The following is a 288,358-nucleotide window of genomic DNA, read 5'->3' as shown; positions in this document are numbered from 1 at the left end:
CAGTGAACGAAACACATGTGATTTTCTATCCTGCTATCCAGAGGAAAAAGTCCTAGATCAAATCTGCAGAAAATTTTTCAAGGAAACTCTGAAAACATGAAGACTGATTACAATATAAACTCTCAGATTTCCACAGGCAATAACTTTTCTTTGTGTCCATCCCTCGAGAGCTAGCAACTTTGGTAATTCCTTATAATTACTATCTCATTCTGCCCACAAATAATGCCCAGACTTTTCTAGTTGATTACTACCATAATTAAATTAAACTCAGAGCAATTATTCGCATCTTGTACTGTGGTGGGTTGAGCCTGGCTGGGGGCCAGGTGCCCACCAGAGCCGCTCTATCACTCCCCTCTTCAGTAAGGCAGGGAGGGGAGAAAGGAGGATGGAAAAAAAAAACAACCCCAAACTCGTGGGTCGAGATAAAGGCAGTTTAATGTAGCTAAAGCAAAAAAGCCGCGCGCGGAAGCAAAGCAAAAAGCAAAAGATTATTCTCTACTTCCCATCAGCAGGCGATGTTCGGCCACTTCCTGGGAAGTAGGGCTTCAGTATGCGTACCCCTTACTCCGGAAGACAAACATTGTAAAAAAAAACAACGAATGCCCCCGCCCTGTTCCTCCCCCTATTCTCAGTTTCTTATTGCTGAGCAGACGTCATATGGTATGGAATATCTCTTTGGTCAGTTTGGGTCAGCTGTCCTAGCTGTGTCCCCTCCCAAGATCTTGCCCACCCCCAGCGTGCTGCTGGGGAAAAAGAAATGTTGGAAAGACAGCCTTGATGTGTGCTGGCACTACTCAGTAGTAGCCAAAACACTGGTGTGTTATCAACAGTTTGCTAGCTACCAATACACAGCACAGCACCATGAGGGCTGCTGTGGGGAGAATTAACTCCATCTCAGCTAGACCCAATACAATCTCCACCCCTTATTCCATACCATTTGTGTCATGCTCATGCTCCACACACTTTAATACATATATGTATATATTTTATAACCGTTTCATTGTATTTAGTTCTTATTAACTATAATCTCCAGTCCTTTAATAGATGGATGTTACTCTCCCGTTCCATGAGCTTCCTCTGCTCCTCCAGATGTTCATGAACCGACTATGACTTGGGCCCAATCTGTCAGGATGGCTGTTCAGGTTCAGTTGTTGGGCACCAACACCGGCTTGCTTCGGGCTGTTGTTGCATTCATCTGGCTCCTTGTGAAACTTGCTCTTCGTTGGTTTGGGTCATTCCTTCTACATTACTTCCTAAAACGTACAACTCACATTACAGATTATTTTACCCCAAGGTTAAATCTCCTTGAGGCACACACCGGGTCTCCCCATCCTTCCGCATTACCCACCAAGTACACCCAGGTCCCTGAGCGAAGACAATCCCAGAAATGGGTTTGCCTTTTCCCATGGGAGGAGCAATCCACACCGCCTTCCCCAGCCACTTTCCCATGTGTACTACAGGGACCTTGTCTCCTCCCACAGTATGTAGGGGTTTCGTTTGGGCAGGACCAGGACGGTTAGCAGATCCTCTGGTATTAATCAGCCAAGTGGCTTCTGCTAAATTTGTATCCCAGTGCTTCCATGCCCCATTACCTAATGCCCTCAACATAGTCTTTAACAGTCCATTATATCTCTCGATCTTTCCAGAGGCTTGTGGGTGATAGGGGATGTGATACACCCACTCAATACCATGTTTCTTTGCCCATGAGCTTATGACGTTATTTCGAAAATGAGTTCCATTGTCTGATTCAATCCTTTCTGGGGTACCATGTCGCCATAAAATTTGTCTTTCAAGGCCTAGGATGGTGTTTCGGGCAGTGGCATGGTTTACAGGAAATGTCTCTAGCCAACCAGTAGTTGCTTCCACCATGGTGAGTATGTAGCGCTTGCCTTGGCGTGTTCGTGGCAGTGGCCCAATATAGTCAATCTGCCAGGCCTCACCGTATCGAAAACCCAGCCACCGCCCTCTATTCCAGGGAGATTTTACTCGTGTCGCTCGCTTGATCGCAGCACATATTTCACATTCATGAGTGACTTGTGTGATGGCCTCCATGGTCAGGTCCACCCCTCGATCACGAGCCCATCTGTATGTTGCATCTCTCCCTAGATGTCCTGATGTTTCGTGGGCCCATCGAGCTACAAATAGCTCACCCTTACGCTCCCAGTCCAGGTCCACTTGAGCTACTTCAATTTTGGCAGCCTTGTCTACCTGTTCATTGTTTTGATGTTCTTCAGTGGCACAGCTTTTGGGTACGTGAGCATCTACATGACGTACCTTCACAGCCATGTTTTCTACTCGGGCAGCAATGTCCTGCCACAATGCAGCAGCCCAGATGGGTTTACCCCTGCGCTGCCAACTGGTCTTCTTCCACTGCTGTAGCCACCCCCATAGGGCATTTGCCACCATCCAGGAGTCAGTATAGAGATAGAGTACTGGCCACTTTTCTCGTTCAGCAATCTTTAGGGCTAGCTGAATGGCTTTCACTTCTGCGAACTGACTTGACTCACCTTCTCCTTCAGTGGCCTCAACGACTTGTCGTGTGGGACTCCATACAGCAGCTTTCCACTTCCGATGGTTTCCTACAACACGACAGGATCCATCAGTAAATAGAGCATAACGCCTTTCATCTTCTGGTAACTCATTATATGGTGGTGCCTCTTGGGCACGAGCTACCTCCTCAGGCAGTGCTCCAAAATCTCTACCTTCTGGCCAGTCCATAATCTCTTCCAGGATTCCTGGGTGATTGGGTTTCCCTAGTCGAGCTCGCTGCGTGATTAGTGCTACCCACTTACTCCACGTAGCGCTGGTTGCATGATGTGTAGAGGGCATGTTTCCTTTGAACATCCAATGTAGCACAGGCAATCGCGGTGCCAAGAGGAGAGATGCTTCTGTACCAACAACTTCTGAAGCAGCTCGAATCCCTTCATAGGCTGCTAGGATCTCTTTTTCAGTTGGGGTGTAGTGGGCTTCTGATCCTCGATACCCCCGGCTCCAAAACCCTAATGGTCGACCTCGGGTTTCTCCTGCTGTTTTTTGCCAGAGGCTCCAGGTAAGGCCGTGCTCCCCAGCTGCAGTGTAGAGTACATTTTGTACAGTTGGTCCTGTTCGGACAGGCCCAAGAGCTACAGCACGAGCTATTTCCTGTTTGATATGCTCAAAGGCTTGTTGTTGCTCAAGGCCCCATTCAAAATAGTTCTTTTTCCGGGTTACTCGATAGAGAGGGCTCACAAGCTGACTATAACCTGGAATATGCATTCTCCAGAACCCCACAAGGCCCAAGAAGGCTTGTGTCTCCTTCTTGTTAGCTGGTGGAGACATAGCTGCTATCTTGTTGACCACATCCATAGGCACATGACGGCGTCCATCCTGCCATTTTATTCCCAAGAACTGGATTTCTTGTGCAGGTCCCTTGACCTTACTTTTCTTTATGGCAAAACCAGCTTTCAGAAGAATCTGAATTATTCTTTCTCCCTTCTTGAATACTTCTTCTGCCTTATTACCCCACACAATGATGTCATCGATGTATTGTAGATGTTCTGGGGCACCACCCTTTTCCAGTGCAGTTTGGATTAGTCCATGACAAATAGTAGGACTATGCTTCCACCCCTGGGGCAATCGATTCCAGGTGTATTGGACACCTCTCCAAGTGAAAGCAAACTGTGGCCTGCATTCGGCTGCCAAAGGAATTGAGAAGAATGCATTGGCGATGTCAATTGTAGCATACCACTTGGCTGCTTTTGACTCCAGTTCATATTGGAGCTCTAACATGTCTGGTACAGCAGCACTCAGTGGTGGTGTCACTTCATTCAGGCCACGATAGTCCACTGTTAACCTCCACCCTCCATCAGACTTTTGCACTGGCCATATGGGACTATTAAAAGGTGAATGAGTCTTGCTGATGACTCCCTGGTTCTCCAGTTGATGAATCAGCTCATGGATGGGAGCCAGGGAGTCTCGATTTGTGCGGTATTGCCTCCGGTGCACTGTCCTTGTAGCAATTGGCACCTGTTGTTCTTCAACTTGCAGCAATCCCACAACAAAGGGATCTTCTGAGAGACCAGACAGTGTAGATAACTGTTTGATCTTCTCTGCATTCACAGTGGCTACACCAAAAGCCCATCGGTACCCCTTTGGGTCCTTGAAGTACCCTCTCCTGAGGTAATCTATGCCAAGGATACAAGGGGCCTCTGGGCCAGTCACAATGGGGTGCTTCTCCCACTTGTCCCCTGTTAAGCTCACCTCAGCCTCCAATACGGACAGTTCTTGGCATCCCCCTGTCACTCCAGAGATCCGGATGGGTTCTGTGCCCCTATACCCTGATGGTATCAGTGTACACTGTGCACCAGTGTCTACCAAAGCCTTATACTTCTGTGGGTCTGATGTGCCAGGCCATCGAATCCACACAGTCCAGTATACCCGGTCATCCCTTTCCTCCTCCTGGCCGAAGGCAGGGACCCTCTATTCCTGTTCCTGGTCAGAGTATTCACTGTCTGACCCTCGCAGTGACAGACCAGAAGTCCCCTCACCAGGATCAAGGGAGGTGATTTTAGTTTTACATCTGGGAGATCGCTGTTTGCCTTCTCGGGTCTCTGTAGCAACTACATTGACGGCCTTCTTGGGTGTCCCCTTCTTAACAGCTGTCTTCCCTCTTAGTTCACGAACACGGGCTTCCAACTTAAAGGTGGGTTCACCATCCCACTTCCTCATGTCCTCCCCTTGGTCACGCAGGAAAAACCAGAGTGTACCACGTGACATATACCTGGGACTCCCTTTCCCTCTGACCGGAGCAGGAGATGACTGATTTCTTGGGGTACCTCTGACAGCCAACGTGCTGGCCCGTAGGGAGGAGGAGGTACAGAGGTTTTCTTCAAAGTTCTGAAGCCAAGAAGACACCTTCTCCACAGTTGGTGTGTCCCTATCTGGGAAATACATTGCTGCCAAGCTGTTAGAATACGATGCTGGGGCACTTTGAATCACCTTCCTCCACATGGCCCGTGTGCACAGGACATCCTCTGGATCTTTGGAGACCTCCTCATCATCTAGATCACTATAGATGACTTCCAACACTGCTAGTTCTCTCAGGTACTGGATGCCTTCATCTGCGGTGGTCCACTTTCCTGGGAAGTTGACAAGATCTTCCTTGAATGGGTATCTTGCCCTCACACTTGAAAGCAGCCGTCTCCAGAGACTGCAAATTGCTGTCTCTTTTCCAATTCCCCTCTCAATTCCTCGGTTTCTAGCGAGGGATCCCAGCTGTTGGGCTTCCCTGCCTTCCAGTTGCTGACTGTCGGCCCCATTATCCCAGCATCGAAGCAGCCAGGCAGCAATTCGCTCACCAGGCTGGCGGCTGTAATCTTTCCGCATATCTCGAAGTTCGGATGAGGTCAGAGACCGGGTAGTTTCTGCTTCTTGTCTGATTTCTCTCACTCCTTCCTCCCACTTCTTTGCTGAAGGACCGGCTTCCTGCTCAAACCTCTCCTCCTCTTCTTCCTCTTCCCTTACTAGTCGATGATATGGACCTGTTGACCTCCTGGTCCACTGTTTCTTTTTTACTACTGGGGCAATTACTGTAGTTGTCATTGTTTGTGTCCCTATCTCAGCCACGGTGTCCTCAGCTGCAGTTTGGGTGCCTTCCTCAACCACAGTCCTCTGGGAGTACTGCACTGTGGCTCGATAGGCACAGGCCAGGCCCCAATACAGCGCTAGAAGCTGTTGGTTTTCGTTGGGGTAGGCAAGGCACCCTTCTATCAGGTGGCGCGTCAGTTTGCTGGGATTGCTTGCCTGTTCGGGTGTGAAGTCCCAGGCTATAGGAGGTGATAATCGCCCTAGGAACCTGCCCAAATCCTTCCATACACCCTGCCACCCAGGGACCGGCTGCCTCAGGGCACGTTTCACTATTGCTTCACTCAAAAGTTGTCTCCCCTTAAACCAGGACGAAACCAAACTCCACAACACCCGTAATATGCCAGCAGTATTAATTAGTAATATTAATGAGCTTACATAAGGGTGAACAAGGACCTTGGGAGCCTGCATAATGAAACCATCCACGTCAAACCCAGGTAGAGAGAGAGAGATGTATTCCCCCATCATGTCCACAAGATAGCTCCCCCAGCACAGCAATAGCAACGATGCCAGGGCCATGCACATAACCATTGTTTGTACTAGCATGCTCCCAAGTTCCTTCATCCTCCCCACAAAATAGCTCCCCCAGCACAGTAAGATCATCAACACTAGGCCAAACCACAGAGCAGCCATTGTTTGTATCAGCATGTTCCTAAGTTTAGCAAAATAGAGATAAGCAGCACAGCTAACAAACCCCGTGACCTGCACAGGAGCTTGCAACTTAATAACTACTATAGCTGTAGCACCCTTAATACTAAACTGCCTTTGTCGTGCCCCACGTTGGGCGCCAAAAAGGACTGTGGTGGGTTGAGCCTGGCTGGGGGCCAGGTGCCCACCAGAGCCGCTCTATCACTCCCCTCTTCAGTAAGGCAGGGAGGGGAGAAAGGAGGATGGAAAAAAAAAACAACCCCAAACTCGTGGGTCGAGATAAAGGCAGTTTAATGTAGCTAAAGCAAAAAAGCCGCGCGCGGAAGCAAAGCAAAAAGCAAAAGATTATTCTCTACTTCCCATCAGCAGGCGATGTTCGGCCACTTCCTGGGAAGTAGGGCTTCAGTATGCGTACCCCTTACTCCGGAAGACAAACATTGTAAAAAAAAACAACGAATGCCCCCGCCCTGTTCCTCCCCCTATTCTCAGTTTCTTATTGCTGAGCAGACGTCATATGGTATGGAATATCTCTTTGGTCAGTTTGGGTCAGCTGTCCTAGCTGTGTCCCCTCCCAAGATCTTGCCCACCCCCAGCGTGCTGCTGGGGAAAAAGAAATGTTGGAAAGACAGCCTTGATGTGTGCTGGCACTACTCAGTAGTAGCCAAAACACTGGTGTGTTATCAACAGTTTGCTAGCTACCAATACACAGCACAGCACCATGAGGGCTGCTGTGGGGAGAATTAACTCCATCTCAGCTAGACCCAATACATGTACTTAATTTCAAATCTGTTCCTTCTGTTGTGGACCAGAAGTGAAGCTTGTGCACTCTTAGTGTTTCTGTTTTCTTGACAGTATGAATGGATTTTGTAAAATATATTACCCTTCGCTACAAACCTTGTCACACTCATATCCGTTTATGATGGATACAATATTCCTTTAAAGATTTTTTTTTTTTTAGAGTTTTGCTATATGTAGCCCCATGGTTATCAGTTTGCAGTTGTGGACTATTCCTGAGAGTCTGCGAAGAAGTAAAAAAAGAGTGAGTCTATTTTGGGAGGCTGAAATTCTCTATGCATGGTCTATGTTTCCACTGGAAATCATCTCAGCAGGTGCAAATCACAACAAAAGTTGAACACTTAGGGTTAGCTAATGCAAGGCCGTTACCAACTGCCACGTGCTCATTTGGCACAGTCATGACAACTGGCCCTTACAAATGAAACCTCCGTGTCACAGCACTTGCTAGTTATCCCCCAGACTGCTTAAGAATTTTGTGCACGTGCACACACAAATACAAATGGAGAAAGGCTACAGCAAGTAATAAGGAAGGTCAAAGGCACAAGCACAAGAGCTGGAAATGTGACTGAGTCTCTTTGGGCACCTTCATGGATGTCCTAATGTTGGATACAGACCTGTGAATGGGTCACAGAAGAGACAACCAGGCAGTACGCAGATCCTTCAAGCAAAAAACAGTGTGATAACATCGTTACCTGAAAATGCAATTGAGCATGTCCAGAGTCTGGGTTTTGGATATATATTTGTATGGGTTTTGGATATATACTTGCTATGAACTTCACTTATTTTCAGTATTGCCAGCACTTCAAAGAATTTCAGTTTTATTTTGGAACGTAACAAGTTCCATTCTTTCATTTACTGAAGTTGGCTATAGCGACCCATTAATACCTAAAGCATTATTATGTTATTTTAGTGAAAGGATTACTCCAAAGCCACTGAGGAACACAGCCTGCTGGTATGCACACTGTGTGCCCAAGCAAGGGAGCAGACAGACCTGTCCCTGAGGACAGGCTGGTTTGAATTCCACAGTTTTTATACATTGTAGTCTTTCGCCACTGACAAACTAAAGCCAGAATTTATACTCTCAGTCCTGGAGTGGTCAGTTAAAAAACAAGGAATTTAAAAAAAAAGACAAAAAAATAAAGACAATCATTATCATAGTCTTTAGAACACTCTTAAAAGACACTATATTATTAAATTTTGCCATATTTTCATGCCAGCTCTCACTTTTTTCTGCTGCTTTGTGCAGAAGTGCAACACAGAAGACTGCTGAAGCTCTGTTGATGTCTCTCCTTGCTTTTGGCCAGATGAGGAAGTTCTGGATTTGGTCTAAATTAACTTCTTCTGCTTGGTAAAATGCAGGTTTTGATGCTAATTCTTTAACCATTAAATCAAAGAGCAAAACAGTTTGTACCTGAGAGCGTCAACAAGACTCGCAAGATGTTGGTTGCTGGAACTCAACCTGAATTCATGTTCCCTACAGATGCTGGCTGCTTGAAACGGGTGACACAGGAGTCATTTTAAGAAGGTCTCAGAGTGTTTGTTCCCTGCTGCCTTCTCTTGCCTCAGCCAGAAGGCATAGCTGGAGGCTGCAGGGAGTCCTGGCCTTCACCTGTACTCCATGGGGAGCTCTCGGGAGCATGGGCACTTGGTGGACCTTCCATTTCCCTGGGGAAAATCTTCAGGGTTACAACTGAGTCAGCCCCAACGTTACTCTAGCAAGGCAGTACTGTACATGAACAACGATTTTGGCCTCTATGCCACCCTGAGAGCTGCTGTCCATCACAGTGTAGATGCTTGCCTGATGATCACTAGTGAGGGATTCATTCTTATATCTCAACTAGAAGATGGCTGGAGCTATGGGAGTCTGATGATCCTCATTTTTTATTCATTCACACATTGCTCTTGTTGACTTTGAATTTTCCCGACATGTTAAAACATTCAGATTAACATTGACCAGACTTAGGTCCTCTGGACTTTACTTTCCCAAGGCCTAGGGACCTTGAAACAGTTATTGATAATATTTTGTAGCCATGTTAGGCTCTATTCTCAACAAACTTGATAAAAGGGGCCTTAATACTAGAGGAAATCAGGTCAGCTACCTCTGGTGTGTGACAGCCCAGATGTGCAAAACTTACAGCGATGGATAAGATGGATGAGAACAGCATCTGAGAATGATATGCAGATGCCTCAAAAGCATCTTGCTTTCCTTTGTCATGCAGCAGTGGTATGAGAGACACATATAGCAGACATGGTATATACTCCAAAGCAAAAAGGCTTTTGGCATGAATTGTCTGCAACCGTAATGAAGTTTCAGACATTTTAAGTATCACACTAAACCACAGAGCTGATATAGAATACTTGAGAAGGAGAACAAAAGATTGGTGTTCTAATAACAAAACTTAGCACTTAAAAATAAATACAAAACCACAAAACTTTACTTTCTGTGTGGTATTTGGTCTCTGAGAAGTTGCAAACAGGCTGGTTTTGTCTTTATTTTCTGGTTCTACAGACTGTGGTCTAAAAAAAGAATTGGTTTTAGAGTCCAAGAGCAAGTCATCTGCAAAGTTCATTTTAATGACGGAACGCAGATTGTTGTTCATTTGGGTTTTGTATATGTTCTGCTTATCTTCACGAAGGTAAACATCTCTGGAATGTCAGGATTAAAATATTTAGGATGTTATTTCTAGCCATCACTGCCTACTGATCTGACTGCTTTGTTTTAGTTAAACTTCCATTTGCTAATGAAATCAGAATTTTCTAAAATGAACATCATGTACATCAAATGTGCTGGCGTAGTAATTTGAGCATTCTCATATTTGAGGAAGTCCTGCGAAAAATATAAAGTTTTCTACTACTCAGACTCCTCTTTCAGTTTTCCTGTGCTGCAACTCTCAGTTTTTTGCAATGCTTTTATATCACAACCATCATTTTATCTTGTTGGACACTATTTCTATTGGAAAAGGGGCAGGTATAATTCTTTCAGTTTTTAGAGTCTGTTAATCACACACCCCAAGCTCTGGGTACATAGCTATCATTATAAAGCATACCTTTCATAAGTGAAAAATAGCTACACAATAACAAATTGATTCTCCATCCCTTAAAATGTACTTCTCTCCTCTCTCGTTCACCCCCCAAAACTCGGAGACTGATGAGATTTGCAGAAGACTTCCCTCCTTTAACAAAATTGATATAATAGCTCCCTTTTGTCAATGGCAACAGTGTGCATTGCTGGATGAAGAGTGGTGTCTGACTCTGGTTTTCCTCGCCAGCTCTTCTAGGTGTACTACAACACTTTACCAAATGAGATACTCCTGAAATCTCTTCACCTGACCATGGATTTCCAACTGCTATTGAAAAAGGCAGACCGGCACACACAGTGTTACCAACTCTTTTCTTTCTCTTCTGAGAGTGTTCACTGTTTATGCCAGCAATGATCAGGATCAATAGAGAAGAAAGGAAACACCCTGTCCTGTCCTGTCCTGTCCCCTCCCTCCTGGTTACCAGCTAAATACAGCTCTAATAGGCTTGATGCTAGATTTCCAACACATTTCTCTTTCGTTTTCCACTTAGAATATTGATAGTTTTTCTGTTTTAACTATACTCACAGCCCATAGATGTCTCTCCAGGTATACAGGAATGTGCACACCCACGTAGTTCACTGGTATTCCTCCAGGAAAACACTGGTCTGAATACCTTACACTTCGAAATCTGCACAAGTATGCTCACAGAAGTATGCATATCTCTCCAATCAATGCAGTTATGCTCAGCTGAAGGTGCCCTAAAGGTCTTTTACAAATTATTTCTGACTGAGTGAAGCAACCACGAAGAACAAAATCAGTTCCGAGCTTTGATCTGGTAACTCAATCCCCACAGGTGTCAGAAGGACTGATATGCAATTGTTTTTGAACTAACTTATATACAGGAATTGCCTGTGCCTCACTGGGAATATCAGTAAACCTCAGGATACAAATAGAAAAGTTTGCCTTTACCTGCAAGCAAACAAAAAACCTATGATATACCAAAGGATATTACACACAGGTAGAGACACATAACCCACTATATCACAGATTGAGGTAGAATTCAAATAACACAATCACTTGAACCTTGAAAGAGGTTCAGATGGCAAGGAAACTTTCCCTTTAGATACTCCTCAGTTCAGTAATTATCTGTCTTTGTTATCTGTCTTAGCTATTCATAGTGCCCTTATTAACATAGGATCTCGTTAGTCCCATGGCACTGCTGTAGTGTAAGATTTTACTAATGACTCCTTCCACAGAGCTGGCACGGGGCACAGAGGCATTCTGGTCAGATTGTTCAAAGCCATTTAGATTCCCATCTGAAATCAGACATGTGTAAATACATTTGAGGGTCTGAGAAAAGCACGGCCTGAGATCACTGTGGGGGTTACAGAGTGCTGGAATTAGGATTTCCCAAGTCCAAGCTGGTGCCTAAGAAATGTATCTTCTTTATTATCATCTCAATACTACTTGAAGGCAGCCCATTAGTTTCTGTGAAAGTCGTTTTAGGTTGATTTTGGTCAAACTCCAAATGAATAGATGACAATTGCACTTCTGATTATATGAACCAGTTACTGTGCATCAGCAGCTTTCCAGCACCCATCCAGCTGTGTTTCTTAGCCTGAGGTAAATACCATGCAATTCCAGGTAGCTCACCTCCGCAGCAAGGGAAGCACAAGCTACTTCAAATTTAACCTAGAGTAAGTCTTCACACAGAAGACCTTTTTCCTTAAGTAGCTGACTACCTATAAATTCACAGGGTAACTTACAGCTTTGCAGCACAACCATATGATCAGACCGTGACTGCAGTTTCTACAGGCTTGGAGAGCCTGATGAGGGGAACAAACTTTCAGCTTTGGGTAATAGCCTGCATTTGTCAGGAACCTCTTAAGCACAGGCCAGCCATGTTTTGTGATTTCAGATGAGTGAGGTGCTCGCATGTGCACTGGCCTGCTCTGTGGCCATTCACCTCATCCTATCAAGTTAGGAGGAAAGGTTCAAGTCCACAGAGGTACAAGGTGCTGAACTCCCAGGGGGTAATAGTCCCTAGAGAGGAGTCAAGCAGCTAAATGTTCTTTTGTGGATCTAAACCTGGGCTAGCAAATGGAGTCATTGTGGTCTACCCCCTAGCTTAAATAAACACCAACTGAAACTTGTCACATATGGCACCTAATTTTGTCAAAGTCTGCCTCAAAAGTACTCAGCCTTCACTTTATCAAAAAGGCTTTTGCCAGAAACAGCAGGTTAGAAATTGGAAGAAAATGAATCAGAATATCAGGATAGAAGTGGTGCTTTTTTCACAGTGAATTAATAATTGCTATTTTCAGAGCAGTTGGAACATTACCAAGGATAAAAGACCAACACAAAGACTGCTACAGAGAGTCCTTCTTTCATAACCCTAGTAGGACCAAGCATCTAAAGGAGAGGTTGGATGCATTCACTGGATATACTTTAGCAAGTTTAAATACAGAAACAGTGAAAGAACTTTTACAACAATTTATGAGAGCTCAACAGTGATTGCATTTTAACAGCTGTTCCTGGTCCTCTGGGCCACTGCACTCTTATGGAGTCAGTTTTTCTGCTGAAAGAAATGATTAAATTATTCACACAGAGTCCCTGAAAAGGTGTCAGTATGAGCAGCTGGAAATTTAGGATCTAACAACTTGAGCATTGGAAAAAAAAGTCATCACTAGTTTATGTTCCCCTGTGGAGATCAAAAATAAAAAGTTAAATTCTGGCAGAATCCAGGCACTTTCTACAACCCAACACACATTTAACTTCAACAAATTGGAATGAATATCTAGTCTCATTGTTTTCCATGTAAACTCAACCTGATGGTATGTGATGCTTGAACCATTTTTAGATCCATAGGCCAGTAATGATTAATAGTGACCTATATTCAGCGTAGCATTATATTGCTCTCTAGAGTTTGGATATTGCTCACTAATGAAATACAGCTACTACTTTGGGGAGATGGAGTGACTATGCTACATTTTGAAGGATTGTGTGAAGTGGGAAAGAGACCCAAATGCTTGTTTTAGCTGAAACTCTTGGAGACGTTTAAGTGGTAATTGACTACATTGGAGCATGGCTCAGTTTGGGGGGGCTAATAGTTGTACTGTAGAAAATGGTACCTTGGGGACATTGCTAATCTCTCGGGTCTCCCTCGCTTTCACACCTTACACAAAAAGCCTGTGACGGCACACAGGATGCCAAGAGCACACCGAACTGATGGGTTTGCCCATAGAATTTGCCGTGTAGGAAATGACTTTGTCACTACCTAGAGTCCTTGGACTTTCTTTAGCAAAGTCTTAGTGATGATCCAGGAGTGTGTCAGGTTTTGAATGCTGATTACTTAAAAGCAGCTATGAAATACCCTGCCCATCACCTGACTTATGCCTGATACCTATGCTGTTGTAGTCATTACTCTGTGTGTATGATATTCCAGCCTGGATAAAACGGAAAAAGTGCAACTCTGGAACAGATGGTGCCAGATTTTCAACAGGTAGCTCTTGCCACCCTCTCTAGAAACTGCTGGATGCTGAGCAGTTGGGAAATCTGGCCACTGCCTTAGGTGTCTGAAAGGGAACTTCTGGTACTCTGTGGGAAATCTGGCCTTTATTATTATTATTTCTGAAGCATTAGAAAATGGTCCATAAGATCCCACTATGCCAGGCTGCCACAAATGGGAGGTCTTCACTTCCAGATGGGTATAAGTGCTGCGTGCAGGTCTTTGTCAGTTGAGTGGCCTTTGTGTAAAGATGCCTGGTGACCCAGTCTCTCCTTTCAAAGGTTTGAGGGTCTTTGTAAAAGAAAATTTTTAGCTCCACAGTTTCACCATCAGAGATAGCAGATCATAAGATAAAGGGAATCAAATTGCAAATTACTTTTTTTAAGTTTGGTGGTGTGGACTTGTTTGCACATACAGGGTATTTCCAGAGAATGAATACCCTATGAGTTATCCATTCAGACCTGAGGAATTATTTCATTTGTGTTATGACTGTTTCAAAGTGTTTTACTGTTACGTGTCATAACACCTTTTATCAGGAATACCTTATCATTAATCACAAGAAATTGTAGATATAGTTTACTTTAAAACGCTGCTGATGATTACATTAGAAATGCACATCTTTTAGTCATTCAATCATCAGTTGATTTATGAGTATAAGGAAAGAAAATTTTTCTTCTGCTAGGATGCAGAACAAAAAGCTTAAGCTTTGGTTAGAATCATAGAATAGTTTAAGTTGGAAAAGACTTTTAAGATCATCAAGTCCAACCGTTAACCTAACACTGCCAAGTCCATCACTAACCATGTCCCTAAGCACCACATCTACACCTCTTTTAAATACCTCCAGGGATGGTGACTCAACCACTTCCCTGGGCAGCCTGTTCCAGTGCTTGACAACCCTTTTGGTGAAGCAATTTTTCCTAATATCCCATCTAAATCTCCCCTGGCACAACTTGAGGCCGTTTCCTCTGGTTGCATTGCTTGTGACTTGGGAGAAGAGACCGACACCCACCTGGCTACAACCTCCTTTCAGGTAGCTGTAGAGAGTGATGAGGTCTCCCCTCAGCCTCCTTTTCTCCAGGCTGAACAACCCCAGTTCCCTCAGCTGCTCTTCATATGATTTGTTCTCCAGACCCTTCACCAGCTTCGTGGTCCTTCTTTGGACATGCTCTGGCACCTCAATGTCTTTCTTGTAGTGGAGGGCCCAAAACTGAACACAGTACTTGAGGTACAGCCTCACCAGAGCCGAGTACAGGGAGACAATCACATCCCTACTCCTGCTGGCCACACTATTCCTGATACAAGCCAGGATGCTGTTGGCCTTCTTGGCCACCTGGGCACACTGCTGGCTCATATTCAGCCGGCTGTTGACCAATACCCTGTGGTGGGTTGACCCTGGCTGGAGGCCAGGTGCCCACCAGAGCCGCTCTCCCACTCCCCCCATTCACCAAACAGGGGAGAAAAGGCACAACGAAATGCCCGTAGGTCAAGATAAGGACAGGGAGAGATCACTCACTAATTATCGTCACAAGCAAAACAGACCAAACTTAGAGAGGGAATTCATCTGATTTATTACTAGGCAAAACAGAGTAGAGGAATGAGAAAATAAAATCAACTCTTAAAACACTTCCCCCCACCCCTCCCATCTTCCCGGGCTCAACTTCACTCCCGGCTTCAACCTTCCCCCCCCCCCTCAGCGGCACAGGGGGACAGGGAATGGGGGTTACGGTCAGTTCATCTCACAGTGTTTCTGCCGCTTCTTCATCCTCAGGGGGAGGACTCCTCTCATCGTTCCCCTGCTCCAGCATGGAGTCCCTCTCACGGGGTGCAGACCTTCAGGAGCAAACTGCTCCAGCGTGGGGTCCCCCACGGGGTCACAAGTCCTGCCAGCAAACCTGCCCTGGCGTGGGCTCCCCTCTTCACGGGTCCACCGGTCCGGCCTGGAACTTGCTCCAGCGCGGGCTTCCCACAGGCCACAGCCTCCTTCAGGTGCCTCCACCTGCTCCGGCGTGGGGTCCTCCACGGGCTGCAGGTGGAATCGCTACACCCCCTCATCCTTCCTCCATGGGCTGCAGGGGGACAGCCTGCTTCACCATGGTCTTCACCACGGGCTGCAGGGGGATCTCTGCTCCGGCGCCTGGAGCACCTCCTGCCCCTCCATCTGCACTGACCTTGGTGTCTGCAGAGTTTCTTACATCTTCTCACTCCTCTCTCCGGCTGCAAAAGCTCTCTCTCTAAGTGTTTTTCTTCTTCTTAAATATGTTATCACAGAGGCGCTGATTGGCTTGGCCTTGGCCAGCGGCGGGCCCGTCTTAGAGCCAGCTGGCATTGGCTCTGTCAGACACAGGGGGAGCTTCTAGCAGCTTCTCACAGAAGCCACCCCTGTAGCCCCCCCGCTACCAAACCCTGCCACGCAAACCCAACACATACCCCCAGGTCCTTCTCTGCCAGGCAGCTTTCCAGCCACTCTTCCCCAAGCCTGTAGCGTTGCACGGGGTTGTTGTGACCCACGTGCAGGACCCAGCACTCGGCCTTGTTAAACCCCATACAGTTGGCCTCAGCCCATTGATCCAGCCTGTCCAGATCCCTCTGCAGAGCCTTCCTACCCTCAAGCAGATCAACACTCCCACCCAACTTGGTGTCATCTGCAAACTGACTGAGGGTGCACTCGATCCCCAAGTCCAGATCATTGATAAAGATATTATACAGAACTGGGCCCAATACTGAGCCCTGGGGAACACGGCTTGTGACTGGCCGCCAGCTGGATTTAACTCCATTCACCACAACTCTTAGGGTCCATCCATCCATCCAGTTGAATATATAAATTAAAGTTCAAATACAAAAGGCAATGAAAATTTAAGAACTTGAATTTAAACTCTAAAAATTTTCCTTCCAGAACCTATTTAATCAGTTTAAATACTTTCCTTATTTTGTAAGCTGCTCTGATTCATTGAAATTACAGATGAAAAAGTGTACTTGCTTCTCTCTTCCTTCAGTACATAATGCTTCATTGCAAGGCATTTTCATAGTTTTAAATTAATCATTAAAAAAGTTTCCAACAGTTTCAGAATTTGAGGAAAGAGACTATCCATAGACAGGAGTTATTTAAAGCCACAGAATAAAACCAAGTGATTCTAAAACTTTTGTGATAGGTAAACATATTTATAGGACTAGATCATATAGTGTCTGTGTTTTGTTGACAAAAATTGTATTTAGTCTCAACCATAACCAAAGCTCTAAATTCTGAAAGATTGTCTAAATACATGTGATGAAAACAGAAGATAGAATAAACTGAAATATGTACTCACTAAAGGTAGAATAGGCCAGACTTAATGCAGAACCTTTATTTGAAATTATTTTCTAGGCAAATAAAGTAGACCACATCTCTTTAGATTTCAGTATAGCATTGGATACAAGTACACTTTCTTATTAGTTCAGATGGAAAATTGTGTATTTAATTTTCTAGACAAATGGAGTAGACTGTATATCTGTAGGTTTAGATTTAATACTTCAGATTTCAGTAAAGTATTTGCTGCAATTACACATTTAACAATGAATTTTCTAAACTAGACAAAGAACTAAAAATGGTAGTATTAAAAAGGTGGGGAGAAAGGACAGTGCAAGGGAGGTTCCTAAAGGAAATCCTTAAGTACTATTTAAGTGCAGTGTTTCATCTGTGATGTTGGCAGACAAAGTCTGACACAAGGTTATGAGCCATCATAAATGCAGAGGTGGTTGGGTACAGGAAGAACGGTTGACATCTGGGTCCGGAATAATAGAAATGGGATAAACTCAACAGCAAAAAATAAAAGGAATTTATTCTATAAGCTAAGAAATCACTAATTGCTAAAGACCTAAAGACATAGTGCACTATTCAACAAGAGAATGAGTAAGACTGTTAGTGTGATGCAAAGTGGAAAAGACAAATCAATCCTAGTGTTTACCTGGGAAAATGTTTCCAGAGCAGAAAGAAACATGCCTGAGCTGCAATTGTGCACACACTTCTGTCATCCTCCTTTAAGAAAAAGATATTTTGACTACAAAATAAAACGAGAACAAATGGGATGATCAGAGGATGGAAAGTGTATCCTATGAATAGAGATGGTAAGAACAAGCACTGAGGATTAAGTTACATGGGATTTGGTTCCACTAAGTCCAAATGAACACATACACATGCTATGAGACACTTCTGAAAATATTTCCTGTTGTTCATGCAAGTACAAAAATCTATGCAGAAAGGCAAAGAGCTGCAAACTCTGCTCTCACTGCCACAAGGGCAATAAAATATGTGGAAACCCATAAAAACTGTTATGGCTTTGATCTTCATATGGGCTAGTAGCATGTATGAAAAGCTATGAGGAGATATATTTATTCTGATGTTTACAAATGGTGTTCTGTAGCCACACAAAGCTATGAAAAACATTCATTTATTAGTTCAATTTTGATCTAATTTTCTACTGAGCAAGATAACATCTTCCACAAAAAGGCTCTAAGGCATCACACCAAATTAATTGTTTTCAGTTCTTAAGAAAAGCCTTTCCACAGTACATTAGATTTAGCAGCACTAGAACTTGTACATCTATTGATAACTAATTAGCGAGCAACCATCATGACACTGGAATTGTGTTTTCTCTGAATTACTATCTTACTTTGGTCTGTGACTAGGTATTGTGCAGGCAAATGCCAGGTCAGACTCTGAAGAGTGGAAGAAGGTACCATTGACTTCAGTGACCAATGGAGCAGACTTTTACTACGTTGTGGCAAATGGAGCGTTGTTAGTCGTACTAACTGATATCATGATTTATTGGCTTTTGAATAGGCAGGCTGTTAAGAAAGTCTTTGAAATACGAGGGTCAGGCCCTTTAGAAACTGGAAAGAGCTGATTCAAGGGCTCCATGAGGAAAGGTGGGTTGGTGATTTTATTTATTCTTCTGATATCTTTTTACTCTATGTGTATTTATTCTGCTTTTTTTTTTTTTTTGCTATGCTTTGGAAGACTACAAAAATGTGTGCTTAACCAACTCGTGTAAGTTAAATAAAGAAATCACAAAGTAAACACGCAAAAGTATTTCAGAGTCTGCACTCATATGAAACTAAAATGCACACTTTGGAGATTGCCACTTTAGTACTAATTTCATCGGAAAATATAGCCTGGTGAGATGCATCAAAAAGATAAGAGGTAGGAGAAGGCATGAAATACCCACTGTAATAGTTTCCTGCTGTTGCAGGAGACACAAACAGCTGTTCTTATGCAAGTATTGCATTGTTTGTTTTTCTGTCTAATTATTTTTTGTTGTTGTCACTGCAGATAGGATATATAATCTGAAGAGAAGACAAATATAAAATTTGCATCAAAAAGATGCTGAAATCTCCTGCTGTTCCCTGTGTCCATCCATGGTTCTGGTCCTCCTTTCCTAATGCACACTACCAAGCAAAGACTTGATAGTTGCCTACTTCTGTCCAACCATAGAATTTTTTTTAAAATATTTGTTAGTAAGTTATTTGGGTTTTTTGCTTGGGTTGAATTACTGCAAATAATTTTACAATCCAGTTTGGATTTTCTTTTTTTAAATGGAAAGCAACCAGTAACATAGAGACATTGTGATTTTGAAGTACATGTATGAAAAGAGAAAATTTTACAATTCCATAAACTCCTGGAATATTGCATGTACTCTCTGATTATCAAATTACCAAAGAACTTTGATTCAGTTTTGAAATCAGTGGTAAACAGCCACTGCATACACAGACTATGCTTGGGTTGTTAATATGTAGCACAGTAAGCTGCAAGAATATTATTTTTCCAAGAAGGCAGGAAGATGAGTTTCTTAAATAAAAATACATCTTGTAAGTCAAGCATAAATTAGCAGTGTAGAGAAGCAGTTTATTTTAGCTGGGAAAGGCAAAATTTTGGATGACCGTAACTTAAGACAAATGAAACCCGTAACAACATTAGTCAGACTTTGTCACCACTTTTGACATTTTTTTGTCTTTTTTTAGAAAGCATTTTTCTTTGAGAATTCATTCAAAAACACCAATTAATATCAGGATACTGTAAAACTATATAGTGTTCTTATCCGAAATAGCTCTATATTGTAATTAATTTTGCAACACTGCAAATCCCATTCCAAGATTTTATTATGCACTTCAAACTGAGTATTAAGCCCATTCATATATAATGTATAATATACTTGATATATCTATTTATAATATTTATCAGCAAAAAATACAGATTAAGTATTGTATATAAAATTAGTTTAGCATTTTTAAAAAAAAATTAACAAAGAACTTGAAGAAATCATAAAGTATTTTTTTATTGAGAAATAGATTTCTAAATTAATACATAGAGGTTTGTAAACAATGTCTAGACGAAAGGACATCTCTTTTCCTACTATTTTGAGGAATCCTCTGACTCTGAAAGCAATGCAGCTTCCTCAGGAAAAGGACGACCTAGGGATTACGCAGAAGCACAGGGTAATTCTGGCATGAATCGTAGACACACGTGGATTCCTTGAATCACAGTGTACTCAGCAAAGATCTGTTGTCAGTCCTGGATCAGCCTCTATTCTGAAGACTTCTCCCTTTTCAGGAAACTTGAAGAGGTTCAGACAATTCTAGCTAACAGATACAAGCAGACATCACAAGTGGTCTCTGCTGTCTGGCCCTTCTCATCCCTTACAAGGTACCCTATTGGTTGGTGCAACAAAGATTTTTCTGTTGGAAATTTTTTGAGGGTATGGTACATGTCTAAAACTGTGATGAATGAATAAAAAAAAAAAGATTGTCTAGAAACTTAAGAATTTCTATGTAGAAGTTAAATCTAGTATTAAAGTACTTCAGAGCAAACACCTTTGCATATCACTGTTATAAAGAAACGAACAAGTCTCACAAATTCTTTCTGAAAACAAAACAAATCAAGAAAAAGTCCTGAAAAAATATTTCTTTCTCTTTTTCTAGATAAAGACAGTGTAGTCAAGTAACAAAAATCAAACAGGCAAAGTCAGAAGGCCTACAAGCCATTCCATCTGGTTCTTCAGTGATCTAGCAGATGAGACATTTGTTCAAAACTTTCCAGGGAAACAAAGCTTTGCTGTAACCATATTCCAAAATCTAAAATATGCTAGCACTATGTTTTACATTAAGATATTTATCAGGAGCATAGTTTAAATGAAGAATACAGTCATAAAATTCACATGTCACTAAGGTTTTCACTTTCTATAATATATCCTAAAATTATAAATAAAAATAACTACTCTTAGAAAGACTGGACTTTTAATTTTTATTTGCCATTAGGAGTGCTTGGGTTTTTTAATCTGTCCTTTATAAATACATAAATTAGCCAGTAACTCTTTCCCTTCCATATTTGCACAAATAAAGACATACTTGCACCAACTCTTTCTAAATTCATTGCACCTTCTTAATGAGTGAACAAAGTAATTCTGATAATATTTAACATTTAATTATTCCTTTATATCTCCATCATGTTTTATAAATATTAAGCCTTTCATCTACATGAAGAAACATTCTTTCATCAGCTAGCTTTCCATTAGAAAGTCACCTACATTTTTACAAGGTTTCTAGTCTCAAACTAGAACAACCAAACTGCCTAGCAACCTATTTTTCTTATCATATCAATTTATTTGGAAGTGTAGCCCACTGTAAGCGCTGAATGCTTCACTGATGCACAACCTCACACTTGAAAGACTTTAAAGTCTGCTTAGCAACTGAAAGATTTTCTTGGCCCTCCATCTGTCACGCACACTGAATGAAAGGCAGTAAGCAGTGGTCCATAGTTTCCATTAAGAGCAGATTATTGATAGCTTAAACAGAAATCAAGAGCTGTAAAAGCTGTAGAGGACTTACCAGTTTCCATAGTAGTATTTGAGAAATTATCAGTCGCTGTAGCTGTAACTGGTACCGTATTCATACTTGAGATTACCTGAGCTTTTCCCAGCAATCCTCTGTTGCCCAGTGAATTCAATGTTCATTTCTGAGCTTTTGCCATTTATGATCACTTCACCAAGACTTGCCATAGGACGTTAAATAACGGCATTCAGTGGGACTACCCATGTGCAGCATTACAACACAAAAGAGAAATGGACGTCACAAGTGGAGACTGATCTTACTGATTTTGACCAGGTTACACTGTATGACTATACTGAGAATGTTATCTGATATCCAGAAAAAAGGCCAAGTATAAATTATTCAGAATTAACAAGTTTATAATCTGCTAGCTATTGGGAAATTTTTCCAGCTGAACTCTTCTTTGAAAACCACTTTTGGCAATATGAAATGTTTATTAATTCAAGGATGATTTGCATATTACAGATGTGGGGCTCTCTCTCCAGCCCATGAGTTCATACTACTTTTTCCATCTTACGCAAGTCAGGAATGACCATATTAGGAAATGGCAACCTAAGCCTGTAGACAGCCTGAATCTATCTTTACAGCTAATGCAAGTGTCATTCCAGAAGACTGTTTGTGAAGAGAGACAGCGTAATACTACCTCAGACAATTGCCATTCTGCCATTTTTCTCATCACATTCTGGGACTGGTCACCAGGACACGAGCTGTTCTTGGCTGTGTGATCCCATACTAACGTATACTGATGCACGTCAGTTCAGATTTACACAAGGAAATCTTTGTGGTTAGAACCTGAAATTCTGTGGATTAACCTACCACTATATTTAAATCACTGAAAATCAAAACCCTGCTCCTCATGCCTGTGGGAAGAGAATAACATACATCTTGATCTGGTTGCCTCTGTAATAACTCTAGTTCCTTGCAGGTTTACAAAGAAAAACAGTCTCCTAATAATCTTGCAGATTAAAAGCACAGGCCTATGCTAATGAGCAGGGAGAGCCAAATTCTACTTCCATTCTTAACTATGCCTCATTTAATGATTTCAGAATACAACTCAAGGCGTGATTCATCTCAACTAATTTAACCATCTAGAAGTTACGCATCTATTTTACAACAGTCAGCTAGATTGCCTCCAAAGTAAATAGAGAAAATGAGAAGGATCTTCTAAGATAATATCTGAAATAGGTATGGTAAGTGCTGTCTAGATGTGCATCTCTCTTTCCACTAGTGAGTGGGATTAGATCGCTCGATGAATCAGATACCCTTTATTCTATCTTTACTAGTCTACTCTAGGTCTAGGGCTTCTCAACAGTCAGCAGAGGAAGATAGGCATCTTCAGCACATGACTCATCACACTTTTTTTCTTCAAAACTGGTTTTGGAATAGGATAAATGACTACTGAAGTTGCCTTTGTGTCTCCATTGACTAAAAGAACCAACCTGGGAAAAACTCCCATCAAAAGTAACTCAAGCTACTTAGGCTAAATTTCACCTGTGGACACATCTATTGGAATTGGTTAAAGTAAACAATTGTAAATTGGGTTTTAGCTAAATTTTAGGGTTCGGTTTGATCAGCATTAATTAACAGTATTAGGAGAACATCGAGGAGGTATTATCAATTTAGAAGTCTAATGAATAAGGACTGTCCCATCTGTTTAAGTAAGACCAACATAAGCAACTCATTAAAATGCCTGCAAACATGTGATTATTAGTCCAAACAGAACACCTGGGTAAAATATTCAGAATTTGCATTGTAACTGCTTCATTAGTAGGTTTTATGTCTCCACTACTTCTATCAGAATAATCAAACTCCTGCTGCTGCTTTATTTTATTTTCTTATAGAACTACAATTCTATGACACAGCAGTAAATTAGACAATACCCATGCTTAACTGCAGCAGCACAACTATTTTACTTTACCTTATAACTCAGTGATTTACTAAGATACAGTCTGTGTATCCAAACAACTCTTCTCCTTCAAAGACACTCAGTCTTTAATTTTGGCATGAATACTGAAGTGTACATAGATGAGCAAGCTGAACAAACAAAACAGTGTGAAAGACCTGCAAAGTTCATTTTGCTAAGAATAGGGGTTAAGGGGGCACACACTGCCACTACACTACATACGTCTCCTTCAAGAGAAGGGACAACGTGTTCATAAACATAATAAAGTGGAGTCATTAAAACAAACGCAAATTTTATAGAGGAAAATTTCACATAGACGCTTTTCCTCCCAACCACTTTGTTCATCTGATCATTCTCATTTGGCTTTTCATTTGTATGTTTTAAAGAAGGTTTTATTGTTGCATAATGACAGCTATGTGAAGAATGGTCACACATACCTAGGCAATGAAAAACTGAAAGGAAAGATGCAGATCATTTACCAAATACCTAGACTGTGAGTCAATATATTTTTGGATGCCTTAAGTTTTACCAGTGTGTGATGGAAATTACGAAAATTGAGGACAGCGAGGCTACTGCTGGTAAATTACGGCTTAGAATTAAACCAAATGATTCAAACCTTAAATCAGTAAAACAGCAAAGAAAGAGACAGTCATGTACAAAGCCTAAAGCAATAAAAAAAAAAAAAAGAATGGTTTTGAAAAGGAGTTTGTTCACAGCAGTGCAATTAAAAAACCCCAAGTTTTATAATCTTAGCTTGTCAGAAGTTGTCTGAAAGTCTATTTAGTGACCAAAGAGACTTGTCTAATTCATTCACCATTTTCATCACTTGACGTGCTATTCTGTGCTTCACAGCTGGAGAGTAAACATGCCAAAAGTTGACATTCTAAGTAGCTCTGAAAATATTTAAGTCCCAGACATATTTTTTGAGCAAATTGCAAATTTGGCTTCTCCATTTAAGAAGATACCAAAGGGCATGTGGCTCGGCCAGTCTCCAAACTGGCTGTGATACCTAGGAGGAGTTTACCTCAAACTGATTCTTTCATATGGTCAGCAGGCAATCCGAGAACGGTAGTAATATTTTTGGAAATCCTGGTTTTGATCCACAATAGAAAAAAAAGGTAATGAGTTTAGCAGTGCTAAATCAAATGCTCCTGGAAAGATATCCACAAACCAGTTCAGTGTGGAAATATTTTCTTGTTGGCTTAAGCTCTTTAGCTTTTATTGAAAAAGGAAAAATATATGACCATTCATTTATACCATAAAAGGAAAAACTACAAATTCAATGAATTTTGGTCTCAAAGCATATCAATATCTCTTTACAATGTAATGTGCTAAATCACTCCTTTGATTAAATAGTGGGTTTTCTGAAATAATTAGTAATTATCACAGCCAAGACTACATTTTACAGCAGGAAGAGGACTAATTTCCACAACAGTGCATGTGAGGGCTCAGCTGCATGGTTCTGATTGCATATCTTCTCTGCAAAATACTGACACTTAAAAAAAAAAAAAAAAAGCAAAAGAATATTTAACCTCTGTTTCAAAATTCTCTAAGGAAAATGGTCTGTAAAATTTCGTTATATGTCTATTTCAACCATTGTAAAAAATTATGTAAATTTAAAAAATTATTAAAAAGCATAATGTATCTGAAAGATGCCGAATCACTGACCATGGTGAATGAAATCCTCTGAACTGTATCAATTCAAATCATCTGAAAGAAGCAGTCAAGAGGAAATCAAAACTCCCAAAAAGATTAGGCAAGAAATTTCTACCAAGGAATGGAAGAGGACAGTGTCAACATGCAGAGCCTGTACTATCAACTTTTTGATGTCACTGATTACTTAATATTATAAGTGTATATCTATTACCAAGTGTATACGAAGGTTTTTTTTCATATTTTCAGTATTTTTTATTTTCACTCTTTCCAAATCTGAGAGACCACTGAAGTTCAAGTAGGGAATAAGTGCCCAAATTCTCCAGTGACCCTCCATTTATTCAACCCAACTGTCCCTAAGCTAATATAAGAACAAAGCATCTGCCAGGCCTGCAGAACAAGAGGCGTGTTCATGGTGATGAGCCAAACAATGCCAAGGCACAACTGGATTGCCAAAAAAATTTGTTGTCTGCAACTCGGGCTAGAACAGATTGTGACAGCATCAGCAGGTTCTTAAAATGGCAGAAAGAATTTGTAAGAATGATATCAATACCTGAAGATAATCCCTTACATTCTTTGTTACCCCCCACTGTAATGCAGATTCACAAACTAATGGTGATTTTAAGTCCAAAGCTATCACCCAGACTCTAGCTGTAGTGTTGGGTTTTTTTCTTATTTCAGCCAGTGTTCTAACTTGGCATTTCATATGCAATTCCTTCATGGGAATTTTAAGAGCAGATGATCTGAAAATGTTACTATTCAAATAAAGATTCTAAGTAAATTTGTCCAAAATACCTTTATCTGCAGTCCTGGAATGGAAGAAAGGTCTTCAATTTAGTATTGGAAAAGCTATAAGAGCAATTAAGAGTTCCTGATAAAGCTAGACATTTGCCAAATTTTATTTTGAATACTATATGCTAAATATAGATAATCCTAATTCCAAAAGTGTTTCATACCCATTGTCTTTTCCTTTGGGTTTTCCCCAGAAGATGGTATTCAAGATCGATTTTGACAATGATTTTCAGATTCAGTAACTTGCCTGACAGGAAGGACAATGAAGCTTTTAACTCATTTCAGAAATGAAAACTTGCAAATATGATATAGTAATGATTTTCAATTCTGAATGGTGTTTGCCAGATTCAATTTAGTAGACTTTTTCACTTGCCTTGTGACTTACACTCACTTGTAGTATTTTTTTGCATTGACTATAGTCTTCTTTCTGACGTACTAGAATAACTCAGCAGAAGGTAGAAAAGCTGTAAACAACTGTGATTTTATTATTCCTCCATTTTAATTACATTCATACACTGGTATTTTATGGGTTTCTTCCTCTCACCAAATTTTAACTTTTCCCTTACATGCAGTAATATAAGAGATACCAGCAACTGATTCATGCACTGCAATATATTCATTACAAAGTGTTACTAGCATTTTGCAAATCATTACTTTTCTTTCTAAAATTCTGTCCAGACTCATATATTTACTGGGAAAGAATAAAAAAAGACAAAATGAGTGAATGAATGAACAAACAAAAGAAAGAATGATAGTTACGAATAGAAGACATCTGATCTGAAATTTTTTAGGGTAATTAGAGAATTTGATACCTGTGAGAAACAGGTCACATCGGTATTACCTACAGGTGGCTCACTGTAGTGTATTTACACTATCAGCACTTCTCTAATATTACTGTAGATTTTCTGGGAAGAAAAGCAATAAATTAAAGAATCCTACATTAGACAAAAGAAACAGAGTACAATAAACTTGTCAAATCAATCCCCCGTTCTGTTCATCTCATACCCTGAAGGTAACTATTATCTATCTCTTTTCTAAATCAGGATGCCATCTGGAGCCGTGAGCAGACTAAAAAATACATTTTCTGTTCTGTCGTAGAGGCACTATTCACATTGCTCTAAAGTAAACTCAGCATTTTTATTTTAAAGCCCCTTAGAGCAGTTGACTGTGAATAGACTGACAGTAGATAAAAATAAGAGTTTACAAGTTTTTGAAAAATGCTATTCATTTTTCTTTTTTTTAATGTGATTATATAATTATTATATGTAAATAATTTCATTTGGGTTTAGTTAATAAAGACAGAGAGATTTTGTTAAGATTGGTGGGTTTTGTTCCATTCAAAGCGTTCAAAGTTTAAAAAATAGATTTATAATTGGATATTTCTGATCATTCTCCCCAATATGCTCTATTCCCTTAAAGCAGACTGAGCTTTCATTACACCTTTTTTTTCTTTTTTATAGTAAGCTAATAACTTCTTTTCTTAGAAGGTTTTGGTTTTTGGGGGGTTTTAGGAAATACATTACATATTTCGACTGCAGCGCTAATTCATAATTTCACAGTTACTTCAATATGAGAGTAGGTATTTTCTTACAGGAACTGATCCAAAAAGCCATGTACCAAAAGTATGTGTCAGTCATAGTGTGACTATCATCTAAAAATGGGAAAAAACATTCTTAAAGGTTAACTAGTCTATTGTATCATACAGCGATAACATTATTTCATAGAATCATAGAATCATAGAATGGTTTGGGTTGGAAGGGACCTCAAAGATCATCTAGTTCCAACCCCCCTGCCATGGGCAGGGACACCCTCCACTAGACCACGTTGCCCAAAGCCCCGTCCAACCTGGCCATAAACACTTCCAGGGATGGGGCCCCCACAACCTCTCTGGGCAACCTGTTCCAGTGCCTCACCACTCTCACAGTAAAGAATTTCTTTCTAACATCTCATCTAAATCGACTCTCCTTCAGCTTAAACCCATTACCCCTTGTCCTGTCACTACACTCCCTGATAAACAGTCCCTCTCCAGCTTTCCTGTAGGCCCCTTCAGGTACTGGAAGGCTGCAATCAGATCTCCCCGGAGCCGCCTTTTCTCCAGGCTGAACAATCCCAACTCTCTCAGCCTGTCCTCATAGGAGAGGTGCTCCAGCCCTCTGATCAGCTTCATAGCCCTCCTCTGGACTCGCTCCAACAGCTCCATGTCTCTCCTGTACTGGGGCCCCCAGAGCTGGATGCAGTACTCCAGGTGGGGTCTCATGAGAGCGGAGTAGAGGGGCAGGATCACCTCCCTCAACCTGCTGGGGAACACCTCTTTTGATGCAGCCCAGGACACGGTTGGCTTTCTGGGCTGCAAGCGCACACTGCCGGCTCATGTTGAGCTTCTCATCAATCAATAACCCCAAGTCCTTCTCCTCAGGGCTGCTCTCAATCCATTCTCTGCCCAGCCTATAGTTGTGCTTGGGATTGCACTGACCCACGTGCAGGACCTTGCACTTGGCCTTGTTTAACTTCATGCGGTTCGCACAGGCCCATCTCTCCGTCCTGTCAAGGTCCCTCTGGATGGCATCCCTTCTCTCCAGTGTGTCGACCACACCACACAGCTTGGTGTCGTTGGCAAACTTGCTGAGGGTGCGCTCGATCCCACTGTCCATGTCGCCAACAAAGATGATGAACAGTGCTGGTCCCAGTACCGACCCCTGAGGAACACCACTCGTCATTGTTCTCCACTTGGACATTGAGCCGTTGATCACAACTCTTTGAGTGCCACCATCCAGCCAATTCCTTATCCACCATGTGGTCCATCCATCGAATCCATGTCTCTCCAATTTAGAGACAAGGATGTCGTGCAGGACAGTGTCAAGTGCCTTGCACAAGTCCAGGTAGATGACGTCAATTGCCCTTCCCTTATCCACGGATGCTGTAACCCCATGATAGAAGGTCACCAAGTTTGTCAGGCATGATTTGTCCCTAGTGAAGCTGTGTTGGCTGTCACCAATCGCCTCCTTGTTTTCCATGTGCCTGAACATAGTCTCCAGGAGGGTCTGCTCCATAAACTTGCCAGGCATGGAGGTGAGACTGACTGGCCCGTAGTTCCCTGGGTCTTCCTTTTTACCCTTCTTAAAAATGGGGGTTATGTTCCCCCTCTTCCAGTCAGCGGGAACTTCACCAGACTGCCAGGACTTCTCCAATATGATGGAGAGTGGCCTGGCCACTTCATCCGCCAGTTCCCTCAAGACCCGCGGATGCAACTCATCAGGTCCCATGGACTTGTGCACCTTCAGGTTCCTTGGATATTCTCGAACCTGATCTTCTCCTACAGTAGGCGGTTCTGCATTCCCCCAGTCCCTGCCTTCTGTTACCTGGGCAGTGTGGCTCAAGGATTTGCCAGTGAAGACTGAGGCAAAGAAGTTGTTGAGTACCTCAGCCTTCTCCATATCCTGGGTAACCAGGTCACCCGTTTCATTCCGGAGGGGACCCACATTTTCCCTCATCCTCCTCTTATCACTGACATACCTATAGAAGCTTTTCTTGTTGTCTTTGACATCCCTGGCCAGACTAATTTCTGTCAGGGCTTTGGCTTTCCTAACCTGATCCCTGGCTGCTCGGACAGTTTCTCTGTATTCTTCCCAGGCTACCTGCCCTTGCTTCCACCCCCTGTAGGCTTCCTTTTTTTGTTTGACTTTGCCCAGGAGCTCCTTGTTCATCCACGGGGGCCTCTTGGTGGATTTGCTTGACTTCCTCTTTGTTGGGATGCTTCACTCCTGAGCTTGGAGGAGGTGACCCTTTGCTTCTTAAGTAATTTTGATCACGCTATAAATTCACTAAACATACTGCAAAATAATGTGAATGGCACTGTAAAAACAAAAGTACAATCAACTGTTTTTTTAATATGCAAGCCCAACAGCCACTCCAAATATCTGCTATAGGCCTGTTACAGTCATAGAGATTAAAGGGTGGTTTCAGTAATTGAATTTTGCACTTTAAAGTTAGCCATGGCAACAACTTTCTGGTCATATACATCCCTCTCGAAAAGACAACTGTGAACATAGAGAGCCCAGGATCCTATACCCCCCATCCCTATGGCAGGACAGCCTGAATAACGTCTGCAGCAAGTGTCCTGCATGTTCCTGCAGGTACATTCTGGTCACAGTTGACCTGTTCTCGTGGGTTGCCTGTTTGCCCTCAGTATGGTAGTTAGTCAGGGCTACCTCCGGTGACCACTGTAGGTATGTATGGCTTCAGCGCCTGAACGTGGAGTGGTGCTGGCATGTTGGGTGCCGTGCCTGCACTGTCTGCCCAGCACAGGAGCAAAAGTCCTGCACAAGACTGGTGTTCCAAGCCAGCCAGCACACTGAGCAAGGAGTGGCTCATCGTCAGTAAGAAACAAGAAAGGTAAGAAGGATTTGCCCAAACCTACTGAGCAGTGCCTTCGACTGCTTGAGATCCACATCTGCAATTCTATCCTGAGAGTATCCCCCTACAAGCTTTCTTCAACAGAAGATGTTAATCTAACAAAAGATGTCGCATGCCCCTCCAAACCTCTCCTTCCAATAAATACTCACCAACACAAACACAAAAAGGGCAGACTCGGCTGCGTGCTCCCAGGGCAGAACTCCCATTAGATTGTGGAGTCTTATTCCCCTCTCACTTGTTCTCTCCATCTCTGTCCTGTCCCACATCCCTCTCAAAGGCCCTGCTCTTTGACCTTTCCTTCACGCCCTTATCTCTAACTTCATACACTTATTATTCATTGAATATTCCTCTTTTATATATATATATTTCTAGAAATGTAAGATATGGGTCCAGACTCCATGGGCTCAGTTTGGACTTGGGCACCCAAGATTAGGCAGGGGTGTAATTTTGGAGTCGTAGTGGCTTAGGATAACATGGTTGTCCAGGACAGTTATAGAAATGAGGAGTTACAAAAAGTCACTCACAATATTGCATGGGCAGAACAGTTCAGTGCTGCGTTAACACTTCATGCAGAACAATTTGATTTCACAGCTAGTCAAAATGACATTGGAAAGCTTTGGACCAATCCAGTGGAACAGATACTCTAAAATGGTCCACTCACTAGTCAGATCAGCATCTATATTCTAGCTGGCTAGGAATGCCTTTCTTCATCTCTTCATCTCTAGTCCTTTCTTTTGAACGTCTCAGGTTTAGAGAATTAGGTTAATAACACCAGGCATTTGTTATGTATGTTTGCTAGGGGGGAAAAAAAAAAAAAGAAAAAAAAAGGGATTTTCTGGTAAAACAATGTGAGGTGAATGGTCTCTGGGGCTGATTTACGTGTAGTGAGCTTCAGTTGAACTTCAGAGATTAGAAAACACTGCACCTCATTACAAAAGGCATAGCCTAGTACAAATAGACATAAGAATTTCAATGACATTTCAAAGGAATATTAGAATCAGAAGCACTTTAAATCAGTATTTTAATGGCAATTTTTAACTTGCATAGTTCAGATGTTTCTCCTGGCAACATTTCTCCAATGTCATTATCACTTAGTAAAATTCGATACCATCTACAACCTGAGCCTGAATTCCTGACACACAGTACCAAAGAGGTAAATATTATGCCAGATTAAAGAGTAGCATGTTTTGACAATTATGAAGACAAACGTTTCTCTTTTGCTATGAGGAAGTCTCAGAAAATATGTAAATACTTAGGCAGTTTAATTGTGTGCAACTTATTCACAAGGGAAATAACTTAAATATGCAGCCCTAAGCTATTGCAGTGCCTTTGATTATGTACAGCTCTGTCAAACAAAACAAAAGACATTCGGCTGCTTCTAAGAAATTTCATACTCATTTCTAACCTGAACTCATATAACTTCAGACTGTGATCCTCTCTGATCTCTAGCTCGGTGCATGTGAATAAGTAGCTGCCCAGGGACCTCACGTGCTTCTTGAAGTAACAAAGAGACAACATTCTTTTGAGTCAGGATTCAATCCGTCGCTATTGAAAGCTATGCTTCTGGCGGTGTAAAACAACTGCTAGAGCTCAGCCCTTGTCCTAAGATCCCATCTATGGACTCTTCTAATGGACAGACTACCCTGCTGTTACTAACTCCCTTATGAAGGTGCTCGAAATTTGCTTTCTGGTAGTTACAATCTGTTAATCTAAACTCTCAGCACAATTTTAACTGGCTACGACGCATTTTTTCTTTCTTAGCCCGAACTTTTTCCCTAAAGTCTCCACTGAATTCTACCATATATCTGTGGCGGCTGTGGTCAACGTTATTTTTGCATATATAGATAAAGGAAGTGGAAGAGGTTCCTTTTAAAAACTAAAAACTAGGGGGATAATATAGTAACTCCTTAGAACATGTATATCACTGTTTTTTCATGTTCATAGGTAGCAGCTGCTATAACGTCACTTGGCATTAAGAACAGCAAACTGAAATGTAAATAGCTACATGTCAGCTTCCCATCTTCTTTCATTGTGATTTGTTGTGAAAAGTAAAGAAAAATGACAAAATACTAATTCACACTTCACATCACCTTGGCTAGGGATCAAGTAAGTGTTCAGCCACGATTTGTACTAGTTTTCATTTTGTTTGTTGGATTCTGTCTTGATTTTTTTCTTTCATTGTTCAATAGAAGAACTATTAAATTTATGATGATTTTTTTTCCCTCAGGTGAATTCAAAGAATAGAAAAGCAGTAAAGCTAAAATGTTATACAAGAATGTGTAACGGTAAGGCTAGTTGATTCAAAGACAACAGATGACTTCATGTAGGGAGGATAAAGTAGAGAATCAGATAAGGAAAATATGAAGTAAAGGGAATTTAGAAGGAATTTATTACATTATTTTTAATTATTTTTTTGCTAGGCACAACTGTTGAAATTTTATAATGCATCCTTAATTGTACAGAGTTGCTGTACTGAGTCCAGAACAAAAGCATCTTACTCGATGTGTTCTGGTAGCAACTAGTGGTAGTAAATATTAGGTAGTGGTCAAACCTGATAGTCCAAAAGAGGTGAGACTGCCACAGCTCCATGCCCCAGGTCCAACTAATAATGAGGCTGAGCATGTATTCCCAATGGGCACATACACAAACACACACACAACACACTTACACACACCTATATGCACAGCCGGCTGCATAGATCAGTACAGACAGAAACACAGACAACTCATGCAAACACAAATAGCACAATGGCCTCATCCAGTGTCCCTCTCTGGCTGATCAGGATGAAGGTCCATTAAGTGGGAAATATATACAAATTTACAACGCAGATCCCTCCAGCAGCTGGGCTTAGGCACCTGGACTGCCCAGCGTCTGGCCCTTGGATCCTTGGTACCTCCCACTGCTGGTACCTGGACACATGAGCTGCCGAGGCTGCAGCCCCACTCCAGCTGCTGGTCCGACCCCTCACTCGGACACACACATGAATCCTTCACACACATACACAGGCACACATACAAAGAGGTCTCCCTCTTGACCTCCAGACCCCATGCTCTCTTCAGCACTTGGCCTGGATCCCCCAATTCCTTCAGTCCAACTCATCCAGTGATCACACTCACAGAAACAAACGCACACCTGGCTCCCAAACCACTTCACCTACTTAACCGACTAGTTTGGCTTGATATTCACTAGTGATCACATGCTGGCATAAGCCCTTATTCCAGCTGCTGGCACCCCAGATGCATGGGCCCCAAGGACCCGTGGTCCCCACTCCAGCAGCTGCACTTAGACCTCCATACACATATGTGGAACAGAGAACAGAGCCTCTCACCACAAAAAGAGTCAGAAATGGAATTTAATGAGATGGGACAGACTACACTGACCAGGTGCAGGACATGGCCAGACAAGTGTACTGACCAAATGCCAGCTTATAGATGGCTTTTATCCACTTTTCCTCTAGTGTTCCACACTCGTTCCCTTCCAAATCACCCTGAACTCTCCCTTTCCCCACCTTTTTCCCCCTGCCATAAACATCCCATAAGAAATTTTGTACAATCCCAAAATGGTCATTCCCTGCATCCCAGAATGACTCCCATACCCCTGGGCTAAACCCCCTCAGTTTGAAAGGAGACCTGGGGAGCCTCTCACACAGACTCATGGATGGGGGTCACCTCTGGCCCAGGGGGCTGAGGGTCCCCTGCGACAGCCTGGAGAGGGGTTGGGGCAGGGGCTCCTTTCTCTGAGTAGGTTATTGGGGTTCCCACACCTGGTGTTGTGCCTCTCTGCTCTTCTGTGTTCATGGAGAAGAGCCTGAAGTCACGTTACCTGACAGTAAATAGCACAAGTTTAGAGTGATTGTTCCTCCTGTCCATCCTTGCAGTTTACAGAAATCACTGATAAAGGCATTTCCTGAGACAAGGTTGCTTGCAAGTCATATTGTTCAACTACCATTTATACTCCTTTTCCCCATGAAGCTACTTCTTGTTTTTCTCTGTATAATACCCTGAGGAAATGTATTCCACAATCTAATTACATACTGTGTGACACAGTACTTTGTTTGTTTCAAACAAGCTGTCCACACACTTCATTGGGTACCCCTGTGTTTTCAGGCTCAGTGAAGTGTGAACAGCCATTCTATATTCTCTCTCTCATTCATTGACTTGTATCATACCTCTGTCTGTTGTCTTTTTTAATACTGACAGTCTTTGCCTACTCAGCATTTCCTTCTACAAAAGCTATTCCACTCCTTATAAACTATTTTTTAATTTTTTTTTAATTCTATTATATCCTTGTGTGTCTGCGTATAGTATTTAAAATCTAGGTCAATGTGAATCTGCATACAAATATAATGTTTCTGTTTTTTTTTATTTTCTCTCCAAATGTCTTATTTATCTTTCTAAACACTGAAAAGCATGGAACTGGTGATTGAAGAAAATAGCCCACAATATCCCACAGAAATTTCTCCTGAATGCTTTTGTATCTCCAGAACATAGTCACTATGTATTAGAATTGATGTGATCAGAAACAGGGACTGAGGGAGGAGTAGATATTTTTTCAGCAATTTATATTCAACAGAATTACATAACTTTGAAAAAAAACCCACAAGCCCTAAATACTTGCAATGTCATTAATACAAGTTGAGTTCTTGAGCCTGTACCTATCTGTAAGTTCTGTTTTACTTACAGATGTAATTTAAGGAACACTCTGACAGTCCAGCCATTTCAGAGTCACCCCAGCTTTAGGTTTTTCAGTGTCATTTATTAATGTGACTACCTTCTGGCTGGTACTGATTGCTCATAGATGCTTCATGACTTACAGGGTTCACAAAATCAAGCTGCCACCTGCCTCCATTCCAGTACCACGGATATACTCCCCAGGCCTGTCAGACCCCTTGCAAAGAAAGAAACATGTAGTGTTCCAACTAGATCCTAGTTCTCACCACAAAAGGTTTTGTATAACATGGCAATGTGTCAAATGTTGTTTTGATAAGCACTTCATATTTTGCATGTCTGTCACCACCAGTTCTATCAGTTCCTGCCATCACCCTTCCATATGAATAAGGCCGAGAATGGCAGGGGAGGGGGTGGGGGAGGGCGGGTGGCTTGCAAGGAAAGGCCAAGATTGGCAACAGGGAGCAATGGCTTGGTTGTCAAACCTTCTGCTTTAGAGGCTGGCTCTGGAGTTCAGTCTTCTGAGACACTTTTTCAGTGGTTCAGACTGGACACTCATTAAAGGTTTAGAACAGTTGACACAACCCAATGGATAAAATGGATAAAGTATTCCTTTTCTCCGCCTGCTAACATCTTTTTTTTCAAATACACAACTATTCTCCTGTCCAAGCCTTCAAGCCGAGTGAGAGGGGCATGGATAGTGCAAAAGGAATGTTCTAGGGAGAAATGTCTTTGGTATAGATTCTGTTCACCCGTTTGGCAGTTTCCCAACCAGAATCCTCAGAGGTATTTTCATATTTCCTCTGTGTACCATGCACGACCTACAGACAAAGGAATGCTTCTTGCCACTCAAATGGCGCAGAAGGATTTTTGACATCTTCACTATCTGTGGGATCAATCACCAGAAGAAATTATTACCCTAATTACTGAAGTATTTATCAAGAATCTCCCCAGTCCTGCAAGAAACTCAGTGTTTACTGGCCACCATTTAGAAGTTATCATTTCCAATTACTGTCATACATTGATTTTAAATAATGTATTAAGTCTCTTTTTATATCGATCACCTATTCATTGGTTTGTTACTTATACAACGAGCATATCACATTTCTCACAGGAAACAGGAAGCGGAAATGCTTGTCATCACTGTAAAGAAAGCATGGTTTTATTCTTGCTCTCTCACCATTGTTACCAGTAGCCAGAACAACATTATCTTCAATGCTTCCTTATTGCTTATTACCTGTCATTGAAAATATGACTCAAATTTGTTAATAAGAAAAGCCATAGCAGCAATCAAAAGTATACCAAATGTACAGTATGTTTAGAGATGTGACAGAAATTAACATCAAGTTTTACAGATTCCTTGAAGAAGAGTAAGAGAGCTCATGAAACAGATACATGATTTCTACATGGCTTTAGCATCATAAATGTTATCAGAAATTAGAAAATATTAAGATCTTACAAGTTGGATTTCCTCTAATATGCTTTAGGGTTAAACCCAAATCTACACTTGTCAGTTTTAATTAAAGGTAAATATAGCATTACTTTCTCCATTTGGTCCAGTGAAGGTCAGACCCAACACTTTGACAGTCATGTTCAACAATTAAGTGTCTGAAGGTCTGGGCAGATAACTAGTTAAACTCAACTATAACTTTGCTTGTAGGTCACAGACGTAGGACACTGGTTAATAGACAATTGAAAATTGCCTGTTGATATAATCTCATACAACCTAGCCCATGACAGAAATGAAGGAACATGTCCTTGTGTTGGGGCAGGAGTGGGCAGTTGCTGTAGAGCCATTGATACACTACCAGTTCATACCACTCAGAATGAAATTACACAAGTTTGAAGGATGTTAGAAAAGCTGTCCATAGCCAAATTAGGAAGTCTCATTCCCTTCCTTCATTTATCACTGCTCCTTCACTTTTCCGTCCTCATTTCTCATAGAGGATCCTCATGGATCCTTTGCGCTGTTGCTTATTGAGATTCTTCACTGAAAAGATTCGACTTATCCAGCATAAAACTACCCACCTTTTTTCTTCTCTGAAATTAGTAAATTGAGTCAGTTCCTGAAGGGCTATCATGGACATTGACTCAGAATTGGTTCAAGTGTGAGGATTTTCCCCTACAGAATCATGACCATCACTTCCTCTAATATCAATTGTCATATATTTTTGATGGTTTTTGGAGATGATTCAGAGGAAGAAAATTATTCCGGTATTAGTGAGGTTGTATAATTAACAACATAGTATGACTCTCTGAATTAATTCTAATGCTGCTGCTGGGAAAGGGTAGCTACTAAAGCCTTTCCCTCCTAGCAAACTTTATCAGTTTCTAACAGCCTCGGCCAAAAGCTTTGAGCTTTTGTCTTCAGCTGACTCATTGTTAGGGAGGGTCAAACAGCCATTCATCATATTCTAGGGAGAGGACTATGACTGGAAGGACTACCCTGGCACAGCAATGAGCAGACTCAGACAGAGCTCCAGAGGGACAACACAGCTCTCCAGGCTGCTGGCAGTGCCTGGGGCGGAGGCTGGGGCTGATAAGATGTCCTTGCTTGCAGGAGGCAAGCCCTGGCTGAGGAGCTGTGTCGCCAAGTCAGGGAACTGTGTGAACAGCTGTGCAGATTGTGCAACACCAGGGAACTTCAAAAAGAGATTGACTAGGTCTTCACAGAGACCCTATAGAAGTGAGGGTCTTGCATCCTAACTAGGATGTTTCAGACTGGATAAATGGATAACTAGATAGGTTAAAAACTGGGTAATTGGGCTAAATGGGTAGTGGTTACTGGGCCAGTTAGAAGTGGGGTACTGCAAGATGTCTAGCCTGAGATCTATACTGTTTAGCATCTTTATCAACAAGCTGCAGGTGAAGCAGTGCACTTTCATCAAGTTTGCAACTGGCATCAAACTGGGGACAAAAGAACCCTGAGGGCAGGGGTGCCATTCAGAGAAACCTCAGCAGGTTGGTGGAATGGACTGACACGAAATTTGTGAAATTCAACAAGGATAAAGGCAGGGTCCTGCACATGGGAAGGAAGACCCCAACCACCCATGCAGTCTGGGAACCAAATGGCTTGGAAGCAGCTCTAGTGAAAAGGACCTGGGGGTCCTGGTGGACGGGCAGGGGCAAGGTGCACATGAGCCAGCAGTGTGCTCTGGCACCAAAGAAGGTCAAAAATACCAGGTTTATATTCACAGGAGCAGAGCCAGGAGAGGGAGGAAAGTGATTAGCCCTTCTACTCAACACCTGTTAGACCACATGTAGATCCCATGTCCAGTTCTGGACTCCCATAGTACAGGAAAGAAATTGATAAAATGCAGCAAGTTCAGCAGAGAGACATCAAGATGGTTGAGAGCTGGAGCACTTACCCTGTGAGGAGAGCTGAGGGAATTGAACTTGTTCAGCCTGGAGAACATACAGTTTCAGGGACACCCAACAGCAGCCTTGCCAGTACCTACAGGGAGATTATTAAGAAACTGGAGCCGAGCTACTCAGTGTTGCACAAGGCAGGGAACAAGAGCATGGACATTGAGTTGAAAGAAGAGGTGGTTCAGACTGAATATAAGGAGACATCATGAGAGCAGTTAAGCAGAGGAACACCTTTGCCAAAGAGATTGTGTCATCCCCAGCTTTGGAGGTTTTCAACACCCAATTCCATAAAGACCTGAGTAGCCTGATTTGACCCATAGCTGACCCTGTCGGTACAGGAGGTTGCACTAGAGACCTCCTGAGATCCCTTCCTGTAGGAACTATCCTATGATCCCCAATTAGCAGTCACCTGTCTGGATCAAGCAAGAAAAGAAGGGTAGGTTGTTCATCATGATCAATACAATGTTCTCTCCAATAACACAGCAAGTGTCGCCTATTGTTCCAACAAGAAATAAACTGCATTTTTAGAGGAGAGGAAAATACACATACTGACTTAGTTTTCTTACTGTAGCTGGTTTTAGAAGAGAAATAATGTGCCTCATTTTTGTTTGTGCTCTAGTCCCTTAAGCCACATGCCTATTTAAAAATTAGCTTAATTTTACGTGCTGGATTTATTTACCTCTGAGGTCAAAGGTTCTGCCTTTGTGTTTAATGTAAGCATGGTCCTGAATTTTAGCTGAACTGGAGTCACAAAGAGGAAGATTTTCTAGGCAGTCTGTCCAAAGCAGGTGTGTTTTCCTCATCTCTGGTTTTGAAGTAAACCAAAGAAGAACAAGTAGATTTTTCTTGTAATTTAAGTGTGTGCCTGCAATCCATAGCCTGAAAAACTAGTGTCACAGGCAGCCACTTGTTTTGATTGACCCACGATTTCAGAAGAGACTATGCTTTTAGGTCACATTGCTTCAACTGGCTTGCGCAAGAGCGTTTTAAAAATTAGGTCATAGTAACCATAAATGAGCAGCATTACCCAAAAAAACTCCAAACCCCACCACACTAAATCTGCTCAAATGAGGCAAATAAAATCAGTCAACCTTTGTAATCTTCAGAGTTTATATTAAGTTCTAACTTTGGCACTCCAAACAGAAAAATACCTAACAATCAAGTTCCTAAATATTGCACATGAAGTAGAGAAAGGATTTAGGAGTCTCGAACTTCAAACAATGCTGTGATAGATATGCTCAAAGACACTCCAAGATTCTACAAAACATTGCCACATCTGTGGTCTATCTCTGTTTCCCAAATGCTCCAGAAGTGACAGATGCAGTAAATCAGAACTGACCATTAAATATGTCTTACTGATTGCGTTGGATTTAAAATATTCACTGTTAAAAACCAGGAAGGTTATCTTTACCAAAATGTATGGGAAGTAAATGGGAAAATATAAAATTCACATGATCTTTGGTCAGAAGAGAATGCTATGGGTTACAATTATGCATCTGTCAAAGGAGACGATTCTGGTTTCGGTTCAGAATTATTTTATATAAATAATATTTTGCTTGGACTGGTTTGAAAGCTTACCTCTAAGTGCTGTGACTTTACTATGTTTATTACTTGCTCCACTTTCCTAGGAAGCCGAAGGGGAAAACAACATCTATCAAAGAGAACAATTTCCAAATCAGGCCTTCTACATCCAGGCAAGCTGCATCAAAATAACAGGCCTTGCAGGCTTGGCATTCAGAGAGCGATCTGTGCTTTAAAAGTATTTGGCAGCCATGATTTTTACTGCCTGTCAGCAGGAGATCAGTGGACAGATAACCCCAAATGAGTAGCTGATTAGCCCATCCCTTCAGAAGCCATCCCATAAAATTGCCAGCCTTGCCAATTATCACCTCTTTTTTCTTTTTCTTTGCATGAGGATGTTGAGGAGGTACAGCCATGAACCTAAAACCCAGATGTGTTTGTTCAGTCAGATTTCCTTCTGGCCTAATCAGGAAAAGATTCTTTTGATTCACGAGAACTTGCTCGAGCACATTTGATCCCTCTTCAGTGAGTGTATTGCATCACCACAGACGCTGCTGGACAGAACTGTCTGGCTACATCTGACTCCACAGACCTTATAAATGACTACATCCGCTAAATGTATGTTCATTTGATTAGCTAATTTTATTGCTGGGTATATTGCAAAAGTATTGGGAAGACCGAGAAATACTGAGACTTCATGAGCGTAGTGAGAATCATCTCTCTTTAGCTGATAAAGAAAAAGCCTTTGATCATCAGACCTGCCTGACTTGAGAGCGTGAGTTGGAGAAAACTGGCTAAAGATCAATCCAAGCAAAATGGAAAAGTGATTAATAACAATTAGAGCTGACTGAAATTTGTGAGACATAACTGAAGGCTATGCTGGAATGATGCGTTTCCTTCTGATTTGCCCATCCTGTGTCTAATAGCAAGTTTCTTCTTTTCTTTCTGGCACAGGTTGGCTGAAATGTATTTTATCATCTGTAGCTGGCAGCCATTTTCTCTACAGTTGTTCCCATTTCTTGGGCCTCTCTCTCATAGGCAGAATTATTCTTGCATACTTTTGGTTTCATTAGCAACAGCATTGCCTTATGGACCTGATAGTTCTGCCTCTGCAAGTGAAGGGTTTCCTTTGCAGAGCTGTCAGCTCCAGACAATCCTCCAGCACCTTTAGTTACATCCCAGAAAAGAGAATTTTAAAGACATGTTTTCCATTTGAGTCATTGGAGCTTCATAAGCAGAATGTGGTTTTCCTCTGGTTTTGATATGATGTATAGTAAATGTGTTGGTTATTGAAAACTAAATAGTACATCTTTACTTTACTCTGATTATAGTTGTAACATATATATAATTGTTCATAAACTGCAGTGATGGAAATTATTTTATAAAATGTATACTACACTAACTGCCACTAACGCATGTACACTAAACTAACTGCCTACAAATACGTGCAATCCATACAAGACGTTCCAATACAACTGACTGAAAATTTGACCTTTCTTATTTTATGCTACAGGTGTTAGGACATATGTACATCTAGCTAAAAAGACTTCAAATAATGATAAAAAGCCTGCCATGGCATTTAAGCATTTTCCTCCCGTAAGTCCACAGGCTGCAGACCAGTCTCTGGGCCAAGTTCTGAAATTCTTACTCATTTCTTCAGCAAAGATACAATGCATTCCTTCTGCTTTTGCATTCCCAACTGAAAAAGGAGTCCGTTTCAACACATTATAACCATGGATGAATTGAAAAAGAATTTCAGGGAAAAAAAAAAGGAGATCTGACTAGCTGTGAGCAAATGCCAAGAGAGGCACAGGAAACCTTAGAACATACCACATTCAAATGCCCGTTCAAAGCAGCTAATTCAAATTTCATTAACTGGCCAAGGTTTTGACATTCTTTGCCTCAATTCAAAGTACTGATTGTAGCGTACAACATCTGTCAAATAGAGATTTTAACATGGAATGTCAATAATCTCTGTTTCAGCTAGAAAAATAAAGCTTTTCAGATTAAAAAAAGCTCTCATTTTGAAGGTTTTATGAGACCATTATGCATGGCAAGCTGTTATGGCCGTATGAATCTGTCCCCTGTCAGAGGGACAAGTAGAAGGTTGTCATTTCAGCTCCACTTAAAAGCGTAAGTAAGGCCTAATGTCCTGTGTTATTTTTTCACATAAAGAAAAGCTCTCCTTAAAGATAAAGAGACTTTGATACTGGAATTTTTTAAGCACCGGGTTTCTGTCCATCACTACAGTAGAAAACATATGAGTGTGTCAAAATCTGGTCATGTTTAATTTATGAGAAAATGCATCTGTCAATTTTAGATAAGTCATCTTCTAACCCAGATATAGCTTTGGTTTTATCTCTCAAAGTAAAAATTATTTCAGGTGCTAAATGTTAAACACATTTTTTTACTTTGTTATTGTTTCTGAGTAGTTTGTCACATTACCTGACTGGAAATTTTGAGGTGGTTTAGAGGACTTATGGTACAATGCTGCTAGAATGAATCACAAGATGAGTGTGAAGTCTGTACATTCTTTGATAAAGATATCACAGTGTGCCGTGGCACAACAGATTTCAAGACTCATTTACCTGGTTTTGTGTCACTTGAAAATTTTAAGACAGTTTCATCATCAAATCAAAAGGACAAGATGATGATTCTTGTCATCTGTATAGAAATAGTAAAATTGGGGATTTTCAGTTCACAAAATTATTACAGACTGGATTTCTATGCTCTGCGTCTTATGAAGAATCTAACATTCATAATACAATCCTTCAAAAAGTCCTATACATTTTTAGACAATTTGTGTCTCAAATAGACTTATGCGAGATCAAAACATTAACATATCCTTACTACATGAGGCTAAAGTATTTCCTTTTCTCTAGCAGATGAAGTGACCAAACTAAATCCTGAGAAAATAAACATCATATTTTTCTGGAGTTATTTTTTCCCTACTATTTTATTTTGTCACAGATATACAAATGAATTAAAAGCTAACAAATGGACTCAATAGGAAAACATTTGACTCCGTTATTCACAGTAAGATCTAGTATTCTGAAGTCATTTTGAAGTGTTCTGTATCAATAGGCATAGGAAATTTAGTTTGAGAATATGTCTTAGCCTAATAATAATAATAATAACTTAGCCTAATAAAGAGTCAGAATTGCTGGTGCTGTCATTCATCCAAATATTAACTTCTACTATTATTATGGAACGAAGAATAACAAGAAAATAACCAATTACGTTGTATTTCATTGTGTTCTACTTAAGTTGCTACATATGGATGTGGTTATGTTTACAGTTATGCACAGTTATGCTAATTTTTAACTAGTTTTTTTCTACCTGGGTAGAATAACAGTAGAACTGATGACAATAAGGCATGGACTTCAGCACTATAATACACATTTGCCTGAGCATTTACTTGGGTGACTAGAGCCTGCGCCATCATGTCTTCATTGTTACTTTTATCCAGGCTGACTCAAAGAAAGCTAGCTCATCCACCCCTCTTCATGTTGCAGTCACATTGCCCTCATCAGTGGACAAAGCCTTGGACAGGCTGACATTATGGGATGTGGTTAGAGCCCGCTGCTCTCCTTGCTCCTTTTTGGGAAGACCGTAAGTGCTGAACCTATGTTCTTCTTGAGTGCCATCTACAGAGATAAAAACATCCCATGAAAAAAATATAAAGGCTTGGTTTATGGTTAATCCATCCTCTGCTTCCTCTTTATTTGCATACCACACCTTCTCACTACATGCATATTGGGCAATCCCAGAATAACTGCCTTTCTCAGTTGTAAGACTTCCAGTGATGATTATGGAACTGTATAGCAGCAGGCTGTTGCCAGAATTACATCCTAATGAACTACAACATCCATACACACAGTGGTACACTCCTATGCCTGAATCCTTCCTTTACTGTTCCCACCCTAAATCTACTCACAAAATGCCTCATTTAGCATCTGCTAGGTATGCACTGGGGAAAAATTTAAAAAATCAACTTTTGTTCCACAAGATGCTGGTACTGTAGCAAACAGGATTGATAACAGGATAAGCACAGTAGATTTTAGGATTTTTTTTTTTCAGAATATTGTTAGGATGTTGTTTTCAATTTTGTAAAAGAAACATTGCTCTGGAAACCAATTTCAACAATCTATTCTCATATTATCAGAAAACAGAAGTATGTGATTAATGTAGCTAATACAAATAGATCATATCTCCTCATCTTTCTGGAGAATATTTGCAATCAACTGTTTCACAACGGACTTAAATGATTATTCAAATAAATTACCCAGAAGATAATTTTGCTTAGGGAATCAATTCAAGAAAACTGAAAGCTATTTTCAAGTTATTTGAAACACAAAAAAAAAGAAAAAAAGTTTATCAACCCTTTAAATGATTGTGTAATAGTGACTGCTTTGAGGGATAGGGAAAGGGAAAGAGGAAAAGATGCCACCTGAATTTCTACTTAGTTATCTCTCTTCACCTATGCAATTAATTAGATTTTGCAACACAGGATTTGATAATCCTGTATAGTCCATTTTGTTTCCTGATTAAACTGTGTCCTAATTTGCTATGGTCCTGGCCACACACAATGCCACCACACCTGCAAAGCCAAAGAAAAAGTTCTACGCAATCTCAAAAAGTCAACAGCATCATTTTACTATGAAAATATAGCAAAATACATAATAACATAACTCCAGAAGAAAAAAAAATGAGTCTGCAATGGTTTCTTGCCGAGGACTTTTCTGTAAACAGCCACGTAAACTTTTCAGAAAGAAAAGGTGACAACAATTTGCTTACCTGAACTTTTCTGCCAGTGTTGCTTATCTTCAGAGGAACCAGGCACAAAACAGGATAGAGGAATTATGAATTTCCATCACACTTTCCAACAGGCAGCATGTCCTAAGAAATCATTGACACGGTGACAATTCAATCACCAGTGTTAACTGCATTTCATCATCTTCTGCATACAGTATGCCAGCAATCAGACAAGAGAAGGCTATGTTCTTGCACAAGCACACATTCCTTTAGAGAAGAGTATAAAACTTCCACTCTAGAGGATAGCAACATAGGCCATGAAATAGCTAGCTGGCAAGAGACTGCATAACTGCTTTAATAATCATATTGCCTTTTAAGCATCTCATTGAATATTTGAAGGCTTTTTACAAAAGAAACACAGGAAGTTCTGCAAAAAATGTTGCTTTTGAGACAAACTTTGAAAGTGTTGGCAGAAAAGTACATTTTGCACATATACTCTTATACTTTCTTGTTTTACCTATGAAGAAAATGTTAAAACATGCGGATAAAGTAGAAATTAGAACATGACGGAACTCAGACAAGAACAGCTACAACAACAACAAAAGAACAAATTAAATGTGCAAAGTATTTGGTGTGCTTGAAATATTTTTCACTTAGAAAAATTAGCTTAACCAGTAAATTCTTCTGGATTTGTTTTGTCACCTCTACAATGAAATCTCTTTATCATATTACTAGTTGGCCGAGCCATAAAATTCCAAAAACGCCTATTAAAAAAAAAAAGAAAAAACCCACAAAATCTCACAGTGTCTGTCAGTTTCCTTCCCAAAGAAGGCACCATATGTGAGATGGATTATAAATGGGATATGCTCTCTCTAATCTTGCCGTGTACTTTGATGGACAAGGATACTTCTCCATGTGCATTTGGTTTCTCATGAAGACACAGCAGTTCCTACTGAGGCACCAGCAAGCTGGACATTTCCATGTTAAAGCAATGGTTAACCATTATTATGACTAATTCTGTGTCTCGCAGTCCTCCTCAGAGGACTTAACTCACTCCTCTTAAGGAGGAAGATCAGGGTTAGGTGGAGGAAGGGCGAAGGTTCCAAGTCTGACCTTGAAACGGTTTTTCATGAAAAATAAAGTTATAATTAGGTATTTTGTAAACTAAATATCTTTGCTCTCCCTTTCTCAAAATTGGTCCTAAGAACAAAAACAGGTATCACAAATTTTCTGGACACAGAATGGTTAATTAGAGCATTGATGTAATTTCTCATTTCATGCTACATCAGGGTTCACAGATCATAGGATCAAAGGATAATTCAGATTGGAAGGGATCTCAGGAAGTTTCTGGTCCAACCTCCTGCACTAAGCAGGGTCAGCTATAGGTCAAACAAGCGTGGTGGGTTGCACCATGGCTGGAGGCCAGGTGCCCACCGAAGCCACTCTATCACTCCCCTCTTTAACTAGACGGGGGAGAGAAAATATAACAAAAGGCTCGTGGGTCAAGATAAGGGCAGGGAGAGATCACTCGCCAATTACATCACGGGCAAAACAGACCCAACCTGGGAAAACTAATTTAATTTACTCAAGTCAGAGTAGGATAATGAGAAATAAAACCAAATCTTAAAACACCTCCCCCCACCCTTCCCTTCTTACCAGGCTCAACTTCACTCCCGGCTTCAACCTCCCCCCCTCAGCGGCACAGGGGGACGGGGAAGGGGGGTTACGGTCAGTTCATCACACGTTGTCTCTGCCGCTTCTTCATCCTCAGGGGGAGGACTCCTCACACTCTTCCCCTGCTCCAGCATGGGGTCCCTCCCACAGAAGACAGTCCTCCATCAACTTCTCCAACGCGAGTCCTTCCTGTGGGCTGCAGTTCTTCACAAACTGCTCCAGCATGGAGTCCCTCTCACGGGGTGCAGACTTTCAGGAACAGACTGCTCCAGCATGGGTCCCCCACGAGGTCACAAGTCCTGCCAGCAAACCTGCTCCAGCACGGGCTTCCCATGGGGTCACAGCCTCCTTCAGGTGTCTCCACCTGCTCCAGCTTGGGGTGCTCCATGGGCTGCAGGTGGATATCTGCTCCATCAACCTCCACGTGCTGCAGGGGGACAGCCTGCCTCACCATGGTCTTCTCCATGGGCTGCAGGGGAATCTCTGCTCCGGCGCCTGGAGCACCTCCTCCCCATTCTTCTTCACTGATCTTGGTGTCTGCAGAGTTGTTCCTTTCACATATTCTCACTCCTCTCTTCCAGCTGCTGCTCTGGGGCAGGTTTTTTTTCCCCTTCTTAACTATGTTATCCCAGAGGCACTACCACCTCTGATGGGCTCAGCCTTACCACCGCCAGGTCTGTCTTGAAGCCAGCTGGCATTGGCTCTATGGGACACAGGGGAAGCTTCTAGCAGCTTCTAACAGAAGCCACCCCTGTAGCCACCCTGCTACCAAAACCTTGCCATGAAAACCCAATGCAACTGGTTACTCAGGGCTTTGTTGACTCAACGTCTCGAAAACCTCCAAGGCTGGAGATAGCTCAAGCTCCCTGGGCAAGCTGTTCCACTGCTTGACTGCTCTCATGATTTCTCCTTATATTCAGTCTGAACCTCTCTTGCTTCAACTTAATGTCCTTGCTTTCTTGTCCTGCCCTCATGCACCAGTGAACAAACAGCCTGGCTCCATTTTCTTAATGACTTCCTTGGAGGTACTGGCAGGCTGCTATTAGGTCCCCCAAAAGCTGTACCTTCTCGAGGCTGAACAAGCCTAGCTCCCTCAGCTCTTGGTGGCTCTCTGCTGAACTAGCTGTAGTTTATCCATCTTTCCTGTATTGGGGGGGGGGGGGGGGGGGGTGGGGGTCCAGAAATGGATTCAGGATCTAGATATGGTCTGACAAGCGCACTGAGTAGAGGGGTTATTCACTTCCGTTGCTCTCCTATTTCCCCTCCTGTGAATACAGCCCTGGATGCTGTTGGCCATTGCTGCTGTCAGGGCACACAGTTTCCTCAAGTGCACTTTGCTGCCCGGTAAGACCATGAGGTCCTTACAGAAAAGTAAGCCTCTTCTTCTTAAAGTCAGACTACCTGTCTGCAGTAGATCCGTCCTGCACTCTGTCATATGAAGGAACCTTTCACTTTTATTGAGCTTCCAAAGTCAAGATAGCAACAGGTATGTTATCTAAATGGTAATCCATCATCAAGAATGTTGTCATCTAAAATTTTTTGACGGAGTCCTTATCGACAGTTATGATATAGGAAAGGTGTAAAAGTTACCTTTAATGATTAGTTCATCAGAACTACCTAATTCCCACAATGTCCTAGAGCTTAGCAGTCTGAGGTCACTGTTTGTAAACTGAGTTAATCTCATAGGACAAAACAATGAAACTTTGTGTCCTCTTCAGAACAGGAATTTTTTCAGAGCAAAACAGTGTTTTCAAAAGCCTCAGAAGGAAAGGTGGGAATGCTGGTGTCCATGAGGTAAAGTGACAAGTTACATCATTATCTGAATGATGGATCCCATTATTTACAATCTTTTGCAAAATGGGTGCTCTCTAAATTGTAAAACGATCTGAATAGGATACACTCAGATGCCTATTGAACAATATTCAACTACAAAATAAAGTAGTCAAAGGAAATGTTTGGTCTTGAACTGCACCCTTCATCTATTTCTACCTAATAGCCTGTAATGGCCTTTACCACTGTTGATAGAGACACTATGGCTTTTATCCCATGAAGGCAAGATTTGCCATTAAATGGGAAAAGAACTTGATCCTTCAGAAACAAGGCATATCTATAGTAATTCAAATACTTGATGGCTTATTTATACAACTCCAGAATTAGGATCTAGGCATTGGTAGGAAGCCTTCAGGCAGATATGGCAGATTAATTCAATGATGGTGCTCACAACTACGTAGAAAACAATTGAGAAGTCCCCCTCCATAGTCTAATGGGAAATAACTTGCTCAAAGAAGCACCTGTTTTAAGAAGCATAATATAAGGTTGTTGCAATTTGAATTGTTGACTGGAACTGCATTTGACACACTTCATAGGACGTACTGTTCTTTCTTCCTCAAGTTGTTTTGACATGAAAATATGATCATCTACTAAAATAAGGGAGATGCTTGGTGCCAAGGAATGCTAAAGCTATTTTGGGGTCTGTGTGTAGGGGAAATGGTGACAAATATTCATTAAAGGATTTTAATTTCAAAATAATAGTTTTACCATCCTAAATTGTAGGGTAAATAAACGATCTTGCCTTTTCCTGAATTTTCTACAGTTAAGATTTGGTAAAAGGTTCCAATAGGTTTAATTTAGATGCATATCCAGTACAAAGTCTCTGAATCCTGAAGTTTTAAAAATTCTGTCTGGCAAGCCTCCTGCAATTTGAGATTAAATTGCCAACAGCTAACTATGGCAGCTCTTAGGCATTGACAAGAAAATCCAAGGAATGTATTTTCTGCCAGAAAAGGATCTTATCCTTCAATAATTGTTCATCATTATGGTATTTTTCTGCCACTGACTTTGGCATATTCTTTTTAATTAATACTTGGACTCCTGGTAGATAGTTTCAATGTATGACTCATTTAAAACAATGACTCTCCGTTAAAAAAATAACATTCAGATTCAACCTGTATTAAATGTCTGCAAATAAAGCGTTAAAACCTCCAGGCATTTAATAAAATAGGGGTGGTAACAGAAATTGTCTTGAACACTACAGTTTCAGAGCTGAGGTCTCAGCTGAAGGAAAACAGGTTAGGATTACAGCACACTACATCAGCTGGGACTCTAGCTATTAGGCATGGTTTGTCTAAAGTCGAGGTGAATGGGTAACTTGTTCATATAAAATAATGTCCAAAATTACTTTTTCTTCAGTATTAAACTTAAAAAGTCTTCAAGTACATTGTCTACCTCTGTGACATCTAACTTTTACTGAAAATACACTGAGGAAAGGACATTATTATGAAATTTTCTAAAATCATAATGATTGTAGACAGTTCTAAGAATCCCACTCTCTCAAGTTCAAATCTTTCTATTTGGATTTATGGATACTCCCTTGAAGAGAATTTCTAAATCATTTTATGTCAAATTCACACTTACTTTAAATTAGAGATCTGTGAAAAATTCATATTTTAGTGTTTATCCTGTACTAACTCTAATTCATATTTTACTGTGTAGAAAAAGTTGGTTCCTAATGTTACTTGTATATTTTTCTTCTTTCCATATAGTGTATAGTGTAAGATGCCAGCAGTTTTCTGTAAAAACTGATGCATTTACTGGAAATGTCAGGACATGCGAGCCTTTCTTAAGTCTTAGTCCTTCCTCAGCCTTTCTTCCCTAAATGAAAGAATGCATGTACGACATTGTAATGCAATTTGCCTCGCTGCTGCTTATTCAATGAAACCCTCAAAACTCCTAATAGACAAGCTGCAAGGAAGAAGTTTAGCCAACTATTAACTTTTTCTTGAAATTCTGGAAGGCAGACTGTCATGATTTCTACATCTGCGTTCACAGAGCAAAACAATAGAGATGTTGCTGCTCAGGTAAATTAGTAGCAAACTGGCAACTGGAAAACAAAGACAAGAGGTAACATGATTTCTAATGCACTTCAGCAAAAAAATCACTTCCAGTGTGGAAAAACACTTCAATAATCTGATTTCATGTGTCTTAACTTTGTATTTTTAATACTATAATATACCAATACTGATATTAGCTAAAGGAGAAGCAAACACCATTTATACAATACTGCTTACACACTATATTACAATGGTCCAGAAAAAGTAGTACTTTAGCCTAATTTCCTGAAGAAACAAGGCTTACTTCATCACACTGTCTTAATAACTTCTCTAAGCTGATTTCAACCAAAACTGACAGGAGGTAAAGACATTGTAAAGGTATTGCATTTCTACAAGCTTCGCAGAGGTAGGCCAGTAGATAGAGAAAACAGATCTTATTAATGTATTATTGAAGAACTTTCCATTTACATCAAGGAATTCAGATGTCACAAATAAATTACTAGTTCTGCTACTCATGTAACAACTTTCTGATGTTTCATCATGAGACTTCAGTAAAGTGACATGGGAACATTAAATATCTCATTATGTTTGTATGCTGACGTTCTCTTATATGTTAAGTTTAGAAATTCAGCTTAGTATTTTACATGCATGGTGTGACAGGTGTTTGATGTTGAATGAGGATGTTTACTGGCATTCATAATATCTTAATATGAAATTTATGAATCAATCAATACAGCTAGTGAAACAAGTCACCCTTTAAATAAGTCGCCTTGTAGAATATGCTGTACATTCAGAAATACATATCATCATAAACTTTATCAGTTGAGAAAGAGGAATTAATCAAAATAAACAATAATAATCAGGAGTGATGTGTTACCTCATATGTAATCGTGGTGCATTTTCATGCACTTTCCAGAATGCAGCACCATTTCTGTAGAACATCATGATCTGTGCTTACAACGTATCATAGAACAGCAGGGAATGTACAGCTTCAGGGGCTGACTGGTCATAACTATCAGGTTAGGGTACTGTGGATATTCTTCTGATGGGTACACAAGGTAGACCTAATGAAATTCAACATGGAGAGGATCTAAATTAATATTAAGAGCATGGATATTGCAGTACTGAACCACACGCAAGAAGAAAGTGACTCTTAGGCAGAGCAGATTCTGTTCTCACCTGAGGTAGTTATCATAAGCCAGTATTCAATCACTTCACCTGTAACTGAGACCATCAATTAACTGCTACCTGTTTCTCTCAGAAGAGGCATTTCTAGTTAAAAGCAAAACTGATTTGTGATAGACACTCTGAGATCAAGGGATAACCAGTGTTCAGACATTTGCAAGCCACCGCCCCAGAGTAAAAAGGCAAAAATAAAAATGAACTAACAGAATTTAAATAACTTTTCTTACTCCTTTCAAAGAAACACAAAGAATCCAGTTCCCTGAAATTTCTGACAGATAAATTATGTATTAATAATTACAGGAGGAAAGTAATAACCAGAAAGAAATTTAAGGCCCCAGAATGCAAGATATTTAAGAGACTTGTCCCAATGTGAGCTACTGTTACAGGATGAAACTATTCTCAAACATTTTTTTCTGAGTCATATAGTAAATATTTCATCTGAGAGAGAATTTACCAAAATATGGGATTATATGGAAAGTATGTGAAACATACACAAGGCGAGACCACTAAAACATCAACCTCTTGTCTCAACAGGATTTTCCAACCTGGCCTCAATCTGGTATCCTGACTGGGATTCTCTAAGTGGAGTGGATCCAAAGGAGCTTCAAAAGCTGAGCTTCTGATTCAACTGAAAGAGTAACAACACACCAACCAAAGAATCATGAAAAAGTAGGTCAGAACTGATCTCAAGGGGTTATTAGTTCCTTCCCCTGACAAATGTCAAGGAAGTATCTCCCAGACTTAAAGAACTTGGTTTGGGTTTTGAAAATGGGGATTGAATGCATTTTGTGAGAACAAAAATTCCTGAATCTACCCAAAGAAAAAACTCCATATCCTTTTCTGTAGAAAACTCGATCAACTCTAAAACGACACCTTTGTCAACAATTAAGTTTATAAAGCAAGCTGAGAACAGTGCTGAATATTGCATTTTTGTGTGAGTGAGAATAACATGCACTACCCGAACTAATACAGAATTTAGAGAACTATCAATCATCAATGATAATCATAATTGTTATTAAAACAGCCAAAAGACGGGTGGTATCCACCAGCCGCTGGGAGGTATCCTTGTTCACTGCTTCCTGACACACACTTCTAAATGTCCTGTATGACGTAAAATCCTGTGGGACTCTGTACGTTGCTACTGACTAATCCTGGTGGTATTTATACCATGGCACCATTTGTACTTATACCACTACATACGTAGGTTTATCTATTTATAACACTGTGCATCCTGTAAGATGCTGCGGCTGTGCAAGTTTTGTTAGGCGCGATTTCATGCCCTCCCAAATTCAAGAGACAATTATCAGAATATGAGAAAAGTTTCATGGCTACAGCACCCCTAGCCATGAAACTGGGGGATTACACAAAAAGAAAAATGACAAATTATTGACCTATCTGATTTCAGTTCCATTTAGCAAGAATAGGTCAGAAAAATGCTGTTGTGTTCTAGATGTGCAGGAACAAAAAATGTTTCTATGTATCAGCTTGAAGAGAAAAATAAGTGATGTTCTATGTCTGTTTCAGTGTTTAGCACAACAAGAAGTTGAATAAAAACTTGGTTCGGTAGTATAAAAAAAAAAGCGACCTCTTCAGTGCAGGCTTTCTCTCCATTTACACTAGGTACAACACTAATACAAACATGAGAATGATAGAAAGAATTTACAAATTGTATTTTTCCCCCTCAGAGAAGAAAAACCAGTGCACACAACCAAGGACAATAGGGAAAAAAGGAAGCATTTGGAAATTCCTAAGTGTAGTAACAGCATTATGCTGATGTAACCTATGGGAATCTACTCATGTAACAGTCATTATTTTCTAAATATTTGTTAGCATGATAAAGCTCTTAGAACATGTCCTGCAGTCTGCTAATAAAACTGTTTAATAGCCCAGTAGCACTGTGCACTGTGCTGTGACATGGTGGAAAATATGTAATGTTTAATAACGTGATTCTTTAAACTCTATAAAAAAATGCTCATTTTTCAGACTTTGCAAGTAACAAATCATTTAAAACCATAGCCTTCCATTCCTAATTTTTATAGATACTGTTATCATAAGGGTAACAATAGTGTAATACAATATATTTTATAGGAACTGATAGATCTGACATATGCACAGACCTATGCTGTTTCTAGTCATTATCTTAATGTCTGACCTTGCAGTCTACACAAAAATTAAATAAAGAATTAAAAAAAAAAAGAGGAAATTAAATAAGAGAGACAAGCGATGTTCAATTTCATATAGACATGACGACAAAAAAGTAATAAATTGAATCTGACAAAATCAAAGTGGAAGCCAATGGCAGAGCTGCACGTTTATTCATCAGACGTGCCTCTCCTTTAGCCATGCATTACTCCGCTGCCGAAAGGCATTCCCAAGAGCATTTCACCTGAATTTGAGCCAGCATCTCTTAGGTGCTTGCAGGGGAGTCAGGAATTAGACCTAAACAGCCTAAAGTTTGTTCAATTCCGTACTTTTTCTTTTGCTCAACAATGATTAATCTACCAAAAAGCCCTTAAGATTTTAAACTACGGTTGTGAAAAGGGGTGACTAGTTTTAATTTTTGTTTGTACTTCTACAGTCTTCTGTCTCTTTTGTCCAGGTAGTTCTTGTATAAAATTTTTCTTGAAACTTTTTGTTTTCCCCAAGATGAGACTTGAGATAACTTTAAGGAGGTAAAATAGAAGAAAACATGGTCTGCACATCCCTTTATAAAGATTTTGTCTTCCCAGATAGCGAAATCATGGCTTTCGGAGAGTAGACAGCATAAGTTTATAATACGAGGTATGATGGAAAAAGCATCTCTTACTATATTCTTTCCTTGGTGACCACTTAAGATGGTAACTGGACAAATAAGATAAAAGCAGGTAAGAGTAAACAAGAAAAATAATTCCTCTCAAGTAACACGCTAAGCAAGCATTGACATGACCATAGTCTGTGGTTTATGTTGCCGCATTTTATCTGTGCAGGTTTTCTACTATTAAAGATTTTAACTGATCGGGCATAATCTGATCATACCTAAAACAAATGGGACCATTGATTTTTGGAAGAGGAGACCAAGTCTGTACATTTTAAAAATAAATAGAAAGCTGTTCTGGAACCTTACAAGGTTCAAACAACAGGTAACAGGTTTAAATAGATTTTACTTTGATTCTACTAAAGTAGATCTAATTAGTGATCTAATTGCTGGCTGATACATGTCACTGATGAAAAGCAAGCTATTTTGTATTTTGATGGAACTTTCTTATTTATTTATAATATTACTGAGGTATCACTGCTATCATAAGTAGCTTTTATTTCATGCTTACAGTGATTTTCCAACAGTCATTTCCAGTTTATTCAAATTTAAAAAAACCCCACCGGCCAAGTGACCTATGGCCTGCTGTCAACTACAAATGCCTTATTTAACTTGGCTGTAGAATCTGTGCATGAAAAAGCTTTCTCCACTGTGTGCATTGTAGTCTAACAGCAAACCAGCCCTGGGAAGTAGGACTTGTAGGTTTTGCTTCCCCCAATCTGGCAAAGAGCTTGTTACACAAATTTGCAATAGCTACTGAGGGTCTGTTTTTTTGGGTCTGCTGTTTAACAGAATTCCCAGGGATTGTGCTAGAAGCCTTGGAAAATTACACATCCATGGGCAGGTTGCATAATAGGAATTAGAAAGGCAAGAACCGTATCCACTCATCTAGAAAACAAACAAACAAAAAAACCCCCACAAACAAACAAACAAACAAACAACTCAGCTCGCTCAAGCTACATGAGAAAAACTGAGAAATAGAGTAATTTTTTTTTCACAGAATCGCAGAATGGTTGAGGTCAGACGGGACCTTTGTAGGTGACCTGGTCCAAGCCCCCTCCTCAAGCAAGGCCACCTAGAGCCATTTGTCCAGCACTGGCTTTTGACTGTCGCCAAGGAGGGAGACTTGACAACCTCCCTGGGCGCCCTGTGCCAGTGCTCAGTCACCCTCACAGTGAAAAGGTGTTTCCTGGTGTTCAGAGGGAACCTCCTGTGGTTTAGGTTGTGCCCACTGCCTCTGTTCCTGTCACTGGGCACCACTGAAGAGAGCCTGGCTCCTCTGCCTTTGCAGCCTCCCTTCAGGTATTTATATACATTGACATGTATATAAATAGCTTTCTCTTCTCCAGCCTCTCAGCCTCTCCTCATAGAAGAGACACTCCAGTCCCCTAATCATCTTCGTGGCCCTTCATTGGATTCTCTCCAGTAAGTTCCTTGTCTTTCTTGAACTGGGGGTGGAGCCCAGAACTGGACACAGCACCAGTGCTGGAGTACTAATCTCCTGCAGTACTTTATCTAAAATTGCTTTTTATTTATGTATGCTTTACTGATTTACATTTCATAGTAATCCGTGTCCATGGAAATTGCACAGTTATGGCATTTTGAACTAGACAAATCATTTTCATTTCCTCCTGTAATTAATCAGCAACTTCTCCGTATTCTTTTTTCTTTTCTAGAACCCTTTTTAGATTGAATTTTATACTGACAACATGTTGAACTCTTCACTAATTAGAAATTATATAACGGGATTTAATCCTACAAGTGAAAAAAGAAATATCCTTCAAATCTGCAAATATAACAATACACCATTGCCTTTTCAATAGTAGGATTTGGGCCACAGATTTTAGTCCTTTTTCCTTCAATATAGAGAAACATTATTCAAATATAAATCACAACTGCAAAGTGATTAAGCCTTTAAAGCTTGTACAAAAGATTCATATGAAATTAGTGATTCAGTGGCATACAAAAGGAAGTCTTCACAAGTTTCTTTTGGAGTTTTTGAATACAGACTGTAGAGAATTGTGATTGATTTGATTTTATCTGTAAGCATATTTGCCACTCCTGAAAAAAAAGAGGCTAACTCTAAAAAATTAAAAACACTTTATGAATAATGCAAAAGCTCTTCAGATTTTGCGGAGGTTTATCATTAAAATACATCCTTTATAAAGACTATTACAATGTCTCTACCCTAATTTTCCCCTTACCACTCATTATCTCTGGAAAAACATGCTGATTGACTCACCTGGAATATGCACCATTTATTATGCACCATATAAAGGTTTACATGACATAATGCACTTCAAAACAGTTTAGAAAGCTCTATTTTCCACTTTGGCAAATACACCTGTAATTAATCCTGTGGGGTCTAATTTAACCTCTTGTATTCAGAGGCAGATGCATCAGAGAATGAAACACACGTCACAACTGGCAAAAGTGCACATCAGGGATACTAGGATTGTTTTAATTATATTCATAATGATTCCTCCTAAATCTCCCAATATTACTACCAAAAATATGCACCATAATAAAGCAACAATCTGTTTTCATCTGAAAGAAAAACTGCTGTGGTCCATGCAAAACCAGGCTGCATTGCATATTTATCATTGGTCATTCACAAGAAAAACAACTAGGTCTTTCCTTCTAGTTGATTAGTTTAGGGGTATTTAAGGCTTCTGTTAAATCAAAATTATCCTTTCCAAAAATCTTCATATTTCTCTGATTAATAGATAACTATATATTATTCCACAGAACACGTATTAGAATACACATAGTTTCTTTAATCTTCACTACTTTTGGGCCTGAACTTGCTCCCATTGAATTTAACATGATTCACCTAAAGAATTTCTCCTCCCAGTTACTGAAACCGTCATTCTCACAACTCCCTGCATTTAGTTCAAATGTCTTCCTGTGACTGACTGCACTGTTTAAATTGCAGTCTCCATTGAAAAGTAGGGCTTGCAACTCAGGTGCTTCTTTTTCTATTCTTCTTTTCTTTAATTTTTATACCCCTGCAAATCTTCCAGGGCCAACCAGACCTCTGTGGAACAAATATAAGCCTGGCAGCAGTAGGCTTCTTTTTTTTTAATTGACTTCTATGGGCTGTAAATCAAAAATAGTTCATGAGCCACAGGCTGAAAACTCCTGGTCTAAATTACTAATGGAGTGGGAGTCTGAGCCCATTCTCAGATACCAACTTGCCCAACGGGCAAGTGTGTTCTCACGTCCGGACGCAGCCTGAACTTGTTAGAGGGGTCTCCTGCACCCAAGTTCTCACTTGCATCATTGAGGCAAAAATTCTTGGGCATACCAAAGGCTACTACAGCCCAGTTTACCAGTAAATATCGTGAACTCTGCTCTTCTGAAGCTTAGCTGATCAGAAGCAAATAGCCAGCAATACAGATGTAAGAAAGGTGTAATGTTAAGGACTCGGAGAGCATAAGCCCACTTGCTGGCCCCTAGTTCCTCACACAGGGTCAGGTTACATCTGCCTGTGCACGTGCATTCTGGATTTGTTGTGGTGAGGGATGTTTTAGCTGATTGCAAACTCTGTGTTAAAGCGTTATCTATAACAACGCCTGCAATTAAAAGGCTTCCTCCTACAGAATGTTTGTGTTACACGCTTCCTCACATGCACTCCGGATTTTTTCTTTCAAAGGATTACCTTTTATTAATTGCATTCTTTTGCATTGCAATATTTTAAGTCCTTCAAATCTGAGGAAAAAAAATCAATTGCAGCCATTACTTTAAAAGAGCAATTACAATTATAGTAAGAAAAAACAAGTCAGCTGGGAATATTCTCTGTACACTGCTATTACAGCATAACTCTTACTTACCTTGCTTTCCTGTCAGGTAGACAGACAGGCAATCTCTTAGATGAGGTTAAAATAAACTGTCAGCAGTCCCGTCATCACTGAAATTAGAGAAATATTGTCAAGCAATCTTAGCCTCACTTTCTATTTTCCAGTCACTGATTCTTAGAGTAATTTACACTCTCCAACTTTTATTAGAGATAGTTGTTTTTAAATATGTACCACCAATTGCCACATTTCCTTTGAAGTTTTAATTAGAACCTTATTTATTCAAAGTATTGTTAACAAATATTTACCACTTTAAAATCCCTTTCTTTAGATATATTTAACATTTCTGATGCTACACATGGACATTTACTTCTCTGCTTAAGTATTTAGAATCATAGAATCATAGAATGGTTTGGGTTGGAAGGGACCTCAAAGATCATCTAGTTCCAACCCCCCTGCTGCGGGCAGGGACACCCTCCACTAGACCACATTGCCCAAAGCCCCATCCAACCTGGTCTTAAACACTTCCAGGGATGGGGCCCCCACAACCTCTCTGGGCAACCTGTTCCAGTGCCTCACCACCCTCACAGTGAAGAATTTCTTTCTAACCTCTAATCTAAATCAACCCTCCTTCAGCTTAAACCCATTACCCCTTGTCCTGTCACTACACTCCCTGATAAACAGTCCCTCACCGTCTTTCCTGTAGGCCCCTTCAGGTACTGGTAAGCTGCAATTAGATCTCCCCGGAGCCGCCTTTTCTCCAGGCTGAACAACCCCAGCTCTCTCAGCCTGTCCTCATAGGAGAGGTGCTCCAGCCCTCTGATCAGCTTCGTGGCCCTCCTCTGGACTCTCTCCAACAGCTCCATGTCTCTCCTGTACTGGGGCCCCCACAGCTGGATGCAGTACTCCAGGTGGGGTCTCACAAGAGCGGAGTAGAGGGGCAGGATCACCTCCCTCGACCTGCTGGTCACACCTCTTTTGACACAGCCCAGGACATGGTTGGCTTTCTGGGCTGCAAGCGCACACTGCTGGCTCATGTTGAGCTTCTCATCAACCAACATCCCCAAGCCCTTCTCCTCAGGGCTGCTCTCAATCCATTCCTTGCCCAGCCTATAGCTGTGCTTGGGATTGCGCCGACCCACGTGCAAGACCTTGCACTCGGCCTTGTTGAACTTCATGCGGTTCGCACAGGCCCATCTCTCCGTCCTGTCAAGGTCTCTCTGGATGGCATCCCTTCTCTCCAGTGTGTCGACCACACCACACAGCTTGGTGTCGTCGGCAAACTTGCTGAGGGTGCGCTCGATCCCACTGTCCATGTCGCTGACAAAGATGGTGAACAGTGCTGGTCCCAGTACCAACCCCTGAGGAACACCACTCGTCATTGTTCTCCACTTGGACATTGAGCTGTTGACCAGAACTCTTTGAGCACAACCATCCAGCCAATTCCTTATCCACCAAGTGGTCCATCCATCGAATCCATGTCTCTCCAATTTAGAGACAAGGATGTCGTGCAGGACAGTGTCAAATGCCTTGCACAATTCCAGGTAGATGATGGCAGTCACCCTTCCCTTGTCCACCAACACTATAACCCTATCATGAAGGCATGTATAGAAGGCATTTATAAAATTAGACCCCAAAAGTATAGATTATTCCAAATTTAACTAAAACGCAAGACAAAGCAGCTTGCCAAGAGAATACCCACAGTTCAGTTTCAGTGCTGGAAAGAGCCTGTTCCCATGTCTGCAGATCTTCACTTCTCATTATCCTTTTTACAGTTAAACATATTGCAAACTAGGAAATGAAGCATTAAATTATTTTCTGGAATTTTTAATCAATTTTCTAGGAAAATGTAAGGGTGCAGGCAGAGATGCTGCTGTGGATCAGAGAACTGCAAAAATTTGATATTTTAGTTGCTTCCTCCCCACCCCTTGCCACCATATGACAATGACATAAGATTTACTATTGGTAGGAGAAATAAGAAACCTCTGACCTCCCCACGTATTAGCTCCTCCCAGTGTGGCACATGAAGCCTACCCAAACACATCAAAGCTATAGCCAACCTGACACCAACAATGTACAAGAATTAGATTTGTTATCCAGTCACAGACCAAGTACCACATGCAGGAACAACATTAACTTCCTCCAGCTTCTCTTTCCAACATGTTTCCATTGGGTTACTCAGGCCTCGCTTCTAAAAGGAATTTGATAAAGTAATTAAAAGTTCAGAACTGAAATCTATCTTTTGTCTTTCTGCTGAGGCCACCAAGAACTGTGGCCATCAAAGAGTGCATTTTACCATGTAAAGACAGGGACTAGGAATAAGAGCTGAACCATCCCTTCTCTTCATTCCTAACATTGCTGCACACATACGGGTGTTAAACTTGAGTGACACAAATTGGACCTAATGGTCTATCCTCAGGTGACTCCATGAGACACATCCAGGCTGAGGTCTGAGGGGTTTTTTGCAGCTGGAGGTCCCAGAGAGATGAGTCTTCCACAGTCCACTCACATGCTCTGGGTGTGACATAACTTTGAAAGCTGTAAATATTTCCTGCTAGATTGACCATCTGACCAGATATTTTTCAGAAACATAAACCTAAATACATTCTTGTGTTTTCGTGTTGCCTATCAGTGGCTAATTAAACAGTTAAACACCAGTAAGGATGCTTTTTAATGTCAAATTCTGTTGTTGAGTTCTGCAGCACTGGCAACACCACTTAGCAGCAGCAGACGTCTCTTACGGAATTTGCTCTCGTGCGCTCTTTGCCAGATCTCAGCTTTATTGACGTTCAGAATGCAACATAAATCGGGACATAATGTTTTGTTTTCATTTGCAGCTATTTGGGAGGTTGTGTATTTCATCCCAAAGCATCTGCATCAGAGCTCTGTGATGTGTATTGATGTTATTGCTGTATTATTTTTAAGTTATTTCACTGTGTCACAGCAGCAGCAGCTGTCAAAGTAGTATCTGTTTCAAAAGTCATGAAACAAATAAGTAAATCTCATTTTTGCTACTAAGATAAAGCCAAGCTCTTGACACAAGTTTAGAAGATATCCTCTGCATGTGACACAGTACAGCAGGTTTCTAAGCATGCTGTGTAAAACTATTTCCTGACAAAACAGCAAAAATTTAGGAGTCAGTTGGACCACAGTACAGTGTCTAGCAGCTACCCTCTAAAATTATAATCACAAGTCTTTCTGTTAGAAGTTTGACCACTGTCAAGGCATGAACAAACACCTGCCAAAGCCTCCCTGCCTCCCCAGAACTCATAGAAATGATGGTAGGCAGACTTGCAGCTACACATGCATAAGAAAAAATTTTGTTTATGACCATGGTGTTTGCCAGTAGTCTATCATCAGCTCTTCATCCTGCATTAGTGTAGTATTTGAGTAAATCCAGCCCAGAGCTGGATTAATTTATTAAAGGAAAATCTTCAGAATTAAACTTTTTTTGGCCACAGAAGAACAGAGACTTTTGTTGCAGAGCAGAGAGACTCATTTGGTAAAATAAATTTGTTGCTTGTTACACTTCTGTGCTTCCTTGTAGAGACACAAAGAATATACAAATTATCTCATTGGTGTTCTCAGAAATTTAATAATCGGGCCTCACTGGTGAACTTGCTTTGTAGTATTCAACAGACAAGAGGTGCTGATGTACAAAATAAAATAAAAAGGCAAAACCACAGTAGAATCCTTTCTAATCTAAGAACCATTGCTGTGGGCAGGAACAAGCTGTGGTTTCTAGCACATCTGAGTACTCTTCATCTAGACACACCAGAGAGTCATTGATACATCAGTTTAAATTCTGCTACAAAATAGAGTTTGGGGGTCTCACTTGAGAGACTTATATGTCTTAATTAAAAAAAAATAAAATACAGCACTCCCTCTCGTAATTCAAGACAAGTGTCCACTGCAGTAAACACAAGATGGGTGGACTCTTCCAGCAAAAAGTGCAGTGCTCTCTTACAACAGAACAGGCGTTTCCAACACGAATGATCTTATCTTAAAGGCACCCTCGTACTTCTTTCATTTGGCCCTGGTGTCCAGCCCTGGTCCACATTTCAGGAAATGTCTTAATCTGGTCATTCATCACAGGAGCAGGGGAAGACTGAATCACTCGACCTTGCAACGCTGAGAAACACAATGGCAGATTACGCTTTGTTCTCAGCACACAATTCAGGCTGAAGAGATTCAGTCTTTCAACAAAACCTGGCCACAGAGCTCAAAACAGTCTTAATCTTATTTCATGTCACTGTAAGACTGCGCTGAATTGTACACATGAAATAAAATCCCTAAGTGTGGCTTTTTGTTTGAGAGTTTGGCTGACAACCCGTATTATTTCATGTCTCTGTTTTTGCACTTGAAGCTCAGGTGAGGAAATGGCCTTTAATGGAAAAACTTCTGTAAGGTTCATCATTAGCTAGGTATGAAGAAACTTTTTTCTGTATCAGCACTAGTAGGCTGTAGTATGAAGTGAATACGGTTTGCAGGTTTAGAAACACAGAGCACAATCATTCCCTCTGCCAGGATGCAGAATTTTTTAGGTAGTTTTTAAGGGAGTCTCAGGAAATGTGCAACCCAGTTCCACAACCCGTAAAAACAGAAGAGGACATCTGCCATAGGGAGCTTGCCTGTGAGCTTAAATCAGGGCTGGGTAAGTTTCAGGAAAGAACTGAGGTGAAGATTTCTCATAATTTCAAACAATTTTGGTTGAGATTTTATCTGATCTGAACATGGAAAACAACTAAGAATAACTTGACTGTACCATTAATTCTCATTCCCCAAAAGGTTTTTCATCACTAATTTTAGAAAATAAAATTATTTAAATTAATTCATCTGCTTCCTTTGAGGAATGCTGAAATTTGAGGAAATCATAAGCACTATCAAAAGGAAAAAGATATGTTTGAGTAAAGTATGCTATCTAAAAAGACAGATTCCATATATTGCAAATATACATGCTTCAGTAATCATGTAAGGAGAAACACCATAAGGTTCTGTCTCCCTCAAAGAGACCTGAAAACTCGGTAGGTCTTATTTTGCTCTATCTCAGGTACAGCAGGGCAAAATAATGTTTTTGTAGATACTACAGAAACCTACAGCACACTGATGCTTTCAAATTTGAGCTTCAAACTGAAGTTCATTTCAATCGTGCATTTAAACAGCATTTTACAATTGACTTTTTAAAAGATGCATTGATGGAATTTAGTAATAAAAATGGCACATAACATGAAAAGAAGATTTTAAACAAATTGTACTGTATATTCTATGGTAGAGGAAATGTAAACTTGAGTGAAGTTTAGTCCTGAGAAGAGGCTTTCATTAATAATTATTTGAAAAAGAAGAGTATCTATACATTTTTGTACATATATACTTTTTCTTCATTTCTAACTTCTGAAAAGCAAACTTGTATGCAACATTCCAGTTAGTTACAGAAACATTTCTAGTTACTTTATTCTAAAGTAAAAGTAAATCACAATGCCTTTAAACTGAAGAGCTGATCAGAGGCTATATCACAGTTGTGTGATGCTGTGTGCTCTTTACTGTACTCTGGCCTTCCAGACTGAAAATGCAAAATCAAATTCTTCATAGCCTAAAAGGAGTGAGATTTTCAAAGATGTGTAAGTCAGTCAGTCCTTTGAAGACTTACAGTCAATAAAATTTGTATGACATAACCTGTACATGCCTGGGTGTAAACAAGCATGTTTAGGACCCTGCATGTCAGCCTGGACAAACACAAGTCAGATTCACCCCAGAAGCCGGGTAGATCCATTAGCGTTACACTACTTTTGACCCAAAATATCCTGTCAGCACAGGCAAGTGGCCGTGGCCTACAACAGCCCGACATGATGCGTGGCTGTTCAGCCACAAGCACAGGCAGAGAAGGAAACTACCTGCATACATCTGTGTCAGCACATACGATCGCCATTTCTGAAAACCCTAGCTAAGGCCTACACGGCTCCCAACTTACCTTTCAAAATGCACTCCCACCTGGCGCTAAGGGCCTCCCCAGACTCCTGTATGTCCTTTGCCCAGCAGTGAAGTTATTCTGAAGGGATGAACTTACTCTCAGCTCTCCCCAGACCTGCCATCAGCAGGGAAGGAGGCCAGCAGCAGCTATAGGTGGCCTGTGGACAATCTGGCATTAGACTCACCCAAGCATGTTCCAAGTTTGGGGTTATACAAGGTTTCCATGTGCCCAAAAGAATCTTCAGCAGGTTGTTATCATAACAATAACAATAATAATTTGTAAGAAGAATGTTGGTGAGTAATTTAGTTATTTATCATAGTTCATAAAAACGAAAAAACCCCACCATAGAGATAATTCAGTAAAGGGATGTTTTTCACACACCATTTGTCAAGAAATAGATATAAGACCATGAAACATGAATTGCACTAGAGATCGACGTTCATCTCTGAATGGCTACTAAAAGGCTTATATTCCACACAGCAGTGAATGAAACCTAAGTAGAGGACTTCTAACTTTTCCTGCCCTGATCAAGAATTGTCCAGCCTTATGTTTAAAAAACATTCAGCCACAAACAAAGCACTCCTTTCTGTTAAATCAATCTCCACTCAAGATCTAAGATGAAGGCACAAAATGGCACAGTGTAAATTGCTCTAGCATAAGGCACTAAGTAGGGAAGTATGCACGTTTGCGGTTGTGATTTTGTGGCCCCGCGCGGATACCATTCTATTAAACAGACCAGTTTCTCAGCTTATGGTTATTGTTTTGACATAATATGATATGACAAGTCCAGATGTTTGAAACTGTTGCAGCAATTCACAGACTGGGAGCAATAAATTACGATAAAGGACATGTTTAATTCAATTTATAGTGAATTTGGCACTGTCAGAGGTATGGAATTTCTAGCTGAGTATAATACAAAAGCCATTACATGCTCTGGGGAACTTTGGAAGTGAACTAGTGGAAGGCAGAGGACATTGTTGTAAAGCTGGAATTCCTTCTATCTGTTAATCAACAATCTCTGTATTGCATTGCTATCGCATGCTGTATTACTTTAGATTTGCCTAGTCTTGAATTAATTAGTAGAAAAATTCTTTAGGAGAAATTCACCAGTGATGTGTAGATTCAAGCTCTTTTCATCCCATTTTGAATTTCAAAAATCCAAGTAGCATGAACCTTTGAGAGCATGATGTGGGCACAAGACAGTGAATTGCAGGATGGCAAATCCAGTCTTATTCTGCACAGCTCTTTAGCTGCAAACAGGTCTCCTGATATCTTTAAAGCCCTGGTGCATAAGGCCTTAACGCAGATCATTCAGAGGAGTGCTGATATTTACCTGGCTCAGAATCAAACTGCTCTGTTTTCTTCAGGGATGAGCAAGTCAGGCACCATCACAAGTCTTTGCTTTACCTCAGGTCCTTCAGTACCTTGTAAAAGGTTTGACATCAAGGACTGTTTTAGCAATAAAGTACTCTTTGGAATTTGGAGGTATCCCAGAGGATGCATTCTCTAGCAACATATTCTTTGTAAAACAGCACAAATATACCAGTCATCAGTGGCATTCATTCCCTAGTCACTATCAAAAAAAGCCTAGCTTGAGTTTAGTTTCTATTCCAAAACTTGAATAATTACAGTAAAATATTGTTTAAAAATGGAGACTGACTCCCTGAAATACTCTCTCAGTTTGACAGTGAATCCGTAATAAGTTCTTACTGAGGCAGTTGTGCAATAAGACTTGTGGGGAAAACATTATACAGACCTGATTTCTCCAGCTTAATTCTGAGAATTGACGTGACAATACCGAAGTTGTACTAAGCTCAAGATACATCATATCTGCAGCTCCATTAGGCAATTTCCCTTTTAAAAAACAGAAAACAGTACATTTACTATGATGGGTTTTTTTTACAAATTCATGTTGTTTATCAATTTATTATTGTCCTTGATGTTACTAAGTAATAATTTTTTTTCAGCATCTCTCTTGGAATCCACGCTTATAAATGCCTGGCATTTCCCTTTTTAAATCATCCAGATTTTCAAAGATAATTATTCACTCTTAGTGACTAGTTTTATTATTGACTTAAATATGCTGCACTAATTTTCATTAGGCCCATGCAATTTCACCACATTTATTTTATCTAGGCATCCTTCAACCTGTTACTTCTGTATTCAGGATTATTGTTCTGTCTCCTTTTAAAAATACCTGTATCATAAACTTTTAAACTACACACAATGCCTGGAAAGGGAAACAGAGAAATCATTCACACTTTTTCAGTATCAACTGCAGTTTGCGCTCCTGCCTTTTGTAAATGGGCATTCCTTTTACTTCCTCTTGTAATGAATTTCTAGAACTTTGTTACATCCTTTGCTGTTCCTTATCTTTACTTTCTGTGGAAATAGTTTATTATTATACTGTTATGACAGCCACTTTCCTTAGATGACAGCCCTTCTTCACTCCCTTCTCTGTCAGTTTGCCTTCCCAAAGACCTTTACGTATCAGCTTCTCCTGTTTCCTGAAGGCTGATTTCTCAAGTAGTTTTTTCAGACATAAGTTTTCTTTATAACTTCCTTACTTTGGAATAATAAACTATTTCACTGTATAATCACTTCCACTCAGATTATCATTAGTCCATTTCTAAAGGAGCAATCCCACTATTGGTATTACATCACCTGCAGTGCTATGGAGCCCATGACGTGCATCATTAAGTTCTATGAGATTATTCAATAGGGAAGAATAAAGTACCTTGCATCATCCTGAAGTTTTAGAAACAGTATCAACCTGAAGTGCAATATATTTCTATGAGCAGTTCATATATCACATTTTTCTCACCAAACTGTGAAACTTGGTGTTCCTCAGAAATTCACTGTGTTAAACATAATGAACAAGATGAAGCTCAATCTCCCCTCTGATATCCCCTGACTTACACTTCAATGTAATTTCATTATGAGTTTTCCTTCCCTTCTCATCCTTCCCACTGTTTATGAACAGTATGGATGAAAAGGGAATTTAAAAATTAAAGGGACTCTACAGCTACCAAAGCACTAATTTTTACAGAAAGGTATGACTAGGAGCTCAGCCTCTGCTTAAGTTCCACAGCAAGGCTGACTATTTTATCACCTTGCTGTCTGTAGGGAATGGCATACACTAGCCATCGGAGAAAATCAGAAGTCATATCCAAGTCATATCTAACCACTCTTGCCCTGCATACCTGACATTGCCTTTAGCAGCACTTCTGAGACATAGGCTGAGCAAAGCTGTGAAAATAACACAACATCCCACTCACTGCCTCCATTTTGCCCTAGGCTACAGGTTTCTTCATATCTCTTTTCTGATTGGCAAGCTAATTCCAGCGGGAGAGGTAACTATGCCCTTGATTAACCCTTTCTGGGCTAATTAGATGGAGTATGTGCATTGATGTGGGCATGTAAAGAGATAGCTCCAGTGAGAAAGTGAAGATGTGTCTGTTGTGAGACTCAGTCAAGATCAAGAGGAAGAAGGAACACAGGATCCCAGGGTCTGTGATAGATTACTTGATCAAATGGGAGAGCATGAAGCTTTCTACAAATAACTAGCAGGCGTCTCCCAGTCCCAAGCTCTCCTCTTTATAGATGATTCCACCCATACAGCCGTCTACTGCGAGAGCACCAGCATTTTCCTGATGACACTCATGGCAATTTCACAAGAAAAATGCTAGAGGGAACAAGCTGGGTGATAATCCAGTTGTCCTATCCTCAAAACAGCAAAGAATTGGTGACAAATGCAGTGACAAATGCAAAGAAGAGGCTGAAAGGAATCCAAATGCAACTTACAGCTACTTGAAGGGAGTTACAAAGTTGATGGAGACAAACTTTTTTGCTAGTCAATCTCAGGAAAATAGGCACAAATTGTCATTTAGGAGGTTCAGACTGGGTAGTCAAAACAAAGTTTTCACCAGGAAGGTAATACATCACTGGAACAATTAACCAGAAAGGTGATGAAATCCCCTGTCTTACAGGTTTTCAAGACTTGAGTAGATAAAACCATGGCTGATCTGATTGCTTTGGGAGTAGTCCTGCTCCAGAGGGATGCTGGAGTACAGACCTCCTGTGGTCCTTTCTAACCAATATTTCTGTGATTCTATAACTGTATGAATCTTCCATAACAATTCCAGATTACTTCTGGAAGATGGAAGATTCATACAGTTATAGAATCAGATACTTCTGGAATTGTTATCTAAAAGTTTTTTCCTTTGTCCTTCAGCACATTCTATCCCAAACAGGTCATTAAGCATATCTGATCATTCAATTTCTCAGCCAAGAGAATGAGAACTGATGAATTAATTTCTGCTAAATTAATACCTCACCATCATTTGCTTGGGTAAGAATAGATTTTTTTTATCTTATTATTTTTTTCCTAGCTTTTTCAGAAAGTACTTACATCATAACAAAGTGAATTACACTACTAACACATTTTCCATATACCAAACAGAAACATTTTGCTACTGGGTTATACCGAGTCTAGTTACATGAATGGTCAATGTGAAGAGTGTGTATCTTTTTGCTGTTGCAGTATAGTAGAGACTGTTTCTGCACAGATGTGTTGGACAGTGCTTTTCCCTAGGGAAGCCGGGGTGATTTTTATACTAGGCAAAATCAGAAATGTGTTTAGAAAATAAGACAAGATAAATATATGTGGATTATATCGTACAGAAAGAACAAGTCTGGAGCCTTTTTTCTGGCTTTACTTTACATTAAGGACATAATACTGCAGAAAAATCCTCATTAGTAATCTTAAGAAAGCAGAGGAGATGACTTATTCACAGTAAGCCAGTAGTCCTGCTCTGAAAAGAATGTCATCTCACAGACACATTTCCAAAATATAATTATGTGTATACATAACCTCATGCTACTGCTAGACCCCATGGATCTGTCTTTCGAAGCAGGGACGTTCATGAGGTTGAAGTGATAGCCATTCAGGCAATTTGGCTCTGAAAGAGCATGCTAAAGTCTGCCTAGGACAGACTGCGTAGAGAAAGTGTAAGTGGTGTATGTTCTGTAATGGAAGCAGCAGTTTTGAGAAAGTCTCTGGTTTATCTGGTGGCTTAACTAACTGACGCTTCTGGTGTGGTATGTCCACTATGCAGGAAATTCCAGCTCACTGAGGCTGATACCAATGTTATTATTGCATCAGATGTGTAAAAGGAGCAACTGTTTATATGTTGTTTTGCATAAGAGAAATTGATCCACATATCAAATAGCAGCATGGACAGATTGTTCAAAAATTCAGGAAATAGAGAAGGGGTGGGTTTTCTTGAAAGACAAATGTAGGTACTGATTTAGAATCATCACTGAAGTGGGTCTCAAGTTTACAAAATTTGTGAAAACAACCAGGAAAGCATTGGAAAGTGGATAAATCTGTCCCTTTAAATTAATTTCAGCAGGAAACTCCAATCTTATTAATCAAATCATAAAGGGCACACTTCACCTGAAAAATATGAGAATAAACAAGGAGTACCGCAAATGAAATAAATGTGGAAGCAGCTTTCAGTTAAAGTTTATTATTCTCCTGCATTCCAAATATCTTCTGCATTACAACTTGGGATCAATATCTAGACAAGAAAATCTTATTAATAACTTTCTTCCCTAACCTCCACTTCACAAGAAAAGGGACAGGATTGGGAGACATGCAGAGGATCACTATCAAACAGTGAAACTGCAGAAATTATTTATATGGACAAATTTATTACAGTGGACTATGATTTTTCTTCCATGTACTAATTAGTCTCCAATTTCCTGTCACTGAACGTGCAGTTCCTATCAAAGTTGATAATACCTGCAGATGTTCAGGCTCCTTAAAACTCAGGTTGTCTTATCTTAGATGTTTCTGTTTACCTCCACTATAGTAATTAAGGGCTAGATCCTCAAAGATATTCAGGCACCAACATGAAACTGATGGAACATCAGTGGCTAAATATTTTTGCAGTTTTTATTCTAAAGGTAAGCCCACATGTTTCAAGAACATCTGTGCTCCCAGCAGTCATTTGATTCCCCACTTTCAGCCTACCAGCACTAATAGGCCATTCAAACATTCCTGGGAGGGAAAAAGAACATCAAAGAATTCATTTTTTGGAGGCCAGTACAATCCAATGTTTTAATACTGCATTATTAGTAAGAGAATAGATTTCAGATCTTTGAAATTCCCTTGGGAAATTCTGATACATTTACCTTAGCTTTTGGATTGAAATGCCATTCATTAATACTTGCTGTCATATTTGATTTGAACACATTTGAAAGAGCTTACCCCACCAACACCACTTACTGGCTTTGAAATGAGTGGATGTGAGTACACCTAATTTATGATGGTAAATGAGTTTCACCTAACTGATTGCTGCTCCTACATAAGGGCCTCAGAATTGCTTTTAGCTTATGTTTTTTTGAGACAAGTACTTTTGGAAAAGCTGAGAAGACTTAACTGAATACAGCTTTCTTAAAGATCTCTCACACTCCATCCGCATACTTTCTCATCTCTTGAACCAGGATAGCAAACACTACAGAAGAAATTCTTTGTTGATGACAAAGGTGCAGTAGCTTTCCCACTCCCTGCACCTCCCCCATCATCTCTTATAGGTTGAACTTTACATCAGGTCTAATACATTAATTTAGTCTCCCTATAGCTCTGCTAACCTCACTGTCTCATTTTTTGGGAAACACTTCAGCAGCTACAGCTGCCACATTTTTGTATGTTTGGTTTTAAACATCCAACTAGATTAATATTTCCTGGAACCTCTCTTAAGTGTCAGAACTTCTTAAATATTTGCATAGTAAAAAGTGCTATCGCTCATTACTACAAAAGGTTTTGTTATCTGCCAAAGAATTCAGAACTTTGTGCAAGCTGGGAAAACTTTATGTGAAGTCAGGAAATGATTAATAAAGTATCACTGAGGATAATTAAGATATATGTCCAATATTCATCAAAAAAAAGTTTGATCATTCTTATATTTTGGGGAGGTTTTGAGTCATAACCTTCCCTATCCAGAAGATGACCTCTAAGTAGTCTTTTCTTGGATGGGTACAATCATAGAAAAGAATTTCATAACAGATAAGTATACTATACTGAGTTTCCACTGATCATTGTTCTAAGTCAATGAGATAAATAGGATGATGTAACATGATTTTCCTTAATTGAGTAACCACTAAGTTGTGTATTAGTTTTATGATATGAAAGTATCTAGTCAAGAGTTAGATACTATTAGATACAATTGTTATCACAAGAAATCTTATCTCAATACTTGCTGTCATAACATGCAATGTCAGAAAGTATCAGCCGCAGAAAATATAGAAGTAGTATATATTATTGCTAACTCCAACTGCATGGCTATCAGACTAAAATTTTGGGCAAAAAATTATTAATTTGATAGCTTTTGTTCACCCTTTAGTATTTTTGCCCTCTTGTAAGACCACCAGGACTAGAATATCACTGAAGGAAAGCTGAGATTCTCCCATATGCAGCACATATTGATATGGCACTGCATCTAACATCTGTTAAAAGGATCAGAAATTAGGCAGAGTACATTCTAGGACAAAATATTGAATTTAAACTGAAAGAAAATCTCCAGATCAGAACCACATTCCTAGTTGCTAGGTCATATCCTTATAAAGACAAAAAGGTCATTGGTTTTCAGGTGGCAATTTCTAATGAAAACCAGAACCTGCTCCAAGCTTGGAATTCACTAAACTAAGTCAGTGAAAAGAATTAAAACTTAGTCCAGTTTCTTTCATAACTATCAGCAGAAAATAAAAACCTCGAAACCCTGAGGGAAGCCTTCAAAGTCATTGGTCTGAGCTTAGCAGAGAAGAGACAAGGTCCTATACTTTGGGAGGAAGCCTCCAGAGCTCCTTTCAACAGAAGAAGCACCAGGAAATGAAGATCCCCTCAGGTCTGCTGGTGTTATCAGGCCACTCAATGGTGTGCATTCCGTCATTTTGTCCACTTTTACTGTCCACCTGTTGAATAGTATCCGTAGAAAAGAGACAATCACACAGTCCACCGCTCCTTACCTCACTATCCCACTCCCACTGCTCAGCATGCTCACCTTTCCTTTTTCCTACAGAATCCCGTCTTCCCTTTTCTCCTCTGCTTCCACTTCACTCCTGTTCACCTTTCCCCTTAAAGCACTCCATTCCCAAGTTTACTTTTGCCCATAGAAGATTTACGAAAAATCTTCACCACAATTTGAGACCCAGTTCCTTCCAGATCCCTGGAATACTGGTCTCCCATTATGCAGACCAGGGATCTGCTGAAATATGCCCCCAATTCCCTCCCAGCAATGCACAGGATTTCATTCCACAGGAATCAAGTGTAGGCACAGGGGAAAGGACTGGTGGACACATGGATCTGGCCTTGACATAAGGCTAGAAAATGGAATAGGTCTGCAATCCTGGACCACAGAACTAAAAAGTATTCTCATAACTATACATTTAGACGTTATTTAGAAAAAAATTATAAGGATGAACATCCACAATGCAAACTCAATCTGCATACTGCCCATCAAGCCTGCTACATGCTGCCTTCTACATATTTCTACCTGGAGAAAAACATTACTGGTGAAGGGACAAATAAAGTTGCGATGTCTACTCAGTTGTTCTATCTTCAACTGAGAACACTTTTCAGTTTTGAAGTTTCAAAAGAAGTCCACTAAAAATAAACCTGCAATCAAAGTGATCCACAGTGTTCAACAACCTGTCATCATCCTGCCTTCTGTCTTGCATTCAAAAATCAAGAGTAGAAAAGCCTCCATCTCATTACATTTTTCATCTATTTCATTTGCACCTAGAAATGGGAAGAAAAAAATGTATACAAGACAAGCCCATGCTAAGAGAAAAGTTCACTGTTTGAGATCACAGGTAAGTTCTGCTGTGTTCTTATTTTCTCTTTAGGTTTGTCATCACTAACTGAGAGAGATGAAAATGAGCAAGCATGAATTATAAGTTTCTGGAATATGAAAAGTACAAAAAAGAGCAATTTTTAGTGACGCACGCTTTGCAAATAATCTTGCTTTACCTCAATCGCCACATTATTTACATAATTTATGATAGAAAGAACTCAAAATAACACATCACACATTATTTTATGCCTATTTCCAGTAATACTAAGAGATAATCATAACATTACCATGTGTGTCTCAGGATAATGAATTTTGGCTTGAACTAGGACATAACTTCAGTTAGACAGAGACGCACAAAATGTTGAAAATAAATCATGGGAGCAGCTGACAGGAACTGCTGCCAACCTACCTCACGTGTACTCTGAAACAGATCTGTGATAAAATAACAGCTACTACAGTAAACAAAAGGAGATAGATCAACTACCTGCTATAAAAGGAGACATTCAAGTCTAAAAGTGTAAAGCAACAATGTACTTCTTAGAACTTCCCTCCCAAGGAAAATTTGGCATGAGGAATAAAAAGGCATTCCTATATAGGGCTGGGTTTTAACAAGAGACCTTGAAACACATACGACACCATTTATGCAAACTTAATGTTATCACATCAGTAAAACCTGGGCTCAAAGGATGACACACATGACAGGAGAATGTTCATAACCGAGGGAGGTAGTCAGCTATATACTGACTTCCTAATGCTTAAAAAGTTGCTTTTTTACCTTCTGTCTTGTAGGGAAAACTCTGATTTATATTGGCCTTCTGGAAACAAGTGCAGGGAATAAACTCTGGGCCAAATACCAAAATTTCTTTGCATCTGGATGTCCTGAAAATTGGTCTAAGAACCTATGCCAAAACTCTTAATTGAAATGAAGCATTTTCAGTTAATTCTGTTTCGTGGCTAAATAAAAACACTGACAACCGAGGATAAACACGAGCAGTCTCCAACAGAGACACTACCGACTTCTCACTGTGAAAAATCTAGACTCTGTAGGTTTATTAATTCTCACAAGCATATGTACGTGTAAACACACACACAGACAGAACTCTGTGAAAAAGCTGGAGGACAACAACATATTAAATCTGTCATCGCAAACCATACTAGTTCATTCCTAACCCATTCATGACTAACAGAAAAAAAACAAACAAACCAAATCCTAGCTTGATTACACAACCAGCGTTTCAGCCAGAGCTCTATAATAAGGTGGCTTCAAAGTTCAGGCACATAAACTACGTTTTCAGAGGAGAATCCTACATAAGGATATTAGTTTTGAAAAGATCAATTCACCTTACAGATTGCTAGTTTGCCATGAAATACATAACTAGTATCTTAGAAATAAATATATGAGTTCAGCTCCCTTTACATGATTACATTTGAATCTTTCTCAAGAAGAAAAGCTCAGTTTTAGAAACATTTGTTAGCTTTGTTTAACTCCGTAGTGACAGAATAAGAATGTGTTCATGTTAAAGCAGCTAAATTTTTCGGCTTCCCTAGGTCACAGACTGGAACATCTGTGTTGGAAGTCCAGTTTGAGAATCACAAGTCTATGACATGAGGAAAAGTAAGGACATGAGAAGCAGTCCTAACACTAGTATCTATTGCTCAACATTGAAAGAAATGTGAACCACAGATGAGGAATCTTCACTGGAAAACCATAAAAATGAATTAACAATCCCACCCACAACTTCTCCCACTCTTCTGCTTTGTGGATGTGCTGGTGAAGAATAGCTGCATCAGCACACAGAACTAAAAGTCAAAGTATCAAATTCTGCACATGATTTTATCACATACAGCCGTGTAACACCTGCTACAAATCACAAAATCTTCTCGGTTATCTTGCCTGTAAAGAGGGGACTATAATATTCTCCTTGCAAAGAGTGATATGATTCACCACAATTAGATTAAAATTAGAGTCAATGGTGGGATAAAGGAATAATGCCCTACTATTCCTTTTACTAAGTATGAGTAGAAAAAATTGCATTGGGATCACATCACTAAAGGACAATCTGGTGTTTATTACATGTAACTGCTAGCCTTGCAATGTGTGAGGGATGCATGTGAATATCAACACATCTGTAAAAGTTCAGCAGGTTGGATCCTTCTTCCTTGTCAACATTTTTGAACATGATTTTTATTGAATGCAATCTGCTCTGTTTGGAAGGTAATAGCTAACTGCTGCTGGGAAATAAATTCAAGATGAAAATGTTTGTTGTCACCACTGCCAGGAAGAGATGGAGCTTCTGCTGGGCAGAACTTCCTGAAGAGCACTGCAGGTATTATTCAGTGGTGCTCTGCCTCTGTCCTCTTCAGGAAGTGCCTGAAGGAACTATTCCACCAACATGAGGGACTCCAAACATTAAAATTCTGACTCCTTCACCAAATCACTGTTTCAGTCTGAACAACAGCTGTCTGTATCCTTGTTAAGTTGAAAGGAATTTCTTTTACCTGAAGGTGTACAAAGTAAAAGGGAGGAAGTGTTGATTTAACACATTTTCTCCCACGTCATCTTTGACAAAAGTTCTGCATATTTAGAGGGTACCAGGACATACGACACTTTCCAATTTAGTATTCTGAAGTAGAAAAATACTATTATTAGAATGCTATAATTAGACTATAATTAGAATTATCACAGCTGTAGCCCTTTATCATTAACCAGGACACTACTTCTCTTGTGATTTCTTTAAAGGACATTGTAGACGTTTTCCAGAAGGTTCCTCACTCAGGGCAGGGCTTCTCTATAGTCAGATCCATCTTGGCTCTTCTCTCTCTTTTAAATCCAGCCTCTTACTGTTAAAGTGTTGGATGTAACTAGGGAAAGGGAAGATCTTTGTCCACTGACCCTGTTTATTGATTTTTTTTCCTCACAGTTTCTCAATGAATTGTTCAGGAAAAAATAGAACTTTCTTAGAAATGCCAAAGAGAATTGTAGAAATAAATTTTTACCAGTACTTTTATGCCGTAACATAAAATTGATAACTTGGTACATTGCAACATCAGTAGTTATTCACAACTATGTTCATCAGAATTCTTTTCCCTCATAAAAACTCTGCAATCAGAAAGCATTTTCAGCACTTCTCTGCCTCTCAAGCATCGTCCTTCCTTAGCTTAAAATGTTATTGTTGCCTTTGAGCACAGCTCCTAACTTCTTCATTTTCAGGTCTGTAAAAGGCATATAAAACCAGTTGCTTACATGGTAAAATGTCCTGAGAACAGTGGATAAAAGACTAATATGGACCCACTATTACTATGAACTTTACTGCCTGACTCATTGCATCCTCCTTTGTTCATCCCATGAACATTCCTCGCAAAAGTTTTAACTAGCATTTAAAATACACTTAATGGCTTTGTTAACAGATGTATTCCATCTGACGGGATTTGGCCTAATTGAGTCTACCTACTGGCTGATGCACTTAAACCTCCTGTTCTGAGCACAGTCTGTAAGCCCACAAAGCCTCATTGTTTGGCTTCTTATAGGTGATAATGAAATTGGCATTCAGTTCCCACTCTTGAATGGTTTCCATGACTCTGAAAAAGTTGTTTGCTACTCCTGGTATTATATAACCATCTTAGTTTCAGCATGCATAAAAGCATGTTCTTGTCAAATACCTTATCTCCAGGGTTGTATTAGTAACTATACATGAGTCATGCTGGGCATCAGACATGTTTGTGTTTATACATGAGATACAGTTAGGACTTATTCTAAAAACCAAAGTTAAACCTGTTAGCTAAATGCATTGTCAATGCATTACCCTATGACTTGGGCAGCCCTTCATTTACTATGCAGGCGGCCCTGGTGCACTTCTGTCTATACCCAAGCTAACATTACACTGGAAACTGAAGAGAGGATCACAAGCGGATTGCATTACCTGACAGAAACCTTGCCTTGTCCAGCTAAGCTTTAAATTAAGATTTTAAAACTGCCTTATCAATGCCTAATAAGCCAGGCTGCAAAGCACTGAGCTTTCTGACCCCAGTCCAGCAAAATACTGAATCAAATGCTTAACCTTAAGGACACAAGTAGTCCCATAAATTTCAGTGGAATTAAGTAAGTAGTTTAATGCCTACCTCTATCAGTAGCAGTGTTCAGCACTGCAAATTCAGTCACCAAAGAAAGCTCACACAACTAAGCAAGGGATACAGTGACCCTGAGTGTATATCTACTGTAAGAATAACAACAAGTAACTACAGCATAGTACTCTTTATGTGAGATGTGAGTGGTCTGAAAATAACAGATAATTTGTTTTTAAATGCGGCTTAGTCAGAACTGGAATATTCTATTAGGGAAAAAAGAAAGGAGTCCTGTATTAGTAAGCCAAAATCAGACAAACAAATGTTCTGACAAACCACTTAAAATATTGATGCACGCTTCACTGCAAAATAAAATCACAAATTTATGCTGTCCCTGTCAACTTAACAGATAGAAGCTGTGTGTGTGGTCCCAGTGCACTGAACTGCAACCATTGCAATGTTCTGGGCAATCATACTGATATTTTATTGCTCTTTTTAGTTGCATTCATAAGCTGGACACTAAAATCTTTGCCAGGTATTTCTACAGGTGATGAAATAAATTAAACCTTCAGCAACTTATTTTAATCTATTATGTTTGACAGTATCTTACCAGGAAAAAGGCTCTTCTAATCAAGGAATATCTGGAAACATGAACAGTTTGTCTATCATCAGGCCTTCTCAAAAGGACCGTGGTATTCCATAGTCTTTTGTAGTTTCTTCTTTTATTTTAATATGAAATTATTAAGTGAACCCCATGTATAAACTCATGCCCTTTGGTGCTTAAAACAGGATTTTAAGCTTTTAGGATCAATAGTGCATCTCAGAACATCCCAGACAGACATCTACCTCATGTTCAATGTGCCTGAAAACACTAGCACATCCCTTCTTGGCTCAAAATGCACCTACATGACTGTAGTCTTGAGTCATTGGCATTCCTGAAATATTCTGGCCTAGGCAAGGGATGTTACTCCCACCTGAGATCTCCAGAAAACCAGTGATTAGACCATCTGGCACCTAAACCCAATAGTTGAACTAAAGGCACGTTGAATGACAGGATTAGGCTCCTTGCAGATACACAGTCATGGTGGTGACTGACAGCACTTTGTTAACTAGCTGGATGAGAAAGCACTCACATGGGATGTGGAAGATTTGGGATCAAATCACCCATATCTGAATTCAGTGTCTCGACTCTGAATTCATGTCTGAATTCAGTCTCAGACTCATGTCTGGATCAAGGAGTCCTACCTTTCAGACATCCTTTCAGGAATCACTGAGACCAAGTTGCAGCCTCCTCTGCTAAAGCTCTTCTAATCTGTAAAGTAAAATTAAAATTTAAAAAATTTTAGCCAGGACGGAGAGCAGAACTTGGGTCACTTCTCTTGCAGACAAGTCTCTAACTGGGCTGAGGACCTATTCCCTACCTACACTCAATGAACGTTTTAAGTATCAAAATAAAATTTACACCTTCAATGGCACACACCGGGGGGGGGGTGTGTGTGTTGCGTGTTGGGTGGCAGGTCCCCATCTGCTGCATGCTGTGCCAAGACAAGGGATGCTCCTGATGAGCTGCAGCACATGGGCAACCCACCGTTGGCCATAGACACCCCTGAGGGGCTGCAGTGCACAGGCAACCTACGCAAGGGCAGGGGTACTAATTAAAAGAGCAGCAGCAGAAAACCAGTAATAAGCTCAGAGCTGCAGACCAAAATCTGCACACGCAAAGCCAGCCTCCTGCACCACTCCTTGTCTCGCTGGAGGAATTTGTATGGACCAAGTGTAACCTTCAATGAAAATTGAGAAGTTGAGACTAGGAAATGGGGAGGATCGGTGTTTGGCTGAAGTTGAGCATGGGGAAGGGAGAGGAAAGGTGTTTGTTTAATTGTTTATGTTCTTTTCTTAATACACAAAACATTGATCAGAAGTTTCTGTTAATGTGCAACAAATTAAGTACAAACTCCCCAACTCTTGTTTTGCCCATGGTGCCCACCTGAGCAAAAAACCCGAATTCCTCCACAATTGTAGGTCCAGTCCCAACCTATGTCCATGAAGCACCATCTCATGAAAGGTGACCACCAAATTAACCATCATTAACACAGAAGCACTGATGCACTCATTCCTGTCCATATTTGTGAGTTGAGAAATATTAGACTCAACATAGCCCCGTAACAGAGATGTATATGACATATAAGACATGTTCCACTCAGGTTTTCCACACCATTAGCAAGAGGAGGATACACATGGTGTGCTGCCAGAAACGTCTGTAAAGCAGGCAGGGCCATAGTATCTGAACTTGTCTATCGCATGGATCCACGCATCTATACCCCACTTTCTCTTCAGAAAAGACCCTAATATTGAGTGACTTGAGCTTTTCTTGGCCTATAAAACTAACCAGGCTTCTTGGTGAGATTCCCTCATTATGACTTTCTCGGCCAATTTTAACCTTTATTGGGCCCTTTATTTTTTCTATAAAACAGGAGTTGGTTATGTTTACTAGTTCAGTGCTGACAATCATGGCCTGGTTTGTTTTATCCTTCAGTTAGTATCTTTAAAAAAAAAAACAAAAAAACTTTAGCATATCAAAATAAAAAATTAATTCAGACAAATAGCTTTTTTACATTGATAGGAAAGTTTAAAGTCATTGAGGCCAAACAGCACCAACCCCTGAGGTTTTGGCTCCAGAAAGTGACTAACTCCTTTTATGCAAATAAACAGACATCTAACTGTTCTTGCATCTATACCTCAATAAAATCCGTAAGCAGTACAGCTTAAAAGCTCCTGTGAAATACAGCATGAAGCTGTGAAAACCAACACACTATTCCACTTCTTGCAGTAATTTCAACTGCAGACTTCAGAAGCCCAGTTGTATTATAATAAACAAACCAGCTGAAATCTGTAATACCAAAACCATGCAAGTCTGATCTGACTGCGCAGACAGTAAGCAGGCACACAGCTTGTCTTAATGCATATTAAAAATTCTTGGCACTCTAATGCAAACAATCTGCAATGAAAAAATATCACTATGAACAATCCTCTAAGTCTTGCTTGAGATTCCCTCCTTTGCCCCTGCTTCTTGTGCTGAAATGCATACAGTTATTTATGTAGGTCTGAGACAAGGAAGAAAACAAAACTCTCTCTCACTGAGAATATTTTCAAGCAGTCTTTCAGAAGTTTAATGCAAACACTGTGCCAGCTCCCTTTCAACAACAATACTCATTATGTGCATCTGCAGTTATACACATGCTTTTGTATATCTTTGAAGACTTCTAAGGAACAATCACATCAAACTTTGTGGGTGACTACATGTTCAGTATTAGATTTTGAGTTGTCATTTTAATGAATGAAATGGCTAGGCAGTCAAAATTGCCCTAGCTTTAATTTGCTAAGAGAAAGTAGAGAGAATAACAGTGCTCAGAAGAAATTTTTCTTTTATACAGAAATTCTGTTTCATCTAGGGGGTGATTTTAGAAATGTATCTTCTCCTTAAAAATCCACAGCTCTGAATGGCTCTGAGAACTGTAATAATGCCAGAAATGCATGACCAATCTGATCACAGAATCATAGAATCATTAAGGTTGGAAAAGACCTCTAAGATCACCAAGTCCAATCATCAACCCAACACCACCATGTCTACTAAACCAAGTCCCGAAGTGCCACATCTACACTTTTCTTCAACACCTCCAGGGATGGTGACTCCACCACCTCTCTGGGCAGCCTGTTCCAATGCATGACCACTCTTTTGGTGAAGAAATTTCTCCTAATATCCAATCTAAACCTCCCCTGGCACAACTTGAGGCCATTTCCTATTGCTAGTTACTTGGGAGAAGAGACCAACACCCACCTGGCTACACCCTCCTTTCAGGGAGTTATAGACAGCGATAAGGTCTCCTCTCAGCCTCCTTTTCTCCAGGCTAAACAACCCCAGTTCCCTCAGCCGCCCCTCATGAGACTTGTGCTCCAGTCCCTTCACCAGCTTCGCTGCCCTTCTTTGGACACGCTGCAGCACGTCAATGTCTTTCTTGTAGTGAGGGGCCCAAAACTGAACACAGTATTTGAGGTGCAGCCCCACCAGTGCCGAGTACAGGGACACGATCACATCCCTACTCCTGCTGGCCACACTATTCCTGAAACAAGCCAGGATGCTGTTGGCCCTCTTGGCCACCTGGGCACACTGCTGGCTCATGTTCAGCTGGCTGTCGACCAGCACCCCCAGGTCCTTTTCTGCTGGGCAGCTTTGCAGCCACTCTTCCCCAAACCTGTAGTTCCCTGGATCCTCCTTCCAGCCCTTCTTGTAGATGGGCGTCACATTGGAAAGCCTCCAGTCATCTGGGACCTCCTCTGCTAACCAGGACTGCTGATAAATGGAGAGTGGCTTGGCAAGCTCCTATGCCAGCTCCCTCAGAAGTCTCGGGTGGATCCCATCCGGCCTCATACACTTGTGAGTGTCCAGGTGACACAGTAGGTCGTTAACTGCTTCCTCCTGGATTATGGGGGGTTTATTCTGCTCGCCATCCCTGTCTTCCAGCTCAGGGGGCTGAATGCCCTGGGGACAACTGGTCTGACTATTAAAGACTGATAGCCTTCTATGATGGCATTACTGGCTGGGTAGATGAAGGGAGAGCAGTGGATGTTGTCTACCTCAACTTCAGCAAGGCTTTTGACACCATATCTCATAGCATCCTCATAAGCATCTCTCATAGGCTGGAGAGTTGGGCATACAGGAACCATATGAAGTTCAACAAAGACAAGCGTAGAGTCCTGCACTTAAGGAGGAATAACCCCAGGCACCAGTACAGGTTAGGGGTTGACCTGCTGGGAAGCAGTGCTGTGGAGAAGGACCTGGGGAGTCCTGGTGGACAACAAGCTCTCTGTGAGCCAGCAGGGCGCCCTCGTGGCCAAGAAGGCCAATGGTATCCTGGCATGTATTAAGAACAGCATGGCCAGCAGGTTGAGGGAGGCTATCCTCCCCCTCTACTCTGCCCTGGTGAGGCCACATCTGGAGTATTGTGCCCAGTTCTGGGCTCCCCAATTCAAGAAAGACAGGGAACTACTGGAGAGAGTCCAGCGGAGGACTATGAGGATGATTAAGGGACTTGAGCATCTCTCATGTGAGGAAAGCTGAGAGAGATGGGGCTGTTTAGTCTGGAGGAGAAAAGACGGAGAGGGGATCTTATCAATGCTTAAAAATATCTAAAGAGTGGATGTCTAAAGGAAGGGGCCAGACTCTTCTCAATGGTGCCCAGGGACAAGGGGCAATGGGCACAAACTGGAACACAGGACGTTCCATCTCAATATATGGAAAACCTTCTTTACTTGGAGGGTGACCAAGCACTGGAACAGGCTGCCCAGAGAGGTTGTGGAGTCTCCTTCTCTGGAGATATTCAAAACCCGCCTGGATGTGATCCTGTGCAACCTGCTCTAGGTGATCCTGCTCTAGCAGGGAGGTTGGACTAGATGATCTCCAGAAGTCCCTTCCAACCCCTACCATTCTGTGATTGTACAATAGGCAAGTTACTATCATCATGAAGAATATTTAAAGCGAAGAAGAGAAAATTACATAATATTGCAAAAATAGTTTTATGTTGACAAGAGAGTAGATTTGGCTCAAAAACAGAACACTGATTTGACTATTTAAAGAAGCTTCATAAATAAAACACTTCCCTAAGAAACATTTAAGGTTGCAACACCCAGAAAGTCCCAGAACTCCCAGGAAATGTATTGCTAATGCCACACAATGACTAAGCTTTCCAAAAATGGGCCAAAAGAATGAAGGTCAAAAGTAAAAGAAAGATGATGCTATGTGGTTTGCCTTTCCCCATCAATTAGCATAGCTATACAGGTCCTTGGCAGATACATACCCTGTCCCTTATATCTCACCGTATCGGGACAAGTTGCAGCTACATCACTTTCTCATGGCCTTCCAATATCCTGTCCGACTTGTACTCCTTGCACTGTGTGACCTCTCAGGGAAATCTCCGGTCTAATCACCAAACACACTCACTCTCGCCCCCTTTTCTGCATTTTTCCCGGTTCTTCTGCCAGGAAGCCAATGCTTTTCCATGACCCAGCAGCTGCATTTAGAGGGAGATTAGTTCAAATCTAGCACTGTTTATAAGGACAAATAATGATCTTTATACATTCAAAAACAACCTCTTGTAGCCTCTTAATCTTCTCCAAAAATTCTAAATTGCATTTCTGCTCAGCAAGGCCAACTTAACAAAACATAACCAAGTCATGTCAATGATATTATAAGCCAAGAACACGGCAAGAATTTTGAAAAAAAAATAGAACTGCAATGACATTTTTAAATGCTTAAATGTTTATTTTAATCTGGTTACTGCCCAAATTTCCCAGGGAAGTCTAAGATAAGGATGCCATTTTTATGGATCATCCGTCTTTCCAGTCTGTAGACTGAAGAAAACAATAGATTACCCACATCATCTCAGGTTTTGGCCCCTGTGATTATTTTGTATCACAGTTATGTCAAGTACAAAGAGTTTACAATCTCAGTTAAGAATCTCCAGAACCTAGTGAAATACACACACACACAAAACACACACACAAGATAAGAAAAAGGTACTATTAACTGCCCACATAAAAATTAAATTATATTGTGGTGATCATTTAACGAATGAAATTACTAAGACAAACTCCTTTATGACCTTTTTGTATTGTCAAAGTTTGAATTACTTCCTGAAATTAACATTCCCCAGCATTTCACACTTCTTTAATTCTTAAAGAATTAGACACATACTAACTACTTTGGCTGAAAGTTTGGATGCTTGCTTCAGGATGATTAAATTATTACCTTCAGAGAGATTCTGATGTCTGCAAAACTTCATTCAAATAAGGGCAGACTAACCTCTGAAAAAATAATAATTCTCTGATGCTGAAGAGAGGATTGTAATAAAATACAACAGATCCTTTGCTGAGGATTCAGTTGGTACTAGGCATGCTCAGTCCCCACAGAGCATTCACCTTTTAGCTGAATTACTGCACAGGACAGTATACTCTATCTCAAGTTTTAATTAATTTGCTATATTTCCCACACTTGCAGTCAGCTACCACTGGGGGGTGAGGACAAGCAAACCAAAGGCAACTAAATTTTCATAATACACTACTCAAATCCTGCCAATCCTGAAGCCAATGAGACTTCATATCCCTTCTTCCTCCTAGGTTTAAACCTATTTTCCTGTTTTTTAACAATCTTCTCTAGGACGAGATGGAGCATGCCAAATTTCAGGAATGCCACGATTTCTCCTTCAGCAGGATATTGTGGGTGCAGGGGTGGAGATGGTGATATAGTGTCAAAATTCAAATTTCTAACAGAGTTGTGGTACAACTTCAGTTACTGAGCGATTACTGCCATTCCTCAGTAACCCACTTTCCTCCTCATGCTATGCCATTAACATTCTGGAATATTAATTAGTGGCTTTGAGGTCATCTCCAGTACCTCAACTATGTAAGGATTCCTCAAAATTTGGAAAGAAGAAACATGAACCTTGTAAGATCCTAGGACCAGCTGCAGAAATAGATCTGTTTTGATGCAACTACATCTGCAAAAAAAAGGTACTATATTATTTGCACTCAAAATGTCTAAATTGTTACCAAAAACTTCAGCAAAATGTATATTTAACCCTTGGGGGAAGGGAGTTAGAGAGGTGTCCTCTCTTGTAAAGAGACCATAACATTCTCCACTTCACTGTGTGATCTTCAGGACAAGTCTCAGATGAAGTAAGCATGGAAAAGCACTAACTCAAATACTCCACTCTAAGGATATGCTCCTAAGAATATCCCTCAGGCAGATAGAGAGCTGCAGCATGGAAAGGGAGGGATGGGAGGTTTCTATAAATAATCCTTTGTGCCAACACTGGAAGAGCAACCCCTACGGCTGCGTCAACCTTCTAGGCCTTAGAGGGCTCATGTCCTTTCAAGGGCAGTGTATTGGATGTGCATTTTTCTTCCTAAAGGAAAGGCTTGGTATGCTCCTGAGAACTTCACAAAGATGCCTCTCCAAGCAGTTACTGATGTTGTGTTGTCACACTGTGAGTTTGTGACATCTTCAAAGAACAGGATTACTCTAAGCCAGTTTCCTAGTAGCACTGCCTCCCACAAGTTGATGAGCTCCAGATACTATTGTCAAAACTAGTTCTGCTATCCATCCAAAAATCTGAGTTCTGCCCTTCATACCCCTGCCAAAGGTTGCTTACCATTCAGTCCCCAGACTAGGATCAGGTATTTGAATTCCTCCCCTTATTTTTGATGCATATGAAACATTAATGTCTGATTTTTTAAAGTTTTAGGGTTAATTTTTTTTTTTTTAATGTGACAGAAAGATTACCTGCTAAATGAACCAAAACAATGGAAATATAGAAGAAAGGTCTTACCTGCTTTTGTGTGGAAATACTACTTGCTACCACAGTAACATGAGTTTAGGGTAACTAATGAATGAGCTGTGATGTGAGCGGGAAAAAAAAGGGAAAAAAATTAAAAACATTAGGATAAAAAGATTAAGGATAAATTCTGCCTTTGGCCTCTCTGACTATGATTTTGAAACAATTTTGTTTTGTAAATATTGTATAAACACTGTAAATATTATTATTCTTTTTATACCCTGAGAAGTACTGTAAGAAACAAGGGACAAATACCTAACTATTGCCGGTTACTTCATTAAGAGAAACTACTGTTTTGAAAAGATAGCTCATCTGTGATTTTCTGAATTACAGAAATGGCCTTTCACCACCTCCCAGTTTTTTCTAGTTGTATGCACAATGGCATACATGGATTCAAGAGCAGTAAGAGTGGTTTAAACTACATCATAGTGAGTTGGAGCCAACTCCATCTAGATTTGGGGGGGGTTTATCCTTTTGGCATCTTATCTACCACACCTACATCTACACTCTATGATAAACTCTATGTTGCTAATGTTACTTTTGATCTTCCATTCAGCCCAGGGGGCTTAAGATGAAATCAAAGTTGAGATATGTAACACGGGCTTACAGAAAAAGCATGTGTAAAGGCATTATATAGATACTATTTACTCATTTTTGAATGATTTAACTAACAAAAAAAAGACTGTTTTTTCTTCCCAATCTTAAATTAAAAATAATTTAACAACCATTCTCTATAATCTGGAAGAATAAATTCAACAAGGACACTAAATCTGTATGCTCACTTTAAGTCTGAAGTAACCTTTTCAGATGAATAATAAACTGAATTTATGATTTTCATATATATATATATATATGCATGAAGAAGATGACTTCAGGACTTTCTGGAAATCAACATTATTCTACCTGCAATTATTTGAGCAATTTCCCAGAGGACAACTAAAGTATACATGGATATTTTAAAAATTAATAAATAAATAAATAAATAAATTACTTATCAAAGGAAATTTTACTTGTAACCATTCTATTTACTCAGCCACAGCTTATCTGATTGAATTTGATGAGATCTGAAAATTATTTCAGTCTAGCATAATCTCAGCTGCTGAGTTACATATTAGATATTCTTCTGACAGGCTTAACCACTTCAATTTCATGACAATTATACAATGCAATCTGTTTTGCTATACCATTGTAAAGCTAAGTTCTTTTTTCACAGAAATTCATAGGAGCACAGCATGCATGTTAGAAGAGTATAGTAGACAATTAAAATTCTGCAGAATTAAAAATATTAACTTGGTTTGAAAAACAATGACAATCTGGGACAAATTATTAATTGTAATAACCTCTGGCACCTGTATAACAAGAATTGGCTGGAACCATTTACACTGATTTTAAGTATAAAAAGGAAGAACCCTTTCTCAGCAGAAAGCTAGAGAGGAGGGATTTGTGACTAATTCAATCTATAAAAAAAGCACAGCCGAAATAATCTCTGGGTGAGAGGCTAAATTTGCATCTGGCTGGGAATGAAAGGAATAACAGTTTTGAGCTCTTCTACCTACTACTGAACACTTGCATAGCAGTGATAAAACTGTACTGGGGTTATCTCACAGCAAACCACTCTTGATTCAGTAAAATGTGTACAGGCATGCTTTATTTTTAGTGTGGACTTAAACCACTCTGTTTCAATGAAAGCACTTGATGTGTCCTTATCAGACTGAAAAACAGTGCTCTGCTGAATAAAGACTGTGGTCCCTGTTAAGACTGAATTTTATATGACATGAAGGACATATACTGCTGCTACAAAGTTTACAACCACTCGTCGCCCCTTATATCTTACATTTTAAAAATCTGTTACAAATGAAAGGTTTCATTGATGAGCTACCAGCCTGCACCAAGAGCTTGGAAGGAATTGCTTGCTTAACCACTGATTTGACTCAAATTCTGGCAGGAGGATGCAGCATCATATTTTTCAACCACACTTTTTTTTTCCCACTAAAGTATTTGAAATAAAAATTCTCCTGAGCTCAGGAAAAAACCTGAAACAGGGGTTATAATGGAAAAGCATGACCCAGCTAAAGAATCTGTTAGGCATTTCGGATTACACCTAGGTGCTAAGCATAAAAGCAAGGCATACAGATTTCTAGAATGAAGAATTGCAGGGAAGCTGCCTCAAGGGGCAAGAATAAACATTTATCTACTTAGAGAATTAGAACATATGCCAGAAGGTCGAAAAGAGCTGGAGAAAGACTAGGATTCTCTGCGCAACGTTCTGCATCATGAACAGAATTATTTACTATGGAACAGATCCACAAAGGGGGTTTAGCATCATCGTCACAACACTTACCTTTCCACCACCTCAGGGACTTGATAGCTTTGAAGAAGGCAATTCAGTTCCTGTTTCAAGGTGTTGCAAAGTTAAGCAACTAAAAAGAAGCTCCACAAAAGCAGCACATCATTTGGAAGGCATTTAAACTAGCAAGGAAATGCTTCCTTAAGCTACAACTCTTCTCCAGGACAGAGGCTTTTTTTTTTAAAAAAAAGGCGGGGGGGGGGGGGAGAGTGCGATTCACAGTTTTCTAAGTTTTTTCTTGGAATTCCAAGGGGGTTTTTTTTCTTGGAATTAAAATGTACATTAACGGTTTCTCACAAACCACAGCTAGAAGAGGCAGCAGAGTAGCATAGGAGATTTTTTTAAAATGTTTGCACTTTGGGTGTCAAAATTTGGCTTTCCTACAGAACACGATGCATAAATTGCAAAGTTACAGTGATTTTCACAGCCCTGAATGAATTGCCCTGTTTTTAGGGAGAAAGACTGTAAACTGGGCACACTCAAAACAACAGGGCAGTGGAAAAAGATGGGTCGAATTATACCATTTTTACAGTCAGTTTTTAATGCAGAACCATACCATTTGAGAAAACCACTGTGGCAGGTAACTTGTCTGAATGTTTGGAAGGGAAAGTTAATGTAAATTAAATAGTCTTCAGTAAGTGCACATTTTAGAAAAGGTTCTTTTTTAACATTCTTCTAATCAATTAATTACTGTCAATTGCTTTTCACAGCAGGCTGATTCTGGATCAGGAACAAGAACGTAGCTCTCAGTTACAATCAGACAGTCTCCACCTGTACATCATATATAATTTTTAAAATGTGGAACCTTCAGATACCTGATTAAAAGTCTCTTAGTAGCAACCCTCTCAAATTAAGACCTTAAGGATTATGGCTAGACTGGACATGGAATTAAAATGAGAAATAGTCAAAGACTGTCGCTCCTCCTTCTGCGGAGTCTGTGCCACTTCTACTGCGTGTGATAAATCATCCCACTCGGAGTCTGGAAACTTGCAGAAAAAAAATCACTAAACAAGCTAAAGGCTGCAACTGTGTTATCTTTAAAATGAGACATCGTGCATTACTACCTTGAGTGGCTTGAGTAATTATGTCCCGCCACTCAACTACACATTTCCTGCAGCACTTCCTTGTCTCACAGTTAATGGCACAGGCAGAGATCAAAATCAGGTCATCTTCAGCTATGCCAAGCCTGGCCAGCTTGAGCAAGGAGTGACAAATTAATGAAGAAAAGTCAAAGAAATCACGTATGTTTCTCCTTAATCAGAAAAACAAACATCCTCTTTACTACGTAATTTCTTCACAGACCAAGAGTACAATGATTCAGTAAATGACACAGCAGGTAGAATGAAACTTTGGAATATGTGTCAGCATGCCAGGGAGAATGGAGACTGCGGGGACACGGGCACATATGCTTTGACAGCACTTTCCCTTCAGTACTTATCTTTATTATCTTTGCTAATGTCAGCACGTACAAGCAGTACCTTTATGGGAAGCTGTATTTGGCCAGCAGTCTGTAATAGAGACATGACTGGAAATATCCCTACTTCACACTACGTCAAAATACGGTCTTGGAGATAGAGAATGGACTTCATTCTCTGGGTTATTTAATCTTCGATACCTCCCCCCAACTCACAACTGCATTTTGATTTAAGATAGTTCTGAGCTATGCCAAGTGTTACTGCGTCAGAGTTGGTGAGCTGGCAAGTGCATCCATCCTACAAAAACCACTCTGACTACATCTTTCAATTGTAGAGGTTAATCCTTATGTCTGTGTTCCTCCCTCCACCTCTTGCAAGTTACTGTGTCCTCCTTGTAGCCCAGAGGCAGAATGAATAACCTTTAGACTAAACAGATTTTTGTCAGACTACCCAAAATTATGAATAAGTCTTGCTGGAAATTCTTTTGAACATTTAATTATCCCGGTTCCCCAAAATTTAAGGCCCTGTAAACTAGACATTATTTATGGTGGGTATTGCCACTATCTGAAGATTTGCATATTGCACAACAAAAGGGATACAATCCAATCATGGAGCAAGCATGATCCAACACTGCTGTTTAGCACATCTTCTTTGAAGCAGAAGAGAAAATTGTGCTGTGATCCTTTGGCATGGAAATGAGTAGTCCCAGAGCCTCTGTCTCCTCCTTTCTCTTTAAGAAGCTGTTCCTATAGCCTCTCCTATGGTCACTCATTTCACAGGGCAGGAAAGAAGGATTTAGACTAAATAGTTCTTTTCCACAGGGAAACACTGAAAGGATAAGTAACTGGTAGTAACAATGAGGACAAAAAAGAGTAAATATGATAATTTTATACAAGATATGCTTCTACACAAGATTAATAAGCATACTAGGATATTAAATGACTCTCACATCTAAGTTATGTATCCCACAAGATTGCAGTTTGCAACATCATGTAAGGCTCTGTATAAAGAGGTGGTATGCTTGAGGTCATTTCAGTAAAAGATACGAGAGAAATACAAAACAATATTGACTATTATTCAGTTTAAAAAACATCATCTTTTCCATGGATTCCTTAAAATACATGAAACTATTGGTAATTCTACTGGTTTCTGGTAGCTAGCTAACACAAAGGAATGACCTTAGAGGTGAAATACTGCAAAACTGATGGCCTTTCCAGATATCTTTACTGTTGCCTATGTGTTCAAAGAAACACACAAAAATAGTAAGATCAGAGAATAAAAGAGATGGCAAATTCATATTCATATCCAGATTCCCCCACTCAGCTGCTTACACAGAATAGAAAACAATGGCAGCATCTCAGGCACCAGGCTGGTTGGAAAGGGTTTATAAAAGGTGACTGGGTAATTTAACTTAGTATTTAGCTTTTTTGGATTGCAGAAGTATCTGAATAGATACAATCTACAAACTTCATGAATTTCAGTATCAGAAAATAATACCAGCTAGAGCTTTAGTCAGTGACCTAATGATGTTATCTTCCCCCTCTTTTCCTGATAATGAAGTGGAAAAGAATCATGTTATATCTGACCACATGACTGTAGATTGCTTCAGATACCAAACTGCCTTTGAACTGAAATAGAGTCAAAACAACTTGCATTCATCTCAACAGGGCAACTGATGCTCCTTCTACCAAACCGGGTGAACATTTCCTTGAAGTTTTCAAGCAATAAGAAATGTTTTGAACTTTGGCACATGACTTGAAAAGGAGCCAAGGTTTCATTCCATTCGTGCTACACACACTTTTATATCTATTTTCAGGCACCTGGGTCCCTCCATCACACAAAACATGACATGATAAGAACCAATGGTGATTGAAATAAACAGTGGAGATGGGACAAATTTGTGCTGGTGAATGTGTTTCATAAGCTGAGGTCTAATGAAGAAGTATACTAAAATGAGTCACTATAGAAGTGAGCAGTTCAGCTTCTATGTGTGATTCATTCCAAAAGAAGCTGGATGCCTGTATATGCCAAGGCCTCCTTTGAGAAAATAATGTATTTTGTGATTTATGTTGTTTCTCTGTGTAAGTATTGAGTAATAGTTTAATCTCAAACAGAACAGTTTTCCAGACTATTTTATTAATAAAGCATTAATACGCAAAAAATAGACAATTCAAAAAGCTGTCCACCACAGCACTTAACTTGAAACAGGAATGTAAGATTATCAAATACTCACATGATTTGAGCAATACTGCTTCTTTTAAAGTGTATGTGAGTTACGGCTGTTGGAAGCATCTGTTTACTCACATAGAGTGTTTGGTAACCTTAGCAATAGTTTGTTTGTTTATTTCATGCCCCACACTCAAGCTTGTCAAACTGAGGGCAGTTTCTTAAACAGTAGTAGAGTCCAACAGAGAAAAATTGATCTATATTGTTGGGTCTTGAATGGTGCTATGTATGTTTGATAATAAAGAACTTCAGTTTCTAAAATGCTGTCAATCTGGGAGATTTCAGCAGCACTTAACAAAAATACAAAACAAACCAAAAAGCCCTTGGAAACAAAATTAATTAGTCTGGTTGGCAAACTGATTGATATAGGAAATTGTTGCCAAACATTCATGTATTACTGTCTCTTCCAAATTTTAAGAGTTTTTAATCTTTTTTAAATTACTCTCTAAAGTGACAAAGCACAGATTATGCTGGATACCTCATCAACAGAAGTGTGTTATAGGCACGACTAAATTTAAAACTGTTGCATGGCACTTTGCCCTTGACCTGTATCACTCAGAAAGCCAGGCGTGCACACGTGACTGAGATGTCTGGCAGTAAAAGAAACACTGAGTAACATCTTGGAGGAGGCTGTCACGATGCATGATTGATAAAAGCAGGATGCCTGAAACTTCCTTCTCTTTTGAGACACCTCCTAAAGTGCTTGCACACTGGTAACTCCTGAAGCTTTGGTATCTTTCATCTGCACGCTGTGGGAAATAAAAATAAGTTTATTGATTTGGTCTGCCTTCCTGATCAGGGAGTTGTTCTCCCCTTCCCTGGAGTGATTATCTGACTTCTGCTTTCTTTTAGGGCTTTGAAGTTTTCTTCTCTTTATAACAACAGATTCAGAACCTCCTATGGTTTGAAAAATAGCAGTGCAAATGAGGCATTTCCATTTTATTTAAAACCAACTGCAACACCACTTGAGGACAGCTTGCAGAAAGGCTGATATCTGCAGGGGCACCCACATGTGATGGCAGCAGCGTTGTTATTCTGCAGCCAGCTCGAGGGTCCACTGAGCAGAGGGGTAGTGCAGGTGGGGAGGGGAGAGGAGGGGAAAGAGCAGGCAGAAGCCCTAGAAGAGCCCTTCTCAGCACTCCTCGCAGGCTCCAGCCGGTGCAGACTGCTACAGAGAAGACCACCTAGTCTCTGAGAAGACCTCAGCAGACACACTCCCAGGTACAGTGCTCTGGACATCTTCACCCCTTGTGGGATCTGATATTGCAAAGGTGGATAGTCGCTGAACGCCATCTGAATGCAAAGTGGCAAGAACATTAAACATTAAAATTGAGTGAGAAACCCCAGGCAAGAATTTGGAAGTGAGATTAAACTGAGCTGGGTGGTTCGGAGGGAGGTGATACATGACCAGAACAAAGATCGTAGTGACCAGGCAAGGGCTGGGACCGGAACAGACACTTGGGTTTGCAGGAGAGATCTACAATGGGACAATGATGAGAATGAGACTGAAACGAAGAAACTGGAAAGCAGAGACTGGGACTGGGCAAGGAGTCAGAGTAGGGGAGAGACAATACTGTAACAAAGACAGGCAGAAGGAGATGAGCAGCAGAGTTAAAGCTAACAAAAACCAGACAGAAAAGCAAACATCTTCCCAAGGATGCTCCTGTACAAGATGCAGACTCGAACCCTGCCCTCTGAATACCACCGTTTCTCTGATTTCTGAACACACTTATCAGCAAAAAGCCTGTAAGCAGTGTAGGTATCAAGATGATGGCACATAACATATTTGTATTTCTACTGTTTTACAAAGAGCTTACTTTCACCCACCCCTGTCAGATGAGGACTATGTCCACCTGTAGGAGAAATGAAAGCACATGTCACATTCTCAAACACTGTGCCCAAAATGAGTGGAAACTTCTGATCTTAATGCTTCTACATTTCAATTTCCTTTCTCTAATAATGCCCTCCTCCTCTCTAAGCAAGATACTGTGAAAAACAATGAGGCATTCCAGGACTACAGTTGTGGACATCAGAAGAAACCCACCATGAAAACAACCACTCAATACACAGAACAGGATTTCAGTAGTGTACACTAAAATAACAAAGGGCCATCCATTCAACCACAAAGTAAGAGCAAAATTTAAAATAATCTTGTTAAATGAAGACCACTTAGGTTTTACTGTGAATGAGACAGAAGCCTCTGGAGAAAACATCCTGTTACCATATGATTAAAAATAATGTGCATATGCCCACGCACAAGGAGACTGAAGCTTAATTCTGGCATTCCCTAAATTTTGCAAGTGTCATACTGCTCCTTTAACATCAGATATCCTACATATGTGTACATGTTTAGACTTAGATGAGTAACTGTGAGAGTCCAAAATGAACAACACAAAGCTGAAATGTTAATCTTTCGAGGCCTTGTGAATAGCAATGTATATTACCTTTATGTTTTCCAGAAAGAAAAAAATAATAAACCATAAACAAAATGCTTGAAAGTGTCAAGAAAATAGATAATGCTGAAAAGGTTATGCTTCTAAGCAGATACTAATAACATGTTTATAGTACTTGTAGGAACCAAGTGACCTCTATTTGCTAGAAAATAAGTAACATTTAACCACAGGCATTTATGCTGGACATTCAAACAATCTGTGGTTTTAGCACATCATAATGATCTGCAGAGAGTTACGAAAAAGTAATCTTGAAGACAAGGATTTATTTCCCAAAGAAAAAAATATTAACTATTACTGAATAATAAAAATATCTATAAGCCAGGAGTTATTTTTAGCTGAAAAAATTCAGGAAGTGCAACCAGATGTGCGTCAAGAATGATAAATGGAATAGAGTTTTATGTGCACGATAAATGTGAAGCAAGGATCGTAGTCTGATAACAAGGGAAGAACAAATGGCTGTGTTTAGAGGTATCGGTAAATCCAATACAGTTTTTTGTACATTAAACTTCAAAATATTCTAAGGTCGTCAACCTTGGAAAGACAAAATGAGTATTTCAGCATTTTCAGTAGATGAAAAAATAACATCTATTAAAGACATTCTTGCACCTGGTATAAACATCACTCCTGATTAAGAATGTCCTATGGAAGACTTTCAGCCAGAACACTATATGTAGTGTTCTAGATATATCTGCATCGCATCCTACAATGTTGATATAATATATAACATTGTTTTTAAATTGAGCTGCATTTGTTATTCATAGTGCATTTGTTTAAACACTTCAGCTCTGAAATTCAAACACAAAGCTTTGGAATACATTGGAGTTAAATACATATTCCATAATTCTTGTAACAAAAGTGTGGTATAAACTTTTGTTTTATAGGGATAGCCCTACGAGGACTTTTATAACCGTTTACAGATGAAGGAGTTGAAGCATGCTCCTGCAAGTCACCCAGGGAGGGAGAGGTAGAGGTAATTCCACATTCTGATCTCTCATTTCTAAACAGCCTTATTAAAAAGAAATAGAATTAATTGAGCTCTTAATCTTTGTAAAACAGTTACTGTAACCCAGCCTGGTTAAGGGCTGGGTTGTCCCAGAGCTGCCGCCCAGCCGTGCCCCAGCCTGGCAGCATGCAGCTCACTGAGGTAGGCCTCAGCCCCCCTCAGGCTGACGTCCTGCCCCAGCCTTGGCCCGGCCCCAGGGAAGTGCCCGATGCCCAGGGTTGGGGCAGCCCCCGCTGTCCCACCCCTGGCTGGGGCCATGGAGGGCGGTGGGCCAGCCCTGGCTGCCAGGCCCTGCTGCCCCCACAGGGATGTCCTGTGGCTCCCAGCTGAGCTCCAGGGAGCAGCACCCTGAGAGCCACCACGTAACCACCAGTTCCTTTCTAGTTTGGTTTTTTGGGAGCGTTATGAAGTTGGATTCTTCCCAATACCAAAGTAGTGCAAAACACCAAGCAAAGCAGATTGTTTTCAGTGACAGTCAATTTTGGTTCTAAACAAAAAGAAACATCCTTTTAAAAATGCTTTGTAGAAGTTGCCATTTCAGACCTCAGCCTCCCATTCTCCTTTATGGCCCTGTTTGTTCTGCTTCCATGATACAAGCAGCATAAGAGTCTCTTTCCCCTGTATGAACACCAACTCCTCATGGGAAACAATAATTGCAATCCATCATGGGAGATGCAGTTTCACAGGCAATTCTGGCCCAACAGAGAAAACAGGGAGATGAACCCTTATACCTTGATGAGAATTGTCCCATCTGACATAAATGTTGCCTTTCTAGATGAATAATGACCAATTGGTGATCACATAATCTGAATCCTGGGATGTCTTTCCAACTCTTTAAAATATTTAAAGATCTTAAAACTATTTTCTTGTAGTCTTGAAATAATTCAGGCTTAGTATGGAAACCCAGAGCAGGAATAGCTGCTCTGGCTAGCTGGTGTGAAGATGCACCACATCTCTGAGGACCGTGAAAGCTACAGGAGACAGAACAAGAAAAATTTTAAAAAGCAAGTAACAATAACCAACTGAAGAGAGCAAGAAGTTGCCTATAGCAACCTACGATCACCTCAGGACTGCTGTAGCTGTTTCTCCTTCCCACGTACAGAAGTTTTAGCTAACAAGTACACTGGAAAAGTTTTGAAAGTGTAAAAGTTGCAGAGGAGCAGTTAGTGGTAACCTAATGACTACAAAGAAGCCACTTTGCAGGAAACAGCTATATTTCCTGGTTTCTGCAAGTCAGAAATTTGGGTAGGACCTATTGGAGGCTTTTCAGAATTTAAATCTGGGATACCTGAAATAGCTGTGTCTATGTGCTTTTTTCAGAAATCACAGGAGTCTCAGCCTTTGGTTCACTCAGAGGATTCCTTCGGGCTTCAATGACTAAAAGATTTGCACTATTGCAATTGAAAGGTAAAGCAGGGCCTTTGATTTACAAAACGTAGCTGTTTTTCAAATGTTAGATGACTGTATTTGCATGCTGAAAGGTTCAGAGCAAAAACATGATAAAGTCATACTTAATGGTATAGTCAACATATCCACTTACTGACAATAAATAGAAAAAAAAAAATGTAACACTAATACCACCTCAGTTATTGATGATGATCATGGTATTAGCAGAAATAATAATTCCCTACCTACATTTTGTGTCTCCCTTTTTCCAGATTGCCATGTTTTATTTTTGTGCTTTTGTCAGAAGAGAGAGTTTGGGGGGCTTTCTCCTTTCTGCCTCCTTTCTCTCTTCTCCCTCAGCCTCAGAAAATAAGGGTGAAAGGAAGAGTGGAAAAATGCTGGAATTGCTGATGGCTTCTGTGGTGAGATGATGTTTGCATTTCTAGAAATTCCAACGTCACCTTAAAGAAGTGCAACTCTTCAGCCAACCCTTCCCTCAAAAGTGCACAAAAATAGAACAAGCATTTAAAAAAATGTAAAGGGATCACCATATGCCTTTCAAAATACTGAAGTAAGAGTCCATGAAGTAATCTCACAGGGCAGATGTAAGAAGAAGGAATCTGATTTCTGCAGATTTCTTTTTTAATGCAAAACAAACAATTCTTTTCATTTCAATAAAATCTGCAGGGATGGTTAGAAATATTCTTTTTGTCTGTGTGTGTGGAAAGGGGTATTACCTAAACCAAAATATTTTTTCAGAAAAGAAAAACTTTCATTTTCCTGTAAATTTTCCTATGCAAATGAGTGTCTTTTTTTCCTTAGAAGGCTTTTTATCTTTCTTTTTGCCAAACATTATAAAGAAATTAATTCAAACAAGCTTGACTTGCATCTCAGATTACCTACAATAAATGTATAGACTTTCCAGATATAGGCAGTGAGGTACCTGCAGAGTTCCAGTAATACAAACTTTTGGCAGATAATGATGGATGATGCATCAACTTCTTTTAGTACCATTAAAGTGACTTTGTGAATCTTCAGCACCTTTGCCAATGTCACTGTACACAATCTTGGAGTATGTGTTGTTTCAATGGCATTGCCATAGCTTTTATAGTACACATGGTTCATCTCTAATTTTTCTACACTACTACTCTCTACAGAAATGCAGCCTCTTTCCATTTAGCAGTTGCTACTATTAGAATGCACTGATGGTAGTAGCAGTATTACTCTAAATATCCTCTAATTTTTTTTCTTGCTGAGATGACTTTCATTTATGATTCTATGATTTTCATTGTCTATGAATACCAGCTATAGAGTATCAAATATTTCCTTGGCTTTTAAGGGCATCTCCCTCCTGGAGAACCAGAGTAAATTCTATTTATAGATGGATTTATTTTTAGAGATAGCTATAAAAATAAGAAATCTCTGACACCTGGTCCCATCAGTGAAGGACTTTTGGCCCTCTATTACTTACTAATGGATGAAGTTCAAGATAAATAAAATCTCATCAGTTTCTTGCCACTGACTTATTTAATATACTTTTCTTTAATTCCTTAGATTCTACTTAATATTTGTAATACTACAAAATTGTCTTTCAATTATTTATGTTGTCTAATTATATTTCTGCTAAGTTTAAACTTTAGTCAAATTTTTACTTGTTTCATATTTTATTTCATTTTAATCAAAGTATGCAGCAAGCTGATTCCCACTGCCATTACACGTTAGAAGCTTGATTTGTGCCTTCATAATATATTTGGTCTTAATTTCTCAGCAATCCCTTTAGTTTTTATTGCTTTCTTTTACTAAACTTAAAAAAAATCTTTAAAATGCTCTCATTCTAAGCTGTATTTAAGATCTGCTCTGTAGAATATATAAAAACATAGGAGCAAACTTTATAAAAAAAGGTCTGTCTCTTCTGTCTGTTCTAATTGTACATTCTTTCCATTTCAGATCAAATCTAGATGAATTACACTTCCAATAGTTCTTTCACATTCTACAAGTCAAATATCATTTTCCAAAGAACCATAAAGCAGTTAAGTCTCTGACAGCAGGTTTCACCTAAAAAACAACAATGTGCTTCCAAAGGCAGCTATATAGGATTGCAGCAGCCTACGTGTATTTGCTCAGTTTGTACATTTGCAGTCCTGGGTAGTGACAGGTGTTCATCACTCATCGGAGCAAAGATACATTTATTTGTGGTGATATAAACCAAAATCTTTCACTTCTACAAACAGATTCTCAAATGTACTTTAGGGAGAAGCAATTTAAATGACCTTTTTAAAGTTTCTACCCCAGAAGTGAAATACTGACTTCACTATGATTCCAAAGCCTTCAAAAGATAAAGAGGGCTTCACCCAAGCTGATCTTAGCAACAATGAAGGAAATGTGCCTAGAAATATCAATATCAAGGTAATATCAATAATATCAATATATTCAAATATCAAAAAACTTTAGCATCACCTTTTCTGTGTGCATGTAAAAACTAAACCTGGCTCCAGTTCCTACCCCACTCAATTTTGAACAGTGAGTGGCACTGGCCCACTAACATGTGGCTCAATTAGAAAGAGATGCAAAATACTACTGGTGACTTCCTGGAGGAAGACAGCTATAAAAGTTATGTAAACTAAATGAGAAGTCAGACCAAAGTGTTAGCAAGTCTGCACGGATGGCCTACAATCTCAGCCATGGTTTCTGCAGAGCAGGAAAGGGATGTTCCACAAGCTGCACTTGTATTTCCTCAGTTCTGAACAGACACGAGAGCTGGGCAGCCCCTGGGTGCATAACAGCCTGAGCACCACTTTGCTTCACAACAGTGTTCATATTAAAACATTTGCTTCTTTCTTACTGTATGCCACACGCAGGCCTGCTTCTCTCCATCACCTAGTGAGAAAAACTAGATAATCAGAGAGGCGAGATAATGATAGAGTCTGGTTCTCCACAACAGTATCATGTTACTTTGAGTGCAGCAGCTGTATAAAGAAGAGACTAGCAAAAAAATTTGACAAAGCTAATTTTTTTGCAAGCTAGCAAACAAGAGCTGAGCATCCCCGAAGCCCCAGATGGGCAGATTCATGTTCTGCAACATTCATCCATCTACTCTGATGTAGCAGATGCTGGTTAACATAGCAGGGCAATCTGAAAAAAGGGTTTTTTAATTTTCAGAGTCAATGTAAAACTTATTTTTGCTTCTCCCAAGATATCATCACATATCCTGAATACTATTTGGAGTCTGAGATTCAATCCAATTTAAAAGTATGAGAAATAAAAAGCTTTTCTTTTTTTCTTCCAAGTTTTACACATTTTCCACATATAAGCATAAGCAGGCATGATTTTTTTTAAAAAAAAAGAGCACAAATCCTTACTAGAACTCAGCTTGGAGCTTTTAATTATATTGAAACCAGGTTAAATCTCAGCTACTTTCAAATTTTGCATGTGATTGCTTTTCTCATGTCTGATACCAAAAAGCAAAAGCTTTCTTAAGCAATATTACTCCTTATGCAAAACATCATTCCAGTTATCTAATTGAAGAAGCCATCTGAGTATTTTACCAGAGAGCAAAGTGCCCCAATCTTCTCCCCTTATCAGCAACATTCTGGTTTGAAAGCCCAAGAATTTTTCTAAAACAGTTGAGGATTTGCTTGGACTTGTAAGTGAAAAATAAATTACACTTGTCCAGTGCTGCCCTGATGTAACTGTGGTTGGATTTTTACTTTCGCAATCTGGTTGCGCTTAGTACTATTCTTCCTATTTCCAAATTTAGGTTTATGGAACTAATCTATTTCCAATAAGATCATTCACTGAATCCCCACCAAGTATCCTGCAGGCTGGAGCCTTCGGTGTTGTTTAAACTAGAGCCATCTTATATATTATTCATTTCAAAAACCACAGCTTTTCATCATGTGTAAGAAGTTGGAAAAACATGTTGAAAAAGCATTTTGCAAATCAAGTTTACTGACAATTCAAAATTGCTGTTAGCCAAAAAGTTTTCTGAGTCTTTTCTAGATACACTGATAATGTTACAGGAATTTAATATGTGGCTGCTGGCTATGACAATGCACATTTTAAACGTACATTTTGAAATTATACAGCCTATGGAGACAGCTACGTATTGTTGCCCATTAACCAGATCCACAGGTGTGCTAGTACTAGGTATAGGGCAAATCAAAAAGCCATGTCACAAACTGCACTTAGCACATGGCTTTGACCACTTTGCCTTCTGCCAACAAATCCATTTTCTCTCAGACTGCTTCTGACATTCCAGTCCTCTGAGCAATTCTAAACAACCATTGTTTTCCAAACATCAGCATGCCACAAAAATGCTTTCTACTTTCCCCCAAAATACAAAATTTCTCTCAGAAAATAACCCTGGCCTGATGTTGACACTGACCAATATTTAGTCTTGCAGATCTAGAGATCTATGACGCCATTTTGTGATACCAGAAACAGGAGGTTTAGATTATGGAAAAGAAGTCAAGTAATTGGACGTCAAAGAAAACATTACTTTTATTGTGGAAAAGCTTTTTTTGTGGGTTTTTATTTTAGTTAAATCATTTATCAATCAGGTTTTTGTTTTGCTTCTAGGAGTCCTTAGTCTTGGACATCCATCTCCAGAACACATATAGTCTAAGAAGGAGGTTTTGGGGTTTTTTAAAAGAGTGAATGCTCTAGTGCCTTGTCAAAGATGAAATTGGACAATTTAGTCCAACAGTCCTCAGTTTGACTTATGTTCTCCCTAATTAGGATTAGGGAAGGCATGCATTCCCATTCTGACTCAAATTTTCATTTCCCTGAAAAGAGTTATTGCTTTCAGCAAAGCACAATGTTTTCTTTATTTGTGTACTCCTTATTTTGCAAAAACTACACTTTGTCATTTTTTATTTTGCTTTGTATAGTATTAATATTCTTTACAACCTCTAGAAGCCTTTCTTCCTATCCTTACTCAGATTCCTTCGTACCACTAGAGTGATACAAAGGCATGCAAGTAAATGACAATAAGGCCTCGGTTTTCCAGTCTGAGAAGAAGAAAACTGAGTTTTCTATTAGAGTTCAGTTCCATTAGAAAATGATGACAACGACTTCAAATGAAAGCAAATTCTCTTTGGTTTCACTGGGGCTATTTTTCATCCAGGAGTTGCAGCCCATTAGAAAACAAACCTTATTAACAGTGGTTTAAATGACAAGCCTTTTCCACAATCTGAATTAACAGAGGATGTGGCAACTACTCAAGAGGTTTTGTCTACTGAATTATTTAAGCAGTTCACAATTACTTGCTTAATACCCTGTGGTTCTAAACCTAGTTCTAGCCTAACTCAGTCTTGTTGAAAACACTACTGTCATCTAACTTAGGCACATATAGAGAAAGATACACAGTAAATGTGTTTAGCTAGCTAGAGAATAAAATAGCTGTATAGTCCATCAAACTTTTTTAAAATCTGTAATTCAGGTATACATCTGGGAATTCAGTGTAGAAAAGAGATATCATAATTAGGAAATTCGTGTCTGCCAGTTTTATTACACCTGTAAATGTAAAATTGCAGACTATGGCACAAAGAAAGAACTAGGATAAATGAATATGTTTTAAAGCATTTTTAAAAGACCTAGATGCTGAAAGAGCTCTATGACACATCATCATGAGAAAAAGAGAAAGATTAAGGACCATGAGAAATTAACAGGTTTTGCCAAGCAGGTATGGCACAATCTTAGGTAAAACAATTAGTGAGGGAGCAGCAAATACGTTGTAGGATTGGTACTCATATACTAACAGGGCTAGAAATATTAAAAAAAAAATCAGGGAATCAATTAGAGTCTTTTTGTTCCAGATTGACAAAAATATACTCAGGTTTGGAGTCCTGGACAGAATGATAGTTCAACATCAGGAATTTGGCAACAATAAATTCCCTAGGCAAAGAATATTAACACTAAATAAAGCAAAATAAAAAATTTATGAACCGTAGTTTTTGCAAAATAAGGAATATCAAAACCAAAATCACCTAATTAAAGCAAAGTACTTCTAATTAAATACTTTGCCCTGAAAGACGCATACAAAGCTCAGCAATGTTAAACCTTCAGTCTGCTTAGTCTAGTGAAAATTGGCAAAAAACAGTGTGAACATAACAAGAATTATCGAACATTATGGCCAGGCTAACACTTAATTCTTCCAAAATGTGAAGAATAAAAAATAAAAATAATTTCAATAACAGCACAAAGATGTAACTTTCTTTCAAAATCTACCATTGACCCAAGCAAACATAGTAAATGGGCCGTGATGTGCATTGATGGGAGAATGCCCTTCAAAAAAGATTAGTTCAGCACAGCACTGTGTAGAGACAGCACAGTGTGAGGACATTCATTGGTCCACAAAGAGGAAAAGTAGATGTAAAATACTGTAAAAATGTCATGAGACACACTGCATAGGAGGTAGTGCCATGAGAAGAGAAGGAGGAGAATGAGCTGGGAGGAATGTGCTTAACACACAAAAATTAAAACAATGAGAAATTTTTGCTCACATTTCTTACAAAGGTCACTCTGAAAAGCAAACTGATCACTCAAATTCAAATACAAAAAAAAATTAAAATTAGAAAGATAAACATTTAATACACACTGCAATCCATGGGGTAGGTTGACTTCTCTTTAATTGTTGCAAGATCAGCACTAAGACCTCCAGTTTCAGGGCTAAAGTATGGACTTCAATTGACTTTAGAGAAGGCCCGAAGAGCCTGACTTTTTGGAGTTGAGGAGTTATCCTCCCAACTAAAATTAGCAGGGGCAGGATGGGCCTAAGTCCTTCCTAATAAAATCTTGTCTTTTTCACATAGAGTGACTTGTTAAAAGGGGTGAAAGAGTTACCGGTCTTTAAATTAATGAGATGTTTCAAATATTGAAAATGATAAAACAGATAGTCTAATAAAAATATTATTAAAGATAAGCTCTTCTGTGGTATTAGTGTATGAAAACAAACATGCATTTAAGAGCAAAGCACCCTCAAGAGACTTAAAGAATAGCAATGCAAAATAATGGATTAGACCCTGAAGATCCTACTCAGTTTGTCCTGAGGGAAAACTTTGAACAAATTTAATTAGAAAGTCTTTAAAATCCAACAGAGAGTTTAAGTAATAAGATTAAATCCTGGCACTAGAGTGAAGCAGTATTTTGACAAAGTTTTCATTTCAGAACAAGATGGAGTCAAAAAAGCAGAAACAGAAGAGCTTCTCTATTTTGTTAAAAGTTGCTTTTCATAGTTTCTGATTAGCTCCTCTGTAGTAGGGACATATACTTGCCTGCATTTTACAGATGAAAAATGGAAGCATATGGAGAAAAAAAGGACAGCTGTTTAACACTAGCTAGATATTAAAAAAGCAGGCTAGCACATAAATAATATTAAAATCTGGCTCTACATGACCTGCTGTCAAATGGTTGTGAACATTGCAAGCACAGGACCACGCTTGCTTCCATAGCCTCATGTCTAAGAAGAAGAAAGGAGAAGCAAGGGATAGTGACAGATGGAGATAAAAAGCCTTTCTTTGATTTTCTTTTTTTTTTTTTTTGCAAGCAGGTGCAACATGGAACACCTGGAGCGCTCTTCCTCCCCTTTTATATACATCACTGTAGAAGATATCCTGATGACTCCAGTTCTGGACTGTTAGATAATCACTAGAGTAGCCAAACCAAGGCACGAGTAGTCGTGTTGAAAAAAAAATCACACATTAATGCCCTTGAAATCTACCTAAATACTGGTAAAACTTCTGGGAACATCCCTTTGTTCTTCAGCAAAACAAGTGGCTTTAAAATTTCCACTAAATGTGTTTGGTAAGGGTTTCAACATTTTCTGATGTTCAACACTTTTTGGACACGAGCCAGCAATGTGGCCTTGCAGCAAAGGTGGCCCAATAGCTTCCCGAGCTGCATTAGGAACAGCATTTCCAGCAGGCTGAAGGAGGTGATCCTTCCCCTCTGTTTTGGGTTTGTGTGGCAAGGTTTAGGAGGCTACAGGGGTGGCTTCTGTTAAAAGCTGCTAGAAGCTTCCCCTATGTCCAACAGGGCCAATGCCAGCCAGCTCTAAGATGGACCCACTGCTGGCCAAGCCCAAGCCCAAGCCCATCAGTAATGGTGGTAGCACCTCTGGGATAACATAGTTAAGAAGGGGGGAAAAAAAAACAACCTAGCAGCAGCTTTTGCAGCCAGAGAGAGAAGTGAGAAGATATAAGAAACTCTGCAGACACCAAGGCCAGTGCAGAAGGAGGGGGAGAAGTTGCTTCAGGTACTGGGGCAGAGATTTCCCTGCAGCTCGTGGAGAAGACCATGGTGAGGCAGGCTGTCCCCCTGCAGCCCATGGAGGATGATGATGGAGCAGAGATTCCACCTGCAACCCATGGAGGACCCCACGCTGGAGCAGGTGGAGACACCTGAAGGAGGCTGTGACCCCATGGGAGAGACTCACGCTGGAGCAAGCTCCTGGCAGGATCTGTGGCCCCATGGAGAGAGGAGCCCACGCTGGAGCAGGTTTGCTGGCAGGACTTGTGACCCTGTGGGGGACCCATGCTGGAGCAGTCTAGTCCTGAAGGTCTGCATCCCCTGGAAGGGACCCACATTGGAGCAGTTCATGAAGAACTGTAGCCCAGGGGAAGGACTCACGTTGGAGAAGTTCATGGAGGACTATCTCCCGTGGAAGGACCCCACGCTGGAGTAGGGGAAGAGTGTGAGGAGTCCTCCCCCTGAGGAGGAAGGAGCGGCAGAGACAACGTGTGATGAACTGACCACAACCCCCATTTCCCATCCTCCTGTGCCACTGAGGGGTAAGAGGTAGAGAAAACCAGGAGTAAAGTTGAGCCTAGGAGAGGGGAGGTGTTTTAAGATTTTGTTTTATTTCTCATTACTCTACTGTGTTTTGCTTGGTAATAAAGTAGATGAATTGTTTTCCCAGTTGAGTCTGTTTTGCCCATGACAGTAATTGGTGAGTGATCTCTCCCTGTCCTTATCTCGACCCACGAGCCTTTTGTTATATTTTCTCTCCCCTGTCCAGTTGAGGAGGGGAGTGACAGAGCAGCTTTGGTGGGCACCTGGCCTCCAGCCAGGGTCAACCCATCACACCTTCTAATCAGTACTGGTGAGACCACATCAGGAGTGCTGAGTCCCATATAAGAGGGACACGGAGGAAGTCCAACAAAGGGCCACAAAGATCATTAGGGAATTGGAGCATCTTTCATAGACGGAGCAGTTGAGAGTGCTGGGACTGTTCAGCCCGGAAAAGAGCAGACTTAGGAGAGAATTGTATCAATGTGTACAAATACCTGATGGTGGGAGTAAAGATGAGAGCCATGGTGCAAGGACTTGAAGCAATGGCCACAAACTGAAATCTCCATCCTTGAAGATATTAAGAACCAAATGGACACAACCCTAAGCAACCTGCCCTAGTTGACCTTGATTTGAGCAGGAGGGGTTGGACTAAATGATCTCCAAAGGTCCATTCCAAACTTAGCTGTTTTATGATTATTCAGGGAAAACAGTGGCAGGGACGCAGCCAGATCACTATGAACACATAAATATCTTGACCAGTTTCTTCACTGAAAATTATTATCCTACATGAAATTAGTACTTAATCTCTAATTTACACCCCAAACCAGGCTAGCTAGTCAAAGTTAAAGCACCCCTGTGTTTGGAGAAGAGGGTTGTTCCCCTGTAAATGGGAGGTGGGTAAAGGGGGAACCTAGATAAAAGCCAACCAGGAAAGACACTTGTATTTCTTCCCTGCAAATACGACTCAATTTAACTACTGATGTAAGCTAGGTAAGAGAAGTCATACTGCAACAATTTCACTTGGGGTACGCTGCATGATGGTATTACTGCTGACAAACTGTTCTAATGCGATCTTACAGCCTGACCAGCTAATACCCTTTGTTCCCAAATAACCAGCCTATTCCTGTTATATGCAGCATTATACTCATGAGCGGTTGCATAAGGACAAAGTTAATACTAGAGGAAATCTTTGGGTCATAACCACAGTCAACTCTGCAGTGAGAGCACCCCTGGATAAAAAAAAGCTTACATTGATGCCGAGGTTGTAATTTCATTATGTGAGAACTGGATGTAGTAATTCTGTCTTAAGAACATTTCGGTCTTAAGAGCATTCCCACATCACAGCCTGCAACAATTGATGTAACTTTTTGTGGATCAGCCCCATAAACTGTTCTGAGAACTTACCCAGCTAAAGAAAACTGGCAAAAACTAGGTTAAGCTAATACTGGAGCTGAATTCCCTGCATTGCACACACTAGTTTTGGTCAGAAGCTGACAAAGTCACCACTAGAGTACACACTAAAAGTTTTTCAGATATAAAGAGGTATTATGCTCCTTAACATAAACATTTTTGTGACACTGAAAATGTTGTCTAGTGTCCTAGGGTTTAATTATGCACTTCTACTTTTTTTTTCCATAATTAAGATACTGTCCCCCTCTTTTTTTTCCCTCCTACAGTGCATGTCCCCCATGGAAAAATTCAACAGAACTGAACAAAAAATAACAGAATTTTGTAAATATTTGGTGGCATCTTGTCAAATTTAAGAATCGTATCATTCTATAGTATTTATAAATGGTGTAGGAAATAGCTACTGAAGACATTTGAAACACTCAGTAATGGATATGTAGAAATAGAGACCTCATTAGCCTTTAGAATCACTGAAGCTAACTCTTCTTGCTGCAGCTGTTTGTACGTGAACTACTTCCCATTAGTCATAACACCTTTACCCCAAAATATCAAAAGCTCTGGAGCTGAAGATAGCAAGGGTATCAAAAGGAAAATAAAAATGAGACCTTAAGTGAAAAGCAAAGCTCTACCTTTGAAGTCAAAGTTAATTCTGGCTACCTAGCCATACACTTGTGTACTTCTGACCAGCAGGAATTGAGTAAAGTTGCTCCGATTCAATCATCCTTATCTCGGAATTATTTAGCTTTTGTTAGTTTGAGTCAGAGCCCATAATGCTTTTTAAATTTTTAGAGTTTATTTTTGTTTAAAGAAAAAGCAAACTGACCTTTTTTTGTCTAGACGATATTGTCTTTAACTAAAAGCTGCTGCTGAAATAACAGTAGCTGTTAGGGATCTACCCTGAAATTAGCCTTGTGTATAGCTTCTTACATTTGTCTTTTTGCTGGAAGTGAGATAAAGGAAGCAAAGATAAAACAGATTTATGTATCAATTCCCAAGATGTTTAAGCAGGGCATTCTCCTACCTACTGCATAGAGCTGAAGCAAATGAGCTCAGCTCACCATGAGGAGTTGCCAAGTGAAAAAAAGCTCCATGCAATTTTCTAAATAAAAAAAAAATCAAAGCTGCATAGCTAGTTTCAGTAGTCAGCAGAACTACTAGGATGCTGCAACCTGGTGTGTTTGAAAGTATTTCTGCAGGGAGATTGCATTGATTTAATCTCAGATTTGATATGATTTGAAGGTTAAGAAGATTGTTGGCTCCAAGAAATAAACACACTTAATACCACCTACTAAGTACGGTTTCACTTTCACAGGACTGCCTGCTTTTGCAGCATGAAGGCTCTGAGCACAGCCTTGACACTTTCTGTGCTGCTCTTTGAGTGGCAGCTTTGAAAAACTTGTAGCTCCCTCATCAGGTGTTCCAACAGACCTGGCCAGGGACAAGCTAATGAAGATTATATGATCATGGAAATACACTCCAAAGCAACATACTGCAAGAATTGTATTAACACAGGTTTCGGAATTCTAAGTCCATGAAGGCTCACATCCAGCCACATATGTACGTCGTGCCCTATTTTCAACTCTGCAAATTCACGGACCCTTCTTATGAAAAGATTTAGGATAGAATATAATCAACAACCTCATTGTTTAATGAAAATTAACTTAGAATACCTGGGATGGAATATCAGAGAACTATTTCATAGAAAGACTAGGTAGTTGTGTGAGGGAAAAATAATCTTTGACACAACAATTTCACAGACATCAAACCACTTGCACTCAATTTAAAAGATGAAATAGCTCATTCATTTTCTCCTTTAAAATTATCGACATATAGATGATGGAGGCTCCGAACTCAGGAGTTCCCAAGCTCTGATGAACTCAGAGCATAAGGAAGCAGAAAATAGCAATGGAGCCTTGGTTCTACTGACTGGACTAACTCAGAGGAAGAGCACTAACAACAACTTAAAGATCTTCTTCTGTTACTCCACATTATCCTTTCTTCATAGTGGTTTTAAAAAACCCCACCCAAGAGTAACTGTTGCCTAGCTGTCTACTTAAGCAAATAGATCATTTTTTTAATTGGGTTAAATCTCCATTTCTCCCCATAATTTCAGTTGTTTTCTGCAGTGCTAGCACTACAAGGAAAATCAGGACATTCCTGTCTTATGTAAGTAACTTATACATGGATAAAAGTACCAAACTTTAGATTCCTACTTTGGGACTAGGTTTTTCATAATCCCCTCATAATTTAAAATCCTAGTTAAGAATGAAAGCAGTAAAGAGAAAAAAAACAAATACCCAATGGATACATGTACTAAAGGCAAGCAAGAAGAACTACCATGAAGCTGAATGCAAGAAGGATATACATAAATAAGGCACAAGGGTCTTTTTAAGAATAAACCCCCTTCAAGAATTTTGCATTTTCTGAGCTACATCTATTTCTGTTCAAGACAGTCAAAGACTCCCCTTACTTCAGTAAGAGTCGGATTAGGCTCTTAATCAGGAGCTCAAGAGTCACATTAAAAGTACCAGTGTGAGTTGGTTTAAAAAAAAAAAATATTTTTTATTGTGAAATGTTCCTTTGGACTTATAAAAGGAAAATGCTTTGCATTTTTCTCTTCTAAAAGAATAGGCCTCAGACATTTGGAAAGTATCTGCTCTGAGTCACAGGCACAGGAGTCCACGAAGTACCCCTTTGTACAATCAAAGACACTCAGCCTTCCAGTGTTATACACACATCAGTACATCAGATGCACTATTTTGGGTGTTCCACAGGCACTCTGAGATGAGACACAGTCTTGGCAAACTTTGCAATTCATGTCTCAGCCTGACCCGACACTTCAAGCTCATGAAGCTGGAGTCTCTAAATGTTCCCGTGTCACTGAGCAGGCATCTCAGCACAGAGACTCAAACACATCAAAGAATCTTTTGACTGCTGAGTTATGAGGAGACTCCCTTCTCCTGAGCGAAGGGGCCAGGGAGAGAGACAACATATTTGCTGTGTTAGCTTTAGAAGTCATACGCTGTTTGCAGAAGGGGTTATCTTGTGTCCACACTCTCTGATCTAAGCTAATGTTTGTTTACAGAGACTGTAAAGCAGGAGGGCTGGAGAGCAGGAATGTTTCACAGTATTACTTGTGGTCTCCTCTATAAAGGGGTCTTTGAGACAACCTTTTGGGGTGCGGGGAGAGAAGTCACCTGTAACAGCCACATCAGGAGATGCCTATTTCCAGGAAAAAAGTCTAACTCTTTTTGCAGGGTCCGAGTGATCATTTGGATGTATATTTTGCTTTCAATGCTTTCATAGAAAGAGGAAAATAAACCATGAAGAGTATCATAGCTCAGTTCAATCATTTTTACAGCTGGCAAGCCTAGTACCTGAATTCAAATACTCCAAGCCATCTACTGGTTCAGTAGCTCCCAACTAAATTTTTTTGCTTCCCACTACTCACCTTAGGTGGTGTGTCTGGAATTTTTTGGCCCATGTTTTCAAGGAAAAATGACCCTCCAAAAGTCTTGAATAAGAAAACGGTGATACCTAATTCAAACGCCAGTGGCATAAATGACTTCTTGACCACAAAAAATAGAACCCTCTGCACTGGGATTTTCAGTTTCTACTTCTCTAATATGTTTTAAATTACTCCTTCCAAAAGCTAAATTATATTTACCAGTAACATGAGTGCTGTTATGTTGATTCTTGCTACATTCTAATGAACAAATCAAACTCCCAAAGCATAAGACTGCTCAGGCTCACTGGAGTACAACCTTTGGATTTCTCTGAATTGTATATAAAAACACATGTTGAGTTCCTTGGATACTTATTATTTTATTACTGTTAGCCTCCCTGCTCGATACAGGAATTAGAAAAATCTATTAAAAAAAATCAGTATCGATAGCAGCTAGTCAAGAATGTAAAAGCAGATCTCCACTATACTAACACATAACAAAAATATTTTTGAACTTGAGAGAAAGAATTTTTGTGACTATAGGCTACTTTCAGTTTCTGAGGTGTCTTCTGAGCATCCAGAAAGCCTGTGTGATAAGCACAGCCTATTCAGTTTGCCACCTGGAAAAGATAACAAGGAAATGCTGCTTTGTCTTGATTCCTCAGTGATCCTTTTACCCTGAAGTGCAGCCAGAAATACAGGCCCAGTCATGCACTGGATGCATTAGGGCATGATGGAGCTCTCGTGTACATGGCTGCTGATCTTGCAACTGTATAAATCACACTCGACAGCCCTCAAAACCAAGGAAAGACTACCATTTTTGCAGGCACGCGTGTTAGAATCAGGGCTTGGGGCTATCCTATACATAAAATGTCAATTGACGCCATTTTGTCTTGCGGTTCTTTATGTCTGATGACAGTGGTTTAGTGTGCCCACGCTATGCTTCCCATAGTATACCCTATTATTCAATCACACATAAACTTACAAAAAAGAGCAGGGGATCTCAGTACTTTTTAGCAATAGTATTATTAGATGCTAACTGCTGTTTACCTATCTGAAATTTTCCTATGTTAACTTTGCTAGCTGGTTCATGAAATATTCTATGCACCTTTTTTTATTTGCATAGTTTAGATTAAATTTCTCTATGTAATAAGAAAAAGACAGGTTACAGTCTGTTGTATTTAATGATAATAAAACAAGGGCTCTTTACTTTTAGTTCTCCATGTCTATGAATTTTGGGAAAGTACCCTCGCTTATAAAAAATATTGCTCTGAAAAAATAATACTACCTGATGCTATCGTACCATTTTCAGAAACACAGGGGAACAGGGGCTTTTTAAGCAGTAGAGAAAGACTACTTTAAATTTGATTTTACTTATAATAATTTTCCAAAGAAGTTATGAAAACATTTCAATTAATGTGAGGCATTTCAATAAAATCCCTCTAAAAAACATTATCAGGATCTTCTAAAGCGTCTTTTTTGAAGGACTATGCAGGCGCCACGCCTGATTTGGGTATAATGTATTTGCAAGTCACCGAAAGGTTGAGAATACAGCCACATCCAAGAACACTTAATACACTACGTGATCTCTTCATACTTGAAGCAATGCTTTTGTGACAGCTCCAACGCTGAGAACTGCAGGCCACTCAGAGCAGTGAGGTGTATACCAGTACTTACAACAAACAAATGACACGTGTGGAAAATGCCATCTCCTCAGCAACTCCATCTCCAAAGCTGCAGTCCCTGACTGCTATTGATCTCAGGGCCTCTGCAGGACTGTACACATTCAGTTCACAATTTTAATCAAACCTTGTCCACAGACAGTACAAAAATTAAGCATGGTACTCAATTTTTTATCAGACCCTAGCATTTTGGAGGAAGAGAGAGAGGACAACAAAAAAGCTGGTAAGATTTTCCTTTGGCTTGTTTAGTACTGGCTGCCATGTAAATGAACTAAGAGCTCCTGCTGTAGTATGAAAATTGAACTGCAATAACACAAAAATGCAAATGAAGTGTTAAACAATATTTCTCATCGCCTCTCATAATCTCATTCCCCATAATGAACCAGACTTTGTGCCCTAATTGGATAAGCACTCCTGTGAGATTTGGTGTTTTAGAGATTCCGTATTATTTCTGAGAACATGACTGACACTAACTGGCTAGGAGCCAATTCTATTCCTCTTTTTCATCATGTATACCTTAACCATTAACATTTTTCAAAAACTTTGCACAGTTTCCTTTAAAAAAAAAAAAATCGAACTATTTATCATTGTAAATATTCCCTCTATTCTTACAAAATACTTTCAATAAATATTTCCTACTCAAAAGCAACTGAGTGCTGTGTTCCGCAATATTTACTGAAGGTGAATTTCAATTTATATCTGCAATCAATCTTTAGAGACCAAATTTGGACATAGCTCCTATGAGATCAAGTTCTTCCCAAGACACATAAGCAACTATGGGATCGAGTGCACCTTTAGCAAGTTTGCCAATGACACCAAGCTGTGTGGTGCAGTCGACACACTGGAGGGAAGGGATGCCATCCAGAGGGACCTTGACAGGCTGGAGAGGTGTGAACCGCATGAACTTCAACAAGGCCAAGCGCAAGATCTTGCACATGGGTCAGCACAATGCCAAGCACAACTACAGGCTAGGCGAGGAATGGATTGAAAGCAGCCATGAGGAGAAGGACTTGGGGGGGTTGGTTGATGAAAAGCTCAACATGAGCCAGCAGTGTGCGCTTGCAGCCCAGAAAGCCAACCGTGTCCTGGGCTGCATCAAAAGAGGTGTTCCCCAGCAGGTCGAGGGAGGTAATCCTGCCCCTCTACTCCGCTCTTGTGAGACCCCACCTGGAGTACTGCATCCAGCTCTGGGGACCCCAGTACAGGAGAGACATGGAGCTGTTGGAGTGAGTCCAGAGGAGGGCCACGAAGCTGATCAGAGGCCTGGAGCACCTCTCCTATGAGGACAGGCTGAGAGAGCTGGGATTGTTCAGCCTGGAGAAAAGAAGGCTCTGGGGAGATCTAATTGCGGCCTTCCAATACCTAAAGGGGGCCTACAGGAAAGCTGGTGAGGGACTGTTTATGAGGGAGTGTAGTGACAGGACAAGGGGTAATGGGTTTAAGCTGAAGGAGGGTTGATTTAGATGAGATGTTAGAAAGAAATTCTTTACTATGAGGTTGGTGAGGCACTGGAACAGGTTGACCAGAAAGGTTGTGGATGCCCCATCCCTGGAGGTTTCACAGATTGGTAGGGGTTGGAAGGGACCTCTAGAGGTCATCTAGTCCAACCTCCCTGCTAGAGGAGGATCACCTACAGCATGTTGCACAGGATCACATCCAGGCAGGTTTTGAATATCTCCAGAGAAGGAGACTCCACAACCTCTCTGGGCAGCCTGTTCCAGTGCTCGATCACCTTCGCAGTGAAGAAGGTTTTTCCTCAAGTTCAGCTGGAACTTTCTGTGTTCCAGTTTGTGCCCATTTCCCCTTGTCTTGTCCCTGGGCACCACTCAAAAGAGTCTGGCCCCTTCCTCTAGGCATCCACCCCTTAGATATTTATAAGCGCTGATAAGATCCCCTCTCAGTCTTCTCCAGGCTAAACCCAGCTCTCTCAACCTTTCCTCATACGAGAGATGCTCCAGTCCCTTAATCATCCTCATAGTCCTCCACTGGACTCTCTCCAGTAGTTCCCTGTCTTTCTTGAATTGGGGAGCCCAGGACTGGACACAATACTCCAGATGTGGCCTCACCAGGGCAGAGTAGAGGGGGAGGATAGCCTCCCTTGACCTCCTGGCCATGCTCTTCCTAATGCACCCCAGGATACCATTGGCCTTCTTGGCCACAAGGGAACACTGCTGGCTCACAGAGAGCTTGCTGTCCACCAGGACTCCCAGGTCCTTCACCACAGCACTGCTTCCCAGCAGGTCAACCCCTAACCTGTACTGGTGTCTGGGGTTGTTCTTCCCTGAGTGCAGGACCCTACACTTGCCCTTATTGAATTTCATATGGTTACTCTTTGCCCAGTTCTCTAGTCTGTCCAAGTCTCACTGAATGGCAGCACACCCTTCTGGTGTGTCAGCCACTCCTCCCAGTTTTGTATCATCAGTGAATTTGCTGAGGGTACACGTCATCCCCTCATCCAGGTCATTCGTGAATACGTTGAATAAGACTGGACCAAGCACCAGTGCCCTTTGGGGCACACCACAAGATACAGGCCTCCAACTAGACTCTGTGCCACTTATCACAACCCTCTGGGCTCTGCCATTCAGCCAGTTCTCAACACACCTCACTGATCACTCATCCAACCCACACTTCCTAAGCTTGCTAACGAGGATGTTATGAGAGACAGTGTCAAAAGCTTTGCTGATGTCAAGGTATACAACATCCACTGCTCTCCTTTCATCCACCCAGCCAGTTGTGCCATCATAGAAGGCTATCAGATTGGTCATGCATGATTTGCCCTTGGTGAATCCATGTTGACCACTCCCAATAACCTTCTCTTCCATGTGTTTATTGATAACCCCCAGAATAAGTTACTCCATCTTTCCAAGGATGGAGGTGAGGCTCACTGGCCTGTAGCTTCCTGGGTCCTCCTTATTGCACCCTTTTTGAAGACTGAAGTGACATTGGCTTTTGGGTGTTTAAGGCCAGTGTTTGGGTGACATTGGGTGTTTAAGGCCAGGTTGGGTGAGGCTTTGGCCAGCCTGGTCTAGTGGAGGGTGTCCCTGCCCATGGCAGGGGGGTTGGAACTAGATGATCTTTGAGGTCCCTTCCAACCCAAACCACTCTATGAAATACCTGTTGAGCCAATTTTGCCTATCCATTTCTACAAATCAAGATGAAAAGTCTGAGTCAGTTATACCACAGCAGTAGACTTGCAGAATTATGCATGCAAGATTATAGCCTAGAAAACCTGAACATGTAAGGAAGGTATTTTCTGCCACGCAGCTGCTTCCTGACAACATTTCTTAAAGTCAGCAATACAAGTCGTAGATGAGCATTCCCACAGAGGTCATGCAAGAAGCAAAGGTTCAAAGCACAAAGCAGTGCTTGTACAGTCTTCATCTTGACAAATGTGGGGGGACATTTAGTCCCACATAGATGTTTTGTGTTGAAACATGAAAATCTGTCATTCTTAAATCCATTATTTTGCTCAAAAGTTTTATTTTTACACTATGAAAGACCTACTTTTATTTAGAAACACTGTGTACCACTGTCTTGGGTTCAATAAGCAAGCTCTACAAAAATAATTAATGAATAGTTATAGGGAAGTGCAGCTGTAACTGAGGATGCTGTAAAATTAAAAACAATGTTTTTAATGATCATACATTGTAATAAGTTGAAGATAATGTTAAATAAAGACAGCCACATGAGCCATTAACTGTATTCAAAAACAATGGGGAAGAGGTCATTCGTCAAACCCAAAAGCCAAAATGACAAAAAATAGTTCCCATTTCTAGAGTACTACAAGCACAGGGCAGTAGTAAAGGAATGGAGAATAGTCTAAAGATGGAATGCGAATAATTTAAAACATTACATGATGGAAAAGGTGGACAGTGACAAATGTACTGATCACCATTTGTAAGAAGGATTGAAATTAATAGATATTTTCAGTTTATAGAGTGGTTATTAGAGATGCATTAATATGTTCTGAAGCCATTGTACATGGATTTAAAGACTTGTTTAACCCTGCATTATTCATGCTCTCCTTGCTCAGCTCAACAATCACCTTGGATTATACAAAAATCCCCATGAATAAAGTATTTCAAAAAGTTTCCATTGTTTGCAAGCAGGTAGTTGTTAGAATTTCCTAGACCTAGAAAATTGTTATAAAATTCAACAGGTCCAGCTTCTATAGAGATCTCTGCAAAAGGTTTTGGATTTTTTTCCCTTCATCAGTGATTCAAGCAAAGCTTTTCTCAGTGTTTCAGCCATTCATCATATTTATTTGCACTTTTATGACAAATCAGCTCTTAAAGGAAAGGCCTAGAAGTAATTTTTTTAAAAAAAGAGACATTTCTTCAGAAGGTTTAAGTGAAACTGCAGTATTCAGAGATTTATCATTTATGTAATGAATTCTAGATTATTAATGTCCATCTTATTTTTCAAATATTTAAAATAGTTTCCATACAGACTTACCCAAACTCTAAAAAAAAAAAAAAAAGTTGATACCTTTCCTTTTGGATTCTGTAGTACAGGGCATTCCTGGAAAGGAGGAAACTGGAATAAAGCAAAAAAACATTTAGTTCTGCTTAGTTCAAGAGACTAAGTTGGAAAGGAAAATTTGAGCTGCTCCTTAATGTTCCCAAACCAGTTTGTTCATACTATCTTTGTACTTTGTAGTAATTTATACTATCTTGGTGGAATAGCTTTTTCTTTACCCCATTTCACAATTGGTACAGGTAGGTGGTCATAAGTTATTCTCTTACTGTGACTACTGCATGCTTAGGGTTAGCCCTCTTTAGCTCAAGGAGCCAGATGTCTTTAATCAGCTCTTTTAAGCCTTTTGTTTACAACTCTGAACATGTTTTAGGTTTTTTTTACTCTTACAGTGTGATACTAAGTATTCTGAAGCTGTGATTTAGGGATTTTGATAAATGCAGATTAAAAGTCATCTGTTGTATTGCTGAGATCAGAAATTGAAAAGGAAAATCTTAATTAAATTTATAAATTTATAATGTGTATGTATTTTGCAAGGAATCACAAGACCTCTGTGTAAATTATACTTTTGTCTTCTTTTTACTATTAGTATCTTCCTTTTTCAGTTCTTTGTTAGTGCTGTTTTCATCTTTTTGCTGAGATGATCAAAAATTGGTTCTCAGAAAGGAGAAGTGAAGACTCAGAGGCCTTTACACAAGTCATGGGAACCTACTGCTGCTATAGAGCCAAAGGTCCATTAGTTCAATGAGCGAATCGTGAGGCATTTTTCAGCTCACAGGGATAAGACCCACAGAAAAACTTCACTTTGCTTCACTTCTTGGGCACGCACTCCTTTCCTCTGCAGTATCTGGACCAAATTTCCTGTATTTTACCCTCAGTAGCTGAGGGTGAAAGCACTCCAGACAGTCTAGCTGATAGCAACAAAAATTTCTCAGAAATAGCTTTGGTTTTATGCTGGAGAGCAGCCAGGAACTGCTTCTCTTGCATTTGTCTCTAAAGAGCAACATTCGTGCTGTAATGTCGAAGCACAGTTAAGTCACAAACGCTATTAAACCTCCTAAAGAAACATGTTAACACGCAATTAAAAAAAAAGTACGTGGAAAACCCATTTTTCCACAATTGTTTTTCAGGCAGTAGAAAAACAAGCCTCCGTAAGCTACCACACTATTAGTATGACAAGCCATTGCTAACCTCCTACTGGACTTGGTCCTTTTCGGTGCCACTGCAAGCCTAAAAAGATCTTCTCTAAGGGAAAGCAGTCTACAGTCTACGTTCTTGCCCATGAAGTTTGTCAAGAATGCCAACTGAAATGTCAGTACTCAGTATTGTAGGCTGTGGTGCTTGAAGACTGAACAGATAATCTCAGTTTAATAATTTCAAGTTGAATTCAGAAGGTCATTTCAGCCACTCAGTTTGAAGTCATCATCTCCCCCACATCACAAAAATAAATGGAGCACACTGTAAGGAACACTTCCAGAATCTTAAAGGTGGCATTCATGGACAAAGGTATGTTGAACGTTTGGGGATCCCAAGTCAAAAGCCTTTCTGTATCGCCTGCATTGCGCAATGCTTACTTAAAATACATTAGTTCAAAGTGTAACACATGTAGATGGTTCAGAAGGGAGTATCCATACTATTATTTAATCTATGTTGATAGCTGCTTGAAATAGTTCAAACTGATCTCAGAGAAAGGGTTTTTGCAGTTTTTGTTCAAAGTACAGAATGTACCGGGTAGATCATCAAGTTCTGGTGTGTCACCCACCCTCCACACAACCCTTAGCCAAAAATAGGGAATGGTTTACAAAGGCATGAGGTTTCTGAATGACAGCATTACTGAAATATGCATAACTTTTTTACATCACAAAAAACCCAACTAAAATATAGCATATTAGATCAAGTCAAGCAAGGTCACAACAGCAGCAAAATACTCAGTTATTAGCTTACATTTAGTCTGAAAAACCAACTTATTCCAGGCCAAGTTTCTTATGAAACTTGAGCCTGCAAGATTTTGTATGTATACTTTTATGAGACTATACTATACCTCTTTTGGTCTTAAATCTTTTTCAGTTTCTAGATACTTCAACTTTATTCAGCAAAGGCAAAAAATTTACTGTTACAGTAAATTTAAGCCTTCTAACAGCACTTAAGCAAGCTCACTTACTCACTAAACAAAGTTTTTGCAATGTCAAGGACAATTTACAGGGACAAGGATTCACCCAGCATTACACAGGGCAGCATAATGCAGGAGTAGCAATGCAACTCCTCACTTTCTGACTCTGGAGTTAAATCTCTGCGTTCCCCAGCATTCTGGCAAGCTCCACATGACATCATGTAGCACTGCTGAGATCATGAAAACTGTAAGCAGAGGGAAGTGGCACTGCTAACTTGTGAACTCCGGCTATGAACACACAGTCATTACGAGAACAGGGCATTCACAGAGACAACCAGATCCCAAACAACTGGGACATTGGGGGTATTGATTGATGAGAAGCTCAACATGAGCCGGCAGTGTGCGCTTGCAGCCCAGAAAGCCAACCGTGTCCTGGGCTGCATCAAAAGAGGTGTGACCAGCAGGTCGAGGGAGGTGATCCTGCCCCTCTACTCCGCTCTTGTGAGACCCCACCTGGAGTACTGCATCCAGCTCTGGGAGCCCCAGCACAGGAGAGACATGGAGCTGTTGGAGTGAGTCCAGAGGAGGGCCATGAAGCTGATCAGAGGGCTGGAGCACCTCTTCCATGAGGATAGGCTGAGAGAGTTGGGGTTGTTCAGCCTGGAGAAAAGAAGGCTCTGGGGAGATTTAATTGCGACTTAGCCAGTACCTGAAGGGGCCTACAGGAAAGCTGGTGAGGGACTGTTTCTCAGGGAGTGTAGAGACAGGACAACGGGTAATGGGTTTAAGCTGAAGGAGGGTCGATTTAGATGAGATGTTAGAAATTCTTCACTGTGAGGGTGGTGAGGCACTGGAACAGGTTGCCCAGAGAGGTTGTGGCTGCCCCATCCCTGGAAGTGTTCAAGGCCAGGTTGGATGGGGCTTTGGGCAACGTGGTCTAGTGGAGGGTGTCCCTGCCCGCAGCAGGGGGGTTGGAACTAGATGATCTTTAAGGTCCCTTCCAACCCAAACCATTCTATGATTCTATGACATCACAACTGGCATATGGTGAGTTTTTCCCCCGTAACCCAGATTTTCACTGAGGGAACCAGCCTTGTTCAGCCTTGTTCAGTCTGCACAAGAGACGGCTTTGGGGGGACCTAACAGCAGCCTGCTGGTACCTGGAGGGGGCAGCCAGCTGTCAAGAAGACAGAGTCTGTCTCTTCATAGTGGTGCATGGAGGGAGGACAAGAGACAAGAAGCATCATTTGAAACAAGAGGGGTCCAGACTGGATAGAAGGAAGATCTTCACTGTTAGGACCATCGGGCAGTGGAGCAGGTTGCCGAGAGAGGTTGTGTCATCTCCAGCCTTGGATGGTTTCAAGACAAGAATGTATAAAGCCCTGAGGTACTTGGTTATTGACCTCATAGTTCATCCTGCTTTGAGCAAGAGATTGGCCTGGAGACTTACCAAGATCCTTTCCAACCTGAATTTTCCTACACATCCTTACAACACAAGGCTACATTATTACACGTTTTCAATTTACTGTGTATGATTAAACATTGAACATCTATACACAACACAGCTACCCATACTGTAGAAGCAAATTCTAAGGCAATTATGTTTATACAAATATCTAAAAATAATAAGCTTTCTGAAATTTTTCAAATATTCTATATTACTGTTACAGTTTTATAATATCTAATCCCCCAAAAATTATTATAAGGACCATCTTTTCTAACATCTTTTTAAATCTATATAGTAGCTACATCTTATATTGCTACTCAGTCTAGATTCAAATGTTCTCTCTATTAGTCCTCCAAAAGACTGGAACTTCTTTCCATGGAAAAAAAAAAAAAAAGACAAGACAAAATAGTCTTAATTCTGTTTTGAGGTTGGTTTGTTTGGGGTTTTTTTCCCAGCATTTGCTGTTACTCCCAAGATATGCCCCCAGACTTCTCATCACCCCACACTTTGCCTGTCAAAATGCTGTTGAGCACATGGATGGAACTCAGGCTGTAGAAATGTATAATTGAGTGAAATTTCCCCTTTGACCTATGACAGCAGCTGGTTTTGATACTAATGTAGGAAACGTGAAACAAATTAGGCAAGCAGAACAGAAGACTATTTTTTCCCATTAGCTTCTCTTTACCTCCCTTTCCAGATCTCTTCTGAATAAATAAATGGTAGCAAAAAGAGAGAATAGCCAAAGCTTCAGCTTTAGATGGGAGATTCAAAATTCCCTCAAGACAAGACAAAAAAGGGCAAATGCTCATCTAGTCCACTCGCCTGACTCCCACACTGGACTGTGACTTCCTCAGTGCGTTTCCTCCCATCCACCCACACACAGAGCAGCTTTGGTTTGACCCTCTGTAGGGGGATTAATAAAGACATAAAATTTACTTGCAATTTAGGTACAGATTCCAATCTCACTGCCAAAAAAAAGGGGGCGGGGGAAGTAGTTACTGGTTGAGATCCATGTCTAAAAATAAGCAGGATGTAGACAGATTAAATTCCTTTTGCAGAGTGGGATGTATACAAGAAACCACAAGTTTAAAGATAATAATTTGATAGAAAGGCTAATTGGCCAGCTTCTATAAGGAAAGTAGAAAGAAAAATTCTTAGAGGTTTTTTTATTTCAGATCACCTGTCAGGGCTTCCTTTCCCTAAAATTCCTCAAAACACAGCAAGTGGCCAGACGCTACAAAACAGGTTAAGCAGCTAGATGGTATGCATACAGCATGGCTGTTAATTTTGCAAGGAACAGACAAAAGAGTGCCTATCAATTCCATTACTGTAATCGTTTCCAATTAATGTCAGGGGCATAATGTAACCTTGAATATAAAAGCAAAGTTATCATCCTAAATGAAGGAGAAACACCAGCTAAGGCCTCAGTCAGGCTGCTTGGATTTACATTTCTAGAAAATTAGGCCAATGGTATCCAGTTCTGAAGTTGCTGTAGGGTTTGCCAAAATCATATCCACCTTGCAGAAGTTGAAGAACATTTGATCCTGCAAACACTGTCATAATGGGACCACTCAGACTGGAAATGAGCACAGTTAGGCTTTTAATATATGGCCTGGAGTGAGTCAGTTAACATCTGCACCGTGCACAATTTGTAAATTGCTATTTTTGTTCCTATTCTACCTGATAGGGACTGTTGTAAAGTGATCTCAGACCTGTAACACCAAGGAAAGCCAAAAGACTACTGAAATGCTTGGCTTCATATCCAGTGGAGCTGGCTGCTGCTGTTACTTAAAAATGCTAGAGTTCCTCTTTCATTATTTGAGGAACATTCTTTGTAGCATTCGGCCACTTCAAAAACTCACTGCATACTACAAGTACTTAGTGAAGAGAAGCCATGGATCATTTGTTTGATGAATGCTCTGACATCTGATTAGATGCAATATAAACTGCATCTATGTTAAGCTGTTTCCTTTCATCTCTTCTTTCATATGAGGATTTATAAGTAATGTCCTTACTGTTTTAGTATACAGCATAGATAGAGATAGATGGAAGAGATTGTCCCATGGTATAAGCTGGCATAGAATCACTGAAAGCAATGAAATAATGACAACTTATATCCTCTGGCTATCTGGCCATCGTGAGTCACAAGCACAATTCTTAAGCTATTTAAGTTGGGCAATGTTTTCAGACTGCAATCATCTTCATTAGACAGCAATAGTATCCTCTCTACCTACAAGAAAGAGTCCCTGTACCTTCTGCACAAATAGCACTCAAAGTTTATATTCATTTGCATTAAAAATTTTGGCAAAATGCTTGTTTTTATTGGAAAGTAGGATGATCAAATTTAAAAGACACCTATTTTGAGATGTTTAACTCCTTTCAAGGAATGAATGCAATTTCATAACTAAAACACCATTTAAATAATCTGCCAAACATCACTGTAACAGAGTTTTGACAAGACTCAGATCTCCAGTGCACTCAGGGAGACTTCATGGACAACATGAGAACAGAAAGACTTAAAAATGTGATGCAGTAGGCTTGTTGTTTGTTACCTGAGAAACTAGAAGTTTAGAAAACCATAGAAAAGATCACGCCAATTGTGACAATGATTGCCTTGAATACTTCAGCTGTGCTTTGTGATGGTACTCCAAGTATATAAAATGAAATTTAACAAACACCACAACCAAAACCAAACAAAAAAATCCAAATATAATCTACAAGAGGAAAGGAGCTTCTTCCACAGATTTACAGTGGTATTTGCTCTTCATAGAATCTGTATGATGTGACTATCAGATCTTCTCTTAAACCTGTATTTAGGTCATCGGACTGATGGAAGGCTAAAGGGAAATAGCAATAGGCCTCGGTTTTCTTTTTCTTATAATTCTTAAGATCACACAGGAAAAGAACATCAGTGTAAGATGGTGAATACCTATACCTCTAGTAAAATAAAATTTTGCACCAAATAGCCTGTCTTTATTTTTACACAACTGTCAAGAATGCAAACAAGCACTAAATCAGAGACTCTCCTGCCAGCTGACAGCAAGTTACTCCTGTTTACCATTGAATTCAAAGATATATATTGCCATTTCTTCTAAACACAAAACGCAGTACAACACAAGAGATACCTTTCTGCTTTCCTCAGATATCTGAATCCTCCTTCTTCCAGTTTTATGCTTTACAAACACCAGTCTCAAATTCATGGGCTTATACTAAACCAGACCACAGTGGTTTCCTGCCTGCCCAATGTTTTTATCAATTTTTCAAGGCCCCTTAGACAATAGGCAACATACATCCTGGATATCGGTGTGGTTTTAGGAACAACCCTGGCAAAACGAAGACTTCTGCCTCACACTGCGAAATGAGAAACACTTCGCCTAAGGGGAGTTTGGGCCTGTTGCCACCAAAGCAAGTAAGACTTTCATTCCTCTTTTCAGAAGACTGGCCTCTTTCGCAAGACTAGTATTCGCATCACCTTTAGTCAAAGCTCTTAACACACAAGAGCTAAACTCACAGAAAAAGAAAGGAGCAAAGAAGGAGAGTTAAGATCAAAGTTCCAGAATCCTTTTACAGAGTAAAACCTTTCCCTTAAAGTCTGTCCAAATAATTCATTTCAGTAAGTTATTTTTAAAGGCGCATGAGAAAATATCTGACGCAATCTCATATGGTGAGAGCATGCGTAAAACATGTTTAAGATGTTTGGTCTGCTCATCCTGCTTTGTCATTCTTTCTAGACTCTCTTTGGCCTCCTCGCTATCTGTCTGACAAAGCTCTGCGCCACACCATCTGCATGCCAGATTCCTCCAACCGCGCCGAACCGCAAACAGGGAAAGACTGCAAGTTCCCCAGCAAGTGGGCCAAGGCACTGTTCTTCTGATGACCTTCTTTAATGAGTTACTCCCAGAATTCTTTTTTTTTTTTTTTAAAAAGGCAATGGAATTATAATGTCATTCACACAACTGGATGAAAGAACATTTCACTTCTGGGAAACAGCTATTTTATTCTTTGGTTGGGCAAGAAAAAAGGAGGAGTTGGATACTGGAAAGACCTTGACCTATGTATCACAGCCTCAGTTTACTACAGGTCACAGACCTAAGACTGAGTGGTTTTAGCCATCCCCCACCTGGTTAGAAAGGCTAATTTCCTATGTGATAAAAAAAGAATTTCCAGTATACTAAGATTCCTGTAAGAATTTTGGCATTTGTCTATACCTTCAGAAGTTTTTCCAGTAAATCTTACTGACAGAAAAGTCATCAACAGACTAAAACCAAACATGTTCCAGTGCAAAGGCAAGAATAGCCATTCGAAGACAAGAGTCACCTTGGATGTCATCACAACCATCTGTCATGATGTCAAACCAAACAAGATTGGTATAGTTAGTGGAGGGAGAAGTTACCAGTAACCAAGCTGTGTGCTCTAAGTCAGCATGTGAGGTACATCAGAGAAGGGAGCTGAACACAGCATCTGTTACAGCATACAGTAGAAGACAAACATAGCTGCCTGCAGACCAAAGTCAGCCCTTTTTAATACCGATATTACACCAGGTCTTTCTGAAGTGCAAAACCTAAAAATCTCACAAATGCTTTTCTTATGCACGAAGATGGTGATCCTGTAGTCTTGTGTACACTCTTAGCAATTAATCTTACTAGAATAAAAAGGTAACTCTGCAGCCTTTACTCATTATACGATTTAGCACTAAGCCATCCTGGAGCAAGCAGGCAGTGAAAGAAAAGGAACGACTTTGAGAACATTAAAGTCATGGTGGGTGTAACCTTGTCTAGACACCAGGTGCCCACCAAAGCTGCTCTATCTCTCCCCTCAGCTGGACAGAGGAGAAAAAAAAAATAACAAAAGGCTTATGGGTCAAGATGAGGACAAGGAAACATCATTCACCAATTACTGTCACGAGGAAAACAGACTCGACTTGGGGAAAAACTGATTTGATAGGTAATAAATTAGAGTAGGGTAGTGAGAAATAAAACCAAATCTTAAAACACCTCCCCCCAACCCCTCCCTTCTTCCTAGGTTCAACCTCACTTCTGATTTCTCTCCATGCTCCCCCCCAGAAGCACAAGGGGGCAGGGAATGGGGGTTGTGATCACACATTGTCACTGCCGCTCCTTCCTCTTCTAGGGGAGTACTACTCACACTCTGCCCCTGCTCCAGCATGGGAGACATTCTTCCATGAACTTCTCCAGCGTGGGCCCCCCACGGGCTGCAGGTGGATATCTGCTCCCCCATCATTTTCCACGGGCTGCAGGGGGACATCCTGCCTCACCATGGTCTTCACCATGGGCTGCAGGGGAATCTCTGCTCCAGTACCTGGCACCTCCTCCGCCTCCTTCTTCACTGACCTTGGTGGCTGCAGAGTTGTTCCTCTCACATATTCTCACTCCTCTCTTCTGGCTGCTGCTCTGCAGCAGGTTCCCCCCCCCCACCCCCCACCCCTTCTTAACTATGTTATCCCAGAGGTGCTACCACCATCACTGATGGGCTTCACCTTGGCCAGTGGCACATCCATCTTGGAGCCAGCTGACATTGGCTGTGTCAGACACAGCGGAAGCTTCTACCAGCTTCTCACAGAATCCACCCTTGTGGCTCCCCTCTCCCCACTACAAAAACCTTGCCACGCAAACCAAATACAAGTGTGAAATGGACTCTTTTGATGAATAAAAAGAAGCAAAGTTTCCCAAAATAACTTCATTATTCATACCCACATTTTTATGATGTGGTCATTCACAGGTGAAGTCCATGTCCTACAGACAATAATTGGGACGTTTCCTTTCCACAGCTACAGCCTTTGGTTGCAAATTCATCAATGATTATTCATGCATCAGGAATCCCAAATATACATCTATATATAACATGGATAAGTCACAGCATGATGCATTCAACATAGATGAGTCAACATATTCAACAGCTTAAACCATGTACGGGGAAAGTTCTTCCTGTTCATTATGACTAACATTAGTCAGTCTTAATAAGCAGAACCAAGGGAAAAATGTTTGTGACAATTCACTGCCTTGTCTTTTTATTTATTTATTAAACAAAGGTTTCCTGAGTTCATGCTGTCTACACAACATTATTTTAGCCTCGGGTACAGGATTTTGTAAGGTTTGGGGGTTTGTTTCTTTAAAATCACAGCTGTAATAATCCACACCCAGGAATTCACTAAGTCATGTTATCATACCTATCACTTAAAAAGAACATCTTACTAAAGAATGGTACAAGCAGAACAACCTGATTTATCACAGCATTTTACTGCTATTAATTTCTATTTTAATAAACTGCTATGAAACTTTTCATTAAGCAGCTCCATATTAGCAACATTATGCAAACAACAGATACCTGGTGAACAAACTATTAGATTCTGTTCACCATGCTACTCTTCTGAAATACAAAAATTGTTGTCTATCCAATTCCTACAAGAGATAAATGCAGTCTGAAGATTCTAATATTCAGCAGAAAAGTAGCTCTTCACCATCTCATAACTCTATCACAGCAGCATGTTTTGTTCAAATCAAGGTTGATATTTTAAAACTTAAAATGTTCAGTCAAAAGTTTTACTACTTAAGGTCATGCTACATCTTGAGCTGCTGTACAGTTGTACATGAGTTCTTTGAAGTCATATTCAATTTACCAACTGAATTATATTTTAGGATATTTGGTAAGATTTCTATTTCAAGAGGGTAATTTCCCATCAAAGTTGCATTCTAAAACATCCACGAAACCATTAAACGATACAGCTGTGCTGCCTAGAGAAGAATTTTACTTTATTTAGTCACTGGTATTACTAACATACAATAGTAAATTTTAGGCTCTGTGTCAGAAAAGCAATTAAGCCTGACTTTGATTAAATATACAATACGAACTGATTCAAACAGGACTGGGCACTAGTTGGAGTATCATTTTAATCAGCAGCGCTTTGCTGAACCGGACCTTAACACAGAACGACAAACGTCCAAGTAATCACAGTAAGGGTTTCTTAGTCTCAATACACGAACAGGTGAGCTCATGGCAGTACTCTTCCCACAGCTAGCAGTGGGACAGGACATGAGCACGCGCGTCAGCCTTCCCAGAACAAAGCATAGCTGTGTCCTTCGAGCTGCGGAACTAGATCATTCTCTCCCACTGACCCTATTATGGAAACAGCAACCTCCAGCAGGCAATGGGAGCGCTAGGGCTTTAATTTTTTCAAACCACCAAGCAAGATTTTCTGCAGCTCATCTGTCAACACACTTACTCCTGTGACATCTGGGGTGACAAATGTGGTGGCCAAGAATTTACCGCAGCCTATTTCCACTGCTAGTCCATTCACTTGGCTTCAGCTAAAACACTTAGATTTGAAGGACTCCACAACTAATATTTTCTTCTAAGTGTGTAATCTCTTACTTAATTGACTGTTAATTAAAGGTTCTAGAATACCAACACTGCTGACTGAAGTCCTCTCTAGAGGCAGCATAGCAAGCCGCAACAGTTTTCCCCATGGCATCTCCTTGCATTTATCATCTCTAAGCAGACAGGTTTTGCCTCTGGGATAAGAGCAGAGTTCAACAACAACTCTTTGGTCATCCCCTTCTTCTGAGCCCGACATGAAGAACAGCAATTACTTCCAGCTGAGAACAGACGGAGAGCTAGGCAGAGGTCATCGGTTTATTAGCTCAGCTCTAGGAAAAAAACCTTTAAAATGATCAGGCTGCAGTAAGATGGATTTAACTAGTTCATTTGGAAAACAACACATAACTGAAGGAAAAGGAAATGCAGCTGCTACTTATAAATGACAAGCAGTCATCAAACCATTACTGTTCCCCTTTTATTCTTGCCAGTTCCTCAGTCACTAACCATTTCCGATCCAGTACAACAGCTGTAATATTGTATAGAAATGCATTAATGCCCTAGGGAGATATCCTTTTCAGGAGAACACGTATTTTTACATGGAGAACTTAACCTAAAAAGATTTTCTTTTTGTTATCTCAGTACTGATGATTTACAGATTCCACAGGAAGCCTCCTATAAGCCAAGGCATGACTGCACAACCAAAGAATCTCCATATTTCAGGGAAACATGTAGGCCAATTGTTTGTTGGAAAAATGTACAAATGTAATCTGGGAATGCTCAAAGATTCAATGATGGGTTATTTTTTGGTGATGTTTTTCTGCAGATACTCTTTTTTCACCGGAACTGTGGCCTTATATGTAGAAACATGGGCTGTAACTTCCTATGACGTGCTACCGTACGTGCTTTCCCTTTAAATCATCAAGTTTTCCAGGCTGCTGCCCACTCTCTGATGAAAGGCATGTCACTATGCATACTACACTAATTCATTCCAGTACTTGAGTCCTCACCAAATTTCACACCTACAAAGGCTAACACTTCAGTGTGTACTGCAGGGCAAATATTGCCATGGATTTGGGCCAGAAATTTTATTTTTTTTTTTAAGAGCTAATGTCTTAACGAGATTTTTAAATATGCTGTTCCAGAGCACACATGTCTCTGAAGGCTTCTTCTTGACTATGCTGCGCTTAAAATAATGAAGCAAGGAAGCTCAGGATAAATCTATCACAATGATCAAATGATTCCAGAAGGGAATAAATGACAAAAACCCTCAAAAATAAAATCAAGAGCTTTTAATTTGTAACAAAGAAAGTCTATAATACAGCATATAATTTTCATTTTTTTGCTCATTATCATAATAAATGCAATATTGCATCATATTCTGCTATGGTAAATATTAAGAAGGACATTCTAATAATATGTTCCAGTGGGTTGCTGTTTCAATGCAATGCAGAAACAATCAACCCATGCTGAATATTCTTCTACTATGCAACTGTTATCTACTTCAAAAGACAAAGAAAGTAAATAAGTAAACCCCATAACACTTTATGACAGTATGATATCAAAGCTATTCAACACAGCAGGAGTGAACAGTACTCAGAAGTTACGGACTTCAAAACTGCAACCTCACTGGAATTTTACTATACTAATTAAAATCATACTGGAAATCTGAACCTACGGAAGAGATATTCACATATGAGAAACAAGGTATGACAAATTCCACTAGTGAATTAGACAACACCAAAAAAAATTTCATCACTGGTTGTTCATACCATAAGCCTCTCCAATCAATACCCAAGTACATCCCTTCCTTTCCTGTTTGTTTCCCTTCCAGACAGGATTCTTACCAATTCTCCTTCTGTCTCCTAATTATCTGTCTTCCTTTCCAGACCACCATGTCCAGACTACAGGTTTTAGTTAAATCATAGTGCCGGGTACTGGCAGTCCTCTAACTAATAGGTCAAGGAAACAATCTTTCACAATTCATCTTTTTGGCTTATATATTTTGTTAAATCAGTGTTCCATAACCTGATTTTTTTTTCCTCCTATGACTTCTGCTGGTTACTTTATTCCACATTAGCAAGACAAAACAAAAGGACAGGTAAAATTTCATAATGTCTTTGTCATTCTAAGAGTGAACTACTACAGCCTCTCAAGTGCTGAGAATGAAGTGTGAAAACATCACACCCAATAATTACGTCTGTAAGTCTACCGCAGCAAGTTCATTAAGGAGATTAGAAGAGGACAGTCTCTCTGATTACAAACAGGTGAAAGGAAGAAAACACAGCTTTGGCTTTTTTTCCTGAAAGTGAGGGAGGCACTAATCCATGCAGCAAACCAATCTATTTGATCCTCAGTCATTTGTCAGCTGCAATGAAGGAAAAGTAAAGAAACTCAAAGTATCAAAACAGTATATGTTTTACTGCAAATGTAACTTTGTTAAGTAATAATTATTATCAAGTAATAATAGTTATTACTTACTGTCACATTTCTTTCTGTCCCCAATGCCTCTGTTACTGGATGCATTTCAGAGGTAAAAGAATCTCAGGGTGAAGGCTAGTTCAGCTTACCCAATAACTTCACATAGACACAAAACAGCTGATGCAAATTTAACCTAATACTACTGCCACCACCATTTCAGAGAGTTCTGGCTTTTTTACTTATAAGGATAGTATTAGTTTATTTGTTTTAAAAATCTATTAGAAGAGTAGGAGTTCAAGGAGAAGCAATTAGAGGCATAAATTTTGTTTACTGAAGCTTCTGTTATTAAATCATATAAAATTTCACTCTCAAAACTAAACAAATCTTAGATCTGAATGCCATAACATGAAAAAACTGACTACAAACTCAAAAACAAGAGGTAACAAATAAGCTGTGGAGTAGCAAAGCAGATAAATATCTAAAATTAATTCTGGATTGCAATTTTTTTTTTGCTCAACTTTAAGCCTGTCTGAACAACATTATGACTCATCACTTGCTTCTGCTGTGTATTCAAGATAAAGGTTAGAGCCTCATCCAGTCCTAATGAGTGAAGCATTCCAACAGCAATGTGTCCGCACTGTCTGAAGTCTCACTAGTACCTTCAGATTCAAGTAGTGGGGAACCAAAGCCAGGACCTTGTCTTCAAATCTAGGATGTACCTCTCTGGCTGATTTGATACAAGTAGGTTTGGTGATTTTTAGGCAGGCCACAGGTAAGCCAATAATAAAAGATCAACAGTCACAACTTTTTTTTTTCCTTGTGTTTTTTCATAACATAATCCAAAATTCTTGGAAAAGAACTTGGATTCAGTTCTTCCAGTTGCCAGTACTGACAATTAAAACACTTTAAATAATGAAAATATCAATCACATTATGAAAAGTTTTCAGAGTTCATATTTTAAAGAAAGAGCGAGTGGACTTTCATTTTGGTTTCAAACAATTTTATTTCAAAAAGTGTTTATATATATGTATGTAGATAACAGTCACTGAAGACTAGCAGGTTCTATTGGATAGCCCTACCTAATCCTGTATTTTGACTTAAAGAGGTGCTAACAAAAAAATAAAAGCAATTTTCTCTAGGGAGAATTCTAGCTTGAAGTTTTAGGGTTCCTGCCATTGCAACTATTGGATTTTTGGGGTTTCTCCTCCACAGTTGGAGCTTGCTAGGGAGTTTCAGCAGATTTGTTCTTACAATCCAGGAAACACTTAGGTTTTGTCCTTACAAGTCCCTGTAGCTTTGGCTTGCTCCTTTCTCTCTGTCTACAGCGAGGCATGTAACCGCAAGTCCAGTAACATAAAACCTTCATTAAAAGTACATGGGGGGGTTACCTTTTTCTTCATGTTTTTAAGCAGAAAAGAAAGAACTAGAAGGGGGAGGCAAAGATCACACAGCATCTGCTCCAAAACATTATCTAGAGAGGCCATGCAACTTCCAGAAAGCATGAGGGAAAAAGCATTAATGGAAAGGATATTTTAGAAGTAATATCACCGGTTATTATGCCAGTTCCTCCATGAGTTCCTTCAGGCTGGATGCTGAAGGCATCACATGAGATGGCAGACTGTAGTCAAGAACATGTAGTCAAAGTTGCTGCAGCCTTTGTGCAGAGATACAAAAGCTGCCAGAATCTAACATTTCAGAAGAGTAGACAAGCTGGCAGAAATCAGTCAACACTTGATGACAGGGCTGCTATCCAGAGAGACCTCAGCAGGCTGGAGGAAAGGACTGACAGAAACTTCATCAAATTCAACAAGGACAAATGGAAAGACCTGCAGCTGGGAAGGAAAAGACTCTTGCACGAATTGAGGTGGAGATTTACTGGCTGGGAACCAACACTGCTGAAGGACTGGGTGGACAGGGAAGGGGTCAAGCAGCACATGATCCAGCAATGTGAAGGCCAGCAGCATCCTGGGCTGTATTTCAGGAATAGAGCCAGAAGAGCAAGGAAAGCGATCACCCCCTCTACTCAGAGCACTTGTTAGACCATGTCTAGATCCTGCATCCAGTTCTGCCCCTCTCCCCCCCACAGTATATGAAAGACATCAATAAACTGCAGCGAGTTCAGCAGAGAGCCACCAAGATGGTTGGGGCTGGAGCACTTGCCTGGTGAGGAGAGGCTGAGGGAACTGGCCTTGTTCAGTCTGCAGAAGAGACAGCTTCAGGAGGACCAAACAGCAGCCTGCCAGGGGGAAGAAGATGGAGTAAGAAGTGCTATTATCTACCAAGACATAGATGTAAACATTTAGAATAAAAGTGAGAACCATGACCTCTCTCCAAAGGCAGCAATGTTGCTCTGCTGTACAGCAGCCATTCTGCTCTCCGCTACATGACTGAGGTGGAAAGGCCAAGACAGCAAATCATACACGAGTGTCTTGGAAATTCAATTCGACTTGGTCACAATCTATGTGCTTAGCTCTAATGAAGTTAAGCTAATAAAAGACTCATATAAAGACTCCAAAACAAAAAGCCATCAGCAATTACCAGTAACATTCATATTGGTCCTACAGAGAGCCACAAACGTGCCTTGTATTCCAAACACCAACTCCTGACACCCTGCCATACACCTGTGGATTCACAGCCAAATGTGCACAGGTCCACTCTCAGACAACATTTAACTTTTTCTTCTAAAGTCATTTGCTGTTCCCCACACTCCCAGAGTCCAAGTTCAATCCAGGACTGAGACTTCTTGCCCCATGTACCTACCTGAAAAAGCAGGGACCAGTTGTTTTCAGCTGTGCTGAGCCCCCAGCAGAGTGTGGCAGAGCCTGAACTAGTTGCACCTGCAAGTGGTAAGAGGTTAGAGAGCCACTCCACAATTACTATAGTTGTGAGACACGTAGCCCACAGTTACTGCAACCTAGCTCCGGCACAGCACCTGATGTAAGAATCCCATGAGTTTCCTCAAAAGCTGGGCTCTGTTCAATTACCTGCGCTGACTACAACTGCTTGGATTCCTCTGCTTCTACACACAAGTCCACCTCCCTCCTACCGCGAAGATCACGAGTCCCACCTTTTCACAACCAGAGAATACAAGGGATGAGCAAAAGCTACTCCAGTCCACCTATGAAAGGCTCAGTGAAAGAGTCATCACAGCTTTTTTTACACTCACCCTGGTTTAGCCCCAGCCGAGCACCACACGGCTGCTTGCTCGCTCACTTCCCCCCCCAACACACACACACACCCCGGCGGGATTGGGGGGCGGGGGGGGGGGGCAGAATCATAGAATGGTTTGGGTTGGAAAGGACCTTAAAGATCATCTAGTTCCAACCCCCCTGCTGCGGGCCGGGACACCCTCCACTAGACCACGTTGCCCAAAGCCCCATCCAACCTGGCCTTGAACACTTCCAGGGATGGGGCACCACAGCCTCTCTGGGCAACCTGTTCCAGTGCCTCACCACTCTCACAGTAAAGAATTTCTTTCTAACATCTCATCTAAATCGACCCTCCTTCAGCTTAAAACCATGGGAATGGGAAAGACAAAGGCAAAACCCCGTGGGCTGGGGTAAGGACAGGCTACTGGGATGGCAAGGGAGAGGGAAACAACAACAGTACTGATAAAAAAACACACAAGAGAGGGGATAACACCAGGCAACTTACCGACCCGACAACCAACCGGACACTCAGCCCACGTTCCTTCCATCCCAGAGCCACACCAGACTGCCCCTGCCCGACTGGCCCCTTTTATAGTCACAGCCTGGCGTCACATACTATGGAGTAGCCCCCACGCCGGCTCTGCTCACCTGTCCTGTCTCCGTGTGAAAATTAACTCTATCCCAGCCGAAACCAGGACAGGACCTCAGAAGACACAGATGTTTGTGCTGGTTTTGGCTGGGATAGAGTTAATTTTCTTTGTAGTAGCTAGTATGGGGCTCTGTTTTTGGATTTATACTGAAAACAGCATTGATAATACAGAGATGTTTTCGCCGTTGCTGAGCAGTGCTTACACAGAGACAAGGCTTTTTCTGCTCTTCACCCCACCAAGGTGTGGGCTGGGGGTGCACAAGGAGTTGGGTGGGGACGCAGCTCGGATAGCTGACCCCAGTTGACCAAAGGCATACCCCATACCATATGGCATCATGCTCAGCATATAAAGCTGGGGGGAGAAGAAGTGAAAGGTGGGGGGGATGTTTGGAGTGACGGTATTTGTATTCCCAAGTAACTGTTACACATGACGGAACCCTGCTTTCCTGGGGATGGCTGAACACCTGCCTGCCCATGGGAAATAGCGAATGAATTCCTTGTTTTGCTTTGCTTGCACACATGGCTGTTGCTTTACCTGTTAAACTGTCTTCATTTCACAAGTTCTCTCACTTTTCCTCTTCTGCTTCTTTCCCCCATCCCAACGCGGGGAGCAGGAAGCGAGTGAGCGGCTGCGTGGTGCTTAGTTGCCAGCTGGGGTTAAACCGGGACGATGTTCTCGGAGACTCCCAGGTGTGGCTGAGCTGCTTCTTTCCCCCAGAAACAAGGTCCCACTTCAGCTCACCCACAGCAAGGCTCCTCTGAGCGCTGGCTGTCCTGGCTGCTGGAGAAGGCAGGAAGCAGTCCCCCGCCCCCAGCACAGCCAAACCTGCCCCCCCGCCCCCAATCACAGTAGCCTGCTGAAGCCCAGCAGGGCTCACCACTTAGCCCCTCCCTTGCCACTCACTGTGTGCACAACACCTGTGCAACAGCCAGCCAGAAAAAATTTAGTCAGAGACAAGAGCCCATGTGAAATCACCAGTATTTATTAAATTCTGCCGTTTCTGGCTTTGGTATAGAAAATCAGCCTTAAATCAGACAAAATTTTCTCCTTGCTGTGATTTGTCCTTACTTATCATTTTGTATAACAAAAAGAATACGTGGGCAAAATTTGTGCAAGCTACTCATGAATGTAAAATAGACAAAGATAAAAAGTAGAGATCAGTAGCAATCAAGGCCCATGACTGGGCTCATGACTGCCATCTGTTCTGCATTCATTGTATTAAACCAAGGGAAAAAGTCATTTTCACCAGTCCAAAGAACAAAAGGGGCCCTGGGGCAGAGTGAGGACTGTTAGACCTAAGAGGGATTTTTGCACGTGATCGCATCTGTACCTGTTAGAGATCCTCACTTGTTTCCCCAAAATGAGTTAATATACCATAGATGCTGACATTTGGTACAGCAATGTTGCTCTTGCGTTGCTGTCCATCTTTAACTAGGGAAGGGCTTTGCCACCTGAATTGTTTATACCATTTGCTGGCCTGCTGCTATTATGTGCACCGCAGTGAAATGTGCTATTCTCACCAGGTTATGTGCAATTTTGCAACAGCATACTACAAGCTTAAGCAAGGTTGTATAGAAATAAATACCTCCTACAGATATGACTTGTTTCTGTCTTGAGTTCTGCCCATGCACATAATATTTTAGTAATGTTCTTGTAGGGAACCAGAGAACTCTGAAGCACACGTTCATGTTCTAATGACCTCTCAAAATTAAATCATAGTGATCAGATGTTTGAGAATTCAGGGGAGGGGTCTTCAGCTAATGTCCATCCCCGTGGTTCTACTGAGCTCTATAGAAATCCTCTGAGTCCCCAAGAAACAATTCAAAAGGCTGTTGGGACCACACAAGACAAGATGCAAGCTCAGCACGCTGATGAAAATAGCCTTAGAATACATGGGTGTTTTGGCAGATCAGTTGCTGAGGGTCCATCTGTTAGTCTTTTGCCATTTGATCCATCTTATTCCCCTTTTCCATCTCTCTCTCAATCACCTCCTCTCCTTTTTTTAGCCTTTCTACTTATTTCTTTCCCCATTCCCCCGTTCACTGCTTTTTCATAACCTTCCCTCTTCTACCAGCTGCTTGCCAGCGAAAAGTGACACCAGATGAGAATCCTGAAGGACAGAGGCATCTTTGATCCTTCTCTTGCTAATTCATTGAACTACACAGAAAGAAAAATGCTGTTCTTGCTACAAATTGTCTAACTTTGAAGAAACACTAGATCTTAACAATCTCAATAGACCTACTCATTCATTCTTTGTGCTTACTATCATGGTTTCTTCTTCACTTTTATACAATTCAGATAAAGGGTTTAATCCTGCTTTCTATCAACAGAAATGAGATCAGACATTTCTTTCCATTTGTATTTCCTCCTGAAACATATTCTCAACACCTTCTTTCACCTTAGCCCTTAGCCCAGATATTTCGCACTCTTTTTATAAAGATTTAAAAAAAAAAAAATCCAAACCCAACCCTTTTGTTCAAGTCTGTAGACACTGCTATTTTGATGTAACATAAAATGGTTTCCTGGAATTCAAAAGCTTGCCATTCCTAGACATGCAATGATGCAACACCACGGATAACTCATTTTCAGTCTCTCTCTCCCTTAATGTTTTCAGAACAGTCTGGCAGCTGTGACTGGCATGATCTGACATGAATAAACTTAAATGAAAGCTCTGACGCTCCTCCTTCATATTTCTCTTCACTTCTTTGGTCAACAGGGTAAGGGCAAGGCATATACTGTAAATGCTGACGCTCCATTTCCAGACCTTACAGCTTTGCCAGCCAAACCTGCAACTTGTGTGGTAAATAATGAAGGAATAGCTGTTGTAAACAGCTCCTAAACAACCCACCAGCTATGCGTGTCACATAAGTAGGTGAATACTCAGCTGAAGTCTCTCTTTAGTACTGGATGAAGTCTAGCTGCAAACAGTTCACAAATTCAGAAAAGTCAGCCTGTTCAGAGCAAGCTGGCAAGCAGGAAACAGGACTAAAATCACTACATGAAGAACCTATGTAAGACAGTTTGGCTCGCTGTTCTCAGGATGAAGTCAGTCAACAGAGCAAGATCCCTTCTACGCTCCTCTGTGGTCCTGGCTGCTTTTGACTAGTAGAGTTTAAGTTCTTAGCAATATCCAGTCACCTATTACATTTGTGCAAAGATGTCATTTACCACTGTTTTATCTCAGGTAATGGAAATAGGGTTGGAAGCAGTAGGAGACAAACTAAGAACACCTGGCAAGAAGATTTGTCTCTTGTGTCCTTGACACTTTCTTTTCTGCCAACACAGGTGTCTCAACGGAGCACGAGCACACGTGTAGGAAAGGGCTACGTTACACCCTTGTGCAATCAAGCCGTGTCGCACTCCAGGAAGGATGTCATCCACGCCAGCGTAACCGCTTAGATTGGAAGGCTCTTAACACATGGACTATTTAATTTCGCAGTGTTTGTAAAACGTTTGATAAAGCAGGGACACAAGTGGTGCCACATTTTAGCAGTTTTGTGAAGCCTGTAGCATAGTAGCGTGTTATATCCTTTGTTGCAGTTTCATGCAACTCTATGACTTTTGTTTTTCTTGAACCACTGTTACAAAAGTGCAGCATCAATCAATAAATACAAATAAGCAGAACAAGAGTTTCAAATATCTGGTGCTATATGTTCAGTCCTAAGATACTAACATGTTCAACCTACAATACAGACGGGTTTTTTTAATATTCATGATTATGCCAATGGAAGCTTTGTTGTGATTACCGTGTGCTGCTGCACCACAGAGGAAACTCTTTTCACCAGCATACCTTATCTGAACTATCTTTGGTGTCCCTTTTTATCAGTTCTGGCTCCAAATCCCCATCGAATTTGAGGATTATTTCCAGACAGAATCCCAAAACCTACAAAGTCAGTCATAATGAAATAAGGAATTATCCAGCAATTAGGGTTCTTGATACCTAATATTATCCCTTAAAACAGTAATTTCCTGTGTGAAAACAAACTGCTGAACTTTGCTTCCCTGAGGACTGAAAACAGGTTTTCTCCTAAGGTGACGGTTTAAATTGTAGTTACCACAGTAGTCAAAACAAACATACAGCAATACTGGAGTCCTGTTCTCCTTCATAGCTGATCCATGTTAAAAAATAAATAGTCAATAAAATACAGAAATTTTATCATTCTCATTTGCATTATCATATATGTTTCAATGCAAGGACCTTTTTGGTTTTTATCATCTATTAAAACAGAACGACAACACTATATTCCAGTGAAAGTGTACAAACTTTGGAATGTTTTGGTTATATTTGTGTTTATTCATTTTAGTATCATCCTGGGATATTAGTTTTTAAAAATTGAAACTTTGTCCTTTTTTTTTTCATATATAGCCAGTTATATCACTGCAGAGAACAGGAGTCTTAGCACAGGAAGACTGGATTCATTTGTCCCAAGAATGATTGCCAGAACATTCGAGCCTAGTTAGCAGTATCTACTGAAATTCCCTGTAACCCATGGTCAAGATCACCTGCCAACTTGCAATCTAAGTGTGATACAAGTAGGCTCAAGATGAGAAGGGAGGCCCCTTATATATGACACAAGCACGGTGGTTTTAGCAGTCAATAGAAGGAAAACGGAACAGTGATCGCAGGAGACAGAGCCGGAAACCTAGAGCTCTTGGGTCCCCTCCAGCCAGCATCTTGTTCAGTAGAAGACATTGCTTCCAACAAACAGGGACCAAGATGTGATTAACAAGCTATGAGCAAGGGAATTGTTGGGCACCTGTGGAAGCAAGCATAAGGTTCAATGCTATTTATCAAGAATAAAATTTATAATTTTGAGATTTAAACCAACTTATTAGTTTAATCTTGCTTAAACATCAATCTGTTTATAACAGATTGATGAATGCTCATGAATTGTTTTCTGTCAGTAACCATAGCTAACCAATAATCCCCAAAGTGGACAATAACATGACATTATCTTTGGTCTGGTTTTCTAGAGAAGGGACAACTAAGTGAACAAGATATTTCACTGTCTGTCTGCACTCGCTCCAGAAAATTTTGATCCTTTTGGCCATCTTCAGCCAAGTTTGAACACGGAGTGGACATCTTAAAGACAGATGAATTTTTACAAAATTCATTAAAGTGGGTAGAAGAAAAAGACTCAAATTAGTGCCCTGGGAGAGACCAGTGAGCAGAATCCAGCTATTTTGTATTCTGGTTGGCAGCAGATAATGAGCCAGTCAGCAGAGGGTTTGGGACCAAAATATTCAGCACTGGTGCTGTCACTAGTCTGTAAGGAATACAGGAGAATCTAAGATTGTGTTGCTGTTGAGCATTAGGTTATAAATGTAAACTAGAACATAAACCTACATGAAACTGTACTTCCTTCATTTCACTGCTTGTACAGAGCTTTTCTAGTCCTTCTGTAGTGGCAAGACTGTGCTAAGCAATTTTTCAGAGAGGAGAAAAAGAGATGGTCCCAACCTCAAAGATTTCCTAAGCTAGAAAAGAACAGCAACATCACAGATATCACTGTCTGGTTTAGAATGAGATAAACAACAGAAAAGTAAAGAGTGCCAGTGACAATTATTAACTGCTATTTCTATTATATCACTGTACATTCTACTTCCTTTTCCCACCTTTCATTCTGTTTTACACAAACTGCTCCAAAGCTTTCTAAAATAAAACTAAATAAGTCAGCAAACCTTTCGCTTGACTTTTTTATTCTGTGGAGGTAAACTTGAACTTTAGCCACAGCAACTCTCACCTTATTTGGCCTTCAGATAACTCTTTTTTAGTTTCCCCAGCTCACTCCAAGATGACCTTTGCAGTCAGTCAGGAAATGTCTAGAGATTACAAGCAGTCAGTTGCTTTGATGCCCTGTAGAGCTGGTGCCAGTGGCAAAGAACACTAGTTTTTATTTTTTTTTAAATCAATTTTCAGGGAAACAAAGAGCATTTTTTAAAGGGGGATTACATGCCCGGTCTTGCCTTTTTTACAGGCTTGACTACCAGTAACTACAACAGGATGCTGCATGAGCGTAGGACCAGATACTTACATATAATTGACACTATGCAGAATTATTTTTTTTCAACAACTTCATACAGAAGACTCCTAAGAGATGAATACAGACCACACTGGAAATGAAGCGGTGTAAATCTGCCCTTACATATCATACCTCTGTCACTACTGTTGCTCTTACTAGAGCAATGATAGAAACCACCTTTGCAAGCCCGTCGTTTCTCTCACAGCTCACAGATCCACATTTATTGCCTTGTGCTCTTTGCCTTATGTTGCAACAGTTAGGGATTCGCAGAGTTGGGGCGCTGCCAGTTTTTCTCCAGGTACTAACTGCTGTTTTAAAATCTCCTTCGCTATAGCCCTTGCGTCCTACCTGTAGGAATTGATTGTGCAGTTGGTGCGTGTGCAGAGCTCCCTTTGGCATCACAGGGACTATCACACATAGTTCATACGCAGGATCAGCTTGCTAATCCTAAGGAAAATGAGAAGTATTCCGTATCTATATGATTTTTCTTACTGCTGGACAACAGCCAAAATAAATATCTTGCTGCCGATACTGTTTTATTTGATCTATTCAATACTATTTCAGGATATAAAAATCTGGATTATTTTAACAGATCTACCAAAAGCAAATTTTTGCTTCTGATGTGAGGAAGCCTTCTTTCTCACAGATGTGCCTGGTTAGTTTACCTAATGCACACCTTTAAATACAGAAATGGTACAAATTCTGAAAACAATTCATGGAGAAATCTCATGAATCGGCAGAAATGCTTTAAATTTACCATTGGTATCTGGGTTCTGACAGTTTTGCTCTTGAACAAAACCAGCAGATTTGTTAATAAAAACATCAGTCTTGATGGGGAATAGTTCTTGGTATAAATAAAGCACATGGCGCACATTCAGCTTTTTCAGGAAGGGAACCACTAACATTATGAAAACCTGACCTTTCTCAGCTTCCACTTCTAGTGCTGATTATAGGGATTTACTAAATCTTCCACCTGCATTTGAGATATTCTGCATCAGAGTTTTTGTTCCAGAGTTTTTCTGTTTATCAGGTTTTGGGGGTTTTGCCCTAATTTCTCACCAATACCCTGCCCTTCTTACCTAGGCCAATCTGTCACCATTTCATGTAGTGAAGAAATACCTCACGTGAGTCCGGAACTGACCCACTTGTAAAGAAGCTCTTAGTCCTTATCTTTTATACTCACATAACCCTCTGCTCACACTCTGCTCTCCATTCTGTCCTCAGAGGTAAGGCAGTATGGAAAGTGCTGATAAAAGGATTAGCTGATGAAAAAAATCCCAGCCAGCAGTTTGCAAGCACGAGGCATTCGTGCATACCAGCATGAAGGCTGGGGCCATGGAGGGAGATATATCGCACCTAGATATTGCTATCTCAGAGTGTGCCAATTAGCCTCGCTTTGTCATCTAGGCTGCCTCTGTGGCAATGGGAAGAAAAACGAAAGTCATCTCAGGGAGCAAATCTGTTCACCTTAGACACCTGCCTTAGGAGGATCTTTCATCCACCACCCTCCCGGGACAATAGATGCCTGGTGGTAAGATAGCTAAAATTAGTCACTACAGGGTTAAAAACAGAACAAGTGGAGACTTCCACACTTCCAAGAGGAGAAGAATAAGCATCCCATGAAATGAGAAGGTTGTGTTAAGGATCGTTCTTGCACTTAGTGTCAGTGATTGCCTCCCTAGGTCTGAACCTTCAGAGCTGGACAGCAGAGGAAATAAACAACACATACTTCATTGGAACTGTATGGGGTGGGTGTACACACATTAAAAGAAACTGAAAAAACATATGGTCCATGGGAGCCAGGAAAGCCATCTGCAGAGGAAGCGTACAAGAGAGCATGTGAACAGCAAGCGGCGAATGCTCCCAAAGAGCCGCGCGTGTCTCACACAGCAGCACACGTGACACAAACCACATGAAAGAGGCCCGGCGTTCTCTGCCGTCAAAACTGCCAAAACAAGCAGATGCAGGGTAAGTGGGAGCAACAGCATGGTCATAAGCACACATTGCAATACGCCGGTAGAAGGGGAATGTCTGAACTGCAACAAACAGACAGAAAATCATAGTGGAGCTTTGAACGCCAAAAGTAATGTTTGCTACCCAAACCTAGGGTCATTTTTGTCTTCTATTTGCTGATGTCTGAACTACGTTGTAAGATCTTTGTGTTTGGTTCGTGGCTGGGACTTGCAAGCAGAGCCTAACAAATCCAATGTGATAGTAACACCCCTTCTGGAGACAGGAACCTTGCAAAGCCAAGCTAGAAATAATGTTAGAAGCAATGTTTTCATGCTAGCTCAGCACATCTAATAGTTCCTTTTGAAAATAAAACAAACAAGAGTCAGTCTTGCCTTTGAAAGTCTAGGGAAAAAGCAGCAGGTCTTGTCTTTTCTCTTTTCTTTTCTTTTCTTTTCTTTTCTTTTCTTTTCTTTTCTTTTCTTTTCTTTTCTTTTCTTTTCTTTTCTTTTCTTTTCTTTTCTTTTCTTTTCTTCTCTTTTCTTCTCTTCTCTTCTCTTCTCTTCTCTTCTCTTCTCTTCTCTTCTCTTCTCTTTTCTTCTCTTTTCTTTTTCTTTTTCTTTTTCTTTTTCTTTTCTTTTCTTTTCTTTTCTTTTCTTTCTTGCCTTTTCTTGTCTTTTTTTTTTTTTTTTTCAGGGCTGGGAGGTGTGTCAGTTCTTATGTTGTATGTTGTTTCATCTGATCCTGCTCATCCATCAGAAAGTACTGCTGCTGCTGTTGCCTTGGTGTTACCATGGAAGTAGAACCTGGTATCAAGGTGAAGTTTTAATCACTAAAGCTCTGACAAGAGCTTCTGAAATAAACTCAAAAAAGTACAACTAGCTGGTATTTAGAAGATACAGTACTTTTCTTTCTAAAGCCTCCAAGCACTTTAGGATATGATATTAAAATTTCTATGATGTGACTTGACACTAAAATGACATGCCAGAATACTCAAATTAAGTTCCAGCAGGAATAGATCTGGCGCCTGGAGTGTAGTTATAATACACTAACACTAGCGAAGAAATCTTATTTACAACAGCCTCTACTGCTATTTTTGCACACAATTGACTCCTGTACATTTCCTTTCCTGATCCTACATACTCTCATGGCAGAACAGAATTTGTTCTAAAGTGCTCCTGGAAAATCTCTGCCAAGTTCCCACACAATGAGTTGAGAGCATGTCCTTACCCTGTCATTACGGAAAGTCCCTTGTAATTCATTCTGCTCAGATTTTAACAAGAGGAAGATTCAGTGTTTAATAACTCCTCGTTTGAAGATGGCTTTGTTTTGTGACATGATACAGGATGGGAAATTATACCTTTACAAGTAATAAAAGAAATTCTAAAGACAACTGAACTCTTGCTTTTGTGCCTATTTTACTAAGATATGTAATAAAGCTAGAAGAAAGGCTTAATTCTTGCTTTTCCTCAAAGCTTAATTTGTGAGACAAGTTTTCTCATTAAGTAGGGCTTAAAAGAAATACTATACAAGTTTGCTCAGTGGCATTTCCCTCTGTGCTGCCTGCTCTTCCAGTCATTGCATAGGTAGGGACCAGTGCACCTGATGCTCAAAGAAGGATGTCTTCAAGCATATTTTAAGGGTTGTACTCAGACTGTAAAGACAAGTAGCATTTAAAACTGAATGCGGAGCTTAAATGTAGCAGCATGTAGGGCTTAGAACCCTCCAGAATATATTTCTCTCTTTTTGAAAACAAAGAAATGAGACATTATGTTTATTTCGGTCGGCTGCCAAACTGAGTATGTGCTGAGGTGCCTGTTGCTATACGGATAGGTACTCCTGAGGATAAAGATCCTCGTGTTAACTGCAGATCTCTGCTGCTCCCGAGAAAAATTCCTACCCTTTGCTATGTTTGTTCTAATGTCAAGCATGACATGACAATGATGCTCCCCTCAGCATCCCAGCTTTGCTTCCACTGTGGGATTCTCTCAGCAGCCTTGTCCCAGGCTTCAGGAGTGGCTGCAGGGAGACTGGCCTCTGGCTGTGACTGCTACTGTAATGATTCCCCAGGAAAAAAAGTCCTTCCTTTCTTTCTTTCTAATATTTTTCATTTGTCATAGAGGAGTTCACTAAGCAGCACCAAAAATATTAGGATATCTATACAAACACATAAAACCCCTTAGATCTCAAAAAAAAATTCAATACAAGTAAGAACAATCAGTGAGAAGCTGTGTTGGGTTTGTGTGGCAAGGTTTTGGTAGCGGGGGGGCTACAGGGGTGGCTTCTGTGAGAAGCTGCTAGAAGCTTCCCCTGTGTCTGATAGAGCCAACACCAGACAGCTCCAAGAGGGACCCGCCGCTGGCCAAGGCCAAGCCAATCAGCGCCTCTGTGATAACATATTTAAGAAGGAAAAAAAACAGTTAGAGAGAGAGCTTTTGCAGCTGGAGAGAGGAGTGAGAAGATGTAAGAAACTCTGCAGACACCCAGGTCAGTGCAGAAGGAGGGGGAGGAGGAGCTCCAGGCGCCGGAGCAGAGATCCCCCTGCAGCCCGTGGTGAAGGCCATGGTGAAGCAGGCTGTCCCCCTGCAGCCCATGGAGGAAGGATGAGGGGGTGTAGAGATTCCACCTGCAGCCCGTGGAGGACCCCACGCCGGAGCAGGTGGAGGCACCTGAAGGAGGCTGTGGCCCGTGGGAAGCCCATGCTGGAGCAAGTTCCTGGCCAGACCTGTGGACCCATGAAGAGGGGAGTCCACGCCAGGGCAGGTTTGCTGGCAGGACTTGTGACCTCGTGGGGGACCCCACACTGGAGCAGTTTGCTCCTGAAGGTCTGCACCCCATGAGAGGGACTCCATGCTGGAGCAGGGGAACGATGAGAGGAGTCCTCCCCCTGAGGATGAAGAAGCAGCAGAAACACCGTGAGATGAACTGACCGTAACCCCCATTCCCCGTCCCCCTGTGCCGCTGAGGGGGGGAAGGTTGAAGCCGGGAGTGAAGTTGAGCCCGGGAAGATGGGAGGGGTGAGGGGAGGTGTTTTAAGAGTTGATTTTATTTTCTCATTCCTCTACTCTGTTTTGCCTAGTAATAAATCAGATGAATTCCCTCTCTAAGTTTGGTCTGTTTTGCTTGTGACGATAATTAGTGAGTGATCTCTCCCTGTCCTTATCTCGACCTATGGGCATTTCGTTGTGCCTTTTCTCCCCTGTTTGGTGAATGAGGGGAGTGAGAGAGCGGCTCTGGTGGGCACCTGGCCCCCAGCCAGGGTCAACCTGCCACAGAAGGTTAAAAAGTAAAATGAGTTGGCAGAGAGGGATGTCAAAGAGATATAAAGAACGTATTTCATGGAATAAAATATCAAGTAGCCATTGCTTGGTTTACAATGCTTACAATGTACATCTGTCCTAAGAAGTGACTGTGAATCCTTGCCGTGGCCTTACGCAGTAAACTTGTTATGGGAGCATATTAATCGTCCTTTCTGTTTACTTAGCTGACTCTCAGAAATAGTCAAAAGTAATAAAGCAACCAATAAACAACCTTCCCCTCATCTTTGTAACCACAGTGATAAACACATATTTCAGTCTGTCTTAGAATATACCATAAAGATAAAATCTGTACATGCACCTGGTTTGGCCAGTTACTGCTCCTTTCACTGTTTATATGCATGTATCTTTTGGGGAAAGAGAAATTTTTTTTTTTTTTTTAAGAACCTGGGCAGCCCCGTGTCTGATTGACTGTCAGTAATGTTTTCTTCTAGTCTCAAAAGTTAATAGATTTTAGTTAGAAGAAATATCTGTTCTTTCGATTAGCACAAAACCACTCCATAAAATCCCAAACCTCAACACACAGGAAAAACAAAACAAAACAAAAACCTCAAAAAAACCCCATCAAATCAGCATGGTTCTCAGGTTCTCAAAAGCGTGCATGTCTATGGTCAATGGGATAAGTATCATCAACATCTGAGTGGGGCAGCAAAACACAAAAGGTCTTGTATACTGTAGATTGTGTACACAGGAGAAGACTGTATACTGCAGATTGTAGCTCAGTTTATACCATTTAACAACCTAACCTAAATCCAGTTATGTTTTTCTAATGAAGCACTCTTACGAATTTTATTTAGATTTTCCAGTTCCAGATTCTCCTCATGTGCCTGTCAGAGAGGCAAGCAGAACGAAATGACCAATATGAAAGCATCATTCTACAAGGAGCTACTTCATCATCTCACAAATTATGAAGGGATTAATGACTGAACAGGATAGTAAGCAACCAGTGAAAGCACGACAAAGGGGAAGTTTACACTTCCGTTTACACTTTACGTTTATACCTGACAGAGTGATTCAAGTTCCTACTTCATGAGTTGTTGTCTAGCATCATTACATTAGTGGAGTAAAATTCAGGCCAGTATAAACAGGATGCTGAATTAGGATGAAGCTGCATAGAATCACCATTGACGTGCCTTTGCAACACTCCTTCCCCTTTTCCATCCATGGCATTCAGATGCTGGACCTATATTTTCAATAGGCTTTGCAAGTTCTATGAACTAAATATTGTCACAACCCAGGCAGAAAATATTTCCTAGGCCAGTGATATTTTTCAGAATTGTTGGCTGCTTCTGAAAACACTGTAATGCTAGTGCTAGCTTAAACAGCAGCACGCTGGTGTGCATGTATTTTCACCAGTGCTCTTGTTTTCCTTTCCTCTTCCACACTTGATGACAGAATTTAGTTTGCATCTTTAATACTAGTTTTCCACACATGCAGTAGACTACACTAATACCAGCTCCTGCATGCATGCCTACATTTATTTGTTCGCAAGAGAAATCCTTCCTGGCTCACACCTAGGATGGAGCGACTATTCTCTCACCCAACATAAGGTTGTTGATCCCTTTACAATGACCTCGATAATGCCAGTTGGTTCTTGTTGGCATACCAACAAGGTGTATCTCCCTAGATCTGTTTGTCTCCCCGGTCAGTTCCTCCATCTCTTCCCTGGACACTTAGAGAGAATCAAGTTGGCTTTGCCCAGAATAGGTCCACATCCTCTGTGCCTCAGCTTTGACCTCCATGAGCAGCACCAGAGGTGGCTCTGTGTTCTGCTCCCCCTCCGTGTTCACATATTTAACTGGATGCCCTTAAGATGCTGTGGTGACCCCCAGCTCCCATCACAGCCCATAGAGAAGCACCTTGCAGAGCTACTGGATCCGTTCTTTGCGATGGGTGCACTTATACCTATTTGGGTCATTTCCAAAGACATACCTTTGGGACAGGTACAGGGAAGGTTAAATGAGATTCAGATGGATTTTAAACCACCACAAAAGAGCTGCACCTCTTCAGGTGTGGATGAGTCAAACTGCAGTCAAGGATTTCTGCCCCAAATTCAGTCTTCTCCCATTTTGTAGCAGCTGACCTAAAGGAATGTCTCTTTACTCAATCTTATATTAAAAAATAAGTCCTGAGTGGTTAGAATAGTATCTATTATGTTTGCAGCAATATGTTGCATGCTGCTTTGAAAGATTAAAAATACACAAAATTTGAGCAAAACCTTTGAAAGCAAAATATCTGCACAACACTGAGCTTCTGCAGTGGAACAATAACCATTTTCATTGTCAGAAGTCCTCTCTCATGAAACAAACAAGGAATCTCCTTTTAGCTTTTGCCATTGGCAATGAAAAAATAGCATTTTTCAAATAAATCTGCACAAAATGGCCACACTGTGGTCTGACCCAAAATCTGAGGCAGATTTGAATCTACATTTTTGAAAGACTTCCAGTTACATTTGAATTGATACTCCTAAAATATCCAGTTTGCAAAAAAAAACTACCACAGTTTCAAAGGAAGTGCTGTGTGTATGAGTTAGTTCTAGAATAAAACAGTTTTTCAAAACAGTGATCATTGATGTCGGCCTAATAGAGAAGAAATATATTCAAGATAGCACTCATTATGACTTTTCATATTTGACTAATAAACCATATTTCTGCAATCGTTTTTTTTGCATGTAGGTACTAAGTCTTATACAGGATTATTGGACTTCAGAGACTCTACAAAAGCTTGAAGACAGCCACTACATTAGGCATCCTAATAACCATAAAATTCCATCCCTTATAGGTTCCCGTAGCTATACAGTTCCAGGAAATCAGCCATAAAGCCCTCTCCCAATGTCATCAGGTCAAAGTTTCTGAATTAAGTGGCCTGAAATCTCAGCTGGGAAGCTTAAATAAAGTGCATTATTATTAGTAGTGGTGGTGGTGGTGTTATTATTATTATTATTGCAATATTAAACATATATTTAGATCCCATAAATAAGGCTAGAACATATCTATAAAGCTACTTAGCATTTCTTGAGCTAGGAAACAGGAGAGAGAAAGAAGAAAAGCGAGAGGGAATCTGAGAGAGATAGAGAGGAAAATAACGAAAAGAAGGAACAGAAAAAGGCGAGAGAGAGAAAGAAGGACAGAAAGACAGAGTCTCTGCAAGATAGCAAAGTACTTTCAGAAAAGGAAAGAGTGAGATGTTATTTACAACAAGAAATTTTCATAGATAAGAAAAAATAAGTGAGTCACAGTGACACAACATGATGGAATTTAATCCAGCTGTTTGTGTCCTATGGCAACCCCAGATAAGCAATATCAGAAAAATGAATTAGGAAATCCAGATGGCAATAAATATTATTCTCATCAATAAAGAACAGATGCCAAAAGTACTTTTGACAAATAAATATTATTTTACTGTGTTCCTATCCTTTGGCTATTACACTTTAAAGTGAAAGGTTGGACAAGACACTCTTGACCTCTTTTTTTAAGTTAATTCACATGCCACTCTTCCTTTTTCATATACTTGCGTTACTGTGTTAAGCCCCTCCTGCAGATTAAGTAACAAATGTAGGTATAGCCATTATTTTATAATAAATCCTCAAATCTAGTGGCTTTAAAATGCTACATAGGAGCAATTTTCAACAAATACTATCTTTCTGTAAAGTGGTAATAACATAGTAATTGTGTAGCACCATTCTGAAATCCAAACACTTTAATGGATATTCTGGTCATTTTTTGATCTCTTTGGAGCCCTTAAAACATCTTGTCTGGAAAACATAATTTTCCTTAAAATTATGTGAGAAATTAAGGAAATATTTTCTGTTGTGAAAGCTAAAAAGTACAAACTAAATTGAAAAAAAGAATGGGTTCCATTTAATCGAAATCAGAATTTATAGTTTTATAAAATTATATTTAATGAGAATTTTAATAAGTAAATAAAAAACAGTTCTGACCAAATTCAGAACTAACAATGATGTTTTCTATTATGGAAAGCAGGAAAATTCCTTTCTTTACCAGCTACCGGAAAAGTATACCCTGAGCTAGGATAATATCTATTCACATTTGCTTCAGAAATAGCATTGGATATTTTCTTCCCTTCAATGTTATTCAAGTACTTTTTATTTATTATTTTGTTAGCAGTAAAATTAGAGGATAATTAGCAATTATGAAAAACTTTGAAAATGCATATTAAAAAAAAAACCAAACCACAAATTATGACTAAAGAGCCAGCCTAAGCTCTGGTGTTCATTAACAAGTATTCAACTTCACAACTCTAACAGTGTTGAATATGGGCAAGAGGGAATTATGCATAAAAATCAGTAGGTTAGTAGCTAACCTGTAGATGTGTCATGTTCTTCCAGGCATGAAAATAAACCATTTTCAGAATGCCCTCACTTTCCATCATGTAAATCTTTATTATAAGCCTTATTTTAGGGGGCAAGTTGGGCATGAAGAGGTGCTTGGTTTCAGCACCAAATGTAAATATTCAGTTTAGGGAAAACCAGCTGCCTGTACCATCTGCCACTAGAGAAGGGGAAAAGTACTGCTATTCCTAAATTCCAGCTCCTATAGGAGACATAGCTGTGCCTGGTAGTTATGGCAAAATATTGCTGTGGAAAGCCAAAAGGCTTTCAGTGGAGGCTACCAAAGCTAGCATGCTGTACAAGTTAAAATGAAACAAGAGACCTCACTGCTCCCAGTGGCAACGTGCTGGCATTCTGACTTAAAAGACAGATGAAATAAGTCACAAACTGAGAAATTACATCCGCATCAGAAACACTTGCTTAAATAATAAATCAAACACAGAAATAATTGTAGGCTTCTTGTCTCTTCCCTACTGGAAATTCTCTGAAGGGAAGTGCCTACCTCTGAAATATGTACGTAAGACTGAGAACTCGCCAGTGACAGCAAGCGCTGCATTACCATCTTTCCTCAGACATCTGCATGTATCTCCTTCTGCCTTGAAATTCTGCCCAGCTACCACATAGCTAAGGTATAACAGCTGAGGTATGCATCATGCAGATGTACCGCAGAGGTGGCAGTTCAGATCCAGCTACAGAACATGCCATATGCTAGTATTTACCAAATCCTGGTCTTTGCAGAAAAAAAAACATCAAGAAATGAGTTGAGGGGGAAGTGCACAAAACTGGTACAAGGTTGTCTTTCTTTTGGCTAGTCTATAGCGAAGGTCCTGAGTGATAAACAGTGAAATCCATCTGGTACCTGAAGAGCTCTTTAGATGGCTGCCAGGAAACTGATCCAGCATTTAGGCTTCTGGATAAAAACAAGTTAAACTAAAGAATATTCTCAAGAATGGGCCATGTCTGCCGTTGGTATGAATCCGTGCTGTTCTGCTGAGGTCAGCAGAGGAAAATGTGGTTAGATTCAGTCTGACAGGTCTGTCACATCAGTATTGTCTCCATACAGACAAAACTGGTGTCTAAAAGCAATGTCCTTGGTAAAGGCCAAGCTATATAATCAACTTTATAGGAGGAAATGCAAAGTATTTTCTAGGGGAAAAAAATGGTAACATAAGAATGCATCACTGTAATTTCCTACCTTCCCCAGCTGGATGTTTCGTATTTGGAAGCTTCCCCTTGATACCGGTGAGCTATCTAATTTCATTTAGAATCATCTATTCCTTTTAAATTGGGGTATATTTATCTCTCAGTTTTAATGCTATAATGCCATTTGGATGTAGCAAACTCTGTATGTTTGTGTGATACCTCCTGCAGTGCATGCAAAGGGACTTTAAAGCATTCACCAAAATCACCCTTAGTTTTACCTGAGAAATTTTACTTTCTATCTCAAATTCCCACCTTTGCCAGCAGGAAACTTTACTTGCCTAAACGTAGCAGATAGTATTTAATTCATATATGCCAACGGCAGCAGGATGTGCGGGCAGGATTCTGTACACACAGAAATCTAAGTGCAAAATTATCAATTCATATTTATCCACTGCCTTTCAAACCCTGTTTTAAGAACACAAGCAATCAAAATGAGGGGAAAATGGTTTCCTTAGCTTAAACTTAACGTAAAACACGCAACTTGGCTGAACCCCATTCTCAGAACATGACTGTGGATCCAGGAGGTATATGCAAGTGTATGAGGACTGGCAGAGGTTTGAAGGTTGAAATACGTAGCTGAGCATTATTATTTCTTTGCGCTGTGCATAACATCTTTGTAAGACAGGTTCTAAGTGCTGCTGTGTTGACAAGCCTTTCCACTGCAACTGTTCAATGCTGCCGTCATTTTTAGGCAGGTATAACAGAGCAGATGCGCCAGAAACATGTAAGAGGCCTATATACACACTGTAGTACTTCTTTGCTGAACTGAGATGGCTATCTTGAATATTTGGCAGCAAAGAAAGTATCAATTAGAGCCAGGTCGCTGTAGCATGAGTGAAGCTGGCCCTGGCCAAAAGGGAACTGTTCCAATTTCTCTTCTTTTTAATTGCTTCTGACATCTCATGAAGGAAATAAAACAACAGAGAAAAGCATGCTGGGGAAAAAAAAAAAGTTGATTCTGTTTATATTTCAAATACTCTAGGGAGAAAGGGAAGGATGAATTCTCACCTGTTGCTTATTACCATGAAATACAAAAAAGTCAAGAAAATCAGCCTCTTCGGTATCCATCTTTTCTTGTTCCTTACACTCCAAAGCTGCACCAAGGCCCAGCTCAAAGGCCTGAGCTCTGCGTAAAGGCCCTGTTTATTAAGACGACGTTGTGGATATGACAATAGTGTGTACACCAAGGAGACATGGGTAACAATATTTAAAGCTCAACAAACAAGAAAACCATCAAAACCATAACACAAAAGTATTGTAGGTAGTTTTAGAAATCAAGATATCTAAAACTGTTAGTTGGTCTTAAATGACATGGGACTGCTTTTAACCATTACACTTGTAACAGCTACATGGCTCTGAGGAATTTTAAGTGGTCAGGTAATGTTCCTGTGGCTCAGACAGGAGTGTGTTTCGTATTTTAGTATGGCACTGTTTGTTTACCTCTTCTGACTTTTTAAGTGAAATATGCAGTGTTGCAGACTTTGATGCAGAAACACTTAGACCACTTAACTAGCTTGGGTCAACTTAATACCTTCCACAGCATCTGTATCAACTGAGGCACTGCCCTTCCACACCACAATGGGAAGAAATACAGGGAGGGATTCAGGTCAGAAAAAATCTAGGTGTCTAGCCAATAGTAGCTTTCCATGTTACCTGGATAACCACTGGAAAAAGACAGGACCACCCAGAAAGTGAATCCTTCCAGCTATCTTAGGAACTATTCTTTCAAAGAGATGAGTCACTCACTGGAAGCGTCCATCTCTCTCTACTGTATAGAAGAGATGCCCAGGCAACGAGATTAGATTAGATGCATTACTTTCAGTTGCCTAAAACTAGATGTGATGAATCCCACTTAGAATGCAATGCTGACAACTTCCTAGCACACCAGTAGACTACCTGCTTTTTTTTTTTTTCTTTTTTTATTTGAAGCTTTTCTCCAGAATCCGAACTATTTCCTTTCTGCGGTCACGAGCAGATGGATACATTGCTTAGCAAATGTATTTTTAAAGAGACCGTGCTGTCCCAGATGGAGGGATGGTATCAGTGTTCTCTAAGCAGTACGCTCGTAGTGTCAAAGTCAGATCTCCATCTGACTAAAAAGACCAGAATCATGTGTCCAATGAAGGATCTTTAAACTTCTTTTTTAGATGACGTTTTCATGTTTCCAAATAACTACCAGAAACAACTTGTCTGAACTCAATCTGCTCTTTCATATTACTGAGATTCTTTATTAAGACTGCTTCTTTGTGCTAGTAATGCTGTCCCTTTAGAAACTCCTGAGATATAGAAAGGGACTTCTCAGCTTGGTAACATCCACTGGGGAAAATGATGTTTGTGTCTCTGCTCTTCCCCAAAAGGGACTGTTTCATGAACAACCACAAATGTCTATGCATTAGCATCCAGCACATCCTTAACCTTTAGAAGGCTGCAAATAACTGTTGTTCTCCAGGCATGGAGTTTCCTACACAGAATGCCCTTTATTATTCAGACGACTTCTTCTTCTTCTGTTGTTTTCTGCCTTATACTACAGTGGGAACTCTCATCTCTCTGAAAACTCCAAGAGAAGAAAAAGGAGAGCAAATGTCACATATTTGCTATATCAACTCATAAAACCACAACACAGACAAGAAATGGGTTTAAGCCAAAAAGGCTGGAGCCACATCCCAATCTGAGCCCTCCCACAGAATGAGCAGACTGAGATCCTCTGTTCTGGTCTGGATTCAATTCTGCTGTAGATGGAAATCATTTATACTGATTAAGAAAAGACTTGCCAGAAAAACACAACAATGCCTCTGAGTTCAAATTCACTATCTTCACGTCTCTCCAAGTCCATAATGTGTACTGTACTGTAAAGATGACTGTACTCCTTGCAAGTAAATCTCTGGGGGTAGAAGGGAAGAACAGGCAGACCTCCCTGTAGAACTCCTTAGCTATCCATTGAGCTGACAGATCAACTCATTTACACCACCCTATGCACTGCTTTTGCCCTAAACTTTGTCTTCTTGACCTTGTGCTACACCTGGTTCTCAAACGGGAGTTCTGGCTGCTGGTGGTGTGATGGTGCTGATGTTACAAACTCTGAGGGCTCCTTCTCCAGCCAGACAGTGATTGGCTACAGTTGTATCTTGCTCCTCTTAGACTTTGAACCTTGGGGAGAAAAAGGATTTGTATTGGCCTGTTCAGCCTCCTATTTAATACATTTGCCACAACTCCAAGCAGTTCAGAATTACATCACCTCCCAGCATGCTGAGTCCATTCAAATGAACAGTCCATTCACATGTGCAGCCATCTTTACAGAGATCAATGACTAGTCTCATTTCTCCTATTTGATGATAACAGACCATCAACTGCTTGCTTTAGGACAAGGAAAAAAACTGGGTCAGGATACCTGAGGGAGCCCAGAACGTCCCCTGGAGACTTTCTCACCAGGAGGTAAAATTCTACCTCTGACAGGCAGGTACTTTCCCGTGGCATCAAGAAATTAGTAATAACAAGGCCTGCGATACAGTAAACATCAAAACTACCAGACTCTTAAGTCTTTGGCTCAAAACAGACAAAAAACAATGAGAACAAATGCAGGGGAATTTTTCTGCAGCAAATATTTACTCACATGCTAAAACCAATGTTGGTTCTACCATTGTATAGGTTGTCAATCTCTTATTTTTTAGTCTTTGTATAGCTTTTTCATAGTTTTTAGTCTGTGGGTTGGAGTATTTAATTAATGTAGATCCAGACCACTGGATCTGATTGGACACTCTAAAACATCTACCATCACTATGAGGAACATTCACAGAAAATGAAGATAAAACTAACAGGCTCCAGCATTATCTAATATCAAATTTTAAATTACCTTTATCTTTTAAAAATTGCAGACTCACAAAGCACTGGTTGGTCACAAAATTACTGCTTCAGAGAACACAAAGAGCGTCTCCTGCCTTAAATAAGTTACCAACTCAGAAAAAATAGTCACCTCATTCACCTTTCACCCTCCACTTTAAGCCTCAGGATTAAATCCATATGCCACACTGTAGTATTGATGGTGCATGTTTTACTCTCAACTGACTCAACTGGATTGTCAGTGGAAATTGCAGGATCCATGGCAAGGGAAAGAGTATCTTGGTGTATTTATTTATATAAAACATCTTCTTTTCAGAACACAGCCTGATGAAAATAATGATGAAAATATTGACACACCTCATGATACAGCCTGATTTAATGGTGCACATGGTGACAAATATAGAAAAATATATCTGCACTTCATTTTTCTATACATCTATAAAAACAATTAAAAGCTCTAAAATGGCTATTCCAGTCATAAAAGTTGATCTAAAGTTCCTGTATCTCCTCTGTTGAAAACATATAGCTTTCTGGTGTAAACATACTGCGTAACAGACACTGAGATATCTCCAGTCATCCTTCTGCTTTAGGCATGGGATATGTATGGAGAAGCCATAAAACAACAGCCAGGAGTTCCTTACAGCAAATGGGCACTGGTGCAAACAGATGTTGTTCATTGATAGCTTTTCCAGAAATATGAGGCCTTACAAAAGACTTGGTTGACTCAAGAACACGTAGAAATTTACTGAGCCAGAAAAGGGCTGGGATTTCTTGAAATTCCTGTAGGAACTTTTCATGAGCCTCTTGACGTTGATTGTCCTCAAGGAAACCTGTAATCTCATCTCCTTTTTTATGATAGTGCAGATATTCATGCCTTGGAAATGCAAGCTGACAGAAGGGCTGAGGTTGAATGGCAAATGCCAAAGCAGTACATGGAAATACTTACATGCTCTATTAATAATGATTAAAAAAAAAAAAAAAAAAAAAGATACTACCAAGCCAAATCTTTTAACATAAAAAGATACTACCAAGCCAAATCTTTTAACATAAAAACAAGCAGCTACTATGGCAATTGGATTAAACCAAAATTTGGAATTGCCTTGTCAGTTTTCACTTTCCACTCTCCAACAAAGACAGTCCTACAGCCTCTTAGCACTGTAAAGGCTGAAAGTCAAATGCTGGTCTGATGGGAAGATCATCAACAAGCTGCTTATGGTTTTGCACTGCCGTATCGGGAATCAAACCCAGTTTGCCCAGAAAGAGCTCCAACAATCAGACCACTGCTACATTTTGCTTCTCTAAGGACTCTGAATCATCCTATTCCTTTGTGTACTCCTCCCACATGCGAGGTCTTTTATGAGGCAGCCTGTCCTTCCCAGCAAGAAAGGCTGCACAGAGGTTTCCTCATGAGCGTGTGTAATATTGCTGCTGAATTGGCTAAGGATGTAACGCAGAGCACCAAGAGACCGAACACAAAGCCAGCCTGGGAGCAAAGAGCAGAGCCTTGAACTGCAGTTCCACCAAGCCCTATACGGTAGCATGGGACTAGGTCAGCTGTATATCAGATTACTGCCACGCTCTACAAACAATGGAATGCTAAGCAGGCAAATAGCCTTGTTTTCTTGCATTATGTTTTTCTGTCCTTCAGAGGAAAAAAAAAATCTTGTTTAGCTCAAAACATAGTAGTTTTCCAACAGCATTTATCATGCCAATTTCAGTGATTCTTTGCTTGTTCAAAATGATTCTTGATCACTTTCAGAAAATGTTTCTGAAATTATATCTGAGCTGAGTAGTCAGGAAGATCTACAGATTGGGTTTTTTTCAATTTTCTAAAAGCAATTTTGAGCATATCAACCAATTAAGATAACTTTGTTGATACTATCAATTTACATCTCTTCTAAGGTGGCACAGGCTCTTCTATGAATGTATCTCTAAGTCATTCAGGAATCAATTCATTAAGCTGTGAGAGGCAGACAAGTTGGTATGGAAGATGGTAGCACTGCCTAACAATGCACAGTAACGGCATTTTCCATGACAGTGTATTATTGAAAAATAATGCATTCTACTGAGCCTCAACATTTCACGCAGGGATTATGATCAGAAGTTAGTCATGGTAAACTGTGGAAAAAACCCACCAGAATTATTACCCTCTCCTTATTTAGTGCAGAATAACATCTTTAAGGACTTGCCAAATAATTGAGATCATGCTTTTGTTTAAAATCAGAAGAAAAAATGTTTTAGCACCAGGGGAAAAACATGTGTTAGCCCTACAAGAGGCACTGTTACAAGGCAGTGTCGATGGATAGGGCAGGATCCACTGGATTCCCACTCCATTTTGCTCTCATTTCTGCGGTGTCCAACATTGCTAACTGAATCACTCATCTGGAATTGAAGGTCATTAACAATTTTCAGAGGGCAAAGTTTAATTATTTTTAGAACGTTTGCTTTAAACCATACTGTATTCAAAGGCAAAGTGATGCCTATGCATTTTCAGTCCCAGACATATAATAAAAAATGGTCTTGAATTTTCAAGCTTTGTAGAATTAGGAAGTTTAAAAGTAACAACAGAAGCAGGTAAGACTTTGCATTGTGCTGGGAAGCAGGCATAACAATCCATTTAATGTGGATCTTTAACAGAAAACATTTTCACATGTCCCTCCAAAAGATACTTCAATGAGAAAAGTATTTGGTTCTGCAACATTTAAGTAAATCAGAAAAGTTGCTTATGGAAAACAATTTTTAAATTATTTGCTACTTTTAAGTTTGTGGGAAGCTGAGGTGGGAGGATTTTTGGCAGGCAGAAGGATCTTTGGGGCTTTAGGGAAGGTTCTTTTAGTCATCAGACTTGTTGAAAACCTCCTCTTTTAGGAAAGCTTAGTTTTGTTGTGTTCATTTCCTACCCAGGGGAATACCAAACTTCAGAGACACCTATTGAGCTTTGGGGAATTCATTGTCTGATTTTTTTTTTTATATATAATGTGGTATCCTAAAGGGGAGAAAATTAATGATCTCAGCATTATGGTGACATGTTGAAGGATGATGTTGTGCCATGCTAATGGAAGAACTCAGAGATTTCCATCTGTCATTTCTATGACTCTTGCATTTTCAATGTGATGTAGTTCAAATGTTGCTGTCATACAGAGAGAATGTAATCCAGAAATAAGTTCATTAGCTCTTTGGGGAGCAAGGATTCATGAATATGTACTGAAGACTTGCATTAATCCATTCTGGAAGGCCTTTTATCTGACACAAAAAGAAAAATATTTTTGCCTCCAGGATATAAACCAATTTTAGTTAAATTTTATATATATATATATCAGAATGGAATAATATTAATTAATCTTTCATAGATTTTTTTTACTCTTTATACCTGCAGAGATTTCACATGAGTCCATCATTTCCCAATAATCCTCTCTAATAAAGTACCTAGCTAATACTTCGGCATAATGCTACAGCTGAAGCATATGGTCATTTCAGTTCTGCATGAGACAGCAGGAATACAACAATCCCATTTCATAGATGCCAATGCATATATATTTAACTTTAACAAGCCAAAGAGCCTGATACTGAAAGGAAATTAATTTTAAAATAGCTGCCATCTAAAATACTGTCGGGACAGTATTTCTTGTGAGTCTCACTCAACACATGTGAATGCATTCAGGCTTTTAAAGTCTCACTGAGAAACAGCAGTAACAAACTATAGACTTCTTCAGTCTACTTGAGGTGACAACAGACCCAGAGAAAGGATTGGACAGTTCAGGACTTGAACTTCTGCTCTGGCATCTGACTGATTGTCGTGGTTTAACCCCAGCCAGCAACTGAGCACCATGCAGCTGCTTGCTCACTCCCCAACAGTGGGATGGGGGAGAGAATCGGAAGAGTAAAAGTGAGAAAGCTCATGGGTTGAGATAAAGACAGTTTAATAAGTAAAGCAAAAGCCACGTGCACAAGCAAAGCAAAACAAGGAATTCATTCGCTGTTTCCCATCAGCAGGTAGGTGTTCCACCATCTCCAGGAAAGCAGGGCTCCATCACGCATAATGGTTACTTGGGAAAACAAACGCCATCACTCTGAATGTCTCTCCCTTCCTTCTTCTTCCCCCAGCTTCATATGCTGAGCATGACGTCATATGGTATGGGATATGCCTTTGGTCAGTTGGGGTCAGCTGTCCTGGCTGTGTCCCCTCCCAACTCCTTGTGCACCCCCAGCCTCCTCGCTGGTGGGGTGGTGTGAGGAGCAGAAAAGGCCTTGGCTCTGTGTAAGCACTGCTCAGCAACAACGAAAACATCTCTGTGTTATCAACACTGGTTTCAGCACAAATCCAAAACACAGCCCCATACCAGCTACTGTGAAGAAAGTTAACTCTATCCCAGCCAAAACCAGCACATTATGATGGTGTGTGATGTTGGATTGTTGCATGCTGCATCCAGAACTCGTAGCTGATGTATCTGGTGCAGTCCATGCTCACGGTCTGCGGGTTGAAGATGTCAGTCTCGAGGAAGTTGCTGGTGGGATACTGTCCTGGTGAGTGGATACTGTCCTGGTTTCAGCTGGGATAGAGTTAATTTTCTTTCTAGCAGCTGGTATAGTGCTGTGTTTTGGATTTAGTATGAGAACAATGTTGATAACACACTGATGTTTATAGTTGTTGCTAGGTGGTTGTAGTGTCTACACTAAGTCAAGGACTTTTCAGCTTCCCACGCCCTGCCGGGTGCCCGAGAAGCTGGGAGAGCAGAGCCAGGACAGCTGACCCAGGGCGGCCAAAGGGAGATTCCCTGCCATAGAACGTCACGCTATGTATGTAACTGGGAAGTGAGCCAGGAGGCAGGATTGCTGCTCAGAAACAGATTGGGCATCAGGTTGGTTTTTTTTTCCTTCCGCATGTGGTGAACAATTGCATTTGTGCATCACTTGTTTTATTTTTATTATTATTGTTGTTGTTCTCTTCCTTTGTTATCCTATTAAACTATCTTTGTCTCAACCCACAAGTTTGTTTTTCCATTCTGCTCCCCATCCCCTTGGGGGAGAAGGGTGAGTGAGTGGCTGCGTGATGCTTAGTTACCAGCTGGGGTTAAACCATGACACTGATCATTAACAGTTTTAGCATTTATTTAAAAGTAAGCAGAAATATACCATAGATTTGGAAACAGAAAAATGTATCCTGAGTAATCAAACCTGAAAGGTACCACAAAAGCTGCAAAAGAAAAACGTGATAAGCAACATTTCAGATCAGCGTGCTAGATTATTTAAACCTTCACCCAGTGTTTGGTGTAGACGCTAGCATACTCATGATTTGCAAGGGACCTGTCCTAGCTACATCTGGCTACATTGCATAAATGAAAAGCAAATGAAAAAATAAATTTTATCACATGCTATTGTCAATAGCACCATTCCTTGTCCCTATACCACCTCAGCGACTAAATTACCAATGGACCATCATGTGCAAATGCTTTCTCCCAGCCGCTCTTCCTAGGGATGTGTGAGCTTGGTTTGTGAAAACCCAGGGAAGTCTGACTGACTGATGAGCAAGGACGGGGAAGCTGCAGAGAAGAGAGAAATGCCTGAAGCCAGACGGACCTGGTTCTCTTCGGAGTCTGACTGAAGTGATTGGAAGATGCTGATGGCTCTCTGGAGGTTTATAGGATGCTGTTTGTAGAAAGTTTTCTTTGGTTTTGTTTGGAAATCCAGCTGTTGCTTCGACTTTGGTACCTGCATACAAATTTGGCACAGGAGAGGTGTTGGTGCAGATGGGCCAGGCTGTATTTCCACCAGAATGACTCAACTCAAAGGGACAAGGTGCCCTGATCCCATTGCACAAAAATTTCATCTCTTCCAGCTCTTCACAAATTCTGAGAGCATTTTTTTTGTTACTTTGTCAAGAAGCAAAATTAGCAGAGTTCACTGAAATAAAATATGTGAGCTAGTTGCTGATGATAAAAAATGCTGATCCCACAGAGAGAAATCGCAAATGAGCAAGACACGAATCAAGCCAGCATCACGTAAGGTCAGAAGAGTGCAAGAAGAGAGAGAGTTCTGTCAAACCTTTTGCAGAAGTTTAATACCAATCTAAGGTTTGTTCCTGGATGCAGTATACTGTAGGAGTTGCTTGGAAAAGGACCAGACTGGAACCACGCTGTTTATTACTATATACTTTGTAACTTTCTTCGCCTTGTTCTTTCATAAACACATTGGCTGAGAATCATTATTTTGCGGCTGCCAGATGCACTAAATCTCCCAGCACACTCGCACTCCCAGCTTTAGCTTGTTCTCAAAGAAAAGGCAAACACTGTAAGATTTAGTAAACAACTAGCCTGCAAACTGAAAACGCCCCAAAGTCCTGCCTGCCAGTGTCACTCACCCAGGATTGAAATCCATTTCAGACAGCAGTTCATAATTAGATTTTTTTTGGCCAGGGGAGGAAGGGGTAAAGTGTGTTTTTCGGTTTCATTTTCTTGGGCAAAATGAAGACTTTTTAAAATTTGACTTATGAGTTTGTTAGCTTTCCCTGTGATATGCACAATGGCAGTGCTAGTCAATAGCATCGTTCCTCCAGAGACAGAGGGGGACAGATACTGGTTGTGGCAAAAGGGAAGGGATTTGGTGCAGTCACCAGACAGGAACACCCCAGAACTTTAGGAAGGGCTGAATCCAGATCTGGCATGTAGGGTTTAGGCTCATTTCTAGAACAAACAGTTCTGCTGTGCACACTGCAACAAATGGCTGAGTGATTCAGTACAATGTGCTGGCCTAAAACAAAGCCATCTATTCTGTTTGGAAGTGAAGGTTCACTCAGGAGCCTGCAGTAGGGCAGGGTCCTGACTAAAAGCTCATCAAAGCCAGTGGGAGATTTCCAGTGGCTGTGAGTGGCTTTGAATCCAGATAAATTCCTCTCCGTGCTTCAAATACTCCTCACCCTCCCTCCAGACTTGCATATCAGCAAGGAGACATGTTGGAGAAGCCCAGAGGAGCAGGCTGAGGCTGGTGGGACTCAGCAACAGCTCTGGGAGAGTCCCATCCCCTTCCTCATCTTGCTAGCAGCCTTCATATTTTCTTCACTGTTGATTTCCCCCCCTGTTTTCCAGACTTTCCTTTGGTCATGTTTTTTTGGATTTCAAACATTCTGGGATTGCAATCCTTCCACATTTTTGCCTTGAAGACAATTATAAACAAAGATATGTTAATAAGATTCATACTCAAGTGGATTATATGGTGAAATCATGGGGGAAACTGTGGCAGTGATGCAAAACCCACTGTGTGAAAATTTGCTGGGTAAGGCGACTTTCAGAATTTTCTATGAATACCCTGAAACTATTCTTTAAACTAACGCTTTCATCCAACAGCCGCTCACAACTGGGGAGTTTATAAGCCTGCCAAGAATACTGTGGTCACAGTCAAATCCAAATAGCCTCTCAGAAAAAAAATCCACACTGGGACAAAATGAAATGAGTTTGGTTTCTATGACATTTGGAGGGAGAAGAGTGAAAAAAAATTCAGTGCATAACTAACAATTGCCATCTGCCATGCTAGGAATTGGTATTTTCACTTCCCAAAATAAAAAACAATAGGCTGATATGAGGCTCTTACTCATGACTGCAAGTGGCTATTTTGAGGGGGAGGCTGGTTGCATATTTAAACATTAAAATGTAACTTAAAATTAGCTCACAAATTGCAACTCTTAAAGTAAGCATTCAAGGACACTAGGGAGGGAAGACACAAGATCCTGCCTCTCAACTGTACGTCTTTTGCACAGAAAAGGATCCAGAATCACACTATGAGTACAGGTGATGATTCAGCCCAAGGATAAATATATACTGCAGCCCAGAACAGAAATGGGATAAATGAGCCAAATAGACATCCATATTTCTGCAGTTGCTATTCCATTGGAACTTAAAACATAAACCTCACTCCATACCAACATCTCCACAGTGAAAACTGTCCACTGTATAAATTTTCAGCAATGTCCTCCAGGCCCAGGAGCTGGGAACTGGCAGAACGGGAGGGGGTTCGCCTAAGTAAAAAGAGCTTTACATTGATCTCTGTTGTGCTGAAGACCACTTCTTCCGTTATCCAGGTCCACGATCGGACAGTGCAACTTGAAAAGCTATTTTTTTCTGCTCTTCAAAACCAGTTGGACTAGACTTTGAGATCACTCCCAATATCTATCACAGGATGGGTGGACACAGTAGTTTCCTCAGGCAGGCCATTCTGATCTTTTGCAGAAATTGGTCTCTGCTGGGTTTTTGGCAGCAGCTCTCCCTCTCTTGCCAGCTCATATAACCTGCCAGCAGCATTTCACCACTGCCATTCCCTATGCCAGGCTGACAGTCTTGAGTTTTAGTGCCTACTGCTCATGCCAGGCCATTGTGCTCTGTGACACTGCTATGCAACTCAGCTCAGGCTCAATGGTTCTCGCAAGGTAAACAAGGCCATAGACAATATGCTAAAGAGCTCGACTAATCCAGGAATTACCCTGCTATTAGAGCTGTTTCTTCACAATGAAAATTAAAGGAGAGGGGGTGGGTAGAGGTCAGGAGCAAAAATGAACATCTAATGAACATAATCCTGCCAGACTGATGTGACATGCTGTGTTGATTCTTCTGAAGAGTGTGGATATGCACGTGTGCAGATGTGTGTGTGAGAATGCACACATCCCGAAGAATTCTGGAATACAGAAACTTTATGGCCCCAGAAATTTCACCATAAAATCTGTATACATTGAAAACAGAGCAAAATGGCACAGAACTGAATTTCATCTTTCTCTGGAAATTTCAGCCATGACATCTTTGGCATCTCACCAAGAAAACCTTTACTTTGTGCATGGCATTTTGTGATCCTAATTCTTTAAAACTAATTTTGACCAGTGTAAGATCCTGCAGTCTTCCCTCTCTATGTAAATAGCAAATACCTAGCTGAGGTCATACATATTTTGAGTCTATCATCAGAACATATCACTTCCTTTAACAGGGATAACAGCCAAGTTTCTTTGCTGGCCAATGACAAAAGCTGCACGTGTTCTTCAGACACTTAAAGCATAAATGCTCAGCTGGTTCAGAGTGTCACATGGGCCCCTTCTCTAAAATCCAGACGAGGAAAAAGATTAAGACATCTTGTCAATTCACGTACAGAAGGTACTTACAAGGAGCACTTGCTGGTGTTAACACATTCAAAAAATTCTGAATGAGTAGCAGTTTGGAAGAGTCCTTTACTGCAAGGAGATTCTCCAGTGGCAATATGATGACTGAATTGAAGGATGGCGTTTTGGCCATTGGCTATCCCATCACAAGGTTATCAAAAAGTACATGGCTGGAGAAAAAATTAAAAGATTGACTATTTCTCTTTGCCATGTTGAGTGATAAGTCATATCATCTGAAACAATTATGAGTGTCAGTGCATATTTGTCAGTTTATTTAAACCTAAGCAAGGTCAATGACATTGTAAAAGACATGGCAAAGGCCTCCCTTGGGGACAGTATACAAGTCTGATTATTTATATCCTGGACATACAAATAACACATAAGTAAATGTGGTGTTCTAGACCACAGGGAACATTCACCAAAACTTCCCAGAAGGATTTCGGAGCCAAAATTTCCATCTCCAAAAAATATTTTGACCTTCAGTTTCTACATGCTTTTGCAAGTCATTGGATTAAAGTTGTAAGTCGGATTGCCACAGCAAAATGGCACAAAAAAATCAAGGTCCAGCAACATTTGAAGTTTTCTTATACCAAAAAGTACAGGTGAAAACATTAGAGGAGGTTTCATCTACACAAACCCTTCATGAGCCTAAGAAACTTCAAGCATTTTAAAGAATTTTACTATCTTTCCTCATGTTATGTGTTCCCATCTCCTTTGAATGGATAACAACTTCTGACCCAAATGGAACTTCGAAACAAACTTTTATTTGGAACAATAACCTTGCCTCAAAAAGCATAATGCAATCTTGCTCAATTTACTAACAGCAACAAAACCCAATTAATGATTTAATCTGTGCCAAAATGAAAAGCTGGGTTGGTTGAGGTTTTTTGTAGAAAAACCTGTTAAGGATTTCATACAACTGCAAAGAGTCTTGCTCTTTGCAGCTACATTTACCCCTCAAACAAATTATCAGAGATAGTATCAAGTTCTAAACCTGACAGCAGGAAAAAAAAAAAAAAAAAAAAAAAGACCACCACCAGAGGAAAAATAACCAGTATTGTTCTCTAGCAACACAGTAACTATTCGTTTTTCTGGCCATTGCAACACACAAGTAACCACTCTACTCTTCATATGATATGACACACTCATACTGTCGGTGATACTCCTCCCATCTCAAGAGGATTATTTTCTGAGGATTTTTCAAAAACAAGTATTTGCTCCCATTCTGCACATCCTGAGTGCTGATCCCAAGCTCTTTTGCTAGGAAAGCATGTTCTAGTGTATGTTCTTTTGTATGAATAATTTCTACAGTAATCTACTTTCCTTTCCCCACATGACTGGATTAAAGTTTTATGGGGCCCAGGGTAAAACCAAACAATGAGAATAATCTTACTGTCATTGTCACCAAGTTTCATAGTGATTCTGTTCTCATGTTTTCCTCATTCCATCCTTTTCCTCCTCCCTTTTTAGACAATTAATTTCTCCACTTGCTGTCCCTCAGTCTGAAGTCTTCCCTGCTGCTCACATGAAAGAGTATAAGTTACTGACTGTTGAAAACTTCAGCTGAAATGCAGCCAGGTCAAGATGAGGTTATGTAAAAGTCCAAAGGCAACTTTTTTAGGTCACATTCTCAGCAGCGCAGATTCCAAATGTTTCAGTAAGCAGACTGCACTTAACACTCTAGCTGACAGTATTCATTAAGTTAATACTGTGTCCATAGACAGTTTTTAAAGTGCATTTCTACCATGCACACCCTATAAGCCTATGCCGTACTTGTACTAGACTACCTATACAGCCAGGCATTTATTTGTACTCATGTACAGAAAGAAATAAACTTCAAAGCAGTTGTTTTTTCCAAAATAATTTTATAACAAAACTATGGCTTTTTTTTTTCTCCTCTCTCCTGTGTGTATGGAAATTAGCTAATCTTTGAAATGATAAACAAAATGAAAAGCCTAGTCATTCTAAATACTTTATATTGTGCATGCTTATTTTCCTTTCTTAACACCATTGCATGTGCTAACTCTCATCACTGTGAGGAATCTCCAGTACACAAAAGGTGTTTACTTTGTTTTTTTCCTTAGTAAAATGACCTTTACGGTATTTTGGTTAAGCATTCTTATGACTGGAGATTTATCTGAACATTTCAGAGTTGAAACCTCTTGGGAACTCTTGGGAATACATGCAGTTTGGTTGCAAATCCTGAGAAAACTTACGTAATTGCTCATGGCTTCAATAAATTAAATAGAGCAAATGATTGTGGGCATGAATGGACCAAAACAGAGCAACGATATAGCTCTAACAGTAGCTGCAAAACTTATCCCTCAGAAAAAAACCCCATATTTTCCTTGTACATTTCTTTACAGAATAAACTTATATAATCCCATACCATGTGGCTGCAGCTACTCTTTTTTACTTAATGATCAGTATGCTCATGAGAATACTACAGCATTTTATGAGTTTAGGGTGGACAGCACCTCACTCCAGACCACACTGTACATCACTCACTGTTCTGTGGTAGTCAACCCCAATGACTATAGTTTTGCATCATACATCTAGCCATACTCTTTGCTAGAATTTCAATTATGAGCTCCATCATGATCTTAGCCAAAAACTAAGCTCTGAGGAGCTTTTCTTTCTGAAAACTTGGAAAGAGAACATAACCCAAAGCAAAATACAGATGACGGGAAAAAAGTGAATTCTGTCACTTGGTCATCAATCTAAAAAACTTCACCATACCTACACATATCAGATTAACATTCCAGTATCATTCCCCATGATTTTCTTTGCATCACATCCTATACAAACACTCAGAAAGGAGAAGACAATAACAAAGAGCCCCAGTAAGCATGATTCAGATTGTCATTCGGGATCTGAGTCCAGGCTGCTGGTAACAGCTTGCTATTCCTGTCCTCATTGGTAACTCTCTGCACCTCTATAGATATACCCCAGGAGGGCACAGCTAGTAGCCTGGCAGTTAGAGCTAGGTTATACTGTTTAAACGGACCCCACAAGATGCTGAGCAGAGAATGCAGAATCAGAAGTCTGCAAAAGACCCAGTTAAATTCTGGACTGAGGCCCTTTTCTACCTAGTCCTGCTCTCTGAGAGTCATCTTCAACTATCCTACCCTCCAGAAACCTCCCTGGGCCTTCAGTTCTTGACCATACTTCATTAATTCACTCCAGACACCTGCATAAGGCTTAAACTTTGCTAATGCAGTTCAGCTAAAGCCTCCTCACACCTTCCAATGCCAACAGCATTGTTTTTTAAATTGTTTTTTTAAAACAGTTTTGTAAAGAACTAGTATAACTCATTACCCGCTTTTTCCTGATGGCTTTTGACTGAAATGAGTAAATAGAAGTCTGGTGGAATCTGTAAAAGCAATGTATTATCTGACAGATACAATTTTTTCAAACTCTTTGAATTCATAACAGCATCATGTCTTTGATATGCTATATATATTTCATGACTATCCTACTGTTTGTGCTATGGTCCTCATTGAAAAGATGAGTGATCTGAGGTATGGAAAACTGATTTGGCTTGCCACACAGCAGGTGAGGCAAGTGAATGGCAAGGCCCAGAAGTTTAGGCTGTTCATCCTTTGTACTCCCACCAAATGTTCCCATAAACCTCTTCTCCTCTCCTCTCCTCTCCTCTCCTCTCCTCTCCTCTCCTCTCCCTTTTTCCCACTCAGGTTCAAATTTTTCACTTCCTACCTGACTCTACAGTTACTTATTTTTATGTGGAAACCTCTGTGGTCATTTTGCCTCTAGACAAGTTTACATTTTAATAATTGCCTATGCAGAATTATACAAGCTGGGAAGGCAAAGAATTAAGTACAAAACCAACATTCCAAAACAGGGTGAGCTTCCCACTGTAGTAATAACAATGGTAATTAAAGAGGAGTTTTGCAATTATAAAAATGCTTTAACTATGAAAAGGAAATAAATTAAAATACTCTTGGTGTCGCTAACATCCTTGCATGATGAAAGAACTACAAGCTAGAGTTCTTAAAGCATCATTTCCAGGGAGAAAGTAATAAACCAACAGGCTCTAAAAGCAGATGAATTACCACACATGAGTTAGCATTCCCTCTGTAAATGTATCAATGCATGCATTATATATACTCTCAAAATCTCCTTTTTGTGGTTACAAGTAGTATGCCAATTAAAAACCCCATAACCTTTATATACATACTTTCTCCATTTCAGTTGTATGTATTGAGTTATAAGGTCCCCTTTAACCTATTAATATACTCAATATCTTGTTTATATATGAAGAAGTTCAAGACACGGAATGCCTTTTTTGAATGAAGAAAACTTCTCATGTTTCCTTTCCACCAGAATAAGATGTGGCTAGCAATCTGTTCCCCTTAATAAGGATGTCATTAAAGAAGAAAACGAGTGTTTTGACTGACAACCCACTACGCATGGAAAACATGCGGATTGTGATGTAGTCAATAGCAGCTAGCTCATTCAGGGTCAGGTCCCAAAATCATACTCATAAATGGTACAGCATCATTTGACTACCATCACATTCTAATCTGTTAAAGCTAATCCTCTATCACAACCTTATGGTCATGCATGTTGGGTTGCAAAAAGGTAGGCAGAACTCCCTGATTCCACTTTAAGTTCATATATTTAGTTGCTTGCTTCCAAAATCCAGAGGCCTGAGCTGCTCAGAGAATTTCTCCACAAACATGCCTTTCTTTAATGTGTCCTAGGCAATGGGTTTGCATTTGTAAGGTTTTTTTCCCTTCAGCCTGCACGGGCTACCTGACCTCAGATAGCATCTTCCAACAGAGAAAAAAGAAAGGCACAGAGGAAAATGCTTCCTTTTTCATGCCGATCACACATTCCACTGCCTTTTTAGTTTCTGTCTCCTGAAAGCTCTGATTAAACATGACTTCCTACTTATTCGCAGAGTGGTTATTTTGTATGGAGTATCGTTGGCTCAGAAATAAACATCTTGTCAAACACAAAGCAACACAGACTGATTTATTTAGCAATACAGGGGCGGTTTCTAACATATGATGAACTGAAGAGCTACACGCAGATTTATTAACCACAGAAACTAAATGTCTTCCTGATTTTAATCTTTTTTGTCTATTTTTAGCTAAAAGCAGAAATACTCTTTTTATCTCTCCCTGAAGATATATACTTTATTAAATGCAATATATACGTACTTTATCTGCTTATGTTTCTGCAAACAAATTGGAGGCTGTACTTTAGTCCTGACTTGTGACTATTGTTCCTGTTCTGAAATATGTTCTAGCAGTTCTGGTTTTCTTGTATCTCTATGTTAAAAAATATTCTCTCTTTAGCATGACAAAAAAGTTGTTTACCACCACAAAGCCAGCATTTGGTTTTGTTAGGGCTCTTATCATATGGAGTACGTTTGTAGAGAGGGCTGAAGAGGAAAGTACATATACTGGAATTCACACAGTGCCTAGTTGTTCCTCAATAAGTAAATTCAGTGATGAGAAAGAAAAGCAGAAAGATCGGATTAAAAATACACAAAAAGGATAGGCACTTTGGATCAAGAGCGAAGCCTTTTAAATCCGTACATGCCTGAGAATGTGAGCAAGGATACTGGATGTGCGCATACGCATGCAACAGCAATCTATAGGAGTATCTCTGCATTCATGAATCCGCTCTTTTGATAACTACATTTAGCACCACTCTGCACAGGGAAACTTCAGGTAGGTAAAAGCTCCTAAAAGAAAACTGCAGTTGGTATCCTCAAATCTTGACATTTATTGCCTGTGAAAAATGTTAGGCTGCCAGTGTGAGGCAGTACAGTGCTTCATCGAGGATAAGACTGAAAACAAAGATTCAGTGTTTGCCTAAAAGGACAATGGAGATAGTCTTGTGTTAACTCCACTCATAGAGTGAGCCAGCTAGGCATGCACCAGCTGTGGTATAGAGACACTGCCGGTAAGTGCCATGCCCGAGTTAATAAGCGTAGCCACAAGGCTGTATATTTTACTTCAGACCCTTTGCCAAGACATAAGACAACGTGTACTCGTAGATACAGACACTCAAATTACATTCCAATTTCTGCACTGGCTTGACACTTTCACATAGGTTCCTTTGGTCAAAATTTTCCAAACAGCCTTCAAGTCTGGATGCCTTCACCATTGCAGGAAATCAGGCTTATTCTTAGGAAGCAAATTGCTTACATTTGGCTGATACATTGAAGGCTGTTTTGCAGGAACACAAAACTTGCACTAGCAGTTTTTGAAACTGTTACTGTCAAAACCTTCATGCCTCTAATTTCCACCCCTGCAACTCAATAATATAACCCTCTACAAATATTTAAAGAATATTCTTGAATACTTCTGTAATAATGCTGTAATACTGACAAAAATTTCCAAACAGAAGATAAGCTTTCCTGGCTTGCTCTGTGCAAGTAATATCAGATTCTTGGTCTTCACCTACCTTGGCAAAGTTGGCTAAAACCATGTTCACATCTAAAGAGCTCTACCCTATAAGCAGTCTTAGGTACAAAATGGCTAAGATGAAATTCATCACAGTGAAGACCAAGTCCTTTACTTAGGAACAAGAAATCAAACACAGTGTGAAAATAACTGGCAAGACAACAAAAAACATTGACAGGACTTGAGGCCTGTATTAAACCACAGGCAGAATACAGATTAATAATATGACACTGTTGTAAAACATACCAGCATATGTCACCAGGAGTATTCTATATAAAAGACATTAATTATTTTTCTTCGCTAAGTTTTATTAAGGCTTCAGCTGGAACATTCCATTGCATAAGAGTTTTGGTTACCATGCTTCTCAAAAAGCTAAAGAAAAGCTGGATAAAGTCCAAATGGAGAAGAAGAGGTTCAGAAAATATGACCTATGAAAAGAGATTGAAGAAATTGGGTTTGTTTAGTCTAGAAGACTGAAGGAAGACATGATAGCAGGCTTTCATGCGTGAAAGATTGCTTGTAAGGGGACAGTAACCAATTCACGCCCACTGAAGGAAGGACAAGAAGAAATCAGAACAATAAAGAATACCGTATCATGAAAGCACTTCTACAAATAGAAAGGTGTAAGCAAACTGCATTGGGAAGCTGTAGAATTTTACTGAACAAAAGGTTTACAAAACCAGGTTGGGCAACTATCCCTTTGGCATGTTCTGCTATACTTGAGCCTGGTTTATTGTAGAAGACTGGATTATACAGACAATCATCTGAGATCTCAATCCCATTTTTCTATTCTTTTCCCTCACATTGCTCCTATCGTTCTAGAATACCATCTACAACACAGAAATTTTACAAAAACAAGCAGTAGTTCGGGTTCCTTTGTACTAGTATGCCACGTTGCATATCTTCTCATTGCACCTAGCTCTCTGGACTCTGAGATGCCATTTGACAGCCCCAGTTCGTTCTCATATTGACAACCTCATCTCTATATCCTCAATTCCCTGCTTACTTCATCTGCATATTGCTGGGAATAAAGAAGCAAACGTTGGGGCTAGTTAAGAGTGCTTGCAAATAAAAAGCATGGATGGAGCAGCTGACTGGCCATCTGGCAGCTGACCGGTTCACAGAAGCAGCTGATTGACACCTTTACCTGTGTAATTTGGTTGTCTTTCCTTTCCCAGCTGCCAATTTTCATGCGATTTGTTAGAACTCCCTTAAGGTTTCTACTCCTCTGTCAAATTTGTGCTTGACTGCATTTGAAAACAGATTTTAAAGTTACCAGGTGGGGAGGGAGAGATAGATACAGCCAAACAGACATAGAGTGTGATCACATATGCCTCCTTTCCTTACAAAATTAGGCAAAAAAAAAAAAAATCTACCTCTACTAATTCAATTCAAATCAAAGATAAAGTAATTTGGATGTCTACGTTCTCAGGTCCTAGCAGCTATTTCCACTGCCATGTTCGTTAGACTGAGGTGCTTGCTAACAAAGAGAGGCTATAAAAGAATATGTTAGGCTGTGAATTTAAGGCCCCCATGTCCCACAGTCGTTTCCTTTTCAGACTTGCCTAATACTGAGTGAAGGTGTCCCTAGGCAGAACTGTTGTAGAACAGTCCTTGGGCTCTAGTTCTTTTTTGTAGACTAAGCCTTTAGGCTGAAAAGGGCCATAAGACATTTTCCTCACTACCGATCAAATTATTTGATTTCTCTAATGTTACTGGGAGTTGCCACATTATCCTGTTTCAGAAAATCTAAGAAGTTTTGTTTCAGTGAATGTAGAGGTGGCTGGACAGTGGGAAAGATTAGTTTTATTTTTCCGGGGAGAGAGGGAGGTATGTGCTACACATCACACTTGTTTATCTCCTGAATAACTCTCTCCAGAACAGCTTACTCTACTCCACATGCTGTGCAACTAGGCAACACTATGGTATCAAACAAACTGCAAAGACAACTTTCCCAAAATTTCCTCCCATTCCCAGTAGTAATGAATGTGACACAATTTGGGAGATGACTGTAATTGCTATAGGTGTTATGCTATATATGATTTGAATTTAGAAGGCCTGAGTCACAGCAGGCTGCACTTCTAATAAAGCGGTGTAAGAACTTGATCCTGAAAAATTTTATTCATGCCAGTAGTCCTTATCGATGTAAGCAAGTCAACGGGGCTAATGTTGTATCTAAAAATTACAGGAATGAGAAAGGCTTTGCAGGATTCAACACTGCTGTTATGACCTCAGGGATAAAGAAAAGGCTAGATACAATCTGAAATTGCAAGAAATGTGCCCATATTTTCTACGCATTTTTCATCTCATGTATGTACATTATGCAGCTTGCAGTTCCATTAAGTAGCAGACTGCATGGGAGTTTCAACTGGGGCGTGTCAAGGATTCTTAGTCATAAACTTCATAGATCATTTTATTTGCTCAAAATAATCTCTTGGCAAGACATCTTACTTCCCTGCCCCCAAGGCATTGTTTGTAATAAAAGCCTGCAAATAACTATACCAGGCAATTTTGTTATTCAGTCTCCTTCCTCAACATGAAACAGAATCTCTTCCAGTCTGTGTTCTTCCTAAAGCATCTACTGTTACTCTGTATGTGCATATTGTGCAACAGCTGCTGTGTCAAACCGCTGCAGATACTTGTGCAGAATAAGGCAATGACTAAATGCCAGTACTTTTTATTTTGCAGCTCAGCAGTGATGTTCAGCATTTGCCTTATCTTGTTAATCTAGACCACGTTCATAACACAGATAAACTGTAATATAGGGTGCTCTACCAGTTTTTGTGAAAGTAGAAAAAAGCAGACAGCTACATATGTTGTGATAACATGGAGAGGACTTCTGAAATTACAAAACAGGCTTTTGGGTTTATATTTCAGTCCCTCCTAGCCACTACATTTTAAGCAATTGGCCTTCAAGAAACTCCCAGGCACGTCACTTCCTGGCACAAAGTTAATCTACCTTCTCAGGAGCACATTACTGTTTATTCATCACTTTGCTAAGTTATTTTAAATGCATATCTTTCAAGTTGTGTAATGACAGCACAGTCCTTTTTTAATACATATGTTATTCACTTTCTTTACCACATGACTGCCAGCAACACCCAGCTATGTATTGCACACATCTTTCAATGCCTTTTTCCCTCATGCTTAAAAGACATAATGCAATATTAAGTAATGGCATTATTAAGAGTGCTGTATTGGACCCATGATTAATTGATTGCTTCTGCCTAATTAAAAAAAGAAAATAACAGAACAAAGGTTTGTATATGACATGGCATTTTGTTCGAATGTGGTTTCATGTTGTGGTAAAATGTATATGTTCTGTCTTGTGTATAATCAAGTCTTGCCTGATTGTGTAATACAAAGTTAATGCTGGAGATGAGAGATGCTCTGTTTGATAGGTGAACATAAACTTAAGTCTCTTTTTTACTTCATCCGTGATTACCTTGAGAGGAATATAAGCTCTGCAGCTGCTTGTTTACAACGCACAAAAACATACTGGGACACAGACTGCTAACGGATGCAAATGAGCAGCTTTCATTCACTTCGTGGGATCAAAGGTCCCAGTATATAAATGTACAAACATATGTACTTATGCTCAGCTCTGCTGAGCAAAACATTTCAAAATGCATGTCCACAAGTATGCTCTGAATTCTAATGAAAACCAAGGAAATGCTACCATGCGCTTGAATTTGAATACTTGCTCTAACGATTCACTGACTAGAAATACTTACTGAGGCAGAGACTAGGTGCCTATATCTAAAGTTACCTTTGATCCACTGATGACAAAGGAAGTACATGAAAAAGCCTTTTGATAGGGAATACTAGGGTTTTTCCTCTTTATTCCTTCATAGACAAAGGAAACCCACTTGAACTTTGAAGTACAGTAAACTTTTTTTGTTTCACAGACAGAGTGGGGGAGTATTTTCTGCTTCATACTCCAAATTCTAACAATTTCTAAAAAATAAATTCTTTTTCCTTCTAGGGAGAAAAAGCTTTAAAATTACTGAATGGCTTCACTTTGCCTCTGGTATTACAGTACTACAAAACTGTATGCAACTCCTGTAAGAAAATTCTACCACTACAGTTAACTTCTTTAAAGCATATTCTTCTCATCAAACTGGAGTAACTTTTCCAACCCCAAAATCTGATTAATAGTAAACAGATGTGCTGCGCAGCCATTATAATTCCGAAGAAATTCAGTTACAAATCTCTCTGCTTATTAAGGGGTTAAGGCTCAGCTCAATAAGCTAGCTATCCATTAATCAGACATTGCAATTTCCCACATATTTTTTGATATGGGACCAGGTCTGCATTTGATGCAAGAAATCCAAAGACATAAAATATCCAATCTGATTTGTGTATGCAGGCAGCTTACAGCCGTGGTTTGCATAGGGAATATGCCTGTAAAGAAAGAACACTGATAAGCAGGGTATCCTGGTCAAGCACACATGCACCAACATATTTTTGTAACTGTAATTTATGTAGAGTGACTCTTTCACAGGCATGACAGAGATTTGCCAACAAATGATGTCCTGGATTCCACCCCACAGGTAAAGGGTTATGCCCTGCATTCACATCTGCACTCCTCCAGCAGGTACCTGTCTTCAATGCTGTGCCATGAAGTCGGTATTTTATATATTTATATGTTTATATTCATATACTTTATAAAAAGCTATATTGTATATTTTTAAAACTTTCCTTCTATCTGACTAAAACATATCAGATAAACTGGTGTGAATTGTTTTAATACCATGCATTGCAGTAACATCATTCCAATGTACGTTGTCTGCCCTATTACCCCTAAATTAAGGTTTCAGCATAGGTTATGAAGATTCCTTTTTCTATTTATGAAACTTTAACTGAAAAAAACCACCCTCTTTCTGTGTGCTAGGGGATAACATTAATCTAGACAGAAGGTCTTATCTAGAGAAAAGTTCACTTCTTTTATTATAGCAACTTTGTGTTTCTTTGTGGTTTGCCCTAGAATCAAACCATACTTGAAACAACACTGATTGATTTTTTTTTAATTTGCATATCATTATCATAGCAGATCTACTGTTCTTTCTTGTACCTTGTCGTTATGTTTATGGACGCAAAACACTCTATGATATGATATGATATGATACCGCATTCACTTTGTTCTTCAGCCTTCTGCTGAGAGGGATGCTGACTGCAAGAAGGGAGTAAAATAATCTCAACTATTATAAAATGTGAGTTATTACAGAGCTCAGACAAGTTAAAGATTCAGCTCTACATTTCCTCAGTTTTTGTTTCCAACATCGGCACTTCAGAAACCATACTCTTATCAATACTTCAGTCCCACCCCTCCCACCAAAAATTAGACTGTTTGTTCAAGTCAATAAAGAGTTTATAAAAAGCTATGACATTTTTCACTGAAGGCTTTACATAGTAAGCAAAATTATTCTGTATACAGTAGCTGCAAGAGTCCAAATTAATTCTGTGTATGTCACCAATTAAATGAATGGTATTTCAATAGAAAATAATTATTCAAATTCTGAGGGTATCATAAACATATCAGTTAATTCTGAGTCAATGACTGCAACGGAGTGAGACCACATTTACACTCACAGAAGAGAAACCATTACCAATGTTCTCCCAGATACTTACCGTATATCCATTACTTTTTTCCAACTACTTTTTTTTGCAGTCTCAAATGAAGCACTACTAAGAAGCTTTGGACTTGTAAACATATTCTGTAATGAATATTCAATGAAAATAAAAAAGGACCTTGAACTCAATAGAAAGTAAGGAAAAGGATGTGACTCCAGGATTCATGGCAAGAGAGTGAAAAATGGATTAATCACATAAAACATCCATGCAGTCCTGAGACCTGGCTACCAGTTTTAACAGAGCTCACATTCTTGAACACATCCAGATGACAACAGGTAAATTCCTCTAAAAGTTTCAATCTCTTGCCTACTCGAGCAGAGCTACGTGTTAAATTCCGGCATCAGCTATAAGGGTGTAAATCAGTATTAGCTCCACAGAAGCCAACAAAGCTAGGTTTACACACTGTGGTAAGAATTTGAACCTGGAAGTGAAAGACATGCTAAAATTATGGATCAGATTTTGACCCCAATCATTGTGGTGTATTTCTGGTGTAATCAGATAGTTCAAAGTTGAATTGACATTTTTGAAGGCATTCTTTAAAATTTAAAGATGGGTCCAAATTACAAAATCTCACAATACTCATCAAGCAGGAGTATTCTGATAAAAGATTACAGATTCATACACGCACCTTCAGATGAAATAAGAGATAAATTTTGGACACTATTTTTCATTTTGAAGTGGATGGTTCCTGATTGCGTGCCCCAATCACCTCACTTAATTTAAAAACACTTTTGAGGTTCTCTCACTGCCTTTCAGATCTAACCTTTGCTTCACTTAGTGCCACATGAAGCAAAGCTTGATCATAACACCCCAGGCTCCGTGAGCAGCAGCCCCTCTGGCTTCCATGAGACAATCCATCAGAGAAACTCACTAGTATATAAAGAGCTTAGTGGGCTGACCACTAAGAATTACAACTACCTGTCAGTTAAAGCTGTCCAGGTAGAAGCAGTGTCTCCTTCTTGCTCTCTCTCTTGCTAATATCTTTTTTTTTTTCCTGGCAGGGCTCTCATCATCACCATCATCCCTCTTCTCTCTCAGTTTTTATCTTGAGACACTTGAGGTTTTTCTTCTATGAATCATTATACAATAAAAAGACCTACTTCAGATGGTATATTCTATCTCTTAAGTTAAACGGGCAGACAATCATTTTGGTTTTACCCTAATATACACAATTCTGCAGCTATCTCATTCTTTGGGTCAAGAATTTCCCAAGGCATTTCCTGGGATAATCTGTAGAGCAGTAATGCCTCCTCATACATTAGCCAGTCCGGCTGTCTGATGAGTTTTACACAGTTCAGTTTAGAGTCCAGCTCAGTCACTGCTCAGGGTTGCCAAGCTCACTCCGATTTTCCCTCACCACACACGCAATCGCCTGACGAGATCCTTCTCCTTCACTGACATTCAGCTTTCCACGGGAGCACATGCCAAGCATACAAAGGCCGGGGAATGCAGAGGAATTAACCATTTTTGGAATTTGATTACTTCAAAGCCGTTTCACACACTCAAGTCACTTTTGGTCATGCAGAGTAGGACATGACGTAGAGAACCTGCCTTTTTAACCTTTAAAAGCTTTCCTCTTACCTGAAGTCTGGATTACATGGGAAATTCTTGGCTGAAGTAGCGTTAGTCATTTTGTTCATTAAACAAAGTCACTACGGGAGATTCTCAGCATTAGTCACTTCATTCCTGAAGTGAAGTCGTTAACCGAGAGACATCCCCATGCACCCTTCTACAGTGACAAGGAGAAGTGGAGTGGGAAGGAGAAGGCGCCAGGCTTCCCCGCCATCGTTCCCCTTTCTTCCCCCACACGACCGGCCCGTGTCCTTTCCAAGGGTGGACAGAAAGAGCTAACGAGGATTTACGTTACATCCCCTTTTGTGGACCCAATGTCCCGTGTGCTGTGTATTGCGACCAGTGGGCACGAAGAGAAGCTTTTCATTAAGTGAATTAAGTTAATTAAGTGTAGATTGCTTTCGTTAAGTGACTCAAGACAATCGGAGGTAGCGGCGTTCCCCCCCTAGGTCCCCGCCGGGCCGCCGGCAGACACCTGCGGCGGGGTGCGCCCCCTCAGCCGCTGCCCTGGGGTGCCGGCCGGCCGCCCGCAGCGGGTACGGCTGGCTTGCGACACGGCGAGGCCGGGACAGCGATACCCCTCAGTGCGAGCGGCCAGGAGCCGAGGGGCCGGAGGGCAGGGCTGGGACGCCGGGCGGGCAGCGGGACAGGCGGGGAGCGGCGGGGAACGGGTGCCAGACGCAGTTCACGGCAGGTTCGGGGGACAAGGGACCCCGACGGCCTCGCCGCGGCTCCCCCCGCTGCTGGCGGGGAAGGCGACAGGGATCCAGCGGCGCCGCTCCCGGCGCGGTGCCGAGGAGCGGCGGTCGGTCCTCTGAAGGACAAGCGCCGTACGAGCTCGCGGGGCGCCCCCAAGTGGCCGCCCGTCAGGAGCGGCGGAGCGGCCGCCCGCTGCCCTGGCCGGCGGGGCACGGCGGCGGCGGCGGCGGCGGCGGCGGGAGCAGCGGCGGTCCCGCCCCCCAGCCCCGGCCCCTGTGGAAAGTTGTCTCTGGCCCCGCAGCCACCCGGCTCCCGCCTCCCGCTTCCTGCCCCGCCGCCGCTGATTGGCCCGCCGCGCGCCGAGGAATGCGAGCCACCCTTTAAAGGCGCGCGCGGCGCCCGGCGCCCGCAGTGTCCCGGCAGCGCCGCTCCCGCCGCCTCGCCCGGAACCAGCCGCTCCGAGAGCCCCGACCAGGCGCAGCCGTTCGCCCTCACTCGGCGGGACAGTCGAGGACTGCCCGAGGATATTAGTAGCCGGTGCCCGGAGGTGCGGGAGGCCGGCTCTGCCCGCACGGATCGCTCTCCCCGGAGGTAAGTGCTGAAGCGGCTCCCGCCGAGCTCGCTGTGCCCTCCGAGGGCGGCGGGGGGCACCTGCCCTGTCCCCGCTGCCTCCCGCCGCGCAGCTTCCCTGCCTCCGGGGAGCCTCGGGAGCCGCTGGTGCCCCGGTGCGCTGGGCGGTGGGTCCTGGGTGCGACGGCAGCGCGGTGACCTTCTTCCCTGTGACTGTCCCCAGGCTGGTTCAGAGACAGACCTTTGCCATGGGGCCAACGACTGTTCTCTTCCTCCTCCTCATGCTCGGTGTCTCGGAAGGCAAGCGCACTGCAGGTAAGACCGGCTGTGTCCTCTGGAGCCAGCAGGTTTGGCACTCAGGGTGGTTGGGGAAGGGGGCAAAAAAAAAACCCAAAAAACACCTCAAAAAACACTTCTTGGTGTCTGTGTAGACAGCTGTAATCATGTTTGGTGGTGAAAAGCTCCAAAGCTCTCAATGAGCAAAAACTTTTTAACCTGAGCATCAGCTAGTTGGGAATGGGAAACTGGTGTGGAATTTGTCTAACCGTCAGTAGTAGAAGCGCAGAGTCTCCAGGACCTGAGAGTATGGGTTGTCTGTCTCTCTGTTGGGCAGTAGAAAACAGGAATGTGATGTAGCAACTGGCTGAAGAAGGGATGGGGTAGGTAAGCTGTTGCTGTGGTGCTATAGAGAAGCTGCTACTGTGCCTGCTGTCACCCTGCCGGACTAAACAAGCTCACTTTGCTGTATCCTAGCATAGGAACACTGCAGTCTGGACTTCTGCTGTCTATTTCTCCTCTGCTAGAGTCTAATGAGGTGCCAGAACGGCTTGCTACCTTTGTGTGTCAGTCAGCAGGTACCTGGCACTCCTGTGCCGGCTGGCTCCTGTACAAGAAGGCACATGTACTGCCACACGGCAGCTCCTGGTGGGACCACCATATGGTCGCAGCTGCTGTCTGTGCTCTAATGTGAGGTGCTGTGCTGGGCACGATATGCGCCGTGAGCAAGTATGTTAAGCAATCCTGGGAGATATGCAGCTACTCAGCCTCTTCTTGTCCCTTGCTCATGATGCTTGTTCTGATCTCTCTGCAGAGTCCCGAAGTGATGATAACAGCGTCTTCGATCTCTTTGAACTCATCGGCTTCATTCGGAAGGGAGCTGGGCGCCGGGCACCCGGGGTGCACCTGGTGAAGGGACCAGAATCCTCCAGCCCTGCTTACCGCATTGAAGATGCCAGTCGCATCCCTGCTGTCCCTGACTCCAAGTTCCAAGACTTATTAGATGCCATCCATGCTGAGAAGGGCTTCATTCTCCTTGCAACCCTCCGGCAAGCCAAGAAGAGCAGAGGCACGCTGCTGTCCGTGGAACAGAAAGACGGCTCTGGTCATGTCTTCAGTCTAGTATCAAATGGCAAGGCAGGCACCCTGGACCTGAGCCTTTCTGGTGATGGCAAGCAGCAGTTAGTGTCAGTAGAGGATGCCTTGCTAGCTACAGGACATTGGAAGAATATCACCCTGTTTGTGCAGGAGGACCGGGCTCAGCTCTATGTGGGGTGTGAGAAAATGGAGAATGCTGAACTAGACATCCCCATCCAGAACATCTTCACTAGGGACCTGGCCAGCAGTGCCAGGCTCCGTATTGCCAAAGGGGGAGTCAATGACAACTTCCAGGTAAGACTTTCACTTGTGTCTTTGGCTAGTATTTTCAGTCATTTGCCTTGAAGGTTCATTTGCTACTCAACCAGCCTAGATAGCTACAAAGACGTAGGTAACAGGGAGAAAGGGTTCCATCACTTACTAGTTTGTGTACATCTGATATGGACCACTTTTAAAGCTACTAAACTTTAACAATGGAGTTTGAAGGCTGAAGCATTAGACTTGCAGGGATAGAACTTTCTGCAGCAGTAAGAAGGCCCTGAAGCTTCCAAACAGGTAGTTGTAGCTTTATTGCTCGGGTTCTTATATAAGATTCAGAAATTCATGGAGTTTTTTTCCTTCCTGCCTGGAGAGTTACCAGGTCCTTGTGATCAAGGATAAGAATGTTAGGAAGCAGGGCTTCTTATTAAGGAGAATAAAGTAACATGTTTCACTTTCCATCTGTCTGTCACGACATTGCTCTTAATGATCTTATGTGACCTTAAGTGCCTACAAGCCCTCTCCATGCAAGTTGTATTTTTCCTTAGCAGTCACTGCAAGTAGCTGTAATTCTTCTTCTGTCCACAGGGACTGCTGCAGAATGTGCGGTTTGTGTTTGGAACAACTCTGGAAACTATCCTGAGGAACAAAGGCTGCTCCAGCTGTAAGTTTGCAATCTTCCGAATCCAATGACCTATTAAAAATAAGATTCCTCATTACGTTAGAAAGACAAGTTGAAACAGAACTCAGAAGTATGCTGACATGCAAATCCATGTTGCATAAGAAATAAGATTATATTTCTGCAGGCACCCTAATGAATCTGGTGACAGCTGTTTAGCAGGTGTTACCTTGGAATGATAAATGCACCTGGTAAAAAATGCATTTATGTGTGACTTGGGTTTTTTGTCTCTTAGCCACTAGTGCAATCATTACTTTGGACAACCCCATCAATGGTTCCAGCCCAGCTATCCGCACTAATTACATTGGCCATAAAACAAAGGACATCCAAGCAGTCTGTGGTTTTTCTTGTGATGAACTAACAAATATGTTTGTGGAACTGCAAGGGCTCCGGTCCATGGTTACAACACTTCAAGACAGAGTTCGCAAAGTGGTGAGTGTTGGTTGAATTCACGGTACCTTTCATTAACTGGCATTTAGTGAATGAATTATAACCTGCCCTTTAACAGCCTGGATGAACGGTAATAACTTTATGACTTTGGTGGAAAAGGGTGTGTTCTGTATTAACTTCTAAGTACCTTCTCTCTGCTTCTCTCCCCTGCTCCCCCCTTAAGACTGAAGAAAATGAACTCATTGCCAAAGTGGTCCAGATCACTCCTGGAGTATGTATTCATAATGGAATCTTGCACAAAAATAAAGAGGAGTGGACTATTGACAGCTGCACTGAATGTACCTGCCAGGTAAGATTCCTCACATTCATAAATCCTCTGTATATGAACTCAGGAGTTGAAATTAACAGATATTTCTAAATGACATTCCTTGTTAGAAAGCATGAATCCTACACAGAACTTGTCATACTACAGTAGCCAGAAAATTACTCAGTCTGTTCCATCCTGCTAGATCTCTAGTATAAGTACAGCTTTCATACAGTGTTACAACAGCAGTATTTTAGAAAATTATACAAAACATCACTAATACAGCTGTTAACACACTTTCAGTTCTTTCATTTGGGGAATTGCCTATATTCTTTACCAAAGTCCATGAGTAAACTAAGTCAGAACAAATTTATAGTACTATTGGTGCTATCAGCTTTGCTCCCTGGAATGCTTAAGATCCACCTTCTGTCCTCACTGAACTGCTGCCTTAGTACAAAAAGACATTCTAGTACTCTGTAAAGGCTCTTAGCAAACTTAGGGGGTTTTTATTTATCTAACAAATGCTTCTAGCTGTGTCCTACTAGCTGGTACAAATTATATAGACAGCAATCCCTTTGAGATTTCAGTTTAGCTGTTTAAATCCCAGGGTCACCTGGCAAGATATTTATGCTTTGTGTTCTGCTTCTGTGGAATGTCATAAAAGTACACCAAAACATACAGTTTCAGAGTTTCTTTAAACTCATTGCTTGCTCCCTTTTAACTATACTTGAACAAAAATAACTCTTCGGTAGACTAGTACTCCAAGATAACTAGCCTGCCTCTGTTCAGAAACTAAAGGCTGAGTACTTGCACATGTGCAGTCCAAGCCATCTCACCACATTCTGCATCTGTTTCTATAGGTCTCTACCTCTTTTGTCTTGTAGTCAGCAAATGATACTGTGACTTCTGCATTTGCCTCTTTCCTACCAACCCTCTTAGTCAATTTTAGCTGTAATTGCCTTAGTGTAGTCATTTGCTTGGGAACATTAAAATAGTAATCATGAGAATTCTTCTGACCAAGCTGCTACCTTCAAGAAGCAAAACTACAGGCTGCCCTTTAGCATTGAGATTGGAGGTGGGTATTCTTACCCTGCCTGCTTGGCTTAAAGATCAAAGATGTCTAAGTATAAGTTATGGATTTCATGGCTCTTGAGCAGAGTCCACTAAACTCATTTTATCTTTACCATATAATCAGCTTAAATCCATATTAACTGAAAAGAAAGTTTGTTTCTCATTCTTGTTTCATTCCCTTGAAGTCTGACCTTTATACTTTAGGTATCACGTGATAGTCTTCTACTCTAGCCAGTATCTGGTAGCTACTCTTGATTAACTTCTGCAAAACCACAATACTTCTGCTCTTGACTGAAAAAAAAAAAAAATGGCTGAGAATGGGAATGAGATGAAGTTTGACTAAAACAACCTGTGGCTACCCCTGGGTTCTATTAGCTCTAAATACAAGGGTCTCTGCTTTAGATGTGCTATTGAGTCTTTAAGCGCTGCAGAAAAGATCTCTTTATCATTCAGCCAGACTCCATACATTGTTTATATTCTACTTGCTTATTGCAATTCTCACAATTCTTTATAGAACTCTGCCACTATATGCCGGAAAGTGTCTTGTCCTCTGATGCCTTGTTCCAATGCCACTGTGCCTGATGGGGAGTGCTGCCCCCGATGCTGGCGTAAGTACTTAATACCTTCACACTTCTCTAGCAGCTGGCTTCATTTAGCTGACACATGCTGCTCTAAAGCATACCACAACTGCATATAACCTGGCACTACTGGAGTAAGGTTAGCTTGAATGCCTCTCTGAGGTTAATGACTTAGGTGATGCATGTGAGCACTGAAACACTTGAATTCATGGTCTTTGTCTTGTACAAGAGAGGAAGATGCATGTGGCTTTTGAGGATAATTGTGTCTTTTTTTGCGGAGAGAGGGGTGGGAGAAAATACTATGGCAGAACACATACCTGGAGTCTTATTCAGAGCTGTATGCCTCTGCAGCTAGCGACTATGCAGATGATGGATGGTCTCCTTGGTCTGAATGGACTTCATGCTCTGTGACCTGTGGGAATGGGATTCAGCAGAGAGGGCGATCCTGTGACAGTCTCAATAACCGCTGTGAGGGGTCGTCTGTACAGACTCGGACTTGCCACCTTCAGGAGTGCGATAAGAGATGTAAGTACTTGATCTAATCATACTGGTAGTAAAACACAGATGCTTTTATTGGCTTAATGTTAACAGCAAAGACTGCTATGTATCTCTTGTATCTCTGTCACTGGGATGGAGCCTTGGCTTCTAGCTTTAAGGACTTAATCGGGTAAAAGGGAGGAGAGAGTTAATGCAGTAAATAGCCATGTTTCAGCACTGCTCCCAGGACAGAATTTGAGGCCAGTTTAGGTATGCAATTTCTCTAGTGACAAAACAACTTGATCTGTGACAGTGCTGAGGCAGTCCAATATATATGGAGTCTTAGTACAGTTCTGGTACTGGCTATGTCCTAGCTGCTGTGTGGCTGAAATCTATTCTTCAGAAACTCTATTAATAACAGATATCTCTCTCCTGTAGTTAAACAGGATGGTGGCTGGAGTCACTGGTCACCATGGTCATCGTGTTCTGTCACTTGTGGCACGGGCATCATCACAAGAATTCGTCTCTGCAACTCTCCAGTACCGCAGCTGAATGGCAAACCTTGTGAGGGTGAGGCAAGAGAAAACAAACCCTGCCAGAAAGATCCTTGCCCAAGTAAGTGTGCCCAGATGGTAACTACTATTCAGTAGCTTAAACAAAACTTCCTGAGTAATTGCTGCATAATCTATTTCTAGTAATACTCTCTTTAAAATTAGAGGTGGGCTAGGTAAAACCTCAGAAGTTAGTTTCAGATGAAACTAACTGTTTAGATGAAACTGAACTGTTTTCTGTGGCTCTTCCATGGAGTCCACTAATTCTGTCACTTATGTCTGAACAATGTCTGAAGTGCTCTCACTACAAAAGTAACAGTCCTTAGTCAGTAGTTGTACCACTGAATTTCAAGCTATACATATCTTCTAACTTCTATCTCCCTTTAGTTAATGGCAACTGGGGACCATGGTCTCCATGGGATGCTTGCACAGTGACATGTGGAGGAGGACTTCAAAAACGTAGCCGTCTCTGCAATAATCCTGAGCCTCAGTATGGTGGGAAGACTTGCGTAGGTGAAGCTAGAGGGACTCAAGTCTGCAACAAACAGGACTGTCCAATTGGTGAGTATCCATTTTACCATAAACATCTGAAGGTTGTGGGCAATCTTGAAAATACTAATTAAAATTGACATATGTCTGTAAAAACACCAATACTCAGATTTTAAACTGGCACATCAGCCAAATACAGGAGTGTAGCAGCACAGTAAGCATCCCTCATCTTAATGCTTTTCCACTTGTTTCTCAGATGGGTGTCTGTCCAATCCCTGCTTTGCGGGGACTACGTGTACCAGCTCCCCGGATGGTTCCTGGAAGTGTGGTGCCTGTCCTGCTGGCTACCATGGTGATGGTGTCCACTGCCAAGATATTGATGAGGTAAGAAGATGACAGTTTATTCCTTGAAAGGGAGTGAAAGAAAGTGGGAAGGGAGAATAAAATCCCAGTGTCTTATAATGCTAACTGTTGTTCTTTATCTCAAACTCTTGTATTCCAGTGCAAAGAGGTTCCTGATGCCTGCTTTGTCTTCAACGGAGTGCACAGGTGTGAGAATACTGAACCCGGGTACAACTGTCTACCTTGTCCACCACGTTTCACTGGCACACAGCCATTTGGTCGTAGTGTTGAAGATGCCATGGCTAACAAACAGGTATTGTCAACTTGAAAACTGTTCTGGGTTATGAAACCTCACAAAGCTTCTAAACAGAAAGCACCTATGCATTTCAGGGAAGGAGGACTTGGTACATCTAAAAACACCATCCTCTCTGATTCAGAACCAGAGGAATATTAAGCAATTTCTATTGGAGTTCAAAATGAGTTTTAAAAATCACTGTTCTGAACCCTCCATGGCTGAGGAGATGTTATACGTAATTTAATCAGTATTCACTTATGATCCGACGATGTGCCTTACAGATATTTTAGTGCTTGATTTCATTTTCAAATGAATAAGGTTTGAGCAAGAAAAATAAGTGCTAAGACTGCTACTGGAGTTGGGGAGTAGAAGAAAGTAATGTATAAGCCTGTTCTTTTTTGTCTGATTGAAGGATCTCTGATCAAAACAAGCACATATTCTCTGTCTTGTTTGAATATCTGGGGGGAAAATGAGGGATAAAAAGATCTTTCCACTGGATTTAATTTCTGTGTGGCCTTCTAGGTCTGCAAGCCACGTAATCCATGCACAGATGGAACACATGACTGCAACAAGAATGCCAAATGCAATTACCTTGGCCACTTCAGTGACCCTATGTATCGCTGTGAATGTAAACCAGGCTATGCTGGCAATGGCATAATCTGTGGAGAAGATACTGACTTGGATGGGTGGCCAAATGAGAACCTTGTTTGTGTTGCCAATGCCACTTACCACTGTAAAAAAGTAAGTTTATCCTGTTTTCCCATCTACCATTATAACAGCCTATCTGATAAACATATGAAGTATGTTAGGTGTGAGGTATGAAACAAGTCACTATCTAATTAGAGCTATTAAACTACCCTCTCTGCAAATGCAACTGGTAAAATACCCCTTTGTGAAAGGATACTACTGCCAAAGTATTGTTAGGAGGCTCTTGCTGTTGCTTTAGATATTTCTGCAACATGGGAAAAAATGAAGCCTGACACAATTATAATAAACATTTGTTATAAATCTTCTAAGAAGACTCTAGGCTATACCTGTACTAGCTTTGCTCTGACAGATATCTATCTCCAGGGGAAGATAGAGTAAGATTCTCAAAAGCAGCTAAATCTTTGTTTTAAAAATTACTTGAACTGTGGCTTTCCAAGACTTATCCTCATAGTAATGGCTAGCTAAAACCGAGATAATTGCAGTAAGATAACACTACCTGATTGAGGCATTATGATTTTTGCCTAATGTTTAGATCTTACCTGCTAAAATCTTTATTGTAATCATGGCTGGAGTAAACACATCTGTGTACTTTCTCCTTTCTTAGGATAACTGCCCTAATCTGCCGAACTCTGGGCAGGAAGACTATGATAAGGATGGTATTGGCGATGCCTGTGACAATGATGACGATGATGATGGTATTCCTGATGACCGGGTAAGACAACACAAAAGAACAGCCTTTGAGAATGTAGCTCTCCCATTTCCCTTCCTAAGGCCGGGGTCTAGCTTCTGAGCTTGATCTGAGAGGACCATAGGAAATTGCTGGCTCTGATAGCTATCCTAGAAACCTTTAGGTATGCGTAACTATGCAGACAAACTTTCTGCTACTGGTTGAGCTTTGGAAGGGAATCTTTTTCTTTTATTTAGCCATTCCTACACTCATGCAAGCAATGGGGTGTTTTGAGATAGAAGAATTCCATTTTTAACTGTTTCCCTGCCTTTTTTTCTCCTTTCATATAGTGGTATAAGCATAAGCAGAATCTGGTTAAAGCTTTAATTTGACTCTTTTTAAATCTTGACATCTTTCTTGCTCTTGCAGGACAACTGTCCGTTCATCTACAACCCACAGCAGTATGACTATGACAGGGATGATGTTGGTGACCGCTGTGATAACTGCCCCTACAATCACAACCCTGATCAAACTGACACTGACAACAATGGAGAAGGAGACGCATGTGCAGTAGATATTGATGGAGATGGTAGGTGGCCACTAATCACTCCTTTAGATGGTTTTCTAATCACAGGTTGATCCAATATACCACTGATTTCTACCAGAATTTCATCCCTGAACACACAAAAGTTCTCCTCTGGTGGTTTCAGGACATACAGACTACTAAAGTAACCATTACAGCTAATGGAAGTTCACTTTGAAATATACACACTTTGGCACAGTTAAATTCTAGCTCTACTTCTAAAGGCAGTAGGAACAGAAGCGTGTGGCAGAGGTAGTGATGAGTTAAGTTTCAAAGCTTTCAAATGCTGCTCAAAATGCTTTAAAAAACTTATCGTGAAGTGTGAGGTGGCTTTATACAGTCCTTTGCAGTGTATAGATGTCTGACTTTCATTCATGAACTCTTCTTCATTTTGCAGGGGTCCTTAATGAAAGGGACAACTGCCAATATGTCTACAATGTAGACCAGAGGGATACAGACTTGGATGGTGTTGGAGATCAGTGTGATAACTGTCCACTGGAACACAATCCTGACCAGGTAGGGGATTTGTATTATATAAATAGAAGACTGGTACTACAAAAATATATTATGTTGTGTATTGCAGAAAACATTTGAACAACAAGTTACAGCTTAAATTTGATTTGTCACAAATCATTCTTATTTGATAAAGGCACCATTTGGAAAATTAATAATGTGCCCTCACAGTTCAAACAGCTGCTGGGTATTTTCTGAAAAGTAACTCTAGTGAAGATCTGAGAGACTACTGCATGTACTCATCTCCTAAACATTTTATTAGGTTTGTCAGTTGCAGTGATCCTTATAGCAAGGATACAAAATTCCTGGGAGCATTATATGAAATATAGGTAGGTAGGAGCTACCCTCGTCATAGTCTGTAGTGCTGTGTTCACTTAAACATGAAGTTGCTCTTTAATCTTTAGGTTTTAAACAGCTGTATTTCGAAAAATAACTCTTCTACCAGTAAGTTGAAGGTGGTGCAGGTTGCTTTTGTCTAAGGAAAAGGCATATTCTGACACTCTTAAAATTCCCCTTCATAAAAAAAATCTAGGGGGATCCAGCCTTTCACACAACTTACTGGTTAAAAAATGTTTGAAGGCAGAAGTAGATAAAGCCTCTGCCATCCTGTCAAGTAGAAGGCTGTAAGTTTAATAGCTTCAGGGACATAACTGGAATGTTTGAAGTGTTAGAAAAGCTGTTGCAAATCAGTGGAATCTAGTGTGGTGTGGTCATGTAGCCTAAAAGCAGCGTTACTTGAAGGACTTACTAAGAAATTTTATATTATCTGTTTCTTTGTTGCTTACCTTACTACTTCCCCACCTGAGGGTGGAAAGTGCCTTTAAGGCAATGTTTTTCTTAACACTTTGAAATCTTAATATAAGACTATAATGGTTTTCCAAACACTTTTCTAATTGACGTCTAGGAGCGGAGGTATTAGATTTCAAATGGCAGAATTAGGAGCTATTTGAACTGTGCAGCATGCCTTCTGTCTACACCAACACCAGGGTCATCAACCAGTGTTGACAAGGCTACTAGACTATGCCTTGAGGCAGCCTCAGGGATGACAGGAGAGGAAAAGTTGATGACAGCACTACTTTCTGATGCTGTGGATTAAAATTAAAACTAGGGCAACACTAAAGCAGCCCAAAAGCAGTTAACACGTGCAGCTTTCAGTAAGCGTGTAGTAATCCTAATACTTGACTAAATCCATCTTAGCTCTTGCTAAAGCAAGCAGAAATCCCTATTTCAGGCTTTTTTAAAGTGGCTTTTTAAAATGTTCTCTTTTCTGCCCTCCTCTAGGAGGACACTGATTCTGACCGCATAGGTGATCAGTGTGACAACAACCAGGACATAGATGAAGATGGCCATCAAAATAATCTTGATAACTGCCCCTATGTGCCCAATGCCAACCAAGCTGACCATGACAAGGATGGAAAAGGTGATGCCTGTGACCATGATGATGACAACGATGGCATTCCTGATGACAAAGATAACTGCAGATTGGTTGCCAACCCAGATCAAGCTGATTCTGATGGTAAGGTGGCCAGTACCATAGTAACATTTTAAGAATATCTTCCAATAGTTTGATGCTATTTTTTCCACACTGTTTCGGGTTGGGCAAAGCTTCTAACAAAAAGATAGAATGGCTGTACTGTTGTTAAGTGCTCCTCAAGTTATGAGCACACTTTCAACTTATTCCTAAGTCACTATCAGACTGGACTGAACGGGCACTTAGTAGCTGTTGTGGCTTCTGCAGTGTGTCTGCCAGCAGTACCTGGGCAGTCAGATGTGCAATTAAGGTTTCAACTCCAAGTTGCAGGACTCAGAAGCAAACAACAATAGTTGATCTAATAGTGAAATTACTTTGTCCTGCAGGTGATGGACGTGGAGATGCTTGCAAAGATGACTTTGACCAAGACAGTGTGCCAGACATTGATGATATCTGCCCTGAAAATGTGGACATTAGCGAGACTGATTTCCGAAGATTTCAGATGATTCCCCTGGATCCCAAAGGAACATCCCAAAATGATCCAAACTGGGTTGTTCGTCACCAGGGTAAAGAACTGGTTCAGACAGTCAACTGTGACCCTGGCCTTGCAGTTGGTAAGTGGAAAATGTAAACTCTAACAGGAATTACACTGTTCCTTGGTTTTGGTTGGAGGTGGGGGGGAAAGGAGGAAGAGGAGAACCAGAGAAACTACTAAGAAATTGTTTACAATTTGTAAATGAGCAGCACCTAAAACCTTCTCCTTTAATGCCCCCATAGGTTTTGATGAATTCAATGCTGTGGACTTCAGTGGCACCTTCTTCATCAATACAGAAAGGGATGATGATTATGCTGGCTTTGTATTTGGCTACCAATCTAGCAGTCGTTTCTATGTTGTCATGTGGAAGCAGATCACCCAGTCTTATTGGGACTCCACACCAACCAAAGCTCAAGGCTACTCAGGTCTTTCCATCAAAGTTGTGAATTCCACCACTGGTCCAGGAGAACACCTTCGTAATGCTCTGTGGCACACAGGAAACACTCCTGGCCAGGTAAGCGTGGCACTCTGGTAACTTACTCTTCTGCACTGTAAGGCAGGCTGTTCTTCCAACAACTTAAACATTTACGGGGGTCTGCACATGCTGATCAGAATGGCATAGTTGTCTTGGCAAAGATGAATAACTTTAATTATCTCCAATCATGCAAAATATTGTATAAAATTAACAGGATTGTATGCTGCAGACAGTCTTTCCAGCAGCAGTGAATCAATTGTTTCTGGAGTGGTGGTGTAGTTTCCTATTTATATATAAATAAGTAAACTTAAATGCAGTTGATGTCAAAAGACCCCATTAGAGAGCCTAATGACTGACTTTAAGCCTTTACTAGTCCATAATGATGATCATCAAGGCACCTTCATGCCAAAATAATGGCTGTGTTATCTCAGGCCTTTGGTTAATTAAAAAAAAACCCTATTCTTTTGTAGGTGAGAACTTTGTGGCATGACCCTCGTCACATAGGCTGGAAAGACTTCACTGCGTACAGATGGCGTCTTAGCCATAGACCAAAGACTGGTTACATCAGGTGAGCATCATCCTTTTTTCTTAAATAATTATCACAAGGAAAGTGGGCATCTGTAAAGATGAACCTAACAGAAGCTTGTCAAAGATGGCTGACCTATTGTCTCTTTGTAGGGTTGTAATGTATGAAGGGAAGAAAATCATGGCAGACTCAGGACCAATCTATGATAAAACCTATGCTGGTGGTCGGCTAGGATTATTTGTCTTCTCTCAAGAAATGGTGTTCTTCTCAGATCTTAAATATGAATGCAGAGGTAAGGGAAGACACTTTGTATTTAAGAGATCCTATATAAATGAATGGTTCAAGAAAACTGCTCTCAAGAAAAAGAATGGATCAAGAAATAAGAGCTAAAAGGGGAAGTTCACCCATGATCTTTCTGCCTGCAGATCTCACTTGAGATCAAGCTGTGAAACAGGACACCTTCTTAATGAACTCTTCACGGTTAGGAGTTTAAATGTATAAAATCTAAGTATATTTCCATCCTGTTATTTCAAAGCATCAGAAATCCAGGTTAATTTCAAGATATGAAATATTATCTTGAATGTCTTTTAAAATGCTGACTGGAATGAATCAACATGGCTGAGAAAGTCAAGGTGAAAATGCAAAATATTGACTTCAGCAAGTAAGAAATTAGTGTCTAACATGCAAAAAACTCATGTGCTTAAAAGCAAGCCAAAAGTAGAAGGTTGTCCATACATGGCGTTCTTGCAGTTCAGCAGAGATAAGTGCATATGACTAGTTCCAGGTGCCCTAGCCTTCTTAACCGTTACATAATGAAGTCACAATTTATCTAGACTAGATTCTGAAGTCTAACTCAAAGTACCTGAGCACTTCCAGTTTTCTTTACCAATATGTTCTTTACAAATGTGTGTCTAGGGATTAAAGTCTAAGACATAATCACATGTAATACACAGAAGTATTTAAATATCTTAATTTTTTCTCTTTCACAGATCCATAATCACAAGGTTATTGGATCCAGAGACTATTTAAAAATGCTGGTATTGCACCTTCTGAAACGTTTAGCCTTACAAATCCTGGGACCATTATATTATTCCTTCCTTTCTTCTTTCTGCATAAATGTGGACTCAAAACACATGACCTGCCTCAAGAGAATGCTTTTGAGAGAACGAAAGTGAGAACATACTTGGTATCTGACCTCTGCTGAAGTGGAAGGAAACAAATGTGTCCTGCAAATGAGAATTGTCTTCACTGAACAAGCACACTTCTTTCAGTAGGAAAGACATTTGTTTGCTGTTTATCACAGTGCAGTGTCACTGCCTCTTTAACTGGAGGTCCCATGGAGTAGCATTTTGTAAAAAGAACATCTTTGGATGTGCTGTGGACTACTTAAACTGAAGACCTTTCATTGTGGGGGGGGGAAGGGTTTTTGGGTGGGAGGGTGAACTCTAAGTCTTTTTTCTTTATGGGGGAGAGGAATCTTCTTAACGAGCGCTGCGCTACCTTGGTTTACATCCATTTAATTTGGAGAAATGATTATCATTTTATGTCATATCTTTCAAATGAAAACACAGCCTTTTACTTGTGGTGAGTTAGATCAGCTGCTCTATTACACAGGGTGAAACAGATATCCTAAAACTGATTTTCATGGTGGGAGAGAAAAAAGGATAAAAACTGGCACACTGGATGACACCAGCTTTGGGAGAACTGGGATTTACAATTAGACTCTGTTTTTTCCTGATTAGATGCAGATCTTTCTTACTTTTAAATGTTTTTTCAGATATGGTGCCAGAAAGCACTGCCATCTCAGCTAGCACTGTGCTGTCCTTCAGGAAACCAGCATGTGCTTCACTTTTTATGGTTAAAAAGGCACAAAAACAATAGTAATGAAAACATTCCTTTTCTACATGCCATAGAGGCTCTAAACCCCCTGCTTCTTTGGAGGGGAAGGGGCCTGTAGATAAAGTACTGAAATTGTAAAATATTTATTTTTACCTATCCTTGATGTTATAATGACTGAGGGATTATTGATTAAAACAACAAGAAATGCGTCAAGACTATCCACCTAATCATTGTTACAAGTCTTCATGACTGTAAGATTGTAAATACAGATTATTTATTAACTCTGTTCTCTATTGAAACTAGAGGGGGTTTAGTTGAAAGAAAAAAAATCTTGTCTGGAGCAGATAGTGGCGATGTATTTGTTACAAAGAGCAATTTTTCCCATAAAGGCTTTGAGGCGCAGGGAAAAGTGGCGGGGTGGGGAATGGGATGTTTGTTTTTCTCAGTCTGAGCTCAGTGTTGGCTTTTCCTTCCTTTGTGCAAGGCAGTTGGTAGCCTGGCAGGCAGCTGATCTGCCGAGCTATGGCTCAAGTCCCTTTAGATGGTAGCGGTTCCTGTCTCCCGTGCGGAGAGGTGAGGGAGGTAGGCACGATGACAGCAGTCAGTAATTAGTGTGCCCATTTGAATGGTTATTGTAATGAGCAGTGTATGGCTACAGAAGGAATTAGTCACAGACTAGACAGAATTCCAGGAGCTCCTTGCAAAAGAGGGAAAGGGCTTGATGTACATTAACAGAAGACTGTTTTTCCCTGATAGAAGGGGCAGCATCCTTATACTATTTCCTTGTCCTTTCAAAAAAGGAAAAGAAATGAACACAGTGAAAGTTTTACGTACAAATATTACCTCATTGTTGTGTGACTGAGAAAAACCTTTGGATTAAGCAGAGTTCAAATGTCTAACAAAGTTTAAAGCTACTGTAGTACTAAAAAGTTAATGCTGTACATAGTCAAAATTTCTTTGCAGAAAATGTATTCCCAGTAAGGAAATGGCATTGGAAAAGACAAATGTCAAATACAATTTCTAATGTTGTGTTATATTTTTTCCTGTCATCTTGTATACCATTGCTTGTATTTTTATAAATTATTTTTCTTGTTGCCATTGTAATAGTTAATCACATAATTGTGTAGATATGCTATTTAAATAATTTATCATGAAATGCTACCTGTAGAGTTAGTATTTCTATTTTTATAAAATGTTTGCACACTGAACTGAAGATTTTTTGCTTCCCTCCTCCCAATGTTTTTGCTAGCATAATTTTCTAAGAACATGCTTTTTTGTAAACATTTTTAACCATTTTCCATTTTAAAGTTGTGTAAGTTGTACAATAAAGCTTCTTACATACAAAGAACAATAAACCACCAAGGACATTTATATTTACACCTTTGTGCTCTAGTTTTGTTCGTGGTTTGTTTATACTTCTGTGGATCACTGATCTGCGACCATCTAGGTCTGTTGGTTATGTTAAAGCAAAACACTTGACACTAAAACTATGACAAGAGGGGATGCACCTGAGCTCTCACCCCAGGTATAACAGCTCTTGTTTGCTGGGATTCAGAAGGCTTCAGAAATCCTGCCCTTGATGAAGCCACAAGGCAAAACACTCTTTGAAGGATTTTAATCAGGCCCAGGCTGGCCTACCCACCATCTCTTTCTCTCCCATGAAGAGGCACCAGGATGACTGTCTGTCTGCAGGGGCAGATGACTATCTGTTAATGTCTGTTCTAGACTGAGACTACTAGTGTAATCAAAAAGCTGATGATGTGGCACTATATCAACTGCTGGAACATGCTGCTAAAAATAAGAGCAGTCAAGACTAGTTGCTCAGTTTTTACTTACAGCAGCAGTTTGTTTCATGAGCCCTTTAGCAAAGCCAGGTGCTGTATGAGGAGTGCTAGATAGCCAGGAGAAGTGTATTTATGGGGTCCTGCAGGTACACAAGATTAATTTTTACATCTCCTTTTCCTGAGAATGCAGAGTCCTGTTCTATGAAGATTTTTCCTATTTTTCTGTAACTAAACTTTTGAGGGCAGTCCTGTATATTTTATTTTATCCCACTGACAACAAGGGGAAAAAAGACAAAAAACTCCCACCCTGTTGCTTCCAAAACATGAGTGGCTGCTGCATTTCTGCCCTTGCCAGTTACAGGATTGTCTGTGTCACTTCTCTGGAGTGAGAAGTAGCAGTCTCTTGCAGGATTGCACTGTCAGCGTAACCCATCCGATGTCAGCTGGGCCTGCTGTACCAAATGCCATAGAACGGTTTGGGTTGGAAGGGACCTCAAAGATCATCTAGTTCCAACCCCCCTGCTGCGGGCAGGGACACCCTCCACTAGACTGGGCTGCCCAAAGCCGCATCCAACCTGGCCTTGAACACTTCCAGGGATGGGGCAGCCGCAACCTCTCTGGGCAACCTGTTCCAGTGCCTCACCACTCTCACAGTAAAGAATTTCTTCCTAACCTCTAATCTAAATCTCCCCTCCTTCAGCTTAAACCCATTATCCCTTGTCCTGTCACTACACTCCCTGATAAACAGTCCCTCACCAGCTTTCCTGTAGGCCCCTTCAGGTACTGGAAGGCCGCAATTAGATCTCCCCAGAGCCGCCTTTTCTCCAGGCCGAACAATCCCAACTCTCTCAGCTTGTCCTCATAGGAGAGGTGCTCCAGCCTGGAGCAGTCCTGATCTCAAACTCTCTTCTTGCCTCCCAGGGGCACCAAGAGCCAGAACTATAAAAAACAAAGTTCCTACCACGACAAATCTCTTTACTGTACTTGCAGAAAGTATGAGATACTCTGGACTTTTAGAAAACGAATTAGCTGTATGAACAGATATATCTATGTATGGATATATGCAGATGTAAGTTTAAGAAAGAGACCTGCTGCTGATGCGGGAGAAGATAGCCTTGGTAGCCCATTCCAGTGACCTTGTCGGAGCCCAAGCCAAACTTCCATGCTAATTTATTGCATGCATTTATGTAGCTTATACCAGTGACGCATCTGAATTGGGGATGATACATGCCTTAGCATAATAAAGGCAAGCCGTATGCCTGGTGTTAACCCATAGGTTAAGTCCACCCACTTGTTACTTGGGCAGTGTGAATACAATAGGACACAAGAAAGAGCTATAGATGATATAAGTTAGGCCTGTACTTGCCCAGTGCAACAACTGTTAAAGAAAAACTCAACAGGAAGAGCATGGAAAATTGCCACATTCCACAGGGCAAAAACTCCATAGGTGAAGCCTGTGGGAAATACGCTGTTCCCAGCTCCCTGGAGTTGGGACACGTAAGTGTACCAACTACTGCGTGCCACTTCTAGTGTTATTGGGTACCTGGCCAACATTTTGCATAAATAATCTTTGGGTTTCGTGCTACTGCAGAGAGTGCGATGTTTTCTTACCATAGCACGCTCTGCTCAGAGCCCATGCAAATACAGTAGCTTAAGTTTTCAAGTGGTCATCTGCATCAAACCAATGTTCCAGAGGTATAGCAGTTTAACCTGTAGACATTGATAACCTATGAAGATAAAGACTGAAATGACAGTAACAAGATCTGCATCTTAATGACAATAGTGCATTTTTTTTACTGATATTGCCATGATTTTGTACTGAAGTCCATAGTATCGTCATTGGTTGATTTTTCAACATAAATTCATTTTGGAAAGGATTGCTGAGATTACAGAAAAGAGCATCTTAATATAACCACGAGGGGATTTCTAGCTCTTATTTCTCATCTTTTCCAAGAAAGAAAGAACAGGCGCACAAAGTTGTATGAATATTTAAGCAGAGTTATGATGACGGGAAGAGAACTCATCAAAGTGTTTGGCAAGCAAAAGTCTTAAAGGTAAAAATCTTCCATTGGAAATCCATACAATTAGGCAAGTATCACAGAGAGACTTGGATTTGCAAATTTAGACAAATCCCAGGAAGCCCAGCCATCATTTGTCTTTAATTTTTCAACTGCTTTCAAATTCAAGAACTGCTAGCCTAGGCAACACATACAAGAGCTAAACTGAGTGTCCCTTAGATGCTGTGTCAGTCTCCCTTGATGATTCCACTCACAAAATGTGTATGGAGAGACCATTTTCGTGTTATTGTAAAATTAGGGTAGAATGCCTCTGGCAATACCCTTCCCACCAAAAGTATGCATACCAACTACACAAAGCAAACAATAGGAAAATAATAGCGTAGAACAGTATTTTCACAAGAAGATCGCAATTTTTTTAAGCAGAAAAAAAAAGAGGTTCTAAATACAGAATACCTGCCTGTAAATCAAAATTATTCATGCACTTGAGCACTCTAGAAATTAATACACACTTGTGAACGTTCCAGTTTGCTTTTTATTTAAAGCATAATAGATAAGGTACTGCAGATTCAATTGCAAACAGTGAACTATTTCACATAGACTTAAATGACAGGGAGCCTTTTATTCTAACTACTGCACCTGGATTCCAGCCAATCCCTCAATGAAACGTATAATTGGATAACTGTAGGTTATAGCATTAGTAGTATTCAAGCGCCTCTATTCCATTTAAAAAGGAAACAGTTTTCCTGACCTTTAAATCTAGCTACAAATAAAAGAGCAATTATTTCTCAATAAATAAATCTGCTGAAAATTTAAAAAAATTAAAAAAGGAAAAAAGTCACAGCTGTTGTTTTTCCTAGATTTCAAAAACCTTCCTAATTCACCAACTTCCCAAGCATCTGCCAAACCACCTTGTCTTCTGTGTCTACCCTTCAAACTGTGAAATTCCCAGAGGTGGGGCTATTTTTCTGTAACGGGGGGAGGAAGCACTCTTGGCAATCTAAACAGTGGAGCAGATTTTGAACCTAAAAGCAAAAGAGAGAGATCTCATCTAAAGCTGTGGTTAGAAAGCCTTTCGAAGAAGGGAAACAAAACAAAGAAAGAGGTGCATTCTCATGTTATTTGCTGAAATTTTATCTCGAAAATAGGGGAGTTTAAGAAAATATAAAAATTAATTCTATTATTATTGAAATTACAGAAATTGAGCTGCAAACAACAGCCTCTCACCTATCCCTCCATGACTGGGAGGTAAAATTGCACCCCTTCTAACCCACGAATTACTGGCATACTTTTTTGCACTTCTAAACCAGTGCTTGCTACTCTGATGACATGTTGAAGCAGCTCTTTCCTCTCTGATCTATGCAGCAGATCATTTTTGCACAGCCTGTTTTCCCTCTGTGCTCAGCATGCCCACGGACTCTGCAGGAGTTCTGCTTGGGAAGTGAGAGGGAAAACATGCGCTACAGATCCACAAAGTAGATACCGGCCATCGTTTGGCTTGGAAAAAAGCATTTGGCTGAGAATTTTTGTGGGGTGTTTTCCTCTTCCTTTTTTTTTTTTTAAAATGATGAAGCTGGAAATTTTTTCATCCCTTGATAGACTTATTTTAATTTAAACTTGAATTCTGGACATAAAAGAATAACTTCAGTCATTTTATCATTGTTGTCTATAGTAAACAAACTTACTTTTTTTTTTTTTAATCAGGATATTTAGTCTGTCACTTTTCTTTGAAATGGAAAAGACCCTCAACCACTCTAAATCTACATAATAACTGTAAATCTGGACTGAACATCTTGTATTGTTTCAGTATACTGAAATCAACACTACAGTACTTTAAATCCTCCTACTCAAATATATGTACTTATACTATATATTATGGGATGTATTATATATGATACGTATTAAATGAATACATATAATTTATATATACTTATATATATACACATATCGTTCATGAAAACGCAGTTTAACCTTTATTTTCCTCTTTCAGAGGCAAACACTATGGAGTTTGTAATTTAAAAGGGCAAACCATGCAGCATCGAAACATACCCACTAGAGTAAATCACTATCCACAGCTGAGCACAGGCCACCACGACCACCAGCGCTGTATGTATATTGCTGAGGATTCTCAGTGACAATGGCAGAATGGTTTGGTCAGAAAATGGCTCAGAAAATAGACACCAGCACACCAAACATCTTCTCTTCGTGGGTGTGTGGCTTTCACCAATATTAAATTTTTGGAACAAAATTATCTATCTTGTGCTGTAAAATCATAGTGGGAAATAACTGAAGGAGTACAAACCAGCACAAACCGGCATGCATACACGAAATTTCTTATTCCTCAATATAAAACAGATCTCAAAGCCCAAAAGTCAGAGGAAAACTTTAAAAATCAGTGTCCGGTGCTCTGCTGTGTATTGGGATGAACAGAGCTAGGAAAGACTGTAAAGCAGCTAGTTGTCAAAATCTTTTACCAAATGCAACTTACATTGAATGAAGGTATGTATTTTGGAAAATCTGTTTCCAAATCCTGATTTAGGCTGCAAATGAAAATTCATCTAAATATCTCCATCACCATTGCTGCATCACTCCCCGAGGAGAAGCCGCCGCATTCCAGTGCAGCTGGAATTCTAGTGGCGAGCTCGACGGAGGGGTTATTGCAGGTCACAACCCAGAGACGCTAGAAAAACAAAGAAAAACCCATGAATCCTCCTGGGCTCAACTTTCTTTTTGCTCTGATATTGGTGATGTTTCAGCAAATGACCTTGTCACTATATTTTATATAATATCTCCATTATTCTGTACCCCATACCAGTAAACATTTTACCAAATGATTTTATTTCTTACGGTTTTACTCAAAACTGAAAATAAAGAAAGGAGAGCTTGAATTGATATTTCACCTGTAACATCAAGCAAGAAATAAAAATCTTCCCGAAGAACCTGTTATTTAATATAACTGCAGATAAATATGAGGTCAGTAATTTTTGACACAGTCTCTGAGCTCGGGTACTGCCCCTAAGCGCCTTCAGAACAGCGTTTCATGAGCGCTGGGTCCCTGCGGTTTGCGGTAACTACAACTGGTGCAGGGTGCTCGGCGCTTCCCAAGACCTGAAGAAGTGAAGTGATCGAGTTCCTGTCAGAATATACTCTTCAAGTCAGTAGTCATTCAAACATGCCTGCTTAATAAAAAGTTGCAGTCATGGCTTCAGGAATATTGTAAGGCTTAGTCAGCAACAAGCTCTTCCTTCAGGGTGCAAGAAAAGCTTTTTCATAACAGCGAGAGATTTAAGACAGCAAAATACATCAGAAGAGTAAGAATTATTATTTCTCTTAATATGCATTGTAGGTGTTCTTCACATAAACTTGAAACAGAACTTAGTTTTCTTCAAAAAACTCTCCGAGCACTTTAACACTGTTTTTGAGAAGGACTCCATAAAACATGAATTCCAGGTGAAAATAAGTGGACTGTGAAAGATTACAGCCAGTGGACAGTCCTGCACAAATATCATGCAGGCACAGAAAATACTCTAGAAAAAACTTTGACGGTATTGCTTTGATTATAGTTATGGTAAAAAAAATTATGACACAGACTTAAAATTTTTAAGGAAGATAAGAAATACATCTAGGTGACATTTGCAAAGCTCCATGAAACGTGTTTACAGCAATCCTATGCAGAGTAATGGAACTACGCAGAACCCCCCCCAGTATCCATGGACTTGTTACTGCTGTTGCAAAACAAGTAAAAATATCAGAAAATAAAAGAATAAATAGCAGTTGCTTATCACAAATATAGTGTCCCATTTACATTTTTAATTAAAAGAAAGTAGCTTGGATACTGATCTCTCTTGTACCCACAAGATTACCACTTCCTCAGGAGTGTACATCCACTCAGACTGGCAGCTCTGGAAATGAGATTAAAATCTGGGCCAATATGTGCATTAATTTAAACATTCACATTAGTTCTAGTAAGCTTTATGCCATAACACAGCCATTGTATAGTTAACGTTGTATGTTGAATGTTAAATGGGTAGTATAGTATCTGAGACAGGATTTGTCCTTTTAGCTTGTGTCAAATGAGAGCAGGGCAGTGGGAAAATCTATTGAGTTTTCTGTTCCAGAATATCTCTCCTGACTCTCTCCTCAAAAAACCCAAAACCAACCAAACAAAAAAAACCCCAAAAACAAAACAAAAAACGCACCCCAACTTTAAAAGAACCACGTTCTTTAATAATTTCTTCTTATTCTGACGCTACAGTGCATGAAATGAAAAACTAACCATCAGCTCAGTAAATAATTAGAAAATTCAGGAGAAACAGTGAGGAGTAGACAAGCAAAAACTTGTAATGAATTTTTATTATTACCTCAAACACAAAGCAGCTGTATTACCCTCCCCCCAGCTAGCCATTACTATAAGGTTTCACAATCCAGTAACTGCTCGGCCAAGCTTCAGAGCTCCTTCACTTTTATTCGCACCAAGCCCTCATGAGGGATTGCAATCTTTCATCGCTTCGTTACGCTTCTCAACCAGAGGGTAAGACTTTGCTGTACGGTTACACTCTTCGCAGGATGAAGAATCAGATACAGCCGGGCAGACTGGTGCTGAAGTTCGGATCCAGCGAGGACTTGTGCTGGTCTTTGCCTTTGGTCAAACCAGCAGTCCAGCAGACAGCCCTGGGGCAGAAGATTGAAGGTGTATTTGGGTCCTTCTCGGAGTCAGGGCTCAGCAGTCAGGCTGCAAGCTCCCGCCAACCGCACTGGGATAATGGAGGGCAGGTTTAACTAACGACATGAAAAAAAGGAAATTGTGTGTAAAGGAGGAAAGATAAAATTATTTGTAAAAGTACGTCACGTAGATGCCCACATACCCAAGAGCTGGGCCACTGAAGAACATCAGAAGAACCAGGACATGGATCAGGCTGCTCAGATTGAAGTGGCTCAGGTGGATCTGGACCAGCAACGTAAGGGTGAATTATTTATAGCTCGGTGGGCCCATGACACCTCAGGACGTCAAAAGGAAGGGATGCAACATATAGATGGACTCATGATCGAGGGGTAGACTTGGCCATGGACACTATCGCAGACGTTATCCATGAATGTGAAACATGCACTGCAATCAAGCAAGCCAAGCGGTAAAGCCTGTCTGGTATGGAGGACAATGGCTGAAATACAAATATGGAGAGGCCTGGCAGACTGAGTATATCACACTCCCACAAACCCGCCAAGGCAAGTGACGTGCTTACAGTGGTGGAAGCAACCACCGGATGGCTGGAAACATATCCCATGCACCGTGCCACTGCCCAGAACACTGTCCTGAGTCTTGAAAAGCAAGTCCTGTGGCGACATGGCACCCTAGAAAGAATTGAGTCGGACAACAGGACTCATTTCCAAAACAACCTCATCGACACCTGGGCCAAAGAGCATGGCATTGAGTGGGTGTGTCACATCCCCTACCATGCACAAGCCTCCAGGAAAATTAAAGAATACAATGGACTGCTAAAGACTACACTGAGAGCAACGGGTGGTGTGACCCTCAAACACTGGGACACCCATTTAACAAAGGCCACCTGGTTAGTTAACGCTAGGGGGGCAGCCAATCAAACTGGCCCTGCCCAGTCAGAACTTCCATGTACTGTAGAGGGAGATAAAGTCCCCGTAGTACAGATGAGGAATATGTTGGGGAAGACAGTCTGGGTTAGCCCTGCCTCAGGCAAAGACAAGCCCATCTGCGGGATTGCTTTTGCTCAAGGTCCTGGGTGCACTTGGTGGGTGATGCAGAAGGATGGTGAAGTCTGACATGTACCTCAAGGCAATTTGATTTTTGGGTGAGAATAGCCAATAAATTAAATTGTATGATGTTAATTGCTAAATAATATTTTATGTCATCACTGCTATGATTGCTACATGCCATAACAACAGTATTACAGTAAGGATCACCCAGACTAATGAAGAATGAACTTTGATGAAACTGCGCAAGGTGTAGATGTGATGAAACCGACACTGGCTTCAGCAATGGGCACCCAGCAACTTCCTTGAGGCTGGTATCTTCGGGGAGTGATGCAGCAACGGTGATGGAGATATTTAGACCATGGGCATGGACCACACCAGATACACCAGCCGTGAGTTCTGGATGCAGCATGCAACAATCCCACAGCACACACCATCCCTCCTGCCCTGAGAGACTGTTATGACAGGTGGAGCCCAAAGTCATGGATTAAATGAACTCCACAGACATTTTAGAGGGATGGCCAATAGACTAAGGGAATCATACCTGTGTGTACATATCAAACGACAGGAAAAGTGATGGTGATTAACTGAAATGTATTGGGAAGTATAGGACCTGTGCACGATGTCGATGGTATGGAATAAGGGGTGGATACTGTCCTGGTTTCGGCTGAGATGATAGAAAGAAAATTTACTCTAGCAGCTGGTATAGTGCTGTGTTTTGGATTTAGGATGAGACTAATGTTGATAACACAACTATCAGATACACAGCCACACAAATGTGTACATTTATTTATTAGATAGAATGGTCCCAGGAAAATTAATGAAATGCAAGAGTTTATTGTGAAATCAAACTGCAACAATATCTGATGATGATAATAATAATAATCTCTTCAGAATAAATCACCTCATGGAACAGTTTTCAATGATAATTCATTGCCTTCAGAGTGTCTGAAAACCACACTTTTAGAAAAAACATGTAAAGAAGCATATAATCCATCTCCCCTCAACTTTCAATCTTCATGTCATCTGTAAAAAAGAAAGGAATCATATGCTGACATACTACAAGCACAATAGTATTTGCAAGAGGAAAAAGCAACAGCGGTTTGTGATATAACTTCTACTTAAAACTTAATATAGTAAAAAAAAAAAAAAGAGCTGGAAATAATTACCAATTGGCTCATACAACTGAGAAATAACAACTTTTTCATATCTGTATGTGGGTAAGTGGCTTTTGTTTCGCTCAGTAAACATCACCTATATTTACATGCATATGACCCTGATGCAAATTCAAGAATTCTTTCAAGAAGCAGGAATTACTTATCTCTGAAAGCACATGAGAGTTTCCTTCAGATATATATACACACAAGTATATAGATAGATATGAATGTTAATAATTGTGATTTCCTTAAATAATGTATTACAGTAAATCTGTATCGCAGACTTCAGTACCATAATGACTGCAAAACCAAAATTCTGCTAAACGAGATTGACACAAACAGTTTTGTTTGCTTCCACAGCACTATACAGAGTTTAAACAACGCGTAGCAGGCCAGAAAAATCAAACTGTTTACAGAAGATTATGCACATATGTCTAAATGACCTCTAGAATTAAGACCATAACAAAGCTCAACTATGTATATATCTCTTAAAAATAAAAATACACCTGACACCTTCATCTGCCTTAAACTAGACTCCACTGGGATCTCCATTCCTCCATACATTAGCACATCTAATCATGTCTGAACTAACAGCAAGCTTACCTATAGAATACATTAGGCAACTTTGCAAATTTGATAAAAATCACAGCTTTTTGCTTATGGAATAATTGCTTAAGATAGAACTGAGTCACCTTTGTGGGAAACAAATTAATTCCGTGGAAAGGTATCAAGGTTTTCTGGTTTCTGCTGTACACTTTCTCGTAAGCAGTACATCGACAAAAACAATAAGAATGGACTGCCCTCTATTTAAATGCTAATTTTAGATGTATATTTTAGCATTAGAGTAATATTAACAGAATACAATCAATCTGAATATAATTAATTTAAACTTATGGATAACTGCAAAATACTTGGCACTAATACAAAAACAATTACAAACCTCTGATGTGGGTTTTATTTTGCACTTGCTTTTATTGCCCTTAAAGATTACCTGTTCACACCATTTTTAAAAATCAGACGCTGACACAAAGACTCAAAGCCTGATGAGGTAATGATATCTGTAATTATATTCTTGGGTTTGTTTTTAGGTTTTTAGTAAAAACGAAGAGATTTTGAGACTGTGAAAATTCAGAACACTTTTTTTCCCCAAAAAAAGTATTTGGTAAGCAAATGATAATAAACTCAAGATGTTCATTAACCATACAGATTTGAGGTCTGTACGGTTGAACATTACTCAGCCACTACTGAAAATAGATAATCGAAACATTCTATTTCATTGCCCTAACACAACGCATGTTTATGACTCAAAGATATTTAAATTATTGTGTGATAAACGTTAACACATTCACTTTAAAGACTTTTACCATGAGATGTCCCATATGGATATTTACTTAACAGCTGAAATCTCCTCTTTCAATAAAATTACCTCATAGCGACTATGTCTGCTACATGTATAAACAGTTACCTGCTCACTTCACTACATAGGGGCTACAGTGCATGGTGTTTTGCTTGATTTAACAGATCCCATCTTAAAAAACAGTACTAAGGAGAGAAGGTAGTTGCGGCTGAGTCACACTTGACTCTGACTGTACTACATCTATTCAGACTAAAGGAGAACTTTAATTCCTGTGAAGGCAGCCAAGTTAAAGTTGAATTTTTCTCACCGTTGGTTGCTGAAGGTGGTGGTGTAGTATGTAGTCATGTTAATCCTGCACAAGGTCAGGTTGCCCCTGGCAGAGACGATTCTCTGTGGTGTTCCCCATCACCACCACTGCCACCCCACTCTCCTCTGGGGCAGACCACTTCCTTCTTCCCTTGCTCCACTCTTCTGATGCTTGCATCTACATGAAGAGCAAAGCTGACATGTGAAGTTAGCTGAAAACTAACCTACCAAAAAAAAAAAACCCCAAACCCCCAAACCAACCCCCAACCTTTTCTACAGCTATTGTATTTCTGTTTTCTTCCTATTGCAGCTATGGCCTAAATCTCATAATGGGCAAGTATGGCAAGTGAGTCTGGATACCAAGTTTGTCTGGCAGTGTAAAACCAGCAATAACAAGCCTTCTTGCTTTCTGATCCGTGGAATCACTTTAAAATCATATTAACATTCCCTTCAATGTAGAAAGGTTAAGTACAAACTATCAAAGAAACAGTTGTGATCATAATTAAGAAATTATAACATAGTAAAGAAGTAGCAGAATGTTCTTCTAAATTACCAATGAACATGAAAATATGTTTCTCTAAATTCAGAATAGATTACCAGTATAACAAAGGTCTATCTTGGCAAACCTAGCAAAATTTATTGATTTCTAATACAATTAAACTATAGCACTTTAATCACAAACAACTTCATACTGTCACAACTTTTATGAAAGAAATGAAAGATGTAGATGGAGCTGCCTAAAATCTGGTTTATTTGAAAGGTTTGCTTTCCAGGAAGAGAAGTGGTCTTAGGCTAAAAATCTAAATGTAGATTTAGATTACAATATCACTATATAATTGCATTTAAGTAAAGGACATAACAAAGAGAGACATTTCCAAAATCTTTTTATAATACCAGATAGGGTGAATTTAATTTTTTTGCTGGTTAAAGTCTACTATTTCTATACTGAACTAAAAGTAATTTATAGGAATTATGCAGTATTTATTATTTTTTTAATCTTCGATGCATAAATTAAAGCAATTTATATATATCCCTTAAAGCAATTTATTATTTTTAATATAGCTAGGTCATGTTTGTTTCTATACTACCAAGTGTATCTTACTAAAAAAATTCAAGAAACACTTGGATTTTTGTGTGAATTGTTATACCAACTACTGGGAGAATATTTGCTCACCACAGAACAGTGAACATGACTTTCTACTACCAAAAAGATAATCAATATGTGTTGTCAACGCTGTTTTCCAGTTGACAGAATTAATCAACATCAATATTATATTTCATAAGAGTCCTAGTCTTATAGTCAATTATGTCAGGGCAAGAATTTTAATAAACGTTCTGTTATTTTGTATGTATTATTTATGGCACAGTCTTATGTTTTGTAAAAGTCCATCCTTGCCCCACCATAATAATCAGTGTGTATTGGTGCATACCTTTGGTGAGAACCTGCTTGGGTTTTTTTCATCATAATCAAAAGCCTATTCTAAAGGGTTGTTAAGAGTCTCACCAACTTTGGTTTGCAGTGGTATGCCGAGAATGTCAGCCTCTGTGGATGGCTCATTGTTCATGCTGATGCAATATAATGGTTCACCCAAGAAAGAAGGTTTCTTCAACCTTTTTGTGTTGAGTGCTCTTGACATAAAGTAACCTTCAGTAATACTCTTATCTCCCATCTTCTGTAAACCTTCTAAGTCATCAGGTTCCTCTGTTTGGGCCAATGAATCCTTTGATAAGTGACTATCAGCCAATGCTTTGCTGATATAGTAGCCAGGCATTTCACTTTCTGCATTAACACATAAGCTTTTGTCTTCAAGTCCAGGCTTTTCCTGAGCCGTTAACATCCCTACAATATGGTCTTCAACTAACATTTTGGAAAGAGTAGATGTGGACTGAAAAGTGGAGTCTTGACTTGTGTAACAAGGGGGACTTAATCCGCAAGAAAGAGATTCCTGAGACTTTGGCATGGTAACGTTGCTTATTGTTCTCTGAGGCTGCATACATTCTTCCAGAAGGGTCTTAAGCTGCTCTTCAGAGAGGCCCGTTTGTTCTTCAGTCTGAAAAAAAAAAAAAAATGGGGCAAGAATTTCTTCTGTCAAAATATAATTAATGAAAAGCAGCACCATAAAACAGTTTGAGAGATGCAAAAGCACTGGCAGAACTCTTAAACTGATATCAATATTTTTCAGTTCAAAGTGAATTTAAATATACATTTACATAATTACCTTGTGTATGTAACATCTTCACTAGGTTCTAGATAGATTAGATGCTAAAAGTTAGGACATAAGTCTGATGACCACAAGGTGCTGAGAGGCCTTTGATTTTGCTTAGTCTTCCACTAGATATCACTGTTCTGTAATTACCAAAGCACATACTTTTTCATGTATACTGGTTTGTCGTGTATCCTGGTTTGTCGTGTATGCACACAGACACACACACGCTTCAAGATTTTAGTTACTGAAAGCAAACCAGCACATTGCTAAAAGACTTTCAGCTGTTGGGGAGATGCAACTGGGGTCACAAATGGTTTTGGACAGCACTGACGCACAACAATTGTCACATATTGACTGAAGTATTGCCAGCCGCTCACTGTAGAAATACAACATAGCCTCTCTCAACCAGGTGAGAAAAAGCACATCAGTTACTCATCTACAGGACCTACCATGTCAAGTATGTCCCACGACATGACAGAAGAAAGCCTCATCTTCTGTATGTAAGTTTAACTGCTTTCTATGAGCTGTCACTGCTTGGATAGCTCACAGATGTATCTTTTGACTCAATTTCTTATTCAGTGGCACACTCCCATGAGTTTATCATGCAGGTTTCCTTTACTGGACATTTCTTAAAATTTGATATTAAAGATCATGACTGATATTAGCTGGTAATGGTGAAGAATAGCAAAGGACATTTTGCTTAGAGAGCTCTGCAGTGGGGAGTTCCTTCTAGCCTTTACAGTCCTTCATGCTCCTTGGTAACAGAGAAGCACAACATTCCCTGACAATTTAAAGATTATAAGGAACAGTACAAGATGTATTTTAGATATGTGTAATACATGTGCCCATGCTGGTTTTACACAACCTCCAAGAGACAAAGGATCAGTTGACAATCTGATGAACTGCCTTAGACTGCAGTGATTTATGGCAAACAACGATGTTATTCACCATGTAATGACTATTATACAGAATTTACATTGTGCTAGAGCATGGAGCTACTCTCATTTCATAGGAAAGATCAATATCAGATGTCTAGCTGATTTTTTCTTTTTTTCCTGAAGATCTCTTATCCAACTACTGTCGTTGATATGACCTTGTTTGATGTATATGACCTGATGAGATCACAGCCCACGTAGCACATGGTTATGGATTATGCCTGAAAACTGATTGTTCATGTTGATGAATGGGGACAGTTCTCAGTCAGGAAGGCAATAGCATTTCTTTGTGAACCTTGTTGTGACTATTAAAGATTACAAGGTGACACTACAAAGTGAACAAGAAAGACATTTTAGGTTACTTTCAGTCACCATTCTATATTTACATGTTCAAACATTAATAATAGATAATAACTGCTACTGTAGACTGATGACAGTTCAGGCACTAGCTGTTGTACTTACTTAAACTCAATTTTATAAATTTACTCAACCTTTTTTCACTAGTCTTTTCCTGCATAGACCAATTTCCTTCCCAAAGATACTTTGAGTTCACTTCCAACACACAAAAGAAGACAAATGCATTAAAGCAATGGAGACAGAAGGTCTTTTAAACAACAACAAAACAAAAAAAAAGCATCAACAGACTATAATTATGTGTAAAGAGCTTTATTTAGATGAATACAAAATCAGGTAATTATATTGAGATTCAGCTAATCTTGGTATCAATCAATGTATGTTTGATTATATAACTAAAATCAAACCACAATCTTAAGCACTTATTTAGATAACAAAGAAAAAATTATGACTTCTTCAAACTTTTCTCAGGCTTTTTTTTTTTTAATCCTAGTGCAGAAAGTACTCACTGCTTAAAAATAAGTAAGAGAAAAACAATTAGTAGCAAAACACATGACAAATCAAAAATGAAACATGGAATTTTTCAAATTTTCACTCTCAACCTAATCTTGAAGGAGTATTTTAACTTGCAGGACACTGTCTGTTTACAAGCAGTCATTATTAGAATGGACTCGCTGTAAGAAACAAGATGCATTCACTCAGGCAGAGCACCACAGGAACATAGTTAGACCACTACTGGAAACACAGCTGCATCTAGAGTATATCCACAGAGCAGAATATTATGCTACGTAAACATAACTATATTTGTATCACAGAAGATTCTCACATCTGCAAACCCACATGGTTTCCCATATGTTTTTGAGTGTGTGGTTCTATACTAACGTATTTCAAAGCTCTTGGCCAAGATCATTTGGAGCTAATTTTATGTTAATGACAGGGCAATTCACTCACTGCAGAAAGGAATTCCGCATCTGGTGTAAATGAGTGACTGAGTATGAAACGAACGTAGTGAGGAAGGTCATCTTGTCCTGACTTTTGCCCTTTTATTCCCCCCCATCCCCACCCCATTTATCTGCAATCTTTTTTTCCCTGTCCAGATTTAATTTTTCCTTTTTTTTCATTTCAGGAAAATCATATGGCTTGTATTGACAATTAGCTCATAGGTTACCTTGATTAGAACCAGAGAGCTAGTTGGGGAGATTTAGAGCCTAAGGCAAATGGGGAGGGAAATGTGTATAACAGACACAGAGTGAAAAACTTTGGTAACTTGTGGGCTGGTTTCCTCCAGAGTGGCAGGCCTGCAGGCAAAGCAGACAGTGTAAAACATTACTCATTTTTATTCTTTCTTTATCTCTTCCTACCTTTGGATTGTTTTATAAGGTAGGCTTGCAAGGATGCAAAGATAAGGAAAAAGAAAGTATTTAACATACCTCTCCAAAAATTACATTTTAAAATAATAAAGGCTCACTGTTTGCAATTTTCTTGCGCCAAAGTCATTTTAGGGTTAAGGAAAAATATACAGTAGATGAGAAGATAGCTCTTAAATAGCCATCAGTCATCCACTCAGCAGCAAGAAATTTATATTGAACTGAAAGCAGAAAGGCTGCTGTTGAAATCAGAAACCTGTGTTTAGGGAAACACATAATACCCTAAAGAGACACCTCACACCAAACAAGGCTATGCATTTGCAACCAGATGAGCATTTGAACTCGTGGGATCACATAATACAGCAAGTGTATTAGGAGTTCGCAACACATACATTTGCACACACCAGAAGTTTAGAGTCACAAGACGTAGAATCAGTAACACAGAGAAACTTAGGGAGACACTAGATTTTCCTTCTCCCAAGGTTTCACTGCCCTCACTGTAAATCATTTACAACTCCCATACAGAAAAAATACTTCAAGATTTTTCTTTAAAAATACAAGGACATAAAATGAATGTAATTCAAAATGCAGGAACAGCCCACTAGACAAGGGAAAATGAGCTATTAGGTCTGGTTCCCATTAGAAATAGGAAAACCTTTTAATTGTTCTGTCTAATTTTTAATAGGACACTGAGTCCTATTCATTTCCTAGGCTTTTTACCGTTAATGATCCAAAAAACTAATTCCTAGCCTGGAGTTTAGGAGGCTGCTAATGACCTTTACGGTTTATGTGTGGCTAGTTTTTCACACACTTGTGGCCCTTCCCTGACTGAAGATTTCTTGTTCCTTGCTGAATTCCTCGGTGACATGGGTCTATAGAGGAAACCTTACTGCATGTGGTAGGAATGCAAACGTGTAGATCGCTGTGGACAGACCTGCTGTGACTACCGGCTTGCAAGTTCAAAGCTTTAGGCTTGTTTTCCACATCTACACAGCAACAGACAGACTAACACTGAAAGGCCTTATCAGATTTTAGCATGGGGAGAAAGCTAATACTTCAGGATTCTTTCTAATTATAGTAAATAATCAGAAAATGGCACACAGGAAATGAAGAAGCACCAGAAAGCCGGGACTATTTAAGAACTCATATAGCTGGCATGTGTATAAACACATATTCTGTTGCTTGATTTGAAAGTATTACAATCAAGAGTTCTCATGATAGTTTATTTGCTTGGAATAGTTTAGTCTGATGCTCCAATTTACTTACATTTTTACTGATGGGTAGGACTGCAACAGTCAGTTCTAAAGTAACCGCTCCCTTCCTGATAAAAAGACTCCATTTTAAGTGTACACTGATCTACTGAGAAAACATTCAGATTTTTGACATATCAACACAGGAGGTTTTTGGAAGTTTTAGTTATTTCCTGACTTATTAATAGTTTCTCAAACTGCTCTGCTCTGCTTTGAAAAGGCAATGCTTGCCTTGTATCTCCACGCTACTCAACGTGCACCATCAACTCCAAGGTCTCACCATTATGCATCGCACTGAAGCACCATGCACTTGTCTATGAACAGTACTGGTCAGTGCTACTGTGGAATATTATGAACATGCTGCATACAATACCAGACGCATCATGTCATTGGAGAAGAGCTTCTTACAATTTCCAGAAATGCTAAAAGCCCAAAGTTCTTTTGCACCACAGAAGTCAGGGCTGGTGTCCGTAACTTGTAAACTAATTTAAATTATGGGAATATGTCTTTATGAGACTGTTGTGGGTTAACCCCAGTAGGCAGCTAAGCACCACACAGCTGCTCCCTGGCTGGCTCCCTCCTCCTCCCCCTTCAGGGGGACAGAGGAAGAGGAAAGGAAGGGTAAAAGCAATAAAACTTAAGATAGCCTACAGGTTATCCAAGTAAAAATAATTATGACAAGTTCTTGCAGGCAAAATGAATTTAAACATGCATATTTTATTCATTATAAAGAGGCATAATACTTGTTTTTATTTTATCTTTCTCAAATATATCCAGTGAATTGCTTGCGGTTTGAATGTGCAAATAATGAAAAATTGTGCTTCATCATCTATGCCACACCCTGGACCCTTTAGAAAGAGAAAGCAACTGGTTGCCAGAGGTGACAGAAGTAGAAAGAAAAAGGAAGCTAAAATATGTTTTACAATCATTTTCTTCTCATTTGATACCATAGATGCTAAGCTACATTACTTACAGCTGCAGAGTTTGCATGGTACTGCACTAAGATATAATGAAGAGGTTTTGGTGGCTGTAAGTGTGAATTTCTTCTTGGAAGCATATGGAAATAATTTTATAACTTTCAAAGATCCAAAAAGCTTTATTTTTGAATTGCTGCAAGTTGTACTTTTTACTCTTCATTTTCTGAAGCTTACTTTCTATTTTAGCTTCATTTTATGACAGCTTTTGATCTACAGGTTGTGTAACATTTTCTAGGTGCCTGCATATTAGCAATGAAGTTTTCACCCCTGGGCACCAAAATCCAAATTTGTATGTCCTCACCAAAGTTTTAAGAAGGTAATTTTAGGAAACAAAATTTGAAAATTTCACACAGGTCTAAAGTTACTAACATTCCTATCAGGCATGTATTTATTAATAAAAACCTAATATTTTTAAAGTCATTGAAGGCTGAGGGTGTCCCTGCCCGCAGCAGGGGGGTTGGAACTAGATGATCTTTAAGGTCCCTTCCAACCCAAACCATTCCATGATTCTATGATAATTATTTTTCTCAATTGTGTATATATGCATATATGCATTAGAGGAAGATTATGACTTTGAAGGTCTGTTTGCATTAACTGAACCAAATGTAGTACTTGTAACCTTTAGAACCTAAACAGTACTGGATTCAAGCCTTAGCAGTTAAAATATCAAATACAACTCATTAAAATCTGTATTTCCATTAGCACGCTGGCTTCTTCTGTCATTTTAGGAGCTAATATGACATAAGACTTATTCATCATGTTAAAAAGGAATGGTAAGTGAGTTTTCATTTACTGTTACAAAACAGTAAAACTGTTACAAAAATTCCCATATTTTAATACCCAATTAACTTATGAATAGTAGGTTTTACACAACAAAACAAATGGCTGACAAAGGAATATCAAAGGAAATTCTGAACATATTGTCTATAATACCTAAATACAAAAGCAAATAAAGGGTAATAGAAATTATTCTAAATTAAATTAGATCTATTTTCCCCACTTAATTAATCTTTCCTAAAATACTGGTGAGTGTGAAACTATGGCTAAATCTGGTAAAGTCTGACCTTCCTAAAACATAAACTATTATACAGTAAATATAAAATTATATTCAAACAAAAACAAGTTATAAAGACTGTTTTATTAGTGGGTGGGAATTGTTACTACCTAAGCACCTGAGTCTGCTGAGTTAAATGAATTGATAAATCAAATTTTGATAATTAGAGTCTCTTTCAGAGGTACTAAGAGATATTTTATGCATTTGAATTTACTCTGTTTTCTTGAGTTCAGTCCTGTTTCATCTGAATTTGAGAAACCAAACGAGTTGGAAGAGCAAGCAACTAATTTTGCTCTTCTGATGGTGAATTAAAACAAATGCAAGAACACATCTAGTATTCTAAAATCATGAAGACTTTTGAAGCAATAGGATCAACCCACTAACTGCAGATACTACTTCCTTTTAACAAGAAAGCAAGTAGCTTTAAACAGAGGTTGAGTGGGTGGGCTGGTTGGTTTAAACATTTCCAGCATCTTAATGAAATCTGTCTCTGTCCAAGAGATATCCTAAAATGTTATAATGTTATTCTAGTCTCCTCCTTAACTGCAACCAGTGTTTGTAGTGTTCTCGTACCTCTTGCCCTAAGATCCAAATCTCAAAATCCTGGCCGTAACTGTATAACATATGTGACTTTTGGATATATTGTATAATAAAAATATTAATTAGTTAAGTTTCAATAGCTTTTAAACACTTTTGTCTTGCTACTGAATTATACTTCAGCTTCATAAACAGCAAGGCACAAATTTCTAGTAAGCAGTAATCTACAAAGGAAGAAATTTTATTCAGTGTCTTTAATAGAACAAAAGGTAAGAACTACAATTCTAAGTAAACATACATTAAACTGTGTAATTAAATGTGCATAGAGTATATTTTCCTGGCTAGGGCAAAGAGGTACTGACTAAATGTACTGGGCATATTTAATTGAAAGTCAACACATCCTAGTAGTCACTAAACAATAAGAGTCAACTGTTCTTCAGAAAAATAATTTAAAAGTTTCTGAATTTTAAAAGCTGCATAAATGATGATGTAAACCCCTCTTGATTTAAATACTGAACTATGATAAAAGCCTTTAATTTAAATCACTTTGAATTTAAAATCCATCTACTCCAAGGTTGTCAACAGATGTTTTGCAAGAATTCAGCTCTTCTAACTTCAGATTAGTTGAACGTTTAGCTCATCTAAGCTACTGTATTTGTAGATAGAAAAAAAACAAAGCATTGTACTATATATGAGTCACTGTATATTTTTTTCTGTCATTTCTACAATCTTCCTCAACAAATGGATAGCTCCCTGGTTTCAGAGCCCTTGATTTCATATACTTTCAAGTATTCTTAGGTTAGAAAGCAAGCTGGTTTTATTTGAAAACACTCAACATATGTGCAAAAACATAAGACACAAATTCCTGAACTGCTATTTACAATCCATCATTCTGAATACGACTTTCCTTTTCTAGCCTCTACTGAAGAAGCAGAACTTCTGCAATCTAGGCTATTTAGCATTCAAAAACAGTTTCCTAAACATCCCATTTTGTGTTTTTAACTGTTTGTTATTAAGCATTTAACAGATTTCATTCCATAGAACTATCTCCCTTGAATATTATTAAGTTGTGGCTTTAATTTTCAGCAAAGCCAGTAGAGTAGACAAAAATGCCTTGATGTGGTTGCAGCTGTTTTCTGTTACAAAAACTCATTTATTTTTCTTCTTTTGGTCATGTTGGCTTTTATATTTCCAAGAAATAGATACAGTGTAGCATAATGGTACCATAGTATCTTATTATAGCATTTTAAAACTCTGCAACAAAGTAGTTTTTAAGATTTTAAGAATACTTACAGGTCTACAGTCTATTGGGGGAACAGAAAATATAATTAGTAATAAAACTAAGATCACGGCAATTTGTTTCTTCATAACGTAAGAAACTTCACTGCAAATGCTAAAACACATATAAAACTAACAAAATGCCTCCATCCAATAAGAAGGGAAACAGGGAAGCCACAAACACATGATCTAGATGACCTATGAAGTTAGGTGTAGCTTAGTCTCACTAAAAATAAGGACTGGCCCAAGGAGCAGTAAGCCACAAAGACTTACCAAAAGCAACTATAGGCAGAAGCTTAAAAAAACCCCAAAATAATAGTTTATGTATTCTAGGAGTTCAGACCATATTTCCTGATATTCTTTAGGGGTTTCTTTTAAAGTGATTCTTATTAATTGGCCCTGTGTATCAATAGCCACACGTACCTCTGAATACTGACTTCCATATAATGTATATATGTATATGGTAAACCTGACCTGTGATATACATTCCGGAGATGGAAATATTCCCTCCCAATAGCAGAAGTAAGTTATGAAGGAAGTTCTGCTGCGTGCAGAACAACAAGATAGAGAAACCGGCAGTGCTCTCTAGTGAAGTAATACAGGTAAGTGTACAATCTCAATTTTCCAAGCTAAGGAAAAACTACGCAGTTTCTTTTATAAATGTGGTTTTCTTACAGCATTTGTGACTCTGCATTGAATACAGATAATAGTATTCCTTTCTTTGTTTCATGTTCATGCCACCTAAATCAAGAGCCTCAACCAAGTACTAACGTCAACTGTAGTTCCCCAAGGTCCCACACAGGCAGCACTTCAGACTGCAATTCAACCCAGCTCAAATCTAAAGAAAAGAACATTTAGAGTTTTGCTTACAAATTATTGTTTTAAAACTGAAACCTTTCTGACAACACAATTCAAAGGATACTAAGCAAAAAGAGAATAAATTGGAAGAAGTAGAGCTCAATATTACAACAAATTCAGTAAATCACAGAGGATTAGAAAAAGGTATATAAGAGACTACTTTTCAGAAACTTGGTTCTGAGAAATATGTCGAAGTACTGAATTGTAAAGACACCTAGTTCTAAATAGCAAGACCCATAATGTATCGCACTGGCTTAGCTTTCATTGCCTTCTTGTTGTACTTCATCACAGAAAGCTCAGTAGAAGAGCATGGACAGTATTGCCATGCTATGCATTGGTAAATGTAAGCACTCTAACACTGAGAGCCAGGACACATCTCCAAAAATACCAAGTCTAGTACATATGAAACTGTAATTTTTTCTTGTTTAGATCTTTCAATTGTTACGGTTTTAAAAAGAAAGGCTTGGGTTTGTCTCTTTTTTAATAGGAAAAAAGATTCTAGTGCAATTATGACAGTGCAAAAATCTAGAGCTTTCACAGTACCAAAAATTACACAACTTGTGGGGAAAAGAAAGAGGAGTTGGCAATATTTGCAGTTATATAATTGCAAATACAGAATCCTACCTCACAATGGCAGTACTATTAAGTCTCTTAAAAAAAAAAAAAAAATCAATACCCCATTTACTGCTCAGTAAATGTTTCTGACCCTTTCAATTTATGGCATGAATAATTACACTCACTAAGGAATATCCCATCTAAAATCTATGAAACTCTCATTGCCTTTTAGAGAAAAATCACTGTACATGAGTATAAATAAATGAGGAAGGGTAGGGATAGTTCTGCCATATCTCAGTCTGCCTATAAGAGGTCAGAGAAAGAACTGATAAAGAATTTTATTTTCTTTTTGTGTTTGGTGGGGCTTGTTGCCACAGGGCAAGTGCAAAGTTCCTATAGGGAATGTCAGGTTGCAGCTGTGCCTGTCAATGTAGGCATATATTTTACGGAGTGCTGAAAAAAAATTTTTAAAGAAAGAAGAGAATAATGAAGAATCTTTTTCTTTTCTAAAGAATGGAAGGATATTTTGAAATGAGATACCTGCATCTGGCTCTTCTATTTCCATTGAAAATGAAAAACCAAAAGCCTTTAGGAAGAATGTGATTAACAATATTGCCCCAGGGAAAACATTTTATTTGGAGTTTCAAGGCTGCCTGCACCCGTTCTTGATTTCGAGGAAGGGGGGGCGGATCCATTCAGTTAGTACAAGACCAGGAGTTAAACCTTGAAATATTCAAATATACATTACCAGAAAATTTACATCTACCACGTAACAATAAGAAAAGCTAAGACCGAGATAAAACAAGCTATTCTAAAAAACAATTATTATTGATGTTTGACAGCTGTTTTTAAAAAAAATAGAAATGCAAAATTATAATATTATTTATCTTAATAACATTAAGAGGTCCCTCTTCAGTAGGTCTAGTTGTTAAAGTAAACCTTAGTTTTGATTGTTTATTAAAACCCTTATAGTTTTTTCTCAGGCTTAACACATATAATAAATGTGCAACAGTACCAGTGACCATATTCCGGCTGGCATGATAAATTTCCTCTATTATTATAGAATCATAGAATGGTTTGGGTTGGAAGGGACCTCAAAGATCATCTAGTTCCAACCCCCCTGCCATGGGCAGGGACACCCTCCACTAGACCAGGTTGCCCAAAGCCCCATCCAACCTGGCCTTGAACACTTCCAGGGATGGGGCAGCCACAACCTCTCTGGGCAACCTGTTCCAGTGCCTCACCACCCTCACAGTAAAGAATTTCTTCCTAACATCTAATCTAAATTGACCCTCCTTCATCTTAAATCCATTACCCCTTTTCCTGTCACTACACTCCCTCATAAACAGTCCCTCTCCAGCTTTCCTGTAGGCTCCCTTCAGCTACTCGAAGACCACAATTAGATCTCCCCGGAGCCTTCTCTTCTCCAGGCTGAACAACCCCAGCTCTCTCAGCCTGTCCTCATAGGAGAGGTGCTCCAGGCCTCTGATCAGCTTCGTGGCCCTCCTCTGGACTCTCTCCAACAGCTCCATGTCTCTCCTGTACTGGGGCCCCCAGAGCTGGATGCAGTACTCCAGGTGGGGTCTCACAAGAGTGGAGTAGAGGGGCAGGATCACCTCCCTCGACCTGCTGGTCACACCTCTTTTGATGCAGCCCAGGACACAGTTGGCTTTCTGGGCTGCAAGCGCACACTGCCGGCTCATGTTGAGCTTCTCATCAATCAATACCCCCAAGTCCTTCTCCTCAGGGCTGCTCTCAATCCATTCCCGACCCAGCCTATAGCTGTGCTTGGGATTGCGCCGACCCACGTGCAGGACCTTGCACTTGGCTTTGTTGAACTTCATGCGGTTTGCACAGGCCCACCTCTCAAGCCTGTCAAGGTCTCTCTGGACGGCATCCCTTCCCTCCAGCATGTCAACCACACCACACAGCTTGGTGTGATTTATAACTAAAATCCATGTATTTTGTGTCCTTGCCAAACTTGAAACAATATAAGCCTTATAAGACTGGGTAGGAGAGCCAACCTCCTTCTTTTTCTTCTGGATGGGATGAGGAAAAACCTCACTGTTACCTTCTGCCACTAATTTTATGATCGTTTTTAGTTTTCTGCTGTTCTTTTTCTCAGTCACAGATGCTTTCTCATGTCCCAGAACAAAGACACCTAGAAAAGCACGTGCATTCAAAATGTCGCAGTTCCTTACTGCTTTGTGTAATCAGAAGCACAGGTCTAGGCATACAGAAGCAAGAAAGCCATTACTCACTTTACAGAGACAGTAGGTTGATTCAACTACGGAAGCTATGGACCAATAGGTACATAAAGCAACATTGTAGTACGTGTGTTTCCTTCCCTCCACTTACTCATTTCCTGGTAAACCCATGCCTGGTACGTAAGAGATGGCTACATGTTCGTAACTAGAAGCAACGATGGCATTTGACAGGTCACACAACCACACTGGGCAGGGTCCTGTACTCACTCCTCATCACAAAAGAGAATGCCACAAGCCAAGTGACAGATGTACAGGAAACAAGATAGCCCAAATAGCATATACTAAGCATTAGCATACAGCATACCAGCTTTCCTGCACCAGGGACAAAAAATAATTATGCTAATGTAGAAATTTAAAGGTTTTATAGTAAAAAGACTCATAGTTTTAAAAAATAACATCTTGATGATACAGGAATATTTTAGTGTTTGAATTCTTTACCTGTTTTCTGCCAAACATGCTCATATATAAAATATAATTTAAAACAGCTGTGTCAGCACTGATTCTAAGAAATTTTACTTTCAGGGAAATTAATACAATTATAGAAACAATAAACAAATTACCAAAATGTAAAATGGTACAGCTGTATGTAGGTCACAGAAAAGTTAATGTTTTGCAATTTGAAATGTGTTATTGCTATAGGAATAGCTAAAAATATTTTTAAATGAAGCTTGGGACAATCCCATTTATACTTAGTGATGTACACCACTGCACAAAAAGGAAAAAAATTCTAATAATTCCCATAGTAAAAGACATGAAAGTACCAAAAGACTTGTGTTTTTCAAAAGAAAGTTATGTAAATTTATCATGCATTTGGGATACAGGTGACTCTACTGGAGCTGGAGTCTGTCTTTTGCCCATGAAGTCAAAGTTCACATGTCACTCATAAGATCTGAAAGATTAATTTACAAAAAGTCTGTGTGATCACATTACAAGGTCAATGGCTTAAACACAAAGCGCTGTGCACCCCAGTTGCTTGGAACTTACTTTACTGCACATTGGAATGTTTTTGCCTGGTTGCTTTGGTAAAAAAAACCAACCAAAGTTCACAGCTGTGTTTCTGATGAATTAATGATGACATTGTTGGTTTTAGAGGACACCACTCTACTCTCAGTTATGTGGAATCACAGCTACTGAATCAGTAGGCAATGACACAGTCAACTGTTTTGTGTGCATCTTCCAAGCAGTTAGCAGAAAGCTAATTATTCATTAGGCTAATTCAGATAGAGAGTTCCTGGTGAAACACACTGAGAAAAGAACAGATCATATTTTTTGAAACAAAAAGTAGAAGCTCAGGGTAGATAATAAATATTTAAAAGTCATAACTTCTTTAACCAAGGAGCTATATCAAGCTAAGACAAATATAACAGATGTTCATAGAAAGATATACACCTCTGAAAACACATAGTTTAGCAGCAAATTCTAGCGTTATTATACTGCATAAGATGCAATAAGAGCATACTAGAAGAGATGGAAGTTCTAAGTATCTGATTTTTTTTAAGCTAATGACAATAATAAAACATAAATATCTAATCTGTTGTTGTTAGAGACATAAAAATCTATATAAATACCAAGATTGGATACAACTGAAATCTGGAAGGATGATACTGTGTAGTAGTACAGCCTCTACAATATGATTACGTGTGTGTATACCAACCTGGCTGGCATGATTTGAGAGCTGTATCTAACTGCTAAAGTGAATGAGTTTTAATTAAGAAAGATGCATCATCGTTATGAGCCACACAATGATATTCTATCCTTTTCAGAGACATCAGAAATCCGTTCCTTCTGGAATATTAAGAATGAATTGTTGTGGGTCTCACTGGTGTCCCTGGCAGGAGACACAACCAACTTGTTCTTGCTTTGTGGAATCTGTTCATGCACGTATTCCCTTATGGTACTAAGCACCACTTGATACAGGAATTATTTTAATACACCTGATGCATTTGATGCAGTCTGTATTTTACCTTATGCATTATTGGAAGTATATTCCTTACATGGGTCATTCATTTGTAGTTTTACATGAGCCAGCTTAATATTGCCTAGTGGGACCAATAGGCTGAAAGTCCCCATACTAAAAAGCCATAAAATGGACTAGGGAAAGAATAACAAGGGGAGGGACATGACAGGTATTTTTGTATTTTATCCTCAAGTCACTCATGGGAAGGGGATTAAGGCACTTCAGTCTCCCTACTCAGAGCTGGATGTGCTAAGCACTAGGTCATAACTTCTTGCACCTTTTCAGGCTTGCTCTCATTAGCTTGACTTTCCTCACAAAACCAAGCCCAGTTTCAACAACAGCTGTGAATACTACTACAGTGAATTTATTCTACAGCCTATTGAGGATGGATGGTTTTCTCTTAGAAGATCACAGATGTAGTTTGAAATTGTGAGCTTACAAAGAACTAAATTTAGTTCTACCATTGCTAAGCAAATGTTTGAACCACAAGATATATGGAGTAATTAGAAAAGCTCTTCCTTGTTTGAAACAAAAATGTTTTAAATGTGCCTAGTTTTACAAAGTTCCTCTAGGTTTTAGATCTTAGAAAGACGAAGGTACCTGCCTGGAGCCCACATAAAATAGTTACGTTCCAGAAAGGGTGAGAGTCCAGACAGGTTTGAGTTTTGGGGGTGGTTTTTTGCTCATATAAGTAAGCCGTAGGCTGTTCCCAGCTCAGTAAACTGGCTGCTCTGAATATTATTCTAAACCACATAATCCTCACCTTGAAGTGCAGAGAAAGCCCAGGAATTAACATACACTCATTCAATACAGCTTTAACTGACTCGCCCAAGGTGGGAGGTCAGAGACTTAGCTGAGCCACTGTACTCACCTTTCTCTCATGGTGTTCCTGGAGCTTACTTGGTAGAAATTCATATCTTGTTTAAATAAATAAAATAAAAGAGACTCACTAATGAAAAGGAATCAGTGATTTAAGTCTCTCTCACTCATTTGATTTATATCTATATATGTGGAGTGGGGGTGAGGGTGTGCAAGTATGTATGCATACACCCACCGCACATGATAATGAATTAATTCTAATCATTTACTGGTTTACTTACAAAAGCAGAACTATCAGGATGGGCATAGGAAGAGTCTACAAATGAAAACAGTACAAAATAATAAAGCACTAAGAATAAGTTAGTAAGTGAAGTGGATGCATATAATGCAAATTCCTATTCTGCAGTATTAGGTAGTCAATTATATAATTTTTAAAAAAATCCCAACATTTTACTGCAGTACATGCAGAGAAAATCTGGATCACTGCATCTCCCAAAACCACAAAACAGACCCATATGTTTGTGAAACAAACCATATGGAAAAAATCCATCTTTTAAAAATATCCAGGAATAATAACAAGACTCAAAGAATTCCGATACTTTCTATAATGAGGAACTTAAGATTTCTTTTTCTCATGACACAGGAAAAAGGTTCATGCTGAAAACTTTAAAAGGTTACTCTGAGGGAAGAAGAAAAAGAAGGGGGAAAGAAAAAAAAAAAGGGAGTGGTGGATATTTGTTAATTGTCATGGTTTCATTGTTTAACCCCAGCCAGCAACTAAGCACCATGCAGCTGCTTGCTCACTCCCCCAAGGTGGGATGGGGAAGAGAATTGGAAGAGCAAAAGTGAGAAAACTCGTGGGTTGAGATAAAGACAGTTTAAAAGGTAAAGCAAAAGCCACATGCACAAGCAAAGCAAAACAAGGAATTCATTCACTATTTCCCATGGGCAGGTAGGTGTTCATCCATCCCCAGGAAAGCAGGGCTCCATCATGCGTAACGGTGACTTGGGAAGACAAATGCCATCCAAACGCACCCCCCTTCCTTCTTCTTCCCCCAGCTTTATATGCTGAGCGTGACATTATATGGTATGGGATATGCCTTTGGTCAGTTGGGGTCAGCTGTCCTGGCTGTGTCCCCTCCCAACTCCTTGTGCACCCCCAGCCTCCTCGCTGGTGGGGTGGTGTGAGGAGCAGAAAAGGCCTTGGCTCTGTGTAAGCACTGCTCAGCAGTCACAGAAACGTCCCCGTGTTATCAACACTGTTTTCAGCACAAATCCAAAACACAGCTCCATACCAGCTACTGTGAAGACAATTAACTCTATCCCAGCCTAATCCAGCACAGTTAATTAACAAATATGAGATAAGAACTAAAAGGACAGGTTGGAACTACATGATCTTTGACGTCTCTTCCAACCCAAACCAATCTATGATTCTATTAAATGTCACGTAATTTGCACTTTAAAGCAAAATATTTTATTGAGAACCATATAACAGTAAGATAACTAAAAATAATGGAAAGAGGAAAACATATTGATAAACAGAGCTAGAAACAAGAGGTGACATACATCATAACAATGAAGGAATGTTTAACTCAACCTCCTCAATTATTACTGCCTTCATGAAATATCTCATATAATTTAGGAGCACATACTTACACTACCGTTTTCTCTTCACTTACCTCACACAAAGAAAAATAACATAAGCAAATGGACTACAGCCTATTCATCAGCACACATCTCTGCATATGCATTGACAGAGACTGTAATCACGTCTGATTTGTTAGTGCAGTTCAGTGAATCCTTTATGGCTATTTAATCCTGACTGTTATATATCCTACAATTGCCAACTATCTACACAGCCCCTATTGCACAGTATGTGTGACACAATAAAAGTACATAACTGTAATTAAAATTACAGCATTAAAAAACATACTAAAACCATTGCTAAAGATGAGTGCCAAAGGTAGCTTTCTGAATGCAATTAGCTTGCATATTTTTACAGCATTATCTGAAGAGAACATTACATTTTGAACGTATGAACAATTAGATGATAGAAAATGCCACGAGGTAATGCCATGGCATACTAATACGCTCTTTGCACCTGCATATTTTAGTATTCTTGTCATATAACTACAGGGAGTTTGAGTAAAGGCACAGACAATATCCAGATGTAAGGTTATATGACGGGCCTTTTAATAGCATCAAGGAGCTCAGAGTCTATGGAAGGTGAAGGGCAAAAGGTTTTAAAAAACTTCTTTTCCTTCCTAATTTTGGCTTGTTCAATGGATTGCTTGGGGGCAAGGTCCTTCAGAACCATTAGAGTGGTCCATTGTAGTTTGATCCTCCTGCTCATCACCTCCCTTGGCATCTACATAGAAGAGAAATTCTTGTAAAGCAGTATTAAATACCTACTTGTATTTCCCTGATTGAGAGGATTATTTTTTCCTGTAAAACACAAGACCTTTAGGGTTCCTGTATATCCTCTAGCACTTTTACCTATTTTCCCCCCAAAAGAGAAACATGTCTATACAAAATTCCAGTCTTACAATTCTGAGACATGCACCTTATCCCAACCTTGCCAAAACTCAGGGATTACTATCATTAGACACTGTAATTTGTAGAAATTAGATGTGAAGTATGCTGTTCATACGTATAATAACCAAAAGACTCATATTCATACTTTTAAAGCATTTTCTCCTTTCTTGACAAACATTAAGAATACCGGGCTTGTCTGGTTTTATTCAGCATGAAACAGTTAATCAACACAGTATGTCTTTCCAGCTGTCCAATAAGATAACAAAAAAGTATAAAAAAAAATAGAGAAATACAAAGATCATTTGTTTCAAAGAAGCTAATGTAAGTAGACATCAAATATTTAGTCAGGCTCCTTCAAAGATATGAACAAATTTTATCAGACATAGAATCACAGAATCATAGCACAGTTGGAAGGGACCTCTGGAGATTGCCTAGTCCAAACACTCTGTTCAAGGTGGAGTCAACTACAGTAGGTTGCTCAAGGCTGTGCCAATCAGGTTCTGATTCTCTTTGAGGATGGAGACTCCACAAACTCATAGCTACCTGTTCCAGAGTTCACTCTTACAGTATTTTTTCCCCCTTACGTTTAAAAGGAACATCTTGTATTTCAATTTGTACCTATCTTTTCTTCCTGCAGGAAAAGATATGAAAAAAATGCTTGTGAAGCATGATTTGTGAGCTAGCTTCCACCAATTGCATTCTGATTCTAGTTAAACTGTAATAAACTTGAAATACTTACAAAGGAGTGTCTGAAAAAAATTCACACAATGCCAGGAATTTAATACTCTTAACCAACACGAGATTTTAAAACTCTTTCTTAAAAAACTAAAACAATATGTGCCACCATCAATAAGCACAAGGAAGTCTCTCTATCTCACGTTTCATCTTCTAACACCAAGTTAATTATTTTTCCTTTAACAGTCTCTGTAAATCATCGTAACAGTTTAACAACACATTGTTCACAAATATTTACATCCTTTTCTGAGCTTGCTAAAGTTATTATTTGCTTGACTACTCTAAAAAACCAAAATCATTAGCCAATAGTTAGGTTACATAAGATGGCCACCAAAACAAAGCTTAAAAAACCCCAGACATCTTAAATTTTAAGTATATGAAGGAATGAATGAAATTAATCCGAGTTTTACACTGCAATTTGTTGTCAAGTTAAATATTTACCAAGAACTTTTTAGTACAAAACTGCTCTGGGTCAAATATATCAAATGCATATGCAAGCCTAAAGTTGTGTCTGGATTGCTGACCAAGGGGATGGCTGCTGTTTGTCAAGTCATACATAAACTATCTTGAAAACAGCTGTTAGCAGGAAAACCATAGCAACAGAGAACTCAACCTGGGCCAGCTATTATGGAATCTATTCAGGATCTCCCGGACAGCATTCACCGTCCATGTTGAATCCATTCTAATGATAGCTCCATTATCAGTGCTAGTACCACTGCTGCAGTCATACTTCTGGACTCTAGAGAGTGAGGGATGGCATAGTTATAGAATACTCATATTCTTACTGTCGCATTAATCCATCCAGAAATTGTATACTTCTGCTTTATCTCGCAGCCTTCTTGGGACAATGTGTCCTCTCTGCCAGTCTTGCTGATCGCTACCCTCAAATATAATTTTTTTTTTCCTCCGGATGGTTTTAAGGGCAGCTGATTTACCAGGCACTTACTGAGTTTGTGCTAAATATCATGTCTATTCCCGTAGTGTACAGGCAAATGACTTAAGAGCTGCAACTTCCTCTAGTTAACAGTTTTTCTTTCTTCAACCACAAAGAACAAGCCCCAGATTGCAAGCTAGGAAAAACTCCAGAGATTTCTAGTAAAAAAGTCTAGACATATGACATCTGCCCAATAAAACTAAATTGATGCTTGCTATATCCCATCATGAAATCCAAGTGAATCATATAGTTTAAAGATTATTTTAAGCCTCTCCGCCTTGGCTGAAAGCTCTTATTCACAAAACTATGAATTCATACTACCACTCAATCGAATTCTTCAAAGTCATTGTCGCTATTGCTTTTCCTCCTTTCTCCTTTTTTAAATATTAGTTCAAAAATGAGAAGTTTGTCTCACTGATTACTATGAGTTTTCTTAGACAATGAGAAATTTACTAGATGTGCCTTAGTGGACCAATAATTCTATTTAATGAATTGGGAAATACTGTTCTGTACCAGGGTGGGGAAATACTGTTCTGTACCAGGGTTACATTTTTTCCTAAGTGATTCATTATGTAACAATAAGGTATTCACATTACAAAACCAATTCCAGGTCTCAGGTTAAGTTAATGCTGCATACCCTGAGATGCAAAGCATTTTTAACTTTTATTGAGGCTTCATGACTGCTCAAAGAATCAAATCCATATTTAATGCATTCAAATGCAACAGAATTTGAAATTGAATAAAAGATAAAACACATCAAAGAAAAGATTTACTTGGCAATGTTACAGAGACTGTTAACACACCATGAAAAATAAATTACATTACACAGTACATGTTGATCTATGTTCTTTTAGTGAAAGAATGCTTATCTTAATTCTCTCCTTTACTACCTGAGGATGTTTTACACACACTTCACAGATGACTTACTGGATTGCCTTCAGATGTACAATAGTTTGTATTCAGTATTTTACAGGTACAGATGTACTGACAACCTGAGGAAACTGTAGCCTCCTCATAAAAACTCTTATGCAGCATATTCACCCCAGGTCTTGGAATAACTAATTCCTTTGAGGACTGCAGTTTCCCTATTACTACTGTCTGCCATGTTGTGAATGTATCTAGCTCTAACTTGTAAGAAATTCTGTGACATCTCCTTTTGCCCATATAGAAATTTAGACATTTTGAAAACATGAAGAAAATCAACTAGAAGACACTGCAAGAGATTCTTATTCCAAGCCCTCCAGAAATATTTAACTATTGTCATGGCATTTCCAATACAACTTTTGTCTAATCTCTTTTCAGGTCTCTAGTGGATGGAGGTTACATAAAAACCCTAGCTACTTATTTTTTTCTTAATATCTAATCTGATAGCACAATTGCTCTTTTGTCTTTTCACTATGGAAACAATTTCTTCCCTTCCACTTTGCAGAAGTGCGTACTTGATGACTGTTACCCCATCCTCCCAAGAGTTCTCTCATTCATGCCGACTGCCCCCAATTCTTTCCATGTTGATTTAGGTATTTTCTAGGTCTGAGATTTAAGCATCTATACATTGTTTGATGCTCTCCTCTGCACTATCACCAAATGGTCCACAGCTCTTTTACTAAGGTTCGCATAACAGAATGTGGGATTCTGAGACCTAACAAACCTGCATACAGCAGAAATATATCTTAATTTTTATACACCACAATATGATGTTTCACATTCTTTGCAAGATATGACTCATGCAGTTCATGATCTGCTACAAACCTCAGAAACTTTCCACCTAAACAGTTATTCTTTGTATTTGTGCTGTTATTTCTAATCATAGCACCTTGCTGAACTTCATCCTAGATTTTTTTAGACTATTTCTATACAACTCTCATTTTTTAAGATATTGACACATCTGTCAACTTCATGCGACCAAAAATTAATAAGCATACTGCTCATTTCAATTTCCAGGTCATAAATGAAAATTTGGAATAAAACTGAGCCAAGGACAAATCCCTCCAGAGCCACATTTCACTGACATTTTCACCGTGAATCATTAATATTTCTAGCCTGTTTGTTTAAATAGATTTGAACTCAACTTCAATCTATTGTTTCTATCTCTGTCTGCTATTCTGTCATAGGAACAAGTTCTTTGTCTTGATACCATTTTTCTTGACAAATCTGTTTGCTGTTGCATCCTTGTTACTTTTTCCTTACCTTTAGAAAACAAGCACTACTTTTGCCATTCCCAGTCGCTCAGTAACCACTCTTGTGGCCATCTTTAATTTTGACTATTAATATTTCTGAGATTTCTTCATGCAGTAATTTAAATTTGATTAGGTCCATCAAACAGATAATTTGAAAAAACTCAGTCTATTTACAGCAGAATCTACCCTGGGTTGTTTTTGGGGTTTTTTTGTTATCGATAGAGATGCTAGTCCACTGATACTAGAAATAGTAGGATTAGCACTTGTAGACAATTTTTTTTAGCACAGACTGACTTAAAAAAAAAAAAAAAAAAGTGTTACAAACTTTGTCCTTAGCATGACTTAATGTTCTTTACAGAATGGTGGGTTTGGTCCTCCTTTCAGTACAAAGAATTTCTAACATACATGTTTCTTTCCTTGACATATTATGCTCATTTTAGCTCATATGAGCCTTAGTCTTTTTGAAATTATCTTTCTAAACTAATGCCTGTCTTTCTTATTCACCCTTATTAATGCAACGTTATTAGGCCTTTTTATATGCTCTCTTAGTGTGTTTGAAGTCAACAAGTGAGTCCCGATCCTTCCTTTGCAATTGGATTACCTTCACTTGTGACCTTTCCATTTTCAAATGAGTTTGAAAGTTAGTGGGGGTGGGAGGGTTGTTGTTTTTTTAAAAGCTTTCCTTTCAATCCTTATTCCCCTGAGATCTTTAGTTCTATTAGTTCTCAGAGTCTGCTTCTTGACATTCACTGTTTCTATTTTGTTTTCTTCGCTAAACATTGTGAGTACCATCATTTCACTGTCACATCAATCAAGTTGCCTTTCACTTACCCATTCCTAGCTGGTTTCTCACTATTCAAAATTACATCTATAGAAACTTTCCAGCAAGTTGCTTTCTTTTTCCTTATTAAAAAAAAAAAAAAAAAAAAAAAAAGGCACTATGGCATTACTAAAAGAAAAAGTCAACAGTGAATGCTTCTTAAACTTACTCTATTATACCTTTCTCAAAGGATACATGGGTAATTAAAAATTTCTTCATACCACCAAATTCTAGATTGTTTTGCTAACTGCTAACAAAATGCTGCATCCATTTATTTATCTTCTGTGGTGGTCTGCTCATTTTGACTTTCTCTGATTTTCCCTTCAGACTTTACCAGATCGTCCAATAACTCCTGGTTCCTCTAAATTTTTGATGCATATGCTTTTTCCTCCTGCTTCTTTGGCCTGTCTTTGAAAAGCCTATACCCCATTATAGTAATATTCCACTTGTGAGTTCTCACTAAATCACGTCAATTTTGTCACATATCTTAATCATAGATCTCCAATTATATGATTTTTTCAGCATCGTTCTTGCAACAGTACACTTCTCTAACATCCACCTAGCTATCCGTGTATTGCTCCTGCACTCCTCCACCCCAACAGTTCTCAAGATACATATCCACTCTAGTTGCTACACCAATCCCCAAGTTGCCACTTCTGTTTACCTGCAGACTTCCACTGCTCGTTCTGCCCCTCATCACTTTATGTATAGCTTGTGAAACATCATCCTATGGTCAAAAATTAAAAGCACTCTTGGTAACAGCAACCTATGTGGATAAGCACATAGCAGGGGTCACCTGATGACTCTCAACCACCTTTCAGCAATACCTCAAGTGAAGAATCCCAGAAAGAAGCAGTTCACCGGCCAGACAAGTACTTTAGGCTGGTAGTCTCCTAACTGCTCTCAGGATGGAATCATCAACCACCACCACCTTTTGATGCCTCTGCAATGCAGATCCAAGATCCTCACAGTGTTTGCCAAGGTATAACTCCTTCTTCTCAAATACTGGGGTTTCATCCCCACTTCCTGCCTGGACAGCATACCTATTCTTAATCTCAACAGGTGGTTAGAGGTGGAATACAATCTGCCTTCTGATGAGATCAGAAATTGCAGTGGCTAGTTTATCCTGTTAAAGCTGATACTACAAACTTTTCTAACCAGCTGGAATCTTTGTTCTTTGAATATACCATGCCAGTGGATGTACTCATGAACATATTGTAACCTAATTCCCCTTGTAATTCTCTCAGTAATTAGTAGGAATACACAAGAATAAATCAGAATTAATATTTTAACAAATGTACCACCTTTTGTCATGTTCAAGATGGCTTGAAATTTGGTAGTTTATTTTAAACTTATTAAAAAATCAGCCATACCTTGGCTTTTTCTGTTTCAACACTCACATCACCTATTAGTAATAAGAAAGATGCCAAAATGGTTAGAAAGACTAAATGGTTGAAGTGATAGTAAACTATCCTGGATTTTTTTCTTTCCTAAAAAAAATTAAAGATGGATATCACAAACCTGAGGATACTATCAAGAGGGAATATTCAAACTCAAAGATTTAATATCATTTGACATAAATACATCAGAAAAGAAACCAACCATCTGTGTGATCTTGCATGCTATAAGCAGAATCAGCTTCAGCTCAGAAAATGTACAAGATAGATCTGATTAACTCCTAATTCATGATTCAGCTGACTTTTTGAATGAATAATGGATCTTTGTCCTACAGAGACATATGGAGGTTCTATAATATGACCAGCCTTATCTGGAATGAGATCTACAATCGGGGTTTTTAACAACTGTGCCAGAGATCGCTTGGCACTTTAAGCACACAGGTTTTAAGTTTACCACCTAAATACACAAATTCTAGTTTGGGTAATATTCTTTCTATTTAAATTCTTCCCATAGTTTTCACTGGAAGGGATATTTGCTCTCATTTCCTGCAACAAAGCTGTTGCTGTGCTCTATTAAAACAACTGTGTTATAACCCTGCTAACATCTGTGGAGGGTTATGTTTAGTGGTTGGTTTGGTTTTTTGTTAAATGTGGTAAAAGACAGTAAAAGTGTTTGAAAAGTGCCAGGCATTCAATCTAAGCAAAATAGGGGTCAGTAGGGCTTAGAAGTATTATAAATTGGAGGAGGGGGTTAATTCTTTATATATAAAAAACACTGATAAACATATGAATGCAGTAATGTGAGAAAAAGCCGTTCCTATCTAACTTGGCGCTCATTTGCTAGGAATGTTTTCACCTTCATAATGCCCTAGGCTGACAGTCACTACCAGGGCAACCAGTAAGTTTGATCTGAGTTTAAATCAACTAGCAAGTTTGATTTGAGTTTAAATAAGGTTTCGAATACCTGTACAATCCTTTATTTTAAAAGCACCTGCAGAGCCTTGCAGCATTCCTCAGCAACTACTTATTGACAGATAAATGGGCAAGCATTCAAACATGAAGCTTTTTCTTCAAAACACAAAATGAAGTACCATGGTGGACTCACACCTTGTAAATACATCTTCCCTTAACTTAAGATGTCGAAATTTAGAACAATAGGAATTATTTCTGTGAGGAAGGAAATTCCCAACTTCCAGTGAACATGCTGAAATGCAGCAATACATATACAAATATACAAGCTTGCCCTCAAAAAAGAAGGAAATTTGCCCAAAGTTGGAGAAGTAAAAATCTGTAAAGTGGACAGTAATATAAATGGTAGTAGATAATGCTCTCAGTGGTTATAAATGCAAAAACGAGATAGAAAATTAAGATAAATCCTATTAAACAAGAAAATATTAAGTAATCACATGCAGAACATTTAACAATTATTGTAAACGAACCTGATGTTAAAATTACCTCCATATCAAATTAAACCTCCACATAAGTAGATAAAGAAATGAACTTTCATTTCAGAAATAAGTTGAAGAACATCAAATATTTAGTTATTCAACGGATTTTAAGACTACTCATTTATTCATAATCAAATGATGTGGACACATGGAGAACTGAATTCTCCAAAAGGCAAATCCAAGACAATTACAGAAGTGGTTGTTCAATTCCTCAGCTGGCATTTAATATATACTCAGAGCCCTAACCTCTTGCTTCTGATTTTAGCTTTGTCCTACTAGAGGAGTTCTCAATTTGACTTGAACTTCATCTAGCTAGCAGAAGTGGTCTGTTAGCCCTCAGTTATACCTCAGGATATCCAGAACCATCTTTTTTCTTTGCTCTTGCTGAAATGAAAATTATGACCAGGTTACTCAGGGATTTATCCAGTCAGGTCTTGAAAACCTCCAAGGATGGAGATGGAACAACCTCTCTGGGTAACCTGTTCCACTGCCTGACTGATCTCATTATGAAAAAGCTCTTTCTTTCACCCAGTCTGAATCTCTTATTTCACATTATGCCCACGGTCTCTTGTTCTACCACCATGAGCAGCCTGGATTCTCATAAGCGTTGCAAGGTTGCTATCAGTAGCCACCTCTTCTCCAGGATGAACAAGACCAGTTACCTCAGCCTCTCCTCATAGGTCAAGTGCTCCAGTGCCCAGATTTCTCTCTGTTTCAGTTTAGTGATATCTTTCCTGAACTGGGGCATCCAGAACTGTATAGAACATCTAGATGTGATCTAACAAGTGTGGAGCTGAGACATTAATCAGTTCGCTCACTCTCCTGGCTCTGCTCCTGTGATTGCAGTCCAGGATGCTGTTGACCTTCTTTGCTCCCAAGGCACACTGCTGGCTCCCATGCAGCTTGACCACCCTGTCCACCAGGACCCCCAGGCCCTTTTCAGTGGAGCTACTTCCCAGACCGTAGGTCCAAGCCTGTACTGTTGTTGGCAGTTCTTCTTTCCCAGGTGAAGGACTTTGCTTTTACCCTTGCTGAATTTCATAAAGTTTCTGTTGGCCCATTCCTCCAGCTTGCTGAAGTGTCTCTGGATGGCAGCCCTGTCCTCAAGTGTATTGATTGGTGTCACCCCTCACCCCTCACCCCCCGCCAATTTGGCATCATCTTCAAACTTGACAAGAACACTTTTTATACTGTACTTTATAATCACAAAAGTAGGTCACCTATGTAAATAATACTTCCCAGTTTCATCCTATTCTCTGGAAATACATTATCCACGACTAAGTAAAATCTAGACTCTCAGGAAAGTGTCCATATCCCCTCTCATCTCCAATTAGTAGCTAAATCATATTTAATTTTCTAAAGTGATGGAATTTTATGCACTAACCAAAGCTTTATATCCAGCTTAAACCAACTCTGACTATTACAACAAAAGAACCTGAAGTTACATGCTTCCTCTGACTGGCTGGATTTCTGCCATTCATGCTTACTATACAACACAATACCACTAACTGATGTCACAGTAGAGGAATTTTCCTACCCTGGAGTCACATATTCTAGAGAGGCGAGCGTTCAGGACAAATACCAAATTCAGTACCCAATTGCAGGTTCATGCTGATAAAGGCTGAAGAGAAGCAAGAAAAAAACCAGCTATATTAATAATCACAGTAGTACTCCAAATAAAAAAAAAAAACCCTCTGTAGTTCATACTCACAATACTTCCCCACAATATGAAGTTAGAAGTGACAATGGACCCAGCATTTCTCATTGAAGGGAACTTGGGCAGAAATAACAATGTGTGGTGCATTGAGAGCAATAATGCAAGAAACAACAGGGGTTGAAGGATTAAAAACAGTTTGAATTTAGACAACAAAGAAACAAAGATACCAAAGGAATAACTTCACTTTTCTTTTTTAATAATATTTCTTAAAGCATTATTCATTGATCCACTGTGTGCTACTTAATTCTTATTTCAATATGAAGAAAAGAATCTCATCAGGGTAGGTATTGTGATGTGGAGTTCAACAAAGCATTGTTCACAAACATTGTCTATTCATCTCTGCCACCTGGTTTTGAATCCAGTCTCATTAATGGCAACTAAAAGCTTCTTGAATTTAAAAGCTTTACAGACTACAAGTGGAATAAATGTATACAGCCTCAGTGGAACTTTAACCAAATAGGGATTTGTGCCGTGTTTTAAAGAAGCATGGAAAGTGGTATGCTTGGATTGACCTGAAGTGAGGATTTTAAATTTCAAGAATTGCAGAAAGAGTATTCTACTATTCTCAGAAATCTAGTAGCAAACCAATTATATAAAATACAGTTGTAATAGATAATGGCTCTGATGTAATAGATATGAATGCTTTTATACCTTGTTGAAGGATTCAGTATTTTTAAACAGATTTTTTTATTTCAAGCCTTCAGTTAACTCTCTTCCCCTTTTTACCACACCCACAAATATGTTGTCATTTATAATTTCAAATAAATATAAAGATCTCCAATGTCAATGACAATTAAGAAAATCACCCAGTTGAATGGCAGTAAGAAATTTTGAGAGCAATATTTATAAAAATCATTGTGCAAAGAAAATCTTTACATAAAATAGATTATGATCTTTTATTCCTGACTTACAAGTAATCTGGATGCTGATTTGAAGATCCAAATCTTTGAAACAGAATTCTAACACTTATTTTTTTTTTAATGGCTTGGGAAAGATAATCAGGCTTGCTCATTTGGTCTGGGTACAGATTGTCAAGCTGTTTCCCTAGTAGGGAAAAAGTGCTTCTAAGAAGGTACTGAGAGTAGAGAAAGAATTTCCCGTTCTGATTCTACCTTCTTCTCTGCAGTGACTAGAAATCAGAAATTTCTTGCAGGAGATATGGACGAGAAGGAGCATGCAGGGGTCAAGGAGGGAAGCTACATAAACTAAAGGAGACAACACAAAGCATGAGACAGTGCTAATGATGGAAAGATATTGTAAGAAATGAAGGGATGAGTGGATTGCAACTATCATAACAGTTTCATAGCAACTCAGAGACCATCACTATTGTGGGGAAAACAGAGAAAGAGGGGAAGAGGAAAAGAATATGATATCAGAATAGGCAAATGGAAGTTGATGTGTGAAATACTAAGAAATATAACACAACTTAAATTTGAGAAACAAGAGAGCAGAAAAAAAAACCGACACAAAAAATTATTTTTCACTTCATCAAAATGGTTGATTTACCTCAAAATTCTATCAAGAGCCATGAATCAGATGCCACAGGTCTGCTCACCTTATTGATTGCCGTGCTACTTTACCACCTGAAATCATCTGGGGGAAAAAAGACAAAGCACAAGAGGCAACCCTGCACTAAATAAAATAAAGTCATGCTAAAAACAAGCAGCGAAAACCAAACTTTCAGAAAACAGTATGAATGCTGAATGTTGCCTATAACAGTGTCATCTACACCAAATGAATGCTTTGAGCCTCTTGTTACTGGTGTGCTCTACCTAGGATAAGAAATAATATGACAAATGGATAGAGATGTATTTGCATCCCCTTTCACTCTGGCTAGTATTACAATGCTTTTAACATCACAATGTTATATTTAATAATCAAAGTCAGTAGTATATATTTATTATGGCTTCCTTTATGGCACAGTGCTTCTTGGATGACTTCTAATCACAAACTTCTCATAGACATTTCGTATCTAGAATCACTTCTAAAATGTTCAGTAAGAGTGTGCCCTCAGCCAGAGAGAGCTAGTCAAGAGAAAACGTGGTGGGTTGTTCAGGGTTTTTTTCCCCAATATGACAGCATTCTCTCCAAAATTTGCATTCTTTAAGGGCACCTATGCAGTATTCTTCCTTCTGGACTTAACCAGATGAATTTATTGAGCATGATTTACTGACATGGTAATGTACTCGTGGTTTAAAGATAGAAATAAAGTAGTGAAATAAACTTATTTCCCTGAAGTAGTCCAAACAGCCAAACGCAAAATCTATGAAAGCAATCAAAGGAGGATAAATCAAACTACAAAAAGGAGGTAAACTGGTAACCAGTTAACTACCCATGTTCTGACCAGAGTATAGGGGTCTAGATGACTCAGTAATTCAGTCCTAATAGAATCAATTACACAAAGAAACAGGTCTAGAAACCAAGTATTTTAACCCTATACAATAAGATTTATAAAAATGAATTAGGCAACCAAATTCCAATTACTTCAGCATGAGCTGTGTGTTTTAATTATTCTAAAAAATCTCCAGCCCCAGAAATCATATTTCCTCCTTTGAAACAGTGCATACATCTCATTGCTACTACTTCAGAGTCACAAAGTGTTTGACTTTAGACATATAATTGGCGCAAGTATTGTTCTCCCACACTTTTAGTCCTGATGTTTGTAAAAATTCCAGATGTTATTAAAAGGATTCCTAAAAATATAAACAATAATAGAAGACAGAGGGTTTATGTACTCAAATGTTATTAGAAATTTGACACAATATGAATGGCAGTGTATCATGATCCTTTACTAGTACCCAGAATTTACAAGTAATAATACTGTAAATTTCAAAGTTCTCCCAACATGGAAAAAAATTCATTTGCTAACTCTATTTCCTAGACACCTGGGATTTTTCCAACTGCTAGATGTCCTGAACAGATTAACATTGTGATTTCTACAGCCAGAGGGTTGTAGAAAAAATGAGAATGAGTATTCCCGTGCTTATCCAAAACCTAAACTACTTCTAAAGATTTCCTTCTAAATTTAAGAATTATCTTTATAGACTGTGTATTTATATGGCATACTTCTGAACAGTAGTCAACAACTCGTCTGTCTTATTTTTTGTCTATTTGTCATTAATATTAAAAAAACCAAACAAGTGCTCAAAAGTTTTTCTATAGGACTTCATATTTAAAATCGGGTATCTGATAACATAAAAATGGTGTTCAATTAAATATTTTTAATATTAGTAACATAAAAACTGGTCATATCACTTCACCTGCCAACCCAAGTATTTAATTAAAGAAAAAAAATTTAAGACTTAAATTAATTATAAAAATGACAATGATTTGCTAAAATTTTCAAATCCAGAGGATGCAGTCACAGACTTCATATTAATTTTGTTCAAAATCCACATGACTTTGAAAACATGAGCAAGTATTAACTACAGGGTAATTGCTGTTTCACCACAGCGTATCTTCTTCACACTGAATAATGGCTTGAAGTTCTTTTAATGTATTATTTCCAACATCATCATCAGTAGAAAAATACTACCTTTTATTTCCTCTGAGAGAAGGATGACAACTAGGTAATAACACCAACAAAATGCTATCAATTAAAAAGGTGTCAGGGATTTTGCTGGGTAAATATAAACTATCATCTCCTTAAAATAATGATACATGTCTAGTTCATAGAAGAGGTTATATGCACTGTTTATTTATATTAGTTAGTGATGCAAGTGGACCTACATTTTTTGCCCATTGCTGTTTTCATAAGTGCTTGATATTTAAGTCTTAAGAATAACATACTTTAATTTCTTAAGAATATGATAACCTACATCTTTCAACAAGTTTCTAAGCATCTTCAGTTTCCACCGCCATCAATATAAGCAAAACACATTCAGCAATGTGTTGCAATTTTATTTGCACTATGTACCTAAACTTGCTAGTCATAGGAAGTAGACATGCATGTAACCAATGCTTATAAACAGCAACAAATACACAAAATCAAAAATGGTAATACAAGCAATTGAAAGATTTAAATTTATGACTTTTATTTCTTCCTTTCAGAAATATATTTCTCCAACAAAAGATTAAGCTACATCTCTTGAAATTAATCCTGCAGCCAGAAATACTCCTTATAGCTATGCAATTTAAGAAACAATATTAAATCTTAGCAGTAAATCACCTTCAATATTTTGCGTGCCTTTGGTATTGAATTTTACATCTGCAGTTAGGAAAAAAAAAGACAACTGCCTTGCTATTACTCAGCAGGATACAGATTCCTTTTTGTAAGTGGAATTCCAGACATTCCATCTGTTTCCCATAAAAGTAGAAAATAGTTGGTCTTAAAGTAGATCAGTAATAGTACATCTAAATAGCATACGTAGAAGGCACATCCAGTCAAATACACCTATAGCAAAAAAGTTTCTTATTCCTTTATACAAAATTCATGCATATGAACCATTGCTTAAGCAATGATATGATTCACATATCAGAAGACTGATATTTCTTGACCAGTAAAGAGATAAAACAATCTGAAAGTCAGATTTACAAAATGACTGAACAGAACAGACAACTACCAAAACAGAAACAAAGGAATATCTATCCTGTTTTCACTGTCTTTTTCACAGTTTTCACTGGCTGTTTTCACAGCCAGCCAGCCCAGGGGGCTATAGCTACCTTGCAACGTCTCATCTGGTCATGCAAAAACTCTTTTCACATGATTAGAGTTACGCATCTAATTTATTATGTATACAGAATGGGCATTTTCCTATTGTGAAAGCAAGTCTCCACGTTACCATGTTAAAAGCAGTAACTACATATGCAAACATTAATTTGCATGAGAAAATTACTCTGTACACAGCATATGTGCGTAATGGTAGTGTTTTGAAAAATTAGACCTGATTTTTGTTGCATGACTAGACAAGACAACATCCACATGTAAATATACATGTATGTGTACAAAGCTCATCTAATGATAATTTAAAAAAAATCACACACAACAAACTTCGCACGTAGGACCATGATAATATTTCTGTCCAGTTTTTAGTGTAACAGGAGCAAGCTCATAATTATTTTCATAAAGAAAATGTAAAAATCAAAGTATTCCACTTCTATATGCAACCAGAAAACTGCATTTTTCTCCTAGAAGTATGCATTTTTGCTATGTTAAGAAATCTCTGAAATGGTCTAAACCTTTTGTTGAATTACTTTAAAAAAAATTCTCCTAGGAATAGGCCACAACAACGGATTATATTAATTTTCTGTCACTTTCATAATTTCATGTAATGCAAATTATAGGCCTAATACTAAATAATAAATACTTCTTTGAATTCATATTACAAGCATAGGCCTGCAGGGTCAGGCTTTATAATATCGATTTAAGTAGTGAAGCCAGAATGACAGACCCTTAAAATATGAAATAAGTAAAGCTTTCTTTGTGCACTTGAACAATCTTAAGCATGTGCACAAAATTATGACAAAACCACTCATTTTACTGTTTCACAGTAAATACATCATGGAAATATCTATGAAACTTAATCTACACCACAGAAGCATCCAAATACAGAAATACAGACCACAGATTTTTAACAGAGCTATTATGTTTGTTCTAGAGAAGGAAAACAATTGAAAACAAAAGTGAGAAAAAGTTATGTCTAGAAATACTATTATATATCATTATATGTCTTTCACATATGATATGAAAGAGAACTCAATAACATTTCTCTGAAGTAAAACACTTTGAAATCCAATACAAATTCTTACCACTTAATCACCTTCACTCTTTAGTCTACTTGTAACACTAACAAAACCCCACTTGTAGAAACGTTTCCATTTTATTAAAGACTGTTGTGCACATATAGGTCAATAAACCATAGTCATAACTAAAGGATGCCAAAAGCTAGAGATAAACTCCTGTAATTTCAGACACCCTGAGACAAACTATCATCCTGCTTTTATAAACCATAACATAAGAGTAACACATTTGTGACTTGTATACATGGTTCTCTCTTCCACAGAAAATAAGCCCAGGGTATTTCCTACTACTTTCTGTTTATACAAATGGTCCTGACAAATCTGTTAGAATGAAAAGAGAATTATGGTAACTCAAGAGGAAAACTATTTCTAACATTTTGTATATAATAATAGCTTTAATAGTTTCGTGACTGATATTCCCTTTTTTCAATAATACCTAAGTAACCTAAGTATTAACTCTGAAAAAATGAAAAGATACTAAATAGATACTGTACTGAGCTAAATATATGTCATTCATTGTGCTCCGTATTGTACTGCTGTTTCAGCCTAAGTATTATATTTTGAATGGCTAGTTCTTTTTCCTTACTGCTTTGCACAATTGAGATATTACTAACGTTCAAACACTTTTCACTTATCACAGTATTTTTTTGATAACTCTGCTATTTAAGAGAAGTCATTCAGAATCAAAGAAAGGCAACAAAGCTGGTGAAGGGTCTGGAGAACAAGTCTTATGAGGAGCAGCTGAGGGAACTGGGGTTGTTCAGCCTGGAGAAAAGGAGGCTGAGGGGAGACCTTATCGCTCTCTACAACTACCTGAAAGGAGGGTGTAGCCAGCTGGGTGTTGGTCTCTTCTCCCAAGCAATAAGTGCTAGGACAAGAGGAAATGGCCTCAAAGTTGTGCCAGGGGAGGTTTAGGTCGGATATTAGAAAAAATTTCTTCACCAAAAGTGTTGTCAAGCACTGGAACAGGCTGCCCAGGGAAGTGGTTGAGTCACCATCCCTGGAGGTATTTAAAAGACATGTAGATGTGGTGCTTAGGGACATGGTTTAGTGGTGGACTTGGCAGTGTTAGGTTTACAGTTGGACTTGATGATCCTAAAGGTCTTTTCCAACATAAATGATTCTATGATTCTATGAAAACCTCACTCAAAACCATACTACATGAAAGAAGAACCAATTCTTTTAAAAATTTATTTCCATTTATTTCAAAACTATGTATCTGACACTTTCTATGTTGAACTAAAATATTTGTGATGTTCAGATAGACGTTTTGAACAACTTGTACATTAGCAGCTTACTAGAGAAGTTCAAGATACAAGGCCACTGTTTATATATCGCTAGTTTTCTATTCCAGATTTCATTGTGAAGACTACCATGTTCAAACACAAAATATCTACAAAGAGGAAGACAAATGTTTTCAAGAATATTAATTTGGTTTGGAATCTTCTTTTTCAAATAGAAATTCCACACTTTCTCTGTCACAACAATTACAAAAACATAACAAAGAAGAAGGCTCTTGATTCTCCAGCTTGAACCTTTGTGATAAACTCTGTTCCAAAACCCGTAAAGATGATAGCTCATTAAACAATTAGCTAGTTTATCTGTAAAGATTATTGAGCATGTATGTTTATATCTAAATAAAATTATTGGTTTTCAAAAGAAGCAGTAATTCTGAATTACTAATTTATAAAGTTTTAAGAAAGCATAAGAAGCAGCAGAGTATCAGGCTATCCTTCCCTCCCCCCTGAGAGATATTCAAGATGATCTTATTTTAAAATCTATGCCACAGGTAATATATTCCATTTGATTCATTCAAGATTTAGACAGGCAATAAATGCTGAAGGAAATGACCACATAAATGACATTCCTTGAAACTAGATGGGCCTGAGAATGAGAGTTATTATTTTATCCAAGCAATAATACTCATCCTGTACTCAAAATATAGAATTGAGTATTCTGCTCAAAATGAAAGGACAGCTCTCTACTTTCTAATTCTTCAGTAAATTGGTAAAAATCAGTCTAACGGTGTTTTTAATGTTAGTAATGGCAGTCATGAGCATAGATTTTGACCAGCTTTAGCTTAGAGTCTTAAAGTGACTTAGACTTTAGCAGGTCCCTTAAACATTTCAAGTACAAACTATGAAACTGCATGAGTTGGGGTTTTTTATGCCTTTTAGGCAATCTGATGCCCAAGCACAAACAGCATTCACAGACAGCATATGAATGCACATGCAGGACTACAGCTACATTAAACTAAATGAATTCCATTTTCCTGCATTGGGCATTTGTTTACATAACATCAAGATTTTCTGTAGTGATCATTCTTGAAATGATTTAAGCACTGATATGTGTCTTTATCTGAAACAGACGTAGTGTTTTAATAGAATATGAATTACCAGATTATTCAGGAGAAAAAATTACCTATGGAAAAAATAAATATACAGACTTATAAAAATGATCTTATGCAAGGAATCTCCCTCTCTGAACTTATCCGACTCCTGCCTAACTCTCTGCATCTACAGTTAAAACCTTCAGAGAAGAGCAATATGCATAAACCACTTTGCTTTCTGTACGTAAGCATCCTGTGAAGGATCTGGCAGTACAGAGAACTTTGGGCAGACTTCCCCTTTCTTGACAAAAAGAAACTCAAAAGGCTGAGAGAACATCAGCTTTCAAAAGTATGATCTCAGTACTAAAAGAAATCTAGTTTATTCTTGTTTTAATTATTGTTTAATTATTTGCAGATTGCATTTTTTTGTGCCAATGTAATACTAGTTCGCCAAGTTGAAATATGCATGTTAACTACTTTAAAGCATTTTACACTAGACGGCTATACAAGTATGATTCAAAGAACTTTCCTGCAATTTCAGTCCAAATTAATATTTTAAGTGTGATTTTAAAAAAAAATTTTTCTCTTTTTTCTTGCAATAACGAGTAACCAAGAATTGAATGTTTTGCTTCAAAGCAGAAACTACCTACAATTTTCAGCTGTGGCTGACAACACGCTGTTGTGTAGATGAAGTAAACTCATTGCAGGGGGCATTCATTTCCCAAAGTTGTGTTAATGATTAATTAGACTGCACTTGAAATGTTTGTCCTATAGACAATGTTTAGCCAGTTCAACTGGACCAATTGTTAAAATCACTACATTCAAAATTTAGTTCGCTATATCATAAAAACCACAATAACGGACATTTTTCAGTCTTGCATATTATATTGTTCTTAGACTATATTGTTTTACTTGCTTCTACCCTCTTTTAAAACTTTTATTAAAAACATTAGCAGTTTCATTGTATTAAAGAGCTCAAAGTCATTCCCGTCTTTACTATTGTCCCGGTTTCAGCTGAGAGGGTTAATTTTCTTCATAGTAGCTCGTGTGTGGCTATGTTTTGGATTTGTGCTGGAAGCAGTGTTGATAATACAGAGATGTTTTTGTTATATGGACCTGTTGTTGAGCAGTGCTTCCACGGGGCCAAGGCCTTTTCTGCTTCTCGCGCTGCCCTGCCAGTGGGATGGCTGGGGGTGCACAAGAAGTTGGGAGGAGACACAGACAGGACAGGTGACCCAAACTGACCAAAGGGATATTCCATACCATATGATGTCATGCTCAGTTTATAAGGAGCTTGGAGAGACGGGGGGGCGGCGGCATTCGGAGCGATGGCGTTTGTCTTCCCAAGTAACCGTTATGCATGACAGAGCCCTGCTTTCCTGGGGATGGCTGAACACCTGCCTGCCCATGGGAAGTGGGGAATGAATTCCTTGCTTTGCTTTGCTTGTGCACGCGGCTTTTGCTTTACCTGTTAAACTGTCTTTATCTCAACCCACGAGTTTTCTCACTTTCACTTTTCCAATTCTCTCCCCCATCCCGATGTGGGGGAGTGAGCGAGCGGCTGCGTGGTGCTCAGCTGCCGGCTGGGGTTAAACCACGACAACTATGTATAGTTTGTTTCCTTTTGTCTACATCACATTTGGTCACATCTAAAAGAGAAGTGTAGGCTTTTTTAAGGCAACATTTTTTCTTTTTTAGTTAAAAATGACCTAGTAAGGCCTAAAGACGTATGGAGATGAATTAACACATAACTTGACAGTTCTCTCTAGCTTTCACCAAAACATAAATAAGTTCACCATATTTCTGCATGAGATTCTGGTATCCTGTACCAAAAGTGTATATCAACACTACTTAATTTACCTAACCTTAAAGTTTATATAGTTAGTAAATTTGCATAGCACCTGGCAGCTATAGTTTCAAATAACTTATTACTAGGTAAACCACAGAAACAGTTTAAAATGGAGAAGATTAAAAGGAAATTGAATTAGAAAGTGTTTGCTGCATGCTGTGTTCTAGAAACAAAATGAGGAAAAATTATAAATCAAGATTAAAATTGTACATTAAAATCTGTTGTCGTCACAGTGAAATTTGTTTTCAGTTATTTGCATGCCCAATGCAATTTATAAAAGTCAATAATATTACTCCATATTCAAAACTGACTAAACATAAGAGAAACAGCACAGAATCATAGGTGGTACCATCCTAACTCTACAAGTAGGGGCTGAGATCTACCATTGCCCTGCCTAGTATGGTCAGTCCACTCGTACACTATGAAAAGCAAGGAGAAGCCCTACAAACAATAATAAACAGAATACAAACAGAAAGCCTGAGAGACAGTAGTGAAGGAAAAGCAACAGCTAAAGCTGTCAAGAGTACTTTCCAAATAATCCAGTCTCTGTTGTTACTGTAATAGGTTCTACCAATGTCTGGGATACCCGCATCAAATATTCAGTGCCACAGTGTCAGGTGTAACAAATATTTTACATGTATTTACAAGCATTTTTGGTAAAGGAATGACAAGAAAAGTTGTGAATTAATAACAGTTAAGAGTGAAGGATGGTGGTGGAACACAGTTTTTCCACAAACAATATTAAGTTTGCCAATACTTAAACACATTTTTCCCCATGAAATATTATTTTCCATGTATTTTGGTTGGGTTGGTTTTTTTCCTCCTCCATGGGATTACAGGGAGGTCAACTGTGAAAGTACAAGTAAGATTTAGCCTAATCATTTTCTACCTGGCAAAAATCCAGAAAATAAGTCAAGTAGTATAATATAATTAGTAGCTTGGAGTTGTTTTGTTGTGTGTATTTGCTTGTGAAGCAAGCTCAACAGTGTAGCAAACTTTAACTGCAACACATCTCTAATGGTTAACCAAGGTCTTCCCTTCCCATATTCTCAGCATCAATTCATTGTTTTTATCCACTGTTACTGTGTTCTCAGATTATTTCTGTCAAGCACAGAAAATACTTTCATGAAGGTCTTACCAAACCAGACATTCCAAGCATGGCTGCTAAACTAAGCATTTACTGGAAAGTCTGAGTATCAAAACCAAGTAGTAACTTCAGCATTAAATTATAAAATTACTCTGCCCAGGCAGATCTCTATGACCACTCATAGTCTTCTGTGGGATTGCGGCATGTCTTAATTGATTTAATCTCTAAGAAAATGCAAATACAAAAGAGCCATAATGAAGGTAATTATATAGTAAGAATTAATAACAATGTGTAGAGCAGATACACATACAGAAAATAATTATTTAAATGGTTTATCTAATTTTCTTTTCTCCTCAGAAAGAACTTCAAAAAATGAGAAAAAGATAGGATTCTCCAAAACAGAAAAAGTCATTTAATGTCATATACCATCTGTCTTGTAGATTGGAGGTGCCTCTTCTCCTTGCTTAACTATATCGAAATGTATTCAATATGCTCACACAGATTGTCCTAATATTTAACAATTCAAAATCAAGCTACTCAAATAGCTTATTTGTATGTACCATCTTTGTTTCTAATGGCCATTGAAGTGCTGCGTGAAACTACCTAAATTGTCAGTTAGAAAAATAAGTCAGCTATTGAAAGAAGGAGGAGAGAGAGAGAGAAACCAACCAAACAACATACAACTGGCAGAAAAAGAAATACCTGACACCAAAGAGTTATTTAAGTAGGAATAATAAAATTAGCTGAGCTGGAATTGGTTCTAGCATTGATGTTTACTTCTACTATAGTTAAATATAATTCTGATATTTAAATATTAAAAATCCCATTATTTCAGTTCTGTTTCACTGTTTACACTGCCAGTTCCATGTCAAGAATGTTAAAAGAAATCCAAATGCTCTACCTGAAGAAAATCACCAAACCAAGGAAAACAGATTTTATTCCAAAAGTACCTTGAAAATTGAGACAATTGGAATTCTAATTTCATTCTGTTTTGAATAAAGATACTTTTTATAAATGCAATAACTTCAAATAATATCTTGTAAGTTATCCCTCTGTGGTGAAAAGTAAGCACAAGAATCAAAATCCCTATGTTTACTTTCCATCTTATTAAAAGATCAGAAGTTCTCTCTGAAGTAGCAGTTTTGCAGATTCACATTTTATCATAAATAGTCTAGTACAGCAAAAAATAATTAACTGTAGCCTAACACGTATGACACAAGTTTCTGCTCTAGTTCTTTCCATGACACTAAATTTAAAAGAAGAATTTAAATCAAAAGATTGCAGTTACATCATCAGCTTTGTCACCAGCTCACCGAGACCCTGGCCATGTTTCTTTGTGTTCATAACATATCCAATTCTCTAAAATGCTTTGACGTCTGTAATGCAATATCAGAAAAAAAAATAAATTATATAATACACTATTTTTCTTGTGAGGCTTTTATTTTCCAACACAATTTTTCTGATTTTAAAAAGCATCAGTCGCTCACATCGTTTTTATTTTCTTTGCCCACTCTTGACACATGCAGTTACTTATCACATGGAAGAAAATGTCTGGTTTATCGCTATCATCTGAAGAATTTGCCTTTGGGCTCTTGATTTAAAAATTTCCAAGGCTTCCCAAATGAGCAGAATTAACTGAATTAGGAAAAAAAAACACAAAGCAGAAGAAAACAAATCCACTCATTTCAGCTCACTTTTCTAGACTTTCCATAGTAGTTTAATCCCATAAAATCCAAAGTAAAGCCTGTTAGATATAAAAGAAAAATGCAAAGCTCCCAATTTAAGGACTAGTTACAACTCATTAAAGTAAGGACACATATAATTTGAAGCATTAGAATGTATGGTGAAATATAATTAGTGGCTGTGAATCAAACCTGGATGGATTAAACTAATTCCTGGAATGCTATTATGGAGAGTACCTTGTGGAGAAAGAATGATCCTTCTGTTTGCACAGCAACTAAACAGCTTCAATTTACTTTTAAAATTGACTTGAATAGAGATAAAGGCCCAGCATTTCAAAACGTGGCCTTCTAAATATAATCAGCCTGAATTATGCCTGTTTCACACTGCAGTACTTGCAACCTGGTTACAGGCAGCAGGGATAAGGCTGCACTCAGCTTATTTCACTGCTTAATTTATATGGTAATTACCACACTACAGCCAGAATGGAGAGCATCTGCCAAAACTGAAGGCCCCAGAATAATAAAACTGACATGTGCTGTGATATTGTTGAAGTGCTGACTAAGAAACTTCTTTTATCTCCTCTTGCAGCTATAAAATGGTATTCGTGTTATTACTAGCAGGGAATTTTAACAGCCTTGCATTGACAGCAATTATGTAACACATGCACAAAACAATAGAGTTTCACATCACTTAATAAATCCTTGAGCTCTCTTAGCTCCAGATCTCTCGCTGGCTGGATTTTATGGTCTGGTAGTTCTATCCGACCTTCAGAACACTGAAGTATACAAACCACAAAAGCACTAGAAAATTATTAGAAACAACTGGCTTTTCTCCCTGTTAGATCTATTTAATGAAGAGGGCACGATGCATAATCATGGAGGTTAATTAAAAGATTTGCCCACTCACTTTTCTCTGTAGCTAAATGCTGTTGTGAACCCCTGGTATTAAAACAAGCAAGATACAGATATTACTTTTTCTACTAAGAACTTCCTCTTATTAAGCAACACTTGCATTTAAAAAATAGCAATTCCTATAGCATGTAACAATAGAACAAATTCAATCATCTAATTTATCTTTTGTTAATGTTGATGAGAATAAAAACACATCATTAATGTAAGGAATCTAAATTTGCAGCTGATTTTCCTGCTGATATTATGAATTCAGTTTCCAATACTATGCTTTATTTTTTTAGCTTTAATATATCGCACCTGAAACTCCTAGCTTCAGTACCAAAGCTTCATAAACAAAGTAGAAACAATCTATTATAAAGGTTTAAAAAACAAGCTGTCAGATAAGTAAGTATGCGTAATTGAAAAACATAGAATACAAATAAAAGTTCAAAGGCCGTTTCTGTATCGGAACTTACACAGAAAGATTAATTCACATGGCACGAATCCTCCCTCCTCCTCCTCCAATCAAAAATTATTTGATAGGTGTTTCCATTCAAAAACAAGCAACACTGTTTCACCTTCAGAAACTAGACAGTCACTGAAAGTCACTTGCTAATGAGACAGAGAATAAACCAGCTGTCATAGTTATTCATACAATAATTTTGGACACTGAGAAATCAGTTTTCTTACGACTGGAAAGACGTTTGTTTGCGTGAATTCATTATCCACCACCTATTTCTCTCCACACTTCATATCTATACTCTGGCTAGGTTACACTCTATGGGTATCATTCATAAAGAGTTTAATACATGTATAATTATTATTTCTAATTATTTTCTCCACAAATCACTCCGTACTCTCTGCATTCTATACAGGACTTACATTTGCGATTTCTTGAATTCACATAATTCAAGTTTATTAGTATTATTATATAAATTCAAGTTAAAGACATGCCTCTCTGAGAAAGTATCCTGAATCCATTATCACACCATACTTAAAATTACTCTTACAAACATAGGCCACAATGCCTTTCTTTGTATACAATACCAAAAAAATCACTGTTATTTTGCTGCTTAATACACTAAAAATTCTTAGCTGCTTGTTGCTATCCTTTTGAACTCACTTTTCTCATTACTGCTTTCTAGCTTTGTCCCTAAAAATATTAGTAATAAAACCACTTGTCAGTATTTACATTGGATTTTATTTCCCCAATCAATTATCTTAAACTAAAAATTAGTACAAGATATTGCATAGGAGTAACAATTCTAGCAATAAACAACTCTAATTACTTTCCTAATTACATGGGTATACCTGTTAAATACATGATAAATCCAAAAGCTTTTAAAATGTGCTATATTTATATGCAAACCTTCTTATCCTAATATATGAATCTTCGGAATTTTTTAATAGAGCACTAACTGCAAAAGCCTGCATTGGCAAGAGGTTCTTCAATATGAAGATTCTATGAAATTGAGAAAGTCATACACATGGCTTCACAACAAAAAGGGTGAAGTCCTGTAGACTGCTCCTCACAAACCAGGAGCTTCCAGCAGTCTCTTAAGAAGCTTCTATTACACTTAAGCCAATAGCAGAGAGGGCACAAAATGTTTGTTTCCTGTAGAATGAAGACTCCCTGCTGAGACACACTACTCTTCCTTCAGATTTCTTTGAAGGAAAGCTTTGATTTTCAGAAAGAAAAGCAGCTAGGAAGAAAGAAGGTCTGCTACAACCACATGTTCATGTTTGTATAAGCAGTTATCCAGTTTTAATCTTTTTTTTCTATGAACATCCCAGAAAGTGAAACTATTCAGAACATTTAGAGTTAAATAATCTTCTTAGCAACAAATATTTTTTAGTGTTCAATACATACATATATCTATATACCACAGTATAATTACAGTACTTTGCAATAAAGCCTTAGAGAAGATAAATTCACTCAGAAGAAAAATATACACCCTCTAACCAAAGACTGTCAACAGACCAGGCAGAAAAGACTATATGACCAAGATATGAACAATGACTAGATGCCACCAGAAAGTGATGGGGAGCCCCCTGCATGTCAGAAAATTAAGACAATCACATCAAGAATGCAGAGGTGCTAAAAAAAAAAAGGGCAGTCACAGAGGGAATACAAAGGGAGATCCTTAGTTTGGAGGTGTGTTTAATTTTGACTGCTTTTTGCATTTGGGAAAAAGAACTGACTACATTATTTGGTTTACTCTTTAAATTATAAAGAAAAAAAAAAGACCCTTTAAAGATATAGCGCAATTACTGTTGAAGGAATAATTTAAAAGTGTGGGACTTCTTCTATAGAAGGAACTCAAATAAACCCATTCTTTTCCAAGCATAATTGGCAGAGTAAACATAAAAATAGGTCATATTAAGAAGTAGAGGAAAACATTTCTTACAAAGTCCAGTCAGTATCTTCTGTCTTCCAATGTCAACTTGTTATAATAGGCTTCTTTTTCAGATACTACCTGAATAGGTGAAACTAAAGGCAACACATCATTTAGTAAGCATATCTCCATAAATAAGTACTCTAGAAGTGAAAACTTGTGAAGAATGATCACTATCCTGCAGTACTATGTACCAACGTACATTTCTCAGTATTTAAGCAGAATAGTGCCAAAATGAAGAGATAATGGTGGGGGGCAGGGGAGGGGAGTGAAATCAAACCCAAAACTAAATCAGACAACAGAAAAAAGAGCCAAAGAAAAGAACCTACAACCCTGTTTCTTTCAGAATCAGAGGACTGTGCTAATGATTAGGATCTATCACAAAGTATGTGGCCATGCCTCTTAGGTACACACAATCAGTTTGTGTAATGACAATTACACTTGGCCTTCATAGCTACAGAAGTACATGCCCAGAAAGTGATTTCCAAGTCTCAACCTACTTTCTCTTTATACGAGGGGAACCTTGATAACAAGGATATAGGCAAGTCTTAATAAAAACTCTCCTCACCACAGCCCTGAAACAAAACACTAGAAAAAACAAAATTCATGGTGTTGGAAACCATTAATCTAGATCAACGACGAGACTGTCATCTGCAAAAAGGGAGTTCCTAGTCCCCACACAATAATCTGTTTATGCATTTTGCATAAGAGAATCAAGGTCTGTACAAACAGTGCTCAGAATGTTATCTTCTTTTCTTCCAGAGGAGCATCCTGCCCATCACTGGGCTAGAGAAACATTGTTCTTATAGTTTATGCTGGTCTGGCCATGAATTTTGTGTTCCTGGATGAGTATCTTAATTCATCAAGCAGGAAAATGATGAAAATATTTTAATTCATCATGAAGGAAAATGGAGACAAAGCTACTGAGATTAAATTGTTGAGGTTGAAGAAAGTGGAAGAGTAAAACAGATGCTAACTTCCTAGGTTGTGTTTCTGAAAAAAAATGGGCATAATCTTCATCATGACCGGTTACACGCTTTGTACTTATGGCTGCTTGGGTGTATTGGCGTGCTATGAGCATGTCTAGCAGACAGAGCCCATAGACAAAGGAATGTTCAGTCTCGGAATTAAAAAACAGACTTAGGCATGAGATAGGCCACGAGATGCCCAACTCTGCCAAACTGGCAACCAGTATGAATACTCAGTAGCAGAACATTAGGTATCTACGTAATTTTTCCATCAAAAGTTTATATGCCCTCAGCTCTTCAGATTCTAATGAGAGGGAATATTTTAAGTGAAGATTTTCTGGAAAAGGGACATCCCAACTTATTAAGTATTTTTTGATGCTGGCCTCCACTGTGCAGCATAACTAAAAAATACGCTGTGTGATTTGACTATTTAGATCAATGAGACAAAACTTTCAAAGCTTTTCTCAAATCAACTTTGTTTGACTCTGTAAACAGGATTACAGTGTTTCTGAAAAGAAAATTATTGCATTCATGCTAGAAATACTGCTGTTGTCACCTCAGGAAACTATTTCCAGAAGCCAAAAATCCATCAGAAATACTTCTAGCTTTCAACTAAGCTTTGCTGTAAACCTCTGATTATCAGATTTATCACAGTATGCCATCAGTTTGTGTTAATATATTAATTGTAATATCCATCATATATAGATTTAATGGAATTTGTATACTCTTAGGAATCATAGTGAAAATAACTTTTTTCTTTACTACTATTGCCTTTTATAGGTGAATATACATAAAGGATTATATAGTGTAAACTGAAATACGTGAGATGTCAACACCAATATTACAAATATTCATAATAAAAGTCACACCCTGCTAGGACATTTCAGATGTTTTTGGCTTAGGAGCCCCATGTGGCTGTCAAATAGTTTGATGTAGTTTACAAGAGTATCAGCACCCTGTGCATCTGCTATGTGCTTTACACCCTCCACTTTTAGAGATGCTGTTTGATTACACATCCATCCTGGCCTAACAAGTTAAAATGTCTCAAGAAAAGATTAAAGCTCTAGTGCATAGTTTGTACATGCATACATACACATATATATGTATAAGATTAATTTACAGCCAAAAATTTTCTCTGTTGACATTTATCACAGACTTTTAATTACATAATTGTCAACCCTAAGATGGAAAGATGCACTTATGTGCTACTTATCAAAACATCAAGATGTTAATACACGCCCATAAAGGATAAACTACACCTAAGTACATGTTGCAGAAGGTTTCCTCCACAGTAGCCCTGCTGTTTTTCTTCTCTCATTTTAAATATGACATCTTAGGGCAAAGCAGAAACATAGCCTTACCCTATAGCACTGCAGAGACAGGCTTTTCTCTATTTCTCTTTAGTGCACAGGGTGCAAGGCGGCCAACAAAAACAAGGCTTCTTACCTACAGAGATTAAAGAACAGTGCTAACTGGCAGCAAGGAATGAGGAACTCCTAAGTGTGCCAATAGAGATGTGTAACAACAAATAAACACCTTCTGCTTGCCTCAAAAGGACACGCACACTTCAATGATGAAAATTTTATGCTGTGGATACCTATATTAACCAGAGAAATTGTTAATCATTATTTTAATACTACCGCAGCTAGAAACCATAGTGATTGCATTGAACTGTGATGCTAGATGTTGTACAAACACAGGAAAAGAAAGGAGAAAAGAAAATCACAAACCTGTAGGTATATGCATACAAATGCTACATATACATAGGTAGTCAAGTACCAGGAAAACACTGAAACTCCACGGATCAATATGCTTGACTGTCTTAAATCAGAAATACAATCCTCAGCAATTCACTGAAAAGTGTTTTGAAAAGGCTTTAGACATGAGGGAAGCAGAGCAATATGCAGTTGTTTGAAAATATAACAACTGGATGTTGAAGGGCACCGTCCTGCTTTGAAGCCAACTAATTTATCTCAACCACGAACTAAAGATGACAGGTTGAGAGAAAGGTGAGTTAAGAAGGAATGAAAAAGGGCCTTGCAAATGGATACATGCAAGCTGGTTTAGACACGATGGTGGGAGAGGTCAGGGGGCAGATAAATGGATGGCATAGTAAAAAATGTAATAAGCAAATACAAGAACACTGTTATATCATATTTGTTGAAGTCAGAGAGCATAGAGGGTGTGACGAAGGACATACTGAAAGAATAATATAAGAGCATAGAAGCTAGGCAGTTTTCATGAATTCTGTCATTGTCTAAGATAAAACACATTTCCAATAACAGTCTGTTTGATGGTGTTGAATGCCATTTATAAAGACAATTAAGAAAGTAGTGCAGTAACAATTAAATTTAAATCATGCTAGAGATACAAAACTGAAGGAGATCGAGCAATGACAATAAATAGCACTACATGAATTTAGAGATGGGTGGGTAGTCAAGGATGGTTTGTTTGTTATTTTAGGATGGTAAACACCATAATATATAGGAGAAAAAAGGTGAGAAAGCTCAACTCTACAGAAGAAAATGAGACCATATGCAAGATATTGGGAAAGAGAATGGGGACAAAGGCGGGGGGGGGGGGGGGGGAGAGAAAAAAAAAAAAGACAGAAGGCTTCCTTTGTTCAAATTTATCTGAGAGAAGTACAAGAAGAGAGATGCTTCTCAGCTTTCTCCTACACATTCTGGGGCAAACGATTGGCAGAGTCGTCGCCTTAACTGGAAACTCTCTGCATTTGAGGAGAAGGAGGATCAGTACATTGAACTGACAGAGAATTTGATCATTCTTCTGTAGAACCCCCTTATGTTTAAAACAGGTCTCTCTGCAGGTATCAAATTCCAGCATTGATTTCTGATACACAGTTTCAATGCATAACTAATACTTATGATGCAGGTTGGCAATTTTACTTACCATCATATGGATGTAGTTCAATTTAACTGGCTCCAGCATCTACATAAATATTATCTTAAAAATTTTCCATATAAACTAGAAGAATCATTACAATTTTAACTTATTATTATTTAATATAATTTAGTATTGAAAATTAACATTTATTTTAAAATATTGAATTATGTTAAGTCTTGATACAATTTATTGTTTTCAAATTATTTATAATAAAATACTTTTAGCAGCTGTTTCATTCTTGTCCACAATACTGTGAAAAACAATGAATAAATAGGAAATTTATGTTACTCATATGACTGAAATATCTGAATTTTATCAATCTGATATTAATCTTACTGCTCTCTTCATGTGTGTAGTACATGTTAAATGAAGAAGATAAGGTTTTCACACTAACATTTTCTCCCAAGTGGAAATGCTACCACATTTCATTCTGAAATAATTTTGTACAATCACATAATGAGAACAAATTCTTGTAAAACTTGAATAAGATCTGTTTGAAGCCTGGCAACAACCTGGCAAGCAACTTTATTCCTTCAGAAAGTATCTACCTGGTCCTAATACAGAAAGTGGTACATCTCAACCTTATTTAGATAAGTTGTCCTTTTCCCCTTTATTTGGTGCAATGAAATATGCATCAGGAAAATGTTTTATTAAACAAGTTCTCCTTTTATGGACAAACATATGCTTAGTCAGAAACCAGCCACTACATGATAGTATGCGAATTGAAATAAAGATTTTTGCTATTTATATGTAAATGCACAGATATCGGAAGAACTTAGAAGGACTACCAATGCACAAATTAAAGTAGGCAACAAATATGGCAATGTTCCTGTGGTCAAAAATATTAGCAATTAATTTCTGCAGACACTGTGATTGATAGCCATATTACAGGATTGTCTAGTTGAAAAATTACTCTCCAAATACATGGTAGGACTTTATCTTGCCCATTTCTTCCCTTTAAAGGGGAAGAAAGGAATTATGGTAGAAGTCAAGAACAAATTATTCCCCTTTTCTGGAAGGTGCTTAATACAGACTCAGTATCAGGTGCATTGAGTTCAATCGGTTTCAGGGGAAAAGCTGGAATAAAATTATGTATAACAACAAACCCCCTCATCATCCTGATGCAGGGTAAACCATGCAATAGTTTGTGAGACTTTCTCCACCAGTAAACAATAATTAATTTTATCCTGCTGTTTCCTTCCCCACAGATACACATTATTCTGCATCAAGAAGATAAGAATCATGTCTTTTGGAGTAAGCTTCTGCAGGTAATCAAAGCTCTTGACAGCATTTATATATTTACTATTTTTGTATTTTTGTTCTGCACCCTCCACACCAATTGCTCACCTTCCTGCAAAGTTCAGCTATTCAGATAACAGAATATGTGTATTTTCATATTATTTGATATTAAAAAAGACGTCAATAATTAACGATCACATATTGTGTTTGCATAAACTTGTGAAAAAATAATTCCTAGAGATGTATGAACTCTGATGATAAATTTAAATTTAAGACTAGGCAAACTAGATTTAGCTTGTGTTTCAAAAGTACTTACTGCAAGTAAGTAGACTTTTTTTTAAAGTAGATATCAGTATCTTAGTCATGCTGAGAGGTAACACTATTTATACATATGTGTTTGTATACACACATTCATATGCACATATAAAAAGTATTTCAAATGCATACGGAATAATTTATACATTTACTCAAAACCCCAAAACAGGCATCCATGGCTAGATTTTCAGAGGAAAGAATCAGCTTCCATCATAAGGCATTTGAAATAAACACACATATAGCCAGCAAAGGTGAAACTATCTCAGTTAACAGCTTCATTGGACGTGCATTTAAACCTACTGCCATGAAGAAATTCAACACATCAAACATGCTACTGGATTATCACAAATGGCCAACTAGTAGAAGCCACAATTGAAAAATAACTACATTTATTATGCTTCCTATATAAAATTCTTTTCATTAATGCTCAGCAACACGCATTTGGCAGCTGAACATTTTTTTTTGAAGCAGCAGTTAACAATGCAATTCACAAAACAAAGATAAGCTCAATGGTTTCCAGGAAACTGAAAGATGAAAGAATGTGGAGAGAGTCAGCCATGGTTTCAAATGAAGAACAAGTGAACTAAGGTCAAACTAAAACCTAAAAGAAATTCAGCAAGGGCCCAGAAACCACGGTACAGATACATTTCAGTTGGATTGAAATTTCACAATGCATTTCAACAATGCATACAATACATTCTTTGGTATATTAATTCACTGGGGACAATTTTTTCAAAATAAAGGAGGACCTCAGATTCCAAAGCCCTTAGTTTCATTACTTCAAACATAACACTTAGCAGATTTTTCTGGGGTTTATATCGATTGTAAAGTATGTTAAAGTCTTATCTTCCACCTTTGTTTTGTGTGCTCAGTTCCAGAGTTAGCTGAAACTATGAAGTCTCACAGCACACATGAGTTAAGGTGTAGTGGAGGAATCCATAAACGTTAAAATTTCAGAAACCAGCACCTACTAAATAGCCTGCACCAGAAATATGACGAATGTATTCCTCTCCCTTGAGCAGAAGGTAAAACCAGCATTATATGAATCCATTTGAATAATTCATTTTGCAGTAGTGGAAGAAATACAACATTCTACCATACACACACACACAAAATTAATAAAGTTACCTTTATACCTGCTCTAAGTTATTCCCTAACACACAGAGCTAAACTCCACTTAGTTAAACTATCCTTAATTTCCACCTAGGAAACAAACAAAAGCAACAACAACAACAAAAGATTTTATCTGAGAGATTTTTTTTAAATAAATTTTTTAAAATCATCTCTCTGACATTAAATTCATAAAATACTATATTTTAAAATTATAAAGCCCAGTATGACCATGCTTTTAGAAATAACATTGCTAACTGCTGAAAAATCACCTCCTCTACTCAGAGCAGGTAATTTATTTCAATTTTATGCAGCGAATTACAGTGGTTTAGGAAAGAATGAAGGAGAAATGTAAATGCAATGTGAATTTTAAATAGATAATTTAATTAGTTAAGCTAGAAAAATAACTGAACATTAAAAGCCGCACACCTGGAATCTTGCCAAAAGTGAAAGGCAATCTCTCATAACCTGTATTTTATACCACAGAAATGACATTTTCACCAGTAATAATATCCCCTAGAACCATGCCTAGGCATTCTTCCTCTGACATACAGTGAAGAGTGCCACCTATTGAATAACAAACAGTATTTCCAGAAATAATTAAATTATTCTGGAAACATGCCATCTGCATACTCCCCCCCTCAACCCAAGCATTCAGTTTAGCTTTTCATCACCCAGTTTCCTGGCAGAGAGCAGTTTTGCTGTTAACATTGTTACAGAATTGATGGCCAAAATATTACTTTGGTATAGAAACAAGGCACCCAATCCACATTGCATAAGAGTTTTCTGATTTTTAGACATTCTCACACCAAAGAAGAAAAATTTTATTTAATTACGTATGTTGCATCAGAAGGTGATACCATAGTGTTTTGTCCAATCTTCTCTACTAATAACTGTATTTTCCAGAAATAAGATTAGAAGGTATCAAAGACACGAAACTAAAAAAAAAAAAAAAAGCAGTATTTTCTGAAGTCTGTTCTTTGTTCACACAATAAAGGTGTACATTTTCTATATATTTTACTGTTAGAAGGAAAAACCTACTTTCATTCAGAGTTGAATACTTCTGTATTTACACTGGTAACCAAAGTATCTCGCAGAGGACCTAATGCACAAATATTTCATATCCATACGCTGTGATCTCAGAGTCATGCTACCGAGTAGCAGCTGATAAGACAACACAGTATGTCTCCCTGAAGAAGCCTTACTAGGTGCTGCATAGCATGCAGCAATGCTAGTCTGCCCATGAGTTACCATGTTGGTACAGACGACATATTCTATGTTTATAAACACTGTAAATTAACATTACAGTCTATCCATTTAGAGTTCTAAACACACACAACCTAGCCAAGGAAAAATGTGTGGTATGTTGCAAGAGTCTGTGTGTAATGTGATACCAAACAATATTGCTATAACCCAACCAAGACTTGGAACTGACCCATTTATATACAAAACATTTGAATGAGTCAGCAGCCCCACTGCATTTCCCAGGCCTGCTGTAGACTATCATACAGTTCCCAGACGCATTTCCTCAGATTGTGTTTGCCTCATGAACAAGGTCAATAGTAACAAAAGGTGATATAAAGGTCAATGACTAGGAAAAAATGACAATATGCAGAGTAATTTTATCTGGTTATCCATTAACCTATTCAATATATTGAAGTTCCACAGAATTCCTCCAGTTATTTGCCTCCCACCTTTTTATTGTCTAACATAATAGAGCAGTGTGTTAAAATGAAGTTCTGCTATTGTTTTGGTACTGTGCACTCTACTGCCTTACTGTGACCACGCACACACACAAGTGAACAGCCTCTAAAGAAATCACTGTCTCCTTGACTGAAGTCTTTGTTCCATGCTCCATAAGTATGTAAAGTTAACAGACGTCAGGAAGAATGTGCCAGCGTTGGTTTTTTTTCCCCAAGCCAAAGACTGGACTGTATGTAGTTGTCTCCAAATTAGCTTTAAACCTGCTAGAAGTCTAATCGTATTGGCTGTGCAGTTCTAGCACTGCCAGCATAAACCCTGCATATGTAGATGGTGGCTGAAGTTTTTGCAACTGTAGCAACAGTGCTATCAGTAACTGAGGTTATACCACTACGGTTATGCTGCTATCTGAATCACAAAGCGTTTGATCCGCACTGGAGATCCCTTTCTGAGGGTGATAAAAGATAACTGGAACAGTAGTTGTCCTACCTAACTCTGATTACTGCAGAAGGTAAGCCTACTGCTGAATAAAGACCTCCACAAGCCAAAGGTAGACTACATGGATTTTTGGTTTGACAGAACAAATTCATATATTAATACTGTTGTGATTACAAGAAAAACACTAAAATCAGCTACACACAAGAAACGAATTTCTACAATGCACAGCCATGAAAAATTACTATTTTACCTTCAATGTAGTGATAATAAAGAAAGATTACCACCTGAGAAATGCATAAAAATTCTTGATCCTTTTCCTTGTAGAATCAAAAAATCATCAAACTGGGGAGGTGGATGTCAGGAGGTCTCTAGTCCAATCTCTTGGTCAAAGCAGTGTCAACTATGAGATCAGATCAAATGCGTTACGGCTTTGTCCAGCCAGGTCTGCAAAATTTTCAAGGATGGAGATTTCACAGACTCTCCATGCAACCCCCTTCCCATTCTTAACTACCCTCTGAGGTTTGTTGTTGGGGTTTTTTTCTTTAAATCCAGTTGGAACCTCCCCATTTCAATTTATGAATATTGTCTCTTGTTCTCCCACCATGTAACTCAGTAAATATACTACAGCGCTCTCTTCTCTGTAACATCCCCTTTGCTACTGGAAAGCTACTGTTAGATCCACCTGAGCCATCTCTTCTCCAGGTTAAACAAACAAGTCTCCTCAGCCTCACAGGTCACGTGCTTCAGCCCCAAATCATCTTGGTGGCCCTCTGCTGAACTTGCTCAGCTGTGTCAACACCTTTCTTGACTGGGGAGCCCAAAACTGGACACAATACTCTAGACACAGTCTAATGAGTACCAGGTAAAGGGGAGTAATTCATTCCCTTAATCTATTGGTAATACTCATGTTGATACAGCCAAGTATGCTGTTAACCTTCATCACCGCAGGGCACGCTGCTGGCTCACATTTCGTCTGTCGTCCACAGTGATGCCAGGTCCTTGTCAACAGGGCTGCTCCCTGGCCAGCCAGGCTCCACCTTGCACTGTTAGAGGGAGTTATTCCTCTCTAATGCAGAACTCTGCATTTGTCCTTGGCAAATTTCATACAATTCCTGTCAGCCCACTACTCCAGTCTAACTCCCAGTGAGTGGCAGCCCTGTGTTCCAGCTTACAGAGCAGATCTAGTCATTTCATCAAAGGTGGCAATCAGGTTGGTCAAGGATGACTTACTGTGCTGGTTTTGGCTGGGACAGAGTTAATTTTCTTCACAGTAGCTGGTATGGGGCTGTGTTTTGGATTTGTGCTGAAAACAGTGTTGATAACACAGAGATGTTTGCGTTATTGCTGAGCAGTGCTTACACAGAGTCAAGGCCTTTTCTGCTCCTCATATCACCCCACCAGTGAGGAGGCTGGGGGTGCACAAGGAGTTGGGAGGGGACACAGCCAGGACAGCTGACCCCAACTGACCAAAGGCATATCCCATACCATATGATGTCATGCTCAGCATATAAAGCTGGGGGAAGAAGAAGGAAGGGGGGTGCGTTTGGATGGCATTTGTCTTCCCAAGTCACCGTTACCGGTGATGGAGCCCTGCTTTCCCGGGGATGGATGAACACCTACCTGCCCATGGGAAATAGTGAATGAATTCCTTGTTTTGCTTTGCTTGTGCACGTGGCTTTTGCTTTACCTATTAAACTGTCTTTATCTCAACCCACGAATTTTCTCACTTTTACTCTTCCAATTCTCTTCCCCATCCCACTGGGGGAGGAGTGAGCAAGCAGCCACGTGGTGCTTAGTTGCCAGCTGGAGTTAAATCATGACATGTACCCTCAGTAAATCCATGCTGACTATTCCCAATCATCACCTTCTTCATTTGCACACCTCTTATGTCAATCAATCACCTATACTGATGCTTTTTGCTAATATATCAAAATACGTGGGGTTTCCTAGTAAAAATCTGGCTTCATCAGGTTACCCATGCCAGCTGTCATCTCACCTCAGTCTCTCCTTCACTACTGCACTAGTTTGGAACTCTCCTTTTGACTTAATCTTTTTAATGTTTTATATATTTTCTCCCTAATTCTCTTCTGTATAGGCCGCTTTGTAGCTCTTTCAGCACAGATCAAACAGCACATTTACAACGTATATTTAAAAATGAGTAAAAAGACTCCTGAAGTCCTTGAGGTTCCCTTGTCACTAGTTTTTAGTTAAATTTCCTTATTGTAACTTGAGAGTAATGTAATAAATTATACTTATTGTAAGAGAAAAGGATAGTAATATATTACTTCAGAGAGGCACATAAGTTTTGGGTTGTCAGTCCTGGCTCTATGAATTAGAAATAAACATAATTTCTGCCTACTAGGTTAACAATAGGATCCTCTTGGATTTTAAATTGCCTTTTCCCTACCTTCTTTTACTCATAGTAGTAATAAGGATGAGATGTGATGAACTTATTCTAAAAGAGTAAAAATTTTTTACTACCATTTTACTTAACATGCTCCTATTTTAAAGGTCCTTGTACCTATGAAATTCATGTATTGAATGAAAATTAAGCTACAAAAATACACTAAATTAATTCAGAAAAGCTAAATCACACAATAACTTAGTGTATACAACATTCCCATCAGATCTGTCCTTCAAAGAAGACTGAATTACATGAGCCATAAAAAAAATCCTTTTAGTATGTATTTATATATGATTGTTTATGCTATCCCCCTCTGGGGAGGAAGAGAGGAGAATAATTTCTTTCACTTTGAAAGACGCTACGTTAATGGAAAACATGCATTACAACTGAAAAATATATTTCCCAGATTAAGAAAAATTATTTGAGACTTTTGCTTGTATATTTCTGTGGGGATTCCTTCAGGAATTTACACAATGTTGCAGAATTTTATTTTAAGACACATAGAACGATAAACTCCAAAGTTTTCGAACTAAGGGGAAAAAATACAACAAAAATAGGAGACTTACAAGATTTCGCTCTAGGGATTTCAGCTGATGATCTATTTCTTTCAGACGATTTTGCTGATCACGTTGTTCCTTATTGGCTCGCAGAACCTTTTCACCTGGAACTGCTTCTAGGCTTCTGTTTGCATAAACCAGAGACTCCTGACAAAATGAAGAATAGGCAGAAATTAAACATATTACTTTATATTGCTTGAAAGCCAGATGAGTGTTCTTTTAATTTCTATCAGGAAAACATTGAAATGTTTAGAATAATGAGTCAATTTCAAATTCGGCAAACACATAATTTTCATTATGCACATTTTCAAACACAATAGATTAATATCAAGCTGGACTTATTTTAATAAAAGAATTCTTCCCTTCATATTTTAAGAAGAATTTCTTAGTCTCCAGAGCTAACACTTTGATGCTTAAATTCTACTACAACAATAAAAATGCGCTGAGAATCGGGAAGACCGAATGAGGGGTTCAAAGCTTGCTCCTATTAACCATACTGGGATCAAAATTAGGCCAGAAGGGAAAGGAAGAACTGAACTGAAATGACTGTAGGTTTTGTTTACTAGATATCATGGTAAATGAGAAATAACCCAGTCTCTGTAAGTTGGAGTTAGATGCATAACCATTATTAAAGATTTGGGTTACACATTCTTACATCCTTCAGTAGCTTTGGATCAGATTCTGAAGTTGTATCAGACGTGAATACATTCAAGGTTCAATATTGCATGTATTTTAATCATTAAGAACAGCAAATACTGGCAAAACAGCAAAATTATGTTGTAATTGGAAAAAAAACCAGGGCTTTCTCTTGCAAACCAAAGATCCTACAGAAGAACCCAAGGAATCCAAACAATGGTACCGGGGAAAAAAACAACCAAAACAACCCTGTGTTAGTCAGTTCAACCCAAAGGAACATGAGCAGCCATTTAATAAAAACATAGTGTAGTCATTCTTATTTTCAGAAGCAGCTCAAGCAATCTTAGCAAACACACACAAGGAAAAGAATTTCAAGTAGCGTGTCTAACTGGAAAGGAAAAAAACCTTTGCAATTTAATATTCAACGGAAAATTTCTCAACTACAATCTATAAAAAATTGTGAACGTCTGTAAACTGCTTTTTCTAAACATCAGACAAATCTATGAGTTCTGACATTTAAACTAAACTATTAGTTGCCTGAAAATAAACTTATTTTAATACAGTACAAATCTTTGAATATATATTTACAATCAGCACTATTGGCAGTACCATGATGCCAGTAAACTTTCCTATAACAGAGATATAAACAGCACCATCTGTTAATGACTAGAATCGCTCCAAACTGGACTGAAGTTTAATGTGGGCCACCTAAAGCCAAATTCTTAATATTGAGTCTCTAAAGCTAGGCTTCTAAATACAGAGAGAGTTTCTTAATTAAATATGATGCCCAAGGGCAAGAAAACTGCATGACTGACATCTATACAGAACACAGAAAAACCAAAGGACTTGTTTGTGTTTATTAATATATGAAACAAGGATATAACCTTTATATTTGCAATATATAGAATTGGCAAAGCAGCTCAAAGTCTAACAACTGAAGGTCTCTCTAACAAGAGGAATTGCTTTAGTGTGGCTTTGTTCTTCTGGTGATTTTAATACAAGTGCAATTGTACATGTAAAGGTAGGGAGGAAGATGATGGCATATTTCTTTTTCTTCATTAAAAAAAAGTTACAGCTATTTCTGCAATTACATTTGTAAATCCAATCTTTTGATCCATGCATATAGAGGGACATTGCCATCTGAGCAGTTAGTGCTCAGCATGGATCAGAGCTGCAGTTATGATTTGTTTTAAAAAGCAGTGTTACAAATGCGTCTACAAGAATATGCAACTAGCGATACTGAGAAGTCACTAAATACTACATTATACTTCCCAGTATTTTATTTTGGGGTTGTATGCATGTACTACTAGTTGATACTTTTATATGAACTCAGCCTTCAGTGAACAACAGAGCCCAAACTGCAAACAGCATCTCTGAAAATATTATTGCTCCAATACCAGCTAGATTTAAAAAGGTAACAGTGAGAGGAGTAATAAAATAAAAAAAAATTACTACCTTCAAATTTTACTTTCTTTTCCACGCACATTTCTGAAGCAAAGCTTTATGCGGATCTCTGTCCTAGTCTTTCAAACAGTTTGAGGCATACATGTTTCATTTTACAGACAACTCAGCTGCTGCAAGCACCTATGAGCAAACTCTTCAAACTTTAGGAAAACTATGTATTGTAAGTTATTTGTCCTTTTATCACAGTGAGTATGATTTTAAGCCTGGTTGCTTCTCTAGTAAGACAATATTGTTCTATCAAAAGAAATTCTTAACTGGGATAAACATGACAACTTTCTTCTCCATAAACTTTTCTTGTATGTTGATCGCCGCCATCATACTTAACCAATTCTTATCAGAGAGTGCTGGATAAAACTTGAACTATGAACATTTACCAGAAAACAGAAGTAAAAAGTACTTGTTTCAACATTTCTCCAACATGTTGAGTATTTATTCAGCTTTAATGTGTTAACTATAGCCTACTGCTATAATTGAAAAATGGAATATTTTTCTGATAAAAGAAACCCAATCAGGTATGAAAGAACTCATCAAGGTAATACAAAAATAATTACCTTCATGTTGTGTAAGACAATCAAGCTGACAGATATTATTGTTTCTTTAAACACCATCTCCGTTTCCTTTTATTTTCAGGTAGTTTTCCAGGTTTTCAAGCTGGTAACTGTACTTATTACACACAGTCTTACACTTCATATTCTTCATTCTACCATTTTCTTGTCTCTTCCAGGATTACATTCAACTTAATGTGTTCTTCCCGAAAAATATTAAGACAGAAGCATTTTTAAATATTTAATGAAGCTGGCACCAGAACAAAGAAACGTTTCAGAGAGAAATACAGTTCTGATGAGAAACATTTCCATGTAAAAGAGAACATTAGTCATGGAAAAGCATTCTGAATCCAGCTGGACTCATTGCACAAAAAGAAGAATCTGTATGCTCCTCTGTAATAGCTCAGCTATGGTACTGTAGGATAATGAAAGCCAGTTGTTAAAGATTCCAGAGTCAGAGTATAGTTCCTATATCCTGCCAAAGTATCTATCAGTGGCAGGAAGCAGCTCTCCCATTGAGCCAGTGGTGATTAAGTGTTTGCATTTTGAAAGCTATATCTAATGCAATTCTTGGAAGAAAAGAATGTGCAGCTTTGTGATATGCAACTCTAAGCTAATTTTGTTTTAATTACTTCTAAAATTCTAAATGAAAATCCAAGCAGATGATTTACACACTAACAATTTTTCCCAATGTTCCCCATCACAAATGCATTATACCCCACTCAACCACAACAGATGAAATCCACATCTCATGGAAATCAGAAAGAATTTCAGCCCTGAGTTTTAGAAGAAAGATTAATGTCACTGAAATCAGCCTCTTCTCCAAAGGAAAGGACATCCATGTTCCAAATTAGACTTGGGTCCCATAACAACTAGATTCATTCAAAATAAATTCTGTATGTTCAGAATTTTTTTTAGCCCTCTCCTGGCAGCTTAATTTAAAAAAATACTAACTTTGAAAAACCAAACTCCTAAGAAACAAATATTGCAGTGCATTCAAATTTGCATTATATATAATCTGCGTCAACATCTTTATCTAGCAATTAAGTTTGACCTCAATTATGGGAGAAGTAGTGATACAATCTAAATAAACTCTGCACAAAAGAAATCAATAGAAACTTATCTGAGACTTCAATGATACCAGATTATCACTATTGGTTTTGAATACTACAGAACCCCAGTCTCACATACAAATATTTTGTTTCTTACAGTGTTTACAGAATATGTGTGAGGGTTAATAAACAAGGTAATTCCTGCATATTTAATTCACTCTATTAGTAAGTTAAATGTGTCCCACTTCTAATTTGTTTTTTCAGAGGAAAAAGTTTATCAGCCTTCCAGTGCTGATAGCTAATTTACTTCCTCATTTAGTTACTGTGGTCAACTGAAGAAGCAATTGAAAATCTTGTCATTAAACACGTGAAATTAAACCCAAGGGCAGACAACCAGAACTCTTACTGCCTTTGTCTTGCATGCAGCATTCATACTATCATATCAAAAAACAAGATCGTCTTTTAGCAAAAGCATCATTCAATTAATTTCTTCAGACCCTTTCTCGGAAGGTATCAGTTGCTTTTGATCAGGTTCCAAGAGACATTCAGTACAAAGAACTCTGATATTGCTCTGTGACCCATTTATTTTCTGATATCAGAACTGATGCTTCAAGAATAGTTTAACTATTTTTTAAATTCATTAAAATTTCCAGTTTATTGGGGGATATTGATTATGATAAATAAGGCTGTTTTAAAAAGACAATGAGCAGCAATGAACTTAAAAAAACTACTTGCAAAAAAAAAAATCATTTTTCATGCCTTTTGACAGGAAGCTATCTAAACTCAAAATAGTCATTAATTTCTCAGCTACTGCTGCATGTTACTTCCTGTTTTTTTGAAAAAGCAACTGTTAAAGGAATTTAAGAACAAAAGGTGTTGAGAATGAACTCACATAACCCAATTCAGAACTTGACCTGTTGTTATTGCTTTATGTATGAATTGAAGAGTGAGTATTTACCTACCAAATTAAAACAACCATAACCAAGAACATCAGACTAAAGGCTAGACCTGGTACGAAGCTTCCACAGTAAGCAGTCAAGTTCCTGAAAGTTGAGACAACTATTTTCTCCTCTACTTACAATAAAAAAAAATTTAGCAGTTGAAATTCTATGTCAATATAAGCAAGGCCAGTCATGCCACTGTGTCAGATACAATCAGATTGCACCTACCACATCAGGCTTCATGAAGAACTTAACATTGACTTGCCTAAAGTCTGGATCACAATGCAGCTAAGGCAGCCATTAGACACCCTGTCCTCTACCAAATGCAGCAGCTCTGGACACACAGAGAAACAGGAATGAAGGCACCTAGAGGATTTTGGAGTCAACTGGGAAGACACCTGGAAATCAAGACACTTCCAGAATTAGCTAGCTGCAGAGTGGGATGGTTTGCTTTTGTTGCTTGTTTTGTTCTGGGGTTTTTTAAATTAGTTTTGGATTTACGCAATTAGTGTCCTTCTAAGTCCGGTTTTAAATAACTAAAGCCTCCTACTCACTTCAACTTCTGTTTATTCTGTTTAACTCTTTCTCTAAATTTATAAAACCACCTTTAAATAATTCCATGCTTTGGTAGCTTTCATTGAAATGACTCACATGTTTAAGTTTATCTGAACAAAGCAAAAAATGACAAATGGAATCCTGTTTTTCCTGGAACTACAATGTCTAAAAACCTTTTATATTCTGCAAAACAAAGTTGAAAAGTGGCTGCTTTTCACTAATGAAGGGTAATTTATGGAATTAATTCTCTTTCTGGTTCTTAAGTTTAATATTATTAAAAAAGATAATGCATTACTCTTCAATAAGCATACACATAAACTCAAGTTTCTATTCAAATACTTCCAAGCTTTTACCTGAATGAAAAGGAAGCAACAACAGCCACTTGGACAAATGTTCCCAAACAGCATTCATTATCTAGGCAGTCACACTAACTTCAAGCTGACGTCTTATAACAGTGGACACAAGATCCAGCAATCATTAGCAAGCTCAGGTCCATGAACCTGAAACGGCTGGATAACAACTGCATTTGCTTAAGTGACTACCCACTAGAGGGAGTCGCTCTTTCACACATTAAATCCCAGTTGGCAAACGATCGACATCAAAATGCTCCTCCTCTGGAACTGTCAGCAACAGAAAATACTACTATAGGTAGAACAAAACCTGAAGTAGAGAAAGAAGTCAATATAAAAAAATGACGTTAAAATGCTCTTTATAAAAAGAAAAAAAATCCCACAGTTATTTTAGCCATTCAAAGAGATGTTTCTCATACGCTGGTAACTGAAAACAGTTTTGCCAACATACACTCTTGCAGAGCCTCTGATACACCTGTTCTGGCTATAAACACTAAATTTTACAGAAATAAACAAGTTTTGTGAAATTAGTGCAAAATAGAAATTATGGTATTTTATGTTGTATTTTCCCCATTATATCAGCAGCAACATTACTGGCACATGGGAGAAATTGGGAGTCCTCTACGTACAAGATTCAAACAATCATTTCTCAAAGCTGAGACCCAAAGGCTCTTAATACTGCTGGCAAGGGAAAAAGACAAAGACCATTAAAAACAAGGGACATACAATTTCAATAGATTTTCTACAGTCTTTAACATTGCTTATCAGTAATTGCTTTATCTTTCAGATCATAAATGAAGAGGCACTTTTGGAATCCTGAGAGAAGAAGAAACCTAATTCTAATTCCCAAAGGTGAATTATCATGGGTAATGTGTTAGTATGCTGACAAAACTGCTGAGACCCTCACACAGTTAAAAATGTCTGAGTTACCAATTCCTGCATATGAAATTTCTTACTGAAAGCGTGGAATCAACAAATGTTAAAAACAAGACAGTTCTTGAATTATATACCACTCAGAATAGCAACATACTGTTTTTCCATACAATTTCTATAGCCACAGATTTCACTTCACTCTTTAACACATATACTTTGAGAACAAATAGAAGATAACTAAAGAAAAATGCAAAATGTACAACTACAGACACATGCTCTATTTTCATTTACATCAGATCTCAACATACACTTCAAACAAGAAATCTGCAACATAAGCTCTGTTCTGTAATATACCTGATAAATCTGGCTTGGAGGTTTTGAGCAACAGCTGGAAATCTCAGAAAAATCCCCATCAGACAGTAGTACTTGAAGCTTAGTATCTATCTCATTTAGGTGATGAAATTGAATCAGTTCAGGTGTGTACCCTTCTCCTGGTGCTAGCCAGCCAGATACATCCTCCTATTGAAAGATACAGAAAATATTTAATCCTCGTTCCCAAAGAAAACAGACTTTAAAGGCAGTTACACATCAAATAAACCGTACTTAAGAATAAAATGTAAGTTTTCATCCACCTCAGTATATAGCTGAAATCTGCCAATATTCATGTACCAAGCACACTCAAAAGCAGGTATCGACAGAACAATTAGAGGCATATATTTTTAAATATAACCAAACAGCAACTTAAATTTACTTAAAAAATATATATATTTCATTTTATTCTTAGAAAGCACGTGCATCTACATGCATTGTTAAAATGTAATAGCAAAAAAGGTGTTGTGTTAATCTAAACAGACTTCTGCTATTATTTCACTTATTTCTATAAAAGTCCAAAACCTGTGTCCTCACTGACTAGCCACTCAGAAGCCCTGGAATAAAATTGCTTAAAGGCAGATGCTTTGCCTCCATGCCAGCTGGCCAAAGAGCAGACAGCTCCCAAGTTCCCCATCCATTCTTCTGAAGGTTATACAACTCCCTCGATCAAGTTTTCTTTATGCTTCAGAGAAGCACTTTGGATAGCTAACCCCTTTTCCTTAATGATGCATGTCTCTATATAGCCTCTTAGCCCAGTTAGTCAAACCTTTAAAACAGTCTCATGCCATGCCGTGTCATGCATATTGCAGCTCCCTTCCATGGATGCAAACTCTTTCCTTGTTGTGGTTTCTGTATTTGTTCTATACAGCAGTCCCAGCACCCTTTTGAAGGAATAATTGCTTGTCACGGTCTAACTTGCATATAGATCTTGCTGCCCAGTTTTGCACAGTCAGCATCACTTTCTGATGCCACTGACATGAATACCAATTTTAGGAGTTCTGTGCTCCCTTGCAAGACAGTGCAGAGGATAGAGATGAAGAGGAAAGCATCTGGCAGATATAGATCCACCAGTCCTAGGACAGAAAGCACAACACGTGATAAGCTCACATTTTCAATGCTAATATTGAAGTGGAAAAGCACAGCTCTCGGAAACTGCACCAGAACTGTCCTCAACATCATCCTAAATCATTTCTGTTACACCTTGCACCTCAGCACTCCTTGTTTGCACACTTATTCTGGAGACACCATATTACAGCTTAAGTCCAAGGAACTGTACAGAGACCATATAGCAAACTTGAGACAGCAAGATATTTTTTGCTTTTATAAAAGACAAATGCAAGCCAACAGGCATAAAAATGAGGTGTTCTCAACTACACTGAACACATCTTGTCAAACTCCCCCAATTAACTTCCATCTCAAAGTCTGGCAGCAAATGAAGAGCTACATCTATTCTAGAACACACTCAATCACACCTGCACAGCAGCATGTTAGAAGTTCAAATAAAGTGGAACATAATACACTACTTTCTATTGTCCTCTGAATGAAGTGGAAGTGATAGACTCCTCTGCAAGTCAAAGAAGGAAATACAATCAGCAGCTAGGTCTAAAAGGACAACCACCTTCCATCCAATAAGGATTCAAAAAGAGAGAAAGCCTGATCAAAACCAGGCTTGAAATGAAAATACAGAGGTTGATGCTCACCTGGAGCCAAATCTCAAAATGAGGGTATATGTAATGTGACACTTGCAATGTATCACCAAAGAAGAAAAGAAGGCATCCCATAGGCAAGCAAAAGAACTGCTCTGAGGTGAGTAGCTGCCGCCCTTCTAGAGCCCTGGTATGTTATCACAGAAACACTGGGAGAGACAGAGTGCACAGAGTTCTTTTCCTGATGGTGATTTACATGACTTTTAGCTTTTAATAGCAGTAACGCCTGACTAACCATGCATGAATATGTGCTCCTAGTACAGACAGTTGCATATTACGAGTGAGCTTGGCCCACTTAACCCAAACAAGTGAGCTCATATTCACAGATGCAGGTTCTCCACAGCAACCTGGCATTCCTGTCTCACACTCCAGGAAGCAAGTCTGCACAGCCACCATTCACTGGGAACGACACTAGCAGATTACATCTCTGACCTGATTGCAAAGAAACACCACATAGGACCTTAGAAGGGTAGGGCAGGGATGTGGGGGAGGACATGGGTGTATAGCTGGTTTCCTTTCATTTTCCTGACAGAAGAGGGCCAGCACCTTGCCCTAAGATTTCAACATCTGTCTTGCAAGGGATTCATGTCCACCACTCCTTTACAGCTTCAGATTAGTCCTCTGGCTATTCAAGCAGCCACATCCACACAAAAGGAGGAAATATCAGCTTCCAATTACAATACCACTGCTATGAGGTCATCCCTGGTTCATCCTCACTACCCTAAAGCACACTGGTTACCAAAAGGAAAAAAGGATATCCCAAACACCTGCCACAAATTACCTCCATACTATTAAAAAAAAAAAAAAAAAAACCAACAAACTCATCTCTTTTGTGAAACTAAACCACTTCTTCTAATGCTTTCGCATACAAGTATGATGACACAACTAGTAAGCCTGACCGGAGATGACCCGACTCCAGAAAAGCCACTCAGAAATGTCTCTAGAAGCTTGCCAGCTTTGTGGAAGCATCTGTTCAGGTGAGACAGTGACCATCATAACATAAGTATCCGCTGTGGATACATTTGTGCCATGTTAACCACCCCTTAATCAGACACTGAAGAGCATAGTACAAACACACAGAAATGACTCTACAGGAGTCAGTTAAGCTGCAACTGGGCTCATTAGCTACAGCTCAGTGTCTATATCCCATGCTCTAAGTATCCAAATTACTCCAGTAGTCACTTTATTCCAGGGTTAAATGGACTCACACACTATTTTGTATTTTCAAGATGGCTTTGCCTGGAAAATAAGCTTCTGTCCTGTCAATGTTTCCTCTGTGTTAACTCAGAACAATACTTTTATAACAGCACAGTCAGTGCTTATTACTGTGGAACATCTGGAACAAATTATACCCCTGCAGCTTTGACAATTAGGTTAGCATGAATATGTACTTCCAAAATATTTTAAATACTCATAAAACACTTTTTTAAAAAAGTGAGAAGTGCCGTTTGGACATATTTAGTAGTACAAATCAAATGAAATTAGATAATCTACATTATACAGAGGAATTCATACATCCTAGCCAGCTCTGCCTTGATTGATAACCTCCAAAATATTATTTTAGCCAATGTGGTTGCACCAACTTTTTAAAAGTCAGAATGAAGTAAGATGAAAGTGGCCATCAGCTGGACAGTTACCTGGGCCAGCTTGAAGCAGTCTAGATTGTTCATTAGCTGATAATTTCCTCGTGATTGCCATTATAAAGCAGCCACAGGAAATGCCTCACCCATAATACAATTTAAATGTGGGAGAGGAAGAATCCATCTCCAGACTAGGCAGGTTTAAGTAACTAAGTATTATCCTTTCTTTTATTCTACTTTGGCGGTAGATTTAGGAGCTGTTTTTTTTAAAGAGATGCTCTAGTACAAACTAGACTAACTCACAAATTACCATTACCATTCTTGTCGATTGCATCAAGAACATACAGCAACACACGTCCTGTGTAGTGATCTATTTAATATCTGATATAAATACTAAAATCTCTATAGATACATGCCCATATGATAGTGACATGTGCCAAATACAAAATTTGGATAAATGCTATACTTTTCCATTGCCCTGATGCATTGAGAATTGGTGCAAAAAAAGGTACATGTTACTAGTCAGAATTTGCATTAGCTATTCTGCATAAATGCCTCTAAATTTTGTGAAGGACACCAGCTTAAAGAAAAAGAAAACCCAGTAACTATGTATTGTGAGCGAAGACTTTTGCAATCAGTAAAATAATCAATTCTTAATAAAAACCCACTATTCTTTAGGTCAGAAAGCTAGGATGTTTACTAACAGAAGGCTGTTTAAAACATCTTCAGATCTTCAAATGCTGATGTTTATCAAATGAAGGACAAGTCCTCAAATTGAAACATGTCCTTGATCAGGAAAGAATAGAAGAGACTGCATTGTTAATCAAACACCAACCTTTCCAACAAGAGGAGAAAACAAAAAAGCAAACAAAAACCCCACAATCCTCTCCCTACAGTTTTTTCCTACTCAAAGGCTGGATGAAGCACTGTTTCAGCTGAACATTTGATAACAATGCCAAACCTGTTGCAAGCATATCTAATAGAATACCTTGAATCTTTTTCTAAGTGCATAGACAAAAGATCAATTAAATAATGATCCAGTGAGCTATAACCTTGCTCTTCTAATATGCAACAAATTAAAAGTACAATAAAAATCAACTCTCCTAACCAGTAGATCAACATTAGACCACAGAACCTTCCACTGCAATTTTTTTAATGCCAAACTATGTCAGCTAAGTCAAACATCTCTGTGCAATGTCATTAACTGATGAGTATTTTACACAGATAGATAAGTCAATCTGCAAGCTCGGTGTTCACATCCAAACAAATTAAATAAGCTTTCTATGTAAAGCAAGGGAACAAATGTTAGGTCAGTAGGAAGACTAGTGCAATTTTACGGAAGTTGAAGTGTTTCATCTCATGAACACAAGCACTGAGTGTGGCTGATAGTTTTAAACACTTGCATACCAATGATCAACAAAGGTTATGTTTTCTGTGCTTCTTCTTCAGCATACTAACTGTGAAAGAACAGTTACTGTTAAAATACTGCACATTTATATAATCTCAGCCATTTGTCCATCAGGTTTTCCTGACTGATACGGACTCCTTCACTTATATTTGCCCCACAAAGCTCTGAAAATGCCAAAGCATAGTACATATTTACCAGTTTCCCTAGAGTAAAGAGGAAAGTTTTGGACCACAGACCAAATGAGTTTCAACCTGGAAATCATACTGAAGTTGGGTAAATTACAGATTTGTTTAATGTCACAAACCATGGGTAGGTTAGTTCTCTGTTTCCATAACCAGTTTGGATTCAGATGAAGAAAATTCTGAGCTCACCTTCTTACCCCATATCCTGAAACAGTAATCTATAAACTTATAAATTTAGACACATTTTAGAAAAGAGTAATGAAGAGCATCACCTCTTGGAAGTCTTCACCACCTTAGTAGAAAAATAACTCAAAGTAAAATACAGGAAGAAAGAATAAAAAAAAAAATCGTGTTTTCTGTTGTTTCTTTCTCTCACATCTAAGTTGTTATTTAACCTACTGAAAAATAATTAACTCCAGATTATCTTTAGCTGTATAAATTAAACAGAAACTGGACCTTGCACATATTTTGTTCATTCTACACAAAGTTCACATCATTCTTCTTAGGTACTGTGATTCAGTGTGTACTTACCAATGTTGTGAAAAAGTTCATAACGTTACTATAGACAATATAATGCACATTTTAATGTAAAACAAATTAGAAAGGTCACGTAATTTCCTTACGCAAAGTAAGCATTTTCCCAATATTTCTTATTTATTAAAATGCAGGTTTCTTGAAGCGTTATATCAAGTTAACATAGTTTGAGGATGTTCATTCTATGAAAACATACCTTTAACATGTTTAATACCTATATAGTTGAAAAGTATTGTAAGTTTCTAGTATGATTCATTTTTCAAACCAAATTTTATCTCCCCATCCCAGCAGCCTTATGATTACTTCAGTAAAACAACAGAGCCCCCGAGAACTCCTTCACCGTGACATTCCCGTCAAAACAGTAAGAAATAAAGGCCATTTCCTAGTAACTGGGAGATCAAAAGACTATTTGATGTCTTCACGTTATTGGGCATCATTTTGTCGCACAGACTCTCCTAGAAGCAGTGACTGGTAGGACAATCACACACTCTTTTTTACTCTCCATGAGGAAAGGTATTTCCATCTACTTCAGCTCTTGCTATCCACTGCAGTATACAGACTGCACACTCTTTAAAATTATTATTTTAAAGCATAAACATCTAATACTTAAGCAGACTTTGGCTCCTGTGTATACTTTGAAGACAGAGTGAGTTGGAAGCCACACAAAGATGGCATGTTATCTTTCTAAATGGACACATTACCTTCATCAATGTAATTATCCCAATTGCTGCATTCTGAAGTTCATGTCCTCAAAAAACTCTTGGAGTTTTTTAAAGTAGTTGCTGGCCCTTCCACCAGAGACTACAGCACTAGCCACTCAGATTGATAGGCCACTTCACATTTTATGCAGAGAAAATAAGCCATCATCTTCTCTAAGCATACTTCTAAGGCTCCTTCCACCCATGTCTAATTTTTCTTCTAAATTCTGCTGTTTTTCTGAGGTCAGGCATGTCCCAGTGTTGGTAAAATGAACAAAGAAGCCAATGAAAATTGATTCTTGGAGACAAAGCCAATTGGATTTGTCCAGCTTTTCTCTCATATCTCAGTAGGCGACTTCATGGTAGGACTAAAACCAAATCAAATTTAGATTTACCGTAAAAATAAGCCAAATACAACAGGACAGTACAAATTAAAGTTGCCATACCTCAAGACCTTGCAATTCAATTCCATCTTCTATATCTTTCAATAGTTCAATTAGTCTTTTCCTTTCTCGCTCAAGCATAACAATCTGGTTTCCTGAATCCTTTGCTAGCTGAAATATTTACAAAAAGAAAAAAATAAGCAAACTTTAGAACTCCATTAGCTCAAACAGCACCAAAACAAAGTTTTAAAACTCTGTGAATTTAACATCCAAATCTTGCTTATTGCCATAATATAAATTATCATTCTGACAGAAAAATCTAGCAGTCTACATATAATAAATTGATAATCTTATAACAGTCTTTGACATAGCAGGCGGTGAATATTTTTCATTGGATGAAAAATTATTATAGCTCTAGGTCTTCAAAGGAAAAAAAGCATGAAAATCAAAGCATCTATTTTCTGACAGAAGGAAGACTTCTGTAAATAAGGGTCCCATGCAGGCTATACATGAACAACCTGCATACCTATTCCTTATCTATGCATAAGAACATCTTCCTTTAACTTAACAGTAAACACATTTAAAGAAAGTCGTAGGGAATATTTGCCCTCAAAACAAGTCATGTCCAGGCACAAACAGAACAATTCAGTTTCCGGTACTCTTTAGCAAATATATAGAAGCAGTATTATCCCTGCCAATATGAGCATCCAAGATGAGAACTGCCTTATACAGCACTCTGCCATAAACAACAGTTTTTAACTGCAAGATTTTTTTCATTTATGGCTAATTAGCTTTTAATGTTCCTGATAAAAAACCCAACTGTCTCCAGAAGTACTTCCATACTATTTTTTAGTTAACATTTAACAAAACGTTAATGATTTTAAGGTTTAATGCTTACCTCAATGTTCTTCTTAATGAAATCCTGTTTGGTTTTACTCTTGCTATGCGTTTTTTCTGCATGATTAAGAAATTCATTTGTTTCTAATTCACTTGGATAATCTGAAGTTTGAGGAAGAAAAGTTGCTAAGTTATGATCATTCCTTTTCTGATTCAATCAGAGCTGTAATAACAGCAATCCCATTTAAATCTTTAACAAACATATAAAGTGGATAGACAAACTTTTTATACACTGTTTTCATTATTTATATAAACTATATTGCTCTATTTAAAACATAACTATTGTCAAACTCTATTCTCATTTTTAAGCTTTTATTATATGAGATCATTCAATGTTGCGAAGGCTAAAATACTTTCGGATTTCTGACCTCAAAAATGTTAAACATGGCAGCTTTAAAAGCCACGGCATTCCTTCGAACCCTATCATTGTTTCAGTTTTATCATCAGTACAAAACCAGACAATATTTTTTTTGAAAACCACAGAACTATTTGGAGACATATCAAGTACATTTTTTAAAATAAAACAGCTGAAGAACAGATGATATAGTTGATATTATTATAACACAGCTTATAAAACAAATTTTGTTTAAAAATAAAACTCGTCATAGAGCTGTAAAGCTATTAAACAGCCACATGATATTCTGACAACATCACACGTATTTTTCTTCAACAATGGGTTTCTATCAATCATACAAAAATGGTCACATATTCTGTTTTTCAGAGACTTTTACCAGTTTTAAAACAGCAATTCCTTCACAAACAGCAAATATTTATCACATTAAATAACAAATCTAAGTAAATACAACCAACTTCTAAGTCTCAAAAACTAGTTCAGAAGTAGGCATGGTACTTCTTGCTTCTCTGAAAAGTAGAGATTTGAAAATGGGTGAGCTATTCACCTACACAAACCAATTTAACGTGTTAGATATTAGAAGATAGGCTATGAAAATTTACATGAAAGTAACTCTTTTTCAGAGTGAGTAGATCGAAAGCAAATTCCCAAAGATATGAAATAAATTCCATGCATCTTTTTACACACTATGGACAAAAAACTGTTTAATGTTCTCACCAGTCAGACTTACTCTCAAATTGCAAGTAAATCTTAAAGGACTGAGGTGTTGGATCTGATCAAGAAAACCCTGTCACAGTTCAAATGCACAACTGTTTACTGAAAGCATCTCAAACTATCTTTAACATTACCAGGTAACATCTTGAATCTATCAAGGAACTGGATCATATAAGAATTTACCAATCAATATAAACATGACAAGTTGTATCCTGAAATGAGCAAAACACACCAAACACCGACATAACATGCAACATATGTGTGGTGCAGTTGACACGCTGGAGGGAAGGGATGCCATCCAGAGGGACCTTGACAGGCTGGAGAGGTGGGCCCATGCAAACCACATGAAGTTCAACAAGGCCAAGTGCAAGGTCCTGCACGTGGGCCAGCGCAATCCCAAGCACAACTATAGGCTGGGTGGGGAATGGATTGAGAGCAGCCCTGAGGAGAAGGACTCGGGGGTGTTGGTTGATGAAAAGCCCAACATGAGCCAGCAGTGTGCGCTTGCAGCCCAGAAAGCCAACCATGTCCTGGGCTGCATCAAAAGAAGCATGACGAGCAGGTCGAGGGAGGTGATTCTGCCCCTCTACTCCACTCTCATGAGACCCCACCACTGCATCCAGCTCTGGGGGCCCCAACATGAGAAGGACATGGATCTGTCAGAGCAGGTCCAGAGGAGGGCCATGAAGCTGATCAGAGGGATGGAGCACCTCTCCTATGAGGACAGGCTGAGAGAGTTGGGGCTGTTCAGCCTGGAGAAGAGAAGGCTCCAGGGAGACCTTATAGCAGCCTTCCAGTACCTGAAGGGGCCTACAGGAAAGATGGTGAGGGACTGTTTCTCAGGGAGTGTAGTGATAGAACAAGGGGTAATGAGTTTAAGCTGAAGGAGGGTCGATTTAGATGAGATGTTAGAAAGAAATTCTTTACTGTGAGGGTGGTGAGGCACTGGAACAGGTTGCCCAGAGAGGTTGTGGATACCCCATCCCTGGAAGTGTTCAAGGCCAGGCTGGACGGGGCTTTGGGCAACGTGGTCTAGTGGAGGGTGTCCCTGCCCATGGCAGGGGGGTTAGGACTAGATGATCTTTGAGGTCCCTACCAACCCAAACCATTCTATGATTCTATATATGAAACATTACTTTCAAGCTACATGTTTCTCTAACTGTAAAATAAGCATTTTTGAGAGGGAGCTATCATACGGAACATCTCAGAACATTCAAGTAAAGAAGGGACAGACATGGATCACAGAGAAAGAATACACTGAAGATTGCCATGGGTAAGTAAAAGAGAGACTGCAAATTTTGCATATGAGTTTTGGTAGATTTGGTACAAAGATTTGGTACAAGTCTTGATGAAATTGCTAAAGTAATATTATAAAACTAATGCATACATTCTTCACAAGTTAAGCTCCTCTTGTTCAGGGTCTGCCTTTATGACAACTGTTACACAGAAATCCAAAAGCAACCAAAACAATAAGTCTTAACTATTCAAAATCATATCAAAAGCCTCCAGTAGAAATAGTAAGTCATTTAAGTAATTTATTGCTCATAAGTTGTAAGTGATCTGTATGTCATGCGTTCTCAAACTAGGAGAATGTAGAACATCTCAAAACAGTGCAAGCAACAGCAACTTCCAACCATGCCTGTACTGGGAGCTTGAGAAGCCACTGCTGTCCTGAATACTGGTAATGAAACCTGCCATCGCTATTCAAGGACACTCCAGCACAACTTGGAAATTGTGAAGGTGGAAGCTGACGGTCAAGCTTAATTTTAACGGAGGAATGAAGACTCGTGGTAGGAAGACAGAGAAATCAAAAGCACAGCACTGCTCCAACACAGTGTGAAGAAACGTTTAATAACACAAAGTTAACGTCACATACTGGTGGGCTAAGACAAGTGATAAAATAAGGGAGCTGAAGTCCAGATTTAAAAATTAAAACATGCTGTCACATTCTAAAAAGGGAAGAGATTCTGCTGCCATCAGTGGTTCAGCCCTGAGGAACACACATTTATTATGTCCTTGTCATCTTAGCCAGTCACCAGAAAGATAGATTCCCTCTGTTTACACAGAATGGTAGATGACAAAGAAATGAACAATTGCAGCTGAATAGCAATGGCAGCTGAAGCTATTATTCTTATGTCACAACACATGTGAGAAGTTACTCAACCATACAAATTTGAATTGCAAATAGGGAAAGAACAGAGGCAGAAAAGCACAATTCCATTTATTTTGAAGTGTTGGACACACTACACTACTACCAGCATTTGAAAGCTCTAGACAGTGCATGTAAACAAGTAATGTGGAAAAGAATCAGCACAGAAGTTTGATTTTTGCCAGAAAGTACTTAATCCATAAAAGCAATGTAGCCTTTACAATAAACAGCATAACAAAATATGAGTTGTCTCAAGATTTAGCTTTATCACAAGATCCATACAATTTCTCCTGAAAACAAAAAAATTACAGAACAGTTGAAACTGTATACAGCACTATTCATCATTTTAAATGGTTTCTTGAAGATAAGCCTATTACTGAAATTTACAGTACTTTAGAATAACAACAAAGTTTTTAAAGAATTCCCATAAAAAACCAATGATACATTTTACAATGAATCAGTTACATACCTCGTCATTTTGTAATGAAATAAAATGTTTTATAAACCCAAGAGTAAAAGATTTTCTTAGTATGTTGAGTAAAATGTTTTAGATAAGTCACAAACAAAATTATTCTCTTTTATCATTTGTAAAAGCATAAGAAGCGTTGCCATGCCACTAAGCAACCTTGCTTTTTCTGATTTCATTGCCCTAGCCACAAAGGCCAAGTCTTCATTACCCACCCATTGTACATGTTGTTTTGCCATATCTAGAAATACAAACTATACAATTAATAAAGCTTACCCTGATTATGTTGGGGTTTATCGCAATCATAATCTTCTGGATTAATTTGTGTGTGAAATATTGAAGTACATATTTCATCTTCTTTAGCATGGGAGGGATCTGCAAGGAATTTTTTCAGTAAAATTTCATTGAAATGTATTTAAAGAAGACCTAGTTTCATGTGCATCCTACCATAAGATCTCACACATGAAAATTAAAGAAATTTACTTGGATAAATTATATAGCCACCATATTTCTCAAGAAATAAAGAAGGAGAGAAAGTGTAATGTGTGTCTTGTGAATAATTATGCTGTTTCATATGGCTGTGTTTTTAATAACTACTGCCCACACAGGACAAATAATTACATTCTAGAAGATACAGCCCAAGGCCCTGAAGTTCAAAAGCCACTGCAGACACCATGTGGCAAGTCATCTAGAACTTTGAATGAGAATAAAGTATCCAGGCTTTCACAGCTGGTGTCTCCTGTGCATGAATTATTAGACTTCCAAGTGGCTTAGGTCAAGGGTATAGTCTAGAAAAAAGTGTTCAAACATCCTAGCATGCAAGAGTTGTTTCAGTTACTCAAAGAAAAAAATTCAGTCATGGTATTGACATACTGGAAGTGTAAGTTAGAGCATTAACTTGCAGGCTATACACTTGGCACTTACAGAAAAGGACTCATATTGCAAAAAAACTATATGTATCACATATGAAAAATGTGTTTTTCACAATGAAAAAAACAATCAACATCCCGTAATAATGAAGTTTAATGGACTCAACTGAAATTACGATATTGTTACACACAGCACAGGGGAATTAATTCAAGCCCATTTAATTAACTCCTGATTTACATTTCTGCCATGTGTGTGTCAGAGGGTTTTTTGTGCCTGAGAGGCTGGGACACATAAGTTATTCATGCACCCAGAATTTGTGTGTGATTTCACAGCCACATTAAAAACTATAATTAAATAGCTCCCCTATATAATTTATATAATAAAGCTTTTTATCAAATTCAAGCTCTGAAAAGCAAAACATGTGAATTGCATTCTATTTACAGTATCAACTAGAGCAGCTGTCAGGGCACTTGTTTAACTAAGACAGACCTGAAAAGTAAGGCACTAGCATGTCACAGAAAATTCAAGATAAAGATCAAGCTGGAGGAAAAATATAAATCTAAACTATGCACAGTTTGGCCAGTACGGTACACCAGAACCCATACGATGCACATGATCTCTACAACAAGAAGTTACCTTTGAAATAAAAGGGGAATTGAAGCATGGAGCGCATTAAAAACCACATAGTTTTGCTTGCCTACTGTTTTTTTACCATATACTGACATCTACTGGACACTTCATAAATATTACCATAGCAAACACTTCTTGCCTTGATAACCCAAATTTTAGCATAGAAATAAAAGCAGGTTACCTTGTAATAATAAGTTTTGTTGAAATATTTTAACCACACATGCTACCATTATTATGCACATCCTTCCAACATTCAAGCTGAGATTTTTGCTCAGCAATTACCATTCAGATCTCAAATCCTTGTTCTCTCCCCAACAAGAAAATAGACAGGATGCACCACAATTCTATTTCCTTTCAACCATGAGACCCTTTCAACCAAAGCATGCAGATGAAGGACAGGATGCAAAATGTGCATACGATTGACACATCTCTGAGAACTTCAGCACCAAGACAGACTATTCAAACAGCACATTTTTTTAAAACCACTCTGAAGCAGTTTTGACATGGTATTTTCTTGACAAATTCAGTCTGGTTTTGTTCCCCCTGCCAATAAAGACACTGTGAGCAGAACACCCACAGTTTGTTCCAGCGTCTACCCCAGTAAGAGTCTAGCCACAGAAAGAAAAAGGACATTTTAAAATACCCAATATTTTCTTTTTCCAGGTCCCTGTGAGCATGTACATCTTCTGTGCATTCTTGACCGTGCTTCAGCCACTTGCTTTAGGACACCAACAGAATTGTGTCCTTCTGACTCAGTAGAGAAAACATTTCTAAACAGTTTTTTAATGTTTCTTTCCGTATTCTACCTATAGTTTTACATTATTGGTATTCACTGTAATTTGGATCATACTTAGTCTTTTTGTTATGTATCACATTCCACATTTCTCTGTATCATTAGCTATTTGTTTACCTTTCCTGCTAAAGAACTCAATCCTTCAGTAGTCATTTGTTTACTTTTAATGCAGCTATGGAATTCGGTAATTTAAATGTTACTCAACATGGAAGTGATTTTTACTAAAAGACTAAAATGCAAACATTTATTCTTATTGGTGCATTCATTTCCACTTTGCATATTTTGGCTTCAATGTCATATCATGATTAAACTCAGAATTTATCTTTTCAGACTTCCTGGTCTTTTCTTCCTGAGAATGTCTGCTAGCTTGTCTTTTACGTAGTTTCATTTTATAAAATTGCCATCTAGCCTAAATTTTCTTCCCAAGAATTCTCAGGGAAAAAAACAATTAAAAAACCTAAGTTAATGTTTCATATTCATGCCTTTTCCTTAGAATCACACTCTACATTATTTGATGATCCCTTTTACTCAAATTGTCTCTCACATTCAGAATCTTAAATTCTTTTAGAAGTGACTTAAATGTAACATAATCAGTATTAAATTTAATGTAAATGACCCATACTCCCTTTTGGACCATGATCCAAGACCTGGGCTGTGCATGCATCTTCTTGTAATGTTTTCCAACATATAACTCAGTATTTTGTATCACAATTTTGTCCCATTCTTTTGGTTCTTCTGTTAACAATTCCTAAAAAGTCTCAGGATTTCCCTCCCTCTGGACCATATTATGAAATCCTTACCATGGCATTGCCATTGCTTCCTTCTCACTCTCTCTCCCACTCTCATGTGCAAATTTTCTCCAAGATATGTGTGGCAGGGCCCACGTCACTAGAGCTTCTAAGTAACATTTTTGGGCCTAATATTTTTTCACTGCCTGCCCTTCCTGCACAAGTTACCCAGCCTGGCAAACTCTCTTACTAAGACCACCAGTAACCACATAACAGTAACCTCACCATTTTGTTTGTTTACCAAAACAATTTTGAATTCCTTGCTTATTGCCCAGATGTTCCAAAATGGTAAAGACTTCAAAGTTTTTCAGCAGGTTTCCACTCTTTGTTTTCCCTATACCTGTTATCATTAATTTACCAGTGTTATCAGTCATGCATCCTTTGTGAAGCCATCTGTGTTTGCTATCAAATTGAAAGATGTAAGTTTAACTTATCCTGGATTTCTACCATTCTAGAATAGCCAGTTCTACAAAATAAATGCAGTTTCTATAAACAAAATTAAAGTACAACTTCTACATTTCTGATAATGCAAAAATTGTTTCAGTTAATTTTTCAAATATTCCCTCCATGTACTTTTTCATGCAAATATTATTTTATTGTAAAGGTTTGAAAGCTTTATTTTTCTAGTATCCAACAAAAATATGATTATTAATCAAAATAGAGAAGAATTATATCAGGGTATTTACTTCTCTTTCTTACTTACCAACTGTATCTTGCCATGATGAGATCAAAGCTAAGAAAAGTTTTGTGTTTTCTGTCTCCTCATGGCTTCCAGCAGTTCTGATAGACTATTGAAAAGAAATAAAGCATATATATACAGATGTACGCACATATTTACTTTAAAGTAAATACTTTAAAGCAAAATAAATTGTCTGCTTATCAGGTCTAATGAACTTCAGACCCTATTAAAAATTCCTTGTTCAGTGGCAACATTTACTTACCGCTTTACTTCCTTCTTGAGGCTATCTGAACATCTCCTAAAGTTATAGTAAAGGTATGGTAGAACTTTGAAGCCTCTGTTATATATTGTCTCTTACACAGAGACACGTTTCACAAGACAAAAAAGTTCTGTAACGTGTATACGTCTCTGAATCCAAATCCATTGAAATTATGAGATGCACTCAAACAAACTGCAATCATGTCTTTTTAGCAACTGACATTTGTATTGATGGAAATTATACAATACCTAAACTCAGAGGAAATACCAGCTCTCATGTTTCAAGGCTTAAAGTTTAACTGCTAGAGACCAATGCTGTAGCATTCTTATGCCTTCTTAAGGAGGCATCTCTAATTTCTTCAATAGACAGTACTGAAATAGATGGGCCTGAAAACAGTCACACTAGAGCAGAATAAATGCTTTTAGGTCTGGATTCACAGACGTTACCTCTTGCCACACCTTATCATACCGGCAAGTAGCAAGCTCAAGCATAAGACTAAGCTAGTCTAGACAGCTGTATATTTGGCTATTGGTGATACAATTTTTAAGGACCACAGCCTTCTTTCAAAGCCTGCCTAGCCAATACATATTAAAACCTATTGAAAGATCCATTTCTTCATTTTAATCAGCCAACTGTGAGTTATTTAATAAAACAATGCATCTGTGAAACATGATAAATTGTGTGAGACAGTATTCTAAGATATACTATTTACAAAATAAGCAGAACACTTCTAACCTGAAGTTCATCCCAGAGCTTTGCCCTCATTTCTTCACCTTGTTTTTTAATTGCTCTCTCCTTAAAATGTTTTTTTGCCAGTATTGTGTCAAGTTTATTCATTTTCTTTATAGCTGCTTGAATCTGAGGATCTACATCTGGTTCTTCAGAATATTCCAAGTTGGAAGAGTTTGCTGTAGAATATATTTAACAATGTTAGCTTGCAGCATTTCAACTTATAAAAAAACAAGTAATTTGTTAACAACCATAGACAAGAGTACAAGTATTCTCAAGCATATATATCGTGTTCATTTCTGTTTGTAGCAGGGAAAAATTACAAAGACTTTGTAACAGAATGCTGAATCAAACTCTGAGCTGCAGCAGTTGGATATGGGGGTGTGGGAAAGGAACAGCCCCCTCCCCCCGCCCCGTTTTGGGCAAGTGATTTGATTCGAATTTATAATGGAAGAGAGACAACATATCCACAGTATCAGCAAAAATCACAGACAAAATAAGCTTAAAAATAAAAAATAATTTCTTCAGCTTGACTAGTAGAATACATGTTGAAATGTCACTCATTAAAAGGAATAATTCTAGGGTTAAGATAGACTCTGTAATATCTCTACTTTTAAACATTATAGAAGTTTCAGTCTTGACATATCTCAGCCAAACCAGATTCTGATGCTAGTTGTAGAAAAATGTTGTTCTGAAAAACAGAAATGGTAAAACACTATGGAAACTATTATTATTTCATTAAAATAGATTTCTCTTTTTTTTCCTAAACATGCAGATTACAATTGCTGATCACTTTTCACTTTTCCCCTTCCTATAGCATCCTCATGCTTTGCCCTCTTTTCTGGTCAAACTTTGCTTCCACAGGAATTGTAGAGGAAACACTTGTAGCACTGTCCCTATCCAATGGACTTCCAAGTTTTGGAGTCCTGCAATACTTTTTCATTTTCTAATCTTTTGAGGTCAAATGCTTTACACACGCATTGATCCCAAGCATTTACTGTGATGCATTGTTCCCAAGCATTTATGGTGATGCCTTGTTCTGCTTTATGCCATAAAAAGCGATGAATGATACAACAAGTGGAGAGCTATAAAAATCTAAGTGAACTCCAGGGAAGCCCCAAGGACAGAAGATAAAAAAAGAGCACTTATTTCAGCTGGCCTGGATCCAGCAGATGGATTTGAACCTAAAACTACCGAGTGAAGCTTTGAAGTTGAGTTCTGTCCAGTTTCTGTTCTGAAGAAATGAGTATTACGTTAGATGACCAGCACTGCTGCACTAGATAGTATCACCACTGGATTCTGCCTTATTAGATTGACTGAATCTATGTAAAACTCAAATACTGTCATATCATTAATCCCTTAATAAAATACTCTTTAACTAAAGAATTCAACACCTCTTGAATATCACAATGCATATACAATTTCAATTTGTAATACTTCTTTATAACTATATAATATACATGCAAACAGACTATGGTCCCAAACTGTCCTAGAAGCATTAACAAGGAAAAAAAAAAAAAAAAAAAAAAGGTTTTATTGCACTCTTCACTTTATACACCTGAAAAGTAATACCTGCTTTTGCATTACTTAGTTTTTCTTGGGAAAGTTCACAGAATTTCAAAGTCTGTGTTTCAGTGTTATCATCTCCAGAATCTGAATTAGAGATGCATCCTGAAAAACACAGGAAAAAGCCTTTCATAATAAAATAGATGTGAAATAAATTTTAAAGATACTGTTTGAAATGTTAACAATTTAGAGACCAAAATACACTTTTTGTCAGTTAGGGATCACCACAGAGCCTCTGCAGTGGATTACTGTTTAAAAAATGGTACGTACTAGTACACCAGGACTCATGTTAAACACAGGAGCAGGAATCCAGGGATTTCTTTTGACCTCAATTCTGTCATGAAATCTTATCTAAACTTGAAGAAGGTATACAAACTTTCTGCTTCACATACTGGCCTTTGCTTCTCTACTTTTAAATAGTCAGAAGCTCTAGAAAGTTAATTTATTACAATTTATAGAATGCCAAAAGAATGCTGTCTGAAGCACTTCTACAAGTGCTTTCATTAAAACAAAACATTGCATATTTATATTTAAAGTATGTTATTAGTATTAGCATTATTCAGATGTTAAATACTATAACTTACAATTACAACTTCCAACTTTTGGACTGGAGGACCATTATTAGGATACAAAGTTTCTAACAAATTATCCCAATCGCTGTGAAAATTTTAATAAAAACACCTTACTGAAAACACTTTCCAATATGGTTCCATGAAACACATGCAGATGGTTTCTCCTGATCTTTTAGGCTATCACCAAGGTGCAGGTCACAGCTTAGATGCCACCAGACATACACGGTAGTGATAATGGCAGTAATAACACATTTCTTTCATAATGGATTCAAAATAATGAAGAGAAGTGAAGGTATGAATATTGACATCTTCTCTTCTAGAGTTTTGCCTATTTGCATCTTCTTTTCCCTCCACCAATAGAATTTTACCCAAACTAGACAAACATGATATTTGGTCTAGCCACAACACAAGTGTTAGTCATTCCCACACCTGACAACTTGTTGGGATTCAGTATACATTTCTGAAGAAAGAAGGTCGTACTCTCCACTGTAGTTTGCTGATCGGTTCTTACTTCCTTGACATCAGACTTCTCTCTGTCATCACCTTTGTTTTCTTCTGGATAGCAGTCTTCTAGACTGCCCCTTTGATAACTACCAGCCAAACTGACAGGTGAATCAACCTATGAAATGCAAATTAATTACTACCATAAAAATAGAAATCTTTGGGGGGAAGAAAAAGATAATCACAATAATCACATACTATCACAAAGGCTAACAACAATTCGATACAAGACTGCAAAGTACTTCTTAAATAAAAGAACCATTTCCAGATGTGATACAGAGTTCTGTTTCTTGGATATCACATTGATTCTCAAACTCATCATTCCACAGGCTGCCAGATTTGGGATTGCCAGGCTAGGAAATGATTCCAAAGGTTTATGCCATTTCTGCTGCAGTAGAGGTACAGCAAATCAATTCAAAGTCTGTGTGTACAACAGCCTCATCCATTTCCTGACACTGTGGATGCTCTGCACCAGGTAGCATCCCAATCTCTTGCTCATACTATAGAGTTTTTTATAGTTTTTGAAGGGCTTGTGCTTAATCCATCAATCTCAAGAAAGTGCATTTTCATGTAGTAGCCTATGATGTTTAGGTCAGAACCTGGATTCAGAGTTATCAGATGTTAACCTTAATACTCGACTGTGAACCTATAAAAAATATATTTTAATGCTGTGAAGCATCTAGGTATGATACCATTCTACAAACAGGTGAACAGAGGTACAATACAATTGGACTAATCTGAGTAAATCAATGTAAATCTCTAATTCCCAAGTCCTAATTCCCACATCCCACAATGATATTGCATATCCCATTCCCAAAATTAAGTTAATCCCCGATATTAATTTTCCTCAGAGGATGGATGAACACCTACTTCCAATGGACTTTGTTGAATCCCTGGAGTTGACATATTTCTTGGAATACTATGATTATGTTTTTTTTAAAACTTGATTCACACATATCCTGAGAAAGCCTTGTAGTCAAAAAATTCAACTTGTGAGGATTGCTCAAATGCTTTCTTTTAATAAGCAAAATAATTTTTATTCCAACTTAAATTTAAAAGCACAAATGAGATGGAAGTGAAATTATGCACACACTGGCTCATGCATCAACAGCCTATAGCTGTATATCTACACGTTATTTCGAGAATTTCAAATGTTTTTCCTTAAAATATAATTTATTTAATAATCTGATTAAATATAAAGAGGAAGACAACCAAGTTTTCCAGGTTGTAGTGCCGAATAGTCCTTTCTGTGGCAAATAAAAGAGTAACACATCTTCAGAAAAATGAAATTAAACATCAATCCATGCGTGCATAAGGAGCAGCCCACATTCATGAACTTTCGCATAACCCCTCAGTACACCTGCAAAGCCCAGAACTCTATATGAAGCTAAAAAAGTAGAATCTTATCTCTTTGGCACTCTACTATGAAGAATCAGGCACAGAGTTTCTAACGCGCTGAAAGCGAAAAGAATTACCTTTGGCAAACATGGCTCAGGTGTTAATAACTCCAGAGATGTATTTAAATACCTACAGTTAGGATAAGATCTTGAGCTAGATGTAGGCCTTGAAATTTTATCCGAGCTCCCCCTTGTAATATCCATTGTGACCTAAAATTGGAAAAAAAACCCAAAATAACCTTCCAAAATATCAGTTTCATAATAAAACAACACAAGCCCAGTAATATTTCAGATGTAGATTAAACAAGTTTCAAATCCTTTCTAGCAATTCAATGTTGAGAGATCTTTCCGGTACAGACTAGCTTGCCACTCAAGTATACACTTTTTAAGATGTGTACAAATTTATATGTGTATCAACAAGCCAACCAAAGTATTCAAATGTGCTTACTGTCAAAGAAACTTCAAATGGTTTAAAGCTTAAAAGTAATCTCACAACACCGGAAATGTCGTGGCTCTTTTTAAAAAAAAAAAAAAAAAAATTGGGACTAGCAAAGTTAGCATCAACAAAAGAATGAGGGTATTTTATAGACATCTTGAACATATCAAATAAAGCAGCCAAAAGTTTTTTTATATCCAGTAGTTCTAAATGGGGGGAGTTCCCAAATCTAAACGGTTACATTCCCAGTCCCAATTCCATTTTGAGTTTAGATAACAGAAATGCATGGGGCCCTGCAAAAACTGTGTGAATTCACAGTGATATGTGACTATGTGACGTGCACCGGTAACTTTCAGAAGGCCTAAGTGAATACAACTTTTATTTCAGTACAAGAAACAGGACAAACTGAGTCACGTGTACAGGTCCGTAACATCATGACACGGGATAAAGAAGCGGGCAGGGATAAGAGACACGTATGCTCATTCATTCACTCATTCCAACTCAGGAATCTCGGGCTCGCTCGCTGAAGAGGCCCCTGCACACCGTTTACACTTGCCACCGGGGGCGATGCAGTGACAGCAGCGGGGGAGGATGCTCTGAGACGGGCTCCGAGACGGGCTCCGAGACGGGCTCCGAAGCGCCGCCGCCCCGCGCCCGCTCCCACAACCGCCCGCACCGGCCGGCCTGGAGACCCGCAGCCCCTGGGACGAGGCCTGGCGTTCCCTAGGGCTCTGCCAACGGCGGCTGTCCCACAGCACCTGAGGAGCTTTTAAAAGCTGCTTTCATTTTCCCGGGGGCGGGTGGAAAAGCAAGCGCAAAAGACCCGAAATAACTTAAACGAAGAAGCCAAAGACAAGAAACGGCTGAGACCCAAAGGATTCCGGAACAAAACCCCAAACACACAAACAAAAAACAATCTCACGGGAGGTTTCAGCAAACAGAAAGCCCTTTCCCGTGCTCGCAAGTGGAGCCCCGGGCGCTGCTCTGACGGGACTGCTGCCCAGCAGAGCTGCAGGTCCGACCGCCCCACCTGAGAGAGAGAGGGCGGGCGGAGCCCTCCCCGCCCGGGAGCCCGGCAGAGCCCGGCAGAGCCGCGGCCGCCCCGTCCTTACCGCGGAAGGGCGGCAGACGGGGACGAGCTGAGGCAGTACAGCCGCCGCCGTTCCCATGACGACCAACTCACAGACCTCTCGCGAGAATTGCAGGATTCCGCCTGAAATTGGGGCGGCACCATAGTCGGGAAGGGGGTGACAGTGAAGGAATTGTTCTTAGCTTTTTTTCAGGGATGCAAATATAATCGAGCTCTCACTTGCTCACGAAGTCTGAATCACCAGATAACTCAACTGAAGTCTGTATTCTCCGTTCTGATAGAGAGAAACGCTGTATGGATAGTGTCCTTCCCCACCTTTCCCCCCGCAGAGAGTTGGACTGTTCCAGGCCCGTTGCCGGGGTGGCGGGATCGCGGCGCTGCTGCTGG

General features: G+C 39.2%; 3 protein-coding genes and 1 long non-coding RNA gene across 8 annotated transcripts; 1 reads left to right on the top strand and 3 right to left on the bottom strand.

Moving 5' to 3' along the window:
• Positions 1-419: 419 nt before the first annotated feature.
• Positions 420-6,087, bottom strand: LOC129206752 (uncharacterized). The gene is made up of 3 exons (XM_054826550.1): positions 4,603-6,087; positions 1,022-4,458; positions 420-914 (listed from the first exon to the last, which is right to left on the bottom strand). Exons 1-2 carry the CDS (start codon positions 6,085-6,087, stop codon positions 1,285-1,287), a joined length of 4,659 nt encoding a protein of 1,552 aa, XP_054682525.1. The 3' UTR covers positions 420-914; positions 1,022-1,284.
• A 36,785-nt stretch (positions 6,088-42,872) lies between these two features.
• LOC129206816 (uncharacterized) lies at positions 42,873-49,595 on the bottom strand. Its single transcript, XR_008577286.1, has 3 exons — positions 46,180-49,595; positions 44,566-44,667; positions 42,873-43,415 (listed from the first exon to the last, which is right to left on the bottom strand). It is a non-coding gene; the product is annotated as an uncharacterized LOC129206816 (long non-coding RNA).
• Positions 49,596-177,392: 127,797 nt separating this feature from the next.
• Positions 177,393-193,051, top strand: THBS1 (thrombospondin 1). The gene is made up of 22 exons (XM_054826744.1): positions 177,393-177,570; positions 177,773-177,864; positions 178,640-179,217; positions 179,770-179,845; positions 180,096-180,292; positions 180,474-180,599; positions 182,140-182,233; positions 182,555-182,728; positions 183,119-183,295; positions 183,619-183,792; positions 183,977-184,104; positions 184,223-184,375; positions 184,880-185,098; positions 185,670-185,777; positions 186,162-186,321; positions 186,713-186,831; positions 188,110-188,344; positions 188,686-188,913; positions 189,077-189,348; positions 189,780-189,877; positions 189,988-190,127; positions 190,825-193,051. The coding sequence occupies exons 2-22, from the start codon at positions 177,798-177,800 to the stop codon at positions 190,830-190,832; spliced, it is 3,531 nt and encodes a 1,176-aa protein (XP_054682719.1). The 5' UTR covers positions 177,393-177,570; positions 177,773-177,797; the 3' UTR covers positions 190,833-193,051.
• Positions 193,052-201,992: 8,941 nt separating this feature from the next.
• Positions 201,993-286,685, bottom strand: FSIP1 (fibrous sheath interacting protein 1). 5 transcript variants are annotated; one of them, XR_008577283.1, is made up of 13 exons: positions 286,524-286,685; positions 284,977-285,166; positions 283,982-284,080; positions 282,416-282,588; positions 281,446-281,530; positions 277,938-278,036; positions 273,982-274,082; positions 273,147-273,254; positions 266,575-266,739; positions 259,814-259,951; positions 205,522-206,068; positions 204,019-204,195; positions 201,993-202,223 (listed from the first exon to the last, which is right to left on the bottom strand). XR_008577283.1 is itself a non-coding variant. In XM_054826745.1 (13 exons), exons 1-12 carry the CDS (start codon positions 286,647-286,649, stop codon positions 204,058-204,060), a joined length of 1,965 nt encoding a protein of 654 aa, XP_054682720.1. In that variant the 5' UTR covers positions 286,650-286,685; the 3' UTR covers positions 201,999-202,223; positions 204,019-204,057. The 5 variants fall into 5 exon arrangements, 3 of the variants coding, with proteins under 3 accessions (XP_054682720.1, XP_054682721.1, XP_054682722.1); XR_008577284.1 differs by having other exon boundaries at positions 201,999-202,223; positions 205,881-206,068; XM_054826745.1 differs by having other exon boundaries at positions 201,999-202,223; positions 205,526-206,068.
• Positions 286,686-288,358: the final 1,673 nt, after the last annotated feature.

This window comes from Grus americana, chromosome 5 (assembly GCF_028858705.1).
Source record: "Grus americana isolate bGruAme1 chromosome 5, bGruAme1.mat, whole genome shotgun sequence".
In the NCBI taxonomy this organism is placed as follows: Eukaryota; Metazoa; Chordata; class Aves; order Gruiformes; family Gruidae; genus Grus; species Grus americana.
This window is presented reverse-complemented; position numbering and strand designations above follow the sequence as displayed.

Bases quoted from the DNA above. Each gene is read 5' to 3' on its own strand.
- LOC129206752 (XM_054826550.1), bottom strand. From the start codon at position 6,087: ATGGGGGAATACATCTCTCTCTCTCTACCTGGGTTTGACGTGGATGGT. The intron at 4,459-4,602 runs GTAGTTGCTACA...GAACAGGAATAG, and splicing joins CACCCAAGAAGGCCGTCAAT to AGGGTCCCTGCCTTCGGCCA.
- THBS1 (XM_054826744.1), top strand. From the start codon at position 177,798: ATGGGGCCAACGACTGTTCTCTTCCTCCTCCTCATGCTCGGTGTCTCG. The intron at 177,865-178,639 runs GTAAGACCGGCT...ATCTCTCTGCAG, and splicing joins GGAAGGCAAGCGCACTGCAG to AGTCCCGAAGTGATGATAAC. The intron at 180,600-182,139 runs GTAAGATTCCTC...AATTCTTTATAG, and splicing joins GCACTGAATGTACCTGCCAG to AACTCTGCCACTATATGCCG.
- FSIP1 (XM_054826745.1), bottom strand. From the start codon at position 286,649: ATGGATATTACAAGGGGGAGCTCGGATAAAATTTCAAGGCCTACATCT. The intron at 281,531-282,415 runs GTTAGAAGTGTT...TCTTTTCAATAG, and splicing joins AGCTCTGGGATGAACTTCAG to TCTATCAGAACTGCTGGAAG. The intron at 206,069-259,813 runs GTAAGTCTCCTA...TTTTTTTTTCAG, and splicing joins AATCCCTAGAGCGAAATCTT to ACTGAAGAACAAACGGGCCT.